General features: G+C 44.5%; 5 protein-coding genes and 1 long non-coding RNA gene across 11 annotated transcripts; 5 read left to right on the top strand and 1 right to left on the bottom strand.

Annotated features, from left to right (window-relative positions):
- Positions 1-8,112: 8,112 nt before the first annotated feature.
- Positions 8,113-40,560, top strand: PODXL2 (podocalyxin like 2). The gene is made up of 8 exons (XM_021532090.2): positions 8,113-8,240; positions 18,330-18,623; positions 28,079-28,965; positions 29,985-30,059; positions 32,984-33,140; positions 33,994-34,055; positions 35,699-35,878; positions 36,218-40,560. The coding sequence occupies exons 1-8, from the start codon at positions 8,192-8,194 to the stop codon at positions 36,425-36,427; spliced, it is 1,914 nt and encodes a 637-aa protein (XP_021387765.2). The 5' UTR covers positions 8,113-8,191; the 3' UTR covers positions 36,428-40,560.
- A 1,807-nt stretch (positions 40,561-42,367) lies between these two features.
- On the top strand, positions 42,368-69,442 carry ABTB1 (ankyrin repeat and BTB domain containing 1). Of its 3 annotated transcripts, none has more exons than XM_021532104.2 (12): positions 42,368-42,493; positions 44,207-44,269; positions 45,332-45,387; positions 46,419-46,563; positions 48,470-48,629; positions 49,514-49,559; positions 50,575-50,691; positions 55,304-55,419; positions 60,725-60,823; positions 61,397-61,564; positions 64,442-64,642; positions 65,993-69,442. In XM_021532104.2, the coding sequence occupies exons 1-12, from the start codon at positions 42,426-42,428 to the stop codon at positions 66,197-66,199; spliced, it is 1,446 nt and encodes a 481-aa protein (XP_021387779.2). In that variant the 5' UTR covers positions 42,368-42,425; the 3' UTR covers positions 66,200-69,442. The 3 variants fall into 3 exon arrangements, with proteins under 3 accessions (XP_021387779.2, XP_021387788.1, XP_021387797.1); XM_021532113.2 differs by having other exon boundaries at positions 42,368-42,507; XM_021532122.2 differs by lacking the exon at positions 42,368-42,493 and adding an exon at positions 42,980-43,039.
- A 5,609-nt stretch (positions 69,443-75,051) lies between these two features.
- MGLL (monoglyceride lipase) lies at positions 75,052-179,147 on the bottom strand. Of its 4 annotated transcripts, XM_021532144.3 has the most exons (9): positions 179,031-179,147; positions 178,621-178,744; positions 136,619-136,757; positions 117,017-117,123; positions 91,382-91,518; positions 89,757-89,867; positions 85,823-85,912; positions 79,817-80,032; positions 75,052-78,869 (listed from the first exon to the last, which is right to left on the bottom strand). In XM_021532144.3, exons 2-9 carry the CDS (start codon positions 178,637-178,639, stop codon positions 78,744-78,746), a joined length of 945 nt encoding a protein of 314 aa, XP_021387819.1. In that variant the 5' UTR covers positions 178,640-178,744; positions 179,031-179,147; the 3' UTR covers positions 75,052-78,743. The 4 variants fall into 4 exon arrangements, with proteins under 4 accessions (XP_021387819.1, XP_077642248.1, XP_021387827.1 ...); XM_077786122.1 differs by lacking the exon at positions 179,031-179,147 and having other exon boundaries at positions 178,621-179,022; XM_021532152.3 differs by lacking the exons at positions 178,621-178,744; positions 179,031-179,147 and adding an exon at positions 137,352-137,455.
- On the top strand, positions 137,492-140,514 carry LOC116184078 (uncharacterized). The gene is made up of 2 exons (XR_004148810.2): positions 137,492-137,568; positions 140,245-140,514. It is a non-coding gene; the product is annotated as an uncharacterized LOC116184078 (long non-coding RNA).
- Positions 153,156-194,312, top strand: KBTBD12 (kelch repeat and BTB domain containing 12). The gene is made up of 6 exons (XM_021532134.2): positions 153,156-153,251; positions 161,677-162,811; positions 163,739-164,009; positions 167,190-167,340; positions 178,858-179,055; positions 192,853-194,312. The coding sequence occupies exons 2-6, from the start codon at positions 161,742-161,744 to the stop codon at positions 193,020-193,022; spliced, it is 1,860 nt and encodes a 619-aa protein (XP_021387809.1). The 5' UTR covers positions 153,156-153,251; positions 161,677-161,741; the 3' UTR covers positions 193,023-194,312.
- A 16,259-nt stretch (positions 194,313-210,571) lies between these two features.
- SEC61A1 (SEC61 translocon subunit alpha 1) lies at positions 210,572-219,526 on the top strand. Its single transcript, XM_021532172.3, has 12 exons — positions 210,572-210,686; positions 211,867-211,934; positions 212,587-212,652; positions 212,741-212,819; positions 213,511-213,642; positions 214,134-214,243; positions 214,442-214,595; positions 215,398-215,558; positions 216,216-216,413; positions 216,725-216,916; positions 218,402-218,478; positions 219,223-219,526. Exons 1-12 carry the CDS (start codon positions 210,680-210,682, stop codon positions 219,407-219,409), a joined length of 1,431 nt encoding a protein of 476 aa, XP_021387847.1. The 5' UTR covers positions 210,572-210,679; the 3' UTR covers positions 219,410-219,526.
- The last annotated feature ends 17,210 nt before the right edge of the window (positions 219,527-236,736 follow it).

Here is a 236,736-nt window from a genome sequence, read left to right as displayed (position 1 = left end):
CATGAAGTGAGCACTGGCAACAGAGAGATGCCATTGTTGGAGTTGCTTGTTTGTCATTTTGCTCACTCTGCCTCCCATATCTTCCACACAAAGGCAGTTGTGCCCTCCCACCATTGTGTTGCCAGCATCCAGCAGTGAAATGAATTCTTGCAGCTGCGCCCTCACTACTGCTGGCATCAGCTGCTCAGTGGAGTGTTAATGCCAGTCTGAAGGCATGTTCCTCCTCTCACGGCCACTGAGCTTTTCAGGTTCCCTGGAGCAAGCTTTGGCTGTTGACAGCATCAGGTGTCTGGTCTGGACAGGGGTGCAGATGGGTGAAAAGCTGCTGCTCTGAGCAGGGACTGCCTTGCCAGGAGCCATGTTCCTGCTGAACATAGTGAGGATTTTGCTGCAGGGCTCTGGAGCTCAGCAAGCCAAGCCCCACTCATGGAATGAGGAGTTGCTCCCCTGACAACTTTGAGTTTAGCCAAGCTTCTGCACTTGGCTTCTTGCTGCTGTGATTCAAACTGCACAGTGCCCCTGGCAGCCAGGGGCAAAAGCAAGAGTCTGGGCTCACATGGAGGATAATAAAGGTGATCCCTGTAAAGGAGACAGGGCTTTATGGAGACAAGTGGTGTCCCTTGTGGTCATCTTCCCCTTGGGACTCTGGTTATTGGCAAAGGCTGGGTCAGTCTGGCTTCAAAGAGCATCTGGATTTGAAAAGGGCATGATGGGCCAGATCCTGATCCAGTTTAATCTGAATGTGCTGCTTGCAAACTCCTGTGAGAGCAGCAGGGCTCTCTGCAGCTCATAATAAACTGTTTGAATTTAGCTGAGCACGGAACAAACACACACAACACACACAAACAGTGCACCTGCTGGGGCTCCATGAGCAAGTGCCTGCAAATACCAGCTAATCAATCAGCATGTGTGAGCTGGGAAAAAGGGAGAGATAGAGCCTGAAGGGAAGGGCTTTTAATTTGTTCTGGCAGAATTTAGCTTATGCCTTTATTGTGATCGTAAAGCAACACACTACATCTGCACGTCATGGGCTCACCCAGTGTGCCAGTGGTTGTTTGAGTTTGCCTGTCAAATGGCAGATGCCCCTTGAACAAGTGAAGTTCTACATTCAGCAATGTGTGTTTTTCCCCAAATTAGTGCGAAAACCTCTTGGAAAAATTAGCATATTCAGCATTTCTGGACCAGCAGTGTTTCACTTTCTCCCATTCCAGACCTTGGCTGGAAACTTCTCTGTCCATCTCCAAAGAGCTGTCTGGAAACTGGGTGACAAGAGCTTTCCCAGGGTAACAGTGCTGAGGAGCCAGCAGTTGTGTTGGTGAGTGGATCTTCCCATCCTGGTGCAGTACAACCAGGAGGGCTGTTTCAGGTGCTTACAGCTCTGCCCTAGTTCACCTCAACTCACCTGAATTCCAGCACGTGAAGACAGTATGGGAGTACAGCAGATGTGTATCCACAGATACAGGTGAGTCATTGCAAACAGCTGCATCTCCTACTGTGCTGCAGCAAGGATGCACTCTGAACTTCCTAGTATTTTTCCATCTCCTAAAATACTTTTCTACTTAACAAAGCAGAGCCAAAATTGGATCAAGCTTCTGCTGTATTTTGCATCTATTATGCAGTTCTTGCTGCCATCACTGATTTAATGTCTCCATTATCATGGAGCACTGGTCTGCCAAGGATTCCAGCCATCCAGCATGCCCCTCAGCCTTTACTAAACATTTGTGAGCAGCCTTAAGGGGCTGCTGAGCTCTGCGTTTTTACAGCAAAAGCACCTTGGAAGAGCTTGTGCTCCCTTCTGCTCATTTTGCAAGTCACTTCTCTCTAAAGGAGAGGAAAGGCTGTTGGGAGAACCCAGAGAAGTGCCAAGTTTCTTCTCTGGGTGATCTCGTGCTCAGGGAGATCTGACAGTAACTGTCCTGTCTAAAAGATGCTGAAGAGTTTTAGTCCCCCCAAATCCCATAGAAAGACATATGCAGGAGTACCAACAGAGCCTATGAGTCAGTGACTGGCTCTCCTCAGAGGCAAGAGTTACCAGCCCTCTTCATGTACAGGCTGATCCCTCTGATCTGAAAATACATACCCACATTCCAGCTTAGTCAGCTATTAAAATAGCAAGAGTTTTTCTGAAGATGGCATTAGCCTTTTCAGTTTAGTAAGAAAAGTTGTAAACCACCTCTGGGTTCTACCCAGTGAAGATACTTGCCCATTAAAAGATAGGAACTCCCCCTCACTTTCTTAAGTCACTGTTCAAGGACAGGTTTCTATCTGGGCTCTGAGGGTATTAAAGGCCATAATTGTCCTGACCAGGCCCTCCTGGGCCTCTCTCCATACCTATGGCCTGGTGATCTATTATGCTCAGCCTGGGATTTATGTGAGCTTTGAGGGGGGAAATGCTGATGTATTTTCTGTGCCTGCTCAGAGTGCCTATTGCTTTGGGCTGTGATCCACAGACTGCCTTCATGATCTTCATCATCTTCTGCCACTGTGGAACTCCCAAGTGATTCCTGGCTGATGGCTGCCATCAGCAGGCCTTGACTCTGACCTAAGGACTGACTTGTTTGGTGCTGGTCTGGCTTCATCACTGTGAGCTTCTCTGAGGATCTGGACTTCTGGTTGAATCTGGGTCTCATCTCTGAGCTGCTCATCTGTCTTGGGTACTGGGGGCGCTGTCCTGCTGCCTGCTATGCTCAGCTCCCTGCTGTGTGCTCCTCAAACCTGGTACAATGAGGGTTTGACAGTAACTTCTTCAGGCTCTGGTCATATCTCTAAAACAGGCAAAGCTAACACTAAACCTCCTGTGCCTTGTCATCAACCCCTTGGCTTTACTGGGCTTTATCTTGCTTGTCCTTCTGCCCCAGCTAAAAGCTTTGGAAGATCTAAGGCTTGCTGCCCTCATGACATCCTCATTTCTGCAGATTTTTCATCCCTTCCAAAAAAGTAATGTGTTTACTCTCTGAGTTGATAAGCTCAACACAGAGATAAAGGGGTTCTCTAAGCGGTACAGAGGCCCAGATTAAATCATGTGAATGGCCCCAAACAGATGTATTCCTTTCTCCTTCCTGGCTGGGGGCTCAGAAGTCACCACTTGTGTAAATGGAGGGCTGTGACCATTCCTCTGCACACCAGCTGGGACAGAGCAACGTGACCTGGTTGCCATTCCCCTCAAGTGGGGAGCCCTGTCCCCTGGGCTGTGAGGAAACCTGGGTGAGATTTCAGCTGGGGAGCTGTCTGCCTCCTCGCCCCAGGTGACTCTGTTAAAGATTATTCTGGCCCCTTAATCAAATTCAATATAGCTCTGTTTTTGCTCTGCCCTCTAAGAATCCGCTGAGGTTTGCTGTCAGAGCGGCTATTAATGCAGCAATCAGCTCTGCTTTGGTGAGGGGAGAAACACGAACCTTTGGGGGTGGGAGGCAGCAGGGGCACGTGGAAACGGGGAAGTAAAGCACAACTTGTGCTTGTTCTGCCCCTGCACTTCACACCAGGAGATGGGAAAGAAGCAGGGCTGGTAGCAGCACTGTGTCCCGGGTGGGCAGTATGCTGTCCCTTGAGGGGAACAAACTGATGCAGAGATGAAGAAAGGTTCAAACTGATAGAGAAAATCTTGCTGGGGCTCTAAACAGAGCAGAATCTCTTATCTTGTAATTTCAGCCTATTCTGGAAGGCATTAGTTCCTCCAGGTCACTCCTCTTGAAGTGTTTATTATAGATCTTCCCCAGCAGGATTTTGGATGAGAGCAGGACCTGTGTGTTTTGCCCAGAGAATGGCTGCATGCCTGGGCTATGCAGGAATAGAGTGGGTACCCGCCCCTGCTTGGTACAGTCAAAATTCACATATTCTGGAAAAAAGAAGAGGTTAAATCTTTCCTTGTGCCTAAGGAGGGAGAGGCTGGACAGGGCAGGGAATTTTCCTCTTCTGGAGGGATGAGATGCCAAAAGGCTGTATAACTTGATAGAAGATTGTGTTAAATTGCATGGTGTGCCACAAGCCTGCTGTGTCACCCAGCCTCTGCCCCAAAGAGTAGACAATCAAGGTAATGGGAATGGCCCACTTTTTCCTTCTGATCTAAGAATGGGCACAGATCACCTTTTGTTGCCCTGACAAGTGTCAGTGGGCAAAGAAAGAAGGGTACCCTTTTCCTGGTACTAGTGACATCTTGCATTTTGTAACACTGCCAGAACTTAACATCTGACTGTTTATTTGTTTTGCTTATTGTTTACTTTCTTGCTCTGCTGAGCACAGGCAATAGATCACTTTCACCTTTGCAGATGAATTCAGTTTTGCTGTATTTAGGAGAATAAAACATCTCACCAGCATATTTCAAGTTAATGAGTTGCTGCTTTTTTTTCATGTGGCGTTTCAAAATAAGTTAAATTTCTCTTGAGATTAGACTTCGTAGTTAGTTTCTTTTTAATTGACAAGTCTTAGTCACCAAATTCTTTCCCTTAGCTATCACCTCATTCCTCTACCTCAGTAGTATTTGTTTGCAGGCATCTTGGAACAAAATGTGACCCTTACACTGAAATGGGAAAGCTGGCTGAATTTCCTGAAGGCAAAAGCCGTACAGTAACTCACAGGGGGAGACAGCAGAAGGATTTTCATTTTTGCCAGCCTAAAATACACACTTGCTTTCTGATTCTGCCTAACAGACGTAACTGTGAAATTGAACAATTTTGGGGAAGAACAGAAAAGCACTGATAATGATAATACCAAGAAAAAATTCTGAACAGCTTTGAAGCAGCTATAAAAAAAGCATTCAGTGCAATTGTAAAGCCTCTTTTACCAATGCTCTGAACATCGCATGAGAATATACACCAGGTAGGGAGGCTGGAGGGAGATCAAATGAGAAACGACAAGCCTTTGACTATAAAGCTGTCAATACCTCAGAAGAGAGCCAAGCCAGCTGCACCTATTCCAGGGAGTGTGAAATGGAGATGCAGGGGCTGTGCTGTGTTGAAGTTGGCGCTGCTTTTTAAAGAGAACTGGTGCTGCCCATCTCTGCCGGCTGTTTTCTGCTCCACTGGCAGCGCTGGCCTTGCTGATCGATGTTGCCACTAATTTTATTTAATTTTCTTGCCCAAGATGTATCTTCTCCTTTCATATTCCCCTTTTGTTGCTCAGTCTGAGATTGATGTATAATGTCAAAATACATCCAGGGAGCACCATGAGCTTCTGAGATTTGGGAGCTGGATGTGGCAGGGTCAGGAGATCTGAAAGGCTTTTAGTTACCCACTTGTAGTAAGCCACCTGCATGCAAAGACAGCCAAATTACCAGCAACAAAGTGAAAAATGACAAGAGCATTCATTAAATGCCATGCCTGGGCTAGAATCTCAGTGCACTAAAGTGTTTTTATCTCATCTAATGGGTAAGCGACAGCTCAGTAGTTCCTGCTGCATTTCCTGCTTGGTGGGGGCTGGGGGCTGCATTGATTCTGGGATAAAAAGGACTTTCAGAGCCCTGGATGGATGTGGTCTAAAAGAAGCCAAAAGCAAGTACTTTTGTCCAAGCCTGTCAGCTTTGCCTTGCCAGGCTGGGGAAGGGGTGCAGGCAGGTCTGTTACCTGCCCTGGTCGTGCTGGGGGAAGCTGCAGCACTGGAGCAGATGATGGAAAGAAAGAGCTGGCAAAAAGAGGCTGGCAACTGCACAAATGGGTGACATGTGCCAGGGCCAGCCTGCTACGAGCTGCTAAGGTCAGTATCAATAATACCAAGTACCCTCAGGTGACTGTTTGATTCATTACAGAGTTCAGCAGGTTATGGCACATTGACACCTTTCTCTAGTTGTTGAAAAAGAGCAAATTCATGACAGAAAAAAAAAATACCATCAATTTTTCTTTTGGGAGATTCACTCTTCAAACGACAACAACAACAAAAAATCAATTTACTTACAGAGAAATAAAGACTTTAGTGCTTTTTTAATGAACTCTTACTTAAGGAATAAGAATGCTTGATTTTAAAATCCTGATCATCCCCAGACCTATGTCCTGCTGTCTCAGTGACATGCTGTGTGGGAGAGGCAGAGTACCAGGTACACGGTACAAGCCCTGCAAGCACAAAGACATTTGGTGAGGCCATGACAGTACAGCTGTTTCCTCAGTTGGAACTTGCAATGTTGGATTTTAGCATCCCCTGCCATCCTAGGATGTGTGACAAGAAAGTTGTTTTGAAACCAAAGAGAAAGGTTCCTAGCCACTGCTGAGGAAAACTTGAAATCATGAGCTGAGTTCCTTGTGAGAAGGGACCAGGATGCTTTTGGGTCCTTTGGTTTGGAGTAATATTATATTTGTGGCCTTGAACCAAGAGCTGCACAGCTTTTCTGAGGGGCCACAAGCTGCAGGCCTGCAGGAGGGGAGTGGGATGGCTGTAGTCCATCCAGCTGGCAAGAGGGGTTGAAGTGCAGGGAGCTGGCATGTGTTCCCTCACAACTGCTGTGGTATTACAGGACCTCTTGAGCCTTATTTCTTGGACACCTGTCTGACAAAGCCCTTGCTTGAGTCATTTACTGTAATGTTGTGCCCTGAGGCCACTAAAGATGTGTTTAATTTGAAATTTAGTGTAATTGGAGCAGTTGATCTTGCTGTAATAATGATTTTCAGCAGGATATTCAGCATGTTCCTTTGCTGTGCTATCCACCAGAACTGCTCCAAGAGCTACAAACCCAGGAACTGCTGCAATACAGATTTTTTTTTTTTAATAGACACATCAGTTTGCACAGAAGGGCATGGAAAAAAGGACATCAGCTGAATTAGTATCAATGTGACACTCTTGGATATGGTGGTGACACACCATGGGAAGGTTTTCCCAGCACGTGTCAAAGCAGCTGTCCCTTCTAGGGCAAAGCCTCCAACACAGACCCAGCTTCAGAAAATAGATGCAACACACCAAGCCTCAGGATGTAGTGAGTAATAAAGGAACCAACAAGAAGAGATGCTCTGCTGGATCTCATCCTAAGCAGCAATGAGAGGCTCGTTGGAGCTGTGAAGGTCAAAGGCAGCCCTGGCTGCAGTCACCATGAGGTGGTGGAGTTCAGGATCCCAACACAAAACTGAGAAGAGCTGCATATCTGCATATCTTTATCTGGCTAATAAACCAGAGAGTCAAGCTTCCATCTGGAGGGGCCTTGACAGGCTGGAGAAGTGGGCTGACAGGAGCCTCCTGCAGCTCAGCAAGGCTTTCAAAGGGCTGCACCTGGGGAGGAAAGATCTCATGCACCAGAATATGCTGGGCCACTCAGCTGGGAACCAGTTTGGCAGAGGAAAGGATCTGGAGGTCGTGGCAACACCAAATAAAATGTGAGCCAGACATATGCCTTTACCACAAAGGTACTGATGGCATCCAGGGCTGTGTTTCCTCCCAGTGGTGCACAGTGACAGTGCCAGAGGCAATGGGCACAAATCGAAAAACTGGAGTTCCTCCTGAACATCAGGAAACACATTTTACTGTGAGGGTGAGAAGTGGCTCAAGTTGTCCAGAGAAGGTGTAGGGTCTCCAACTTCGGGGATACTCAAAAGCCACCTGGTCATGGTCCTAGGAAACTGGCTGTAGGTGACCCACCTGACCAGATGGCCTCCAGAGGAGGAGAAATTAATTTGCCCAGCAGGAGAAGTTTTTCCAGGCGATGAAGTGAGGTGGGAAGTGAAGGGTGAGGGAGAAGCGGTGGCTCCGATAGCCGTGGACAGCTAAAGAAAGGTCAGCAGGCTGATGCGGGGGGTCTGTGGTTTGGGGACCGTCGCTGCCCCGGTGTTACGGCTGACAGGGCTCTGCCCTGCCGGCGGCGGGGCCCGGCGCATCCCCGCTGCCCGCGGCGGGGCTCATCACCCGCGCAAGCAGCCGCGCCGCCGGCACTCGTTGTGGGCATCGGGGCCGGCGTGCGGGGACCCGCGGGGACCCGCGGCCGGGGGGCGCCGGCCGGCTGGGCGGTGCCTCCGCCGCCAGGAATTAGGAGCAAGCCGAGGGCTGCGCTCCGCCCCTGCCCCGCCGCTCGGCCCGCGCAGCCGGCGGGCAGTGCGGACCCCCCTGCCGCTTCCCCGCCCCCGGAGCGGCGGCGGCGGCGGGAGGAGGCGGCGCCGGGCGGCGGGATGCGGAGCGGGGCCGGGCGGCGGGCGGGCGCGGCGGCGAGGGGCAGAGCCCGGCGGGCGGCGGGGCGGCCCCGCTCCCCGTGAAGAGGCGGTGCGGCAGGGCAGCGGCCGCCGCCATGCAGCCCTTGCACCGGGCCCCGGCGTTGCTGCTGCTTCTGGCCGCCGGTGAGTGAGGCTGGCGCGGCGGGAGTCGCTGCCATCCCTACGGGCTGGGCGGCGGGTGGGTGTCGGTCCCCGACCCCCGGCGGGAGGCGGGTCTGCTTACCCCACACCCCGGGGAACAGCGCTGCACCGTGGCTCCAATGCCCCGGGGCGCCGGGACCTCTGCAGCGGGACTTCCATCACCCCACTGCTCCCCGCAGGCACCACTGACCCCGCGTACCGGGACTTGCGCCGGCTCCCGGTCTGCCACCCCGGGGCTCTCCCTGTGTGCCTGGCACTGCCCCCCGCAGCCGGGCATCAGAGCCTCTGGGGCAGCCGGTGTGTGTCCCGGGACCCCCGGGGGTTGGCAGGCACGGTGGGCGGGATGCACGTGGGCTGCTCCCCCGGCTCTCCTGCCCCGAGATGGGGCTCCCGGCACGGCACCGCGGGGCACCGGCAGCGGGGCGTGGGTGGTCGCGGCCCGGCCCGGGCGGTCTCGGCTGCGGCAGCGCTGCCCCACACCGCCCGTTTGAGTGTCGGTGGCTTCGTCTGGCGTCGTGGTGATTTTGCGAACTACCGTGAAACTGATACAAAGAACGGGCCACCACAGATTGCTCCACGATTCCCCAAGAGCCTTCTCTTGAAATTTGGAGGGGAGGTAGGGTGAAGGGAAAGGCAGTTAAGTGCAGGAATAATTATACTCTGAATAGTTATGAAGGCTCTGCTTCTATTTTTAAATAGTCTGGGGAAATTTCCCAACAAAGGGATCCCCCAAAGACCCATGAGGCTGAGATTGTCCTCTTCCTTCCTAATCCATCCCTTTGTACAGAAATCTGGTTAGTGTGGAAGAGGAGTTCTGAACGGGGACATTTGAAGTGTGGGGGAGTCTTTGTCTTGAGTCATTCTGACAGGGAGGGAAGGGCTGACTTACCAACCAGTCACTGTCTTCCAGCACGACCAAGCTGTGATACAGTGACATCCAGTCCCCTGGCACATCTCTCTTATTACCCCAATCTCCTGAAAATGTTCATGGGGGAATGTGTCATCTGTAGAGCTGCTCTGTCCATAGGCTGTGTCTGTCATCTGAGGCTCCTGAAAGAGAAGAAATAAAGCCTTTTAGGTTTGCAAACAATAGTGAGCTTAAAGAGCAGAATGGATCTGAAAACCTGTTGGGGTTTTGTGCCAATACTCTGTGGCACAGAAGCAATAAGTCTTTCCGGAGCTGAGGAGGGAGCCAATTCTGTGGTTTCCAGGCAGGTTGTCCTCACTAAGGGAATACCTTGGGCACAGCTGGCAAAGGTTCTTCAGCCATGTCTCAGCAGGAAACCCCTGTGCCCAAATTCAGCCAAACCTCTGTCTCCTCCAGAGGAAAATTGAACATGTAAGAGGGGAGAGCTGCCACAATCCCATCCTGCCAATCTGCCAGCAAGGGTTGACCCCATTCCCATAGGTGGAAAGCTAAGTTTGTTCTGCACAGGAAGGAGAGGGACCTCATGGTGGTTTTAAAATGTGGCAGCCCAAAGGACCACCACTGGTACTGCTGTGCTGAGGGGAGGATATGCTTCCTATTCTGCTGAGGCTGATTGAAACTTTCTAGTAGTGTCGTCCAGCTGGTGGTGATATGGAGGATTTGGGTCCTTGCTTTCCCTGTGATCCTCTCTGCTGTCCAAGCAGGGAGAGGCATAGGGGTGGGAGGTGAGGAGTAGCTCCCAGGGACAGCTCAGTTCCTAATCTAGTGAAATTTGTAATCCTGGTGGGCATTGGCAGTACTGTGGGGTTGGACTCAGTTGGTCAGGTGTCCCCAGACAACTGGGCTCCTACCTAGATGGGAGGTCAGAAGTGGAGCTGCAGACTGCTGGGAATTTGTACATCAAGCTCTGTTCTGGGTAGTAGCTTTGCTTGGTGGTTCAGGATCAGTTCCAGTCTGAAACAATTCAGTGCACTCCAGCCTCACTTCTCCAGTCACACAGGACAGGAACAGTTAATACCTGAGAGGGAGCTGGAGAGCTGTGTGCAGTTCCCTATGTGTTTCCCTGGGCTGGGAGTCTCCACAGACCTGCAGGATGTGCTGAAATGGGACATGTGCCTCCTCAGGGTCCCATCAGACTGCTGGGTAGCACAGTCTGTTGGCAGAGTTTTGAAACATCTCTCCAGGCTCTAGGGTATCTGAGCCCCTTTGGTTTTGGAAGTAGAAAAATGATGCTGGGGGAGGAGGGAACTGGTCTCCTTCCTCTTTTTGTCTCCCCAGGTGGTTATCTGCATGTGGGCTGTTTAAGGAGTTTTTTTTTTCTTTCTGCCTGCTTAGAAGATGTCTTGTTAGCATTGTGTGAACAAGCCAGAGATGAGGGAGTATAGATCAGGATGAATGAAAATTCCCTGTAGTCAGTTTTTCCTTGGCTGCCTCATTGCCATAAGGAAATGTTCATTTAATTACAGGCATCAGGGGTAGAAATAACCACATTAAGCCCTCCAGGGGAAGCTGCTGGCGACGAGCTGCACAGAAGTTTTCCCACTCGCTGTGCCTGGGAAGAAGCTGTGGCACTGTGTGGGTACCTGGGTGAGCAGCAGCACCGACAGCCCTGCAGCAGGGCTGGGGCAGAGGGGCTGCAGGAAGGTGCACCACGGCTCGCAGCTGGTGCTGGGGTGAACTGGCTCCTCATTCTTGCTGCCTGTTTGCCGAAACCAGGGCACTATTGAAACACGTAATCCCAAAAGAATGGAGAGAGGCTATTTGTCAGCCACACGAGCACAGCCTGCGCCGAGGCCAAGAAAACACGTGTGTCGGTTTATTCAGAGGGCCAGGGATGCTGGCAAGGAAGGTGCACCCTGCTGGGGCTCAGATCAGTCCCTGTCTGTCTCTGTGCCTGGTGAAGCCCTGTTGTGGTTACCAGGCTTTGGTACATTCTTGGTTGGGGTCAATTTGTTAGTGCTGGAAAACCAGCTTTGCAGCCTTCTCTCTATAGGCCAGCTGCAGCCATGGCTCCTCTTGTCCTGCCTGGTGTTGTGAAGGTAGTCAGAAGCCACACATGTGCCCTGGGACCACCAAACCTCTGCATGAGCTTTTTTTTTTGCCTAGGATACATGAGGCTGTTTGGAGAGTGGAGCCTCTTGGGCATGCAGTGTGTGGCAGGGTGGTTGTCATTGCTCTGCTGCAGGGGCTGGAGTGGAGTGTTTTGTGCTCAGTGTTATGCTAGGGAATTTAAGGACCTTTTGGTGTGTAAAAGGCTTCAGTTATATTTTGATAGGTGACCATGTCTCAAGGGAAGTCTCTCAGGCACCTGAGGTTTTGCTTGCTCTGCCTAGGCTTTGCAAAAGAAGCAGGCACGTGCCTTTATTTGGTGTGCTGGGAATCGGAGTGAGCATTGTGTGGTACATAGTCCAGCCTGGGAAGAGTGAGAAGAGGAAGCACAGGCCTGGCAGGACAGATGAAATGCTTTGGGCCTGCAAGAGGGCACAGAAGTCTGTGAGCTATGGTTTTTCTCTTAGATCAGTGGCTTTCATCCCATGGTCTGTTAACTCCTGCAGGCCTGTGGGCTGTTTGAAGAGACCTATGAAAGATAACTGAGGAAAGAAAATTCACTTCTGCTGTGTAGAGCTGTCTACCCGATGCTGTTTTCCCAGGGGCTGCATCTCCCCTGGCTCCGAGCTGGGAGCTGCCATTGTCGATAGCAGGAATCGTGGAGGAGAGCAGACGTTGCAGCAGCAGAGGAGGGAGGTGTGAAGGCTACGAGACAATCTAGGGAGGGAGTGAAGGCAAACAGTCTGGGAGACTGAGACCAAGTGAGACTGTGGCTCCCGGCATGAATGGCTGAGCAGAGGGGAGGACAGGCCGGCATGTCGAAGTGTCTGTGACCTGCTTGCGTGGAGCCTCTCGTGTGAGAATGGCTGGAGGTGTTTAGAGCAGTCTGGATGTCACAGATCCTAAGGACAGGAGACCTGACACATCTTGGCATTGGGATGAGGATATGAGGATGCCCAGCAGCCCTGGACACCAGGCCCCAGTGCTGCCCAGGGGCACATCTGCAATTATCTGCAAGAGCAGGTGCATCCCTGGCAGTGCCTTGCTGTTTCCCATGGGTGTACCTGGGCCTGCGTGCCCTGGATGTTCTCTGCTGAAATACCAAGGGAGCAGATGTTGGCAGTTCTTTGTGAGGTGGTGCCCACCCAGTTCATGCAGACACGCACTCCCTGCAGCTGGGTGGAGCTGGAGCTCTCATTCTGTTTGCTGTAAGGAGCTGTAAAAGCCTAAAGATGCTGGCACAACATCCCTCTAAAGAGCTGTCCCGTTGCAAGGGCCTCTTCCGTTGTGCCTTGTTGCTCTTCTTGGTGTAGGTAGGTAAGTATGTGCTCCCTGCAGACCAAGTGCTTTTCCTATTGCTTTCTAAAACATGCTGGAGACACAGGAAGGTGGATGGTTTTAGAGGGACACTCAGTAAGGGACCTGGTTGCTGGCAGTACCAGAGGAGGATGGCAGTCTGATCTTGTTTTCTGAAGCCCTAATTGGAAGTGATCTCTGAGATTAGGGCCATGGCTGGATGTGTAAGTAGTTCAGTGCAGTGCAGGAGAACAGAAATAAGGCTGTGTGGAAGCTGCAGTGGGAGAGTTCTCTTAGGTGGTGTGTCCCAGAACAGCTATGGTCTGTAACTCTGAATGAGCACCAGAAGAACTTGGTTTGATACACAATCATCCCATATGCTCCCCTGTGCAAGCTGTAGAGGGTTTGGAGTGCAGAGGCTCCAGCTGACTGTATGGGAGTCAGCTTAGACATCCCTCAGTCAAACAACTTTTCCACCTCTTCCTCCACTGGCCATGGTTGGGATCCCTTTTTGTTATTTAAATTACCCTGCATTTTGTTATGTTCTGGAAGTGGTTTGTGCCTTGACTGTTCTTCCCTAGGGCCTCTCTCCTCTCTGCCCTTGGGCCTTGCTCCCCTGGCCTTTCCAGGCACAGTGGTCTGGGGGAGGGAATATCCCTGGCAGATGCTTCCCTCATCTGGTCATTGTGTTTCTGTCCTAACTGATTATCAGTAAATGACCCATTCCTGACCCAGCTCTCCTAGGAAATAACATTGTTGGGTAGCTCCTGGGTGTGGGGTGGGCTTGAAAGGAAGGTCAACGGTAGCAGGGCCAGATGGACATTCTTGTGGCTGCTTCGTTGGCAATACCACCATGCTCTGACCTCCCTCCCTGGTACCCATTATGCAAGTGATGTGCAGGCTCTGCTAGTTGGTGGTGACAGACAGGTAGGTCAGAGTGTGCCCCAGGCAAATGTTCTTCTCTTCAGCAGGCTGATCCTGCCTCCTTGGCACTATGGCGTAGCCACAACACTCAGGAAGGAGAGGTAAAACCACCCTTCTGTTGGGTAAACTGAAGAGCACTCCAGCCCCTCTACAGATCAGGCTGATGTGGTGACATCTTAAGGGATGATTGTCTGTTTCCTTGGAGGGAAATTGAGGTTTGCTTGTTACTAATTAAAAAGCAAAAAATCTGTAAAGGCTTTTTGACACAGTCACAGCTTCAACAGCTAGATTCCATTTCATCTCCCCAATTCCCTCTTCTCATTTCAGCTGGACACAAAAATGACTTATTTCCTCTTTAATTTCTAGTCCTGTTCAGTAGGCCAGTTGGGAGCTTTTAAATAGCTACCCTGTCCCATTGAGAGGTGACTTGCTTTGTGGCAAAGGGATGAAGTGATTTTTGGTCAGCCAATATAGAAAACACTTTGGGGTTCTTTTAGAATTATTTAGAATAGTGAAACTGCTTTTGTTCACAGCACTTTGTGAGAAAGATGGCAGATAGTCTTTCTTCAGATTTTTTTTTTTCTGTTGTTGAGCAAAACTCCCTCATCTCCTTGTCTGGGGCTGTTGTGTTGAATCCTCTGCTGAGCTGAGCAGAGCAAGCTTCCCCGCTTTGACTTAGAACTGTTTTCTGAGGGGTCAGTGGGGTCAGCACTAACAAACTCTTTTCATCTGTATCCTCCTGGCTGGCATTTTTTCAGTGGCCTCAGAAAGGTAGCACTGCAGCATTACTCCCTGCTTCTGGAATCGCCCCATTCTGCTCTTCACAGAGGTGAAACATCTTTTGCACTGCCTGCACATGTCACCTCCGAGGGTGCTGGCAGCAGGACAGCGCGCAGCCAGCGCAGGAGCTCCCATCCCGGTTTTGGTGCTCTCTGCCTTTGTTCCCTCTCAATCTACCTCTCCCACTTTCTCTGCTTTCTGGCCCCTCCTCTGTCTGCTCTGGGAGGGTTTTTCCTCCCGTGCTCTAAGCCCTGCTGTTTCCCCGAAGGCTGGCTGCCCTTTTTAGCATGCAGAGCCTCGTCTCCTCCAGGTTACGCAGAGGTGCCGCAAAAATAGAAATGAGAGACAAACGCCCCATTGAAGCAGCTGGTGAGCCCTGGCTTCGTTCCCTGCTCCCTCCCATCTACAGTTGCAGGTCTTTATTCATTTGTTTCTTTATTCCTATCACTTGATCCGCATTTTAGAATACAAAATTGGGAGGCTGATGGCTGGTAGAAGTTGTCTAATCCCTGTTACCCATCCTAGGAGGAAAATGGCCTGCAACTGAGGTCTTGGGCATTAAATTTCCTTTCTCAGCTGTGCTCCCCTGCCTCCCAGCTCAGCTCATGCTTTGATTCTTTCTTTGCCTTGGAGTTGACAGCTGTGTGGAGCTCCTTTCTGAGAGGCTTGAAAGAGAGGGGGAAGATGGCAAATCTTCAGGCTGCTTTTTGGCACCCCAAGCCTTTGGGTTTTTGCTGCTGGTGCAGAAGGCATGAATGAAGTGGTGTCAGGGTGATGTCTGGAAAGGTACTGATTTGTACCCTGGTGTGGTGGTTCTTTAAGCCCTGGGGCATTCAGGCTGGTGCTGGCACAGAGGGTTCCCCCAGTCTCTGCATCCTGTGCCCATAGATCAGACCCCAGAGTGTTACTCACATCCACCCCAGGAACAAGACACCTGTCTTGCTCAGGCTGTGCATGACTCATTCTTAGGGATGAGGTGGTGTAGTTTTATCCCAGGCTGAGGAAAGCACAACATCCCAGTAAACCAGATAATGCAGCTTAGGAGGTTTTAACTGGGTAAACACTTCAGAGTTAAAGGAAGGTAAACAAATTCCCAGCATCTGAGCTTCCCACATGGATGGAAATAGCTCTCTGGACTGCCAGGTTCACCTGCCATGAGATGTGTGTTGTGGAAGGGGTGGGGTGGACTCTGGCTGAGCTCTGTAGGCAGCCCTAACAGAGTATAGCTGATGGGAAAGAGGTTTGAAGCAGTGTAGATGCTGGCACAGAGGTACATTTTGAGACTTTATCTTGCTGCTGGGGATACCCAGGATGTGCTTTGTAGTGTGGCTGTGAAGCTGAGGTGCCACATCAGCCATGTCTCTGCCAATAGGAGTCAGGAGAAACTGAGGCACTGTGGTGGCTAAAGAGCTTGCTCAGGATCCAGGCAGTCAGTTGCAGTCACATATAAACCAAATATTCCATGTGGCCTTGGACCTGCCATGGTCTCTTCCTATCCTTCTGCTCTTCTTTGATGGATAACTTTGAGAATAATGTTTCTTTTCTCCTCCTCGCCACTCTCTGTCATGTTTGCTTAATCTGTAAGCTCCTCAAGACGAGTGCTCTCCCTGGTGCTCCATGAGTGATGCAGGTGTTGCCTGTCAGCTGGGGAAGCTCACATTGGAGCCTGCTGAGCACCCCTGAACCAGCATAGGGCTGTCCTGGCCAGATCTTCCTGGGTCTGTGCTCATGCACAAGGGGTGTGCAGGCTCTTGGTTCCAGCTGTGGACTTCACTGTTCCTGCCTGGCTCAGGAGCTGGCACATCCCTAGAGATGCCCTGAGGTGTTTTGGTTGGCTCTGTGATGCTGCAGTAGCTTCCCTCCCCTTTGATACTCTGCTTCTTTTGTCATTCCCTTTTTGTTGCTGCTCAGGCCTCAGCTGATCTTGCCTTGGATCAATAGGGCAAAATAAACAAGACTGAGAAGTGCTGAAGCCTGGCCCAAGTGTGTATGTGAAAGGGTAACCAATACTGGATTTTGATGAGTTCAGAGAACAGTAGAGGAAGGTGGAGAGGGTCAGAGCAGGCACAAGACTTATGAAATGCATTTCTGGCTTCTAGTATTCCCAGGACAGGTTTGGTAATCAGTCTCTCAGGTGAACAGTAAATCCCAAACTTTCTGTGCCAACTTGTTTTCAATGATCGCACCTGGGCCAACCCATCTGCCATTGCCCCATAGCTCATCTTAGCACTTGCCCTGATTTGGATTTGTGCTTCTGGGATGTGGAGCTGTAGGGTACAGTGGTGGGTAGCAACATCATGCCTTGTTTGTGCCCTTGCCTGAAGGCAGTTCAGCTCTGCTTAAATAATTTCAGGCCTTGTGTATCCAGATCTGTGTGCAGCACCCAGGTGATGTCTCAGTAGTACTTTGTAAAATCTCTATTTCTAATACTTCACTACTCTGCAAGGATTTTCACATCTGCATTCCAGTGGTATCTCAGAGCTGTTCCTAATACATGAGTTTCTCCTCTTAAGACATTTCTGATGGATGTTTTCCCAGCTTGTATCAGAAATGTTTTGTGCTAGCTCTCAAGGGGCTTATCACTTTATGCTATTTCTTTTCATAATATTTCTGTTATTCCCATTCTCAAGATCACCTAGCTGTACCTATGGTTTTTCTGTGCAGGGAGGATGTCTCCTTGTTTTGTGTCCTTGGCTAATTTCATTATCACCTTCCTACTTTTTGTTCCAAGGTCACTTAGGAAAATGTGAGGGAGCAGCAGATCCAAAGACAAACCATGAGGAATTTCACTAGTAGCCTCCCTCCAGCACAAGCCTCTGTGATTTTTTTTTTTTGCATAGCCAATGCCTTACAGTTTTCCTGCTAATAGGTGTCTTTTCTTGTGTCTCTTGTAATTCCTCATGAGGCACTGTATCAGATGTTAAACTGAAGTCCAGATGGATTACAGCTGCTGCATTTCTGTTGTCTAGAAAATCAGTTATCAAAGAAAAATACCAAATTAGTCTTCATTTCAGCTTATTCAATTAGTTCAGTTCAGTGACTACTTCATTAACAATTGAGGAACTGAGTCTGAGCTGAGAAAGCAAGAAAACTTGTCCTTTTTCCTTCTAATCTATGAATAAAAATCAGCTGTGAGAGGACGAAATCTTGTAGCTTTGATGTTCTGAATGATAGAGGGCTGCAAAGCAAATGGTTCAGTTCACCCAGATTAGTTACTTCACTTGCTTAACAAAAACTGTTTTAAATATAAAACAGCTTTTGGTAATTTTTTTTTCCTTATGCCTCCATATTTATAATGGTATTTAGTAGCTGAATAAAGCTAACTCCCAGGTGCCGTTTTCTTGCATTTTGATTGGAGTTCAATATGCATGTGAATGTACCTTGACACAAATCACAATTAAAGTCTCATGCAGGAATCAAGAAGTGTCAGTCAATCCTTCTGATAGTTCAAATGGAAATAATACGAGTGTAATGTTGATAGAAAAGTGCAAAATGCACCTTGCTTTCCTGCTTAGTGCTAGGTGGATGTTTGCTGCTGTCACAATATAATTGTTACCTGTAACGGTCAGCCCTTCCTTATGAAAACCAACACTGTGAGTGCATTGATGTTCAAACCAAAAAATAGATTTTCACCCTACAGATTTAAAACATGATTGTAAATAATATTGGTTTGAATCAGCTTCCCTGCATATAATATAGCTGTAGATCAGGACAGTCTGATAGAAGCTGTCATTGTTTTCACAAGGACAGAGTTTCACAGCTGAAGTACATGACATTCCACCTCCTCTCCAGGATGGCTGATTAACAAGGCATCTCATCCTTTAACAGAGGCAAAAACACCTCAGAGAGGGTGAATCATCACCCCAGAAAGAGGTGCTCCAGGCTGGATGATTGCTTGGCACTGACTCCCCCTGGATGTGAATGCTACTCTGCATGCTTATGGTTGTTTCCTAAAATACCGTAATCTTCCTCATCAGCTGAGAGCACAGCCCATCTTCAGGGCAGTTTGGCTTGGCAGGAATAGGCTTCAAGGGGAAGACAAGCCCAGTGAGTGTCATTCCTTTCTCTGATGTGTGTTTTCTGTCATTTTACAGGGTCCTTGTGCCTCTGCCTTGCCTCCTCAGAGGACCCAACTGCCGATGGCCTCACATCAACTTCCCTGCTGGAATTTGCTATGATGTCCCACCTGGAGGCTGTGAATTCCCACGAGCAAACCAGATCGGAGGCTGCAGAGCCAGATCTTGCCCCTGTCTCTCTGCATGCTGCTCCAGGGTCAGGCTTTGCCAGTGAGGAGAATGAGGAGTCCAAGATCTTGCAGCCCCCACAGTACTTCTGGGAAGATGGGGGAGAGCTCAATGACTCCAGCCTGGACTTGGGACCAGCAACAGGTAAGTTATTTTTGCCCCATTCTTCCTCCCACTCTGCAAGGACTCTGGGGAAGTGGAGAGATGCAGGGATCTATCTTCCTGCTTTGACACAATTCTTGCTAAGAGGGCCTGAGATTAAATGTCAGCTCTATTTTCTCACCTCAGTGCCTGATGTGTCCCCAATGAACCCTGAGCAAGCAGAGGCTTTAGAAACCAAGTTAAAGCTGAGCTTTTATTCCTGAGCTACTATGAGCTGGGAAAAGCATTGCCTCCATCTAGTTTCCCATTGCCTCATGCCCTCCCTTCACTTTCTCCCCTTTATGCTCTCTTCTATCTTGTTTTTTTCTGTTGCTATCTATTAAGCACAACTTTAAGGTCTCAAGAGTCTGACTGAGATCAAGACCATCCTAGTGTTTGAGTCAGAACGAGTTCCCCGAGTCAAATTCTGGATTCCTCACTCTGTGAATACAGTGCGGATTTGGTCCAAGAGAAAATAGCAGGTTTTGTCCCTTGGGCAGCTGTCCTGTTGTCTACCCTGTCCTCCTACTTCCTGAGAGGTCATGACCAAAATGAGTTCCATTGGCATTTGAGTTTGCTTTCCTTTCTGGAGTGTTTCTCTGAGACCACTGAGTTCCCTCAGTAGTCTCTCCCCAAGCCCGTCATTGGCTTTGAGATGCTCTCAGAGAGAGGGATGAGAGGAAGAAGGAGGTGCATTGCAGGGTTTCCAGTAGCTTAGGAGATTATTTCACATGCTCCTGCTCTTAAGTGTCATGTGGGGTGTGTATTAAGTGTTACCCAAGGGCCAGGCTTCAGCCTTATCCCTCCTCCCTTATGCAGTATCGCTCTCAGCAGATCTGACTGAGGTCTGCAATTAGAAAGCACAAGTCTTGTTTTATCTCCTCTCCTATTTCTGTGACCTTAAAAAACACCTGTGCTCACACAGGGCTGAGAGCTACCACAGAGCTGTGGCTTGGGTTGCCCACTGGGGCACAGTGCACACTATGTGGGTCAAGGACCATCCCAGCTTAGGTCTCCATAGTCCTTTGCTCACTGACAGTGCTGCTGAACCTGTCTGGCTGTGCTCTGGCTGCCCTGGGGCATTTGGAGGCTTGGCTGTGGGGCAGCTGTGCCGTGCAGCGGTGCTGGGGGGGGAAGGCGCCGTTGCCGTTGGGAAGGCGCCGTTGCCGTTGGGAAGGCGCCGTTGCCGTTGGGAAGGCACCGTTGCCGTTGGGATGGCGCCGCGGTTGGGATGGAGCCGTTGTTGTTGGGATGGAGCCGCGGTTGGGATGGCGCCGCGGTTGGGGTGGCGCCGCGGTTGGGATGGAGCCGTTGTTGTTGGGATGGAGCCGTTGTTGTTGGGATGGCGCCGCGGTTGGGATGGAGCCGCGGTTGGGATGGAGCCACGGTTGGGATGGAGCCGTTGTTGTTGGGATGGCGCCGCGGTTGGGATGGAGCCGCGGTTGGGATGGAGCCACGGTTGGGATGGAGCCGTTGTTGTTGGGATGGCGCCGCGGTTGGGATGGAGCCGCGGTTGGGATGGAGCCGCGGTTGGGATGGAGCCGTTGTTGTTGGGATGGAGCCGTTGTTGTTGGGATGGAGCCGTTGTTGTTGGGATGGAGCCGCAGTTGGGATGGAGCCGTTGTTGTTGGGATGGAGCCGTTGTTGGGATGGCGCCGCGGTTGGGATGGAGCCGTTGTTGTTGGGATGGCGCCGTTGTTGGGATGGAGCCGTTGTTGTTGGGATGGAGCCGTTGTTGTTGGGATGGCGCCATGGTTGGGATGGACCCGCGGTTGGGATGGGGCCGTTGTTGGGATGGCGCTGTTCCTGCCGCGCATCCCTGGGACACGCTCTGGCTCAGCTGCTCTCACGCGCTGGCAGCGCTCAGCGACGCTTTTCTTGGTGTGCCAGCAGGCACCTGCATGTCCTCACAGATCGGGACGTGACTTGGAGAACAGCATGTGCTTGTGCATTGAGAGCGAGATGACTGGGTACTGAACCCAGCCTTGCCTCTTGCACGTGCCTCGCCCCATTTGCATGCAGAACACGCTGCTCTCTCCTTCCGTTCTCGCCTGCAGTTCTTTCCTCCAGGAGCAGATGTGCTCTTTCAGCTGTCCTTTATGCATACCCTGCCCTATCCGCTGCCCAGCTAACCACTGCTCTGCTTCCAAGTGCTGTTTCTTCCCCTGACAGTTGCTGTGTCCAGAGCTCATGTCTCAATGGCATTTCAGAACCTTGGTTAATAGAACAGTTTGAATTATTCAAGAGCTGGGAACACATTTCTACTTAAAATTTAATTAGAAACCTCCGTGTGTCATTTTACAATAAAGGATATTGTAATAGCATCCCTAAATTGGGCAGTCTCGTCCTGTCATGCAAAGCCTCTGTATGAGATGCACCCAACCGATGGAACTTACATGCTGCATGTGTGACAGATGCCATGTGATACGCTGTGGATCTGTGTGATGACATCTGTTAGGTTATTTTCAATGTATAAACCCATTAAACCGTTTTAAACAGCTGCTGTTTAAGGAAAAAAAGTTTATAGTGTAAGTTTTCCTTATGTGAGATTTCATTCAGTGAAGTGTAGCCCAGCATTGTTGGTAGCTCTGTCCCCGGCACACGCTGGAAACACTGCTTCAATCAAGGCACAGAACAGGATTGTTGTACTCCTAAAGAGAGAAAACTACCTGCTATGAAAGGAGGCCTGTGCTGGCTTCTTTTTGTCTTTGTACAAAGATATTGGGCCTGTACTGGTGGGGGTCTTGCAGATAGGCCATATATCCTGCTTTTCAAAAGCTGTATTAGTTATTTCCATCTCTCCTTTTTTTTATGTCCATCTGAACTCTGTGTGGGGAAACTACCCTGCCTTTGTGTGACTTCAAGGCTGAAAAAGCTAAAAAGCAATAACAATCTGCAGCTGCTGCCTCTCTTTTTTTTTTTTTTTTTTTTTTTTTTGGTAAGTGCACAAAAAACATCCTTTAAATATATTTTTAGAAAACATTTCTAGGGCCACCTGTTAGGCCATTAGAAAGTGTGAACAAACTCCCATTGGCAGAGCACAGCTCAGCCTGGGGCTCTGGTTCTCCTAAATAATGTGCTTTTGCTGATTTACGCTACAGAAGAGTGATTCTATATTGACATCAGTGAGCACCAGCCTTTGGAAGGGCCCTGACATTTTTCTCAGTCTGTCTGAGAGTGCACTGAAGTGTCACCCCATGCACAGCTGCTCTCCAGTGGAGCCACATGTGGAGGAGATGGATTAGGTCTGGTGGGAATTTGGATGCTTTATGCTTGTGGAAAGAAGCAGTGTGATTTGTACTGCAGCTAAAAGGCAAGTCAATGGAGCTGTGAACCTGTTACTTCTGCATCCCTTCAGGCTTCCAGGGAACCCAGAAGCTTCTGGTTGTAGTTTGGGTTTGGCTGCTTTGCTTCACCTTTGGTAGCAGATTGGCCTGAGCCATAGATAAGCTCAGTATACCTGCATAATCTTGTATCTGGCCTTTATTTTCCTCCTTTCCTTTCTTCCCATTTCTCCATCTTGTTTTGCCTGGAGGCTTCCAGTCCCCTGTGTTTCCTGCTCTTACACAGATGTCCTTGGCAACAGGTAAAACATCTCATCCAGCTTTAGGGCTAGAAGATGGGAGTCAATAGGGTTGTAGGTCTCTTTGAATCCCTTGTTTCTGGTGAAGGAGTTACATGGTGGTATATCTACCCTGGAGCTCTCCCTGTTTGCAGCTCTCAGTGTTCTCCTTTGGCTTGGTCAGGATGCACTGCCCCACTTGTTCCTCTCTTCCAGTGAAGGTTCGAGTGTGAGCCAGCCTAATCATTAATTGCTGGGAAGTGTGGGCTCCTGCAAATGGGCACAAGACTTGTGAATGGCTAGTGCATGAGGGCACTTAGTCCCTCTCCTCCCCTGCCCAACAGCTGAGTGCTCAAGGACTGGAGTGCATCATCCCATTTTCCAGTGTTACAGTGGGCTGGCATGAAGCTCACTTCATTACAGCCAGGGACTGCTCTTTTAACTCCAAGGTGGTTGAAGACCAAGGGATGACTGTACTGGGAGCTATTCAATCTAGTCTTATAGATTGGTGATTTCGTAGGACAGCATGTGGTGCTTTGTGGGATGGGGAAGGAAATTGTAATCTTTTAATTATTCATAGTAATTAGCAGAATGGATTCCCAGGGGAGTTAGGGGAGGAATAGTGGGACATGCATGTCAGAAATACTATATTCAATAAAAAGTAAGTTTTCTGACCAGCTAATGGAATAAAATACCTTCCATCTTCTCTGATAGTAAGATTCACTTCTTTCCATGACAAATTACTTGCCTCTGGCAAGAGAGATCCTGATATCTCTCAGCTTTACTGAAATCTACTGCCTCTTCATCCAGCCTGACAGCAGATCTGCAGTTCTTAATACCATCTTCAAGCCAATCATTAATGAAATGAAGCACCTGGTAAAGACAGTCTCCATAAGCAGCTTAGTGCTGAGCAGCCACCTGCCCTAGCTCAGCTGCTGGGATGCCTCTTGTTTGTGCCCTGGTTTAGTGTACAGGGACAGGGGTGATCTATCTTGGGACAGGCCAGCTCTGTGAAGACATTGCTGCCAAAGGCTGACCTGTTACAGAGGGTTTCTGTGGGCAGGGTGTTCCCTGACTGACTGAGGATGGCTTATTGTGCCTTCATTGCAGTCTATGTGATGAGCTGGAATAAGGTATGAGGCTATTTGGGAACACCTGTAGTCTTTGGTGCCCAGTCTGTACCTCAAGCAAATTCAACCACAATGAGGCCTAATCCCTTTGCTACTTTGGGTCTCTCTTTTGACTGAGATCTTTTTTGTGTGTGTGGACTTGTCTTGGAGTTGCAGATAATAACCTCTCCTAGCTCTTCTGGAAGATTAGTATATTAGCCCCAGCTGGCTTAATTCCAGCACCATTAATTGTATTTTGCCTCTTTGAAATCCCCCTGTGGTTTCAATCAGCTGTAGTATGACTTTTTTGCAGTAAGCCTTACTGTTCTGTACTGCAAAAAAGAGAGGAGATACAGTTTCAGACCTGGCTGCATTTTCAGTAGAGTGCACCGTGTGATTCCCAAAGTTGGCAGATGTTTCAGTGTGAATGATGCTATGTGTTGTGATTGGAACCCAGGAATGGTCTTGTCATTATTACAGTATCTTCTAGTTATCAGTAATTCAATCACTGGCTAACATGATCTTCCAGTTTAATCCAATAAACACCTTATGGTCAGGTTATGTGTACTAAAAACAATGAGGATCACCCTCTTCCTGAGTTGTCATAGTTGCTTTAAACAGTTAATAGCAAATGCAAATAGGGAAACTTGTAGGGCAGTAACTGAGACCAGCTCTTCTGAATGATGGAGAAGCAGAAATTTAATGACTTAAATGTCTGACTGGAGAATTGTGCTTTGGCACAATGCCATGTCTTGGTCCATCTGGTGTCAGGGAAGTTCTGGTATTGATTTTGGAGAAAGCAGGACATTGCCTGAATGGTGATTTCTGCAGAGGCTGGAAGCTCATTTCACCTCTCCCAGGGAAAATCATCTCCTTGGGCAAAGAAAATGGATCTGTGTGACCCAGACTTGGGTCTGCTTGGAGATGCAAAGGGCAAGACTTGGAAAGGCTATGAAAGATGGTTTATTTAAAAAATACTGCCTGAGGGTTTTTGTAAGAGAGCTTGGAAGGGAGAAGCTGGGTGATTGTGGGAGGCAGCTGGATGCTGCAATATGCATAATACACCACTGATGGAAGCCATTAAGGGGTGAAGCTAAGGATGTGGTGGTAAAGAGGTGAGACAGAGGTGTGTAATTTCATATTGGTGAACCAGACTCCCAAGGGGATGGTGTGGCTGAGAAGCTCTGGGAGGGTACATGACATAGAGCTATGTCTGCCTGCTACACTCCTCTGGCCCATCTCTGCTAGACTGCTTGCCACAGGTGCTGGGACAGTTTCATCATTCCTGTGGTTGGTTCTCCTGAGCTGTTCCCCCCGTGATCAGGCTGGCTCCATTGTGGCTTGTTTGTGGTGGGAAAGGGTAACGTGCCATGTCTGTGTGTGGCCACGAGCTCCTCTGGTGCTCCAGCCTACTCCTGATCTTGGTGGGAGACAGCAGACCCTGTCAGGGAAGGAGCTGATGGTGTGTGCAGTTACTACCTTCTCTCTTCTCAGGTGTCCTTGGGCTAAAAATGGGAGATGCCCTTTGAGTTCCCTAAGGGTTGGAAGGAATAGGAATCAATGGAAATGCTGAGAAGACTCTTCAAATGGTTAAGCTCTTAGCTCTGCATTGCACAGATGAGTGACAGGCCAGCTTGTCTGGATGGAGGCTTGGGAAGAATATGCTGGGACCAGCTTAGGGGCTGAGATCATACCAGGGAGATGGACAGGATGCAAAACTTCCTTCACATCAAAGAATAGGGGTGTAAACGAAAAGAAATACAAGTACCTTAAAGTGCCTTAAATCTGATATTGAGAAGTTGGCAGATGCCCTTGTTAGTGAGACAGGAGAAGCTGATTCCAGACAGGAGCTGTCTAGCTGACGAGTCTGCAAGGAAGGATTGACTCATCGTAGTTGGCATCTGGATGTGGCACTTGGGGATATGGTTTAGGGATGCTAATAGTGCTGCTGGGTTGATGGTTGGACAAGATCTTGAAGGTCTCTTCCAACCTTGATGATTCTGTGATCCTTCCTGAACCTGGAAAGGGATTGAACCCCTTTGGTAACTGGGTTATATGGAGAGATCCTTGTTTTAAGGAACACAATCCAGCACCCCTATGCCTCAAGTTTCACTGTTCCCTCTGAGTAATAGCCCTCTCAGGATTTGAGAGGAGTTGAGTTTCTAATCAGTAGGGTCTTATGAACCAGATAGAAGGATGTTCCCAGCTTAACATGCCGGGTAATGGGGAAACTGATGACAAGTGAGAATGTTAACCCAGTTAGTAGCAAGTGTGAGGATTCCCATGTCTGCTTTACCCTGTTGATTTGTTGATCTAGAGAAGAGCTCAGGTTTCAATCTTTGGCTGCCTTGTAAGATAGAAGTCTGCTGGGAGAGAGTGGGATGGGTCCTAAACTGGAAGAGATGGCAGAGGCAGCAGTTCCTCTGAGATCTTTAGATCATGTTGGTGGAAAGGCAGCGCAGCTGCACCATGTGGGGTTTTCCCCCACAGGAGCCAACTAATCTGTGACAGGGCACTCTAAGGAAAAGTTGAGTGTGTGACTTCAAAGGAGAGCTGACAGGCTGGGAGCATTTCTGGTCCTGTGGGACGAACCTCATGCTGCTTTTTTGTGGTTTGTTTTCTTGCTTTGCCTATCTGCCTGCCAGTTTATGCTCTGCTCCAGGTGGAAAGAGGAGCACAGAAGAGAGGAAGGTGTAAAGGACTTGGGAATATCTTAATATGTCTTTAGGCAAAGGAAATGGCAGATTCGAGCACTGATCCTTGAAAATAACATCTTATCTGACAGGACCTTGTTTTAAAGGGCAAACCCCTCACTTTTCACCCCAAGCATGTCAGGGCAGAGGGGCTTCTTGGTGCAAACCCTGAGTTATCCCTGCAGCAGGAGGAGCAGCAGAGCCCTGGGAGATGCACTAAGCTTTCCTATCTGTCTGAAGAAAGTCCCACTGAAACTTCCTCAATCCCATGGCCTGTGGCTGTCCCTGCCATCCATCCAGCAAAGCAGTGACCATGTCTGCAGACAGCGATGTTACCTGTTGGTATGGGCCTTTGGGAAAACCAGTGCCAGGCAGTGGAGAAGAGATGGGTTTTCTTTGGTCTGTGCTGCTACTGATTGCTCTTACCAGCCTCCTTGGCCTATGAGGAAGCATCACCAGCTGGTTGTTGGGAAGCGAAAGGCTTTTAATCCTCAGGGTCTTTGGGTGGGGTGTCAGCTGGGGGGTGCACTCTAGTGAGACACAGCAGCAAAGCAATATGGTTTCTTCTGCCTGCCCTGGGCAGTGAATCCCAGTGGCCTCTCTGCAGACAGAACTGGAGCCAGTCTCTACACCATGGCTCTGAAGGTTAGCAGCTGGGCAACTCTTATCTTTGGGCAACATTTGGGAGGAGCTGCTGGCACCTTAAAGGGAATGAGCTGTGGGTTAGAAAAGCCACTCTCCAGCTGAACAGGAGGATCTTTACACCTCCTGCTTGGAGTGGATGGAACAGAGTTTTCTGCTCAGGAGGGTTGGGCAGGAGTAGCATGGGCAGTCCTGATTGCCAGGGAATACCCAGGGCAGTGGGTGTGTGTGCTGACATGGCCTCTCTGCCCGGGAGCTTGCACCCACTCTGGCAGCAGTGAGCAGGGATTGGAGTCAGGGAGACATGGAGGTTTTTTGTGCAGATCTCTGTAAGGCATCCAGACAGCTGCTGCCCACTGTGCTCAGTGGAGCATCTGCTTTGGCAGGCAGGAGAGGAGACGGGAGCCTTGGGAATTTCAGACAGTCATTTACTTAATAACCATAGACAGAGCAGGGGGTTGATTTCTGTCTGTGAAGGGATCGTCTTCCTTCCCTTCTCAGTGAGAATGGGCTGTGCTTGGCTTGGGGAGAAAGAGAGTTAATTGGGATGCAGACTCCTGAAACAGAACTCCGTGGGTATGAGCAGTTTCTCAAGAAAGATGAAGGTTGATTTATGCTTGCTGGATTTGTGCCTGCCACCCTGAGCTAAACTTATCTTATCTTACATATATGTTCCTTTTCCTGGGTCCCCAGCTCCTTGTTACCTTTCAGAAGAAACCAACTCCAGCCTGTTCTGACCTTACATTTGTGAGCTGCATCTCCTTCAGCATCTGTTTGTCTAGCAACATCACTTCCATTCGTGATCAGATCCACAGAACAGCAGGGGCTGTAGTTGGAGGGAGAGGAGTTAGATTCAGCTGCTGTAGCAAAGCAGAATTAATGCAGATGTTTGTGGGATGACTTTTCTGCTCTGAAGTGCTGTACAAACTAAAATTCTGCATTTCACATATGCCCTGGTTGATTCAGGGTTTGGTGGTATTACTTGGCTGTGCCAGGAAGGAGGATTTGGTTTTCTGTGCTTTAATTTCTCTTCTGTAGTACTTCCCATTTAGCGTGTGGCTGACTGCTGCTACCACCCCATATCTTTCTCAATCCCATCTGAAATGAATCTCTGGGTTCTAGCTGATTCCTAATACTCATAACCTCAAATTAAAGATGCCAGGTAACAAAACTGTTACTTATTACTGTCTGTGAAAGTGCCTATGGACAGACTGATGTAGAGAGAACAAAAATGGAGATTATCCCTTGGGAATATGGGTTTGCTGGGATAGGATGGGTAAATGGAGAAATGCTTATATTGGATGGGATGCTTGTTTGCTGTGGCAGGTACCTGCCTTTGGAGGGTCTCTGCCATTTGACCCCCACCTGTGGCTGGACACATAATGGGTTATTTTCTGCCTCTCAGAGTTCTTAGTTCAGATGTAACATGAAGTCTTTTGGATCTCTTTTTAGATTATACCTTTCCTGCTTCATCTCAGAAGGCATTGCTGAAACGAAATGGGACACAAGTAGACAACTGGGAAATGGCCACTGTCCAGCCACCAGCAGAATTTGTGGAGCCTGACTTACACACTCCTTTCTCCACACTAGAGGAGGAGGAGGGGCTGCTCCCTATTGACCACTCAAGAGGAGGAATGGAGAGTCTCCAGACTTCTGGACCAGAGGTTACATCTTCTGAACCAGTGGACCAAGAGGACTCCTTCTCCCTTCTGTTTTCCACAGCCTCTGCCAGGCCAGGTGTTGTGACTGAGGCAGCCTTAGGAGGGCAAGAAGAGGACTCTGTTTCTCCAGGCTTAGACCTTGGGAGCAGCATGGGACCAGGTCTGCTACCTGTGCCCTCTACTTTTTCTACTACTGTTGTTGTGAGATCTCCCATTGATTCAGAAGAACTCTTTGAGGTGACAACTGGAGACACTTGGGCTGTTGGGGGAGCAGATTCAGAGCTGACTGTGGCTACAAGAGGAGCAGAGCTTGCAGAGACCACAGTGGAGGCTGGTGGGGAAGAGCATTCAGCCAGAGAGGAGGTGTCAGAGCCCACAGTGGGGTGGGAGATGCTGGAGCCCACGGTGCTGACTGAAACAGAGCAGACAGTGGAAATGCCTGTGGGGACACCATTGCCTGCAAGCAGCTCCCCAGGCACACAGACTCTTCCTGGTAGTGAGCAGCAGTCCTCTTCTGTGTCTCTGTGGGACAGAGCTGATGAGCCTGTGCTGGATCCTCTTTGGAATGACACCGAGTCAGCCACCGAGACTGTGGCAGCAGAGAGGAGCTCGTCCTCCCAGGCTGGGGATGCCCGCATGGCCATGCTGCCAACGGAGCTGCCCTGGGACTCGGCACAGGTTGCACTGGGAGCAGGGGCTGGGCTGGGAGGTTGCAGTGGGGATATTTGGGTACTTCTCTCCTGGGAAGTGTTTAAACCTGTCCCTGAGTCTGACTGCTGGAAGTATGTTTTTCTGTTCACCCAGTCAAAACTGAATTTTTAGGGAGAGTTATTCATAGGAGTTCTTAAGGGTCCATCCATCATCCTTGGTGGAAGTCCTGGCCCCTCACATCTTCCTAGATGCACAAAATCCTGCTTTTGATAAACAGGAGCTGAACACCTTTCTTCTGGGGCATGCACAGCAGAGAAAACTCCTCATTTCCTCAGCCTGCATTATTGGAAGTGTCAGGACAAACACAGCCCCAAGGATTTCTGGAAGGGGAGTGAGAAGAAAGTGCTGTTTTTGCTACCGCTGCCTGCAGGGACCAGATGCAGAGCAGGTGGAACAGAATACAGTTCTGCGTGAGGATATTGGTCTAGGAGAGCCTGTGGGAGAGAAGGGGTGAACTGCAGTTCATGAATCCAGCAAACTGGCAGCTGGTTAAGAGAAGATATGTATCAGGAGCTGACTGGTGAGAAAGTACCAGGCAAAGCTTTTAATTTTGCTTTCTGCTGCATGGTAATCAGGAGCCTGAGCAAGTGACTTAATCCCTCTCTGCATCCTATCCTGCCTGCAAAGTGCTGCCCTGTCTCATCAGTTTGCTTAAGGACCACAGAGGCTCCTGTTAGGTTTTGTGTAAAGTGCCGATAAGGCTGCAGGCTAGAGAGTTTTCTACTGAGAACCTGTGTCCTCCTTGAGTCTAGACAGAGGAGGAAGGTCAAGCTGAGCTGTGGTAAGCTGGCAGAGTAACTTTGTCCCTGTTCTGTGTTAGCACTGAAATGGTGATTGCTTCTTAGAACAGAGAATTAAAGGACAGTCACATCCTTTAAGAAGTGCTTCTGGGAGTATGGCACAGTGCCTTGCTCCTGTCCCTTGTGCTTTCAGCAGCAGAGTTACATTCACATCTGAACCCAGCTGTCTTTGTCTTGTCTCTCCAGGTGATCTGTAAAGACTGGAGCAACCTTGCGGGAAAGAACTATATCATCCTGAATATGTCGGATAACATTGACTGTGTAAGTCAGTCCAAAGAGATTTGATGGCACGGGGGCAATGGTGTTTAGGAAAGTGAAGGCAGGCACAGCTCTTGCTGTCTGCTTTCACCACAAAACATTTTAAAAACACTAAATCTCAACATACAGAGACTGTGAAGAGAAAGGGAGAAGGACAGAAATATTCCTGTTCTCCAAAAGGGAAAAAGAGTGGGTGGAGAGAGATGATTTTGCTCCAAGTCTAGCACATATTGGACACACATCAGTTCCATATTGGATTTTTTACTAACTTCTGGCTGCTAGTCTGTGCCAGTCAGTACCTGGATTGTCATGAGACATGAGAGCTTTTAACATTGCACCTCTTACAAGATTAAATGCAGGTCTCCTTTCTTCCTTCTGTTCCTTTTCCTTCCATTCCCTCCAGCATATAGTAACAATCCTCTCGTGGCTCAGAGGAATAGGGACTCCCGTTTGCACTGTGCATGGATAAGTATCAAGCAGTTATCACTAAATCTTCCTTAAGGGTCTCTTCTCCCAACCCTATTATCTGGTGTGTTATCTGTGTCTGTTAACCAGCCATGCTCTGCTAATCCAATGCCTGTCCATCCATCTCATAAAGCTGCAGTTAATTCATGAGCCCAGAGTTTGTTGTGGATCTCTGATAAAAGGGTTTGTTCACTTCGGCTGGGCCTTTTATCAGGCACTTAAAAACCAGTTGTGAAAGGCCTGGGGTCAAGGTGCCTTTCATAATTCTAAGAAATGATTATAAGCCTGACAATCTGACACCAAAATGTTTCATTGAGGAATTGTGTTCTGGCCTTGTGCATCTGCACTCCTGCTTTGTGGGGCTCCTGCTGTGGGCAGAGCCAGCTGGTTCTGTTACTGCAGGATTGCTCTCTGACACTGACCTTTTGCCACTGCTGATGAGTTCTTGGTGGATTTGCTTTGCTTTTTTTTATAAAGGTGACCTTTTCTGGGAACAGGGAAAATGGGGAAATTCCTATACACAGTAAGGCATGCCGACTGCTCTAAGAATAGATCAAAAGTCAGTCTTTTTCCTCCTAATTTAGGAAAACCAGTGTGGAGGGTTTTATGTATCTCTGCTACAGTCCACAATTGTAATGCAGAAAAGAAGTCCTTGAAAACCAGAGTCCTTCTGTCCTGTTTCCTTCATGTCCCCATCCATCTCTCCACTATCTCTGTGGACTTTAAATGCTAGTTAATTTTGTAATATGTAGTAAATTCCTTTCGTGGTCACTTGTGTTGTTTAAACCTCTGTAAGGGGAAGAACTGATGGGCAGATGTCTCTTGATCAAATTATGTCTTTGCTGTTGAATCCTCAGTTCCGCCTTGCTGGAGGAAGATGGTGCCCTGGGATAGGCAGGACTGAACTGTTTTTCTACTTGATTTCATGTTTCAAAACATATTTCCCAGTGAATGATTTGTGCTGTACTACCCCTTATTCAAAGGGACATTTGTCGACATACATATTTAACATGAGCATCTCATCATTCCCTGCCTCCATTACTACTTTGCATGAGTGAAGTTAGAATCAAGCTCTTCATCTTTCCACTGATGTTGATGCAGTTTGTTTCCTACCCTTGGTAATTTGCTCAGTTTGGGCATCTCACCTACTGTCTGCCTGTCCATTTTGTTTTATGGTTTCTGTAATGAAACTCTGGTGTTGGGGTTTTGAGGGAGAATCTGTGTTGCAAGTGGTGTAGTTTAAATTAGTATGAGTGGGTATTCTTCACATATTTCAATATTTTGGTGCCATAATCTGGTATGTATCGAGTCCCACTGAAAATCTGAGGGACAAGAAGGGTGCTTAGCTCCTTCCAGAAGGCTGCACTTTGAGCTTCAATACACTTCATGGCACCAGGCTTTTACCTGCTCCAGTCATCATGTCTGTATTTCTGTGTTAAGCTCGAAGCCTGTTTGTCTTCCCAGTGGGCTCCAGATAAGGGAATCACTTCAGTCTCTCTCTGGGCAAATCTCCCACTCAACATACCTGCAAAGTTTGCCCAAGTGAGGACTGCAGGATCTCACCCAGTGCTACCTGGCTATGCATCGGGAGGTGACCTCCACCTTGGCAGAGGTGCAGTCAGGCTCCTTCACTGCTCCCTCCTCTCCACCATGGAGAACTGATCAGTGCTCTGCAGCCTCTGCTTTCCCTATCACCAGGAGCACCTCGCTTCTGTCCTGCTCCTGGCTCAGCTGTTCCCCTTTCCTCTGCGTCCCCCAAATGAGGGCCTCAGACTGGCAAGTGGGACCATGAGCTGGAGCTGCAGCTGAGCATCGTGGTGCTGCATCACAGTGCTGCTTCCTCACGCCGCTCCTCCTGCCTCCCCATACCAAAACCTATAATTTCATGAGAGGAGGCACTGCCAAGCTCTTGTGACTCAGGCTCCAGTCATCGATGTCCAATTAGGCCATTTTTGGCACAGGCCTGTGCCTGCCCTGAGCGCTTCAAATTGCCATGGCAACAAGAACTCTCCATTTTATTAATCATCTGTGTGGCCTTCAGGTTGGCATGGCAACTGGAGATGAGAATAGAAACACAGGAGTGAGAAAGCAGCAAAGGCGCCTGCTGAGGGATGGCTGGAGCGTGTCGGGCTGAGCGGCACCTGCTGACCCAGCGCTGGCTGTGGGCAGGGCCCTGGCTCTTTCCTGCTCACCTTACACCGTAATGTTGCTTCAGGATCCCTGTGTGCCAGGAGAGCTGGGCTGGGTGTGGGGCATGTGGCAGGCACAGGAGCTGAGGAGGAAGGTTGGTGCATCGGGAGGTGTTCGTGGCTCCAGCCTGGGGCACGGTGCAGCAGAGCGGTGCACCAGGTCTAACACTGCTGGCTTTTGGGCACGTGTGAGGGCTCAGCTGTACCAGCCCTGCAGTGCTACAGCTGCCTTGTCCCTGCCATGCACTCACCAAGGCTCCTTTCCTGTGGCAGGAGGAATTTCGGTTGGAGAGGGGTCCCCAGCTGTTGGCACTGGTGGAGGATGCCTTCTCCAGGCAGGCAGAGGGGCTGCAGGACCGCTGGCTCATCTCCCTGAGCAAACCCAATGAGAACGACAAGCACTTGCTAATGACGCTGGCAGGGGAACAGGGTAAGTGCTTCCTGTGATGGGGAGGGTATTTAAGGGGCTCCCTAATGGAGGTACACAGCCATGTTGGAAGGAGCTTTTGCTTTCCAATCCATTTCAACTCCACCAGTTCTCAGTGTTCACTGGACTTGAGGGATGGAGAGGGACTGAGAACATCTTTCTCACATCTGCCTTCTGAGTTGTCCCTCACTGCTTGCACGAAGCACTGCACTTTGCACTTCTGCGCTTTGCTGCCTCCCTGGATTGCCTTTCCCTGAGCATCTGTCGGGTTTCTCCTTATGTACCCTCCTCCATGGTAGGATATGACAGCCTGCTCTTGGTTCACTTCCTAACCTATCAGTTCTGAAGTCCTGTCCGAACTAGGATGGCCCTCATAGTGCCCTCCTTCATCCTTGAAGAAACAAAAGCTGACAATGAACATGGTCTGGACTGGAACATTTTACCATCTCTTTATTCCTGTTTTCATACAGGGGTCCTTTTCCTGCCTGCTTACTGACAGAGGTTTCTAATGTTGACATTATGGCCTCTATGACCTCTGTGAACATGTCTCCATGACTTTCTGAGTGCTGCTACTCACTCCCAGAGCAGACACGGATCCTGAGGGCTTCTGTGGTGGTGGGGAGGGTACCTAGGTTGCTCTGATATTAGTTCATCCCTGGATTTTTTTTACTCTTTTAAAGAGTATTTGGACATACCCTTGTCTGTGATCCTGTGTTCTTTCAGCCTCCTGACATAAAATACCAATGAACAAAAGTGTGCTTCCCTGCCTCCATCCTGTTGGGGATTTTATACTGATGAATACATCTGACTAACCTGAGCTGAGAGAGCAGCACTGATCTCTTCCTCTACTTTACAGGTGTTATCCCTACAAAAGATGTTCTCATGGCACTGGGGGATGTTAAGAGGAGCTTAGCTGAGGTAAGAGCCTGTCTGCCTGCACCCATTTGTTAAGACTGGTTATACAATTAAAATAAGCAACTTGAAAACTGGGAGCATATCTCAAGCTAACCAATGCTGAACCCACAGCAGGCAAACAGGTGAGTCAGATGCTTGACAAACTCCCTTCTCCCCTCGCTGGTAGTAGCCAGACCTTCAAATGTCTGCTCCTTTTAAGAGAGTAACTATGGGTTATTTCCTCCCTGCTTTTCTGGCTTGGTTGTGAGACTGCTTTCCACACATTAATTCTGTTGGGATTTTCAGTGTCACCCCTTCCATACCATTGTCCAAAGCAATATGGGTGCTGCAGACCCCCACATTTGGCCCTGTTCACCCTCCAGCTGTTTTACGTGCATTGGCTTCTCCTGACACCTTCACACACCTTCTACAATTCCAGGGTCTGCATTTCACTTCTTAAACAACTGCCTCCACAAGGGCAGGCAGAGGACCTGGCTCAGTGGATGCCAGACTCTCCTTTCATTTGCCTCTAGGCCTCACATATTCCCTTTTAACCCTGGGCATCTTGGAAGAGGATAGAGATGAGGACAAATCAGTCCCGTGATCTCTGGCTTTGCCCCTTTGTCCTACAGGGTATATAGGTACTGAGGACCTGATTCTGCTTGAGTTTTTTATGCCAACCACTGGATTAATTTTGCTGATTTTAGCAGCAGGATTGAGCCACTGCCTTGCTGGCTGTCTGCTCTCAGGTTTTCACCTGACCCAACAAACTGGTGCAGTTAGACAAAGCAAATTAACTGCTCAGTGGTGTATTGATTGGCTTACACCAGAGAAAGTGCAAAAAGCCAACCCTGTAGAAATTGTGTGACTGAAGTATCAGCAGCTAGAACTGCCCAGAAAGAAGGATTTGTGTGGATGCAAGGTTTAACTTTGCAACTGTGGCCCCGTGTTAATATGAGTTCTACCAGAGCCTCCTTGCCCCATGCCTCTGGCCCTGTCAGTAATGAAACTGCTCACAGTGGTGCCCTTGCACAAGCATGAGATTGCAAGGAGGAGGGAGGATATTCTCTGACACCTGTCACACTACTGAACTGATAAATAACCTGTTTCAAACCTGTCAAGTCACTGGGACCAAGACTGGGCTGTTTGCTGACAGCCACAGGGGGCCAGTTTCTCAGGGAGCTATTCCTAAGCTTCTAGGCTCAGCTGGCAGCTCTCTACTTTCAAGACCTTGTAAATACCACTATGCCCTCTTAGGACCTGAGCTTTAATGGAAACCTCTTTATTAGGGTTACGTTCTCTGCAAAGCAGTTACCAAAGCCTCAGCACCCATCACTGGTCGATAGTTTGTCTTGGGGACTCTGTCTTGGACAGTTTCTCCCATGAAAACCTCCTTGTCATACACAAAGGTACACACCTTGTGCAGGTGAACAAAATAAAATTGTGCCTGCTATCAATTGCTGACTTGTCAGCTTTCATGGAAAATCATGTTATGTATAGTTAAGAGCTTCTATTAATGTAAGACAGTGTACAGCCTGAGTCTCTAACCCTAGCTTTTACTTCCTTTGCCCACATTTGTGGTCCTGTACTTGGACCCTGGAAAGTCTGAACAGGATTCTATCTGCCTGCAGGCCAGGACTTTCAGTGTACTGCTTCCTTCCTTCCAGATTGGTATCCAGAACTACACGACCACCACGAGCTGCCAGTCGCACCCTAACCAGACGCGCAGTGATTATGGGAAGCTCTTTGTGGTGCTGGTAATCATTGGCTCCATCTGCGCCATCATCATCGTCCTGGGGCTCATCTACAACTGCTGGCAGAGGCGCCTGCCCAAGATGAAGAACATGGTGAGCACTGGATGGGTGGAGAAGGTGGCCAGACTCTTAGCCCTTGGGATGGAGGAGACTGGAAAGTTACGAGGGTAACTGTTTTCCCCTGTCCAGTTGTGGGACATAGCTGGATACACTGCTGGAGCGGCAGTGGAGTTCATTCAGGTGTAAGAGAGATGCAAATGTGCTTAGGACAGCTCATTTCCACTGTGAGGGTTGGGCTGGGAATAAATCTACGTCTTCCCACTGACTCTGCAAAGGTCTTGGTGACCCTCATAGCCGGGTCTGATTGTGCTTCTCAGCAGCATTAAGACCTGTCCCCCTTTGTCTCCCTTTGTGTCCTCTCGTCCCTGGCAGTCACACGGCGAGGAGCTGCGCTTTGTTGAGAACGGCTGCCATGACAACCCCACTCTGGACGTGGCCAGCGACAGCCAGTCGGAAATGCAGGAGAAGAAGCCGAGCGTGAATGGGGGAAACACCATCAATGGCCCCGACAGCTGGGATGTCCTGATCAATAAGCAGGCGAGCGAGGATGTGGATGTATTTGAGGAAGACACGCATCTTTAGAAAAAGAAAGGAGGGAACCACCCTCTTAAACACACTTGTTTTTTCCTATCTTGACTGATGGACCATGGGATCAGGTGGCTTCTCAGGAACTTCTTAAAACCTTTGAACAAGTCTTTGGGCAAGTTTTCCCTACGGAAGTCCTGAGCCTGCATCTGAGGCTTGGAGCCAGGAGGATCACGGAACAGAGGGAAGCGGGAGGGGTGGGTTTATAGATCTCTGTGTGTGTGTTCCTATCAGTAGCACCAATGCTTTCATCACCTTTAAATGCACTTACTGTAGCTCTGTGGTAGTGGCTGAGAGTGTCTGGATTGGAGAAACAAGTTGGTGGGACTGCCTGCCACCAAGAGTCCAGATCTGGGGAGTAAATTTACTTTCCAAATACTGACCACATTCAGTCCATGCAGGTGCAGTAAAACCTATGCATCCTGGATGGAGGGGAGCCAAGATTCTGTCCATGTCCTGGGCAGAGTTTTCATTCCCCATGTGAAAACAGGTTTTTTAGTGCTCTAGCATTCTTCTACTAATTGTATGAGAGCTGATGTTTACATTTGGGGAAAACACCCCTCCCTGCTGTCATCTCACTTCACCTCTGGTACCACAAACAGCCCCACTCCTTTTTTCAGCTCCACAACTCCAAGCTGAGCTTGCAAAGTTTGAGCACTTTACCCTTGCTTGACTGATTGCAGAGAATTCAGTGCCGTGGTGCAGCATTTTAGATGGAAATTTGCTTTAGGTTGGAACATTTCTCAAAAGTGGTGTTTACATGCCTCTTTCACAATAGCCTGGGAAATCAGCAGGAAAATATCCTTTGTCTTGTGTAAATTTTAAACTGGCTGGCCTTTCCCACTCCAGTTCTATTTTTCAGGTTAATTTGGTTTCAGTTGGTCATTTTGCAGTAAATATAAAGACTGCATAGGGAATAGGGAAATAGGGAAACGATTAATGTTCTCATCCTTTTGTTTCAATTTCAGCATCTTGCCCTGAGGGAAGGGTGGAAGTGTTTAATATCCCACAGGTATAATTCAGGGTAACATCTTTAAAATCACTGCATTTAAACAATGGAAGAGCCAGTTCTGATGAGATGAGAATCGGATGTGAGAGGTCCCCAATGAATGTTTCTCAGGCATGCCTCAGGCAACTTTGAGGCTCCAGCTCCCTGAAGATGTCTGCTAAAGGCACGTGAATATGCATAATTGTTCACTGAGCCCTCCCTAAACTACTGTCAAGCCTGAAATCCCAGAACATTTGTTTCTTCTGTCATTGGGGATTGAGGGACTTGCTTCACTCAGAGGTACCAGTACTCCTCTCCCTAGTGGTGGTGATCTGCATGCTTGCTTCCTGTGAGATGCAGCTTCACACTTAGTCTTGAAGGGAACCTTTGTACACAGAGGCCCCAGATGTGCAGCCTGTAAATCTCTCACTGTATGTATAGAGACCTCTAGCATGTTTCTCTCTGGTGGGTGTGTCTAAAGTCAAGGTGCAAGAGTCTGTTGTTGCAGTTTGTGTAGCGCTTTGCATGCAAACTGAATCACAGATCACCTCGATGTAGGACCACTCTGATACCAGTTTGTTAGGGATTCAAGAAAGGTGATAACCGTTGGTTTCCTATCCAGATTCCAATTTTCAGTGGTTTTAGCCTGCCTCCATATCTTTTCTGGTGTTATGTAGGACACAGTGATCATCAGCTCCTTTTGTACCTTGGTAGGGTTGCAGAGATGCACAGAGTTCCTTCTCCTGCCCCAGGAGTTGGTGGTGGGGGACAGTCCAAGTATGCAGACAGCCATACATGACCCTCTCTGACCACCCCTCACTGGTGGCTCCTGCTGAGGTTGATGGGTCTGTGCAGTAAAACTGCACAGGTCCATTGGCTGTGTTGAAGGCACTTTGGAGCTCCCAGGATTAAATGCAAATTGTTGTTATGGTGAGTAAATTAAAGCATGGAGTTAAAATTTGAGGTTTTATAGCACTTAGCATAATGGGGCCTGGCATGCCTGTGGCCTTTAGGCAGCTGCACCGTGTAAATCCTTTCCAAGTCCAATAATCCTCATCAAATATGTTTTTAATGCCCAGTGGCTGTTAAAAGCTAATGCAATGCCACCAATCCAATGTGAATAATTTCACCCACAAATCGCTTCCTTGGTGCATATCCCTGCTAAGAGCTACTTTGCTGCCCTGTTTTCTCTCCAGTATCCTAATTCAGAGAAACAACAAGGCACTGATAAAGCAATGCTTCTGGCTGGGCTCAACACCTCCCAATCTCGTGTAAAGTCTTCAAACTTTAAAGAAACCAAGGGGGCAATGTGGGTTCAATAATCAGCTAGCAAGTTCTCCTAATTTGCTTTTCTGGCCTCTCATGGCCTGGAGGATTTTCCAGAGATGCTGTTCTCTGTCTGGAATATCCAGGTAATCTGAGAGACACTTTAAGGGTGGCTGTTGTGAGGCTGAGGACAATTTTCTGCTGTCTCTGACAGGGTGCACCTGGCTGTATGATCCCAGTTTAGCTTCAGAAATCTACTGGTTGATAGACTTTCACTTTAGTCTGGTGATACTTTTTATCCTTTTACAGTTGTTTTTTTCTCTGTATCATTTTTTGCACTAGGCTGATCTTGTCAAGTCGATTGCACTGTTGTCCCTCTCCTGCCAGCCCTGCAGAGATGGGTCATCTCCGGGGACCTGCAGGCTGGGAAGCACTGTAGAGAGGCTGTTGGTAGCCCACTTTACGCTGTCCAGTGCTTGCATTTCCAGCTCTGCACAAGGGAGGATATAAAGAGGAAGAAAATCTTTGTCTTAGCATTTGTAACAGGAAGCTTTTCTATCACCCTAATGTAGTTAAACTTCTTTTTGATAAAAACTGTGAAAGCTGGACTTCTCAGAGCAGTGTGCCAGGTGACAGAGCAGATGCAGGAGACGAAGCAATTACTGGAAAACTTTCTCGGACATTACCATAATTCCATCTAATGTTTGGTTGCACTGACACCTGGTGGCAGTTGGGAGTTGGAAACGGAAAATTAAAAAAAAAAAAAGAACTTTTCCCTTAGCTTTGGTATTTGTTTCCTGTGACTTGCCTAGGATAACCTGCTTTATTCACGAGGGGCTGAAGGACTCGACTGCGAGCAGAGGGACTTGTACCAGGTATGTCAAGGATGTTTTGTGTGAGGACATCCTTGTCTACAAAGTAGTGAGATGGGACTTTCCCTGGAGTCACCAGTATAGAGGCCCTGGGTAGCAACACGGGGTCTCAGCTCCATCTTCCTGCTTTGTCTGCCACTTGCTCCCTCTGCTCCGTGGGACCACAGCTAGAGTGCAGGGACTCTGCCTTGAAATGGAGGTGGTTCTTCGGAGAGAGTGAAGAACCTTCATCAGGTGCTGTGTGAGGAGTGCAGTGCCTTGGGAACATCAGCGATAACGTCGTCTGGGTGCATGGCCAAGAGCAGAGTGGCTCTCCATCTCTGTGGGATCATGGCCAAGTGTGATCTGGGATGGCCTAGCTGCAGAATACTCCAAGGTGTCACACAGAGATCTAGAACTGTGCCTGTAACATGGAATCTAACATGTCCTAGGACTCTACATCCTGCACACCGCTTTGGGGTATGTAGGGTGGAAAGAAACAACGAGGAGTGACCCAGTAATTGCACTGGATAATGAAGGATGTAATGCAGCTTGAGAATACAGTTCAAGAGACACTTTAAGGATCCCTCTGGCAGAGGATATGGTGTGAAATGAAGGTACATTATCCTAAGGACTATTGCAGCGTGACCATAGAGCATCGCAGCAGGGTCCCACTGCAGCGACTGCCATCAGCAGCTTGTCTGTTCCCATCTGCCTTTGCAGCCATGCAGGAGCACATCTGACCTTTGCAGCAGGTTTGGGACAGCTCCAACAGTCAGACACCACAAGCACCTTCATCTGTGCTGGCTCATGAGAGCCTCATGTGCTCATCTATGCTGACAGCCAGGCTTTGAGCTGTTCTCAACACCTTCATTCCTGCTGGACACAAACTGCAAGCCCTGGCCACTGCTCGGGATTGCTGCCGGAGAACACTTAGAAACACTTGTGTCTGGCCCTGGAAATAGCAGGGTTGTGGTTTTGTTTTCTTTGCAATAAAACACACCTCCAGGGTGTCTGAACACTGACCCAAGTGCAGTGCTTTGCTTGGTTAGATTCTGCCTGAATTCATGTCTACTGCATCTCATAATGCAGTATTATCCAGGGTTTCTCTGCCAGGATGGGGGTTGTTAGCCTGGCTCCCCTTCCCCGCAGTACACTCCTTAATTCTCCCATCACAGATTTCTGTGGAAGCCCTGAGCCATGCCAGGTGCCCAGGCTGTGGAAACTGGCTTCCCCCATGGTGTACTCTACCCCTCCAGTGCCCACAGGACCAGCCCAGGACACCTTTCCTCCTAGAGTGGCTTAGCACAAGCCTCTGTTCCACAGCAGAGTCCCTGCCTGTGTGCCCTGTGCCATGTGTGTCCCATGCAGCTCTCCACCATCCCACACTTGCTCCAGACCTAGACCCCTATAGAATCACAGAATTATTAGTGTTGGAAGGAACCTCTGGAGATCATCCAGCCCAGCCCCCTGCCAAGGCAGGGTCACCCAGAGCAGGTGACACAGGAACATGTCCAGGTGAGATCTGAATGTCTCCCGAGACTCCATGCCCTCCCTGAGCAGCTGTTCCAGGGCTCTGCCACCCTCAGCCTAAAGAAATTCTTCCTCATGTTGAGGTGGAACTTCTTGTGTTTTGGTTTATGGCCTTTGCTCCTCGTCCTGTCACTGGGCACCACCAAAAAGAGTCTGTCACCATCCTTTTGGCACCTGCTTTTGAATGGATTAAGGAGACCCCCTATTGTCGCAGCTGCACGTAGTCCAAGAGAGCCCTGCCACATGTTCCAAACCCCACCCCAGCCATGTTCTGGGCCAACTCCCCTCCTCAGGTGTGTTCCAGCCCAGTTTCCCCGGTTTGTTCAGGGCAGTTTCCCTTTTCCCAAGCCCCTTTTCCCCCAGTGTTTCCAGCGCAATTCCCCCGGTGTTTCCAGCGCAGTTTCCCTTTTCCTGAGCCCCGGTTCCCCGGTGTTACCAGCGCAATTCCCCAGTGTTTCCAGTGCAGTTTCCCTCTTCCCGAGCCCATTTTCCCCCGGTGTTTCCAGCAGAGTTTCCCTTTTCCCGAGCCCCGTTTCCCCGGTGTTTCCAGCGCAGTTTCCCCTTTTCCCGAGCCCCGGTTCCCCGGTATTTCCAGCGCAGTTTCCCTCTTCCCAAGCCCCTTTTCCCCTAGTGTTTCCAGTGCAGTTTCCCTTTTCCCGAGCCCCGTTCCCCCGGTGTTTCCAGCGCAGTTTCCCTTTTCCCGAGCCCCGTTCCCCCGGTGTTTCCAGCGGTTTCCCTTTTCCCGACCCCGGTTCCCCGGTGTTTCCAGCGCAGTTTCCCTTTTCCCGAGCCCCGGTTCCCCGGTGTTTCCAGCGCAGTTTCCCTTTTCCCGAGCCCCGTTCCCCCGGTGTTTCCAACGGTTTCCCTTTTCCCGAGCCCCGTTCCCCCGGTGTTTCCAGCGCAATTCCCCGGTGTTTCCAGCGCAGTTTCCCTTTTCCCGAGCCCCGTTCCCCCGGTGTTTCCAGCGCAATTCCCCGGTGTTTCCAGCGCAGTTTCCCTCTTCCCAAGCCCCTTTTCCCCTGGTGTTTCCAGCGCAGTTTCCCCTTTCCCGAGCCCCGGTTCCCCGGTGTTTCCAGCGCAGTTTCCCTTTTCCCCAGCCCCGTTCCCCCGGTGTTTCCAGCGCAATTCCCCGGTGTTTCCAGCGCAGTTTCCCTCTTCCCGAGCCCCGTTCCCCCGGTGTTTCCAGCGCAGTTTCCCTCTTCCCGAGCCCCTTTTCCCCGCGGCCGGCAGTTGTTCCTCCGGGCCGCGGGGGGCGCTGCGGGGGCGGTGCCGCCGCCGTGTTTACAGCGCCCGCCGTGCCCGCCCCGCCGCCGCTGCCCCTCGGCCCGGCCCGGCCGCTGCTCCGCTCCCCGCGTCAATGCGGCGCCGCCGCCCCGCCCGGCCATGGACACCAGCGACTTGTTCACCAGCTGCAAGAAGGGCGACGTGAGCCGCGTGCGGTGAGCCGGGCCGGGAGCGGGTCCCTCGCACCCGGCGCTGCTGTGGCCGCCCTGGTCACCGGGCGAGCGGGGCCTGCCGGGGCGCGTTCCCCGGAGCCCGTCCCAGCCTCGCCAGGGCGGCTGCCACAGCCTCGGGGCTCCCCGGGACGGCCCCGTACATAAACGCCGCTTGTTCGCTGTGTGTGCAGCGGGGCTTTGCCAGGTGCTGAGGCCGGGTGGGTGTGCCCGGTCCCGCAGGTGTCCGAGTGCCAGGCGGTCACTGCGTGCTCCGGGTGTGGGTGCCGCCTGTGGCAAATGCCCTTGCACAAGGCTCCTCTCCAGCTGCTCCTTCTTTACCGCTGGAAGTGATATTTGCGTTGGTAGGAAGCTGGATCCCTGAGACGCAGTCGTCATGGAAATGTTTAGACAACTTGTGCTGTAGACTGTGGGAGTATGTCTGAGAAATACGGGGATACTACAATTTCAGGTCAAGTTTCCTTGCTCATCTCAAAGCAGCACAGCTTAACTGCAGTGATTTTGGATCAGGAGGCAGGTGGGTTTGTTGTCTGCAGGGTGAATGCAGGGTTCAGCGTTTACAACAAGCTTTTTTCCTGCATCTCATGGTTTGAATATAAAACTGTTCTTCATCCCTTTATCCTACTTGATTCTTCCATCTCTTAATGTGTGATATGTTAGATAATCAAAGCAACCTCTGTTTCAAGGTGATTACTGGTGAAGGATAAGTGTGCAGATAGATAAGGTCTGGAGAACATTGTTATCTGTTGTGACTGTGTTAGATGAAATCATTGCAAGCAGTAAATTGCAGTTTACTGCAGAAGGAGGGGTCTGAGGGATAGTCTTACAGAGGTTTAGGATGGCCCGTATGGATGTAATGGTAGAGAAAGGAGAGTCTGAGACTGCTGTCAGAGCAGGGGGGACAAACTGACCACATGAGACTGAGCAGAAAGGAGCTGAGTTGCTTGATGTGTGAATATGTTCAGAGCAATCTGAAGTTTGAGACAACCTAGGTGAAGGGAGTGAAAGAGAGGATTCGTGGTGGGTGATAAAAAACCAAAACTTGAGAGTCTTTGTGAAGGCTGAGAGGAAGTTTTACCCATGGCTGTTGTAGTAGAGGCGCTAACAACAGCCAGGCTGTGTAGGAGATTAGTCTGCAGGGCAAAGCCTGGCTTCTAGAGGTATCAGAGAGGGAGTGTTAGCAGCATTGGATGCAGCCTAAACATGCAGGACAAGGAAGTGGCAGATTTAAGAGCAGTCTGGAGTGACACTGATGCTGCTTTTGTCAGGAAAAGCTATGAACAGGAGGGGAGTCCAGTGCTAGCCTCATAAAATTGGCCACTTATTTGTAAGTATCCAGGCTGGGGAGTGTGAAGGTACTGCAGAAGTACTCAGGCTTCTTTTGAGATTGCTACCCTGTTAGAGATGCATTTGATTGCCCTCCTTCCCCATTAAAATTGCCCTCTTTCCCACTTAAAATTGAAGGGAGCTCCCAGGCCATGCTGTAGAACACCATTCTTTGGGTTGAAGATTTGGCTGATGCTGCTTCAGCCACAGCTGACAGTTCCCTAAGTCCAGTGCAAGATCCTGTCATATCTTTGGAAGTTACTCTATGAACTGGAAGTTACATCTTCTGAAAGAGGAGAATGTGACTGAGTGAATAGCTGCATGAAGTTATAACTTTGCTCTCTCCCTTTTCTTCCAGATACCTTCTTGAACAGCGAGATGTGGAAATTAATGTCCGTGATAAGTGGGACAGTACACCCCTGTGAGTGCTGCAGCCTGGAGCACTGGCTGGGCGGGGGGTAGGGCCTTCAGAGCTCCTTTCTCTGCATCAGCAGCCATGAGCACTGTTACAAAATGTCTCAGGTTCTGCTTTTTTGGAGCTTCAGCTATGTAGTTCTACTTCTCTTCCCTGTGGGTGCTGTGCTAAGTGTGTCTTTTTCTCCCCTTTTGACTGGGGCTTGCTGTAGTGATGCTGACAAGCAGGGTTTTGTGACCAAATTACCTGGATTAAGCACTCTGTTCTTGGCTAGATTAGGCTCTTCCCCCACCAATGTCCACGGCATTCTAGCAAGTCTTTTTGGGTGAAAGCTTAGTAAAATGCCAGGTGACTGTGGGATCACAGTCTGTCTGGTAGTAGGTCATGAGGAATCCCCCTGGAGGTACTAAGGGATGTTCTGGGAGCTTGTTACAGTTCCAAAGGACATTTAGACATCTGTAATATATTTAGAGTACAGAAAAACTTCCCAAAGTAAAGGTAGACTAGCATTTGGTTGCTGTAATGTACATTACAAGATTCTCCTAATTTGTAGGACAATTTGAGGTCCCTGTGAAAGAGAATAATGAAAGGCTTAGACTGTGAAATAGAAAACAAAACTCATTGAAGTAGAACTTTGGGGGGTGGATTTGCTGTACAATCAGTGTGGGTGCTGTTCCCTCATTGGCATAGCATGTGACAGTCAGACTGGCAACAGAAAGAGCAAGGAGTGTTTTTGAGAATTCACTGAACTGCTGAGTGCCCATGAAATGATCTCCATTAAAATGAGGATGGATTTGGCAGCTAGTGGTGCAACAGAAGAGGCTGAACCCGAACTGGCACCTTGAGATCTCCTTGCAATGCCTAGGATTGGTGGGAACAGATCCTGCTTAGTCTGTTGCTGGGATCAGGCTTCTGTGCTGTTTGATAGCAATTCCTCACTCCTATGAGGAGTCATCTCCCAAGCTTCTCAGGGATGCTCAGTGCTGTGATCTGTGTGTGGTGATGTGCCAAAATAGTGAATTTTGCTTCCTACTGCATCTCTAATTTTCTTTCTCTCGTTATTGTCAGGTATTACGCCTGTCTGTGTGGACACGAGGAGCTTGTACGTTATCTTCTAGCCAATGGTGAGCAAAAGCATCCTCCTAATTATGGGTGCAGTGTCTTTCTCTGGTCCGTTGGGATTGTATGTCCTTCTAGCTGTGCCTTGTGGAAACTTCTTCTGTTACAACCAACCATCTCATCAGTTATCTCAGGCTACAGAGGGAGCCTTGCACACGTCTTCATGAACTCTTTTGCAGGCCATTTGCTGCTTGAATTTGCTTCGTGAAATTGCTTACAATTTCTTGAATTGATTGACATCTTGAAAATGCACAGAAAGGGAAGCTGTCTGTGATGGCTCAAGGCAGAATGACTTCCTAAAATCACAGCTGGTGTTTTGTGAGGGTGCAGTGGTATTGGGAATATGCTGATCTAAGAGTTGTACCTCATAGGAAGGATTGTCTGTGTAAAATTTTATTGTACTCTACTGATAGGCTGGCTTTGTAAGAGGACTTAAAAGGGATTTTGCTAATCTCAAACAAAGTGAGACCAATTCTACAGGCCAAGTGCTTCCCCCATTTGGTTCTTAGAACCCAAATTCCCCTAGGCGCTGGTAATGTTTTGCCAGAGGAACCAGAGTGCAGTGTCACATCTCAAAAGGTTTGGTTTTCTACTTCATTCCTAGCATCTTAATCAATCTCTTGTGTAATTCTAAATAGGAAAATGCAAATGCCCTCCAAATTTCTAGCAGGTTTTAACCTAAAGAGTTATACAAAGCAGAAATACTTTCTAGGAGGAGTTCTTAATAGCTCAAGAAATGATTGCACTCTTTATTCGGTGAGATTTGTCTTCCCAGAACACTACTGGAGCCATGCTGAGAGGCTTTTTACACAGGTCAGTTTAAACAAGTCATGACTTCCTCAGAAAGGGATTTGTCTGTGGGAGAGCTTTAGATAGTACACCTTTGTGAGGGAAGCTCAGTTTTTGTCAATGTGCTCATCAGCAGAGGGGACCACAGTGAAACATATCAGCAGACAGAAGTCATGCTTGTTTAGTGACCATTTTGGGGACACTGGAGAAGGATCTAACTCTGTCTGTGCCTGCGGCTGTTTTACAGGAGCAAAGTGTGAGGCAAACACTTTTGATGGAGAGCGTTGTTTGTACGGAGCTCTGAGCGATGCCATCCGGAGGCTGCTGAAGGAGTACAAACAGATCACAGCCAAGTGCATGAAGAGGGACTACTACGATGTGTTCCTGCAGCGGTAAGGGCGTCAGCATGGGCAGAGCATCCCACCAGCCTTCCTGAGCTCTTCTGCATATTCGAGCTCCCTGTTCAGGGCAGCTTTGGAAGGCAGCTGATCAGTACCCTCTCTCCTTGCTGGGCATGTGGAGCTTCCTAAGGAGTGTGCCCTAAGGGATCATCTCCAGGTGTGTGAGTGCATAGCCTCCAGTGAGCTGGGTACAGACTCCAGAGACAACAGAAAGCTGGTCTGTATAATGCAGAAGCTCTAAGCTGTCATCCTTGACTGTCAAACCAAAATCAGATCACTAAAACCACATCAACAATTTAGGATAGTATGTCAACTGAAATTAAGTTTCAGGCCTGAAGGTACTATAGCTTGCAAGCTGAAATTTTAAACCCTGATAAAAATGTTTCTCATTTGTGAAACAGAGCACTTTAAGAAGCCTCAAACTGATTCACAATGACATTGTCCAGTTCTTTCTTTTTGGTTATTAAAATTTGTTAAAATACTTCTAAAAGTTGCCTGTCCCACATTGTACTACAGCTTGAGTGGCAGCCTAACTTGTTCAGGAGTAGAGGAATAAGTTTCAAGCTTTTCTTCTTGCTTTTTCTCTTCCTTGGTAACTCTGATGTTATTACAGACTTGCTGGGTTGGTTTTTTTTTTTTCCTTTTTATTTCCCATTGGACTGACTTACAAATGTTAAAACCTTGGTTTTTTTTGTTTTCTCCTTGGAAACTGGAGTGTTAATAAGTCCTAAAAAAATTCTGACATTCTTCCCAGTGCTACAGTGTCCTAATTTCTGAGGCTGTAGGAAAAGAGGGGAGGAAAGAAACTCATTTATGGGAGTAAAATCAGATTCTGTGTTCCAGTGAAGTAGAATTTTGCAGGGTGATTTATTACTGCTCTGGTGACTGTGGCTCAGATGGTGCAGGATTGAGCATACATGAAAGCTAAAATGTGCTGGTTTCTGCTTCTCATTCAAGCAGACCTACCTTGTGTTAAAATTGAAACAAGGGGCAACAGATGGGAGGAAAAAAGTAAAAACCTAATGCTTCTGTTTGGTTTGAGGCAAGACACTTGGAAGGGTGTGCTAGTGGCAGGAGATTGAGATTAGCATTCAGGACTCTGACAACATCTCTGTGTGTGACTCCACACCTTTCCATGCACCAGTCCAGCTCTCTAGGAGTATGATGCTTGATGTCCACCTGATTTGACCTCTTGAGGATGTTTGTGAGGATATATATGGAGGGAGTAATGGGCATTAGAAACACAAACACTGGTGGCGATTGCTGCAAACTCTCAAACTAGCAGTTTTGGTTTTTTCCTTTTGAAGAATGTAGGTATGGGCAGGCAGGCAGGCCATAAGCGAGGCTTCACCTCTGATGTGGTAATTGCCTGTATTTCATGCCTGTACATCCTTCCTTCTTCTGAGGGTGGATGGCATGAAGTCCTCTCCTGTTTGTTACATGATTAAAGTGTGAGCATTGACAGTGCCCAGAGAGCAGGAAAGGTGCATCTTTGTAGCAGAGTAGTTCTTTTTGAAACTGTGTCATTTTGCAGGTTTTTTTTTTTTTTGACATCTGACAATTTAAAAGCAGTATTAGCTTTTGAAGATGTTCTTGGCAGCATCTAGTTCCACTTTAAAATCTGTTCCTGGTGTTCACCTAAGACAGGAAGATTTCATTCTCCAGCTTCCCTGTTGCACTAACAAAACTTCTTTGAGTTATGGAAGGGAGTGAGGCACCCCACTCCAGTATATGAAACACCAGCCCCATGCTGGCCTTCCTGCTAGGCAGGGAGAGACTGCAATGCCCATGGGTATTTGTTCCTTTAGACCTAATTGTACCATGTTCTCCACTAGCATTACTCCATTCTTTCCTTTTTCATCCTGCAATGAGTTTCCCTTCTCTCTGTTCCTCACAGATTGCTGGAGCAGGGTTACCAGAGTGACATTGTTTTCATCGTCCATGGCAAATCCTTCTGTGCCCACCGCTGCATCCTCAGTGCTCGCAGTGCCTACTTTGCAGAGATGTTTGAGACCAAATGGAAGGGGAAAAACATGATAGTGTTGAAGCACCCACTGGTGAGCAAGGCTGTGCTTCCAGTTCTTTCCTTTCTTTTGCTGTTCCAGCTGGGTGAGGAAAGCGAGTTTGAAGGTTAACTTCCACAGTGAATAGCTCCTGAGGCTCAGAATGGCCCTAGTTGAGGAGAAGGGCTTGTGGAGACACTTTATGCAGTAAAATTGCATCTTTTTCAGATAACAAAAAGCTGCAGATTACATACCTTCCCTTTGTTCCCTCTGTCATGGACTCAAACATATCTTAATTGCAGTAACATGTAGCTGTTACCATCTGCCAGCTGCATTACGACCCCTCTCTGGGATGAGTTGAGTCTGTCTAATTCCTGGTGGACAGGTGGTCTGTGGTGAAGACATCACCTCCATAATTGGCACTAATTGAGTCCCTTTTGTTGCCTTTCCAGCAAGAACTAAATAGGCCATAAGTGCCTTCCATCCATTAACCACCAGTACTCTGGCACACATTTCTGTAACTTGACTCTGGTAGTGCAAATCCTCTTGTGACAAACATAATTCCAGCTTCTCAGAACACCGCTCTCCTCTCTTCTTGTACAAGAACATCTTTCCTCTGGAATTAGGAAGATGTGGAAATGTTTATGATCGGTGAAAACGTGGATTTTGCAAAACCTATATTACAACCATGTCTCTTGAATTCCTCCATTAGTCAGGTCGTGTGCCCTGAGGTATTTGAGGGATTATTATCAGTTGAAACAGTAAGGAGCTATGTAAGCCAGGTGGAGTGACAGCATTAGTTATGTGAGGAGCAAGGAAATCATCATGTGTGTGTTCTTACTTAAAGGGTTTTTTCCTTAGTTGCTCAGGATCATGTTTCTAACTTTTTGTTAAATTCATGGTGATTCCAAATGTATCTTTCTCTTGTTTTATTTTAGATTAATCCAGCAGCCTTTGGTGCTCTTCTGCAGTATCTATACACAGGTAAATGACCTTGCCCTCTGGTGTTTGTTTACATGGTTGGTGGGCTGCTGTCTGTGCCTCTACACTGAGAGGCACAGGCTTGCACTCAGCAGTGTTTGGGTGCTTGAGTTGCCAATAAATCCTCTCTGCTGGCAGAAAGGGAGAATGTGAGCAATCATCAGCCCTTCCAAGATTGTACCTTTTGCCAGTTGTTGTCCTGCCAGTAATTATACAGTCAATTAAAACCAAAATCAGCTTAGGTTGATTGGTTGGATGGATTTGGAGACTGTATTTTTAACTTAAGGAAGGAAAATCTGTCATCTAGTGTAACAGCTTCGTAAGGTGGTGAAAAGCCAGTTTCCCATGTAGGACATTTTCAGTTTGGCAGACCTGAGCAATGTGTGCTGAATGCTCTGACTACTTTCTAGTATTTTTTTTTAACAGAAGTTGATATTAAACCTTCTATGAAAATACCCAGTGTTGTGTTGTAGTCATGCTAAATGCTGAACTATCTCAGGCCAGGAGGTGGTGCCAGAAATTAACATTTTCTTCAAGGCTCTTCCTTTCTAATACAGTGTGTTCAGAAATGTCCCTTGCCACATTTTCAGTGATTGTAAAAGATTCTGGGAAGAAAACTTGTGAGCCTAAAGTCTATTCTTACCCAAAGCCAGATATTCAGTGGTGGCTTTCATGCCTGCTGCTGTTGTGTTGCTGTTTTTTGATTTTCTGAGAGAATTGGATATGTTTTTTATAGCCTGTTTGGTCTTTGGTCCCTTGAATGAAGCTATTAGAGTAAACCCTGGAGAGTGGAAATGTAAATTAAATGCCAAACTGTTATTGATTTAAGTGGTGTGTGGTGGTGGAATACCAATTCTTAGCTTCTGGGACTGAGTTGTAAGTGCATGCTGAAAAGTGAGGCAGTATATCTAATTACTAAATTTCTGTGCTATCAAGTCTTCAAATATTTTTTTTTTTTTGCCATTTTTACATCTAAATCCTGTGGATTAAGTGAGCTGACTGCATTTCTTCTTGACAGGTCGTCTGGATATTGATGTAGAATATGTCAGTGATTGCAAGAGGTTGGCCAAGCAGTGTCGGCTGCAGGACCTCATTGATGATTTGGAGACCAAATGTAAAAAAGTCTATGAATTTGGTAAGCATTTGACTTTCTGTTGTCTCTGCTGTGCCTGTGTGCCCGTTCAGGGAGAAACAGGAAAGTGTGATGGTACATGTTTCATGGTGTCCTTGGGACTTCCAGAAAATTATTCTGTTGTTTGAATTTCCGTGTTTGCATGATAGTTTTCAGTCATTGCCTGTCTGTAGGGCAGCTGTAGTAGTTTCTGGCACATGCATGTTTGTAATTTATATTGAATGCTTTCTTTATAGTAGAGCAGCCATGGCAGCAGGACTTTGCTGTAGTTGACAGACATTCAACTGAGCATGGTGGAGTATATATTGGGAAGTGCCTTCCAACATGGAGCTTGTTTAAATCCCCAGAAGGATAAAATATATACAGTTAGAGGTAATTTTCTGCATTTATCTGACCCCTCACCGAAGTAAAATATTTGATAATTGGCCCAAAATGGGTGCAGAGGGAGATAGAACTCTTTTTTTAGAAGCAAAGAAGTATTTCTGAAATCATGTGTATATTAGTAACACATGGATGTGCCAAACCTTAAATGAAACAATCCTCTATTTAAGGACTTTTTGTTATCCAAAGCTTATTGCATGAAGACCAGCAGTTGGAGTTTATCATTCATCTCCTTAGCTCAAGCTAATGCACACGTGAAGAGCAATCAGAGCAGCACAAGTGGCGTTAGTCACGAAGCAGAAAAAATTACTGGATAACAAAACCTTTGGGCTGAAAGCTTCTGATTCTCATTCTGTGCTCTGACTTCTTTACTTTAATCAAGTTAATTTTCATTTGAGAAGATACTGCAGTCTATAGTTTAGTGTCAATAGCATTTTCTTCCCTGATCTAAGAGGCAGGGGTGTAGCTGTTCCACTTTTTCCTTTTGAATACAAGTTGTGATTATTCAGCCTCCTGAAGCTGCAGGACATAATTGATAGAATGCTTCTGGCTCAAGAAATTCCTCATCTGCAAATCACATGGAAGATATTACCATGTGCAGATCTCCCTTTACACATGTGCAGTTGTTTGGTGGTGGTGGGATACAAGATTACCATGCTACAGCTGTTCCCATGTAGAGCAGGGTGTAAGTCTTTGTGGAAGCTGTGTCACAGGTCTTACTTCTGCTCTGTAAACACAAATGTAAACTTGGACCTGAAGAGATTAGAAATGCATTTCTTGGTATCTACAAAAACTGTAAGGTATCAGTTTGTATTAAATAAGTGGCGATAAAGGGGAGTGGTGAACGAATATAAAATAAAAGCTACTCAGAAATCAGGTAACAATTATTTTGTGTCATCTTGTGATATCAGAGTAATTCAATGAGATGCCAGAGATCCGTTTTTTCCTTTTTGTCTTTTTCTCCTAGTGTCTAGCTGAGACATTCCATCTTAATTAATTTAGTTAAAATTTCATATTATATTGTGGAAGGAAAAGAAGGTGCTTAAATCTGTGAACTGCAAAACAGCTGACTTCTTGGTGGGTTTTCAGATGGAAAATAATGAAGTAAAGTTTCAGGTTAGTTGGAAGCTTTAGATAAAAGCACCTCTTGGAAATACAATGGCACTGGACCAATAATTTAACTTCTCTGTTCTTTGGAGAGGGAACAGTTTTTTAATTTTAAGGCTTGACAGAAGACTATAGGTGGTTTAAAGCACTGATGGAAGTACTAGTCTTGATTTTTATTTATGACAGATTTAAACAAATAGAACAACTGTTAAAAGTTTGTTTCTTAAATCTCATGTGGAAGCCAGGAAAATTTGATTCTGCAAAAAGGCATATATGTAAGAGTTATAGAAGTTGGAAAGATCTTAGATCACATCATGTCTGGCACTTGACAAAGTGTGTCTGTTCCTTTGAGTGTTTTAGGAACCTCTGCCTGTTCAAGTGCATGCTGTGGAACAGACATCTGATTCAGGTTTGCAGAGCAGGGTCATGTGTTACATCTGTGTTATGAAATTGAAACAAGAAAACAAGATGAGCTCCAGCTTCTGCAGCCCCACTGGATAATTGCAGTGTCTGCAATCTCATTATCTAGAGTTAAACAGTATCTCCAAAGCACTTAACTATCTTGGCATGCACAGACAGTAGTAGAGGACGAGGATGACACAGTGCCTTCTGTTGCACCTGAGATATATTTGGGTGTGAATGCTTGCCTGTTTTCCCTTGTGTGGCTATAAAAGAAAAAAATTATTGCAGTGTTCAGAAGAGCTCAAACAATTTGTCCAGTTTAAGCCATAACCCTTCCCATAGAAGTGCATGTGTTAGAAAATAAATGTTCTGCAGTTACTTCAGCAAGTTTTAGGCCAAAAAGGGTAAGAGCAAGGTTTGAGATGCTTACCATTGTAGCAAAGATAATGGATATGCAGAATGCGTGTTTATAGCTAATTATGTCATTGTGACGAAGATGAATCTGAATGTGAACACTGTGAAGGTTTTGGGAGTTTAGTGTGGTTTATTTGTGGCTGTTATGTTTTGTGGTACATTGGCTCAGACTGCAAAGAAGTATTGAGCAGGAAAGCCAAGGCAGCTGGTACACACTGGTAGGTGGTGTTCACTGCTATACAGCTGTGCTAGACTGGGAAGAAACTCAGTCTGAGCCTCAGCCACAATTTGCTTATTCCCTTCAGCTCCTTGCATTGTTTATGTTGCCCTTTTTGGAAGCCCCTCCATTCATCTTTCTTGCATTCCTCTTTCATGGTCCCTGCTCCTTGCTGGCTTATTCCTATTTTACAGCTTTGATTTTTGTTGCCTCTGTTAGGAAGGCTTTCTGTGTGATAACTGAATGCTGTGCCCTTGGATTTGAGATGCAGTGTCTGAATAGATTTGCTTCTCAGAAAAAGCACTGTTCTTTTGTGTCACTGGGAAAGTGCACAGATGCTCTGTGGATCCCAAGAGAAGAGCTCTTTGCCTTGACTGCTACTTTAAACTTGCTGAGTCCATTAGCACTTAGAGAGCCTGACCTGGTGATTGTTACAATAAGTACTACAGAAATACAAATGTTTCTCTATGCCGTGAAAAATTTCTAATTGCAAAGTAAGAAATTTCCTTCTCTCATGCTGGTGTGTAACTGATCAGTGCTTTCTGAGAAAATGCACTCAGTCTGGTTTGTGTTGGTGCCAGGCTTCCTCTTAGCTTATTTACCCTGGAAGTCGTCTATCTGAGGGTAGCATTTAATGCTTGTAGGGCAGCCTGTCTCCTTGCTGGTGAGCTTTGTGTGTAGTAATCATGTTGTACTGGTAGATTATCCTTTCCTTTCCAGAAATCTTATGGAGAGGTACAGTGGTGGCATATTTGAAGGGTGCAGCAGTGATGTGGAGGAGGGGGTGGAGATCTTGTTTTGTGGCACATCGTGGTCTTGTTTCGCCCACGACCCAATGGAGTCATCTGATGGAGCTCATGTAATGCTGTACAAAATGTCAGGAGAAATGAGGTCTCAAGGTGGCGTGATTCACCTGTGAGGGGTTTTAATGTGGTGAATCATACCTGTCAGAAATTCTTCTGAATTCTTTGGAGTTAACTCTGTCTTTCTGGCTCCCAACAGTATCTTAAGATTTCCTCAACTCAACTTTGCATTTTCCGGTGGTGCTCTATCTTTTTTCACATGCCTCCTTGTATGCGAGGGACTCTTGAATGTCTTGCATGCTCTAGTTCTTCCCCCAAACCATGCTGACCTGGGAACAAACCTCAGGTGATAGAGCAAGGTAGCCAGAAACAAGAAAGGCTGTGCTGACAGTAGCATGGTATCATAGTGGGTCTGCTTTGGGCTGCCACTCGTTTGAAGTTAGGGTTGGCTTCTGCGGGCTCCACAACAACTTTGGTCACAGCAAGACGGCTAAAGTATGATCATGTATTTTGCTTTGCCTTTAATGGGCTGTTTTATTGTGTAGGCTGATAAGACAAGATGGGAAGACACTCTAGGTCTGAAAAAGGCTGTCTCTGAATGGTCTGTTTGAGCTCTTTGATGGTAGTGATGCTTAGGTCAGGCACATACAGGAGTCTGGGTGCTTTGGGGTCTTTATGATTTAGGGAGTAGAGGGCAGACTCATACCTGCTGAACTTACTGGCTAAGCAAGAATAAATCCCTTTGTTCCTTGCAATGAAGTCAGGATGGCACAGCTGAAGTGGGAGCCAGTGAAAACACGTGACAGAGCAGAAAGGCATGGAAGCAGATTAATTTTAAAAACACCCTGCCATGGCCTTTACCTTAGATGACACTGTTAGCTCTAGGGGTAACTGGGGAAAGCAGTGTGTGAGTGGCTTCTACAGGGATCAGGGCAGCCTGATCCATGGTCCTTAAATGTAATTGATGACATGGATTCCAAAGAGCAAGTTGGGCCTAAAATATGCTTGTGACAACACTGTTTCCCACAGTTTTGATATTTCAGCATAAGGAATTAAGTGGAGGTTTGAGGAAAGACAGGAATACATGCATCCCTTTCTAGCCCTGCTCACAGGCTGCACTGAGGGGTGCTGAATGTGTGTGTGCATAGAATAGAAGAATTGTGTGTGTTTTGCAGTAAAAGCTGAACAGCAATAATACTGGGTTTCCTGGCATGTCTTTTATCTGAATGAGAGAGAATGTTTGTAGAGGAATTCAGGAATCTCTGCTCTTTTGTTTTTTTGCTTCTTCCAGTCTCTTCCAAGCCGGGGACCTGTGTGAAAGTGCTGACGATTGAGCCCACAGGTAACTGCCGGCTGCAGGAGGATCTGGCTCTCCTGGCAGACTGCGCCCTGCCAGCTGAACTGCGGGTACGGAGCACTTCTACTCCTCGTGGGCTCTCTGGGCTGGGATAGCTGCTCACTTGTCTCCAGTCACATCACTGCTGTACAGACTTAGTGCTTGCTTGTTTCCTGGTGCTCCAAATGCTGGAAGGCTTTTATGGCTTGGAAATGCTGTAAAATTGTGTAATGAGGCTGTCGGTGCTGGTCTTTCCCCTTGGATATTCCCCTCAGCAGGGATCTTGGTAAATAAAACCCTTTCTGTGTGGTTGGTGGGGATTTCCCCATTGAATACCATAGGACAAGGCCTTCAGCTCTTCTCTTTGCCATCCTTGAGAATTAGAAATATTGTAGCAGCAGGCATTGGTACCCCAAGAGATAAATAGGTGAAGGATCGCTTACTGGGCTTTCTTGCTAGGAACTGACACACTGCAATGCAGAGATGCTTCCAAACCCTGAAAATATTTCCAGCAGAAATGTGAGTCCCTCTGAAGAAAATTTAACTTGACTGGCAGTAGATCTGCTTCTCCCAGCTATGTCCTGTCCCTCAGAAATAGCCCCCACGGTTGATGATGACTATGTTAAAATACCATTATATTCTTAGTTAGGATCATCTATGTGGATCTTCTCTCCCACTTGCAGAACAGGATAACTATTAGTTGTCTTCATTCTTTCTGCATCTGGTGTTTTCTGTAATATCAGCAGATTCATTTTGGTCTTATGTATGCCCTTTTTTGGTCCTCTTTTTTATACCAACCACTGTATTTAATAATGTGGACTCATTTTAGGTGGCTGCTGTGCCCAGAGGTTGTATGACTGAGTGATATAGCAAAGTTTTATTGCCTTTTCTCCTTCTATTCCCTGCCAAATAAACCTGCCTGGTGCAGAGTGTGTGTGTGTACATGAATAAGGTTTCTTACCTTTATAAGCTGGCTATTTTCAGATATATTTCACTATAGAGGGAGTTTTTTTCTCTGTCAAGTTTACAACTACCAGTTCAGAAGTCTTTCCTGTGTAACCTGCCTCTTCCAAATAACTATACTTTTTTTGTGGCTTTCAGTATGCTTTTCTGTATGTTTGCAGGCTTTAAAAGGAGGTGATACTATTAGTAAGCTTCAGATTACCTCCCCAGGAATTAAAAAGTGGATCATGGGCCCCAAAATAGTGAGATTTACATATATTTTAAGTCACTTTACAAATAAAAAGAATATTTCCTATTTGATTGCTTGCTTCCAGACCTTGATGGCAAAATCCTGTTAAGTTGTTCTTCTAAAGTTAGAAACACTTTCCTTCTTAATTCTTTCATGTAGAATAGGAGCTGGAAGGAAGAAATTGGAATAGTGTAATCATCTGACAGTGCTGTGGATTGTGAGCTGTGGTGTTCTTGCTGTGTTCATAGATTGGAATGAAGGCAGCATTAGAGTTATTACAGCTGTACAGGTGAAGAGGACATGAGCATACACACTTGCTCACTAGGGAATTTGTGTGCCATGCACACATGTGGGTCCTCTGTTTAAGCCTGAAAAATTCTAAAAGATTCCCATTTTTCTCTCTCTAGGTATTTTTTTTTGTTCCTTTTTGTTTGCAATTTATCTCTTACTCTAATATTTCCAAATTGTTAAATTCTATTAATTGGGTGTCTTTGTTCTGGGACAGAGGCATTGCACATCCTCATTCTTGCAGAGTTTGCTGCCATTCAAGGAATAGGATACAAACTGTGTAACCTAAAATGTCAGGAACAAGTGAATAGTCACACACAGACATCTGTGTTTTGAAAAGAAGCATACTTTTTTTTTTTTTGTCCAGCCTATGCAGAACAAAATAGGTTATTTTTTCTTCTGGATAAAAGCCAGCATTTCCAGAATTTGGCAAGAAACATTTTGAGCTGCTGCATGTCATGTAATGTCATATTATATGAAATGGGGATGTATTCAGCTTTCTGTTTCAATATAAACAAATAATTTGCATGTAATGTCTTTGATACTTGGATGATGTATGAAATTCTGTGCATTTCAATTTCATGGTTAGTGGTATCTTATACAACTAAAAAATAATGGATGTTTGATATCCAATTATAGCTCATTATTATTTCCTAGACTGAGAACTATCTATTCTTTGAATTCTCAAACACATTTATAATTCTGGTACCTTGTTTCTCTTTCCTATTTGTGCTTGAAAGCCTTTCCCCCCCGCAGTGTTTCCATTTACAATTATGGTTGTTGTCCCTGTTTTGTTTTTTTTTTTAAGTAGTAATGGCCAGGATTTTTCTGTCCACAACAGCTGTTTCCTCAGTTTGTTGCGATAAAATTTAGCAGTGACGGATTTAAGTAAAATACCACGAAAAGCCAGGCAACTGTAAAAAACCATGTGGCTTCCCACTGTCTGCCTGGTTCTTCATTTCATGTCTGCCAGTTACAGACTCCAGGGCTTCCAGTATATGACCCTGTAGCCCCATGGTTTCCTTGTAACTGTTTTTCAGTTACCTTTTAACTGAGATCTAATGTTCCAAACCAAGATGAAATCAGACTTAAAGGATCAGAGTTTGCCATGAAATAAATACTGTTCTTTCCAGCCATATCGATATGTGGTGTACCTGCAAAAAAGAGACCATTTTCCACTCTGGGGGTAAAACTAGGTCTTGTCATGCATAGGAAGAACAGTTTGAAACAAGTAGATGGGTTCTTCTTGTCTGTCTTCATCTGTATGCTGTTGCTTGTCTAAGGCAGTGGCTCCTGTGCTTTGCTTTGCCCTTTTGGCAGAGGCAGATGAACTGAAATATTTACAACATGTTTCCAATTTAGGTTTTTTTTGTATCCAATCCACTTGCATCTGGTTGTCAGCCGCTAATCTTCTCTTCAATCACCAACCCCTGTGTTTTGTCTTGTAATTTATTTACAATTTTCTTGCTGAGATAATCTGGCCAAGGTACAAATTGCTGCCATTGATTTGTTTTCTATGTTTTTGCCTCCAGCAACATTTCTATTTAAGCTCTAACAGGAAATTTGCAGCAGCAAAGACTTGGTCTTCCATGTGTGATGGTGGATAGTGAGAGTATTCAGAGTATTTCTATATGGTGATTGAGTTACTGTGAATGTGTTTGCACCTTGTACGCTGGACTGTGTTGTGGTCCTTGAGCAGAATACTTGACTTTGGCAGCTGTGCTTTGCCTGGACAGAGGCCTGGGAAGGAGGTTGTATGAATAGGGGTGGTGGGAGGAATAAGCCAATTTTCTGAAGGAAGATCCTGAAAAGGAGATTAGATTCCTCAGGCATGACAAAGGGAGGAGAGTAGAAGTAGTAGAGACTTGAAAGGGGAGTAAAAGGGAAAATTCTGCAAAGCCACTTTATGCTGAATAGGAGAAACAAAGACATAAACCTGCTTTTGTAGTAGGAATTGAAAATAACCTTGTAAACCTGAGCAGCACAATGGGGACCAGGCAAGGCTAGAAGCAAGAAATTGAGCCCAGAGGAATTTATAATTCAGAAGACAACTCTGAGACAAATAACACTCCAATACCCTTCCCAGAGGGATAGACTCATTTTAGAGATTTACCTTTGGACAATGAAAAGCGAGCAAAGAAAGAATGCGACGTAGGAGATGTGGCATTTATCTCAATTAAAATTTTTGTGCCACAGAGCGGCATCTTGTCAAAGTTTGTTTCTAGGTTTGTTTTACCTGTGATGTGCCTGCAAATCTGTAATCTTCAGATTTCTGTCAGAATTTGTCGGAGAGGACATGGAAGCTGTGGGCATAGGGTGGGGAGAACAGCAAGGCAAACAAAGTGGGCAGTTGCATCATGATGGGTGTTTGTAACACACTGCCACAGTGTGAGGCTGCAGATCCCCAGACCATGGACCAAGGACCAAAGCCTTGACATATAAGACACAGATAACAGTAAAATAGCAGCCTGGGGCATCTACAAATGGGACAATTTAATCTCATTTTGATGAGGTGGTGCCCTTTGTGTTGCAACCATTGCCCTTTGTATTGTAGCTATATGAAAAACAGGTGATAGATCAGGTGGGCAACATTCTTTGAACTGCTGCATCTCTTCTTGAACAGGAGTTGCCCAGTGGAGCATAACTGCAGGAAGGAGGTGCTATGGAGAGCAGGCATTACTGCAACATCCTTGTGCATGACTTACATCACTGGGCTTCTCCTGTGATTAGGAATCAGAAGCTGCCAAGTGTTGCTGTGGACAAAGAGCATGGTGGATGGGTCCAGATTGCCATGGTCAGTGGTGGTGTGAGCTTTTGCCAGCTTGATGCCTTGCCACATCCAAGAACATGTTTTGTGAGAAACCCCACTGAGCCAGGCTGAGAGCTCCCACCCAGTGTGTTCCAGTCTGTGTCTGTGTTCAGCTCAGGAGGGAGGAGTCATCTGGCTCCTCAGTAGAGCTGGAAGCCCTGTTGGAGGCAGGTGGGTTGGAAATGGACAGTCTGCTATTGTGAGTCCAATCTTTATATTCAGCCCAGGGTTTTCCTGGGTGCAAACTTGGGATGTAATTTTCTTGGATGAAAGACAGCAGGAATAAACTGCTTATCCTAGATACCTCAGGGAAATATTTATGGAAAGCAAGAACCAGGGGAAACTTTGAGATTGTCTTGGCTACGTGACTGTGAATATAAACTTTTTTTTTTTTTCACAATTGAATTACACTCTATACAGAATAAGGTGAAAGGGAAAATATTTGGAAGTATCACTTTAAAATAACATAAGGCAAACAGGCCTTTTTTTTTTTTTTTTTTTGGTGTGTGCTGTCATTGTTGGCATGTGGGATTGGGTGGAGGTGTGTTGTTAAAATAATTTGCTTGAGTATTAATATTGCAGCAACACTATCTTTGGCTGCAAATCAAATAAAAAATCTAAAATGTGCTCTAGCAATGTTGGATTATTCAAGTGAGGGAATAATTGTAGCCAAGCGATTTGAAACTGGTGTATACATGGATGTAATCTATATGTTGTTACATGTACCCAGTAAAAGGCTGGTCCTAAGCTCCAGTATGCTTATGATACCTACTGCATGAAGTAAACTTCACCTCCACCTGGTTATCTGCCTTGTTAAATGGCAGAGAAACACTTTTCAAAAGTGTATGGAGAGTCAGGAAAGGAGGCAGCTGTAACTTGTACCAGGAGTGTCTCTTATAAGGAGTGCAAGTTCTTCATTTCCTGGCATTGGAATCTGTGTTCAGAGCATCTCTGATGTTCAGCACTGTGCTGAGGAAACAGAGGGATGGCATTTTCTGGGAAAACATAGCACTGAACTGAACTTGGGACCCTGAATGTGTTTAAAGCAGGAATGTAAAAGGAAGGGTTTTCTGGTGTCTCTTCCTAGGTTGGTTTTGGGGAGTTGCCATTTGACAGCACTGACAACTTCAACAGCTGTCCCGATGTGTGTTTCCGTGTGGAAGATTACAACTTCTTGTGCCATAAGGTATGTGCTTGTGCTGTATTTCCTTCTCCTCCCTTTTTGCCATTAATCTAGTCTACTTGTGTCCCCACTTGTATGCTGGATATACTCTGCAACAGCAGCATTGATTCAGCTGGAAAACTGCATTTAAAGCATTTAACAAAGCAGCAAGGCCTGCCTTTCTTGCAGAGGTGTGGAGATAAATTTATAAACTCAGCTACAGTACTCACAGCTGCAAAATCTGCTGCTGCTGGCTCATGAGTTCAGTGTCTGGAAAGAGGAATGTTTGATCTGTAGGTGAGAAGCAGTAAGAATGAATTTTGAGATCCAACCTAAACTCAAGGTCCTGCCCCAGTGCCATGCTAATTTAGAATCTCTTGAGTTTACCTTTTGTGTTTGTGGTTCTGAGGGTAGGCATGGGTAGAATAAGGTCTGGAAAAATATTGGATATGCAGTTTCAAAATGTAGGGAAAATCAAAGTTACAGAGTCTGAACTTCTGAAATACCTTTGAGCTGCTCTGACAGCTGGTTGGTAGTGCCCTTTGGTTTCATGCAGTAAGGAAGATGTCAGTGTTTTGGTTTTTCATTCTTCTCCAGGCATTTTTCTGTGGTCGCAGTGATTATTTCAAAGCCCTTCTTGAAGATCATTTCAGTGAGAGTGAGGAGCTACAGACACAGCCCAGCATCCCTGTGGTGACTCTGCACAACATCTCAGAAGACATCTTCATCCGGGTCCTCTACTACATCTACAGTGATGATACAGAGGTGAGACCAGCCATTGGTCCTTCCTTCTGTGCTGGTGAGCTCTGAGGTGTTTTCAGCAGTATTTTTCTAAATCTGGAGCAGGGTGTGTGTGTATATTCTTAAATTTCACTGACCTACTCTGCTACTTCACTTTTGTCTCAGGAATCCACATACTGAGGTATGCTGTTAGCCAGGCAGGGTTGTAGGTCATGTGCATGATGTTCAGGAAGCAAATCTGTAGTCTTTTATCCCACAATAAAATCTGGAAATTAGGCTGCATGCTGTTTATTGACAGGATAAATACAGGGTTTTGCAGCTTTCCCTCTTGGGCTCTGTGTAAAGATAACAAAAGCATCTGCCAGTAGATGGCAGATTGAACACATTTGGAGATTTGGATAGGTTGAGAGATTCTGCTTATTTACTCTTGGCAAATAACCTTACTCATAGCCTACTTTTCCATTTGTAGCAAGTAATTATTTCTGCTGTTATTTATTACTGGGGTGGGCAAATGTTCCACTGTGAGACCAGTGCCTTGCTGTGCTCAGTATTGCAGGCAGTAACAAAATAGCCCTAACCCACTTAGTTTTCAGCCTAATGGAAGATGCAGCAAATCCTAGCGTTTAATTAGCTTCCTGCTTTGGTTTTGTGGCAAATGCTTTCAGCAGGTTTCTCTGCAAGATCCCAGAACACATTCTGGCATCAGGGCAGTGAATGGAGATGCTGCTGCACCTGCCAGTGTCACTTCCCCCAAGCAATGTTTGTGCTTCAGGTTAGGTGTCACATCCAGTGAGTGCACACAGCTGTGACCTTGTTTCTGCTGATCTGTTCAGCTGCAGGTAGCAGTGAGGAGGGATGTGTTTGGGCAGGCAGAAGGGCAGGATTGCTACTGATATACCAGAGAGCTGATCCTTCACTTGCCTGCAGTCTTGCCTCAGCCACTTTCTGAAAGGCTGAGAGGGAAAGAAGCTGCTTGAAGATCCTCCTGACCCTGTTCCCTTGCACTGCAGCCTGACCCTGTTCTTTTGCACTTCCCCAGTCTGCCTGCCTGCCTCGTGATGATTCACAGGAAGAATGTTTCCCTAGCAGCTATTCCTTTCCAAGGGGTGCCTCAGCTGCTCTGTCTGGTTTGGGTCAGGAGGATAGACCAACAACAATCCGTAGGAGTTAAAAGGATCTTACTCATATGTTTCATGTGCAGAATGGTGCATAGATTGCATTTCAAACTGAGTAGCCAAGATGTGAGCTTCTGCAGAGAGTTCACCTGTCATGAGAAACTACCAGAAAAAATGGTTAGGAAGACAGGAATATAGCTCAAGTTCCACATTTACACGTGTAGTGTTCTCCCTGTCCTGTGTTTCTCCAGCCAAGTGTCAGCACTCTCAATTCCATGTTTTTCTTTGCAAAGGTTTTATGGTGTCTCTCTGCCATGCAATAAGTGGCAGTGTTTGCAGTTATGGGGAAAAGTGCAGAGGACATAAAGGGTTCCAGGCACAAAGATAAGTTGCTGATCGGAGTCCTTGTGTAGGCTCGAGGGCCATTCTTAGAGGAACATTTGCCAGGTTTGTCCTTGATGAAGCAGTTGGGAGCTGCAGCCATTAATACTGCTGGCTCTAACACCTACAACTCCTGAGGTTTCCACAACTTATGAAGGGACAAAGCAGCACTTGATTGATAATCCCAAGGGCTTTGTTATCTATCCGATGTGCATGAATAGCCCTTGTGGCATGGCTCTCCTGCATCTTGCATTCTTCTGCCCAGCTGCTGCAGGGTGTTAAACAGCTGGGTCACTTGCTGGGAACTGTCTCTCCAAACACAGGTGCGGACAGCTGTGAAGGAAGAAAAAAATCAGTTGTTGTAGTTGTCAGAGTGAGTAACTACACGTATAGATGTGCACAGCAGTGTGTGTTTGCTGCTCACTGGTTATCAGGAGAGTGGACCAGGATGCAGCAGTTATCATTCTTCCATCCAGACCAGTGTGGCTTTGTCTCTAAGTGCAAGGGCCCTTGCCTCCTCCACAGCTAGGGCATGCAGTGTCCTGCAGATCCACTGTTAGAATGGATGTGGGTAACTGAGCTCTTTGCAGCTCACATTAGCAGGAACAGAGACTCTAGTTCCAGGTTAGTGATGCAGATGGCTGACAAAAATAGGATTTGCCTGGCCAAGGGGAAGAGGCTGAGTGAAGCTGGAGGTGGTGTCTCCAGCTTTATCTACAGGGTTTTTTTATCCTGACATCACTTCCAAGTACCCAGGAAAGAAATGAGAAGGTGGTTCTCTTGTTCAAGAGCCTTAAAATGTTAAAGCCCATTCACAATAGTTTAAGTTTGAGCATCTGGTCCATTAATTTAGTCCATTCTGAAGGCATGTTAGAGCTCCTCTAGTATTTGATGTGCAAAATATGTTCTTACCCAGTTGGGCCTCACTTGCATTTTATTTTGTGTTCAATTTTCTGTCCTTGAGTGTACCCCCCATTCCAGGGAGGTTGTGCTGGCTCTTAAAGAGAGTTTTGCATATTTTTCACAAAATGCGAGTCCAGCAGTATAAAATTGGAGGAAGAATGTGGGGACAAAGTTCTCTGTCCTGCCAGCCTCATCTGTTTGTCTTTTGGAAGTATGTCTGGTAAAAGTAAGCTGCCACTGTCACACTGAACATTTTTTAGCAGCCAGGTGCACTTGGGTGTTTCAGCACTGCCCTGTGCTTAGCTAGAGGGATTACCTGCAGCATGAGAAACTCTCTGCTGCACTTCAAATTCCTCTGTGCTAACTGGGTGGGAGACACTGAAAGCCAGAGCTCCTGTCTCTCCACAGTCAGCACTTATGCAGTGAAGTGCCAAACAGCACGTTAGTGTGCCAGTGGCAGGCAGTGTGCTTGGAGTGGGCAGTAACTCGCCCTGCACTGCAGCTGTCTCCAGAGAACGCCTACGACGTGCTGTGTGTGGCAGACATGTACCTGCTGCCCGGGCTCAAGCGCCTCTGCGGCAGGACCCTGGCGCAGATCCTCGACGAGGACAACATCATCAGCATCTGGAGGATTGCAAAGCTGTTCCAGCTGACCCGACTAGAGGACCAGTGCACTGAGTACATGGCCAAGATCATCGAGAAGGTACTGAAACACTCCCCGTGGCAGTGACCACCTGTGCCCGTGTATCTGAGCCATAGACGCAACAGACTGAATGGTTGTACTTTGGTCTGTAGTTAATGGTTGTCCTCTATGGATTAATGTGCTTCCAAGAAATGAGCAGCATTTAAGTAGCAAGGCACATGGTAGGTTAGGACAGAGGAGGAGGAGTGTGGCAATACCTGATGTCACCACAATAAGCCAGATTTTGGTCCCTGGCTAGCACATCTTTGTGGAATGTGGGGTGAAAAAGCTGCCCAAAATGTTTTCCAAGTACCAGGGGCAGGTGATTTTCACTGAACTTTCAGCCACTGTGCCCAAGTAGCCATGGTGTTGCCTCAATACACCAGCTGCAGCCTGGAGAAGCCAAAGGGGTGAGTAGGGGAGCTCTGTGCAGGAAATGCTTTTTAGTGTTTGTTGGGGGAAATTCTTCCTGGCATAGTTCTCTAGATAGGAAAAATCAGTGTGCCCTCTAATCTCCTCCAGGATGACAAATGAAATAGTAGGGGTTTGCTCAGTGGATAATTTGCTGTCAAACAGCAAGAAGTAATAAATTTAACACTGAAGCTTTCTTTATGGGGCTCAATTTAAGTGTTAACCTGAGTGATTATAGCTTAGTCTCAGGACTCGTGGAGAAAGTTGCCATATGGAAGGATAAACTAGAACCTATGAAGAGTTTTTGTGCTAAGACAGATCTTTATAAATGGTTTGTGCATTTCACATGGGAATGTAACATTTTCACCTGCAGCTTGAAAGGTGTGAAATTATTTTTGGTGTGGGAAAACAATGAAGGAAATAGTTCTGGGGCTGTTAATTTGTTCAGTGTATAGCTTGAGAATTACATACACATCAGCATGTACCCAGGTTCTGGGTTCTGAAAAAGGATTTAAAAGATGCTGAATATTCCAAGTAATGATCAGGGTAGGGCTTTGCTTGTGTGTTCCCCATTCTCTAGCTTGAGTGAGAGTCCTTGAACCCCGAATTGACAGTGTTTCTTCTTAAGGGTGTTGGCACAGACAGAGTCACCCCAGCTGATGTTCAGACATCAGTGGTTGCCAGCATCCTGTGGAGATGCACTGATGGCAGCAGGGAGAGATTTTGGCAGTGTGGTAGCAGATCAGAGCTCAGAAACCTGCTGTGCCCAGGCACAGTTCAGTAGAGTAGACAGATGGAAGCTGCCTCTCACTCCTCAGCTCACCACACATTCCTGGGGAACCTGGTGCAGAATCATTCATGGGTGACCCAATTGTGTCAGGTTGAGTGCAGAGCAGAGCAGCTCCATCTCTTTACCTGTCCTCTTGTGTTCCTAATGGTTCTCTTGTCCTTCTGGTCCAGCTGGTGGAGTTGGAGGAGTTTGCAGCTGCTGTGAAGGAGAACGCAGAGGCCGTGGAGGAGCGGCAGGAGACGGACTCCATCCCTCTGGTCGATGACATCCGCTTCCACATCACCAGCAATGTGCAGACTTACAGTGCCATTGAGGAAGCCAACCAGAAACTTGAAGCTCTAGAAAACCTCCTGGCCAGTATAGGGCTCGAGTGCTGATGTGTGCAAACCCTGCCTGTCATACACAGTCTGCACAGCCCTCACTGCATTGGCTCGGAGTGCAAGAACATCTGAGTCTGAATGTCTCACTTCCCATTCTTTGTCCTCCTTCCCATCCACCTTCAGGCATGGTTTCTTTTTAATTTATTTGTGTCTGGACATTTGCATTTCTGGTTTGTGTTTGGTTTTACTTTGTTTTTTTGTTTCTCTTTTCAGAAGTAGCTCCCAAAGCTCAGCCTAAAGTCAGTAGCTGCTCCTTTGTACAATACACTGTGGAGAGGAGACTGAGCTGTTGGGAATGGTGAGGGAGCTGTTCTGGGGACTTCCTACTGCCTGGGGTTAGAAACCATCCCATTCTGTGGTTCAGTATCACACTTTGAAAACTGGCTTATGCCAGAATATTTGTTGAATTACCAGCAGCAGAGGAAGAAAACTGGATTAAAGTCTTAATAAGTGTATGGGAAAGGAGGTCAGCACTGTCACTGTCAGCATTATAAGAATGGCAGAACTGGGCAGTGCTTCCCTAACAGGGACAGAGAGGTACTTTGCTATGTGGAAGGCACTGTCTTCACCTGCTATTTTAGTACTTAGATGAAAACAAAAAAGTGATTTCCAGGTCTTCCCTAGCTTTTCATTGCTTTGAGGTGCTCAGAATTTAAAAGCTTTGCTTTCTGAACTAGCATCTTTGAGAATACAGTAGAGACCAGAATCCTTCCATTCTTAGAAAGCAGTAGCTTTCAATGCACAAAAGAAGGAAGAGCAGCCATTTTTAAGAGGGGACAGAAACACCTTCTTCTTGGAAACAGCACTTTTCCCTTTATTTTTGTCCATTATGGTAGAGCAAGGCTGACTTGCTGGTGGGTCCGGGAAGAGGGATCACTGGAAATCTTTAAAAAGGAAAGGGACCTTTTGGGTCTCTCATGGGGCTGCTGTCCCACTCCATGACCTTCTGGCTTTGTTCAGCCTTGAGCCTTGTAGCTTCATTGTTCTCCAGGAAATTCACTGTCTGTACTAATGAATGTTTTTGAATCTGTATTTTGCAGTAGGTCATGTTATCTCATGTTGTCTGCTTGGATTCTTAATGAGGGTAATGGTGTTCCTTCTCCTCGGCACTAATCAGCAGGTGATAACCCTGCATAACCTTGCCTTGCCAAATTGGCTGTCCTTGGAGCTGTGTGTCTCTGGGAGGGTGTGTTGGGAGAGTCTCCAGGGTACAGGCTGGGTATACTTTCCCATGCTGTGCTTTGGGAGGGAGAAGAAGCGTTGAGTGAAGCACATGCACAGGCACTGGGCTGGTGTGACCACCTCATACAATCATTTTGGTCACTTCCTGAGGCAAGAGCTTGAAATATATACTGTGCCAGGTGTGGTTTTATTATGTGATGTGAGAACTGGGCAAAGATCCCCTGCAGCTTCCAGGGTGTTGTTTTCTGTAATGGTGGTGGTGCCTCTTATGGCTAAGGGGTTAGGACATCTGGGGTTTGGCAGGGACTTGCTTCAGGCGTGGATGTATTGGGAGGATGGTTTTTTTCTTTGCTAATCTCACCAGGTGAGAGACTGATACCCCACAGCAAGTGGGAGCTGCAGCCTCACTGCCTGTTCTGGGCACCACCTGCACTAAGCAGGCTGCACTCAGTTGTGAGGAGGGGACTCTGGGCTTTGGCCACTGTGCTTGGGGAAAGCCAAACCTTGGCAAAATCATGTGTCAGGATTGAGTTGCACTTAACAGAAGCTGTGGATAGAGCTGGGGTGGGGGGAGCAGGGATGAGGTTCATTGATATAATTGAACCCTTAGATGCTTGTGCAGTTTGTCATCTGGGTTTAAGTGGTGTCTCTTGCAGATCAAGTCTCTGGGGCAGGGGATGGTGGTGGCAGGGCTATTCAAGCAGCGTGTACTTCAATTCTGTTTGAAACCCTTGTGAAGAAGTGCAAGGAGTTGTGGTTTGTTTCCTGCAGTCATATTAGGATGAGGATGGAGGATGTGTCCCTCCACAGGAGTGTGTTGCTGCATGGAAGCAGGAAGCAGCAGGTGTATGCTTCTGTTTGGGACATGGAGAGGAGTTGTGCATTTTTTCTATGATTTGTGGAATGTACCTCCATGTCCACTTCTAAGCTCAGTGTGTCTTTGACAGGACCACCAAAGAGCCCAGCACAACTGATGAAGATATCTCCATGAACTCGGGGAGGGTGAAGGGCTATCGAGGAAGCTTTAACATGAAGTCCCATGTATTTTGGAGAAAGAAGGGTGAAAGGAGAGCTGCTTGTTTTCTTCCTGAGTGGAGTGTCAGGCTCATGAAAATCTGCTACAGAAACCAGCAGCTTAACTCAGTTGGTTTAGTTCTCCTATGTATATAGCTGAAGATAACACTGAACATAAGCAGGATGTTTAATTTATCATATCTCTTCTCCTCCTCCAGCAGAAATTCCGCTTCTGACATCTTAGCAGTTGGCTTTCCACAGCAGTGGTTGTGACAGCCCACGAGGCTTGCACAGAGCCACCAGAGAACAGGACGTGGCCTTTGCCTTCTGCTTGTACTGAGCAAGATGCAGAAGCAGGATTACCAAGGAATGTGCTAATGCTTTTCTCTGCAGATGCCTCAGCTGCTAAAGCAAAAGGACACTGGCAGTGGGCAAAGCAGGAGGGAGGCAGAGAGGGAGCAGCAGTGCTGGGAAGCATTTTCCATATGGCTGCTCTTGAATAATTCCATTCCTGCGTCCTTAAGTGTGGAGCAAGTGAGGCTGCAGTCATACATGTGGGAGAAAAGGTCAGCGTGGCCTTTTGATCTGCCTCCCCAGCAGTGCAAGTCCACGTGGGCTTCCAGGCAAATGCCTCATCTGTGTGTGTGCACTTAGTGGTCACATCTGTGAGGCCTGTCAGATTGTCCAATTACTCGGGATCCTTTAACTCTCCCCCATCCCTTTTGGCAAAATAGGGCTATCCAAAAGCATTGCATAAGCAGATGGTCAGCATGCAGGCAAGCTCTGTAATTAAGATGAGCCAGGACAAAACTTAAATTTGAATTCACTTTGTTCTTGCTGCAAATAATTTTATCACAAAATAAAAACCTTCTGATTTTTCTTCTGTTGCCAGTGTCCTTTCTGTGTTTTGTTGTCTTTGTCCTTTTTATTTACTACTACCCACTTGCTGAATCAAGAAGATTGTAAAATTTACTAGAGCAACATTATATTTAAGAAGAAATGTGTAAGCACGTGTGCAGCAATAAAATAGTCTATTTCACTATATCTGCTCTGGCTGTGGTTTCTTGGTTTCTTTGTTACTGACTGACAACATCAGCACGGGTTTTATTTTGAAAGGGCTCTGTGGACTCCTTAATTTCCCTTACTCAGGCCAAGGACTGGCTCTGCACTTTGTGGCTTCCAAGCAGTGTATACAGACCTCATAGAACAGGTGAGTGAAGCACTAACTCATTTTTTACTTGCTTTCTTCAAGGATTACACCCTTTCTTTAGCAGCACCACGACACAGGCTTGGTCACTGTCGTGGTTGTTGTCAGGGAGGTGATGTTTGTCTTGGAAAATTTCTATGGGGTGTTGCTAACAGGTAAGTTGTCTTTCCCTTTCTTCTCGTCATCTTGTGCCCCTGTCATTGATGGCTGTCCATTATATCCAAGAATGGAGATTTTCCAGCCTTTGTGTTCAACTACTCTGACTTGTTCAGTGCACTCCTGGAGTTGGAAGTCTGTGTTTTCTGCAAAACCGTGACTGCTGAAGTGTCTGGGCAGTCCTTCCTCTCTGAGGACACACGCACCTGTTTTCCTGTCTGCTTTCTTCTGTGCCTGGGTGGCTACAATTTTTTGGGTAAAGGTAATAGCTGAGCTGTCTGTTCAGCCCCTGTTGACTTCAGAGCATGACAGGCATTCAGGGAATGAGCATCCATCTTGTCCCCACTGCTCTGTGTAGGAACATGCAATTTTCAGAGAGGAGATACTAATAACATCTGAATGACTAATGCTATTGAAGGAAGGGTTTGGAAAAGTTCAAGGCTTAATCAGGTTTTTGGTACTCAACAAGCAGAGCACACATGGAGCAGCATTGTGCTGTGAGAGTAAAGGATGAGCTTCTGCAAGAGGCTTGAGCTGTTCATGTGGTACAGTCATGGTCAGAGTGGAGATGGCACTTCCCACGTAGCAGTTCACAGTTGGAGTGCATTGACAGACTCATCTGCTCAGGGTGACATTGTTCTCTCTTGCTGTGGGCAGCCTGGCAAAGCCCATCACAGCTTTGGGAGCTGGAATGTGTCTGTGCCCAGCTCCCAGGGTGAGTGATCCTGCCTAGAGCTGGCCATGGCAAGCCATGGCTTGGCGTGCTTCTCTGCTCACAGGGTGGCTGTGCTGAGAAGCAGGTTTTTGTTTTACCTTCTAAGCGCAAATAGATTTGACAGGACAAATTGACTGAGAGGCCACACCAGCAAACCATTTATTATAACCAAGGCCTGTTTTGAGTAAAGGTGCTGGCTCTGCTGGGGTTGCTGCCTGCCTTGAGGAAGTGCTGAGGGAGAAGGACAGAGAATCCTTTTTTAGGCTGCAAATGGTTTCCAGGGTTGTAGGTTGGAAATAGAGGTGGGTTACTGGCAATAGCCAAGGCAAGGGCTGCAGAGGGGCAGTTAATTAGGCAGCCACATTTGGGTGCATCCATGGAAATTCAGATCCTTAAGCCCAAGTCAAGCTATGAACTATGATCAGCATCTGGGGAAAAGGAGACAGGCATGCACATGCCCTCTGCTTTTCCTGGTTGTGGTCAACTTTGTAAGTTTAAAGTGCAGGGCAAGCTTTGAAGGGCATTGCAGCAGATTAAAGAAAACCTTGGAAGAGAATCAGTACCATGCAAACAACTAGCTCCAGTCCCAAGGGTCTGGCTGCCAGTTCCCAAAATAAGCTCTGAGAATGAGTGTGAGAGCTTTCCTCTCCCTCCTCCTGTTCCCAGCAGAACAAGCTCAGGGGGAAAGAGCAGGATTAGCAAGTGGGATTTGCTTGCTCACGACAGCAGCAGTCTGCCTGCTCTGTTTGCTGGTATGGCAGAAGGCAAGGCTGTTGCTTTGGCATGTTGGGTTAGGAAAAGGAAGTGAAGGGAGTGCTGTGGTGCAACCAGATGCTTCTGTTCATGGGCTTAGAGAAGATTTGGTCAAAAAAAACTTGATGTGGCTTTCCCATGGAGGAAACCAAGCTGGCTTGTGTTGCACTGTGATGTCGTTAAAACTCCAGTAGGGAAAAATGCCTCCCTGTTTATTCTTTTGTAACATCTTTGTGAGCGAGGGTCATCCCAGTACTATTTGTACAAGGTTGTGACAGTGATGAACTGTATGAGGCAGGCTGTGCAGAGCCCTGCTCTGAGGGGAAGGTAAGCTGGTGTGTTAGTTACTACTCCTTGGGATGTGCTTCAGGAGATGCAGGCTGATCTTTCATATCAAGGCTGAGTTGACATTGTATCTCTCCCGTCTGCTCAGAAGGTTTTATTCTAACACATTCTTGGCACAGCATAGCAGAACTACCAATATTTCTATTAATTTTCTTAAGCTTGCTTCTGTAACAGGAGGCAACAATCTGCTCTCTAGAGCTCCTTCCATCCCCTTTCTCCATGGATCTAAACTTAAAAATTATCCAGGAGTTTCAAGAGAAGGTTGCTGGTGGAATGTTCAATCTCCTTCCTGTTTCAAAAAGCTCTTGAGGAGCTGAAAATGCTTCAGGTTGAGTTGCTTTCTGCTGTGCTGCTTCTCTGCTCTGAGTGCCAATCAGGCACAGCATCTCCAAAGCTGTTCAAGGTGCTGGCTCTGGCCATGCTGCTCCTGGGGTGACTGCTCTTTCCCTTGCTGGGGGCAGGGGAGATGGTATTTCTTGTTTCCTGATTCTGTGACCTTTTCCAATTGAGCGTGCAAATAAACATCAGTCGTCCCAGCCTGAAAGCACACCAGGGGTCAGTACTTCTTGCTCTGCTGACCACAGTGCTCGTGGTGCTGCAGTGAGGGGCACATCAGGCTTTCAGTGGGGATCCAGGACTCACCAGTCACACAAGTGCCTCAGGGCTGGGTTTTGGCACAGACCAGCCTCAGCATGGGATGTACATAAGCACAGCATGGGAGAGGATGTGGTGTTAAAAGCGCATGGAGTGAGCCCTGGAAGCTTTTGATGTGACAAAGACAAGGGCTGCCCTGTGCAGCCCACAGGGAGAATGGCTCACTGCTGTCATTTCAGCATGAGGCTGACCCTGCAGTCCAGCCAGAGGGAAAAGCTGATTTTTTTTATTTTCCTCTGTATGGGGAACCTGAGTTCTTTATTTGCTAAAAAATAATCTGCTCCAGGGTTCATTGTGTCAGTCTGCAGAGAGCTTTGCTGGTGTTGCCATTGCATTTTTTTTTTTTTTAATGTAAGTGAAGACAAGATGGTGACACAAAGGCTGCTGACTTTGGGGGGTCTGGAAAGCCCAGTTTTTCCTGGGGCTCTGTCCCATGCCAGAGTTTACTGTGCTCTGGCAGAGTTTTGCTTGGCTTTGGTCATGAACCTTCCTAAGGTACCACTTGTCCTTTGCCCCTGAGCTGCCATTCCTTCCCCTCTGCCATTCTTGTCTCTGTTTTCCTAGAAGACAAGTGTTTTCCATGCTTGACATCTTGCCCTCTCATCAGCTCCCCCCCGGGCCAAGTAGTTTTCTTTGCCAAGTTTCCTTTGGATAGCACATATCATGGGATCTATCCAAACTCTTAATTAATCTCTTAGGAATTGTTTTTCATCTAAATTCCTGGAATGTTTCCATCCACTAAAGATTTCCTCCAGAGAGAAGGGAAATGAATCCCGTGTCACTCCCTTCCGAGCAGGGGTGGCCTTGGGAAGGCTGGCTGTTTGGCTTGTGCCTGTTGGGAGATGTGGCTTCTGCAGTGTTTGCTCGTGGTTGTGGCAGTTTTGCTAAATAAGGCAGCTGTTTGGAGAGCAGCAGGAAGGTGAGTGGCAGCTTCCCCATCACGGGGAGAGAGAGAGAGTATCCCAGATGGATGAGCTGGGAGAGCATGACTCTGTGTCTGTGTCTGTGGGTGCAAAGGAGACCTGTGCTCCTATGTGGAGAGAGGAGCCAGTGCCTGACCAACACCCACCCCTCCAGGGTGCTGGCAGGTGCTCAGGCTGCAGCATCTGTGTGGCCCTGGTGGTCTCTGGTGCTGTGGTGGCACCTGCACAACCCTTCAGCTCCATCTCCCTTTTCCTGTGATGGAATTCTCTGCCTGAAGCGGGTGGAGAGGTGGGAGTCCCTGCTCACCCCCAGCAGCAGCTCTGCACTGGGCTGCAGCCCCACTTCTCCCTCTTCTGATGCTTAGCCAGCAGCAAAGGGAAGTGAAGCAGTGTGGGTTATGTGCTGAGCAGACCTGAATTAAAATCCTTCACCACTCACTGGAGCTGCAGCCTTTGCCTGCTCTCAGTGCCCGAGCCTGGCCTGGGTGGTGCCAGAAGTCTGACAAGAGACAAGGTCCCTGCTGCACTGTGACTGAGTATGGCACCTCTTCTCTGATGTCCCAGTGGTGATGCAGGCTGTCTGTCCGTGCCAGGGTGACAGGAAAGGATTCCTGAGGAGCTCTCCCCTCACCCTGACACTGCTCTGGCTCCTGCTTTACCATCCATTGGCTGATCCCCACCTGGTAGCTGCCCCCAGAGCCAGCCTTGGATAACAGCAGACTGAGCACAGGCTGAGGGAAGAGAAAAAGGCAAAAGCCTCAGGCTTCCTGCAGACTCACAGGATCAGAGTAGAAGCACAGGCTAAAAACAGGAAAGCCACCTATGGCTGTGACAGCTCGCCAGCCATCAGGTGGTGACACTGGGAGAAGTGCACTTCCAAAAGAGCTCCTTTGTGCTGCTGCTGCTCCCAGCCTTGTGAGGGACTGTCCCCTCCCTCCTGTGCTCAGTCCCTGTCCCAGCACCGTGGTGTGCACCCTCCAGTGACCCTCAAAACTGTGATGAGCTTAATAAACCACCAAAATATCAGAAGAGAGAGCTGTGGACTTGCCAGAATGAAAGCAAATGTTGTTACTAATGATGTTCCTTACTAGCATGGTGTGCCTGCTGGCTTGGTGAAAAGCCCCAGCTCTGTTGTTTGTGTTGATGGGCATCAAAGCCCTTGGCCAGAGCTTCTGATCTGGTGAGCTGGGCTTGATCAGACACAGAGCCTGCACAGGACTGCAGAAGGGAAATACTATTCTCTTGATTTAGTGACTTGAGGCATAAGGAGGATGAAATGAGCTGATAAAGGTTGCAGGTTGGGTCTGGTGCTGCTAATGGCTCTGGCCAGAGGGCTGGCATGAGACAGGACAGCAGACTGTCCTGACTGTCCCCTGCTGCAGCAGTCATCACGGGGCTTGGAGTGTGAGTGCCTGGGGAGCCCTTACCAACAAGTGACTTGTCCTAAAATGTGCATGGAGAGGAGAGCAGGAGAGGACCTTGAGGCTGCTCTTTGCCCAACCCCACTCTCTGGGCAGGGGGACAGTTCTGCAGTGTGGGGCACTCTGACAGCACCAACCCTAGCTCTGGATGGACCTTGAAGCTCTTACAGCATCTGGGCACTGCCTGGGAGCTGAGAGCATCAGAGCCACTCCCCAGCCTGATCTGCAGTCACAGCTGGGATCAAAATTGAATCAGCAGTTACTCCTGACCACAGTGCAGATGCTTCCTGTTGGAATTGGGTTTAGTTCAGGACCAAGATCACATTTTAATGGACTTCTAAAAGCATGGGAACTAGGTGTTGAAGCAGGCTGAGTTTGCCTTTTACTGTGTATCCTCCAACAGCTCCACACTGTTGTTTAGTCTGGGGTGTGGGAAGCACTTTGGAATGGTCACCAGTGACACCCTCAGACACACTCTGTTCAGAAAACATAACTTTATTATTAGTTGCAATATACATTGTATTCCTTTAAGAATCCTAAACTTGTATATGGTTTTTCCACTGAAAATACATGTGTATGTATATATGTTTTTATATATGTATATATATATATATATAATGTATTTTATTGAACTGGAACACAACAGAACAAGAGAGACAATTACTTGTAAAAGGAAATGTGATCCCAACGGGTTTGTGCTGGCAGTGTGCTAAGGTGAGTGGTATAAAAAGGACAGGCTAAATAGAAAACATGATGGGTTAGGCAGTGGGAAGTGGCCTCTCAGTGCTACAGGTGGTGATATATACAGTAGTTACACGTTGCTATTGCTCAGTCACGAGTGCCACCTGTTCTCCAAGGCAGAGCAGACTGGTGCAGCTCTGCACAGCAACATTCGTAAGGCTGGCTCTGCTCCCTGCAAGTGGTACCTGCCAGCTGGAAATAGAGTGTAATTACATTTCCCTCAGCAGCTGCTCTGCTCATTGCTAATCTGGTCAGCCAAGGAAGAATTCCTCCGGGGCTCGGTGAAACCTAACTAGGTCAGTATAAAGGAGCTTACAGGCAGGGCAAGGGATCAGCAGCAGTGAGAGAGCTGGAATGTGCGGATCGGTGCCTCACCTGGCCCGGGCTGATTTGTTCCTGGCTCCTTCCCTTGCACTCATTTCCCACCTGCCAAGGAGCTGTGGCCCCTCTGCTCAGCAGCCAGCCCAGGGGTCTGTGGGGTCAGCGCAGGCAGGGCCCAGCTTCTTCTGGATTGGTTTCCCTGTGTTCATTGCCTCAGAAGGTAACTCTTCAGAAAACTGGCTGAGGGTGGCAATACCTGCTGCTGTGCCATGGCTTTGGGATCATTTGGCTTTTTTTTTTGTTGTTGTTGTTGTTGTTGTTGTTGCTGTTGTTTGTAGGTTTTGTTTGTAAACCTTTTCCCAAACAGCCTCCCCAGGCCATGTGCCACTGCTGAGTTCAGCTATAGACTGAAAGAGAAGTCTTCCCCAGATCAATGTAATTTGTTTGCTTTTATTTCTGTTCAGCTGCAGATGTTTCTTGGGTGAAAGGACACATTTTAGCAAAGGCACTGACAAGGGACGTTCCTCTGCCTGAAGCCAGGTTGGAGGGAGCAGACGGGCTCTGACCTTTCTGCTGAAGGGTCACTTCCCTCTCCACTCCCGCAAAGTGCTTGTCACTTTAGAAGGGATGTAAAAATTGTGGGCATTGATTTACTCCTCCTGACTTCCTCAAGAAAAGTGCTTTCAAAAATCCTATCCTTAAATCATCATCTTGCTACTACCCCCGCAACGTCTGTCACCTCTGGATCACACCCACTTGTTTCCCCTTCCAGCTGAAGAAGCAGGTGAGATTTATCACTGCTGTAGTGTCTCTCTTCTTGCTATCTTTCTCTAGCAGCATCTGGCCAGGAGGGAGCTTGCTCAGGCAACACAAGTTGCCTCAAGACAGGCTGCTGGAAGATGGAAAGCAGGTGACCTGCTCATTGCTGTTTCCCAGAGTAAGTGTCACCAGAGGTTTTGGAGGGGCTGCTGAGAACAGCCCATTGCACTGGAATAATATTTCAATTAAAAGCTAACGTTGCTGGGAGAACTACAGCTCCTTCCTCTCTTTAGAGGCAAAAAATTACAAATGCCAAAGTGCCTGGATCAACCTGTATAAAAGAGCTTCCCTGACTTGGGCCCCTTAGGGCGACTACAAGGATACAACCTGCATCCACACATCTTTCATCCATCCATGCTGCTGGGACTGAATGGGACTGAGCCCTGATTCTGACTGTTATTGCACAGAGGTCCCTTTCCTGAACCTTGCTAGAACTGCTTCCAAAGGGAGAAGAGGTGGGTGACCCTCCTGAGTGTCAAAGGAGGGATCCAGCCCTGGGGACAGCAGCTCAAGGCACAGCAGTGCTTCTTGCTGCTGCCAGGGAAGGCAGTAGGGGCTGGTTTGTCACTGGAGGAGACATCCCACTCTCTCATAGTGCGACATTTGCATTCTCTTCTTGCAAAACCAGAGGGAGAGGTGCAGGTTGAACCCCTTCCCTTTGGATAGTGCCAAGAAGTATATTCATGCTGAGGGCCATCTCACTAGACAAATCGGTGTGCACAGCCACTCTGTCATCACTGTGCAGCTTTTACTGTGTCAGTACAATGTCTCTGCTCTCATCCAGGGTCTAAACTCTTTCCTCTCTCCCTGCTGCTAGCAGAGACTCAGGCATCTCAAGAATTTGGCTTACTTGTACCACAGGCCCTGTCCAAGGCTCCTCCACAGCAGCTTGTACAGCAGGGTCTGTGGATGCCCCAGCAGAGCAAGGCAGAGGTTGGATGGATGGGGGATCCCACTCCTCACTCTGCCTTCAGCTCCCACATGTCCTGAAGGGCTGAGCTCAGCCCCTCAGTGCCCGGCCCCAGTGCTGACTGGGAGGAGCCTGGGATGGGCTTGGACAGGATCTCTGCTCGTGCTGTGGGTCTCCTGCTAAACCAGTGGACCATGAGGACACCCACTGCTACTCCCCACCCACCAGATGCTCTGCACTTCTCTCTAGCATTATTTTCAGGACATTTTCCAACTGATGAAGGAAAACAACAGATTATGACTGTAAAGTTATGGTGAAAGGACCGGATCCTGGTAGGACAACACTGTTTCTTGCCAAGAGAAGGAATGATTAACTCCTTCTTTACTCTCCTCCCATTTCTTTCCCAGCCTCCAGCCACTTCTATATAATATATTATATTACTATATTCTCTTATAACTTTGACTTTGCTTTTTCAGTTTCAGTAGCACAAATGATTAATTCCAAAAGGAAAAAAAGGGAGAGTTAAAAAGAAAAAAGGAAGGAAGGAAGGAAGGAAGGAAGGAAGGAAGGAAGGAAGGAAGGAAGGAAGGAAGGAAGGAAGGAAGGAAGGAAGGAACCTTGTCCCTAAGGATATTTACAGAACAGTTAATCTTGCAGAGAAGATGGGGTTTGACATGGGGAAAAGCAGGGGAATTGAATGTGCTAAGTGGGTTTGATTCCACATTCCTGCTCTTCCCTCTGGGATCCTGCTCAAATGATGAAAATCAAAGCACTGTTCAACATGCTTTCCCCAAGTGCAAACTCGCAGAGGATGTGCAGGGTGGTGGGGAAGGCATCTCTATCCCCTGGCCTGGTCTGCTTAAAAGGTAGTATCCAAAAGGGTCTGGTCTTGAAAATCAGCCTTTCACCTTCAGGGAGCTGTCAACTCCATCTTTAGCCTCTCCTCATCACCCAGCACCTTCGTTAGTGCTCTCCTCTCAAGGAGCAGGGTTTTTAAGGTGCTGGATGGTGGGGACAAGGGACGCACCTGGCATCAAAACCATGAAGTGGAAGATACTGATTTCTTTTACATACCAATAATTATTGCAGTATAAACACACCCCAGTCACCACAGCAAAAACAGAGAAGGAGAAGCCGTGGAGAAAATTTGGTGGTTGAGGTGCATCCCACAGACATCAACTCTTCTCCAGATTAGGGCAGTGGCCGTTTACATCAGCAAATAATTCCCCACCCTGTGCATCTCCCCCCACCCTCCCTTAAACTGTGTGTGATAAAATATTCCAATAATCCCTCCATGTTAGATCTTTTCCCAAGAGATTTCTAGTAAGAAAAACATATATTCCTAGAAAACCCCAGTAAGAGCTGCAAATGCAATTGCTCTTAAGTATGGCTGGTTTCCCCAGCTGCTGAGACCTTCTGGCCAATCCATGTCAGTATTTCTGTGAAGACAGAGGTAGAGACCTCAGGCAGCTCTTTGTGGAGGGCATGATAGGCTTCTTCATACACCTGTAACCACAGAGAATTAGAGATTAGCACAGAAAAAATAAATCTGCATGAACAAAACAGCCTTCAGTCCCCTCTCATCAACACCCACAGGTCCAACACCTCCTGCCCACAACTTGTCCATTTTTTCCCAAGATGTAGCAGGTTATGAAATCAAGGAGATGCCACTGGTGGTGCTGGCCCTCAACAAGCAGGAAGGTGTTGGCATTACTGCCTGACATCTGTGGGTACCAGAGCACCCTGCTGCCCTTTAGGAACATAATGCATGTCCCAGCCCCATTCCACTAAGGAGGAGGAAATACTTATCATGCCCTTGGAATGTAAAGGACAATGGGGGATGTTCCCATCATGCCTTGTGCAATTTTACTCCTTTTATGCTCAGACTATCCATTTATTTTTCTGATGACAAAAGCTTTCCCTTGGTCTCCCTCCCTTTTCTTTCAGGTTTATTCATGTGCTAACAATTGGTTAATCAGCTGTGGTTCTCTTGAAATGAGCAGATGTGAAATGGCTTTTGTTGTCCAGCATTTTGGAGAGACCTTCCTGCACCTTTACACGCTGGGACATGAGGTAAGGCTGGTGCTCACACAGTTGGCATTGTTCAGAAGAGCTTTTTGGGTCAACGCTTTACCTGCCTATGAGACTTGCTCTACTTCTACACCAAGTAGAATGTCCAGGACACCCTCCAGGGGCAGACCTGCAGATCACCCACCATCCCCTGTCCCCAGCCTGGCTGTAGCTGGTGAAAGGCCACCACATTGAGCCCAGGGAGGGCTGAGCTTGGGCTACCTCCCTTTGAAAGGGGCTGTCACCTGCCCAGCCTCACCCATCCACCAGCTCTCCTTGCCTCCAGCTCTCCGGAGGTCAGCAGGCTCCCACCCCTCACAGTCACTCATGCTCAGGCCAACCCTGACAGCACAATCTCCTAACAATCAGGAAAGCAAGATGACCTTGAGCGTTTTGTCCTGACTCTGCACTGTGTCCATCAGGAAATAAGAGCCCCTGATATCGCAGAGCTTGTCGGAAGAGCCGTGTAGCACCAGGATGGGCAGAGTCAGCTTGGGCAGGGCTCGCTCGATTCTGGCAATGGCATTCATCAGCTGGATGACGAAGGAGACCTTCATGCCACCGTGGTAGACCAAGGGATCAGATGTGTAAGACTCCATCTGGCAGGGAGAAAGAGGTAATTTAAGATTAGCAATATTTCATGCATAGACGAAAAAGCAGATCGGCCAGGCAGTGAGGAGTCTTCCCTTGCCTTGCACAGTCATTCCCTGCTCTCTCAGGACATCCGGCCAGCAAGTCAAGGTCGAGGTACTGTGGCTTACCAGCACTGCTCACACAACCTGACATACTCTTTGCTGCATGTTTCTCTCTTACACCACTAGAAAATATTCAAGCCAGAGCTCTTTGACAGGAGCTCCTGCAGGGAAACAACCAGTGTTGGACAAAGACCATTCCCACAGGGGCACCTGCCTGCATTTTTCTCCTCTGCTGTGCCCTTCTGTCATTCCAATGTGATATCTCTTCTACAGAGGGTTCTTCAGACTGTGTTGTTTGAAAGCTGATGTTCTCCAGGCCAATATTCTCTCTGCTGAGGGCTCAAATGTTCTCTTTCCCTGTCCGGGGGTGGTGATCATGACCAAAACCTCCAGACAACTGACAGTGGTGACTGCAAAGCCAAAGGCTCATCTCTGGCTGCAAAGCATGACAGACAAGGCAGCAAATGATGGTATTAGGTGGTAGGCAAAAAAAAAGTTGTCAAAGACTTGCTCAGCCAGATTGTGAAGGATAAAAATGCTCAAGAGCTGGTAGAGAAAGTTGCTAGGAAGGAGTAGTTACTGCAGCAGGCAAATCTACAGTAAATATTTGTATACTGTATGTGGAGACGGCCCACACAGACCCCACTATCGCAATATTTGCCAGAATGCTTTGATTATGGGCTGGTCTCTGGCACAGCCTCCAGTTTCTCCCAACCCTGGCAGATGTTTATAGAAATGATGGTTATTTATAGGTTAGCTGAAAACCGACTCCTCCTCTCCTCACAGGCAGTGGGGTCTGTTCAAATTCTACCCTGGCATTAACTTGAGGTCCTTTTGCTTCTGCCTGTGCCTGCCCTGAGGGGACCATGGGTAGGAGGTGACCCAACAGGCCACCCAAGGACACGTAGCCATGTGTAGGGTAGGTGTAGCACAGGCAGGCAATGTAGGACAGAAAGGTTTTGAGGTGGAGTCTGTCTTCAATTCCCTGTGAGATGAGATGAGATTCTCAGGGTGGCAGAACATGGTGGGGCTTTCCCACCTGGATGCATTCACTTGCCAGAAGGTTGGAAGCCAGTTTCTCCTGTTGTCATCTCAAATGTGCTGGAGCACAAAGCACTGGAAATGGAGGTGGCAGTGAGGCAACCTGATGCTCACAATTCTTTCCCCATTACTTTCTTACTTCCAGTCCCTACAATCTCCCACTGCTTTAATTCATGGTTCCTATTTCTACATGCAGCAAAAGAAAGGTCTGGGGGAAATGTGGGACTATTAGTGGCTTACACCATTCAGACCCAGCCCACAGTACTGAGGATGTCCAGGGAGGACAGCTGTACAGCCACTCCACTTTGAGTTGGAGTTGGACTGAAAAATTCTAGTTGTCATAGAACTCACTTAGGGATCCTTGGAAGTGGTGGATGTTTCTAGGATTTGATTAAGGCTATTGTTGTATTTTGGTCTCTGTGCAAGATTATGCCTGCTCTGAAGTGAGGGGTAATTTTTGGCAGGGAGACAAAGGTAATCATCAGAGCTCATCATATTAGGATATTACACATGGTATCTCCCTTTCAAAGAATTATGTGCTTGCTGAGGGTCTGGAAAACTGCTTGTAAGAGGCAACTGCAAAGATGAGACTGTGGTTAGGACACTGAGGCATGGTAAACATCCTCTGCTCCTGCTAACAGCCCTGGGAAGAAGAGACTGAACAGCTCACAGTCCTTCTGGCTCCACATGGACCATCCCAGTGCCCAGCCAGCTTGTTGGTGCAGAAAGCTCCATCTGCATCTTTCATCCCCTGCACTGTTCAGCTGTACCTTCTCTGCCCTCCAAAGTCTTTCAAACAGGGCAAGAAGCTGCCTGTGTCTAGAGTAAATTGTTCCCTTGTGAATGTGCTCATGGAAAAACTCAGCTTTGATTTCAGAACACCAAGCACATGGTGAGGTGCAGCTCACTCTCGTGTTGGCAGCTGGGTCCACCCTGATATGCTCAGCCAAACACGGTGACTTTCATCAGCTTTTTGAGCAAAACCATTGTGTTGCATTGGCTACTTAGAAACTAGCTTCAGCCTAATCTGGACCTATGTCACAGTGCTGTGCTAAAGCATCAGAGTTTTGATATGACTGGGTTTGATTATTTTTTAGTTTGATGGGTTTGTTTGGGTTTTTTAAATTGAATGTAATAAGTAAGAGATTTTGCAGTAGGGATTCAGGAGGGATGGGTGGATGGATTTACAGAGGGTCCCTTCCCATGGAGTAAAACAGTGTTGATGAATTCATGTGAGCTGGCCCCACCCCAGCCCCATAAATGCTACAAGAATGACATGAAGGGTCTCTTTCTTTCTCTTCTCTGAAAGAATGGGGATTTTTTAGCTACTTAGCAGCCAACAAATATTTTTGTGTAGTTGATGGCAGGAGAAAAAAAAAAAAAAAAGACCAAATCTAAATTGCCAACCCAAAATGATCAGGACTTCAGGGGCAGTATTGTATCAGTGCACAGGAATCCTTGTCAGAGTTAATGTTCAGTGCATGGGGTGAGTGCCAAGCAGCAGCTCTCTGGGGAAGGAGGAAAGACAGGGAATGGGCTTTATATTTTGCAGGCTACAATCTGCAAACCCTGCAAGCCCAAAACTGTTGTTGCTGCACCAAGCTCTGAGATAGGGGGCAAGAACAGAAGGTGATCCCAGGAGAGCCTGTGACTGCTTCCAGACACTGTCAGGCAAAGGTCTCCAGGGTCTCTCACAACAGCTGTTTTTATATTTATGTAATTCCAAGACAGAAGCAACCATCAGGTTGCTGCATCACATTGACCTCTTTAGAGGTCTGCATCTCCTATTGCAGCCCATCCTATGTGGACTTGGCAGGAACAAGGCTTAAGTCAGGGGGACCATTCCACTAAGTCAACAGCAGCTAACAAAGATTACTGGGGCAAAGAAGTTCCTGTCACTGTGATGCCATTCCTCCTTGGAATAATAGGGACTGATTTTTAAGATTGCTTCTTGCTCTCTTTTTTTCCCTCTGGTACAGCAAACATCAAACAAACATCTCTATATCATTCTGTATTTCAGTCCCCACAGCCTGAAGACAGCTTTCTGGGAACACAAAGTCACTAGGAAATTCTTGGATGTTGTCCCAAAAATATTTCTAGTGAATAGAAAGCTGGTCTGGCAGGAGAGTACATATAACATATAAATAATGGATGTTTCCAGCACATTGTGTGCTTTAAATTTGAGTGTCTTGAATCCAGAAGGAGGGTGGAGTGTGCTTAGAGGCAGGAAGAGGACCAAAATGCTATCTTGTTTTCAGTAAGTGCCTGGACCATCAAATCCTGGTGTTTGAAGGGGGTCAGGAAAGTTACATCACTACCCACAGCTGCTCTACCCATCAGCTGTGTGCTCATGTGTAGGTGAGAAGGCAGCACAGCACACAGGGTGTCTCATTTGGAAGGCATCTCCATTATGGGCAGGCTCTAATGAAGCAGACCTACACCTTTATCCACTGCAAAAGGCTCTCCCTTGCTCCATGGAAAGGGAAAAGGCAGACCAAAACACTGCTCCAAGGAAGCTTTAGAGACTTGAAGCATCACAGAACAGATGAAGCAGCAGCAAGTATGTGGTTAGAAAGACAATACAATAGCAATTATTATAAAGTATGTCCAGTGGTTGCTGTGGTGATTCTTAACATCACCACAACTCAGTCAATACTGTGTGCCAATTTCAGGAGCTCTCTGACTTTCCTACTTTACTAATAATATTTTCCTAAATGTATTATTATTATTCAGGATGTCCCTACATCATCACTTTTCTCCTACAAAACGATCAAGTGCAGCAGTTGCATCTTCCAGCAGAGGATCCAGCTCTTGGAGGTGTATTTAAAACATCCTTAAATGTTTTAAATTTAAAACACCTTCAGCAGAGTTCAGGTGTCACATAACAAATCGGTGCAGAAGCAGGTGAAGACCCACATGTCACAGATGCTCACTCTTCAGGCAGGGAATAAAGCTCTCCAATTCCTCTCCTCCTCCAGAGCACTGATTGCTTTTATCCTCTAAGTACAAATGTAGATGTTAAAACTTTCCTCTGTGTCATTTTAGTGAATTGATTGTCTAATTTAAACCTTTTCTCTGAATTATATACCGTGAGTTATAGCAGCTGAATACAATTAAGAACAGGTTTTTACAGCTAGATTGGAGTCAGTCTTCTTCCCAAGCATATATTTTGTGCAGCTTCATATGGTACTTTGGAGCATATGTCACATGGTGCATCAGTGGATGCACATGATCTCACTCCACACTAGTCCTGTCTTCTTTTCCTCAGCTCCTTGGATCTTTCCACCTCCAACACAGTGAAATCTTATGCTCTATTCAAGGATAAGTGAACTGAAACTCATTGGAACAAAAACCCCTCTGGCAGTGCCAAGAAGCAACCCTGAGCCTTGAGGCTATTCTGGGAAACTCTTTGCTTTCCAGTTTTCTGAATAGGTGAGTCAAAGATGTGGGATATGCCGAGGCCAAATGCACTGCACTTCCACAGATGCTGGCACTGTCTTTGCCCCTGTTCCCTTCAGCTTCAGTCCTAATGCTGGTCAAGCTGCCTCCTCGACCAAAGACAAAGGCAATTTATTAATTCCTAGTTAAAGTAGGAACCATTGCATGAACAGCAGGGAAAATTACAGCATCTGTCAGTGAGATGTGAGCTGGTGTGGGAGCACAGGAACGAGTGACCAGCAAAGCTCTTGAGACACCCTTGAGTGCCATTTTCTATAATTCAAGAAAAAAATGGTGCTTTCTGAAATGCACCAAGTTCCAGGTCTAGCTTAAGCACCTTTATTCACTTATGGTTTCCATCTCTTTTCACTCTTCCCACAATGGTGAGAAGGAAAAACCCTCTTTAGGTGATGTTGCAGCAGTTGCAACTGCACCTGTTTGTGCCGTGATGGCATGAACAGGCTGACACAGTTATTACCAGGAGTGAGTGGGAGTGGGAGACCAGTCCCAGGCTATTGTGGCACTATAAAAACTCAACCCCAGCACAGTTCCATGCACATTCACAGTGGTGAGGCTGGAGCTGTGTTGTTACAACAGCTGCTTCAATTACAGCTCCTTGAGGTATTGTTCTTGGGTGCAGCATGGATATATAATTTGTTTGGAAAGGCTGTAGCAGAGTCAGAGTGTGATCCAGGAGACCTTAGAAGAAGTTCTTTGGTTCAAGCGTGTTCTTGTCCTCTGCTTGAATGCATTTTGCACTATGTGCTCCTGGTTTGGAAGCAGGAAAACAAATTCCCTAGGATTGTAGGGTTTTGCATGATTTCACTGCAAAGAGCAGGGGTGGAAGAGTTGACTTTAGCAGCGTGCTTGCTACCTGAGCTGGGTTTTGCTGCTGTAATGAGTGGTGGTGGTGCAGCAGAGATAGAGACATGGCTCCCACGTGCTTCCCCCTGTACCTGTAGCTCTCTGTCATGTCTGGTACCCAGAGCAGCTGTGGGTGCAAAGCACACCCCAGGGAGGAGCAGCTGGTTTAGCACAGTCTTCTGTGAGCAGTCAGCTCCACTGGCTTCAGAGATATGTCACCTTTCTACACCAGCACAGATTTTTGCCCTCCTGATTTAGCAAAACACTTGTGGGTTTTTCTAAAAGAAAAATGGCAGGACTGGGACAAGATACCAACTATACAGTGAGTTAAAATGGAATTAAGGTTCTCACCTCTTTCTTGTTTCGGGAAATTGCATTTGGATCTATCGACCCCAGTGATAGGTTTGGGAGCACAAAGTTGAGCACTTTTGCTGCAAAAACCTGTGGGAGAGGAAAGGAAGTGGTCAGAGAGCCAGTTAGAGGAAGAGAGGGAGCATAGAGACCCAAATCCTGAGCTGATGGAAATCAGCACAGGAGTTAAACAGTTGAGAATTGTCAGCTATCTCTGGAGAAAGATCTGTCCTATATTTGAAACATTTCTCCTAACGAGGAAAGTGTTTAAACTGCTCCTGGGAGCAGGGAGTGGGTGTGCTAGACTGAAATGCCGTCAGCTGTCCATCCACATGTAGCAGCACAACTTCATTGTACTCTGGCTTTTCCTCATTCTTAAGTTAATTTCTGAAAGGGCTCAGTTAAGTACTTTGATAGGAAAAGGTAATTTTCAGCTCTTAGAGGGCTGGGTTTTGGTGTTTTATTGCCCTTTCCTTGCTGCCACAGCCCTGATCTCAGGCTCAGTGCATAAGGGATGTTGGGTGCCACTGCAGCAGTTGCCTAGGCTGCACTCGTTTTGATAAGCCTATTCTCCAGGGAACCTGTAAATAAACAACAGCCAAGTGTGCATGCATTGGCTAAGGGAATCCATTGCTCACACGTCTCCTGGGAACCACACACAAAAGCATTGAGCAGCCCAGGCTGGAAACTGCTGGTAGAAGAAAGGGTAACATCTTTCATTTCAATAGCACTACAATATCAGAGTTCTGCTCTGATCTTTGATAGCTTCCTTTAATTAAGTGATCACTGCTTAAGTCAGAAAATACACAATTAGTGTTCATTGGTCTGGTTTATGGCCCTGTGGTGTTCACAGCTAACACTTGGAAGTAGGCTGCCCCCTGTGCCCTCTGTTTCTGCAGACACCTAATAATTTCTGAAGCACTCCCCAGCACTTCAGATCACAGATGACACATGACAGATTAATTATGATATTAGAGGAGTAACACAAGGTTGAAGTCAAAGTCATTGAGGAGTGAAGAGCAGTAAAGACTCACAGCAGGTTTGGGAACACGTGTCTATCTTGGGGTAGACATGAGTAGGAACCATTGTCACTGCCTGCCAGTATCCTGAGCCCCTCCCTGGCTATGACATTGTGTCAGCAAAGTTTGTTTTTACTCCACAACAAGGCAGGTGTGAGTTTATGATGATCCAAGAAGGAATGGGGTTTTCCTCATTTCATGTTAACTCCAGGCAGTGGCAATTTAAGCTATGCACCTCCATGTACCCTAGGCAGGATTATGGACTCTGAACCTGCTGTCATCTCTGCCAAACTGAACAGAATAAAGGAATAAAGCAACAACAACAAAAATTACTATAAATTCTTCCACTTTGATTACATCTTAGGAAAAATCCTTTGCAGTGTTACTGGGTGCAGATTCAGGCTGAAAGACAGTGAGCAAAGTGATGCCCAGTCTGGTTAGAAAGCAATAGATCAGCAAGAGGCGAAATGGAAAACACAAAAGGTAAAGAGAGAATATTGTGTAGTGAATCCTTAAACAATAGCTGAGGGTCAGTACAGGATTAAACTCCAGGGAATATTTCCTAAGGGGTTGTCCTGCCCACCTGATTTCAAAGCATTCAGTGGCAGAAATGTAATAGGGGATGCTCTTTCACCCCTGCTCTGCCCTTTGCCAGCATATGTGACTCCTGTCTCTGCAGCCTTTGAAACTGCAAAGATTCAGAGCTGAATTTTGTCCAGGTCAGTTGAGAAGAAAAAGGGGAAGGCAGCAAGATCCCTCTCACTCTACTGGATTTGCAACTGGATGCTTCCCTCAGGACACAGGATTTATAGGGCACTGGTGAAATTGTTTCTACAAAGAGCAGCATTTGATCCTCCTGCGAACATGCTGTGCCTCTGCTGCTGCCAGGGCTGGCTCAGCAGCCAGGGAAGGTATTTCTAAGAGGGTCTGAAGGACCCTGTGTGTCATCTGGCTCTCTGTTATTGTTGTCTTGAGCCCTCATTTGTTCAGGCCAAGGTAAATTCTTGCTCAGCTGGAAACTTCCCCAGCAAAGGGATGAATGCAATGGTCCTTGGGAAATGGCCCAGGGCTGAGAAGTCGTACCAGTTCCAAGGGAAAACTAAGCCTTTGTTCCTCAGAAGCACAATCACCATGAAATGTATTTTGACTCTCAGAGGAAAAAAAAACACACAGCTTTATGGGAAAATGTGGCTTATGCAGGGATACTCTGCTTGTTTTCAATCCTTCCTCTTGCAAATACCTTTTCAACTCCTGAAATGATTTCAACTGAGTGTGACAGAACAGAGCTATTTCAGGATTAATTAATTTTTTATCAGTTTTGAGATGCAACAAAAGATTTGAAAGAAAAAGAAACTGACTGTGCTCTTGTAATATTGCATGTGAGAGACTTTCTAGGAATGAGACCATCTAAAAACCTCCAAAATACGTCAGTTAGAGAATAGGATTTCCTACCTAAGTGATGCATCATTGCATTTATTTCTTACAGGAAAATAAAGCAACATCTGGTACAGTTCTGCAACAAACCAGACTACAGTAATGCTAGTTCCCACAGAACTGGTGAGTCCTTGTTTTAGAAAGGGTTTAGCATCTAGCAAAATCCTAGCAATCTTTCTCTATTTCCCTTGATTGGAAAGAAAAGGCTAACAGTCTCTCTCATATTCAGACTGTTTATTATTTTTTCTTCATTATTACTCTTTTTCAATCTCCCAGGTAAGAAAAAGCAGGTGCACTGGTGCTCACAGGACACTTATGCCAGATGTAGCCTCACCCATGAAGAATCAGTAACCGGCCTCCTAAAACCAGACTTTGGTACTCTGGCTCCTATTTAAATAAGTTTACTTGGGCTGGATGACTTCAGGATTCACTTCTTCTCTTAAAATTAGGTAGGACTATGAGAAAGCACATAGAAGGAAAATATTGACTGGCATCCAGTTGGTGAAGATCTCAGCAGGGTCCTGCATCTCTAAGGCTAGAGGTCTTAATGCATTTTTTTTCAGTGTAAAACAGGTGATTAGAAAGCACCCTTCGGTGCTTGTAATGATTTGTGAGGTCCCTAGATGGCTTTGGCTACAGCAGAAATTGGGACAGGATTTTACTGAGAGCTGAGGCAATCTGTCTCCTTTCTCACAGAAGAATAAAAAAAAGGAGAAATAGCTTAGAAGTAAATTAAAACAAGAAGCTAGCCCTAGGAGAAGTGTCTAAGGAGAGAAGATAAAGGAAGGAGTCCTGTGGGAATGAAAGGCTCTGTTCTTTGTACTGGTTTAGCTGCTCCTTCCCTTTGCTTCCAGCTTGTTTTAGGATTGTTGTTTATTCTTTTTAGAATGCAAAAAGGAGGAGAGAATTAAATGGGAGGGGGAATAAAGCCTAAATGCAAATCAAAATAGGTGGTCTGGACAAGAACCAGTTATGGTACCAAGCCAAATGGGATGCAGGTGGGCAGTGATGCTTTAGCTGGAAGCCTCTTTTGAGGCTCATAAAGGCTTTCTGAGACTGAGGAGCTCTAGTTCTGTTCAGAAATTGGTCATCCCCCAAATGCCAAAAATAACCCTGGCCTGACTTAGCCAGCAGCCTGTGTTGCAACTATACCAGAGTCTGCATGAGTCAGGAAGAAAGCTGTAGGAGAGGAAGGGAAAGGACAGCATTGTGTGGGCTGCCACGGGCTGAGGTGAAGAAAGCACAGTCTGCTACCACCGGTACCCAACTCTTGCTTAAATAGGTTTTTCTGGACAGGTTCAGGATTTGCTTCCCTTCTGAAAAGTAGGTGGAACTGTGGGGGAGGCACTTAGAAGAAAAGTATTGACTAGCATCTGGGTGGCACAGATTTTGCAAGGTTTTGCATTTCAAGGCCAGAGGTCTGAACACTTTTCCTTTTGCAGAAGAGAAAGGTGGCCATTGCAACACGGGTTTGCTCTTACCTTGATGGGAGTAGCGACTTCTGGGCTGGCTACCACTAAAGGAGAGATTAACAGCATGCCTGAAAACTCACTGGGTCGCTCACTAGCTGTCAGAATGGAGATGGCTCCCCCCTGCAATGCAAAATAACAGCCCACAGCTTAATACAGGTGCCAACATCTTGTTTGTATAGTAATCCTGTTACTGGATGAGGTTTAGTCCAAGCAAGCAATTACTTCTGCCCCACTGAGAGTGCAGTGTGGTCAGCAAGGAAGGCTGGGGGAGTAGAAGCACTGGAAGTGTCTGGTTTTTGTGGGGGAGAAGAGATCTGGTTTCTGTTCTCATGCTATAAACCCTCACATCACACTGAACTCAACTTTCCATGCAACGCCCATGAGCTCCCTGGGATGCCTTGTGTCCTCCTTACTTTAAAGGACTGAGAAGAAGAAAATGTCTGAAGTGGTAGTTCAGGTGGGACTTGAAAAATTAGTGGAGGTTTATCAGCCTGACAGACTTGGTGCTTCACGGAGAAGATGCGGTGAAGCCGCGCTTGCTCCGTGCTGTGTCACCGGTAACCTGGGCAACAGCAACGCTGCCACAGGCACGTGAAAATCTTCACTAATTAATGGGAATTAAATATGCTCCTCCCCAGTGTCCCCAGCCCCTCCAGCCCCGCAGTGCTGTGCCCAGGGCTGGCAGCAAACACCCAGCCCCTGGTCTGGAGCTAAATGAGAGGCAGGCTGAGCCATCCCGCATGAGGACGGGCTGGTGGCTAGGGGCGCAGAGGGAAGGGAGCCGGGGGGCTTGCTGGGGAAACTTTGCAGAGGATTAGTTGCCAAGGGAAATATTTGGTGAACTTCCACACTTCTGGAGAGCCAGGGGCTTGTTAAATGGAGCAGCAACGAGAAGGATTTCAAAGACCTCACTGGGAAATTGCTCCTTGTTACACAGTGGCTTTGGAGCAAGGGAGCCCTTCAGAGCATGCCATGCCTTCTTATGCCAGAACACTTACTTATCTGAGCATGGACTGAATCCCAAAGTACTTATTCATTTTCCTCTCCTCGGGGAAGGCAGGGAGGGCAGATCAATGACATCAGTGGGAATACTGTTAGCTTGAATAAAGGGATTTGGCCCGTGCTGTCAGAATCAGGCTTCAGATCTGTTCACCAAATCAGTGCCTTTGTTTTTGCAGCCTTAATCCCTGGTACATTTTCCTGTTAGGTTGTTTAACAGAATAAGGCTACGGGGTATTTTCATGCTTCATCCCCATGCTGCTTACAAAGCCTTGGAGGGCTTAACCTCCTGGTTACTGGTTAAAATGAAAGGGGAAACTCGATGCTGCAGGGAGCTGGTGAGACTTACCACATAAGCACAGGAATGAATGGTCATGTTAAAAAACAGGCTTCTCGTGGCAAGTGGCTAATTAGGGCCATGGTGGGGGTAGAAAAGTTAAGGACTGTCTTTACTCAAGGCAAATCTCAGGGCTGTAGCATGCTGGCAAATCAATCAGCGAATGAAGTTGAAGGGAAGGTTCTTTGTAGTTTTGTTTTGCTGCTGTGGAATGAGTTATTTCCTGCCATCCCCATGAGTATCACCAGACTATGACACATGTCCTGTGCTGCTGGGAGGGGTAGGGGATGGTGCTTACCATGGAATGCCCCAGGATGAGAACAGGTAGTCTGGGGTGCTCTTTCTTCATGAGATCAATGTGCTGCAAGCTGTCCCTGATGAAGACGTGGAAATCTGAGACAACCATCCGATCACCCTCGCTCTGCCCATGGCCAACTGCAGGGGAAAGCAGAGCACACAGCTGCGTCATTTGAAGCAGTGGTTGCAGTCAAGAAAGGACCTGGCAGAAGTAAGACTGTTGGACTGTTTCTGTCCTAACTTGACCTTCTCCTGCAAGCATCTCTCAACAGAAAAAGTGCTGCAGAAATGCAAAGGAAACTGCACAGAGTTGTCAAGTGCCATACTGACTGTCACCTGACTTTTAAAATAAACATAGAATCATAGAATGTTAAGGGATTGCAAGGGGCCTCTAAATTTGGGGTTCTATTCATCCATGTTTCTATCTGCTATCCAAAACTAAGAGTACAAATTTACTTCTTGCCACCTCCAACATCAGGGTGAGGAAGGGCTGTCTTGTCTTGCTGGTGGGTCACTGCATCCTGGGAAATGGGGATTTGCCTCAGGGATCATATGCTTTGGGTCTGGTGGCTCACTGTGCAGCCATAACTGCTGTGTAGTATCTTAGCCAGAAACAGAAAGATTCTGAAGAGCAGATAGAGTTGGTACAAACTTGATAGATCATGGACACTGCCTTTTCCAGGGCCTGAATGTGCATAAACTTCACAGTCCTGATTTTTCTCATGATACCCTGCAGTGCTGGGTGGGCTGGAAACCTCCTCTGTGTGAGGTAAGGGGTCAGGTGGTGGAGGTTGGAACAGCCTGCAGTGGCAAGCATCCAATGGCAACCTCCTCTTAAACAAGTGTTAATGCAAATTGTACCACACCTGGACACTGCTTCCTCACTCTGTGTCTGGGAATTATCTTGCTTAATGGAAGGGAAAGGGAAGATTAAAATGGGAGATGGTGAGTTGCCATGGGAACAGTGGCATCCCTGGCAGAGGTGGAGCCAGCATCACCACCAACACAGCCCCAGGCAATTTTGAGCTTGCAAAGGCTTGAAATTAATGCCACCTTGGGGAAGCAGTTTGCATGCTTACCTGACCACATATGCATGTTATTGTCTATCACAAATAGGATTTGTCCTTAGAAACAGCCCTTTGCTTGTTTCTTTATGTTCCATGCAGGTTGTTAAGCAAAACTGTGAAGGGGAAAACACATCCCACCCATATGGGTTAGGGTATAGAGGGTCTTAAACATCTCCCTCCTGCTGGATGTCTCCTTAGGCCTTTTCCAGAGGGCACTGAGGCACATTTACAGACACAAAGGGACAATAACTTGTTAAAGGAGGTGAGGCTGATAATTGTTGACATGCTGGATGGTTCCCCTTGCAGTGATCAGCAAAGAAAAGCACCCCAGACACAGCCACAAAGGTAGTCAGTCACATCTGCTGGCAGTGGTCACACCAGTGGGAATCAGTAGGTCTCAACTTTCTTGTAAGCCACCCAAAAATGTCACCTTGCAAATTAGGCAGAACTTCTAATAAAAAGCTGGATTAAATTCACTCCATCTAGGAAAAACCAAACCCCAAACTAATATTTTGTCAGGTGGTCTCCATGCCTGGGTCTTTTGGCAGTGGAGGCTGCAATCAGCCACCCTGGCTGCCAAAAAACCCCATACACATCACGCTGATCAATTATAAATAGCATTTTACCAGTTCTGCTTTCCACGCACACACTCCAAATCCTGCCAAAATATGGTGCAGCAAGCATCCTCCATGGATCAGTGACCAGAAACAAATAAAAGGGCAAATTAAAATACAGGTCATGATCATCTCCAGAAGTGAAACCATGCATGTGGCTAGAGGAACTATTGACTTTAAATTGGGTTTTCTTACAGATGGAAAGTGAGCTTATTACAACTTTTACACACATTCAGTCCACTCACTTTATGGTCCTCAAATGTGTTATCTGCCTCCTATTCAACTCCAAATGTAGCAGCTTAATATAAGTTGAAGAGTCCAGAGAGAGAAACATTTTCCCTAATGGAGCTCTGCACTTCATGGCTTTTTCTCTCTAGTGCTGCCTTACTTGCTTCTGGTCTCTCCTTCTCTCCAGTGCTCAGACAGCTGTGCAAGCAGAGACAGCAAACCCCCGTGGCCCAGGTCTGCAAATGGGCCATGACTCCTTGCTCTGGAGCTGTGAGTCTTTGGTCTATTTTTGGATGAGACAGAGGGAGGTCTGGAAAGCCTCCTTGGCTCTCAGTGTGAAGTATTTCCCCTGCTCCTACCACATAACAGTGACCCTGCTTGTAACAGTCAAAGCAATGATTGTGGAATCCAAGAAATACCTGTGCAATGCTGTGACAAGCTCCTCTTTGAATTTTTCCGGGGTTTTTTATTAATAACTTAATGAACTCCCATTTTAACCCCAGTTTTAAATACTAAACTCCTGTTCCCCACTCAGATGGCACAGAGCCTGAGCAGCAGTTTCTCTGCACATGTGGGACAGGAAAGCCATGCAAGTCTTTGCTTTGATATTATCCCTGCTCCTTGCACAAGGTTAGCCAGGGGCATTGCTAGGTCATAGTCTTTTATTTTACTATTTTCCATTCTTCCCCTCCAAGAAACCAAACTTGTTCCCCCAGTGAATGAGTATATTGCAAATTTCAATTCCCCAGCTGACAAAGCTTCAGGGTGAGGAACTAAGATCCCTTCTATTAGATGAGAGATATTTGCACAACCAAACATCAATACAGTCAAGAATATTGACATGTTTTTCTCTGATCTTTTGCCTTGAGAGCTATTAAGAATGAAAAGTCAGATTCATCCTTGATGTAAAGCTATTAGCTTTGAGTTTTGCTGGAAATGAATCTGCTGTAGTGATTCCAGTGCCACTGGCAAAACAGTGGGTGCAAGAGGAGGGGAACTCTCGGGGTCTGTGTGTCAAGGTGACCCCAAGAGTGTAAAAGTCCTTGTTTCCCAGCCCACACAGCCAAAGAAGGAGTCTGGATGTGTAGCACTGGCTTCTCAAGGTTGTTTATTTTTCCTTATCTAGAACATTCTTTCTCTGACCTGCTGAGCTCTGTCTAGCAGGTCGGCCATGGCATTCTATCTGCCCTCAGGGTGGTGTTTACATTTTATTCCAAAATCTACGTGTACTATATTTACAATGGTGTGCCAACATCTATAATTTATGTTGGACAGTGTTTCTCTACCTTAAACCAATAGAAAAGTGTCACCATCACACCAAGGCATGGACAACAAAGAGAAGAAGAAGAAGGTCAGGACATGCCCAAATCCCTCCAACTTCTCCCCCTGGACTCCATTCTAAAAAGCCCCAAAATTCTACTTTTTCACCCTGTATTAATTCAACTACCACACTACTCAAACCCTTGTGGCTTGTAATTCCTCATACAAAGTTGGCACTATTTTCCATGGGCTAAAATCAAAGCCACAGGTGTTTTTGACTTCATGACAAGGTCTCCAAGCCCCCTGCCAGGGTCTTGAGACAGCCAGGGCAGCCAGAGGGATGTCCTGGACTCCAACAGGGAGCCACCTTCCCCTAGCCACTGGAGCTAACCAGAGACTGCTCCACACCCAAGTGACACAACGCCAAGGGTGACAACAGAGAAATGTCCAAGAATCACAGCTCCATGAGCTCCTCATCACACCATCCCCACAGGGGCCCCTGGTTTCAGCAGGGCACTGTGAGGTGCAGTGCACAGAGCTGTGACTGCTGCTGCACATCCCCACAGCATACTCAGCATCCAAAAGCTTTTAAACTGTTTCCCATCTATCTGTCTTCACACCCAGCTTGTGGGGTTCACTGCTGGTACTGTGTTTCTGCAGTGGCTCAGTGATCATTTTAGGTTGTGTGTACTGACCTAATTGCAGGCACCCTTTCCACAAGACTTTAAAAGTGAGAATCCAAGCCACATATTTTCAAGTTGCAAATCTAGAATTAGGAGGTTTAAGCATCCATTTCCGACCAAACACAACACTGCAAAATAACATACTTCAATCAAACAAAATCTGAATAAAGGCTTGATCATCTGGCCCAATATGTCACAGTTATTAAATTCTTTCCTTTATTTTCAGCATGAGCATGCTCAGACTGTGGTTCTGGCCCTGGAGTCAAGAACAACAAACAACTCAGTCAGTCCTGTCAGAGAGCATGACTTCAGAGTGTGATTCCACCTATGATTATAGATCCTCCAAAGCTACACATTTCTCTGGAAAAAATAATACTGACTGCCTGCACAGGAAGACAAAGATGAGAATTCAGTGATGGAGTATTTGAGGGTGTGAAGTCTCTGGGGAGTTTGTTATAACCATGTAAGTATGACTCTGCCTGCATAACAGATCCTGTGACCCTAGAAATACATACTTCTAACAAGTCCCTTCATTCCTCAAATCCCATATTCTCTCATGCTGTGGGGCTTGCTTTTGAAAACCACTCCAAAGCAGCCAGGCTCTTCAGCTGACATTGGCTCACATGCCTCAAAAAAAAAGGTTACGTCCTGTTCAGATTGGAGATATCCTGAAAAACATGTAAATAAAAAGCAATCCAACTTGACACTCCTTTCCCTTCATTCAAAACCAAATGGGAGCTGCCTGGAGAAGTAAGCAGCCCAGCTCTGGGCTTGCTGGGCAGACTCAGCCTGGTGAGGGGGCCTGGGCTGGATCTCCATCAGCACAATGGTTTTTTGCTGGGGCTGTGGGGCCACATCAGCAGTCCTTAAATGCAGGAAAGAGGACCAGCAGAACATCAGCAGGGAGGAGAGCTTGGCAGTAGCTGTCCCTGCACACTGTGGGTGCCTCAGCACGCAGCTCTGCGGGGATGGGTGAGGGTGGCAGCACACCCTGTCCACCCTCAGGTGCCTGCGCTGGTTTTGTTCTAAACACTAACTTATACAGCAGCCACACACCATACATATTTGTTTCTCTTTCCAAGTACTCAACCCTCCTGACAAAAGTGGAGCCTGACCCTGGATGCTCAGGTGAAGACTGAATTGATACTCTGACCTTCAGCAGGAACATTTTGCTATGGAAACTGAGGTGATGGGAATGCAGATCAAGTGTTGAGTTCAGCCATGGTGCTGTAAATTCACCAATTTCAGTGCCGTTCCTTAAAGCTTACAGTCACGGGAAAGCAGAAATGCACCATGTGGTTTTTTCAGCCTTTGCCCCCTATTTATTATGGAAAAGCCATAAAACAAAGACAGAGGACAGGAGAAATCTGCCTAGGGAACAGTAATTTTTCAGGAAGAATTTGTATCCTGGCTTTTCACATATTTTGGTGTTTCCAAAGGAGAAAAGGGATGGTTTGGATCCATTTTTATTGTAGTGAGAACACCACCACTGTAGGATGAGATGTTCTCCCCTGCCAACTGATGGTAGAAACAATCAGGAGGAATCAGGAGGCTACTGATGCCTCAGGATTCATCAGTACTATCTGTTTTCCTCTCTAGAGGCATAACTCCAAGATTTTAGAGTGGGAGAATCAGGAACAGGCAGAGCCAGGGGTTAGGTCAGGAATTCCAGGCTGACCACTCCCTCAGCACAGCCACATTTTGAATTGCAATGGTACTAACAGAGGAGTGTCAGGAGTTTTCTGTGGCTAAAGGTGAGAAGTGCCCCCACTGTGAAGTAAATGATTCCCAGACACAGCTGAGGAGCAGCTCTGGTACCACAGAGTCCCACACTGGAAAGAGGGGCCATTAGCAAGGCTTGGTGCTGGAGAGTTTGATTTAATAAGCTGAGCATGATGTGATTCAATTCCCAACGAGCTGTTGTAGGTCAGAAAAGGTGATTTTGCTGCTTTAGCAAAATCTGTCTGTGCCCACAGCAGTGGGCAGCAGCTCGTTACAGCACAGACAGTGGTGTGCAGCAGAAGGATTTGTGTTAGAACCCACAGCCAAGCTCACATTGAAGATCCTCTTCTTTCACTGCCTTGTTCATCAATAAGCTTGGTGGAATCTGATAGGTCCATTTAAAACAAATGCCCAAATGGCTTTTGGAAAAGAAGCTATTACGTGTTTATTAGCTTTGGGAAAGATTTGTCCTCTGCTTCTCTTTTCTGCCCAAAGTTGGAGATGGAATGGACCTCTCACTGGTGTTGGACACTGATGTGTGTAGGTGAGCCTACCACACCCTTTTTTGCTCTCACCCCACCACAGGTCATGCTGCTGGTAAGATACATGAGCATAGTTGTGTCCTGCTTGCTGTCTGCTTTAGGAAATAAAACACATAATTAAAAATTCTCACAGATGCACAGAGGAATGATGCTGGGTCTGCAGCCCACAGGAGGGAGATGCCAGTGACAGAAATGTGGATGGTTCTTCTGGTGCACAAGGTGTAATGTGCCAGCCCAAACCCTCACCCCGATCTCCCTGAGCTTGCAGCTGCTTGCTCAGGTGGGCACCTCACTCTGATGGCCCCCAACCAATCCTGAGACCCCAGTGCCATAGGAAAGCACCACTTCAGCAGCTCATTTTATATCCAAACCCCACAGACAGGGAGAAGCGATCCTTGCCTGCCTCTGCTTTCCTCTCTGCCCTTTACAAAACACATTCAGACTTGGAGATAAAACTTAGAGCACAAGATGCAGCAGATACAATTTTCCAGAGTGTTTCAGCTTTAGCAGCCAGTGCAGCAGTTAATGAAGTGTGTCACCAGGCATTGCAGCTGATGCCTGTATTTATGAGCTCTACTGAAACTCCTCTGAGCAGGGACTGCTTCTTCTTTTTTTTTTTTTTTCCCCAGCACTCATACAGCACCAGCACCACAGGGCATCACCACAGACCTTGGTCCAAGGCACAGCAAGATTTAAAAGTAGTAATTAACTCTAATCCCAGATTATAAAGCAGCATAGCTTTGCAGAGGAGGAGTTTGGAGAAAGCACATAGATGGAGAATTTGCAGGAGACAATACACAAGGCAACACAGCAAATGTTCTGTGAAGCCTTGATTTTCTGCTTGGTGACTTTTTAAGGTTTAATGAAAAAATTATTAATGAATAGTAAACCCTTCAAATTGTCATAACAGTTCTCTACTTAAAAAACTATACTTGTTTTGTAATGATTTAAGTACACATCTTTTTCATCAAGTGAGTGAAGCTCATTAATTAAACATACTGGATTTCAAAGCTCTCAGTGTTTAATTATTTGTTTAACAAGCAGTACATCTAATCCACCATTCAGGCACAAAAACAACTAAAACAACAGGAAGAATCTTCAAAGCAGGACGATCAACATCTGGAAAAGTCAACGGACTGTGCCTGTATTGTCAGTAACACATAAAGCAAATGTTCCACTGGCAGAACAAATACACAAAGGAAGCACCTCAGAGATCATCCTGCTGATTCCTGCTCAACAAAGCATCTTTCTTGCCCTCAGAACAGACTTATCACAGTAAGGGATCTTGTTCCTGTTTGATTTCCCCAATTTGTTTCCATTCTTCAACCAAATCAAGTCTGATGCACAGAGGGAGCTATGAAATTTCTGCCCCCCATCTGTACCTGCTCTTCATTTTGCTCATGTGGAGAGCATTGGCAGCAGGATAGAGACACAGAGCCAGGAGAGAGCAAGGTAAGCTCTCCTAGGATTTAAGACATAGGTCATGCTGCCTTGACTCTGACCAAGCTGCCATCTAGGTCAGCTGCTGTGCTTATTTTGCATCTAAACCTTGGAGCTGAGTGTCTCAGTGTGCACCTGACTGAGCCTCAGCTGTGCACTCTCATCCTCCCCCACAGCTCTGCTTTCCACTGGAACAAAAACCAGTTTGTCACAAGCCTGTGGTCCTTCCCAGGAAGATTGCTTTCACATCAGGTGGGAACTATTAGGAACTCAAAGGAGAAGATCCTCTCTCACCGCTGCTTCCACTTTCATGTTCTTTGAGAACCTGAAATACAGCGCAACATATGCTTATCCTTACCAACATCTGGGTAGTCCTGGGCATCCCTTCTTTAGCACCTCCAGTACAGAAACAGTGAACACACTGGGTTTTCCCACACAGGCACATTATACAACCACGAGATGTGGTACCCAACAGAATTACCTCTTACCCTGCCTGTTTTATGTATGAAGCATGTAACTAAGAACTACAGGTGAATTCTGCCTCTCTCTGACCAAAAAAGAGCCTTGTCCTGAAGGCACAAGTCCATCAGCTTCCCTCTTCCTTTCTAAGGTTAGGAAAATAATTTTCCTTTCAGCATTTGCTGGGTAGTTTTTATTCACTTGCCTCACACAAAGAGTGCAGCAAACTGAAAGCATTCTCCTCCCACATCAGAGACACATTTGCAGAGATGAGATATTTTTAGAACCGTGCACACAGAGATATATTGTTTGTTGTCTTGGTTAGGAAAAAAAAGCAACAGTCAATTTTCTATACTAAAATTATTTGTGCCTTATTGCTAGGGAGCAGACAACCAGTCATCTTGCTAAAGCCATTTGAAATTTTTTCTGTACTCCAGAGATGACAAACAAAATGACCTGGTATATATCAGAGCAGTCGTTAATTCTGGCTAACAAGGCAAACTGTTTCTGTCAATGTTAAGAGCCAATTCTTCTCTAATGGATACAAACATGGTTCCTTTGGCTTTAGAAGACTTGCCCATTTCTAATGCAGTTGCTGAATTTGGCTCTGAACTGCAGTTCCTTAAAAGTCTTCCTGGAACATTATGTTGCTCATGCAAACATGCTGAAAAAACCCATCTGAGTGTTTGTGCTGCAAAATAAGGAGCTGCATTTACAAACAGCAGTCACTGTGGCCAGGCTAGAAACCTAAGTGTCTGTGGGATGCCAGGAGATGAAGGGGCCAAGACAGTATGAAAATCTGCACATGCCACAGTCACTTCCCACACTGCCTGGAGTGGGGCAGCTTTGTCATCCCTGTCACAAAATCAGGAAGCTGCTGTGACGTGGCTGGTGAAGCTAACGTCCATGAAAGAGGAATATGGAGCCCACTTCCTTTTCCACAAGGCACATGCACAACAGTATTCCACTTTCTTCCTCAGGCCCTTCTGCAGTGCCACCTCCCAAGCCAGCCCTTAAGAACATAAAAGCAGAAGACAGCTGGCAGAAAAATCCTTTTCTACCAGGCTGCTGGGATCAATGGTTTGAAAACATTGCACAAAGCCAGTGTAGATGGCTGAGCAGCTGTTGAGCTCCTCTGCAAAAGCATTTCTCTAGCTGATGAATGAAATGATTCCTGTCTAATCTCTTCTCCTATGGGATGAAGATCACAACACAATATAAGATATATAATCAGCAAAGCGCAACTTACAGTGGCCCTAAGGAGTCAGAGACACTAACTAGTCAAGCACTAAGGGATTTTATTTAGGGCCTATAATAATTTTCATAAGGGACTATAATTTTTAACAGTTATTCTTGCAGTTTTGCACTGAGATTTTGCCCTCTTTCATGAGGAGCACATAATTTCCTGAAGTATTGGTGAGGTGACTTTATTTAGTAATGGAGTTTATCTTCAAAGACTTATTCTGTCATGACATAGAGTGAGTATCAATGCCCAGATACTGCAGAAAAAAATGCATGGTCTTTGCTGGAGTTAATCCAGGGTCTCACAAGTTCATTTGATCTATATGCTGCTGATCTAAGAGCAGAGAAGAGTTTTTTTTCTTCTCCCCACGTATGACTTGAGATATCACTATTGTAGCTAGAGTTTCACCTTCAGTGGAAGAGGCAAGCAGTCAAGGGATATCTCCCTTGGTATTTTATTTTAGCTTTAAAAACATATATAATGTTCTTCTCTTGTTTTAATCCCATAAATTAAAACAAATAAAAAAACAAAAAAAAAACCAGGGTGCAAATTTTACTTTTTCCTAGCTGAAAACAAGGATGAAAATGCAATTGCATTAACTTTCTGACCCAAGTTCCAGTTTTAAAACAGCTGGAGCACCAATTCAAAATGTCAGGGTTTTCAATGAAAAAGCCAGTGCTGGAGTGGAGCTGCACACTCCCCTTTCCCTTTCCCTTTCCCTTTCCCTTTCCCTTTCCCTTTCCCTTTCCCTTTCCCTTTCCCTTTCCCTTTCCCTTTCCCTTTCCCTTTCCCTTTCCCTTTCCCTTCCCCTTCCCCTTCCCCTTCCCCTTCCCCTTCCCCTTCCCCTTCCCTGCCCATTTATTCCAAAGCATGGCTGCCATGTGGGCTGCCTCTCCAACACACACACGCTATTAACTCCTAAGTGACAGCTTGTTTAACTAGAAAACATTTCCATTTCTTTCCTTAACAAAGGCCATTCATTTCTTGCTCTTCTGCTTGCTTAAAGCTGGTTCCATTTGGGCTGATGGGAGTGTGCACAGCCCTCCTGACTGTTCCCCTGCAGGACTGCTCCAAGTGAGGGACCCTGCCCCGCACGCTGCAGCATCAGCCCAGCTACTCACACTGCCAAATCCAGATGTGAGCCTTGGCTAGTTCTGTGCTTGAGCAAACAATCAAATCAATTAGCTTTGGGAAAGACAGACCTAATTCTTCCCTGCCTACAGTAGTTTAGGCATCACAAAGAAAAGAAGATGAAAGCTGGATCATGTAAGAACTCCCTTCGTGCTGCTGACAAATGTCTTGGGAGATGGACACAGCTTCCTTTCAAGCTCTCTTCAAAAGGTTCCTCTCCATGCAGACCACCCATTGGGGACCCACATCAATAACAACAACAACAAAAAAGAATTTTAAAGACCCATTTTTCATCCAATTTATTTACATGTTAAAATAAACATGGGTTCCCATCTAGAGCAAGGGCTCCCAGTGGGTTCTGTTTAGTCTGTGATATTCTTGGCACCAGAACACAGCATTTTTCTATTCCAAAGCAATCTTGGCAAAGAATTCTTGGTTATATAATTTTTTAAGCAACTGGCAAATGAATAATAATGTTTCTAAAAAGAGCGACTCGTGTTCTAGGATACCAGTAAGGTGTTTTACCAATTAATCTGCCAAAAGGTCATTAAGAAACCTGAGATCTCAAGACCCTTCATTCAGGGTCAGCTCTCTCCATGGGTTGCACTTCCAGTTCTCAATCACCCTGTCCAAAGGGAGCTTTCTCACAGAGTTAAAAAGATTTTTCCCTTTTTGCTTCACTCCTTCGTATGGCAGTGCCACCCTCATTAGATGGGATTTGTCCCCGTTCCTGACAAGGCACGAAGGAAATACCACTGTCCCAGAGCCAATAGCTTTTTATACCCACTTTGCACAAGCTCAATGGGTGAGCAGCAGGTGGATTATTTGAAATAAGGGCAGGGTTTTTTAATTAGGTTTTTTGGGGGGTTTTTTTTGGTTATTTTTTTTTGTTTTTGTTTTTTGTTTTTTTGGTTTTTTTTTTTTGTTTGTTTGTTTTTTGTGGTTTTTTTTTTGTTTTTTTTTGTTTTTTTTTTTTTTTGTTTTTTGTTTTTTTGTTTTTTTTTTTTTTTTGTTTTTTTTTTTTGCAAGGTACATCCACACAGAGCTGTAGTTCTCTCAAACCCTAACAGATCTGGGAGCAACACAATTAAGGAAGAAAACCTCCTGATGAAGCAGGTCTGGCAGGGAGCATTCCTGGGTGGGTCAATCCTGCCCAGTGTGCCAGAGCATAAATGCTGCCAGTTGGCTCATGGCTGAGTGGCATTTGGATGGTGCACGGGGAAGTCACGGGGAAGTGGCAGGGCAGAAAATAGCTCCCCTAAATCCATCCTGCAGCAAAGCTGTTGTCCTTTCCTGGAGAAGCTGATGTCAGAGTTAGTGTTGCAGTTGCTTTTTACCACTTCATACCCTTTTGTCTTGTAACTTTCCCCATTGCAACTCTGAAATTCTCCTCTGTACATATATATTTACCAAAAAACAGGATCAAACAGGCAGGTTATTGGTATCTCTGCTCTATTACTCATTTCAAGCCATGGCTGAGTGACAGGAGGCAATGAATCCTGGCTGGCAGGTCTACAGTTCAGTAAACAATGCACAGATAGAAGTGTTGAGCTGTGGAAGGTTAAAAGACCCAAATGCTGGTTTTGGGCTGTGAGAGCTATTTCACAATCAGCCAGCAAGGGTGTATTTGCAGCTCAGGGAGAGCTCTCTGCAAAATCTGGACAGGAGAGGTGCAAGATTCATGAAAAGGCACAGGGCTGTAGCCAAAAGTACAGGTGGTACCAGGCAGGGTCAGTTCAGAGGTGTCCTCTGCCTCCTCTCCCTTCCCCCAGCCCTCTGCTGAGCTGGGCATGAACTTGGCACCACGGATGGGTCAGGCTGTAGCATCAGAAAAACTGCCAGGATCTGTCAGCAGGCTTTGTCTTGAATAAATTCAGAACCAGAAAATAAATGTAGCATGGAGGATGTAAATTTTAAGAGATCTGGGTTGAAAGCATTAGTCTTTGTACCATCTACAATTCAGCACTTTTTTTTTTTAAACTTTATTTTTGTAGCTAAGCAAGAATTCTCAGATTAGAGAGTACTGCCAAGCCCTGAATAAATCCCAGCATTAGAGATGCTGTGGGTATAACAGCTCTCCCCATGAACTGAATCTGCAGACGATATCTTCAGAGAAATTAACCCTTGAGTGCCACAGGACAGGCTCTGTAGCATCAGTTTCAATGCTCTGGGAAATCTCACCCTGTGGTTAGAACAGGTTTGTCCTATCCATGGAGCAATACTGATGAAGGGTGGAGAAAAGCACAGGCTTAGAATAACTTAGAATGGCTGACACAGTACCTTTTCTGCATTGTTGGTGAAGTGGACAAGTTTCCAGGTGGAATCCTGAAGACAAATTCAACCAAAGGGTGTGTAACTACCAAACTAGTCAAGCAGTTTGTAATTACCTGACATCTGATTGTTTATTTTCCATCCACAGCCCATTCTTTAGCAGTTCTGAAAGCACTTGCTTAGAATTTGGATATAAGGAAAAGCTATACAGGTGCAATTTAACCTTTCTTATTTTTCTGCCTCATCCCTTTCAATATTGGTGAGATGTTTTATTATAAGCTGCTCTATTCACTGGCTGAATCTTCCTCTCAGCCTGTGAAGAGCCATTCACAGTAATGGTTTTGCATTCTTGGAGCTCAGGGCTTCTCAGCTGCAAGCTCTCTGGAAGTGGGTCAACATCACATTCAGATATTTTCATGAATAACCTGAGATATGCTGAGCTGAAGTGTTACTCCTGAGAGCCAAGACAAACCTGTGGCAGAGCCAAGTGGCAGTTTCCAAACACCTTCTTGCATAGCCCACTACTGTGACACAGAATGAGCCACATCCTCATCTGAATCACACAGGATTGATCATAGGACCCTGCAAGAGATACCCACAGCTAAAACTGCAGCACTCTTGGACCATACCAGAACACAGGCCAGATTAGTGTGATGTGAAATGCAGAGAAGTCTTCAGAAATAGAAGCAAAAGAGCTTTTCTAGTGTAGGTCACTAAAATTTGGCCACAGCTGGCACAGACCAGCACATGCTTCCATCTGAGGACGCCTGTTAATTACAGAAATGGGCTGATGAGTCCTTATTTGATGTCTTGGTACATTATGGAACCAAAATCCCCCCATGGCAGTTGGCTCTCTCACTGCCAGAATGCACAGAAGACTTCAAAGTGAGTTCCACATGCATCTTCAGGTAAGGCTTCTTCCAGATGGCCTTAGGTTTTGTAAGGCCTTTTGCAATCCTCATTTTGTTATTCTAAAGAAGGCTCAAGGCCAAATGGAGTGTTACTGGGATGCTGGAGAATCTCATCTGATTGGAGAATGAACCAAAAGGTAACCAGATGTTAGGATTTACTTTGCCAATGGCCTCAGAAGTGAAGAGGATCACACTGCCAGAGGCTTTCAATTATCACGGTTAATTTCCTAAAATTCTGAAATAATTTTCTCAAAGCACCAACTATGATTGTATAGTTCCCTGTACATTTTAAATGCTAAAATGATATTTTATTCTCTAAAATAATAGTTCAAATATGCTAGTTTTTTACTAAAATAGGAAAAAAAAGCCTTAAAGCCTATGAGTCAAATTCTAGTCCTACTGAAGTTAGTGGCATTTAGCTACTGCCTTCAGAGGATGCAAGCATGTATTCTGTGCTTAGCAGCACAGAAGCAATTAAGGCTCAAGCAACTTAGAAATAAATCCCCAAACTACATAAGAATCCCATTAGAAACTTGGCTTTAAATTAGAGGCATTCTGAAAGAAATGAGAGGTTGCAGTGCTGAGCTGGGCATGCAGGGACTGGCACCACTCCCTGAAGGAGAAAGGGGCAAAGCTGGTGGCATCTGATCCCTCAGCAGGGATCAGCTGAGGTCTCAAAGGGGAAAGGAGAGGCAGAACCAGGAAGGGGCCATGGGATGTGTGGCACACAAGTGAAAGACATCAGTTAGTGACAGCAGTTTATGTTAATGCTCTGCCAAGCTCCATGGACAACCAAAAGAGAAATGCTCTGACTCTCATGTTGTGGGTAACTAATAGATGGAGAAGAGAAAAACATTGGCATCCAGCCCTTATGTGGGCAGGAATACACTGGGACAAAAAGTGAGGACCTTCAAAGAGTCAGAGGAGCAAGAGCCTGGAACAGCCTGCTCAGCAGCAGCAGTGTTTGCTGGCAGCCACACTTGGGTAAAAACTGATCTTTGGCTGCTTGTGAAGAAGACAGAAGGACACTGTTTGCCTAGATAATGCAGGGAGTGTCTTCCTGCCCGTGCTGCTAACAGGAGTATGTCTTAATAATAAAATAAATGCCCTCTTTTAACATTCAAAATGGAAGTGCAATAGGAGAAGAACTATTAAATTAAATCAAATCCAGCGGACACTGCATAACCAGACCTGTTTCTCTGTAATACTTGGACTTATTGAAGAGGGAAGAACCTGAATATGTGAACCAACAAAGGATTAGCGTTTCTATTGTTCACAGATTATTTTCCTTCTGGGGCTTGTTGCTGCAATATGCACTTGTTTGGAGGCACTGATAGAAAACATTCAGTTTTTTAAAAAAAACCTCTACATCTTTTGTTATTAAAAAAATGTCTATTAGTTTTAGAACTTCTGAGAGTCCCTTAAAAGGTCCTCTCATAGTGTGTAACAAATAGAGCTACTCCCAGGAAAATCAGCAGGGAGAAAATCCACCAGCTGGAAACAGAAATTCCAACTCTGGAACAACATGCCACACTTTATGAATGAGCAAATAAACAAACAATGAGCACAAGAACTACAAATTCTGAAAAGCAGTATATGGGCTGCTTCTGCATCTTTATTTTGTCAAGTGGAGCTCTGGAACTCAACAGCTTGGGCCATGCAGGAACAGGAAGCTGTAGGAGGTTGATGCCCAGAAGAAGCCTGGAGCTGGTTTAGACCCTGCACCAGCTCCTGGCATTTCACACTGTGCCAACACACACAGTGTGGTAGGTTTGCCTGGAGTAGGCCCAGGGAATCTGCTAATACAGCAAGTTTTGGTGAAAAATAGGCCGAGTGCCACGGTTTTGATCAAAGCACACAAATGCATGCGACTTAAGTGAGACTACCCATGACTTCAGAAGGAGGTTATTAGAAAAAAACATTCTCTTTTTGGAAGTTTTGGAAAGTTTTGCTGCTTTAGTGAACCATTTCCCCTGATACTGTGATTGTTCAGTTCAGCAAGAAGTATTTTATTCTCAGTTTCCAGTGTAGGCAGGGCACAAAGAGCATTAAAAATGAAGATGAAATTGCAGGTTCAAGCTGTTTATTGACTACTTATATGTTTCACTTCTCTTTGTAAATCTGTTCTTTTCTTCTGCTTGTGCAAATAAGAGTTCTCTTTGCATACCACACTCCTTAATAAGGCTCTACTCCAGGTTAGTGCTGAAACAGGCACTAATCTGAGCTGCACTAATGTGAGCTGGACTGTGCTCCTTTGACTCCTGTCATCCATCTAAAAAAGTACTGAAGGAGTCCAAATAATGTTTTAATCCAACTGGAGTTATATAAACAAGGTATGTTTTTACCCTTTAATTTTCAAAGGGTTTTCAGTAACTTGGAACGGTCATTTGTAACTCAATAGGATGACAAAGTCCATATCTGTATGAAGATATATTTATAGTGAGGAATCATCACTAATTCACCTCTGAAACAACTTCATCCAAATAAGACATGTGATAAACAATAGGAAAGCTAGGCACATTAATGAAATGCTGTTGCTATGGAAAAATTGTTCCTGTAAAGGTGGAAATAAACATGCTTTCTTTTTCTCATAGTACAAAAATGTCTAAAAGCATCTTCTTGAAGATGAAGCTGTTTTTAACCATAGGTACTATTAATGTCTGCTTTTAGGAAGGTAGTTTTTTTCACTCATTTCAAAACCCTCCATGTTTTATTTTTAGAAGCAACATCCCAAATACTAGCAGCTAGGATGCTCTTTAGTTCATAAAAAATAATTTATGCTGGGACATACCATGATTATCTAGTTCAAGCCCCTACTCAAAGTGTTTCCCGTTCAACCAGGTTTTTCAGGGCTTTATTGAGCTGGATTTTAAATATCTCCAAGGCTGGAGATGTCCCCAGCTCCCTGGGTCCTGCTCCAACATCTGACTGCCCTCATGGTGAAGACATTTTTCCTTGTACATAATAGGGATTTCTTGAGCTGTAACTTGTGTCACTTCCCTCTCATTCCATCACTGGGCACCTCCAAGAGTCTGGCTCTGCTGTCACCACATGCTTCCACTGGAGACTTGTAGACAGCAACAAGATCCCCTCTTCTAAGCCTAAATAAGGCTTCTTAAAAATTCCTTCTCTTCTAAGGCTAAATAAGCCCAGTTTTATCAGCCTCTCCTCGTACATCTTGTCCTCCAGTACCCTAATTGTTTTGACAGCTCTCCTCTGGCCTTGGTCCAGTATGTCAGTGTTTTCATTTTACTGGGGAGCAAATTGGACCCAGTGTTTCAGATGTAGTCCCAAAAACGCTGAATGGAAGAGAACAATCACTTCTCTTTGGTTGCTGGTTATAATCTTTCAATGCAGCTCAGTATGGGGTGGCCTTCTCCACCACAAGGTCACACTGCTGACCTCTGTTCAGCTTGTCTGTGAGGATCCCCAGGTCCTTTTCTGCAAAGCTGCTTTCCATTCATTCAGTGCCCAGCCTTTAATGCTGAATGGGGTTTCTCCACCACAGATGCAGAACTCCCCAAGTGCCTTTGTTGAAACTTCACAAGGTCCCTGCCAGTCCCTTTCTTCTGCATGTCAAGGTCCCTGTGAATAGCAGCCTTCCAGCATATGCTCAATTTCCACCCTGAAAACTGGCTGAAAGTGCTCTCCATCCCATCATCCACACCACTAATGAAAAAGGTCTCCACTGATATTATATGTAACACTGATTTGTTATTCTTTCCCTTAAAGAACACAGATTCCTCTGATGCCTCTTGAGGCCAAAGTCCCTGATGGTATGAGCTACTGTCCTGCCACAGAAGTCAGTAAAGGAACAAAGTTTGAAGCAAGTTTGACGTCTGTCCAGTAGCCCCAGATAACAGACATAGCTGGCAACATAAAAGGATCTGCTCTCTCAGCCTTAGCTCTAATAACCATCTGGTCCTTGTCCTTCCACCCTCAAGCATCTTGCATGCAGCCGTACGCCTACAGCCTGCAGAGCTGGTTATGGGAGAGCAAGTAAGCTGTTGAAAACATTACATGAGGTTGCCAGCCCTTCTGCACTAATATGAAATGCAATTACAAGTTGCAGCTTGAACCTGCTTTCTGACATAGTGACAGGGTTATCCTGGATTTTATATGAGCAGCTGTGAAAGCAGGATTTGACCCTTGATTTGGGGATTGATTTATACAGGTAAAGACTGAGTACAGATGACAACTGCACAGAATCTTGAAATAACAAGAGTGAAACAACAGACTGTAAGATGAAATGAGCTGAGTTCAGTCAGGGCTATTTCCCCTTTAGTTTTTCAAGTTCACCAAAGTGAAACCTTTGTCCAAAAAGAGGATGTTTTATTCCTGATTATTGGGACCATTCAATCAAAATGCCTGTCACTTAGGCCCAACATTTTCAGCACCACACACAAATTCAATGGTCCACTCCCCTCATGGAGTGTATGTCTCACCTGAGAGACAGAACTGTGGAAGGGAAGCCAGAAGGACTCAACCCTCATGGAAAGAATAAACCTTTTAAATTTCCTGAATGAATGACCCATCTTTCTTCTGTCATGCTGTCTGTCTGTCAACAGTTAACAGTGAGCAGTGACAGGCTGAGGAGCACGGTGTGGGCAGTGGGCAGAGCTGAGAGTCCCAGCTCAGCCATTGTGCTCAGAAGGGAGCACTCTGTTCCTTCTGCTGCCGTGTCCACACTCACTGGACTGCTGTTCCAGCCTCACGCCTCCTTGTGTGAAGGCCAACAGCGAGGCTTTGTTCAAGAAGCAGCTGCTGAAAAGATGTCCTGTCTCATGGAATGACCAACTGACATTTCTCCCCCTGCTCATTAGTAAACAGCGAATTATTAGGAGAACTGGGTTGGGCCGCCTGGCCCATTTCATTTGGAGTAAAAAGTCTCAGATCCCAGTGTGCCCCAAAAGGGATTCCCTTGTAAAGTGGGCTTGAAACAAAGCCAGGGGAGCTGGCTCTCCAGCACCCTCCTCTCATCACCTGATGGAGTGAGGAAAGAGACTGGCTCATGCCAGAAGATGGATGGGGCACGACTGGATGTGTCCCAGCTCTGCTTCCCTCAGAGCTCACACCACATCTCTGCTGGATGACAAGTGAGCTCAGTTCAGCCAGGGCCTGAGCCAAAGATCCTGTTCAACTGGATGACATGCTGTTTATTCAATAACCTTTTGTTACAGGGTGGACACAAAGCAGTGAGGAAATGGTTGAGCAGTTGGGAGGAGCAGAGTAACTGAGGAAACCACAATCTTTGCTGCTGAAGCCCAACATGATCATCTAGTGATGTCCACATACAGGGGCAGTGCTGAAGGAACATCTGCATTGTCTTCCCCCTATCCCAACAGTGCCTGCATCCAGCTCTGGGTTACAGCACGGAGCTTACGTGTCTGTCTTACCTCACTGACTGTACCACAATTAAATCTGACTTAAAAAACAATAATTGGTCAGGGTCAGATAAACAAATAGGCTGCTTTGAGCAGCCTGGCTGTGGTTTGCAAGTTTTCATAGCTCAGAGTAGATGACACTACAGGTCTGATTTCTTTCTTCTATGCATCTTTGCTAAAGGTGTATCCAGCCCTCATAATTTCCAAACTTCCTTGCCTAAAGGACATGTGCAAGACTATGTTTTCCCCACTTTTACAACAGCAGGGAAGTCCATGAAACAAATAAAGTCTCATTCCCCTGAGATGAGTAGAGAGGAAACACCTCTGAGTATTCCCTGCACCTTTCTTAACCCAAACATTTAAAACAAAATACAATGCTGTCTTTGTGTGCTACATCAGACACATCAGCTGTGTGGAGTCTTACTGTTTCTTTATTTTTAGTTTGCTGTGGTCTGGCTGCTTCCTGGCCCCACAGTGTTTTTTCACCAGCCTTCACATGACAAAAAACCAAAAGCTGCATTTGCCTTTCCAAGTCCCGTCCTCTAGAGCAAGAGACACTGCACTATGTGCTTTCATGACTCACTCAGGGTTTTCTTTCTGTTGTGTTGGTGCTCTTCTCAAATAGAAAAAACTCTGACTGCCCTGAAAGAGGCCATGTGGTGCATGCAGAGATTTGGGGCCCTGTGATCCCAGTGTGAATGAAGGGTGAGGGCTAAAGCAGCAGAGATCACTTCACCAGGGCTATACTGGGCTGCAGAAATCTGTAATGATCTCCTCAAAAATAACAAGAATAATGTGGAAACCTCCATTTAATGAAGCCCATCTCAAAGTCCTTATAACTGCCTGCTGTGCCACAGGATACTCCCCTTGGAGTTGTGCCACAGGATACTCCCCATAATTGTATGGTAACACACTGTGTTAGGACACAATTATGGGCACGTTTCAGCATCAAGATGTTGTAGGAGGTGTATCCAGAGGACTTTTTCCTGCATGAGCTGTGGTCCCTCTGGGAGGTACCATCTCACAGCCACCAAAAGAACCCAGGCTCATACAGCAACCTGGAAGAAAGTACGGGGAAATAGACTGTCCAGTTGAAATATTGTGTTCAAGAGCTTATTCAGTGCATGGGGGAAATTGCATCTTAGCTGTAGCAATAATTTTATTATTTCTATAATTTCAAAGAGGCTAAAACAGCATGACCTTGTTTCCTCAGCAAGCTGCGACTGCTACTCTGAGATCCAAAGTTACAAGACCAGTAATTCCAGAAGAGCTGGAGGTCAGAAACAACTGGTTTCACTTTGCCTCAAATTCTTTGGTGGCTGCAGGGTGGTCTCCCAGCTCATCTCTTTCCATGAGAATCTCCACAGCCAAAAACAGAGTTAGAAAAGGAAGGCAGAAGTAAGTTTACTCACTAGCTATTTGTTCATAAGATAACTTTTCTCCAGGTTCTCAGTTGTCTCACTGCCTAAGGAATTCCATGGTGTACTTCAGTATCTGAACTCTCACCCTGCAATTGCATGCTGTGGTTTCAGTTCCTGTGTGCCCCACATTCCTCACTGCTGCCTGGAAGGCAGATAAACCTGACTGCTACCTTCATTCAACATCTGGAGAAGGAAAGGCAGGGAAAAGTTTGGGATTGTACTGAACAGGGAGTCAAAACAGGGATAAAACAGCACTGGCATTGCTCTGCCAGCCAGGGCAAAGAGCCATCTCCCCTGGGGTCCCCTGCTAAGAGGAACCTGTTGCTCTTAGCTGGAAAAAAGTGAAAATGCCCACAGCCTGTTGTAAGCCTCCTGCCAAAGGAAAGGAAAGTGAGTGCCATTCTTCCCCACAGCTCTGCAGAAAAGCACTTCAAGCCTCCCCTGCTCCAGTGCAGTGGGCTCATGCAGACGAAGCAGAGAGCAGACTGCTGTGGGTTAATGGGCCACACCCAGCACCAAGGAGCGCTGGTGCTGCTCCATGGGCAAACCAGCTCCAAATAACATTTGCCAAAGCTTTCCTGACTCCATCCCTAGAGCCTGCCCTGAAGCCTGCCCCATCACAATGTCAGGGAATGCTGCTGTCCAGAACATTCCTGCATGCTAATATACATGAGCTGTTACTTCACACTTGTAGTGCTACACTAACTCTCGTTCTTATTAATTCTGACATCTTTCTTGGTCATTTCCCCCTCCCAGTTTGACCATGTTTAATTCTTTTTCATCTTTCTGTGTAGACCAATCCTTCTCAGTGCTATGAATAAATAAAAGCCTTCTGTTCTCATCAACAAAATGGTCTTTTAACAGTTGCAAGAACAACATAGCAATCACTTAGAAAAAAAAGCAAAACAAAAGCAGCTAATATTTGGTGCATTTAAAAATATCTGCTCCAGCTATTTTCTACATTTTAGAAATAAATCCTTCATTAAACAGAGAAAGCAGTGAAAAAAATAATGGCGAGAAGCACCAGTGGGTGTCTGAGAGGGACCTGCTAACCCATCAGAAATGCTCACCACACACAAAGCAGCAGCAGGGCTGCCAAAGCAAGCTGAACTTCAGTTAGAAACATCTAAAGAATGTGAATAAGCTGTTAGAGCTGCAACCTTCCCCTCTGCTTTGATCTGACATTAAACATAACTCAAGAGTGGGAAACTCAACAGCTTCAAAAGGGTGAAAGGGTCAAAGGTCTTCATGTACCAGGACAGGTAGAGGGTTTATTCCTCCTGGAGAAAGTAGGATGAAAATCTAGCTGGTGGCTAGGAACTGCCACCAGGTTAGGGCTGAGTATTTCATCCTCCTCATCCTTACATAAAACAGACACAACACCCGTACATAGCATGAGCAAGTCCAAGAGAAAAAGAGGGCTAATTTCAACTATGATTAAAAAAAAAACCAAAAAACCCACATTTCTGTGGTCCCTGTATCTTGCAAATGTTTTTCTGACTACTAATAGTTGACATGTACTTTTGAAGGTGAAATTGTGGTTTCTCTGGGCTCTGGCCACGTAATGCAACCATAGTGCATTAGATCTCAGCAAATCAGATGTTACAGGAAAAGAGACGAGGATGGCTGGAACATCATGTGCTTTACCAACTCAAAATGCTTGGTATGAGAAAACAAAGCCACATTCTGTAGCCTTTATTCTTGTTTTCCTTGGTTCTCAGCTTTACAGCTCCCTAAAATTACTGTGCTAAAACTAAAGGAGCTGCAATCTGCAGCTGACTGAAGAACTGCAATACCATTCCACCAATCCCCCAGAGTTATTCTTTCAAAGAGAGCTTTCCTAAATTGATTGCCAGTAACCTAATATGTTTGTCTCTTTCTTCTGTCATCAGAATCTTGCCATAATAAAATAATAGTAATTCAGAAATTAAGTTGAAAAGGTGAGGTGTTGTTTCAAAATATCTAAACTTGGAGAAATAGCAAGGTCATCCCAGCAGCCTTAGTTCTGCCTTCATGAAGCTGCATGCCAAGCAAACCCAGAAATCATGGGAAAAATTTACCTGCCTGTAAAAAACACCTTATAAGAGACCACAGGAAAAAAATTGCTGTATTACACAGAAATTCCATTTTCCTCTTTCACAGGGTTGATATAAACCGAAGCCGTTTAATAATATTAGACATAAGGTAAGGTTAAAAGGTCTTCTGGAATTCAATTTCCACTGTCACCATGGAAAATTTCTAATACATATCTATGAGTTCCAGCAGTCTTGTGATTACAATGAAATATCCCAAAGAGTAAATGTTCAAATCCTGACATACTGAGAAAGGTGAGCCAGAGGTACCTTACACTAAGGGACAATACTAAGACACAAATTGGAGTGCACTTTGTTACTCTGTGAAGCACCTTTTTGGTGAAGCCTTGCATAAGAGGAAACACTGACTCAGAGCAGCCTTTGGCAAGATTTAGAGCCCATGTGTGAGCTCCTACGGAGTCAGCAATAAAAATGGAAATTATTTTTCCTTCTTTTGACTGAAGGATAGACACAACATAAATCAGTCAAGTCACACATACTCCAACCCTGGTAACTTCCCGAGTCATTGGGGAAATCTCGCTTGTCACGCTGTGGAACTGCATTAATGATCTCCTGGATATGCACCTGTATTGGGAATTTTATCCATGAGAATACCAGAACCTGAATAAATATCCAGGTCAGGAGGTCTACATTGAGCTCACACGACTAAGAGCCATGGTATGGGGTAGGGAACAGACAGCTATTATAGTGCTAACACAAGTGAATAATTGATATTACCCAATGATATCCAAAGGAAAGGACACAAAAGGGAACACACTGCTGAAGTGATTTGGATGAGATAAAATATGTGAGGAAACTTTAAAACTCCCGGCCTGACCAAAGCAGTTTTGCAATGGAGGCATTTATGTCCTTCAGCTTTCACTGGAATTTAGCTCAGGCTGTAATTTGTATTTCATCAAAGTTTATCCTTGGTGGTTGCCTCTTTAAGTGCAAAGATTATTATACAGAGCCTAAAAGATGTTAATTGTCTTTCTAACTTACAGTGAATCAAGGCTCAGTTACATCAGCTCTTTGTGTAACACAACTGTGTTTCCATTGTTCTGCTTTCAGGTTCCTTTTCACCCTCTCCTCTTTACTGATCAGGAAAACGGAATTTACAAACAAAACTGTAGGTCTGACAGGGAGAACAAACCAAATTTGTACAAATTGCACTGTTTAATCCAGAAATATTAGTGTATTCTGAAAAATTGCCCAAAACACCAAGAAATATTTCTGTTTCTCTGTGAAAAAGATACTCAAGGAAAAAGAGAGCAAATAGTCACACAGCACAAAACATGCCTGACAGAAACATGCACCTCAAAGTCCCTTCTCCATCAACAGAGGAGTCATTCTCTGTATCAAATCCATGCAGTAAATAAATGCTTTATCATTTCTTCTATATTTGTTAGCTATTTATAGCTAATTAATGCTATTTTAACCTAATTTCTTAAAACTTTTATCAAGCTTTATGGGAATGAGGAGCTCAGGCAGGGTGTTAAGCAATGTTATGCACAGAGAGCAACTGCAATCCCTCACAGGCTCATGGAGACTGAACGAGTTGCTTGTGTGTCCTGGAGTTCAGTCACTTTTTGTGTGGACTGGCTGTGGTCTAACAGCAGCTGCAGGGTGAGCAGCATGTGGCCTGTTCCATCAACTTCCCACGGACTTCATGCCACACAGGCAAACAGAGGGGGATGGAGACTCTTCCTATTGGGATTACTGCAGACTCCTGCTAGCCTAGCTCCAGCTCAGGAGGAAGTGTCTCAAAATGAATGAATCACACTTAGAAACACTCTGCCTGCACAGGGAGAAAGAGACCTAGGTGCTGAGTTAAGATACTTCTGCACAGGTCAACTCTCTTTGCAAAGCCAGCCTCAAATATGGCACTGTTCAAAAAAAAAAAAAAAGTCACATGGGGTTTATTTATTTTCCTTGCAAACCATCTTGTGGACTAGACAGTCTCTTTTTCAGAGAAAATACAGGGGTCATTTCTGCATAACAAGTGCAGTGCTGTGATCAAAAGTGAGTTGCAAGAGCAAGGGAAAGCCTTGGTACTCAATCTAGATTAAGTAAGGTTTTGCCTGTCCCCTCACAGATAAATGGTGCAATGACTCATGTACATTCAGGATCTTCAAACTCAGATTAAACAGTCCTGTCTTTGAGGAGACCTAGGGGCAGGTTTGAGTCTTGGCTTCAGCCAAGTAAATTGCAGTTTACTTCCCAATATCAGTGGATAATCTGCCCAAAGGACATCAGATTTACACAAAGATTCATCCCATTTCAACCTGTCAGCTCAGAATCTGGCCTTGCATTTTGTCTGCTGCCATCATCAATCCCATTGATTCAGTTGGCTGTCACAGGAAGCAATAGTCTGGGATGATAAAATCAAAGCAAAGATCTCCAAGCACAAGAAGTTATGAAGTTGCAAGGGTCATGTGCAACAGGAGGCTACCAGAGAACCAGGATGGGTGGTTCAAATGTGTTGCTGGGATGTCCTGATCCAAGCACTGCAGGGACCTGGTGACACCCAGCACATCTCCATCACAGTGTGGGGCACAGAGCAGAGAGCTTCAAGCAAGAAGAGGCAGGGACATTAAGTGTACCTGGCCCAGCACTGTCCCACCCTGCTGGCTGAGGGCCAAAGGGTGCTGCTGTGTTGTCACAGCCTTGCACCCTCCTCAAAGGGCTTCTCTCAGAGCTGAGGTGTGCACAGCCAGCTCCAGTCTCTCTGCTGGACTGTGGAGATGTGCTCAAAGGTATCTGTGATGTCTTCTTGCCTCGCCATGTCTCAAGGGTGCAGCTGTCTCATTGTATCAGAACATGAAAGCTGTGCTGACCTTTCAGCCTCCCGTCTGGGATCACTTAGGACATCAACTGTGAATTCAGCAGAAATGGCTTCTAGTCCCACTTCCACAGTGGACAATACCACTTCAGCCCCAAGAGACAGGTGAAGAGGAAATAATCCCTTAAAGTGAGGTCAAAAGGCTAAGGAAAACTCAAAGCAAACCGAGCAAGCTTTTACAGATTCAACATGCAGATCTTGACTGAGCGACAGATAATCTTTTTTCATTTATGTCTGGTTGTAAATATTTTATTGGCTCTTCTCTCACTGTTGAGTAGCTGTAATGGCATTTATTTCAGCAAAGGCCTGAGCTGCTGTAAATCAAGTACAGTTTTAGGCTACTCACCATGGTCATGGGCAAACACAAACAAGTTGAGTCCTGTCAGCTTCTGGGCCAAGTCATCGTAGCGGCCGCAGTGCTCCCCAGCGCCATGGGCGATAAACACGAGGGCCCTAAATGGAGCATCAACGTACAAATCATTAACGTGGCAATCACCCTGCAAAGGCTGCAGAGCTGCAAGGGAAACCATTCCATTCAGCAACAGCATTTCAGACATCAGCAAACAGCAGGCAGGTATAGAATTTGCAGACCTTGAATACAGAGAAAGCATTGCCACCCTGGCCTGCCATCGACCTGGCCTTCAACCGGTTGTTGTAGGATGGGTTACAGGGAAGGCATCTGCTCATGGAACAGAGCCACCATGGTCTGCTGCAAGTTCAAGATGCAGATTGGCATCAGCATCAGTCCCTGAGCTGGATATCTCCATGGGGGCTTGAGGTTCTGCATGGCTCCTCCAGTGTAATTGATGCCATCTGTCTCTTTTGGGACTGGTATCTCTCTGTTGGTGATTCAAATACCAACACTGTCCTTAACTTTGTTACTTCAAACACTCTCTGATGCTCCAGAACACTCAAAGGTGGAATTTCAGCCAAAGAATAGGTCTCCAGCACATTGCTTGGAGTTTGGAATTTTATCTTTTGACCCAGTTATGGTAATTTAACCATTCCAGTCTCTGCCCCAAAACAGCTCCTTCACTTCTGTGATTAAAGTGACTCTTACATAGCCACTGTGCAGACAGAGATAATAAAAAACTAGTCTAATAGACACTTATTTTTGCAAATAGTTATCTTTAAATATTCCAGTTTTATGAGTAATACCTTACTTTTACTGGAATGCCATCAAATGAAAGTGACTGAACTTGAATCTCCCCATTGTTTCTGTCAGATAAAATTAGTATAGACTTGGGCTAGAACTATAGCAGAAGTAGTAATGATATTACAGATGTTCTGCTGGATTTGACAGGTGACTATTTAAAATCCAGTTTTAGCAACATAAACATAACTTGTTTGTTTAAAAGGACCATTTGTTATTGCAACATCATCAACCACAAAACCATTTGAAGGCTACAAGTTTGACATTTTCAGTACATGAACAGTGAAATATTACAAGAACTGACAACATAAAACAATGAAAGCAGTTAACAGCTAGGGAATTCCTCAACTTTATCTTAATTGAGGTTTTGAATACCTTTTTTAGACAGTGTATTCACAACAATGAACTGCTTAGGTCGTAATATATTTAAACTTAAAAAACATGGTGGATGATGTAGAAACTCCTGTCCTAGCTCTTTAATTAGCAGATGCTTTAAAGCATTTGCCCAGCTGGACAATTTAAAAGAGCATCCATTCAGACCAGAAGGACTGTACAGAGTCCACTGCAAACACAAAGGCAACAAGACAAAGATGCTCTGGTCTGTCTAACATCAATTAGCAAGGGTGACGTTAGGTCATGTACCATATTTAACTTACCATGCCTTACAAATCCTCTTTAGTGCCACTGAAGGTTGCAAAACAATCCATGTGGAGCAGTCATTCCTTCGTCATTGTCCCTGATCAATTGCTTTGTCAAGTTATCAATGCACCTGGCAGACAGACTGATTTTTGGAGTGCAGGATCTATTATTATACCTCCAAATACTGAAGGAAGTGAGACATTGCTCATTCAGTGGAGAATATTAACTTTCTTCCTGTGGGCCCATTGCCCTGATATGCAACAGACTCAGCCAGGCTAAGTCTCTCTGCCATACCTCCTACTCCCATACCTCCTACTACCTTCAAGCTTGACAGCTTCCTTGCTCAATGTCTTACTTAAGCTCTTTAGGGGACCTATATTTGTTTCTGCTGACTAGGCACAGAGATAAAGGTGCAAGTTGGCTGACTGAATATAGCCCTTCATTTCGCAGAGAAATATTATTTGAATTTATGCATTAAATGGCACTAAGTGAATGAAACCTAATGGGAAGCTGGCAAAGAGATCTCTTCCAGGAAATTCTTAATTCTTCATCCCTGAGACAGCAAAGCCCTTGTTTCGCTTTTATTCATACTGATGCAGTACCATGAGTTTGCGTGTCAGCATCCTTCTAGATGCTAAAAGCCCTCACTTTATGTGAAACCAAGTGAGAAAAGACAAAACCCCAAAGCTTCAGAGAGGCAAGCTGTTCCTGTGACCTTTCCTTCCACCTAGAACACAGTTTCCAGGTGTCACAGAACTGAGTCTTTGCACACCACAGGGAACAGACCTGGGTTATTATTTGTCTGCAAAACGTTGAATAAAACCCCCAAGCCTGTTTGTGCCTTAAGAGCTCTAATGATAGTAGCTGTTGAAACAACTTAGATACTTTTGAAAGTTTTGTCCTATCAATAATCATAAACAAAGCATAACAATTCCAGTTTGTTACACTGAAACAAAATCAGCCTGTCCAGTTGTTCAATAAAAAGTGAGAGTGGCTTTACTGACTAAAAACTAGGTCACATCTACACAGCTCTTTAGCTCCAGCTTTCAGGCCTAAGCACAAGGGCCATATTGAACTGAACCTTCAAACATTGAAATTAATATGAGTATCATCTGAACAAGGATTGAAGTATTTGGCAGTTTCATTTCATCTCCAATTTTCCATTACAAAGTAAGTTTAGATTTGGCAAATAATACCTGAAGGCAGTAACAAATTGTAACAAATACTATTTAACATATTTTCACTGCAAGCTGCCAGAAAAATACAACAAACTATTAGATTGACTGACAGCAATTCTTTCCTGTATGTAAACATTTGTGCAGATATCCCTGCTCTTAAATCACAGTCTTCTCCTTCCTTACCACAATGGCTGGAATAACAGAATATCAGAGATTGCTTTCAACAGAGTAAATTAAGATTAATATGAATCATTCAATGTTTGAGGTTTTGCAGCACTGCAGTGCCTTTCTGTGCAGTCTCGATGAGAATTTTGTTCAAAAAAGTTTTGTGTCTTGGCCATGTATGCTGAGAAATTTCTTCACCTCCAGCTTTTGCAATTGTGCTGCTGAATTCCCCGGAAGTTTGCACGTATCAGGTAGAAAACACTGTGCACAGCCTGGACGCTCTCTGCAAAGTGACCTGTGCCTGAATCCCTGCTAGCTCTGATGTCTGTGGCAGGGAAAGCTCATGTATCTTCAGATGCTCCAGCGGGTTTTGGCTGGTGGAAGAGCGCTTGCTGCACATCTCGAAATAGCGGGGCTTTGGCACCTGCGCAGGGAAGCAGCTCCTGGTGAGCAGCAGGACTCCCCCACGCTCCCGGCCGAGCACAAAGCCAAGGGGTGAGCGGCCGCGACTCGGTCCCACGCTCCTGCTCGCACCCAGCTCTGCAGCAGCAATTAGGGGCTATTAGAGGAAACCACTTTATTGACTGCTGTTTGCAAAAGCAACAGATGGCTTTTGCAGATTCCTGTCCTTCCCATAGCCTTTATCACCTCCTCCTCCTCCTGCCCCCTCCCCACTGCAGGTTTCTGCCTCCTGGTACTGCACAGCTTGGCAAACAGATGCAGTGACTTATTACATACAACAAGAAGGCAAAATAATATTTATCTTTACTGTTCAAATCAACTACTGTTGGGCTGTGTTTAGTCCTCTTCCACGAGAAGGTGATACGCACCCATGACCTGTCCCTGCTCCCACATCTCCCCTGACTGGCATCAGGGGATCAGTCCCTCTATTGCGGCTGCAGCCTGTTAAGCTTTGTAAAACACAGCAATGCCACACCTGCAGTTAATACAAGGCACCTACAAACACCCTTCCCTTTATTAGGGAGGGTGGAAATTATGGAGGCCAGGCTGCAACACGCTCAGTGTGCACAAGTCCACGAGAACATGTTGTTCTTCTGTCCTGCCTCTTGGAGAGTTCACCAGCTGATCCAAGCTTTAGCTGTGTCCAAGCCTTCCCTATTTCTCACTGTGCTTCACATCCACTAATATTTCCTTGTGTGAGCAGCAGCTTTGCAGGGCAGGGTCATGCTTTAGGTTGCAGTTCTAGGTAGAAAGGCAGTACCAGGTTTAAGGGTTCTCGCTGTCTTTTCTGATTTTGCTTTGTCAAGGGCCAAGATAATTGTTTAGAGATGCAATTCCACAGTCAGCTGGAGGAGAGCAACTGTAGGGAAAATAAATTGCAGCACTGGACTTCTGGACTCACACACACAAGCAAGAGCCCTCTTAAAGCAAGACTGCTAGAAGAAAAATTCACTGAAAGCACACCCAGAAAGCTGCTGTGCTGTGGCACTTTGCAGGCCTGAAACACCACTTGGGGTTGGGTCCTGCTGGGCATAAGACCCACGTTCTTGCTTTGCTTTCATGTTGAAACTGAACTAGACAAAGAAAGTTGCAAGCAGGACAGTATGACTTTAACATCTTGGGTTCTCTGGGGACAGAGCCACTTCTCTGGGACCCTATGCATTCTCTTTCATTGCCAGAAAATAACCCAAAACATTAGGGCTGAACCGAAGAATGGAAGACAAGCTTCCTATGACTGCATATATGAAAAATGCAATCTTTTCCACCCCATTCAAAAGCATCCCTCTTCAGAGTAATATTTAAGTATTTGCCTTAACCTCAGGAAACTTTCTTCAACACACAAAAGTCAACAGGACTCTCCAAGTACAGGATGAAATTTAAAAAAGGATTTATAAATGCTGTCCAGAATAAGGACTGAATCACAGGCAGAAGTGATTTCCTGAATCAAGCCCTCCCAACTTAAGGTACTACCATGTTATTCTATGCTAGGCAACTGTGCTTTTCATCTGGTCTTATGGATGTTGTTACTAGAACCAGATCAGCTTTAACAAAGAACATCTGACTTGCACAGTTTTGAATTCCAGACACTAAATTCCTACAGTAATTTTTAAAAACAAACTGACAGGAAAGCTCTGAGCCAGCTAAGCTGCCAGAAAAATGACTGGCTTAAGTGCTACATTTTGTTATGTTGTTTGAGCTGATTTATCAGTTCCTTTGTAGCTAAACAATTAACTGTTATTTACCAAAAACTGGTGATTTTTTTGGACAAGCAAGTGGATAGTCACTCACAGATCTTCTAGTGGATTAAAAATGTTATGTGTGTATTTTGCTTCCAAAATATATTATAATGGAAAGCCACTGGAAGGTGTTCATTCTTGTTTTAGCTGGGTGAATGGGCCTCACTATGAGGATTAGCTATCTATCATATTATAAGATTTGTTGAGGTTTAAGTGTCAATCTGATTTCCTACCTTTGGTATTTGCTTAAGGGTTACAAAAAAAAAAAATCCAGGTAATAATTTAGAAGAACATGTAATGAAGAATAAATTTTTTGTTCACTATTGGTGATCTTTTCCTTTTCTGGAGGGTTCTTCAGGCCCTTGCTTTGGGTGTAAGACCTGAAGTTTGGAAGGGGGTTGTCTCTGTCTCTGCTCTTCGAATCAGTTTTTGCATTCTTTTTTCTGGAGGTGATTTGTGCCCCAAGACAATCCTGAAAAAACTTGGGCCATGTGTAGGGGTTACAAAAAGCTATAGCAATCTCACTTATGTTATGCATGCTTGTGACCTACACGCTTAGCCATGAGGTCAGCCTAGTGTCTCCAGTTAGACAGGAATATTTATGGAGTCAGGTGTGTCCCTTCATGCCATGCTTCACTAGGAGACATCTGAGTTATGTCCCCGTGAGGATGCAAGAGGGAGTGACTTTTGTCCCAATTCCAATCCATGTTTCAAGGAGACGTTTTGCCCAAGGGCTTTTCTTGCTCTCCTGCTCAATTTTTGCATTCTTAGCCTCTGCCCTACTGCCCACAGCTTTGCCATGCAGGCGCAGGCTCTGGGGAGCCACCTCTCTCTAGCAGCTCTAGCAATATTCTTCCCAAGTCAGGGAAAAAAGCAAATCAGAATGTCAATAGCCTGCAGCTGAATCTCTATCAACCTTCTCTCAAAATCACAGACCGTGCAGCGTTAGCATGGATACCTCACAGAGCTCTGGATCTGGAGGAGTTTATCTCTGGGGTTTAACTTAGGAAAACTTTCTGCATGAAAGAACATGTCCGAGGACCCTGCACTGTGCTCACAATTCACAATTTCTGCTTGACTATACAGAGCTTGTGGGGGCTGAGGGTTCTGTCCATTTGTGTTTGATGTGGTTTGATCTAGACTAGTAGAATCAGGAGCTTTATTCTTGTCCAGATCTTAAATTGGCGGTTAAAAAATAAGCCTCTTCAGCAAGCTCTAGTTCCTGCTTTCTTTCCTCATTTCCTCATTTCCTCACACTTGGAAGTTCCCATGCAAGTCCCTCTGAAGGGGCTGCTGTTAATTTAAGCATCATCTTGCTGTCTTACACCATAGAGATTCAGGGCTCAGTCTTAAAATCTGTGCCTGCTCTGGTAAGCAACTCTTTTGCAACATGTCTGCAAGCCTGGTCTCATCATACATCTTAAAATCACAACTCCTTACAAGAACAGAGTTAGGAGGACATTTCAGAACTGCCATGTTCTGAAACTGTCCAGGAGGAGTAACATGGCTAAGTTTTCCAAGCACCTCAGAAAGTGCAGACATCATAAATCAGCAGAGCAGAGGCAGAACCGGTTAGTACAAATATATTTCATAACAAAAGGTTCAACAGGATCCAGCTAGAGCCAGCACAAAACAATGTGGAGAAATAGTTTAAGCTGATTTATTGTAGTTTTTCTAAAAGTGAGCCGTCACTGAGAATAACTCATGAGCGGTGTAATGCAGGGAGAAGAGAGGAAGGAAATTTCAGATGGGGGTGGGAGAGAAAGAATTATTGGGTCCTTGCAACTGCATAGCTCTGGGTAAATCTCTGCAATGTTAACATTTAAGATCAGCTGTATTTAATTTCAAGGAGGGTTTGCAGTGATATTTTAGGGGACATAAAGCTGAGATCAGAGGTGAAATGCCTGGTGTGCAGCTTACAATTCATGGGTCGGATCTTCCCACCCCTTTCTTGGATAAAACTGAGGAGGAGGGATTCTAGGGTTACATGGACTGCCCTGGGGAGACACTCCTCCACTTTGATATCAGAGATGGGGTATGCCTTGGCAGAACTGGCTGCCAGACCTGCTGCTCTGAACCTGCAAGACAAGATCCCTGGAGACTTGGGCAACCCAGGGTTGGATCTGAGCTTTCCTCTGGCTGCTGCCCTTCTACAGAGCACAGGAAGCCTTGAAGGAAGGATTATGACTTCTGTTTCCAACAAGAAAAGGGGTAGACATTGCTGCACATACAGGACCAAGGAAAGGATGATGTAGAGGGACAGAACTGCCCCAGGACCTGACTGGGAGGAATGCTGGAACTGGACATCCCAGTCCTGTGCCTTGCTCTGCTTCAGCACTTGCTCAGTACAAGGGTTACAAGGGAGATAAAATGGAGGTCATATCTCCCAAGGGGAGCTACAGGGATAGATGCTAAATGATAGAAAGTAGTCAGTGTCTGTCTAAAAAAACTGTGCAAAACATTGCTCAAATAGAAGACATCAGCTGCAAAAGTCAAGTCAACCTGAAATCACCCCTAATTTTTTTTTAAATTAGCTTTAGGGTGTGGAGGGAGAATATGGCAAGAAACAAGAGTTTCTGGCACAGATCCCCTTGGAAATCAGGAAAAATAAAGTGCTTCTGGTTAGTTTTATTAAAAATTCATTTTGACTTGGAAGCACCACCACTGCAGATGAGTGATGGCTGCAGGGCCACCACTCTCAATGGAGCACCAACAGACAGGGAGTAAGAGCAAGAACAGTTTTCACAGACTCTCCCTCCTCTTCACTTGCACTGAATGTTTAATGATTTCCAAAGGGACAAAAATGGCTGTTTAGCCAGTCGTGTAGCAGTGTTTTCCTGAAATCAAAATGCAGATACTGCCTAGTGAGCCAAAGCCTTGTGTAGTGAGATGGACTGCCCTTTCCAAGCATGAGAAAGCTGCAGTTGAAGGGCAAGAAGCTTCTTCTGCACTGTCACTATCGCTGAAACTCAGCATTACTCACTAGTTCAGTACTACACTTGCTCTCTGAACAAGAAAAAGGTTTTTTTTATATTAAAGTATATCTCTGTTTCAAAGTAGCTGTGCAAAGTCAGTCCTTTTTACTGAACTCCCTTGAAGTCTTGGCATATTCAGAGCATTTGAACCTGTTCCAGTGGCAAGTCATTATTGCTGTTATAAGTTCATAACCTGAAATCCAACTCAACCCTAGAAGGGAGGATTCCTATAAAGGAACAAGGTGTATTCCATTAAGGGATGAGCTCAAACCATGCAAAAATGCTCCTTACATGGCATTCCAGCCACATTTTAACAATTTAATCTCACTTTTTGGCATAGCACAGAAGATGGAAATAGACAGCAGAATTCAGTTACTGAGGTGAGGAGTTTTAGATACGCTTCTGTAGCTTCCAAATTATGGAAATTATTTTATTTAGTAAAGCCACCCCCCTGGTTAGATCCACACAAGTACATGGTAATGTTTAAGTCCCTAGGAACATGCTGCTTGCTTAGTTATTTTCAAGTATTTGTTAAGAAGGGCCTGTGGTTTGAAACAAATAATCAAGTGCTCCAGAGAGTATCACATCTAAATGTTAAGTGACACCTGCTGAAGTTGTGTAGGACACGTCTGCAGGCTTCTTCTGACCTCAATTCTTTTGCAAGGCATTTTTCATGCAGGACATCACTCGGAGTCTGAACTCGGATGCACCAGAGGTTCTTCATAGTCAATCTCTGCCCCCATCAATGGTTCTTGAAAATGGGCTTTTCCCTGACTGATCACCTCCAGTCTCAAGCTGCTATTTCAGGGAGTGGATGGTAGAGACAACTCATAACCAGCAGTACTGAAAAAGTTGTTTCAGGAAGAATTCAGCTCAGCACCCCAGCACCTGTGCAGGGAAGAGGCTGAAAAGCACACACCTGGCACAAATGGGTCAGAATGTTTCTGAGCTATTCCTGCATGACTGAAGTACTCTGATCAGGCATTTCGGGCTTATGTGGGCAAACCTTCACTAGCTTGGAATCATAGAATGGTTTGGGTTGAAAGGGACCTTAAAGATCACTTAGTTCCAACCCTCCTGTCATGGTCAGGGACACCTTCCAGGAAGAGAGCTGTGAATAAAGAAGGAGCAAGAAAGGAGATGACACTTTACCTGTTCTGTAAAGTCAAGATACTATGTTATTATAACTTTTGAATAAAGTTGCACTGACAGTGCAAGTCCTAGTTGTATGGCAATGGTTTAAAGAAAAGACTTCAAGTCCCTGAAATACCTAGACCAAATAATTCTGTTTGTGGCCAAGCAATTCCACTCCTAATGTGGAACTCTTGATTACTTCCTGCACTGAGTCAATTGCCCATCCTCACTTTTACCTTCCTGATCTGATTTTGTCAGCAGTCCTCTGTGTTGGCAGAGATCTTAATTGGTTTTCCTTAACTAACTGACAAACTCATTGTAAGTTCAGATGTCAGAGGTAGCATGCATCTCTAAATTGCCAAGGCTTTTCACATGATTTTCCAAAATCTAGGGTGGAATTATCCCATAAACTTAAAGACAGAAAGTCAAGCATTTATTTCTTAATCCTAAGGGGCTTATGCATATTTTAACATATTTTGAGATTAAACACATTAATTTCCAATGAAATCTTGGCACATCCCAGTGCTGCACTTCAGCCTTGCCTAGCTATGAGAGGAATCTTTGCAGCAAGAGGCTTTACAGGCTCTGTCAAAATCAATATCAGCAGCTACTCCTCTGGGAAATTAGGAATGTCACAGGCAAAGCGTTTGCCAAGGCTTTCAGCATGTTCCAATTAATTTACTATTCCATGTTTACCGTAGACCTGAGGTAGGAAGGAAAGCTGAATGCAAGCAGTTAAACACAAGACATGGAACGCTGCTAAAACAATGATCACTGCAACAGCAGCTTTAAAGACTGAAATGTTTATTCATGTTTTGGACCAAAGTGAATTTTAGTCACAGGTGAGGTACAATGGTTTGCCTACAGATGACTTAAGAGTTGGATACAGGCTTTAGCCTATGGCTGCCAAATCAATATGTGTTATTTCTTGGCTGCACTGAGCTAATCTATGTGTCCAAAGGCTTTAGCTACTTCAGGCTTGGTTCCTAAAATGTTATTTCACTTCTAATACCAAGGCAGTTTCACCTCTCACAGTGAGGGCTGCCAAGCTAGCAGAAATAAGGAACCTACCTGCCATGAGTTTTAATCACTGCCTTGTTAATTTGTTCTTAAAAAGGGCTGGATGTAATAGCTTTAAGCTCCAAAATGTGAATGGGGACCTGTCCAACTTGAGGTGCAACTACTAGAATAAAGATGGGTGGTAACAATAAAAAAAAAAAGAGTATTTAGTTAGATGAGTCCTTGGCTGCAATCATTTTAGATACAGGCAAAGAAAGCCAAAGGCATGTAGGATGTCTTTTCTGCAGAAAAGCTTAAAATAGAAAAGGAAATCAATACTCATTTACAGTATCTGGCAGTCACTGAACCAAAACATACATGTACACCTACAGCTGAGCAGAAATAACAACATTTATTTAAACCACAAGCTGTTATTCTCCTGCAGGAATGCTGTGTTTCATGTGGAACAGAGACTGTACCACATATTTCTGACCATTTAAAAAAAGCCTCAACAATATCCAGAGCAAATGCTTTCAATACCACTGTTATTAACCCCACCAGCCAGGCCAGCTTCTACTCCTTCAGTTCCTGGCAAAGAAAGAGTGAGAGCTGGTATGGAGGAGAATGTGCCCAGCAGGAAGCAAACCTCTGATGGGCAGAACCCTTAAATAATGCTTCAAACCAGAAATGTGAACCTGTGTGTGTAAGAATGAGGCAATGTTTCCACTATGCAAAATTACAGGCTTCAAAGGAAGGAATAGAGTTTAACAAATCAGCATTCCCCAAACACCGAAAGTGAAATGAAATGTAAACAAAGTGAATCTGCTGATTGCTTGTTTTTTTCCATTCCCCAGCTTTGAGAAATGTGACCAGTAAATAAACAGGATAAATAATAACAGCAGCTGGCTTTTGTACAACACTCCTCGTACAGAAAACCCAAAATGCTTTACAAATGGTTCAACCAGGCTGCTTGCAGAGGTCACACAAGGCAGAGATGAGTGGCACCTCAAGAGATTCTCTGATCCATTACCCCACCCCAAGCAAGGATCAATCCTTCTTCCCACTGCCACATAAACTGAAGCACAGAGGTAAAAAACCTTTCCTGTGGCAGCACAGCATGCCAGAGGCAAAGATGGACACCCAGCACGAGTAAAAACCTGACTCTAAAGCAGCAGGAGCTCAGCAGCAGAGTTAAGGTACCACCATGGGTTCCCTGTGCTACATGGAAGGGGGCCACAGGGAACCTGGAAAGAACAAAGTCAATTAAAAAAAAATAATCTTTCTGTCTTAATGAATTTGTGGGTATCTAATAATGTCGGAGAGATGCTCTGTGCCTTTTCAGGACAACCTGGGTTGAGATGCTCCACATCCCTTGTTTGGGGAGGGACAGAGGATGACTGAATGCTGATTGCTTGAATGTCTTTTTAATAACATGAGGTTATGGATGCTGCTCAGAATAAAGATATTAATGGTCCAAATATTGTAGACTAGCTCTCACATAAAATTGAAAAAAATGAAGAAAAAGCGTAACCATTAAAGTCAGCTAAATGTTATGTTACAGAAATTTAATTACTTATTGCTTCCTTGCCACTCCTAATGCCTTTCACCCAGCAAGTTAAACCATTGCAGATTTCTGGAACTGACAGTTGAATCTGAAAGCCCGCTAAGATAATTTTGAAAATAAAAGCTAAAAGTATGTTGAAAAATCATAAAAATAAACTCATCTTCTCTGTTGGTGAACCAACTAACCTGCTGATATCCACAGCAAATTAAACAAAATACTGTTCTAAAGAAAGGCCAATGATTTAGGTCTTATTCCCTCAGTCTGCAAGCTTCAAGCTTGAGCAAGGAAGGAAGAAAATATACAGAGTAAGACATTTATCACAGGTCAGACAGACATCTGAAAAAGATCAGCAATCATTCTTGCATACTGAATCTACAGTAGTTTGTACATTTTCTCCTTACCTATCTGTACACAACACCAGAGCAAACAATTACTGCCCTGTTACTGCTGAATATTTGGCTTTAGCCCAGTTGTCAATATTTTGTCCCCCTTTTTTCCCCGTTCTTTCTTTTCAGCAATTGCCACTGAGAAAATTAACTTGTAGCAGAGCAGCAGAGAACAACTAATTCATCGCTTAGGAGATTTTATTTAAAATCTCTCTTCAAACATCAAGCGTTCTTCAACCACCAGCCGCTCAAGGAATAACTTATTTTCTCTGCCAACTTTCATCTAGATACTCCATCCCCAATTTGTATCACTTGACTGGATGTCTACACACAATTGTAGACAAAGAAACAAAAGTATGGATCAATTGTGAATCTGATTCTGTAAATCACTGGTCATTGTGTCTAAAGACTGCCTTTACCATGGTTTGCCTGTTCTCTGCTCCTCATTGCCTCCTTTTTTCTGTTTTGTTTTTTTTTTTTAAACTAAATTCTAGGTCTTGCAAGTTGCCTTTGCCACCACTCAGTATGGGAGGATTCAGAGATTTCCATCATCGAGTGAGTGCCTGCCAAACAGAAACAAAGATAGTTCCTGGCTGGAGAGCCAGCGTCTGACACAGAAGGGAGGACTCCTTCATGCCAGGGGAAGTACTCATGAAGTTTGGTATTACTCAAGGTTCTGGGATATTGAAAACTGATACAAAAAGAGTGAATCCTTTCAGATACAAACATACTGCATCTGCCTAAGAGGAACAAGCAGATTCCAAGCAGAGAAAGACCAAGACAAGGATCTTTCCCCTCTCCTGCTGTTGGGGATATCCCATAGGAGCATGCTTGAAGGCAGATAAATCTGACTGCAGTGCTGTGGCCACCAGGACAGCTTCCTCCAGCTGTTCCCTTCCTGGCTCCAAGGCCACACCTTGGTACCACTGTCTGAGCAGTGAGTCTGGTCAGCTTGGGGTGCCTTCCTCCCACCACCCAGTGACTCCCCCAAGTCTGGTTGCTTTAGATGTTTGTGGCTGGGACTAGCCCAAGGTTGGTATTTGGGATTGCTGCACCAGTATTTGTCTTTCAGTTAACATAAGTGAAACTGTATTGGTCTGCAAGAGGAAACCCTAGAGGAGATATAATTTTAATGATGTCTAAAAACTTTACTTATACTGATGTTTGCTCATTTCCTTCTTTCCTGTTATGGGCAGTAAGTTATACTGACACAGCGTCAGAATGTCTGTGCTGTGGAGCACAGGACAGGGATGGCTGGGTGTAGTTAAGGATATAACTGGGATGGGATGAGGTAAGGGACCTGCCTAAGCATAGCTGTAGGAATCTCATGGGCAAGATGCAACACTTATCTCCTCAGATACCTGGAATAATAAGCCATTTGCTATCAGGGTTGTGTCACATCTCTTGCATAAGGGACAATAGGTTCCAAACACTGGTGGCTTCCATTCAAGTGGGAACACATTAGGACAATGACATGCCTGAACCTAGGGAAGGCAACTCAGCCAAATATGTCTGCAGGGACAGCTCTTACAACAATGCAATTTCCCTAGAAGAACAAAGAGGTCAGATGTTCACCCTGACTTTAAAAAGGATGAAGTCACAGCAGTCTGAAGGGACCTCACAAGGCCAACTCCTCTGCTACAGACATCTAGAAAAAAATAGCCTCTTCCAGCCAGAACAGCTGTACAGCCAGTTCTTGTAGATATATTCATAGTGATCCAAAAGAGCTGCTGTGTGTTCCCAAGGGATGTTCTAAGAGTGCTAGAGAAATTGAAGCAAGGAACTGTGTGCAGCTCTTTTATTATTTTCACTAAACCCATGTATTCCTTATAGCAGTGAAGTAAAGTGCTCTTGCATCTGGAACCCTGGTATGATCACTGGGTTGTCTGCTTCAACCATTGTGTCACTACCAACAAATAGCTGGTTCAGAGCACTCCCCATTTGATGAGATGAAGCAGAAGTCAGTGGAGGGTCTGTCCAGGATAAAGATCTCTAAATGCTGAGTGACCAACTTGGGTATCTATCAGAGTCATGGCACAAAGCCAGTACTGATCATCACACTAGTATTCCAATTAAAAGCAAATGAACTGTTTGTTTTACAGATGCCAGGTTTGCTTATCCTTCAGTCTCTGGTGGAATAATGTGTAGAAAAATTATCTTTACAACACTATCTTTAGACCATTTTTCTTCTTTTCTGTTATTTCTACCATTGCTTCTTATAATTCACCATACTGGACAGCATTGTTTCCAATTCATCAGGTGGCACACAGAACTAACACTGATTTTGCTTTTTTTTTTTTTTTTTTTTTTTTTTTTGCTGCTCTCAGGATCAAGATGAAATATTACTGCTTTGAGACCCACAACAGGGAACTCCAGAAGTCACCTTGTTCCCAGAGACTGATGTCACAAAGTTGTACACCTGTGCTCAGAAGCAGACCCTAACAGGGCAACAAGCAAAAGGAACAGTTTAATTACAATTGTTATTCCATTTGCTATTCACCTTTTCCCTTGGTTTCTGTGGAATACAAGGCAGATTTACTTGTGTTGGACATTCCTGTGGAGATTGAAAAAAAAAATTATGATACTGAGGAAGCCTGTTGGAAGTATCTGAGAACCAAAGCTGCTCCCCTGTCGGTCAGAGTCCCTCTCACACAAAGCTGGTTTGCTAATTTGCCCATCCTCTGGAACCACATACAGAATCATAAAAGGATGCCCCCATTCACAGTGAATAAGAGAGTCACATGGAGCAAAGATAACAGAAGCATTAAGGGAACACATACACAGCTGATGAGAAGAAGGGATGCTTCAGAAACTCAGGCAATAGCAATACAGCAAGCAAAGCCTGGAATGTTGATTTGACAATGATCATTGTCATTCCCCTTTGCAGTGTGTGCAATGGGATCAGAAAAACAGAGGGAGCTGAATTCATCCTACAGCAAACTGTGCTGACATAAGTCACTTTGCATCCTACAGATTTGGCTTTAATTTTGAGTTGACCTCATTAGTACAAAGTATTCTTCAAGACTGATGCTGAATTAGAAACTGCTTTGAATATTTCTAGAGACTAACACAATACACTATAATTAAAGACATTATAATCAGTACTTGATTTCTTTTGCTTTGACTTCACTTTGCCTTATTTATTTATTTATTCATTCACTTTGGAAAGGTCTGAAAGTCAAATTCAATTTTGTCATTTGCTTATGCTGGGAGCTGCACTGTTCTTCTGGAAATGGCATGGAAGTGCTGGTAATGAGATGTCAAAACCATCAAGCAATATTTACAATTTAAGGGCCAGTTCAAATATAAAAGCAGTTTGTATTTCTCCACCACAGGCACATCTGCAAAATCTTTGGGGAACATAGAAATCTGTTTTCTCCTTATTGGCTTGGCCTTTCATTACTAACAAGTCAGAAAGAATGGCAGGCGTTCTTCAAAGAGTAAAAGAAATGTAAAAAGTAAATAGAGAAGTGAGTGACTTTTGTTTGTTTAATTTTGTATTTTTAAACACGGCTCAGGTGTAGAAGTGAAAGAACTCTTAGAAAGGCACTGTTTACTCAGACAATTGCAGCTCTGTTTACTTAAACCATGGTCATGATGTCTGAAGTTGAGCCAACCCATTCCAGTGTATGTTAACAATGGCCCAGGAATGCCTCTGTGAACCACAGGCAGAGAACCACAGTGGGTCCTGGCAACCCTCTAAAAATCCACCTAGAGACCACTCTGTGAGAGACACTGAAGCATCATGCTGACTAGCCAGGTAATGGTTTCTCTTTGGTGACTGAGGAAGCTCACATTCATAGATGTCTGGAAATCACAATTTCAAGTACACCCTCTAGCTTCAAGTGTCTCAAGTGTCCAGCTTAAAGTGGATCTACCAGATGGATCTACCAGGACAGACTCGGGCATCACTCTGTCTGAAGTCAGTGGCAACTGCAGCTATGAGCACATTTGAAATAATTACTCTGAGTCAATAAATCTTATAGTATTTACTTGAAGTCAAGAAGAGGGGCTAAAAGTGCCCCAGAAAAAACTATTTGTACTTATCTAGGTAGTGACAAGAATGGAGGAAGCATCTAGAAAAGGCTACGAGTATACAGACCACAGAGGAAGAAGGTCACCTCTGAAGTTCCCCAAGCCCTTTAGGGGCCTCAAAGGAAATGTCTTGACTTCTCCTCCCAACTTTCCTTCCCCTTCCTCATCAGCATCTATTCTTAGCAGCTTTGTTTGAGAGCTGGGAATAGAACTTGGTTTCTTAATTCCTCACCTCCTGTTACCTCATATTTTGTCTCAGCGTGCTCAGGGTGGTGACGGAGGTTCAAACCTTGCATGGAGCTGTTTATGTTTACACAGTGACTGCTTTCCCATTAAGTAGGGTTTCTTTGGCTACTGGGACATGCTATAGGCATGAAATCAGTCCTGTTTGGTTCTAATGATTTAATTCCTTCAAACAACATTACAAAGTCCTGAAAGTGCCATGCCTTGCCCAGATCCTAAATGTTGTATTCAGCAGTGAGCACTTGGTGCCAAAGATTTACCCATTTTCATGGGTCACAAGTTCTGTTGTTGGCACAAAACATGAAAACGACACCAGAACGTACTGCTTTTTCTTCCTCCCTGCTGCATTCAGCAGGACCACTTAATTACACTTTAAGATGGAACTGGCTCAAAAGTTGGGCAGCCTGCAGGGCTGCTGGCCAGGAAGCTGCACCTGCACTGCTGCCAGCAGGCAGCCAGAGAAGACGACACCCAGGCCCCAGCTCTGCTGTTGGGAGTGACTTCCCACGCCAAAAACAAGTAGAAAACACTGTCTTTCTTCTTCCTTAGTCCCATTACTCCTTACTCCATCTACCCCATATAATCATTATGACATCTGAGTGCCTTTGTGTGTCAGCTTCCTGTGAAGTAATCACCTAAATCCCTCTCTGAAACAAAGCAGACCCTGCTGAGGAACTCACAATAGGTGCCTTTCACTGGCAGGACAACCTTGGCCTCAGTGGCATTTATAACAAAGCTTCCATATGTGCACCAGTATGGGCTGATCAGTCAGATCAACACCACACAAGATCAGAGCCTGGGTATTTGTGAGCATGAAGCAATAATACCTCACCAAATTTCTCCATCTTCCTGAAAAAATAGTTTCTGGTGGGTTTTTTGTTTATTTGTTTCTTAAATATGCTATAGCACATTAATCTGCCACAGACTTTTATCTACATTTATGAGTCTGTTTAAGGAGATAAAAAAAGAAGCACCAGCTCCAAGGGGTGATGTCTGTCTGTCATCCCCACTTTCAGAGACTGCCTGGCCATTGTCTGCTCTTCAAGCCCAGGCTAGGACTACCTTTTAATATTTCCTTTGGCTGATATCCTGGGTTTTCCTCCTCCCTGGGGGAGGGATCAAGGGCAATAAATTCTATTCTAATAGAAGACAAGTCAGTGATAATCTCTGGGCATCTGCAGTGAAGAGGTATTTCTACAGCTCTAGCTGGGATTAGGCACATAATGGATCAATGAAAGATCCCACCGTTTGACGGTTATAGCATCATTCATTAGTGTTAAGATTTGAACCTGAATCAACAATTGAGTTAGAAGATTGAAAGAATTGCTTTCAGTATTTGAAATAAATTGTAACAGCCCTGTAAAAGTCCCCTGAGGTGTCTCTATTTCTCTCTCTATACATATATATAGAGAGATCAGTTTTGCTGAACACTTAAAATTAGATGAAAGTTGCTGAGCTTCTACATAGGAAGAAGAAAAAGCTGAGCTTCTTATGTAAAGTGAAAGGGGGCAAAATAATGTATTTTTGGTTTGCCTATCAAAGCACTTCAGGAGCAGTCTTGATCACAGGATTCAGGCACTGACTTGTTACTCAGTCACTTACCATCTCTCATATATAACAATTCATGAACAGCTAATAATAAACAATACGCCCCCTTCTTATACACAACATGCAAACACACACACAGGAGCTCCTTGTAAATGAGCAACACTGATCCCATCCACTTTTTCTTGTCACAAAACTAGGACAAGTTCATTTTTAATTAACCGCTTAGTGTAGAGACCACTTAAAAAAAAATTAACTACCCAGAGGACTTAGACACCAAGTTTTCACTCTCAGCTCCTTATAATTTCTGGAACAAAGACCCATCCACCCACTACTAATTTGGTAAGAAATTAAATGTGATAAAAAAGCAGTTCCACAACTGGGTGATAAATGTTATGGGGTAGTTAATGATTAATTACCATTATAATACAAAACAGCCTGGTTTCACTGTAGAAACTTGATTTCGTAGCATTATTTTTCCATAAAGACAATCTTCAGGTTGGTGCAAGGACTATGTAATGCATCAGTGCCAGAAAGTTTCCTCCTTGTTTCTGAAAAGTAGAAGCAACTATAAAATGCTTGGAGATCTTGAGGCAGACCTCTGTCCTGCAGCCCAGCCTGGGCAATGGAGCTATGGTGGGGTGGCTGCACTGTCCTCCCCTCTGAGGCCAGTATATTTTGGTGCTTGCTCACCCTCTATATTACCTGAGTGCTAACCAGCCCTATGTTATTCCCATTGTCCCTTAGTTTTGTAGGCATAAACCCCAAGGCCAGCTAACTTGGACCTGTATCCCTCTCTCAGAGCAGTTGCCAGGCAGGTTTGGGCAGAGGATGGTGTCCAACCTGTTGGGTCGTCAGGATAAAGTTTAACTGCCTACTACAGATTGAACAACCTGTTCCTGTGATTGTTTTCTAGCTATATAAAATCAACACAGCTCTTCCTGTTGGCTTACAGAAAAAAAAAAACAATTAAGCAATATCCAGATTTTTATGAAGTAGATGCCTACATAATTAGTGGCAGCACAAATATATGCCAAGCCAGCAGACACTGAATGAAGAAAGATCATAACTAGGGGAGCCACATCAGAACATAATTAGCACAGAAAGCTATTAAAGAAATTATTTAAATTATGACCAAAATACTAGAAAAAATTCTCTGATTCCTTGTCTGTATTTATCACACAGGTCAGTTTTGAAATTGCAATTGCCAGTGAGAGAGCTCCCTGAATCATTTACTAAGTATAAATAATTTAAAACCAGTCAAAAAGCAATGCAGTCAAACATTCTGCCTGTCGCCCTGCTATTACTATTGAAACCGAACTCAGATGCTGATGTTAAGTTTGTTGACACTGAGAAAATCGGAAAGAGTGAACATTCCAAAGCCTGTATCCGTGTCCTCCCTGACTGCCTGTGCTATTAGTTTGAGGATAGTTGTTTACTTCTGATAGGCATCAGCCACCTGCCAGAGCCACTTGGTAGAATATTGAGCTGCCAACCAAGCCAGCTGTGCATGGAATGACAGTAGCTCCACTTTTATATCCACAAGTCTGACTTGAGCAAGTTAAGGTTTGGAGAATGCAGTTTTTACAGTAGGGACTTTCTTAGTTGAGAGAAACCTCTCTTAGTTCTATAAAGCTCCATGTACACAGCCCTGTAAATAGCTATAAATAATAATCACATTAACAGAGTCATATCTAGTGATAGTAGAAAGGACATTTGCTTGAAAGTGCTCACCTGGGAGCTGCTGCTGGCTTCCAATACCTGCAGAAGAGATACTGCCCATCAGCATTGATGATATGGGGCAGATCCTTGTATGGGATGTTTTGAGGACTCCGCTTTGGCGAACTTTCCTCTGGCATTCTGGAAGAATGACCTGCAAGGTATTAGAAGAAACAAGACATACTTTAAAACAGGTGAAAACAAGATAAAAGCTGATGGGCTTGGCAGCCACAGACACTCAAGAAAGTCAATCAGTCAAGGCAAGTCCTCTCTCCACTGATGGGAAGCTGCTCCCAAAACAACAGCCAAAGAGCCCCCAAAATCTCTGCTTTAAAACAGAAATGTAGCAAATGTTTTTGTTCAGAAAAGGCTCACATTTAGAGGTAGAGCACTGGGGGAGGGAGAGAGCAAGAAGAAGGGAAGATCAATCCACCATCAGTACTTCATTTACAGCTTTCTATTCCGCACTTCTCCCATCTGAGTTTATTTTGCATCATTTTGTGAAGCAGATCCTAAAGAGAATATTTCAACTGCAATCAAGAGCAAATTATGCAGCAATCGCTACAGATACGAAAAGACAGCTGCATAAAAGATTTATCTCTGGCGGAACATCTCCACAGAACAGTGGAGGGTACACAGCAGAGGTATCTGCCACCGTGTCATCATTAAGATCTTCTCTGACATCTCAGACAGGAAGGTGGCGGCGGCGGCGGGGAGCAAAACATTTCCAAGAGAATTTGCCACAAACCTGTTTTCATCCTGTGCAAGCGTTTGCATTCTAGTGAGGAGCCGGCATCGCAAGTCAAACGCAAGCAGATGAGGCTTTTTGCATCTCGCTGCGGAGCCGCGTTCACAGCCCGGCAGCCCCGCGGCTCCCGGCGGGCGCCCGGCGGGTCCCTCCCGGCGCTGCGCGGGGCGAGCCCCGGCTCCTCTGGCCGGCTCGCTCTTTGAGGAAAGTCGCTTGGGTAATTCACCACTTCTCGTTCATCACTTTTTTTTTTTTCCTTCTCAAACAAATTGCGTGTGCGGGCTGAAGTGGCGGTGGTGGGAGGGGAGGCTGGGAAGGGTTGGGGAGAGGGAGGGCTGGCGGGTGGGAAAGCTGCAGTCCACTTTCCAGAAGCTGCTGCACGTACATCAAAGGCACCTTGAACACATGCAGCTGGAGCAGCTCACAAAGTTCCTGCCGCGGCAGGTTGTTTGCAACTTTACTTCCTTCCTGCCACTTACAGTTCGGAGGCCGCGGCGACGGGGGGAGGCGAGGGAGGGGGAGACCTTTCCTCAAAGCGATCCCCGCTGCGAAGCCATCTCTCGTGTAAGCGCAACTTCCCCAGCCCCGCGCTGCCAGGCGAGGAGCGGGAGGGAGGGGAGGAGGAGGAGGAGGAGGAGAGGGAGGAGGGAGGATCCAAGCACCGACGCGATGCCAGGTCGCCAGCCCCGCACACACATCCTCCGGCCGCGGCCGGGCGCGGCGGCTCCGCGACCGCCGGCGGAGCCGAAGCGCGGTGGCTCCACCGCACGGTGCGCACGGGCTGCTCCCGGAGACGGGGAGACAGCGGCGGAAGGGCGGTGGGTGGGTGGGTGGATGGATGGAGGATGCATGGATGCGCGGATGCGTGGATGGATGAAAGGATGGATGGAGGGGCGGGCGGTGCTGCCGCACCCTCGGCTGGGCTGGGCCGGACTGGGCGAGCAGCGGGGGAGCCCCGCGGTGCCCCCGGGCCGCCTGGCCGCGGGGAGGGCGGAGGCACGGCCGCCCCTTCCCCGGTGCCCTCCCGCGGGGGCTCCGCACCGGCTCCGCCGCCGCCCCGCTGGGGAGGCGGCCGCCGCGGCGGAGGGAGCGGCCGCAGCGACCCGCAGCCCCCGGCCCCGGGACCCGGGCACGGGAGCGGCCGCATTGCCCCCGCAGCCCCCGGCCCCGGGACCCGGGCACGGGAGCGGCCGCATTGCCCCCGCAGCCCCCGGCCCCGGGACCCGGGCACGGGAGCGGCCGCTCAGCTGCTGCGGGCTGGGGGACAGCGGAGACACCCCGGGGGCGGGAGCGGAGAATTTCGGAGAGAGGACATCGTGGAGCCGTGCTGCCTCCTGGGCACCCCGGTCCGAACAGCTCCTTGGGATCCCAACACCAAACTTGCTGTTTAATGTGCATCTCTTCAGGCTTTGAAGCCATACCGGGGTGATCACTCCGATACTAGCCCAGAGAAGTGCCCAAGCTTTGCAGCCTCATTCAGGGTAAAGGTCATTTATAAACACAGCATATGATTTATACTCACATAAATCACGATATCACTTTAGACTATATGCAATACATGTGCTGCTAACTCTGTAATGTGAGATCTATTTGGTGTATATGATACTTGCTTATAAAAATTGTCACAGCAAGGCTCCCTGAAGTCAAAATAGCTCCCCAGCTTTAAGGGGATCTATCCCAATAAAGAATTTTGTCATTTAATACTGCTAAGTGGTTAGCATTGATTGAGCACAGATTCATGCGTTTTACATTTCATCAGCTCCTTTCATTTTTACATGCCTACATATGCTTAGAGGTCTCAAGCCTTTCTAAGAAGAGGCAGCTATTAACCTTATTTTTGAAATGAAGGTACATGCTCATCAAGTGTAAATCTGTGAAGAAAGGTTGAGGAAAGGAAATAAATACATGCTAACACTAATAACAATAAATGCAAAGCCTCAGAGATGAACCGTACAAAAATAAAAAGGAAGTGAAAACCGGATTTTATTTTCTTCATCTTTCAGTGCCGTTTATATTAAGTGCCTGGGGGGTGTTAGTTATAAATGGCAAAAGCAAAATTACATGTTTTTCTGACTGCTGTTGTTTGGGAAAAAAATTGAACAAAACCAACATTTATGGTTGTTTGTAATGAGTGAGATTTAGGTCAGATGGCTCTTAAGCAGAGCCTGGGAGCTGTACCTGGAGCTGTACAATTTGCTAGGCCAGTTACTATCTAAGTATGAATGGGTGGAATTAAAGAGCTATCACAAGCCAGCTCCAGAGTTGGTGGAAGCAAGGACATATATAATTATTTAAATGATACAGATCAGATAATAACTGGATTAAGAAGAAAAGAAAGAAGGAAAGAAGCCTCTTCCCCTGCTCAGGGTTTATCTGCCAGGAACACTTTACTGCTTCCCTACAGCCATCCATGAAATCTGATGCCAGGAACAGGCTCCTGTCCTGCTGTGGTACTGGGAATATCTGAGTTCCCAGGGCCACAGAGGGGTGGAGGGAGTTGGGGAGAAAATATCTTTTTAAACTTCTGGATAAAAATAGCATCTCAAGGAAAACAACCTTTGCTGGGACACAAGGGTGAGATCCTGACTTTGAGAGCCTGCCCTGGTCAGCCCAGATATATGATTCCCTTGATAGCCTGTTAACCTCGGTGTAGCTAAAATTGGAGACAGCATAACTGTGGTGCAGCCTGCCCTCTCTGCAGGCCCAGCTCCTCACCACAGCACTGGAATGGAGAACCAACCAACAGCTCCTTCCCTTCTCACCAGCTTCCCTAAGACCCCAGGAATTCGAGGACATTTCTTCCCACGGGTGATACACGCTTCCCCATCTCAATGTTAACAACATGAAAATGAATGAGGAGCAACTGCTGACTTGTTGTTTTATTATTTTGCAGAGTTTAAGCTGTGAATGAAAAGCCACTGGAGAAAACTGGTCTGGGGAATTCACGTACCTGATAACCAGACTACACACCAGGCTTCAGCAGAGCAATTGCTGCATACTGGCTCCCTGTGAGAAATCAAAGGGCTGCCTGGGCAAGCAGTATTTATGAGATTGTAACATCCTCTCTTGTCTCGGTAGAGTGAAATGTGTTTCAGAAATAGAGTTTAGGCCAAATCAACTTCTAATAAAAAACAGATTCACACTTGGTGAATCTTTACACTAACTCAGCATTACTCAATCTTTGTAGGAAAGGATGTTTGGTTTATTAAAGGCTGAGCCCTGCTTAATTAAGTGTCTCCATTGACCCCCAAGGTATGCACAGGAATATAGAGAAAAGAGATACACTTTCAGATTAAGTAAATTTTAGGGAAAGGATCAATTGCTGGAATGACAGAGTAGATACATGCCATGCAACTTGATATCACAGCAGAGATAGTGAGGAGGAGAGGAGAGGAGAGGAGAGGAGAGGAGAGGAGAGGAGAGGAGAGGAGAGGAGAGGAGAGGAGAGGAGAGGAGAGGAGAGGAGAGGAGAGGAGAGGAGAGGAGAGGAGAGGAGAGGAGAGGAGAGGAGAGGAGAGGAGAGGAGAGGAGAGGAGAGGAGAGGAGAGGAGAGGAGAGGAGAGGAGAGGAGAGGAGAGGAGAGGAGAGGAGAGGAGAGGAGAGGAGAGGAGAGGAGAGGAGAGGAGGGCACAGCAGGCTGGTGTTTTGCTCTGATAGTAGGGTAAGGGAACAAGGATCAAGGACTTTCTTTGCAGTTAGGCTTTTGTTCTCAAAATGAATTTTTAATGGATCCTATCCTGTTGACATCCAAAGGCAAATAGACTGTGTGAGATCCTTCTGCTCTTGTTGACAGCACCATGTTCCTAAATTTTAAAGCAGTGGTTTTGTTTGAGGAGTAGATTTGATGGGCTCTGTGTGCTAAACTATTTGGGATTCTGCTCACCAGGACCACAAAGTAAACTTTTGCTGACAAGAAGGAGGAAAAAAATATCAGAGGAGGAGGAAAGAATAATAAAATATATTAGGAGTATGTGGTTATGAAAGAATCTGCTGCAAAACCAGAAAAATGCTGGAAGTTACAGTAGTCAGGGAGCAGCTGGAGAGAGCAACAGACAGCACAAGCAATAGAACATGTGGGAAATGATGGGAAATGAAGCATGAAGAGGAAGAATTGAAATCAAGTGAAAATCAAATAAGCCAATGCCACTAAAGCTGCCAGTTTAGAGTAATTAATTTGGATTTGCCCTTCTCTTTGGCTGCTTTTTAAATTATTATTATTAATCCTTAGATGGAGTCCAGTCATTCACCTTTACTTATTTCTGTAATCTGCCTTTGCTTTTCTGTTGGTATTCCTGAATAAGACATGTATGGGGATGAGACAGGAGTGGGGGCTGGGATGAACTGTTCTCACTTGCCTGTAAAATATCTATTTTAATGTCTTACAGCCAGAAAAGAAGCTTGGTGTCAGGCAAACCAGACTGAGGAAGAAAATACTAGAGGAAAATATTGTATTGATCAAGTTAATCTTAACAATGTCAGGAGGAATTATACATAGCTCAAGATTGTTCTGAAAAATTCTACAGCATCATGGACCTCCTCACAAATTGGTGTGAAATGGAGAAGGGTTGAAGGATAAGCCCAGGGAATATATGAGTATCACAGAAATTGTTTGCAGGCTTCCACTGATGTGTTGCCCCTTAGTAATCTCACCTTCCCCAATCAGTAGGAATGAAATTATTAGTTTAAGATACAAGTGGTTTAATACCCCTAGATGTAAACTACAGTCAAATAATAAAATAATTTTACCATGTAAATAAAAATAATTAGTGGTAAAAATAGTCCTAATTTTTTTTAGGTAATAAAAATTTGCAAATCATGCTGTCATGAAAAGTCACAAATCTGTGACTTGCAAACAGTAGCTGTATGAATGGAGTGATTAGTATCTTGACTGTGCTCTCTATTTGACAGGGTGAAAAATACACACTTAAAAATACAGTAATTGAATATCAGTTGCAGCCTTTTAAACTGATGAATAGAAGATTACCTATCCTACATAGGTGCTAATTTGAGAACTGGTTGTTTTTCATTATAGAAGCAATACATACTTTGTTGGGTGGTTCGATTGGTTTTTTGTTTGGTTGGGTTTTTTTATTAAAAACCCCACAAGATTATTAATACCAGATTCTGGGACATTTTTAGTATGAAAAGGAAGGCATTTTCCAAAGGCAGGAAATTCAAAATGAGAGTGGAAATTCTGCCCTAGAGCTTTTTTCCATAGGAGAGAGGTTGATAGAGTTATTCTAGCAGCCTTTTGGCTTGAGAATAGCTCTGCCTTGGGAATGAATAGGTTTTCACAGAGGTCTGGAAGTTCACAGGCTCAGCTGTGGTGTCTCAGCTCAGTTCTGTGGCCAGCACTAGAGGGCACAGCCTCAGCTCTGATGGAGCCCTACCAAAAAACCCTCAGCTGGGTTGGTTTGGGTTGTTTTTATTCATTCTACCCTTTATCTAGAGGTTTTCTTTAGACATTTGTCCATTTTTATCTCTGCAATTTCTAAATAAAAGTTTCCTGTACTGGTATATAATTAGTCCAATCTTCCCTCTGGATTTGAACACATCTCTAGAATTAACTTCAGTGGTTTAACTCAAGGGAAATCCTGCCCTTGTCAATGTCCGCACAGACAGCTTAAAGAATTTTTTTACAGAATGACATTTCCTTGCATATGGCCATAGTAATGTTCATAAAATGTTGGTCACCTTGGCAGAAAAAGGGTTCTGGGGGCAGAAAACATAATCAAATGGAACCTGAAGGAGAAAGTCCAAACCTTTGTATTTTAATATGAATAAAATTCAGAGTAAGATGACACTATGAATTTTCTTTAGCAGGAACTATGGTCTCAGTTCTGAGGAGTACTTGACCATTTCTTTGCTCGCTTTTATTCCTAAGGTTGACTGCATAATCTACTCTACAAACCCAGCATTATTGCACCAGGGATAAATGCTACAGCCAAAAGCTAGCACTACCCTGCCATGGTCAGAGTGGTGCTTTATTTTGGTAGCTGAACTGGAAGCATTAACTGGAGAAGGGCTTTTATTGTGCTGCCTGCTTTTCTCGCTGCTTTGCAATTGACAAAGCATCATTTATCACGCTTTGCATTCCAATTTTTCTTTGCACGTTTTCCAGCTCATCATAACATAATTATGTTTCTGTTTCCTTCAGCCAGGGGCTGATACTTTCTTTTACTAAGACAACAGCTGCACTGCACAACCTTGATGAATCCCCATAAGGGTAAAGAGAGTCCGTGGTGCTTGTTTCTGCCTTGGCAACCCAAATGTTCAAGCTCTTTTTTTTTGTGACAAATGCTGTTTTAAAATGCACCCAACCCTGATGCTTTCATAGCATTTCTCAAAATTAGGTTTTATATGGTTAATTAGAGTTGAAATATTAAACATTCTGTCTGGTGTGTAATTTTAAAGGCTTCCTTTGTAACATTTCTGTTTATGGTGTTTATAGGTTATACACTCCAGGATGGAATTTAGAAGGCTGTAGTTACTGATGTGGAATTTGTATTTTGAATGAAATTGACTTTATGTGTGACAATAAGCACAATCTGAAGGTCTGTTTTATGTCCCTAAAAAGCATTTTAAGGCAGCTTTCACAGTACAGGTGAATCATTTCCTTGATTAGAGCCTCAGTTGCTCCAGCCACATTGTGACATAAAGGTAATTACAGAAACCCCATTTCTGAAGGGCATTAACTGCTAGTGATGGAAAAAGACTCACAGTAATTTTATTATCAGTTGTTGAGATATTTTATTTAACTGTAATGTAGTACTCTGATCTTGAGATTTTAAAGTACTTCAAAAAGGAAGAATGATTTCTGTATTTTACATAGGAGAAACCAGCACAGAGAAAAGTAGGGCTCAATACTGGAGGCAGAGGGCAGAATCCATTCTTAATGCTCCTGATTTTGTTTACCCAATTATACTGTTATTAACTCCCACCTCATCTCAAAATCTATCAGAGCACTGTGTACAGTGGAAGCAGCAACTTTTTCAGCCACTGAAGATTGCCCAGGTTGTAAATATATGGGATATTGTGGCCTGGAGAAAACCACAGACTGGAAAATTGCATTATTCAGGGCAACATTTTCCCTACAATTTTGTTTTCTATCCTGTTGTTCTGGTGTTATTACTCCTGACATCATAATTTGAAGAATGTTTGTATTTATACATAAAAATTACAATAAATCTGTACATGGAGACAAGAGTTTAACTGATATGATCAGTCTTATCAGCCATATCTCTGTGCTCCATGATCTAAGGATTCTTTGGGACACTTGAGAGTGTTTTAGTTTTGTGATGTTGGAGCTCTATCCAGCACAGTGGACACTGATGCAATTGCCTGGAAAGCAATTAGATGTTAGGTGTTGATGGCAACTCTCCCTGCCCAGCCAGAGCCAAATTCTCTCAATAGTTCTACTGTTGATAAAAAAGGCAGTGGGCTGCTTGTTTTGGAAAGACAATGAACATGTGGCTCATGAGAGGAGCTTGCCCTGTGCTCCTTCTTCCTTATAATCCTGAGGCAAAATCTGGCATATTTCACTCAGATATATTTTAGCTTTTTTGTCATCTATCATCAGTTTCTTTACAGAGTCAACTCATGCGCAATATAAGATTTGCATTCCCTTTCTGATTCATGTACAGTAATTACTTCCTAACATCTGACTAACAGATTTTGTAAGAAAAGTAACTCTTCAAATACTAAGAAAAAAAAAATAATGTATGAAATCTTTGAAATCTCTATTACTGGGTTTGTGATCCACAGCTGACTGGATTCATTTCCCAGCCAGGAAGCTGGTTCAGCAAAACAGCTGCATTAGTTATTTAACTGGAGGCCTTATCCTGCTCTTGCTCACACTGATGTAAAGTGGGAATAGTACCAGAGAAAATAAAAAATACCCCTAGTGTGAAATACATGTTACAGAAAAAAATAAAGCATTGGGCTATGGAACAAGAAAAGAACTGTAGCAGGTACTCTGCCATCCTAGTATAGGTGTTGGGCAGCATCTTAATGTCTTAAAGAAACCTTACCCCAAAATACACTGCTGGATCCTGGGAGGGCTCTTTTACAGAGGTAGCACCAGGTGACCAACAGAGCTAAGGCCCAGCTGTGCTCAGTGTTGTGCCCTAACTTAATGAAATCACAGGTGATCTATTCTGCATTGAGTACCAGACTCATCACTGTTTGCATCTGGTTCATAATTGTTCTCTCTCAGTTATTTAATTTTTACAGTCTCTGCTACAGTTACTTTATACATTCCAGTACAGAAAAATGCACTCACTGTTTTTTCTCCTAGGCTGAATTAATGCATGTGGTAATTGACCCAGGGGTACACAGAAAGGAGAAGTCAAATGAGAAGCATTGCAGTGAAAAATGGGATAAAGCATCCCAAAGTATCTCCTGTGTAAGATGGCAATGCTTCTTGGACAATCTCAGGACATGAAGGGATGGTTACCAGAGCCTTGTATGCTTTAGGGATGTGTCTTCAATCCCCAAGGCCATCAACACCTGTCGTCTGATCTTATTGTAAAATTAGTAGCATGTACTGTTAATAACATCAAAAGTTACAGTATCTGAGAGCTTGCTCCCCAAACCTCATCCTGTTTCTTCCAACACAAGTTATCCATTGTATCTTGGCTACAGTCTGGCTCTCATGTAGCAAAGGTATGTGTGGTTTTGTTCGTGCTGTGGAGTCAGTGGCATCTGCAGCTGCTGTGGACTCGTGAGGTCAGTTCATACTCCTGTTGCAGACCAGTCAGAGGGGACTCCTGAGCTCTTGCAGATGAGAACCTTCCAGCCTATGGTATTATGCTCTGACACCAGCATGTATTTATTTTCACTTGTTGGCTTTTTCAGGTATATTACTGAACCTTCTCTGGAGTTACAGTAAGTTTTAAAAAGGAAACTGAGTTTTGGAGACGCTATGCTTTCAGACACAAGAGGAAGGATATCTCCTGGATGTAGATATCTACATGAAGCTTCATCATTCGTGAACCTTGGGAGGTTTGAAAAAGCCAGGGACCTCATAACACAGGAAAACTGGCTGGAGAGAATGCACATCCAACCAATATGATTAATGCAACGTTCTCTGTTTATTTGAGAGAAGATGGCAGTTTTTATACACTTCTATGTAGTTTACAATTTACAAAGGCACTCTGATTGGCAAGCTAACATTGTTTATCTTTGTCTTAAGGTGGTCTAAACCTTACACTATAAACCTATACTACTTCACACTCAGACAGCCCAGTGCTCCCCATCACACTTTAATACAATTTCGAACTGCGCCACAAACTCTGAATTTCTAACTGCGTCACAGGCTGGAAGGCCTCACAAGACCCAAATCTGAGGTCTTGACTGGAGTAGCTCAAATCTCATTCCACACATAAATCATGACCTCTCTCTCTCAGAAATGCTGCAACAGTTTGAGGAAGAGGACATCATATGGGAGGCTGCAACATTCAGCTCTCAAACTGGACAGTCTCTCTTTCCCTCCCATGCTACGAAATGTGTCCAAGAAGCACTGACCCACACGTGTAGCCTCATCACATCCCAAGAGCTCTGCCCAGCACCCCAGAACTTGCAGGGATGGGATTACAGCAGCAGCTATGAGGTTTAAAACAAGGATAAATTCCTAGCCTTTAGGTTTTTTTGGGCCTCAGTCTGAAATGAGACAGGGTTGAGACCAATCCAGTGATGTGTGCTGGAGCCCAAAGCCTCCCTCTGCAGCCAGCCAGACACGTTCCCCAGACACACCCGGCAGTGCGGATCTCTGCTGTGGCTCATCTGCCTCCTCCTCTGTGCCCAGTTTCAAATCTCTTCAGCAATATGTTCTGTAACAATTAAGGATTTCTGGGGCAACTCCAATAAGATCAGAAAGATATCCTTCTGCTTTGAAATATGTGAGCATTAATGATCCATTCAGCACAGCACCCCTTGGCCAGTCATATCTCTCTGATGATCAAATATATTTTTAATTATCAATCTATCTGAGGGGATTTTTTTTCACTAGACAATATCCAACTGTATTGTAAGAGCCATTTGGATTGATGCAGAGAATTTGGCAGCAAGATAGGGAACATTTGGGCTTTCAACACTTAGGAACATATGGAAAGAGGTTTGGAAGGTTGCCACGTGGGATGTAGCTTGGAAGATGCTACATTTCTTCGTCCTTTTTTTTTTTTCTGAATAGAAATAGAAGAAATTTTACTTTTTTTTTTGAAGGATCCTAATTCCTGTTTATTTTCTATGCTGCTCTAGGATAAACCACTATGGTCAGCTGCAAGATTTCAGCAAAATCAGCTGCATGTTTAAGGGCAATTAAAAGGGTGGTGACCCTTGCAGATATTTCCAAGTTTTTACCTCCTAATTCAAGAGAACCTGCAGTGGTGAATTCTCAAAGCTGCAGCTGGGTGCCTCAGGTCACGGGGTGAAGGAGGGTATGTGGTGCCCAGCCTGTCAGGATGTGCACCATTTTCTGAGGGCTGTGAGGGTAAGGCACTGCCGGTGCTCTTTCCTTCATGCTCCTGCTGGGACCATCTCTCTCCCACTCACCTTGACACCCAGGGTTGGACAGACGGTCCAGGCTGTCTGTGTGTCTCTGGTACAGAGTTTCACCATGTGGCTTGGAGCTTCTGCACTATATTACAAATCCCAGTCACCTTTGGGAAAGCATGGAATAGGACAGAGGAACCTCCTCCAGCTCAGCACTCAGGACTGGACATGTATGAACCAACATCATCTTCATACCACTTTAGGGACAAATGCCTCAAGCCCATGATGGGAGTATTCTGTGTCTCTCAGAGTTATTGCCTCTGCTTGTCAGAAGAACAATGGCTTTTTTTTCTAATTTTTAAAAAATTTTGTTGGTGTTTCTATTGTGCCCCAGGCTGGGGGGCTGCAGCAAATGCAGAATTCATTGGAATACACAAACTTGTATTTGCACAATTGGCGAGTGGGCCCTGCAGCTTAGTAGTGCTAATTAATCTCTCAGACTGCTAGGAAATCATCATTATCCCAGCTCAGCAATGAGAGACAAAGACCTAAGAGAGTGGCAGGGGCTTATACTGAGTGACAGAGTAAGAGCAGACAGAATTGCAGTCTACTTTGGTGTTCTGAACAGTAAGCCACCCAAGTTTGGCAAGACTGCATCTGAAGAGCAGAATGGAGGCACCTGGGGATTTTCCCTTGATCGCCGTCTCCAAGAGCTCAGCTCAGGGCAAGCTGCAGCTCTCATCCCACCTGATTTCTTTCAAGATTTCCTTTCCTTGAAAAGTAAGAGCAATGGAGACTGCAGCAGGGAGCTGGAAACTGTCCTGACTATGCATTCACTTCTGGGAACTGGGAATCATTCTCAGACACCCTTGTTTTGGTTATAGTCAGAGTGTTTATTGTCCACAAATTCATTGCAGCTTTTATCTTGCATTTTCCTGTGAGAGTTTGTTTCAACACTTGCAGCCAAATAAACCGACTCGACAGGGCAAGTAAGTTCCTGTTATTTCTTTGCTAATGGGATATCCCTAGCTGAGGTGAAGGCTGACATCCAGGTGACATCCAGGATCAGGAAGAGAGCATGGAGGGCTTGGTGACAAGAGCACAGGAAGAAGAATCTCCACCAAAGGTATTCAAAGACCTGTAGCAATAGCTTTTGAGGACTGACCACAGAAGTCAGAAGAGCAAAAAAGATAGGCAAATCCCTAAGTCATGTGGATAGTATTTGTTTTAGAATGAAATCTCTGCCTTTCTGAATAAAACCTGGAAACTATCGTGTGAACTTCAAGTATACTTTTAACCATATATACAGTGACTGCATGTTTCTGAGCCAGCTGAAATTTGATTCAGAATGTTTTAATATTTTGCTCCTTCTCACAGAGCACACCTTGATGGACAATAGTTATTCCTATTTCCTGTGGCCAGAATAACCCCAAGATCTGCTGTTCTGAGGATGCACTTCCCTTATTGAGTTTCAGTTTTGGTGTCAATTTGGAAATCTTTTGACTCTAACACAGTTACATCCATAATTTTCTTAGAGAGATTAAGGAGCATTAATACTAATGTATGGACCAACCTTTCCTAAAACCCATCCAGTTACATGCTTCTTTGCATCTCCATTCCCATCTCTATGTAAAAGGAGAAAAATTACTCTCCTATCAGCCTGTTCCTGCTGTCTGATTAGCTGGCAGCTATCACAGCTCTTCTTTTGCTCTGTTACAGTTTCATTTCCAGAGGAAAAAGCCCTGATGAATATTGAGCCTCAGGATTGTGGCACCACTGCAAATTAAATGAGGCTTCTGTTTATACCAAAGTGCCGGCGCTACCTCCTTAATCAGGCTGTCTGTTCTTTGGAAATCAGCAGATATTTTGCCTAAAAGCACCCAGCAGTGCAGTGTAACTCAGTAATAACTGTTTATTGGGGCTCAGGAGGGAAACCCTAGAAGAAAAACTGTAGGTGCAGTTAGAAGTACTGGAGTGTTTGCCTTTGGGGAGTTTCTTTCGCCTTTTGTTTTAAGATTGCCTGAACTTGATGGAGGCTCTTTCATTTAAAAGACAGAAAGACCTACAAATTAAGCAACATCTAGCTCCTAATGTGTGAAACTGCAATTTGCATACATCATGGCAGCTGCTGAGTTGGTCCTTATTACCTCTGCTGGAGTGTTAATTTAACCACAACTTTATCATTAATTTAAATGGAAAAGCAGCGGGTTGCTGGCATGCCACATTATCTGTCAGGCAACCTGGGAATCAGCTGACAGAGCCAGAAAGAGATTTCAATTCAGAGGGGCTGCAGGGTGCTGTCTCCCCAGCCTGTGGTCACAGACAAGTTCCAGATTGCCCTTGGCCTGCTCTAAAGGTCAACACTAAACCCAAGGAAAAAAACCCCAAATCAATATAGTATCTGGTCTGTCATAAGAGGATAACACAGTCAAACCTGAAATCTCTGTATTTCTGGTCTTTCTGTCCCTCTGTACCCAAACTGGCACTGTTTATACAGATATGATAACCGAAACATCATTACTGCTTCTGACAACAAATGGTTTGTAGATCAACCATTGCAATGTGGTCCAGACCCACCCCGAGGGCTGAAGGCACCTGGGCTCTCTGCCCAGGCAGGAGATGCCAAAGCCCCACGCAGGATGTGCTGGGAGCAGGGAGCAGCTGTGTCATGAGGTGCCTGGAGGCACCTCCACACTCAGCTGATGCCAGAACCGCTCATGTGGGACATAAAGCAAACGTGAGGTACCAGCGGCCAAACCAGAGGTTGCCTCACTCTCCAGGAAAAGAGGCTGAGGAACCCCAAGAAACTGCTGAGATGGGAGATGAGAAAAGCAGTGTGAGCCACCCATGGGCATGGGGTCACCGAGCATGAGGGTCTCCTCTACCAAGCCATGATGATGTGCCACCATTTGGGGACACAACTGTGTATTTTTCAGTGGAGAATGTGGTTCTGCTCTGAACCATGGCAAGAATGACCGGGGAGATGAGTTCAGAACCTCAGTTGTGATGTTTCAGTGGGAGAAAAGAATTGTCTTGATGTCTGGCAGAGTTTAACTGAGCTGATGTAGGTCTCCTCTAAGTTCAGCTAGAACTGACTGTGACTCATGGTCCTGCTCGTGGCAAACCAGAGCAAAGCTTCACCCATGGACACTTCGTGTGCACCCACCCACCAGAACAGGTGTCCTGCTTTCAGGTGAAGTGTGAACCTTGGGTAGCTGTTCTCAAAGTCTGGATTGTGATAAAGACACACTTGGAAACTGGTCAGACTTTCTCCTTTTAAAAAAAGGCTATTTTTCCAATAAGTGAATCACTAAGAGTTGAGATTTAGAAAGGAATGTCTTTGCTCATGCAGCACCAGCATGTACTGTATGACTGGTGTTATGCAGACACTGTTCTGAAACATTAAATTTAACACATATTTTCTAAACACAGATAAATTTGCATAAAACGTGCCTTTTCTGTCTCTGATGCCTAGTCCTCCTCATTTTTTTAAAATACACTGTGCTAAAAGATCACACATTTATTGAATTATCACAGATACTCTTCCCTTGGTATTAGCTTAACAAAGTTCAGGAAAAACTTGTCTTCGCCTACATCTCAGCCATTCATTTTTATAATAAAAATCACCATGACAACAGATAATGATATCAGAATTAAAATATTATTACTTAATTACATGAAGAAGGTGAAAACAGGCTTGGCTTACAGCAGAAAATATTTTAATTTCAGCAAAAATATGGGGGGCACACACTCAATTTGTGACATAATGAAGTGCTGCTGAGAGCTGCCCAGGGGTTGCCCCACTGCTTGACGGGGTGTCCCAGTTAATTCAGTGAAGTGCAAGAGAAATACTCATAATTTCATGAGCAATAAAAAGAAATTTTCCTTAAAAGTGTAAGTGTTTTTGTAAAACAGGCTCATTATAGAAATTATCAGAAGAAATGCACCCATAAAGAAACATGATTAATATTTAGGCAGTGGACTGGCTTCATATAAATAAATTAACTACATAAATGCTCCACTGTTAACCAGCACCATGCTATAAATTGCTCCAAGTTAGAGGAGAACAGGACAGTTTACAGGATATGGTACATTTTTATCACAGCTGTGGCATTTCATCAGCACACTGTTCTATCTTGGCTTCTGTGAGACCTGTGGTATCAGACTGGGTATTTTTATTTCTAAGATAAATCTGAACTTTTAATAAGAACAGTCTGGGAGTTTAGTCAATATATATCTTTTTAATCTGGTCAATTGAATTCTCTGACAAGGATAAACTTTAATCACTGGGATTTTTTTTTCTCTAGTTCTGTTCACAAATGCTATGAAAGATGCTTTTAAAATAATATACTTTAATTTTTCCTCTAAACCCCACAAACTGCTATTAGCAGTTGAAGGTTTCTGCACATTTCCTCTATGGCCTTTATTAAAACTGTGTAATAAAATCATCAGAATAAAAATCTAGATAAGGAAATACTTGAAAATTTGTTTTCAATTTTCTCAAAAATTATTATGATCAATCAACTAATTAGCATGGTGAATAAATATATTAATGTCATTTTAAAACTAACATTCTGAAAAGCCCATAATGCCTTTCTCAACTAAAAGTATTGGCTCAACATTAATCCAATTTATAACCCTAAATTCTGCTTAATCTTTTTCCATCTTTGCTTAAACATATGGAAATAAAAATTGTGTATTATAGACCTTTCTATTCCTCTTTAATTTTCAGAGTCCAATATATATATCAGTGCAGCTCCACTATTCTGGATGAATTTAGTTGATCTGTTTCTGATCTATACCAGCACAAACAAGAAGATAGCCATAAAATATACAGATAACAATTCAATTTGGTCAGCAATCCTTCTTTCGTGTAGTTTCAGCCCTTGGTAATCTCGCAGAAGGGCAAGAGGATCAGTTTGGGAAAATTTCTGTCAGCTATGGAGACATTCCCTTGTTTTTGGGAATGACTTGGATAGGGTCAGCAACAGCATCTGCTGTGGTTGCGTTCCCACACCTCAAGGTAGGAGGGTGCTCCTGTGCTGGAGCTGCTCCAGCCACCCAGGAACAGCAGCCATCCAGAGATATTCCTGGTTCTGTGCAAGGTCTGTGGGGGACAAATTCCTGACGTGGTCACCAACACCAACTGCACATCCCAAGGCAGAGCCTGCTGCTCCCTAGCACGGGGCCTGGCAGGCAGCACACGGGCAGGGCGAGGAGCACGGCACCGTCCTGACGTGCCCCGTGCCCGACATTGGAGCAGCTCCTCATGCCAGCCGGGAGCCCAGTGCAAGGCTAATTATAGCCCTGGCACCTCACTGTTACCAGGAGCTCTGCGTGCTGGGCGAGAGCTCTGCCTCCCTCTCCCATGCACTCCCGCAGGCTCTTGCTGCTCCCAGCGTGGAAAAGGTACATTTCAATCCCATCCCCACGTGGAACAGGAAAGGGATGGGTGTTTGGTGTTGGGACAGATGGGTAATGTGGGATCACCAGGGCCAAGCTTGCTTTGGGTTGCTGGGTGCACGGGAAACTTGTGGGCAGGGATGTTTGAATGTTTGTCTAAAGGTACTACAGAGGAGCATAAACACAGGACGAGCTGCAAGGCAGCAACGGAGGGAGGAGGCTGCAGGACCCACTGCTGGTGCCAAAACTGAGCCCTCTCAGCTCCTTACAGTGCCTGCTGTCTAGCTGATAAAGGAATTGTTAGAGATTCATTACAAAGTTAGGACAGGAACCATTGGTCAACACCAAACTTGGGGTCCGTTTGAAGCTATATGGAGTTTGTCAGCAGTGTGGAAACAGGATCAGCCAGTGGATGCAGGAATTTCAGTGCCTGACGTCTGTGCACGGTGGGGAGATTTGAATACTCCACAAACCCGCAAACATCTGGACTTGCTTCCAGACAGGAAGCTCGGGGAAACTCTTACCTCTTCCATCAGGGTATCTATACGTGCCTGGGACTGATCCCTGCCAATGGGATGAACATTTGCTATATGAAGTTTCAGTGGGGATTGCAGATTTAGGACATATGGAATGTGTGTGTCAGTGAAGGGGCCATTTTGGAGGTTGTGGTGTGTTGCTGCCATGGGTTGCTCCAAATTTTCCCTTCTGTGAATATGGACATACCCATGTATTTGCTTGGTAGTGATTGGAATTGAAACTGGAGAAATTCAGTGGTTATTTTGGATTCAAACAGTACCTAATGGAATCCTGACATCAAGCTATATTTTGTACCTTATTACAGTCTCACTGCTGAATGACAGATTATTAAAGTTTTTTGCATACTAGCATTTGCTCACCAGAGGGATGCATGCTCCAGAGTTATGTAAATATTAGCAATTAGAGTTCACAATCTTTTGTAAAAATGCAAAGAGGGCTAGTTTTGAATCTTTCTTAAATTATGTTTCTTCTAATTGTGATACAGTCCTGTTTATATTATATGTTTTGGAAAGTGAGCCTTTCCTATACTAGCCAATACATTTAGAGAAATGCAAAAAGAGAAACTCCTAAGGCCCTTGTCAAAAACCCCTAGGCTGCCTAAAGAGCTACTGAAATGCATTTTAGAAATACATTTTCCTTCTGCTGGCATCTGTCATTGTAAAAAACCTGTACATCTCCTTCTGTGAGTGAGCACTTTGCCATTTCAGTTAGTTTTTATATGCAAGAAAAATGATCTGCATATGTGAACTGTAAAGGAAATGGGTTTGGTATGTATATCTTTAGGTTCTATTCTTCTCATATAATTAATGCACATAATTGGCTCAAACTGGGGTTTGTCTATGGGCATTTGTTTGTTAACAGAACCACATCAATTTTCTACTTATATTGTGGGATTCTTTTCACTGTCTTCACTGAGCTTTGAACCAGATTAAGTCAGGTGAAGGCACGTTTGAGAAGATGGCCCATAGGGTCTTTCATTTCCAGCTGCTTTGATTTTTTTCATGAATCTGTAACAGTTTAAAGAAGAAAAAAATATGCCTGGTATTTGCTGAGATAGGATCAATATTAATCCAATCCCATATCTAGGCCTCTGAGTTGGAAGTACACAGAGCTCAAACTGTCAAATCTTCCCAGAATCATAAACTACCCAGAGGCTTTGAAAACTGATCAAAGCTTCTTCAGGTCTCCAATGGTCAATCATGCTCACAAACACAGTTTTTTAAGCTTTGCAGCTTGCTTAAAAAATCTCTCTGGTAGGTACCAAGTTTTATCCTAGTTCAGAGAACCTTGTTGAGTTCCATTTTATTTTTATTTTAAATTAAGAGCAATGCAGTGAGAAGGAAAATGAAGCTTCTGCAGAAAGGCCAGGCTGTGAGTGTTGCAGCCTGAGTGGAGATGACTGCAGGCTGTGCTGGAATGCGATGCTTGGAGCAGTAGGGATGCAAGGATGCCCAGACGGTGTGTGAGCAGGAAGCTGATTGGCTGAAGGATGCATGGATGGTGTATGAGCAGGAAGCTGATTGGCTGAAGGAATGCGTAGACCATGTATGAGCAGGAAGCTGATTGGCTGAAGAATGCACAGATGGTGTATGAGCAGGAAGCTAATTGGTTAAAGTACACAGGGATGGTGTATGAGTGTGAAGCTGATTGGCTGAAGGAATGCGCAGACCATGTATGAGCAGGAAGCTGATTGGATGATAGGATGCATGCATAGTAGCACTGCAGCTGAGCCAGCCAATGGGCTCTTTCTTTCTCTTCAGTTCTGTTAGGTGTTGGTTTGGTTTCAGTTATGTCAGGTCAAAATTAAAGTATAAAAAGGGGCCAATTTTTACCATAAAGTTATCTCCTTCAGATGCATAAGCGGGTCCATGTTGCTTTGTTCCCCGCTCCTACAGGGCTGATCCTGAGAGAACAAGAGGGCTGAGCAAGGAGGGTCCTTTCAATGACTTTAATAGAAGGTGAACCCATCATCTGGCAAATTAGAATTCCCTAAGCTATTTAAGGCTGAAGTTTCACCTTTAAAAGTGATGCAGACACTTCAGTTCCTACATTGCACAGTAAGCTGAAGAAGGAGCTGGGCTTTTAACGTAATTAGATGCCTTTGAAAGCCTGAAAATCCTAATTCTCTAAGTAACTGGCAACTGACTGAATATGGAAAACTTCCAGAAAGGTACCCTGGCTGCTGGTAGCTACAGTGATACTTGAAACACATCCATGCACTAAATGTATAACTGTTACAGAGAACCATCTTTTAGTGGCACTTACCTGTATGCCTATATGAACATAAATTTCCTAAAAGAATTGGTTGTTCTCCAATTCTAATTGGGGATTCTTGATGTTCTGCCAAAAGTCTGTATATTTTATCTGGACAGAATGGATGAAGTTAATTCAAGAAATCATATCTGAGTCCAAGTAAGAAAGAAAGTATTCCCTGAAACTGTGAGTGACCTTTTCAGCACAGATCTCCAGCCACAGACTAGAGATGCTTCCCAGTCTTACCACCAATAACTATAATTTGAATTGGGTTTTTCAACCAGCTGGACACCTAACTGATGTTGATTTAGTCTGTGGATTTCATCGTAATTTGTCACATATGACCATATCAGTAGTCTTAAGACAAAGTATCTAATTTATCCCCTATTATCCCTGAAAAAAATGAAGCCAATTAGATTGGATTGACACAATTTGTTTTTGATAAATAGGCGCCATAACTGCTTTTATCACCTTGTTACCCTCTAAATCCTTATAGTTCAATCACATAATAATTTCTCGTGGCATCTTTCCAGGTGTCAGAATTAAGAGAATGATTCCTATTATTCTACAGATATAGGAACATCTATAATTCATTGGCAGCTTCCTTTATATATCTTATTATACCTGTTCCCTGTATCAAGATTAGCATTATTATTTGCCCTTTTGAGCACTGTGGGATGTTTTGCACGGTTTAAAATCTTGATTTTAAATGCCAGCACAGCCTTCATAATTGAACTCTGAGATTATAACATTATTATCATCTGGGTGCTGATTTCTGCCTCACTGTGGCTGTCAGCCAAATGTCATAATGCATACAATTAACAGATTTGCTTCTCAGCTTACTGATAACAAAGGAAGCACAAATAATTCATGGGCAGAGGCACTGGTCCTTTGATGTGATTGAACTCTGATCCTTTCAGCACCTGAAGGGAGGCCAGCTGAAGGCAGGGCAGCCTCATTAAGGCAGAGAAAAAGAAAAAAAAAGCAGAGGGGGAAGAGGAGGATGCAGGAGGTGCCCCCCACGCTGGGTGCTGTGACCTCTGCTGGGCCAGGTCCTGCAGCTCCCACCCTCCCACCATGACACGGAAACAGGAGATTCCCTGGGAAAAGACAAAAAAATACAGACAAAATAATGTCTCTAATTACAGGGTAGTTCCTCCCCCCCCACCCCCCCAGAGGTTGGGGGAAGTTTCTGATGTGCTACTTCCATATGGTTTACCGTCCCTTTTCACTGGGGCAGTTCAAAGAGCCTGCAGTGTAACTGAGAATTGAGGACAGCATTTATTTATAGTTTGATAGCCTGGAGAGCTGAGCTCACAGCAGTGTTCTTATTTATGTTTTAAACTGCTCATGCAGCACGCTACTGCCTCACAAAGTGTATGCTGGAGCTCCTACATACCATTATGTATGGCTCTTCGTAGGTTCATGGCACAAAGGAAAAAAAGAAAAGGTAAAATTAGACTAACTAAATGGTTGATATAAAAATTAAAGTAGCAGAGAGAACAGGAGAAAAATTGATAGCCCAGCTCTCAAATAAAGTCATCCAATGGAGGTTTGCATCTGAATCCATTTTTCACAGTAAAATAAAGAGTATTCCAAAACTCCAAGTGAGGCATTAACTCTGATTTCAGTTCCTGGTGACATTATAAAGGATCTGAACCTTGCACTGGAAGTTTTATAGCGACAAGTCAGCCTCTGAAAAAAGCTCAGAGCAGCGTCTCACTGCAAATTATATTTGCATCACCCTTATCCTCTCTTTTACTATCAATGTACCATCTTTTTCCCCCTGTAACCCAGAGGGAAATCAAAGCAGCACTGTTTCATTATTACCCTTTAATAGTCTTTCCAGTGATATAAAGGAGAATATTAATATCCTTCCAATGACCTCACCTAAACGCTGCTAAAAGCTAGGAGCTAAGTGACAAGTTTGCACCTAAAGCACAGGGATGAATTTTTGAAGGTAATGAAAGGATTTCACCCCTGGGTTTTAATCCTGTTTTCTTTTTAACCTTTTAGCTTCAGTTTCCTCAGCTGTAGAATGGAGAACGTAGACTCACATGTAAGTCAACAGCACAATTTTGTTGAGTACACTTCAGTCAGGAGCTGGCTATGCTGACAAAGCTCAGAGATAAAGAAAGTGTGTTCTGACAAGGAAAGTGAATATTGTCTTCTGGCAAGAGTGAAGTAACCACACTCTTCCTACAGCTCTGCCTGGGGAAGCAGCATTGCTCTGCAGAGCTGTGTGAGGTGGGTGAAGACAGGCTGGAGGGTTGCAGGGATCCTCCTGGAAGGTGCAGACCCTTTGCACAGGATGAGATGATGTTGAGCATGGAGCAGGTCCAGGAGAAGGGGCCCGGCCCATCTCCTGCTCCCAGGCTTTGGGCAGTCCTGCTGCTGCTCCTGGGGAGCACATCCAGAGCAGACCCAGAAGCTTTGGGGTGGCAGAGGAGACCACCTGCCCTGGGTGGAGGTGGGCACTGCCCTTCATTGCCTGGGCAGTGGCTGTAGGACTTGTCCATTCTCAGGGTTCTGTGGTCAAGATGACCCCGAGATCATAAAAAGTCTTTTCCTCCCAGCCCCGCAGCCAAAGAAGTCCAGATGCGTTGGTTTTGCTTCTCAAAGTTGTTTATTTTCTCTTACCTATAATATTCTTTCTCTGACCTATTAAGCTCTGTCTAGCAAGTTGGGTCGTGGCATTCTGTCTGCACTCTAGGGCAGTGTTTACTGTGAACTACAGGTGCATTATTTACGATTAATTCCCAATACCTATCACCTATGTTAGTGTGTCTCTACTCTAAACCAATAAAAAGTGTCACCATCACAGTGAAAGATGGAGGACAAGAAGAAGGCGAAGAAGGACAACACACGCCCAAATTCCTCCATCTTGCCTCCTGAACCCCATTGTAAAAATCCCCCAAATTCTACTTTTTCACCCTGTGTTAATTAACTCAAACTCTTGGGACCTGTAAATCTTCACACAAAGTGGGCAGTTTTTTCCACGGGCTAAAATCGAAGCCACAGGTGTTTTTGACTTCATGCCAAGGTCTCCAAGCCCTCCACCAGGGTCTTGAGACAGCCAGGGCAGCCAGAGGGATGTCCTGGGTTCCCGCAGTCCATCAGATTATTAATATCTCAAGTAGCACATTAATGGCATGAGCTATGTTTTTCCTCAACAATCCTGTTGCTGAGGCCTTGCTGATGAATGAGCAGAGGAGATGCCTGCCAGAGTGTTGTGCCAGATGTGCTGATCACTGGATGAGCACTTTAAAATTCACAAATCTAATGAACAGTGTAATCACTGAGGAAGTATTGCTCTTAAGAAAGCTAAATTAACAGTGAAAGAAAACCTAAAGGTGACCAGCAAAGGAAATGAAATCATAACTCAATTCTACAGGCAGCTTCTTCCTGATCTGTACAAAAATCTGGGGGAAATGATAGTGATTAATTATCTCACTTGTTCTTTACATTAAAAATACACATTTTGATCACTATGGAAAAGCTGGGGGATGCATGAAGTTTTGACATCTTAAAAGAGAAAGGAGTTGATCATTTTGGAGGAAAAGTCATAATTAGTCAGATTGTGAAATAGGATTAGGGCTTGTTGGTGCTTACTAACACTTTCCTACAGCTGGAGATGAACAACCTGGCTCAGGACACTACAGCTCATCTTCTTTAAGATGTGTGTGCTTGTGGTCTTTGAGATGGTAAGCACAGTTTCCGAGCTATAGGGAGGTTCCTTTATCAGAATGCAGTGAAGATCAGATATTACAAAATTATGAAATAGCACAATGGGAAAACAATAAACTGTCTAATTATCATGTAGGATAAAAAAAACCCAGAACATTTCCTATCTTGTGAAAGGCTTCTACTGGCTGTAAAGACTGCTCCAGAAGTAGTCAATACAGGATTAAAATCCATGTTTTCTCAAATGCAGTATTTCATTTCAAAGGAGCTCGAGGGGAGAAAAAAAATCTAGATTTTTGAAATACCATCTCTGTCTTTTTTGTACTAAACTTGCTGTTTTGATTGAATTTTATAGTACCATAAGAAGAGCTCAGAGCCTGGCTCACATCCAGATGTTAATGTTTAGTCTTCCAAATTCATTTTTAAAATCTAGTAATAACCCAGTTTCATTTCTTAGATTTGTTGCTTCTGGTTCCATATTTAGAAAGAATATGGAAAGACTCAATCAAATCAGGGAAATGCCAATCTTCAAGCATGCTTGGCTTTTAAATTAGCACTCAAAGTGAGGAATCTACCTAACTGTAGAATGAGGACTAGTTCCAAAAACAACTCAACAGCTAAAAGAGTAGGTTTGAGTTTGGTGATGTAACTGTAGATTTCCTTTCCACCTGGGAAATAACTGTAATATTTTTAAAGATCTATCTATCTAAATCTGTGGAAAAATCTGGACTCTTTGTAAAAATACATTTAGAGGAATTTCAAGGAATTTAACATACTCATTTTTGTATGTTGATGCATGTTTCTTTAATGAAACTAAGAATTCTTTTTGTGCTGCTAGATTTGAGAAAACCAATTCAATCTGTAATACAAGCCCTTGATCCTGCAAGTATTTAAGCTGCTGAGGAATGTAACTCATTTCAACAGTCTCATTAAGCACTTTGTAGCATGTTTACAGTGTGTTTCAAACATGGTTATACCACAGCTTTAGGACTTGTTCGTGTACTGGTGACTCATGACATGAGTCCTTAATGCATTTCTAAAACAGAACTGTCTCATTACCATATTACAGCCAAAAACTGTGATAAGGACTGGTATCCCTCAAGTGATGGTAAATGTCATTCTCCCACTGAAATTCTACACCTGTACCTCACATTCTGCAGAAAGACAGAGATTCATTAAAGGATCTGCCTTCAAAAAAAACCAACAAAAAAACTCCCGAAAATAAACCAAAAACTAAACAAAATGAGACAAGACATTTCCCTTCCCCGCCCCCCCCCCCAATAAATAAAATTGGAGGGAGCATGTTAATAATTACAATTTAATTTAAAATGTCCCTTGAATTTACAGTGAGTGGAACCAAAACTGTGACTCTGCAGCACATAAACATCCTGCTGAGAAGAAGGACGACAGCTTGAAGTCTGGCCTCTATTTACTGATTTTATTTATTCTGTTTACTTTACTTCTTCCAAAGGAAACCATTAGCAACTCTGTAGAAACCAGTGACCTATGCTTTGGTGTGAGCGAGAAAAGAATCTGGCCAGTTGGACCAAGCTGCTTCCTGCCATTTCACTATCAGTCCTTGGTGGTAAAATCTGCCTCTACCCACAACACTGCATTGACTCTCTCAGCTCAATTTTTATAGCCTGTGTATCAGAATCAGGGAAAAGAGGGAGAAGGCAGTTGAAAAAGGCTGCTTTGAAGGAAGTCTGAAATAGTCTTTAAATAATCACAGAATTTGGGGGTAGGTATTGAATACTGAAGGTCATTTGAAGTGTTGGTTTTTATTATATTTTGTCTTGGAGGCCTTGAACCCGAGATTTCACCATAATTTTGCACCATATTTATACCTTATTGATTCATATCACACCATACCGATTATTAACTTTAGGCAATCACAGCAACATTCATTTGCCCAATAGTTTGCTCTTATTGAACAATATTATGCTTCTATGTCTAGATACATTCCCCATGAAGACCTTTAGTTCTGAGGATATTTAAAGAGAGGTGGTTTGGAGATCAACCATGGATCGCAAGGCTGAGGAGAAGAGAAAGCAGCGCCACAGCTTGACTTTATTGGAGCAAGTAAAGAGGATGAAGGAATCAACACAGATAATCGATGTGGTGCTGGTTGCAGAGGGAGAGAAATTCCCCTGCCATAAGGTGGTGCTGGCTGCCTTCAGCGCCTATTTCAGAGCCATGTTCACGTGTGGCCTGGCAGAGTGCACGCAGAGGGAGGTGGTGCTGCACGACATCTCTGCCGAGAGCGTGTCCGTGATCCTGCACTACGTGTACAGCGCCGAGCTGCGCCTCACCAGCCACAACGTGCAGACTGTCGCCCTCGCCGCCTTCTTCATGCAGATGGAAGAGGTGTGCAATATGTGCCAGAAGTACATGATGGACCACATGGATGCTTCCAACTGTGTGGGCATCTATTACTTTGCAAACCACATCGGGGCGGAAGATTTATGTGACCAAGCGAGGAAATACATGTATCAGCATTTTGCTGAGGTGAGCTTGCAGGAAGAAATTCTAGAGATTGAGTTCCAGCAGCTGCTGACTCTCATCAAATCAGATGACCTGAATATTTCCAGGGAGGAGAGCATTCTGGACCTCGTCATTAGATGGGTCAAGCACAGCAGAGAGTCACGTTTAGAACACCTTGTTGAGCTCCTCAAGCAAGTGAGACTGGTGCTTGTCAGCCCCTCTTTTCTTGTGGAAGCCCGGAAAAGGAACACAATTATTCTGTGCAATTCAGAATGCAATGATATGTTCGAGGAAGCACTGAAAACCATCCAGCTGTCCAGCCACCCTTCCCTCAGCCTGAGGTACGGCATGGAGACTACGGATCTCCTGCTCTGCATCGGCAACAACTCCCTTGGCATCAGGTCCAGGCATGGCAGCTATGCAGATGCCAGCTTTTGTTACGCTCCTGCAACACGAAAAACGTACTTCATTTCCTCCCCGAAGTATGGAGAGGGCTTGGGATGTGTTTGCACCGGTGTTGTCACTGAGAAAAATGACATCATTGTGGCAGGCGAGGCAAGCGCCATCAAAATGTCTAGACAAAGGAGCAGGAACATTGAAATTTATAGGTGTGTACCCTCTCTCAGAAATCCCCTAATTATTTAAAAATTTTTAAATCTAAATAATGTTCCTAGGGACAAAAAAGAAAAAAGACCATTACACAAAACATTTTTCACTTGATTTTTTTTTCTTACAGATTTTGACTACTTTGATCAATTTGTCACAACTTATTTTTACAGCTCTGAGTTATATACATACAACCAAATTCTTCTGAAAGAATGAGGAGCTACTCTTGTGGTATCTCTGAGTAAATGAGCTCAATTAGATCAATGCATGTAGGTTTTATATTCTCTTTCATCAGATCTCAGTATTTTCCTTGGATACTTCTTTTCTAGGTCATTAGCAGGGGGAAGTGAGCCAAGTGATGGTCCAATGAGCCCAGTAACACAGAGAAAACGTGCTTCTCTGTTGATGTTGATGATAGTGCTTCATAGATTAAATATAATGATAGGTAGCTCAAAAACCTCATTCTATTTTTGCTCATATCCTATGCACACATTTTAAAGAAAACCAGACATTTCCTGGATTACAGATCAAATTTTTAAATTGTGACAGCATTTTCAAATGCAAATGCCTATACTTGAGGAAATAAATTCATAGTGAGGCAGGTGAAGTGGCATTCTTTTCAGAAGTGTTGAGTTCTCACTGCTCCCACTAATTTCAGCAGAAATTGTCATTGAGAAGCACATGCAGAAATAAGTGACTTCTTACCTTAATTAGGGTAAAATATCTTTGAAAGGACACCTAGGATTCCTCATACTAAAAATGCTTGATCTTGCAAACATTGGGCTGGATTTTATAAGTTCGCTGTGAAGGAGAGAGCTCCTCTTGTCATTGTATTGAGTAAACAGTGACAATTAAAGGGGGTAACATTTCCAAACAGGCTGATGGGACCGGGGTGAACCAGGGCATTTACAGCTGTGGTTTTCCTACAGATACCACCAACGAGGAAACCACTTTTGGCACAGTCTGTGCACCACTCAGCTCCGTGAGCTCTACGCACTGGGCACTGCCCACAACGACCTCTATGTAATAGGAGGGCAGATGAAAGAGAAAAATCAGTATCTGGTGACAAACTGTGTGGAGAAGTATTCCATGGAGCAAGGCACCTGGAGAAGCACGGCACCTCTGCCTGTGCCACTGGCCTGCCACGTGGTGGTGACAGTGAAGGACAAGCTGTACGTGCTGGGTGGATGGACACCACAGGTTGAGAATTGTGCCCATTTACTTCGTTTGCTTTGTGTACTAACAAGAACTGTTGTGTAATTTTACAGTGCTTCTTTCCATGGGAAAATTCATCAGTGATAACAGAAGAATAAGTTGCTCACATTCCTCTGATTAAATATATTCTGTAGAAAAACCAAATAGGGTGAAGAAGAATAATATCCCTCTATGCCATACTCAATGTAAATACCAACTTCAGGAAGGGCAGTTTTTATTCACAGAGATGGGGAGAGTGGGCTACAGTTTAAAATACATCTCCTTTGTCATTATAGGTTCCATCCTTTCTGTTCCTTATTTACCACCTTCCTAATTTTTCTAGATATAATAAATAATGGCATTTAATCATACAGGGACCCTTAACTGTGCCCTGTCTTCAAAAACCATGTACACAGGTACACTTCAGGGACAGATTTATAAATGATATTTAAAGTTCACCTTGATTCCTCAGGAAGATTTCTTGGTTAACTATAGTTAATTTACTTGATTTTCATGGCATTACATTTTAATTGAAAATTCAAAGCATTCCCTGGGAAACAGAGTCCTCTAACAAATCCATTTATTTATTTCTGTTGCATTGCTTGGCCGTGTAAAGTTTTTACAAGGATTTTCAACGGGGCCACTGATACTTGTTCAGTAGTACAGGGATTATACAGAGCTATGCTACAAGGAAGATGGATGTCAAGTGCACTGCTCACTCTCTCCAGTTGCTCCCAGTGCAAAATATCTTTTTTTTCAGAGTCTAGCCCATTTTTATTGATTGATTGGTGAATTTCTAATTTGAGTGCTCAGGAAAAAGCCCCACATGCACTTGACAATGAAGTGGAGAATCTGTAATCCTCGTTGCAATATGTTCAGACTGTCATCACAACTCAGTAGTTTCTGTCCTCTTGAAATAAATAATTGTTTAAAGTATTTAAAAATGTGATGCAGTCAGCTAACAAGATTTCCACCTCTTTGAATATTTTGAGTGTGGGAGTCCCCAAGGAGGCAACAAAAAGATCAGAGAGTATTTCTGACACAGAAACAACTGTTCAAGGGTATCTCATGTGTAAAGACACAATCTAGAAACAATCTGTCTGTAAAAAAAAAACTTGAACTGAAAGATATGTCATATAACAAAGATAGATGTTGAAGTCAGACAACCAGCTTTGTTAAGGTTTTTTACAGAACAGACTGTGAGCGGGAAAAGTGGCTTAGAAGCACAAGTCAGGAATATTGAGCCAAGAATAATTTTTTAAACCCACCTAAAGTGAATACCTGCCTACCAGTACTATCAGTAACAATGCATGGGTGTCTCAGTTTATATAGAAGTAGGTTTGAGACTAGCAGATTAACAGCGATTGATCAAACCTCACAGCTTTGTAAGATTATGATGTACCTGCACAGACCAGAATAAATTGGCTAAAGTACTCAAAAAAGTGCTTTAAGACCTGCACTACAGAGTGCTGAATTCTTCTGGTAGCATCCACCTTCCCCCTGTCAGATGCAGTGATTGCATCTGTGGGGTTACCACAGCTGCACTGGGGAAGCCAAAGCACTGGCCAAGCCAGGGGCTGTCCCTGTGCTGGAGCAGCACTGAATGTTCTGTCAGTCCTGAACAAACACTAACAACAGCATTGACAGACTGCCCTGAATGCATGTGTCCATTACAGGGCAGAAAAAATACCCTTCCCACTCAGGCTTTGTAATTGAAGTAAGACAAGACAAGTCAAGCCAGGACATAAAATAACAGCTCAGGAGAGCAAGGACTCGCTCATAGCAGCGCTTCTCTGCTCAGCATTGGTCTGGCCCCTGATGCCAGCACAGTTAAAACCCAAAGTGACTCCAGCCTTGCTAACTGGGGGCTGTTAAAAGAGAAGAAAAGTGTCTGGTGAGGCTGACAGGAAGATTTCAGACGCCTGAGACACAGAGAAGGGCTACTGGAAGTTATGTTTTCTGTACACAGAGAGAACAGGGTGCACTCCAAGGAGAATGTCACCACAAAAATGAGGTTGGATGTGAATTTACAGCATGTCAAGTGGTGTCTTCTCCTAAGTACATGTTTAGTCTGTGCTGAAAATACTCAGCTTTCAAATACCCCTCTTTCAGTGAATAAATTAGCGTTTCACACTTACCACAGAGAAAGAACATGCCCCGGGCACTTACAGGAAATAACCAAGGGGCTTTATATTTACTCTCTAGTTTGCCTCCTACTATCTTGTCCATGGCATTAGTGTTGGAAAGGTCTTTTGGGAAAGAAAAATAACAAGAAAACAAGGACACATGTAACGCCATCACAAGTAAGCAAAGTATTTCTCTCCTTCTCACTATTTCTATGTGAAAACTTTCATCCCAAAATATTTCAGAATCCTCCCTCCACATCCCACTGCTAACATTCAAGGGTGTCATACCCAGAAAACAGCATCTGAATTCCATGCATTGTATAAGACAGGCAGAGAAGAGGGAAGAAGATTAGAGAGAACAAGAGGAGTAGGAGTGAGTATAAAAAGTGTTATGGCAGCAAAGATATGGTGAGGGGGTTAGGAGCTTATTATGAAAACTATTGAAGTTACAGCTGTTGAACAACAACATTACTATGGTTGGGTTGACTAAATAAATATGCAAATGTTTATTAGGATTAGATATATAAACATATATAAATATACATATATATATACACACATACATACATATATATATATATATATATGTATATATGTATATATATATATATAGGACTGAGAAAGGCCAGCTAAGTACCTGACTGAGATGCATGGTACGGTCTGAGTAATAGTGGAAACAGATTTCAACATTAGTCAGGGAAAAAAAGACAGAATGGTTTTCCCTCATTATTATTAGGACAGTACAGCAGCCTTGTGGAAGGAGCTATGTTCTTCCAGAGCTGGGAACCTTCACCCTAACCCTAATCCTGAATGTATTGTTAGGACCCAAATCCTTGGCTCTGTTGCTGCAGGATGTAAATACCCACTTATTCATTTTCCTTCTAGAGCAGACTCCCAGCCATGGGTGCTGGCAAACCCTGGGGAGTACAATCCCCCACAGCTGTAATTGATGTGTTTGTGCTATTTATCTGCCGAGCTGTCTGCTGTGATTAATTGCCTGCAGGCATGCGTGGAGGGCTCCAAATGTTGTGTTATTATATGGCTGTCATATTTCATGCAGATGGATCTGCCTGACGAGGAGCCGGATCGATTAAGTAACAGAACGTTTCGGTACGACCCGGGCCAAGACAAATGGATGGAAAGAGCTCCGATGAAGTTCTCCAAGTACCGCTTCAGCACAGCCGTAGTCAATGGGGAGATTTATGTCTTGGGTAAGAGGAAACAGATTTTTAACAGATAGCACCATGACTTTTTCTTCTTTCCAGCAATTTGCCTTTGTGAAGTGAAATATCTCACCCTTTGTTACATACTGTAGGACAAAGTGCCTTGTGCTAAATGGAGAGTATTTTCCTGAAGTTATTTGTTCCCCACACAGTATTTCTTCCTTCTGTAATTTATGTGGATTGAATTATGTGAATATGACGTGTTCTGGATTCGTGAAACAAAGATACTTCACTTTTTCAGATATTTTTCTTTGGGGTGTCAGTGAGTGCCATAAATAATAATGAATTTTAAAAGGTGAGTAGAGAAGCCTTGAAGCACCATTTCACAGGTGAGCAGTGAAATGCTAAGGAATATATGCAGCATCATGAAGGAAAGGCATAAAGAAAATTTTGATTTCCCAAAATCAATGTCATGAGTGTCTCCTGACAAAACTCAGCGAATACTTCTCTTCCACCTACCTCACCATAGTGACTTTTTAGAAAAAATCTAAATATTTCTTAGCAGTTTTTGCTAAGAATCCTTTGAGGTTTTTGGTTTCAAAACAGAACTTTGACCAAAAGTTTTACAAGCTGTGCAAATGAGTTCAATAATCTCCTACCTACCCCAAAATCTTTTGCCCCAAAATCTTATTGTAGATAGATATATGACTGTAAAGTTCTTGGAGAAAGGGGGGAAAAAAGTTCATCTAGTCAATCTACAGGTGGGCTGTGAGTGATTCATGTCCTTTTATGCTCCCATGGTCTCACGGGCAGCTTTAGGCATGAAGAAAGCAGCAATTCTATCAGCACCTCAGGACATTTCAACCCCCTCTGTTTCAAACTACTCCTGCTTACAAGCTTATCAAAGTGAACACAAAAATACAGTCTTATCAGCTTAATATACCTCCTGTATCAGGGTGTTCTGGCTTTGTCTGGGTTGTTACATACCAGGGATAAAGCAGTTTGTTCCTGGCTCATAACACAGAAAGGGAGCTATGCAGGAAAGGTGTCTTTGAAGCAGAAGATGAAAATGGTTTTAATGCTGCATTTGTCTTCTTTTAGAGAAACTTCTTTCTCTTAAGTGATTTGAGAGAGGTCCATAGGCACAACCAGGAGGAAGGGTGAAAGAAGCCCATATAGAAAAGTGAGTTTTACAAACAGAAAGTTGGGTCATTATTGTCAAAGGTTAGTGATAGAGAATGTCAGTGTGCTGTTAAATAATGACAGTGTTGCCTGCCCAGGTTCAAAGGTGCTTTGAAAACATGGAGACTTTGTGCTCTGAAAAAGGTTAAATACATATAATTATTTATACTGACACTGATGCTCTAATGGGGCAGCAGAAGCAGCTGGAATAGCTGGGAAGAGAACAGCAGCATTCATGTGTCTCAATAAGAAGTGCTCCAAGATCAAGACCTCGAAGGCTGTGATGACACAGGGAGTCAGGGAACAAAAAAAAGCAGCTGCCTTGGGATCTGTGTGATAAAACAAATGGACAGTCTTCTTCCCAGCAAGCCTGATACTGGCACAAGGAAAAGGAGTGGCTAATGGGGAAAACCATCCAATTTCTTCCCTCAAAATCTCACAAAGCAAGAAGCATATGTGAGTGATTACAGTAGTGAACTGTACAGATTGAACACAAAACACAGCTTTAAATCCAAAACATGCCTGTTTGAATGGCATTGAAGAAAGTTCATGGTCTCATGGACCTTCAGAAGCATTTTGCTAATTAAAAAAAATAAAAAGCCTTGGTGTAGCAGCCACTGCTGCAGTATTCATGGAGATGAACACTAGATTGAATTACCTGCTGGCCAATACCAATAATTCTCTGTGTGTGTGAGAGAAAACCTTTGCTACAAACTGATCTGAACATGGGTGGTAACAGGGTTTTGCTTTGTCTCCATCATTTTGCTGGTTTACACACCATCCCATGGCAGTCTTTATTTGAGCCTATTCCTGGGGGAACCAATGCACTTAATGCTTAGGTTAATAGTTTGCTGCATTGGACCCTTCACTCTTGCCACTCTTGCCACTCTTGCCACTCTTGTTTAGTCTAACTAAACATTCATAAAGGCAGTGCTTGTTCTCAGTTTTAACAGTGTAAATCCGGGGTAATTTCACTGTAATGGACAAACTTGCTTGTGATTTATACCAAGGGTAACTAAGCTCACACACTGTTCCAAGCAGCAGATTTTTGAGAAAGATTGGGCTATTTTTACCATTACATTTCTGAGCCTGCCTCCCTTCTGATGCTCTGCCCACTCAAGGTGTAACTGCAGCAAGTGCAGACACAGATCAGTTACCATCAGGTAGCAGGAATATCAGTTGCAAAGAGACATTTTGACCTAGGTCTGGGCTGCTTTCACAACCTCCTCACTGCCAGTTTTCACAAACCTTGTAAGAACTTTAACATACATAAATCTGCAAAATTTCATTGAAACTGGCCAACAAGCACAAAGCTATGTAAGGTAGAGAAAACAATCTAAATGCAGATATAGACCACACATATAATTGCATAAGTCTTGTTTTCTTCAGAAGTCAGATAATATTACAACTAAGTTTTTAATTTAAAGACAAGTCTGAGCCAAAAATCCTTGGTCAACAAATTCTGCCTTTGAATATGCTGGTTTAAATCCACCTGCAAGACTATGGGTGGCAAAAGAGATTTATCTGTTAAAATTAAGAAGGCAATGGTTGCTAAATGTCATCATAGTCTGAAAACTCTGTAGAGAGATTAAAGCATTTTCCAGGACCTCTCAAAGTGATGAAGCAATTTCCAAATGAACTGTGGCTGGAAACAGTGATACAGACATGATACTGGCATCTTATTCTGCAGACATCACACACAGCCTCATCTCCAGCTGTAAACTCACACTTGCCAACTGTAATTAAACCTCACAGAGAAAAGTTTCCTTCCAGGGTTTGTCTGTGGTGACAGGTTCATGTTACCCTGGGCTGTGAGGTGGATCCAGTTCCCCTTTGGACATAATTGTGATGGTAATCCAGCTAGGGGAATGGGCAGTTCATGGCATTGAGAGGAAGGCAGTGAAAGTGTTCCTAATCTGTCTGATATGGATCATGGAGATGATGTTCAGGAGAGAATGGGAATGGAAAGAATAGAGGTTGATAGTAACAGAGCAAAGAATAGCAACTGTCATGAGGGTGGTAAAACCACTGTAGGCTCCCCAAAGCTGTGGATCCCTTGGACATCACCCAGCTTCATAATGGGTGTCAGGAACTCTGGGAGTCTAGAAAGATGCTGTCAAAGGTGATTTGTGCAAAAAGACACATTCTGAAGAAGATCATTGTAGGCAGAGTTTGTGGTTATTTGGAGTGGGCTGGGCTCATCCCCAGTGTCACAGCTGTGAGCAGCAGGTGAGCAGCACTGGCAGCAATGAGCCAGGGAGTGCCCAGGTGCTCTGAGCAACCACCAAAGGGAACAGAGGGCACACAGGGGCACTGCAGGAACATGAGGGGATAAAAGGCTGGGCTGAAGAACAAGAAGGGCAGACCCCTGCAGCCTTCTGGAGTGGAATGATGTCACTCTGCATGGGCAGACACCTGAAGCCTTCTGATGAGGTAAGGTGTTACTGTGTACAGGGGAATGCTTAAAGCCTTCTGAAAATGTGTGGTGATGCTCTGTGTATTTGGGCTATCTCAACTGTGACAGATGATAGATTGTTCTCATGTAGTGGCCTCAGAGATAGCTCAGGCATAATGACTAAGCTTTTGTGCTATAAATGAGAGAGAGACTTTGTCTCTGCTATTGATGTGCTCCCTAATCCTGATGGGAGTTTCTCATGGTGGAGTGTGTGTGCACAGAACTTGGACATCTAGCAGGCTCCTGTGCAGCCCCACTCAGGGGATGCTCTGTGAAGGGGCCATTCAGAAGCATGGAATGGCACTGCTTGGGTTCCAACAGAGATCCCCCACTTCTCCTACCATTCCTGTTCCTTTTGGGATGCATCATCTCCACAGGCATCCTGCAGCCAGCTAAGGAGGTCCACTGGGGGCTGCTGGAGACAAAGAAAGGAAAGGAAGGGAGGCAAGGTGGAAATAGGTAAATGCAAGATATCTTCTGTATGCCTCGAGGACCACACCCTGCTTCCCAGGAAGAAAAACATGAAATAAAGAGGTAGTTGTAGCTGGGCAGAGAGTGATGCAGAGAAATAAGATTTCTTTCAAGCAAGTCTTGAAAACAAAGCCCTTAAATGAAGTAAGGTTGCCAGCTCTTTCCAACAGGATCCCTTACACAGGCGTCAGTACATTGAGGGACTCTAGAGCATTAATGAAAAATCACTGCAGAGAAAGTTGATCCTCTCTAATGTCTGTGATGTATAAATGCAATTTTTATCATAAATATGAAGCAGAAAGAATTGATGGACTACTAGCTTTGAATAAAGTGAAGTAGCAGACTCTTTGATAGGCAAGTCTAATTTTTGTTCTCATCCATGTAGGTGTAAATTTGTAGTAAGTAGTCTGCTGATGGCAGTTGTGTTAAGATCATTTTATTCTCACCCAGATCAGAAGCTGATGCTTAGGCTTTGAAGTGTTAATTTCTGAAGAGTCCTATTGGCACAGCACAGAGTATGTAGTCACTGTCCAAAAACCCTTCCCAGACTAATTGCCAGCTCCAGCATGTAAAACCCTAATGACTTGAATGGAGTTATTTTAGAGTCAAGCTGATGGAAGGAACATGAGAAGTAGATCAGAGTTTTTGGTCTGAGTAATAGCATTGTTCAGGAACCTGTACTGTATGTCTTAATCAGTAATCCTGCAACATAACTGTCTGTTTGTTGTGTGATGCTCCTAGAGAATCTCATGCTATTTATACACCATACATAATCCTCATAAGTAAATGAACAGCATTTCCTAAGGCTCAAAATTCTTTCTCCTATTAATCTCTTTTAAGTGGTCCCAGCTCTTTCTCTCCATATTTTCCCAGGAACATAACTATATTTGTTGGAAAGCCCAAGAAAGAGCAGTATTGTGTTGTTAATGACAGAGGCAATTGAGACACTTTTGGAAGAAAACCAGATGGGAGGGCTCTATTTAAGGTCGTGCATTTTTAATTTCTCACTTAAAAAAAAATATCCTTTGCAGCTACGTCTCTAAAAACTTATCACAGCCAACATAGAAATTAGGAAAATTTATCCAAATGAATCAATTTGAATGCCATATTAATTACTTATGTGAAAACACACTCAGTAGAATGAGTGTCTCTGAAATACAGGTCACTGGTAAAAAAAAAGTTGTATCACTATGACAGCTTTAACCATGTGTTGTTTTTATACTGTATAATTCTTGCTTTATAAATAATAATGTATTGACGGACTTGGATGACAAATCCTTGTAGGGAAGATTTAGGAACCAAAGAATTTTTATCCTCCCCAGACTGGCATCTTACCTCTTACAACTTGGGCTTTTTCCCCCTGGGCTCTTGCTGAAAGCTTCTTTTAAAAGTTTTAAACAGTTAAATGAGGTTCAATTAAATACTGAATGTCTTGATCATAAAATACTTACTTGAACATGTACTTTGGGGTCTCTGGAAAAGAAAGCGTGTGTAGGAGGAGCTGGAAGGAGACATTTTAGCTTTCATACTTGACTATTAACTGTGCATTTAAAAAAACACTTTCTTTTAAAATAAACATGTCTATTTATAAATATGCTTTGGATTTCTGACAAGTAGCAGCTTATGGGTCTGATTCTGAGCTTTTATACCTGTGCAACAGCCTCCAAAATGTCCATGTACATGAAGGAACAAAAATAGGCAGATAAATTAGTCTGATAGATGAGACTGAAACTGCTTTCTACGCACTTAAGGATTTTCAAAGGAAGTCAGAAAAGGCATTTTATAAGAAAAGAAGTTAAAACTGAAAGATTGACCACACTTAGGAAGACAATAATCTGTTTTTCCAGCCCTGCTTCTAATCAATCTTCTACAAGCTGCATTACCTCATCTGCTGTGCCCTGGGTTAGCAGAGGATGACAGTGCTGCTTGGTTTCATCTTTGGAAGTGCCTGCCAGGGCTGCTTTATGGCTCCTCCATTTCTCTGCCATGCAGCCCTGCTTAGCAGAGAATGAGAGAGAAATATAACTACTGAGACTCGGCTTGAGTGCTGGTAATGAAGGGAAATGTTCCATAAGAGATTAGCACTATTAAATTCATTGTGCATTCCAGAGATCAATTTAATAATGAATTACTTTACAGGAGACAAATCTTGGATTTCATTTGCTTGTTGAAGAGCTACTTTTTTTTACCATTACCCAGGTTCCTTTGGTAAAAATTCAAAGAGGCACTACTAAGAGCACATGTTGCTTGGTACTGTGATCTGAGGACTCAGTTATAGGATAAAAATAACACTGTCTGTACCCTGAGGGCACTAACAACTCTTGATCATCCTGAACAGCATCACCTGGGACCTCTGCCCACCCCTTTTGCCCATTGGTCTGGGAGCATCAGTTAAATACAGGTCTGGGGGGTAAATTCCTTCTGTGCCTTTGCCTGACACTGCAGGTAGGGCCTCCTGCAATTGCCCTGGCGCTGTGCAGCTGTGCCCTCATGGTGAGCTGGCTCAAGTTCCCTTTGGAAGTAGCTCTGCTCTTGTTCCCTGATACACTGCCCTGTCTGAGACAGTAGTGCATGTCTAATTTCAGGTGTCTGTTGGTGGGGAAACCAAATTATGTGGTGTGAATCTGGTAGTCTCGATGGGGCACAGTCCTGTGTGGACCCTCAGGCACCTTGTGGGTGTTATTTTGTTCAACCATCCTGTCTATGCAATGAGCAGTCTAGACTTATGTCTGTGTGCTTTTCCTGGAGGAAAAGGAATTGTCACTGTTGGGCTTGTCTGCCTGGCAAATTTAATTCCATAAGAGCTTGGTGAGGATGAGACATAGAAGTGCAATTCCTCTGTGCCAGTGCCTGCTTTGTGTCAGTGACATGTGTGAAATCAGTGCATGTTGGAATGTTCCCTATTTCTTGTAATTCAACTGCATGTCAGGCTCACTCCTATAGAAATATTCAGAGGTATTTAAAGCAGTTATTTATTGCCTTTGTACCTGCTGAACTAATTATTGACAGTGACTCTTTACCACCTCACCATCACTTATAGCCCTTCTCCCCAAGTGCTGGAAGGCTGTGCTGTAATGAAGGCTGATGTGGCTCTAAACTGCATTTGGTCTTCTGCAATGAGTGTGGGGTAAGGGAGAGGCAGCTGAACCCAGCCCAAGCTGGTTGTTTGCCTTCAGCCAGCCACCAGCATTGTGTGGGTAGAGCATGGCACAGAACTGTGCCTCACTGAAATGCTGATGGTGTGCTAATCACATCACCTGCCCTGCCTTGCCTCCTTGCATCAAAGGCTTGTCTTCTTTATCCTGACTTCTTAATAAAGATCACGCACTTTATGTATATACTTATTTTACTAAGGGAGCTTCATGTTAAATTTACAGTCCATTAGTACCACTGCTTATAGAATGCCCTTGAAAGTATGTTTAATGGCAGACTTAATCCACGTGTGATATGGAGAACTCTCAACCATTAGTGGGTTGGGGAACACAAAGGTGGCTTCACTGGGTTGTTTTTTTTTAGCCCTTCAGTAGCATCTGAAATATCTCCTAGGAGGTATCTGAAATATCTCTTAGGAAAAGTGCAATTGTAAAAAGCCTAACGTGTTGAAAGGATGTATTTTGTAAGGGTGGGAAGACTGAGTTCTGGGATTCAATCTTCTCGTATGATCAATGTGATAATGACAGAAATGTTTAAGACTCCCAGTGAGAAATCCATCTTCCCTGCACAAAGGACACATAATTGAGCTTTAGGCAGAGAACTGAACCAGGTGGGGTTGAATTCACCTGCTCTGTTAATGAGTCTGGCTTAACAAAGTACCCTCCCCACATCATGGGCATGGAAATGGGCATTGCTGCCCTTGGCACACCTGCTGGGACTGCCAGGAGGCTGTGACCAGGTGTTTTACTGATCCATCTATAGTTTTGGGGGGTTTAAGACACAATCTCAAGTACACCATACACTGCTGATGGATCACTTGGCACAGGAGTGTCCCTCAAATGATCTAAACCCCTATGTTCTCTTCTACACCCTGCCTTTGCTCCCTAAATGTCACCCCCATTTCATGTAAAGGCTCCTGTAGGAGCAGAGCATGAGCTCAGTTTTCCAGCTGTTCTATCCAGAGAACCTGAGATAAAGACAGTCTTTGTGGTCTTAACTACAGTTCCCCATGTCTCCACATGCATTCCTGATAGTTTCATAAAAATGAATATAGAAGCCAGAGGGACAGGATGATCTGGATTGAGTGATGGAGCAGAAAGTGGCCAGAGTTGTCTGACATAGCAAGGGGGCTTTTTCTGCCAATTTGAAATCTTGCGTGGTATATACACCGTAGATTATGAATAGCCTGGTTAATGTGAGATTCCTCCACCTGGCTGTAGATGTGAATTGATTTAAATATGGGACTTTTTTTTTTGTTGTTGGGTTTTGTATTCGGTTCTTTGGAAAGAATCCTGAGACATCCATTTCCATAGAGGAAAAAAATACGCTTTCTCACAGGAGTAATTCTCAACTACTGCATCTGGGGACACAGAAAAACAGTGTTCAGAGAGTCTGATATCCTCAGCTCCTTTGTTAGCAACCTTTCAGAGTTAAATTGCTTTAAGAGAGGAGGTTGAAGTTCATGATTTCTTGTTTTCCATAATGCTCTTCTTCTAAGCTTGAAAATTAAATTTTAGTCCCCTCTGATTCTTCCTTCTTCCTTTCTATTTGTGGAGAACTTAGTTTTGCTATTGTAAATTGAATATGAAATTGGATTTAGCTGAAATAGCTGTGCAGGCTTTAAATAAAATGGAAATGTTTTGTACCTTCAGGACTGTCTCTGATAAAGACAGGATTAAAAGAGGTTAAATACAAATTGCTTAAGCCATCTCATGAAGGTTTAATAAATGCTTGAAAACATATAGTAGCTCTGAAATCTTTGAAAAGATGCACCAATAGGTCCTGGAAAATTACTTTTCCAATAACTATACAGGAAAAATATTTAGTGGTGGATCCCCTGGACTGGCAGCTGAATATCTTCGTTTACAGATATTACCTTGCCCCACAGTTTCTCTGTTTAGAAAATGGCAATAAAACCATGGTAAGAAATAAACGGCTATTATGCTTTTTGAAAATTTCAGGGCCATTTTGTTCACCTCCCTCTCCCTGCTTGAAATAATAAGGCAATCACCTGAATTATTGGTTTCTGACATGCTGCATGCCTTCCCTAACTGGTACCATTTATTCCTCTGATTGAAGAAGAACTCTCATTTTTCACATGAAGACTTTTCTTTTGGGTGAGTGCATATTCTTCAGTGGAGTACAGTAACAACTAATTTAAAAATATTTAGCTTGACAACCAACAGCCATCTGTCTTTGGCACCACAAAGATGTATCTTGAAAGGGTTAATTTAGTCTGTGGGGAATTTTAATATTATAGGTTCCCAGTTAAAACCGCCTTGAGAATCTCTGCATTACACTGCAGTCTGGACTGGGGGCAAATTGTTGTGCACACTCTATTCTATGAATCTGTCAATGGAAGCTGTACAATCAAACCATGTAAGATAAGCAATTAATTAGCCTTATCAGTTAAAAAATTTGATTAGCTCTTAGAATTTTTCTTGATAAATTAAGGGGTATATTGTCCTGTCCTAAGAGTCGCCTCTTCAATGAGGCATTAAGGAGTAGTGGAAAAGTCAGCACATGAGAGGATAACGCTTCTGGTGAAAAGAACAATACAGTAAGTAAATGTCTGAATCCTGAAATACCCCAAGGAATAGCTCAGTGAGACTCCATCATGAGAAAGGTTCAGCAGGATGATGATTCCCTTTTTGACAAGGAAATGATTAGCAAAATCCCATGACTACAGTTAACCTGTACCTCGGCTCTCTTAGGTGAATCAAGCCTCAGAGGAGGAGCCCATCAGAGCAAATGCTGCTTTAATTGAGGGTGTTAATACTGAACACATTTTGGTGCCAGCCTTGTGGAAGCACACACTAAGGGGTATCTAGTACAGACTGCAAGGATCTTGCTGGTGGGTATTGAGGCAAGTAAAGGCTCTCTGTGCTGGAAAAGGAGATGAAAACCAAACTTGGTGAAGATTTTCAATTTCAAATATTGAATTAATTTCAGCCAGAAGAAAATTTCCAGCTGATGATCGTGGACACTGAATTTTAGTTTAATTTTGCTGCTCTAATGCAGGTTTAACTGATTTTATCTTTGCCTGACTCTAAAATGCAAATCAGGAACACTATGCTAGCAAATTTGGAGCACTGCAGTCCCCATTTATAGGGAGCTTCCTCTTCCAAACACTTCTGGAGAATGCACAAGAGATTTAAAAAATAACATGGTCCATTTTAAGAGGTAGATAGAAAATCATACAAGTAAAACTTGTAGCGCTAGGGGCTCATTTCTCTGACAGATCAGCTTAACAACACTAGGGACAATATATTTTAAAAGCAGCTGAACCAGCACAGGTTGCACTTGCAGTCCTTTCCCTTTGCATATGCAAGGGCATAATTACATGCTTACAATGCATTTTGGATTTGCACAATTGAGCAGCCCTACATGTGTATAGGGAATGCCAGCCTTCATGTGGAAATGGCTTGCCTATTGCAGCCATTTTGTGTTTAAAAGTAGTCACAAACACACACATGCACAAAAGAATGCCATCAGTGCTCATTACAGGGTATTGTGTCCATTGGCACAGATGGAAAACCTGCAGGGGGAACGTCAGCATATTAATGCCCAAGAACCAAAGGCTGTAAATTCAAAATGTGGATTAGATCACTGGAAGGGATTTGGAAAGGCAGAGTTTGTAAAGTACTGTCAGTGCACAGTGTTTCCAGTGTGCACAGGGATCTCAGGTACATCTGCAGCCTGTCCCAGCAAAAGCAAACTGGGTTCTGTTTCAATCCTGCATACTGACTTCAAGCACCCCAATTAACCACTCAACAGTAGGGCTTGTTGCTAATAACTCAGCTGGCTCTCCTGTGTGTTGGATGGGTATGTTACAGGAATTTTATTTGCTTTAAGAAATAGGTGTAGTTTGCCATAAGAGATAGGTATAATATTTTTCATTTATTGAAGAAAACTAACCAAATGGAAACAATTGTTGGTAACATGTGAGGGTCAAATCCAACAATGGTATTTGAAAAATAAGTTTAGATCCATTGCAATTTGCGCAGCAAATAGAACAAATAATTATGACAATTTCTAACATATGGGAAGAAAACAAAACAAAATACCTTTGTGTTTTGAAGACATTCTGCTTGTCCTTCCTTTGATACGAAAGTTCAGACAGGATCTTCCTTTGGTGTCTGTGGATAATGTGCTGTAGCTTCTGGTTTATGTTCTCACAAACTTCTGAAGCTGCGAAGAGGAAAGAGTGGGGAAATGAGAAGATGCAAACAGAAAATGCAGCCAGAAATGTATTTTACAGCAGAACGTAGCACTGCTACATTTGACCTATGTGTCTTTTGCAGGAGGAATTGGGTGCCTTGGTTACGACAGAGGACAGACACGGAAATGTCTTGATGCAGTGGAGATCTATAACCCTGATGGAGACTTTTGGAGGGATGGACCCCCTATGCCTTCTCCTCTCCTCTCCTTACGAACAAACTCTACCAGTGCAGGCTGCGTGGAAGGGAAGCTGTACCTCTGTGGAGGATTTCACGGAGCAGGTACTAAAATGAGCCCAGCATTCTCTGTGGAGTTAAAATCAGTTTCACTGGACACAGACTGACCTGATCAGTGGTCAGCCCTATCAGATGTGGCACTGGCATGCCCTGGAGTCACAGAGCCGGTTCTGCCCTTTGGACTGCCAGCTCCTAATGTCAATATGAATTGGGTTCTGTTTGACTTGTGTTTTGTTTCTGATCTGTTTCTAAACCTGTCCAAGTATAAAACCTCGGCAGAATTTGTCGCGGTGCCTGTCCCAATGTCCGGCTTGCCCAGTGCTTGCAGGCACTGTGGGCAGCGGGGGCCATGGGTGGCAGGGACAGCGGCTTGTGGATCTGAAGCCACCAGACCCAAGGAGATATGAAGTGATGGAAACAGAGTGAGAGGAGATGTCCTGATGGAGGGATATTATATCCAAGTTTATTGGTGTGCTCGGAGGACCAACCTCACCTCAGGCATCTTCCCCTGTGTGCAAGGGGTTTTGAAGGGGGGATGGAGACAAGGGGAAGGATAGCAATGAACTAATGGGGTAACAGGGGTTGTGACAACTGGGGTGACGAGCAGGTAGGCGATCCAATGATGAGGGGAGGGAGGCAGGGACCCCAGAGGCCAGCCTATCACCTGAGGCCATGGATGGAACTTTCCAGATGGAAGGGAGGGGCCTCAGAGTGATGGACAGGCCCTGGGGTTGGGGTCAGGGGGATAACTCAGCAGGAATATGGGTGATGTGGGTGGAGGGAGGAGGAGGGCAGGACCGTTTTACAAAAAAGGGGTACAGATACAGCCATAAAAGGGGGAAAACCTAAAAACACAACCCAACAAGAATTATTCTGGATTTACATTTAGAGTCACAGAAATGAGGAGCTTAGTGTTTTATGGGCATTAGAGAACTTGGGCATATTTGTTGAAGGTTAAAGCCCTGTCCATCAGTCCTTAGCCATGTTATCTCGCTCTGATGACTTACTTGCATGCTCTTTGTAATCAATGTTGGAAAATCTTGTGTACTTAATGAGGACAATTGGTAGGGAACTGTGATACAAAGAGAATAAAGTTCCAGATCTGGTGATTTTAAATAATCTTAGCCCCAGGGACACCTTTCTTCTTTGAAGTCTTCCTTCCAACTTTGCTTAGCTTTATCTAGATCTCCAGTGCATACAACCTATTTTTTTTCATTATTAATGCAAAGGATTGCAAAACAAGTACACTTTAATGATTCTGCTACATACAGCTGCCACTCCAAATCCCTTTCTAGGAGAAAGCAGTAACACAGATAGCAATAGCAGTTTTCCACTGCTAATGTCATGTTAGCCTCACTGTTGACCAGGAATGGTCATGTGGTATCACTGGGAGGCATGTCCTTCTCATTACAGTTTTACTTGTATAACAACCTCTAAACTTAAAGCTGCTGTCATTTTTGAATGATGATTTCTTTCATTTGGTACTGTCTGAGGAAGCTGCTTCCTAAAAACAATTGTTTGGCATGTTCTCAGGTCATCTCTGATGGAAGTTCTGTGATGTCAGACAAATGTTGCTTACGACAAATCACTGTGTTTCCATAGCAAACCTTGTGCCATTCTAGTTGTGTTTTTCTCAGCAACATTATGAAAGAGCCTAACATTAGTGGGTAAAAATTTCAAAAGGCTAATCATGGGAAATGGTTGAGTCACCATCCCTGGAGGGATATAAAAGACGTGTAGATGAAGAGCTTGGTACATGGTTTAGTGGTGGGCTTGGAAGTGCTGGGTTAATGGTTGGACTGGATGATCTTAAAGGTTTTTTCCACCCTAAACAACTTGATGACTCTGTGATCATTAGCACTGAAAAATGAAGCAATTTTTTTTTCCAGATGACTAACAGATTAATATGAGATTTTCTGACAAGGGTAGCTTCGGAGCCATAAAAACACTTCCTGTACAATACCACCACATTCTGTCACTGAGTCATGTATAAAGAGTGGCTGTTCTGGGAGAGGCTGAAAGTCCTCCTGTGGATTTCAAGAAGGCCATCTTCTGTATATTTGTATAATACCAGCTCAATGGGGTCCTGATTCCTCCCTCTACTATTGCAATCTGTATCATTATCTATAGAACTCCTCTGTACTAATAGTGTTATTTAGCTTGGAAAACAAGAAGTCAAAGTTAGAAAATACCAGTTTTGCAGTTACCTGTGCAACCTGAATTCTGACCCCCTACATGTGCATTCTGTACACCAGTAAAGAAGTAGTGTGTAGTTGTGCTGTTAGGCAGTTATTAACAAGACAGCCAAAATAAGAGTCTCGCTGTCAAATCAAGTGTAACCACATAGTTTAGGAGTTGAGAGGAACCTGTGCTTTAAACACAGGCTCCTTAATGTGACTTTCAAGTTAGTACGGGAAAAGGGTTTTCTAAGTGGTCAGAACAATAACAGCTTCTAGTCACCATCATCAAGACAAGGATGGGCAGAGGCCACTAACTGAGCATGGAGATGTCACCTGGCTGCCTCTCTCCCTGGCCACATGTTCTCTGTGTGCTGGCAAGGGCTCTGGTCTGATGTACTCTTTGGAGTGAGAGAGGTTATTACTGCCACATGGGAGCTTGGGGAGGGTGACTTGACTCTGCACTGTCACAATTATAGCTGCTCAGCAGCCTCAAGGTACAGAACAGCATGTGCTCCTGCTGCTTTAGTAGAAGATAGTATTATTTTAGAATGTGTTTGTTTGGTTTTGGGCTTCTTGGCATGTCACTTTGGTTTTTGTGAGGGATGTGACCGGAAGAGGATATTCCAATTTTACAAAACATTGTAATTTATTTCCATCCAGTTGGAGTTCTTGGAACAAGCTGGAAGCACAGCTGTAGTCTTTGGGTTTTCTGCCTGCTGAGTGCCAAAGGACTGCTGTGATCATTCAAGAATAAGCACAGCAAAGAAAAAGAAAATAAGCCAAAATCACTGCTGCAATTGAAGCCTTAGCCTATGGGGCTGAAACTAACCTGTTGTATAGTATAGATCTGTCCCAATCTCTTCAGCCTTCACTTTCCTTTGCATTTGTTTAAACCCACTCTCAATCCAGCAGGAAGTTGGCCTAGTAAAGACATTATTGCATGTTAACTTTTTACTGGTATGTGTCATGCTCTATATGCCTTCCTGCATGTGTATAGACCTAAGCAGATCATTAGAGCCCAGAGATGCTGAAGCCAAAGCTGAAATGCAGTTGTTAACTGCTTAAAGGGCCCTAAATTTGGAAGAAAGGAGAAGTACTGCTCACCTGATGTCTTTTGAGTCCCATGTGGCAACTGAAGTTTTGTGATGGCAGGATTCCCATTCCATATTTATTGTCTGTCACAAGTCCTTGTCTGCCTGAAGGGAAGACAAATGGTGCAGCCCTAACAACATTCCCAGGAGAAAAGGAAGAAAGTCTTCAGCTACTCGAGGGAAGTTGGCTTGGCCAGCTGTTTGTAGCAATAAGATTCCTTCTAGAAGATGAGTGAACTCCAAAGTGTGTTCAAGCTCCCTCTGAACTGCAAGGAATATTTTTTCAATGTTGAGATATGTTGGTAAAGCTTGTAGGGCTTCTCCTGCTGAGGCTTGCTCAAGTTAGAAGCTTCTTCAAAGCTGGCCATGGAAGAGAAAAGGGATTAATTCAGCTGAAGCTAAAACACTTCTCTGCAGAGCCTACACTGAGACCTTGGTAACCCTGGGCTCCCTGCAGCAGATGGAGAACCACAGACACTTCAGAGGGAGATTCAGATCCTTGGTGCTTTATATCTGCTCTGAAGGAGCAGAAAGAAATTCAGAATTCAGAGGAGCTCTCCTCTTAAAGCTTCATGTTTAAATCAGGATGTGAGGGATTTTAATTTGGCTTACCTAGGGCGAACACATCAAGAACTTGGTGTCTGGTCTGATGATGTAAACACCTGAGATACTTCTGTATTGTTATCACTAGCTGATTAATGTTGTGTGTTTTTACAGTCATAAGTACCCAAAAAACCCACTTCTTATCTGTTTCTTCCTTAGCAAGACCTGCAAAACTTTGGCTTTTGGTCAGTTGTTTATACAAATTAGCTCATTTTCTACTGAAACTTATATGGTAAACAGGAGCCATTAACCTTCTTGTCTCAGCTCCAGCTCATGAAGCCTTGTGTCACAAATGTTGTCATTTTCTAGCATTGTTGCAGCATTCATCAAGATAATCACACATGTTTAATTTTTTTTTCCATTAGTTTATAGTTCAGCACAGAGTGAAAACGTTGCCCCTAGTATGAATATTCAGCAGGGCTCAGTGTGCCAGCCAGATTTCTGCTAATATACTGCCACATTTCCTGCTCTAACTGTGGATTTTAAACCAAACCTTTGCAGCCTGACTGTACAGTGTTCTTATTGTTCATGTTTTATTTTCTTTTCATTGAACAAAAACCTGTCAGGCTGCACAGGCTGACAGCTACTGACATCAGCCTGTGCCCAGCAGAAGCAGCCTCATTAGTGTGGCTCCCTGATGGAGGGGGGGGAGCAGCTCTTCAGGTATGCAGGATTACGCCCTTATAAAAGCCTGTCAGATTGGGTTCCCTTTCTTTTTGACTGCTTCTGAGTATTATAAATGCTTTTCTAGTGAAAGAAATGAAAGAAAAGGTGATTGCCTGCTTGCTGGGATCATGTCATCTGCTGTCATTGTCACTTGTAGCCTGTATCTGGTGGCTGGGGATTGTAGCTTTAGTTTCAGGCTATAGATGTTGGTCCAGCTGGCTTTTTCATAGATTTGAAAGAAAGAAACTGAAATCCAGAGTTGAGCTGTTGGGGTTTTTTTAACTCAAAGCATCCTGGCTGTGTCAGCAATAGTGTGGCCAGCAGGACCAGGGCAGTGATTGTCCCCCTGTACTGGGCACTGGTGAGGCCACAGCTCAAATCCTGGGTCAGTTTTGGGCTCCTCACTGCACAAAGACATTGAGGTGCTGGAGTGTGTCCAGAGGAGGGCAGGGGAGCTGGGGAAGGGGCTGGAGCACAGGTCTGCTTGGGACTAGCTGGGGGAGTTTAGCCTGGAGAAAAGGAGGCTCGGGGGAACCTCATGGATCTACACCACCTGAAAGGATCAGTCTCTTCTCCCAGGTGTAACAAGTGGCAGGACAGGAGGAAGCAGCCTCAAGTTGCACCTGGGAAGGTTTAGATTGGATATTAAGGAAAATTTCTTCACTAAAAGCACCAGAATGGGCTGCCTAGGCCAGTGATGGAATCACCATCCTGGGAGGTTTTCAAAAGCCGTGTAGTTGTGGCACTGAGGGACATGAGTTAGTGGTGGCTTGGCAGTGCTGGGCTAATGGTTGAACTTGGTGATCTTAAAGACCTTTCCCAACCTAAATTATTCTATGATGTTAATTGTCACCTTTACTGTGATACTGCCATCCATGTGACATCAGCTGATGTGCAAAGTACAGGTACAACCACCTCAATGCAAGTTATTGAATGTTTAATAGAACTGCTCTTAGCAGCTCGTATTCCCTAAAGGTCTTATTTCATCAGGTAATGGGGCTTGCTGTGGAACTGTCTGTGTCTGAACTGGCAGTTTTGCCATCTCCCTCCTGTGTAGCTTAGAGCAGAGGAGGTGAATGTACTGGTTCCCTAGCATGTATGTTGAAAATTTCTGTAATGTGTGTAGCTTCACGTGGGACCAGAGCTGCTTAATCCAGTTTTATTTACTTGCTCATATCAAGTAGAAATTAATTTTTCACTTGAATAATGTTACAGCCAGAGGAAGGGAAAAGGGAAGAAATATCTATGAAATGGACATTAAAGAATCTAAATTATTTTGTGCTTACAGTTGTTTCCCAGGACAGGTGACAGTGATACAGAGTCCTACTACCTGTGTTAATTTTGATTCTTAAAAAAAATAAAAGCAAAAATTTACAATGGATTAGTTTTCTAGTCTATTCTTCCTCATTTACATAATCTCTAATCCTTGCATTGGAATAAAAGCAGCTCTGCTTGCAGCAGTGCAGAGCTGTGTAGTAATTACTATATTCCAGATGAGCTAATGAGGTTTTATCTCCACACTGCCCACTCCTAATAGTGGACTAATTTAATAGTTATTTATTTTGAATAATCTCCTGTGAAAGTTGCTCCCCTTAGTCTCCTCCATTATGTGATTTAGATGGAGAATCATTCTAGTGCTCGTTTTTTATTATAGTGGTTATGGAACATTACTGGAATTAAATATAGACATATTAAGGAGTCTGGCACAGTAAATACTGCACTTGTGAAGCTTGGGGGTTGAGAGATTGGAACAAAACCTGGTTCTCCAGCACCTTCCCATGTTCCCAGCTAAATAAAGCAAAGGTTCAAACCCCGGGCTGCTTATCTGCAACACTGTTTGTTCCCCTCTGTTAAAATTTAGTGTGCACAGATGAATAATTAAAGTTCTCCTGCCCACAGTTGTTGCCATTAGAATAAATATTCCCACCAAGGGAAGGGATTCAGGGTATTTTGCTCAGCATAGGACTCTGCTCAGGGCTGCAGGCACTGCAATGGCTCTGCAATTCACAAATCACACCCACCCCAAAAAATGCAGCTTGACCTTTCACCAAATTCTCCCCCAGCACCAGCATGAGCTGCTGGCACTGGGAGAGACCTCTGCAGATGCTGCCTGCCCAGGGAGGGTTGCTCATTAGCTGGAAATGTGCTGCCATAAATGAGGCCAAATCAGGTCAGGGGAATTGCTGGGCAGCAGCACCTGCTCATTTCACATCTAAATTTGACCTTCTCACTCTCTGGAAGTGGTATTAACTATTCAGTCCTGATTCTTACTGAGGCTCATTTATTGTTTATAAGGGGTTAATTAATGATTAATAGCTATTTTAATGCATTGTAATTAATTGCTGGAAAGGTCAATAGGTTGTTTAGAAACATGGCTTGTAGCCATGTATGACATCTACTGTGTTCAAAACAACAGCCTATCGTGTACTGTCTAAACATCTTTTATGTCTTCTAGAAATTATATATGAACCTATTGTAAGGCATTTAGAAACAATATTTCAGGATAAACTGAGCCAAATGGTTCTTACTCTGATTTACTGTTTTTACCCATGTGAATTCATACTGCATTGACTCGCTGCCTCTGTAACCTGTGATCCTGCTATCACCGGTTTGTAAGATTGTGCTTGAAAGAGGCCTTGGCCATGAAGAGCAGGCAAAATCTGGAAAGGTTTTAAAAGCTTAAACAGTTGGGTCAATCTCAAGATAACAGTTGAAGCAACTGAATTAGGAGTTCCCTTCTGTAGACCAGCCCATTCTTTATACATATATATATCGATTATGGTATCTAGTGGTTTGTGAGTGAATGGGTGGATTATGAAGCTATGGTCCTGAAGATTTGCACAGCAGATCAGGATGAGAGAGGACCTATCCATAAGAATGAATATCTTACCTTACTCCATGCAGGTGCTGGGAAAACAGCAAGCTGCCACAGTGGTAAATTCAAGCCCCAACCTTCCTCCCAGCTTTGGGTGTGTCTGGTGGGTTACACTGCCCTGGTACTTCACCTCATGAAGGCTGGCCAGCATGTTAAACAGCCAAGCCAAGCTCCCTCTCCTGAGCATTTCCTGCCTGCTCCTGCCCACAGGCACAGATGATGGATGTCCCTGACCTCAGGAGGGTGCTGCCTGTGTCTCAAGGGTGAGGCTGGTGGAAGCAGCTCACACACACAAATGGGATGGAAGGCCACAGACTTGACAAACTTATTATTTTCCTACTGCAAATGAGGAGCCAGGACATCTGGTAGTAATGATCTAAATGCACTTCTATCCCATTGCAACACAAATATGAATTCCCAGGTTGCCTACCTCTGCCTCATGTAATTATGAAAGCAGCTATTAGTGGTGAAGAAGATAAGTAGCAGAGGCTAGTCCCATATGTTTGAAATCATTCTCTGGTACAGATAATGGCATGAAAAAACAGGTACAAGCCAGCAGTGGAGGTGGAACTGCTTCAAGGCAGCTCTGCGTGGCTGTTTGGTATCAAGAAATGGGCAAACAAGTGAAAGAAACACCTGAGTAAATATTTCAAGGACTGTTGGAATCTGAGGTATTGATGATCCCGAGATTGTAAAAGGTCTTTGTCTTTCTGCCCTGCTGCCAAAGCAGAAGCCATAATTGGTCTGTGCTGGTTTCCAGGTTGTTTATTCTGTTTATCTCTAACATGTTCTGCTGCCCTGCCCAGCTCTGTCCTGCAGGGCAGCATGTGGGGCTCTGCCCTCAGTGGCATGTTACAAACATTAAATACCAGAAACTCCCTGGGCTGGATTTACAATAACGTGCCAGTATCTGTCACCTACGTTGGACAGTGTGTCCCCAGCCTAAACCAACAGAAAAATGCCAACACCACAGTGAAACATGGAGGGTGTGAAGATGGAGAAAAAGGACAAGACACACCCAATTTCCTCCATCTTGTCCCCTTTGAACCTCTAATCTAGAATCCTAAAATTTTACTTTTGCACCTGTGCCACACTTAATTATTATTTAAATCAAACACTCAGAGCTGGTAATTCATCCTCTAAGACTGAGGGCAGCCAGAGGGAAGCCCTGGATTCCTACAAATTACTGTTGAATTGGTGAGCACCTTGTGATATTCAGGTGCTTTTTTTCCATTACTAGACCAGACAGCAGTTCAACTGCTACAAGTCTGGTGTCTATTTTAAAAATTTATTTATATAAATTGTTTTATGGCAAAAGAATTCAGAGCATAGTAGGAACCTTCTAACTGGAAAGGAACAAAATGTATCAACCTGAGAACCAACATCAGGAGGAGCTCAGACAAGTGGCCTGTGTGAAGATGTCCTGGGGCACAGAGCTCAAGGACAGCTGTGACACTGAGGCTTTTCCCAGCACACAAGGTGACCCTGCTCTGGATAAAGCTGCTGAGGTGCTGCTGGCCATCTAACAGTGTGTTAGTGTGGCTCTGTCACTGCTAGAAGGCAGGTAAACTTGTCCCCAAACATTTTGGATATCTCTGCCCTGCACTGATGCAGAGGCATCAGGATTTGTGACTTAGCACCTGCTCTTGCTGTCTCCACCACTCTGCTTCCTCCTTCCTGTGCTGGAGCAATCCTCCCAGCTGCTGTCAATGGGCTTCTGCAAGAAACAATGAAATATCAACCACAGTTCAGCAACCTTGCTCTAGACTTCACTCCAGTGAATGGAAATTCGGAATGAATTTTTTTTTAAGTTTAATCCTCTGGATAATGAGCAGACTACAGCAGAGTGAAATTATTTATCTTGGCTTACAAATGTAATAGCTGTGTGGTTAGTAGTCTTGGATGAAGTGTGGATTTTCTACCTGCTAAGCACATTGCTTAATTCTTCTGCATCTTCCTCCCTTTAGCCCTCCCAACTCAACCCAACAATTGTAGCTGAATTTTCAGTTACAAATGAGAAGGTGAAAGAAAGGTCAAAAAAAGACCAAAAGTGGTAATAAATAGTATTTTCTTATGGAGAGTTGTTTCTTCCTTCCCAGCCTCCAAATCAGAATTGGAATGTGGTTAAAAAGAAATCAAAACCCACAAAGAAACAAAAATCCAACAAAGCAAAAAAAAAAAAAAAAAACACCCCAAAAACAAAACAAAAATCCAACAACAAAAAAAACAGATGAAAAAACAGATGAAATATTTATGTTGCCTGCAGTCATACTGTGCATCTTTCCAAGAATCATTCATCCTGATTTATGTTCAATCCTGATTCAAATGGCATGGGAAAACTTATGGCATAAAATGAAGTCTAGCCATATTTGGGGAGTGAATCACAAACCTTCCCAAGAAAAAACATGATTGTGTATATGGAGTGGAGGCAATCACTTACTGAAAATTAATACTTTTTCTTCTTTTTATTTCTGCACATTCAAAGAAAAAAAATAATGTGAAAAATTGTGGGAAAGTGCTTTGTTTGCAGACCAGAATATAAAAGTTAGTTTTAATATAAGACTAATTTTGCTTTGACTACTCTATTTGCATATACAAAATACAATTTTAACACTTATAAATTAAACATTTTCAGGTGTAATTTAGGTCTTGTCACTGGGAAGAAATGGATTTGTTAGCTCACTGTTAACCTTCAGTCTGCACTTGTACATCAAGAAGGCAAAACTATACCAAAATATTTCTGACTGTTTTTAACACACCACAGTTTCTGATGGGGATTAAGTTACACTGGGATTAATGATCCCTTTGCTGGTTTAGCCTCTCTTTTTCCTCAGTATGAATAAATCACTGTTTTACTGCTAGAAAAAGATCTGCATCAGGGTTAGGTTTGTACAACTGGAAGAATTATAATATAAAGTGGTTTAAATCCTGTGCAGAAAATCACACACAGTGTAAGAAAGTTTTTTAAAACTTCTCATGGTTAAACAAGAACATGCAGAAAACCACTGCCTCATTTTGTAAAAATGAAATTAGTGAATCCTTTCATTAGGTGGGGTGGTTGTCTGGTTATGGAGGCAGAATAATGCTGTGAGGACAGAGAGTTGTGTGGGGTGGCTTTTTAAGAAGGTAAGTTCTGCAATACAGACAATTTCTTTGTAGGTGTCACAAGAGTCTCCTGTGAGCAAAATAGGCTGCTATGATATTGGCTTTTCAAAATTGCAATTAAATAAGGCAAATCAATGAAGAAGAATCAGGAATTATTTGTACCTTCAAGATGTTTATTGAGATTAAAGCCCAAATCCATCATTACAGCCTGGAATCAAAGGTGGTATTCTCTTTGAAAAGCACCACCTTTTCTGTTGTTCTTACCAAGAAAAATTAAGAGAAAAAAAAAATTTAAAAATAAGGCATGAGAACTGAAGTTTTTCAACTAATTTATCTTTTAAATAGAAAAGGTGTGATTTTTTTTCTGAAGTATGACTATTTTGAGCAGTGCTTTGCCTCACATGAACTTTCTCATCTAAAGGGTGCTGTTTAATTTCCTTTAAACAAGATACGACTAGAGAAATTATTGCTTCCCTTGACTCTTTTTATCTCCCAAGGGTCGAGTTAACTAACACTCCTTGTGCTGCAAAGCAGAATTTCTAGTGTGGCACAAAACCAGACAGAATATCCCACAGAAAAGGGAAACAAGGGCCATAAAGGCTGAGAGTCACTCAGGTCAGGAAAAAAACACAACAAGGCTTTTAAGGAAGGGTTGCTGAATCTGCCTTTGATGTTTTAATTATGAATTCTTTTTCTGAAATGTTGCAATCACTCACAGAATGTCTTGGTTCCAGGATTTGATTATTTTTCTTGTATTTGTCTCATTTTTGTCATCATCCATGCCAAAGAAAATCCAGGCATAAAAATTTATTGCATAAAAGAGATGATCTAATAAAAAACCACAGAGACAGGAGCCTCCTATGTCACAGCTTTGGTCTGTTTGTGTTTCTGTATTTGCCTCAGGAAAAACCTCTTCACTCTTACAGGGTCATGCAGGAGTTTGCTGGTAGTGGTATGTGTTATTTGTTTGCTCTTTTTCAGTCATGTCTTCTCTCTTCACATGTAAATGGCTTTTTTAGCAGTTTGCTGTCTTCTCTCTTGAATGGGTGCAGTCTTCTAATGTATCATTATCCTCCTATAAAGTCCAGGTTCATTAATCAAACCATTATAACTTGTTTCAGAAAAAGGAATGGAACAAAGACTATTCAGATGAGACTGTATCCTGAAATCTTACTCAAAGCTCCTGGAGAGTAGGTTTGTGGAGATCTATGAGAGTCCCAGAGGTCTGGCTTTGGACCAACAAACATTATACCACAATAAATTGTGACACAACAGGGGGAAAATGAGAGCAGGTTGTGGAAGCTGTGGCAGAAAAGCTGTGCTGCCCTCTTTTATCCAGAGGAAAGAGGGTGATGGTGAATGGGTGGTGAGTGGATTCCTTAGATAAGCATGACAAAAATATGCAGAAATGTCCACAAAGCTTGTGCAACATCCATAGATCTCGTGTGTGTTTGGGACCTGCTGAAAACAGAACTGTTCTGTACCCACTCAGCAAGGAAGCCATTCCTGGGAGGAGAAGTTTTGTTTCCATCTGGCCTCCCCACACCCCAAAGCTTCTCCTTGCAGGGGAGCCTTAAATCCCCACCACACTGTGACATTCCCATGCTCTGGACAGAGACATAATTCTGTCTCTCAGGAGAAGCACAGAGAGAAGAAGAGAAAACAATCTTTATCTCTGCTCCTTTGTTTTCCCCATGTGGAATGTGGTGTGGAGATTGTTCACCTGCAGTGATTGCTGGAGGGATTCTGGTGAAGTTGTTTGGGTTCAGTGGCCAATCGGATCCAGCTGTGGCTTGGACTCTCAGCAGTCACGAGTTTGAGTTAGGTAAATAAGAAGTTAGTATGTAGAATAGTATAGCGTCTCTTTAAATAGTATATTAATGTAATATAGTATAGTTTTAATAAAGCTATCCTTCAGACTTCTGATGTGAAGCCAGTCATCATCATCATTTCTTCCCTGCATCTGGGGTCACTGCAGTTTTACTATACCACACTACATCATTATAACATCAACACCAATCCCAATATCAAACCATAACATCACTGTCTTGAGGGTACTAAACCCCCAGAGTTGTTGTCCACTGGAGAAATATGTGGTCTGTTTCCAACATGAGAAACAATCTGTGTCTCTGGGTGCTTTTCTACTTTCATTCTTTTGCCTTCTTCAATCCTTTAGTGTCAGTTAGACATAAGGGCAGTGCCCAAACCATGAGGTGCACTTGACAGATGTGAGATAGGGCTGTTGCTGGGGGTTTGGTAGTATAAAAAAATTCCCATAAGGAATAGCTGAATGGGAATCTCACTCTTGAGCCTGTAAATTTTTTTCTGTCACCAGTGTCTTAAGACTCAGTGAAACAGCATTGAGTAGTCAATGTACCTTGCTATGATGGTTCTTAACCCAGAACCTGTGAAGTGACTGTTTTTGGAAGTCTGGTTTTTAATACATCTCTCCCAAGGCTCATCTGACAGCAAAGCACGTTCATGTCCTCAGCTCAAAGTAAGGAAAATTTAGGCTGAAGTTACTTCTGTGAGAAAGCAACTTTAAGGTGAAAAGAAAAAAGTGAGTAGAAATGAAAGTTGGTTTTATTTTTAGGAAAGATTGGCTTTGAGTAATAATTGTTGCAGAGCTCAGGGCTGTTGATAGCCAAGGAAGGGTTTGTGGCCTTGTAAGAATTTTAATATAGCACTGCTGGTTCTCTGCTCATGGTGACTCTTTCATGTTTTGTTTGTCTTTGTAAAACGCTTCTTGTCTGGAGATTGGCTGTGATTTAATGGCATTCTTCTAACCTGCCTGTCCATGACAAATTCCTCAGCATTTCAGACCATCTAAAGTACGTCTAGAGCCTTGGGGGCTTTTTCTGTCTTTATTTCTCCCTAAATCACAGGATGTCTAGACTGTGCACCCAAGAAAAGCCATAGTATTGGAGTGCTTCCTGCAGCCTGAGAATTGTGTCTTGGTCAGGGCAAAGAAAAGAACACACTGCATGCAGGCATGCTTGTGAACAAGAGGCAGTATTCTGTCTCTAAAAGATGAGCATCTGACAATTGATTGCAGGATAAAATGCCACCTGCATACTTCTACAAAGATGGAGCACTTGATGCTTTTGTCTCTGCAGCTGCACCTGGCACCCAGAGTGTGAGGACTGAATGCAATGGAGATTTCCATCTGCACTATTTAATTTGCTTTATGTTGACAGGGTTAACCACAGAAATTACTTTTTTATTTCCCCTTTCAGAAAGTTCATAATGACAAGTGCCCAAACCTCTTAGATCCTGTTTGACTTGCCCCCTGATGCCTGCTGCTATTGCCTTTGTTTTTCAGCTCGCCATGAAGTGATCACCAAAGAGATCCTGGAGCTGGACACGTGGGAGAACCAGTGGAACGTGGTGGCCACCAATGTCCTCATGCACGACAGTTACGACGTGTGCCTCGTTGCTCGGCTGAACCCACGGGATCTTATCCCTCCTCCTCCAGATTTAGTGAATCAATAGAAGTTCAGTGACTCTCAGTGCTTCCAGATTGTGCAGACACTGAAGAATTTGGGGAGACAAACACTGCATTGCCTCTGGATCACAGCTGAGTCCCACTGAGAGGAAAAGGCAACACGTGCTTAAGGACATAATTGCCTTTGAGCTGTCCTTCTCTGATGATGCTTGATTTGATAGTACTGGTGCTCTGGACTTCTCTGCTTGAAAGCCAAGGTTTCCCAGCCTTTGTGTGTGGTTCTACATCCTCAGTCTGGCTGTGCAAGCTCCAGTGCTGGATGAAGCCTGGGCTACTGGGACTCTTCCCCACAGGCACAGTGGCAGCCCAGGGCTCGGCTCACAGCAGACACATGACAGAAAGCTCTAGCCAGGGAAATCCCTCCTTTGCTGCTCATCCCACTTGGCTCTACTAAGCTACCCAGGAAGCTAAGAAATAGAGTAAGTCAGCTGATGAAAAAAGTGCCAGACTGTAATTGACTGATGCAAAGGTAAAACATAGAAAAGCCTTTGTTTTAAACAAAATCCCATTAGCCAAGGTCCATTAGCCAAGAACATCAGCTCCTGCAAACACTATCTAAAGCACCGACATAAAAGTCAAGACATCCTGTCTTTGTTAATAGACCTGAACCTGTCTAGATTAGAAAACTGATCCTTTGGCAGCAAACCACAAATGAGTCTTTCAGTAGGGTTGGTAGGCAGTCTCTACCAAAGACAAGGAGAATCTTAAATTTTCACACAGATCCCATTTATTACAAAGTCTAGTATGACCAGGATCTTAGAGTTCAGTTTCCTTGAGAGATGAATAAGGGTTTGCAAACTAAAAAGTAATAAATGAGACCAGTATTATCTGCATATCAACATTGCAGCTACAGGGAAAGGAGAGATGTGCTAAACAATAAATGTTTATATAATAGCTTTAATGGAGGCTAATAAGGCTAATTCTCTACCAACAGAATTGGCTATAATCACAGGGAAGAGGAACAATTCAAACAGTGCTTCTGAAGGCAGTGTTAGTCTTTGTAGGGCTTGAAGACAGTAGGTTAGAGTGAAAATTGCTATCCCATTTGAATTACCAATAACTATTCATCAGTTCTCTGTCACTGCCTGGGAGTGCAGACGAGACCTGGAAATCTCAGTGTGCTCTTGGCCACAGCTGTAAATGGCAGCATGCTGCAATGCATGTCAGAGGCAAACATGAGGCTAAACTATGATATTGAATGAGAATAATCATTGCCAGCAAGAAGTGGCTTTTGATAACTATAAAAGCAGCAACAGAAGTGGAAAAAAAAAAAAAAAAAAAAAAAAAAGGGGGCAAAGAAATGAGGGAATCCATCAGGTAGTTTACCCATAGTTACTTCCAGGATTTGTATTTTAGAGCATCTCAGTTTTCTCTTTTAATCATGTTTTAGGCTGCAAAAATGCCAGCTTTTTTGGATGTTTTTTTTGACTGCAGTTCTCTGCTTATGGCAGAGAGACATGGAGAGGGTGATCCAAAAGCCCTTTCTCAATTTCAACTTTTGTTATTCATTAATTATTCTATAAATATACAGTGGTAATATTAAGCTGTCATGTAAAAACTGTTAGAAAGAAGATCACTAATTTTCCCTAATAACTCTTGTAGTACACTAAGGATTACTCAGACAATAAGGGATTGGAGGAGAAGAAATGAAGGAAAACACATAGAGAAGGAGTAAATCCATGAGCCTTACAGCTAATTGCTTGTTTCCCTTTGCATTTCCCAAGCAGAATGTGTGTCACAGCCTAAAGGTGTACTCTTGTGTTTGCATAATTTCTGTATTATTCATCCATCCATTTTTTCTTTCCATTACTCATATAGGTTATCATCTGCCTAGAACAGAGTTGTGACAGCCATGAACTTCAGCAGTACAAATCAGTGACCAGTTCCTAAAATCTCAACCCCTGTGGCCATCAAGTGCAGTTGTAGGTGTTAGATCAAGGAAGCAAACTCTGCTTTAATATGTTTTTAAACAAAATCATTAGAAAGTTCTTCTAATCAATAACCATTCAATACTAAAAACTCTTTCAGTTTTTTTGTTACTGTGAAATAAAGGTAATTTTGTTTTAATTTCTCAACAAGGCTCTTAAGGCAGCTGGAAGCAATGCTCTTGAGCATCTATTAAGGGTTTCCTTGTAAAACTCCAAATTCTGCAACTGCACCTACTGATTTTGCTTTTTTCATCTTTTGGGTTTTTTGTTTTTGTTTCTGTTTTTTGCTTTAAGGAAGATTGTTTTAAAGGGATTTTTTTGATCTTTGGTCTCTGCTCTGTGGTCTGTTCCTTACAGTTATTGTGGTTTAAAGCCTGGGCTAATCTACTGGATTTCACTCTCTGAAAGACAGTCTATTTGGAATATTTCAAGGGAAGAAGGGAGATATTTGCAATCTTTCATTAGTAATATTTGACTATGTATGTGAAACTCATCTGGCACTCTTCAATTAAACTTTTATTTCAGTAGTGAGCTGGCTGTTTCTTCCTCCCTTTATCTGTTTTGCTTTTAAGACTGATATTTAATGAGCTGGATGGAAGGAAAGTATATACTCTGAGAAGGTGTGTCTTGATAAATGAGGAGAGTAATGGCATATATTTTATATATTGGCCTTGAAATCAGTAAGCTTGAGCTGAACTGAGCAGTTAGCAGGTTTTTTTCATGCAGCAGGGCCAAGTGACCTTCCCTCACATGCATTGAGCATCACCTTTCCTGCTGCCCATGGAGTCTGACTGCCAGTGGGGACCCCCATGTGTCTGTCCCTGTTTCTTCCCCAGTCAGAATGTCTAGCACTATTTATCAAGCAGAGGAATATGTTTTGGGCTTTTTTTTTCTGGATTAAATATCTAGAATGGGGGCACTTACTTCTTGATTTTATGTGGGCCCTATGCAGTTCCTGGGTTGCCCTTGGGATGACTAAAATTTCCAAACCAGTATTTGAAAGTGCAGCTTGTCTGAGGAAGGCAGAAGCAGAAAGCATGCTTGCTGAGAGGTATAGATCTCAGCCAACATCCCTCGGAGAGTATAAGAATCTGCAGCTCTGCTCTGTCCATGGGTAATCTCACATTGCTGTGAAAGTCCTTAGGAGTTTAAATTTCTTCTATGACAAAACTTGATTAAAAAAAAAGAAATTACAGAGCATGCATTCTCCAACCTCCACCGAATGTGGGTGTCACTGAAATAATATTTTACTGCAGCTCTTTTCCATCTGAGCAGCAGTTAGCTTAGTGCTTTATCAAGGCTGAATTTGCATCATCCATAACTCTAAAATACAAGCAGTGCTGGAAGCTACCAGCTGTTTAAATGGGTGGGGGGTTTATGAAGCAAAAGTATATAGCACAGTTTCACTTGAAGTGCTGAAGTGCTTCACTAGTTCCCATAGATGAAGAAAAATGTTGGAATGGTAGCTCGTCACGTGGCAGGGAATAAAGCAAAAAAATGAAATGCAACAAAAATTGATTGATCTCAATTTTTGACCCCAGCTAATGTTATATTTTGAAATTGTCCATAGATAACTGGACAAAGTTAAATTTGACTTCCTGGATATTTCTCATGTTTGTTTTCATACATGTGGTCAAACAGGAAACCATCAGGCATCTGATTACTCACCCTCACACAGCACTGCTGGGGTTATTTGCCTGGTCTCAGTCCCTGCCCACAACAGGCACACACACACACACACACACACACACACACATTTTGCATGTGTGCAATATTGAAATTTATGGGGCAGTGCCTGTATTGTGTTCCAGCAGACACACATTACCACTCAGAAAGCCTTGATTTGCCAAAAAAAATTGCCTTGGTGCACACAGAGCTGTCAGCTCATCTACCAGCAGTCCCAAATCTGCTCCAGGTAAGAGGCTGAGGGAGCATCTATACAAGAGGGTGACAACAGAAACAGGAATGCTCCCAGAGTGTTACAACTTGTGGTGGAGCCAAGGTGGGATGAATGAGCCTCACCATCTCTTCCTAGGGACTGTTCAGAAGTAAAAGGATTTGGCTCTGGATCCTGATCCTGGCTTTTTTTCCTCTACTTGAGGTGTGTACTGAGATCCATGATCATGTGTCAAACAGTTAAAAAATAAAAAAAAACTAGATTTTTTTTTTCTTAATGTTAAGATATATTCATAAAGATCTATGTTGCTTTTCTGCTGATTTGGAAGATAATGACATAGTTTTAATAAGCTGCTTACGTAGTGATTGCTGTCTTAGCTACGGGGGTGGTCCCTTTCACTGGCTGCTCTCTTAATGGATTATGTATCTCCTCTGAAAATAAGCTTCATGAATCACAATGCTTTGAATCACCTGGTCAGAAATTCAGTTCTCATTTGCAAATGCCTGTAGCTCTCCCTACAGCTCTTCAAGGGGACTCTAGCTCCAGCTTCAAAGGAAAGCTATTTCACCCCCAGTTGTGCTCAGCTGGAACTAGTACATTTGCAATTTATTATCATGTGACATGTAGAGGTTGAAAGCAAAGGAAATATTTGGAAATGGCAAAAATGTACATAGAAAGCAGGCAGAAGTACACTTTCCTTCTCTCTCAGTGAATATCTCAGTGTGTAGTGCCCTGCCTGGTGTTTCCAGGAGTGATTCACTCATCAGCCTTGGTTGCACCCATGGCACAGGCCAGGCTGCGGCTGCGTGTTTGCATTGCTGGAGCAGAGGGACCAGCACAGTGTGGAGCTGTGGCTCCTGACAGGCTGCCCTGCCCTGCCTAAGCAATTACCTTCAAACTTTATCTTTCAGTGTTCCACAGTATCTTATGTATTTTATATACGTATGTATAACATTATTTTTATAAGTTCTTTACTGACAGCAGTAAGATTCTTTTCATAAAACATACCTGGCAACTCTGTCTTCTGCCTAACTCATCAAAGCACTTTAAAAAAAATGTTGGTCTGTAAATAATTGGAACTATTCTGGACTTCAAGTCAAAAAGATCCTTAAATTCCTTGATGAGCTAAGAACAAATGGGGAAATCTTTTAGTACTCCCCTACGTCTTCTTCCTTCTCCAAATGTTTCACTGGCTGTAGCATTCTCCTCAGAAGTTTTCTCAAAGTTTTCAACTCATAGTTTTCTCAAAAGCTTTATTCAAGTCTCTTCTGTTTCTCTTCCCCTAACCCCATATCATCCTCAGCCCACTTATCTGACCAGTCCTTAAACTCCTTTGTTTCCCCTTCAGTCCCCCAGAAGTTGGGAACAGCCACTCGAGCTGTTCACAGCTCCAGACCTTACAGCAGCCTATTGCTCCAGCATCAGATCAGCTCTGAAGGACAAAAGGAACATCACACCAGCTCCCTGGATTCATGGACACTCATTTTTGGACAGGTTGTAGCCCCAGCCCAAATTCTGCTGTTCATTCTCATACCAGATGAAACCTGCCTGCTCTGAAATGTCACAGATGGTGTGGCCACGACCAGGGTAGGGAGGGACCTGCACTGCACCCAGCCCTGCCCTGCCCTCCCTGCATGGTGCTGCTGAGTTTGATGTGAAATGCCTCACACACTGTGCTGCCATGGCTCTAATGACTGCAGGCACAAGCCATTATCATTATCTCTGATTCCTGAACACTGGTTGCTACAAAAACTGCCTGAAGCACAGAGGGAGGCGTCTTCATTATTGCTTTATAGCTCATGTCTTGAAGCCAAATTTCCTCCTGCATTTTCAGCCAGGCCAGGTTTCACTAAAGAACTGGGTCACTAATTTATCAGGTTTTAATATTGGTATTTTTTCTCCACTTTGTCCTTTTTTAGTCATTCTTTATAATAATACAAGTGATTTCACCAGCTTTTCTGTGGAATGCTTTGTGCAAACCAGCCTCCCAAGGCCACTGGCTTTTCATTATCAGGGTCCAAGTACAGCCACTGAAGTGCCAGTCAGCTGCACTACTTTATTTTCCCATTCAGCAACTTCATAGTAGAAGAAATGTATTTCATCCATACATGCAGTAATGTGAGAGGAAACCACTTCCCACATACACAAATTCCTGACTCATTCCTTTCAAATGTGGCTGAAACAACTGCTGAAGCCAAACATAAAAAGCTATAATACCCATTCAATAGGCTTTTGCAGGCTTCCCAGTATGAGGAGGAGGATCACAGGGAGATGTAACTAGAGCACTGATCAGAAGTTTGAACCTCTGGGTGTGTTTTCAGTTCAGTTACTCCATTTGCTAGTCTTGGGCATCTGGTCTCTCTGCCCAGGTTCATCCATGTGAAACAATAATAATAACACATCCCTAAGCATTTTGTGGTGCTGCCTTGTGTGTTTAGAGGGAGGGGCTCACATCTCTGTAAGGTTATACTGAGATCCATATAGCAGAAAGTGTTAGACAGTGGTAAAACAATAAAACTGTTGCACTGCTCTCACCTCTTTGATTTTTGTCCCCAGCATTCAGAAACTGAGCTTTCCTGGGAAAGGAGAGATTGGGTGTTTGCAGTCAACAAGGGCATTTTATTTACTCCTTCACAGAAAAGTAACACCACATATCTAATTGTTGATGTTTTAAGTAGAAGAAGGAATTGCAGGGCTTATTACATGTACCTTCATAACCAGTCTCACTTGTACACAGGCAGAACTCATTTTAGCAAATTGAGAGGTCACTAATTGAGGCTAAATTTGAACAGTAGTAATTAGAAGGATGAATGAACTGTATTTTTCTCAAAGCAGATCTGATTTAATAAAATACACCACTTAGACACAGTCGCAGTGAAGCAAAAAAAAAGAGAAGGTGCTTTGCAGAACTGTAGTAGATTTACTGGGTAACTGAAACCTGAATTTAGATGATCTACCACATGTTTTATAGGAAAGATTCAGCTCCCTGGGGAGCTCTGTAACAAATCTGTGATTAATTTAACTAGCCACTAAAAGGCCCTGCTGCATCCAAGGAATCACCTCCATAATATGGATAAAAGGGTTTTACAATATTGCTGAAACAATGTGGCATCTACTTGCTTAGCAACTGAATGAAATAAAACTAAGTAAAACTTAAGGGGTTCTTAATTTGCTTATTCCTTGAGCATCCTTCAGTAATGACACATTTTATGGTTTTGTTGCCCACTTGACTACTTGAATAGTCCACAGGTACCTTGTGAAGTGTATAGGGAAAGGTAAGAAGATTATAAAGTAAGAAGAAAAGTGACTTTTAAAGGTGTCTGATTCCATGTCCCTGCTGTCAGAAGGAACACACCTCCATTTAGGCAAAGCTATGGCTATCTTGCTGCTGTGAGATGTGATTTTAAACTGAATAGAAGTCTCCAAGTCAGATGTAATGATTGCAGTGAAGATTCAATAGTGCAGGTGCCAGCTGTTGGAGTGTGATCTCTAGCTGGCTTGGGCAGCCCATGCTGAAGCCCAAGCTGCTACATGCTCGCTGCTCTCACTAATTATCAGGCTCAGCTGAAGCTAACTAAGGTATTCACTCATGCTGCAGTCAGAACTCCTAAATGAGTATAAAAAAGACTAAATCTGCAGGATTTGAAAAAGCATTTTGCAGTCAGGTCATTTTGTAGCCCCTGTTGCCCAGAAGCTACAAATTGCTTACACCAGCACAGAGAGAGGCGCTGAGAACAAATTCTCACTGAGGGGTGTGTGGCACAGCAGCTGCTTGTGCCAGCACTGCCACTTGAAAATTCACTTATCAAAGTGTGCCTTGATGCACCAGCATTCACCTCAGCTCTGGAGCCAGCCCACTGTAAAGCCAGCTCTTTGGAGTGCTCGGAGGGGACAGTCAAAAGCTATACAAAGACTGAAATTGCTCCAAAGCCTTGTCATACCTGGTGCATTAATAGCTTATTGCTTGATGGCTTCTTGGGCTCTCACACAGAGATGCCAAATAGCAGATGAACAAAACCACAGGAACAGGAAATTTACCCTCTTTCCAGCATTCACAGATGATAAAACCTTCCTGACAGTTATTGTTCTGTGTTTTTCAGAAGGGATGAGGAATACACTGCTACCCAGCACTGCAGCATAAAGCAGCCATCTGATGCCCAAAATCACAGCTCTCTTGCCAGGAAATTTGCCATACTGATGCTGCTGTCCTAAGCAGCTCAGTCTTTAATCTGATTTCTTTGTTTCTTATTTCAGGCAAGCTGCTGTAACAGCTACGTTCACTAAAAGCTGCTAAGCCTCTTGGCATGTCTGTAAAACTCAGGCATGTTAGCAATTCTCTCACTCTGCCCAGCTGGCCAGCATCCTGCCCACTTGCATTTAAGGAGGACTTTAATGTGTTTGTACTACTCTGATATTGCACAGATCAGGGTGTAGTTACTGTTTTATTTCCCTAGCTGAGCTAAGTAAATATTGATAAAGATTTATATGGCCTACTTTCACAAGGAAAGTAAATCTTTGTAAGTAAAAATTCAAAGTCAAGCTATAACTTGCTTTTTTTGGAGCCATGTGCTCACTGTGTATTTAATCATATTTCTGTTGTTATTGGATTTACTGGATGCATTTTATAAAGTGCTTTAGGAGATCCACAGGGATCTCTACTCAGAAGATGTGACCCAGCAGGATTTTTGGCCAATGATGGAAATAGGAGCCAGATCAAACCAAGCCTGTTAAATGTTAGTATTTTAAAAAGCCTTCTCTGAGACTGAGAGATAAATAGTAATCAAAAGTAAATAAAAATAAGTGATATATTTAAATTTATATCTAGTTTGGATTTAAACTCCAATTTTTACAAAGAAAGGGGTATCAAGAAAACATTTTGTATGCCCAACCCGAATCCAAACCTGAAATTATCCATCTGCTGAAAGTCACTATCGTTCCACTGAAAAATATGGGTGGATAAATTCTAAAGGGACCAACTATTACAATCAACATAAAACACTGTTGAACCACCCGTAAAGATCATCTGCTCAATTTAAACCATAATGATTTTTTGAGGGATCTCAAATCTACACCAAATTCCATGTCAGTAAATCAGCTGAGACAAAACTGGAGTCAGAGCACACTGGAAATATAGCTGCCTGGGGACAGCCCACAGGCTGACTGCAGAAGTGCTGGTCACTGGGTTAATGACACATTGAAACCCTTTTATAGCACGGGGAAAAAAAATCCATTAAAAAAACCTACAGAGATCTAGCTCTATGACCTAACAGCTGCAGTTTTCTGCCATACAGTGGATTATAATGGAGATAAGCAAGCATGACAAAAATATTACAATAATGGAGAGACTTTAAAAATGGGAGACTGGAAATGCAATGCTGTTTTACTTGCAAAATATTTCTCATGCAAGTGTCCCTGGGAGATTTTTAAAATAAAGTTTGAATGAAATACAATAAAAATCAAATCAAAGCCCATTCACTACATACCAAACAGAACAGCTTAGGTTTCAGCTTTGGTTTTAAAGCCAGGAAGACAATTTACTTGATGAATTTCTGCTGCTGCTCAGAATTCCAGAAGAAAGAAAAAGACAGTTCCTCAAAAGGTAGTTTACAAAGAGTTTGGATTTAAAAGCTGATGTTGTCAAGAGATCAAAATTCAAAGAATCACGGAATTATTCAGCAAGAGCCTCAAATATCCATAAAATAAACAGAAATCAGTTCTATTCCAGGATCAAAAGCCGAATTTTACATGTACAGCATTTTCTTTTCAAGTATGCACATGATAATTACTGCATGCAGAAATGTCAGTGTATTACAGGTTGAATTTGCATGAAAAAGCCATGCAGCTAGAGGCAGAGCTCAGCCCCACCAGTACAGCTTTGTGGGCAAGAGGGGAATGTAACTCCCCAACCCTGTGTGCATGAGGTTATTCAAATTCAATATCCACACATTGATTTGGAAAACAACAGGTGAGGCAGAAGTCCAACATTATTTGACCACTGTCAGGACTTTCCAGCTGGACTAGAGGGATCCAGTGTCAGGTAAGATTTGCTGACTTGAAAACCAAACACCTCCTCTGTTGGTACGTTTCCATTCCCAAAGCCAGGTCCAATGTGGTTGCAGCACAAAAGGTAATTTTGCTAATGCCTCATAACAGCCCAGATGAAATTAAGGCTTCGTGCCAAAAGCTGTCTCTGCAAAGGTGTGAAGGCTCTCAGGTTAATGTGGTGATTCCCAGCTCTGGCCAATTTCCACATGGGGAATGCCACAATCAAGCTGGCAGTGATTTTTATGTAAATTAGTCCATTATCAGAGCTATATGTATCTGGTTACTAGTCTGTAGGCCCTTAAGGGAAATTGGCATCACTATTTGCAAGACAAGCACTTTTTTCCTTAATGTTCCAAACACTGTTGTTTGCTGAGTTTTTTTGGGGTTTTTTTAACAATGTTCCAGGTCAATAATTTGATGACTGAAAAGCTAGATCTTAATCCCTAGAAATATGAAAACATTTGGTTTATTTAGCTCTACTATAATATTTTACATAATCTAGTTAGATAAGCCACAAAAAAAAAACAAGTAGGGCATGAAAAATAACCAATCTATGGGGGAGAGGAGGGGTTTAACATTAAAAAAAACATGCTGAAGGCTTCTGAAACCTTGAAGAAGCTGGAAGAGAACACATGGGAAGCATTTAGATGGCACAGAGTGTTTAACCTCATATTAGCTGTAGGCCTTTCAGTCTTGCTGAAATACTCACCTGTTGGTTCACCATGAGCAGGTACAGTTTGCAGGCTGCCAGCTGAGAACCAGCCAGTATCAACCCAGTCTGGGGTTCTGTGGCCAGCAGTCACCAGCACTGCATCCCTCAGGGAAGGCTGTAAAACCATCTCATTCTTCTTGCATATATTTCAACTGCCCATATTGCATGAGCTGCTGGTGGTAAGTATCTGTCTGACCTTTTTAGCTGATCTGCATAGTTTTACCATCATTTGTCATAATTTGTCCCCTTCATGGCATGGTTTAGCAAACAGAAGGTAGCATTATTACACAGCTTTTCTGAATCAATAGTGCTGCTCTCATTGCAAAACTATACATTACCTTTTGTTTCTACTTGAAATATTGAGGCTTCATGTGAAGATGCAGGATGAAACAGTATTGCAGTTTTGTTGTTGTTCTTTGACAAGATCAGGGCTTAGCCACTGACTCCTTGTGCTACACAAAGTGTGTGTTACATAGAAGGTCTCTTTTATCAGAACCAGAAATCAGGATCCTCATTATTGAAAAAGCACTGCTGTAATGCTGCCAGCTGGGAGCACAGCTCATTAAAGGTACAGTGTGATACAGTATTTGATTCCTTATTAAGCATTGCCATAAATACATGGAATAAAATGATGTTCTAGGAGTACCTGGGTGAACAAATTTGAGAAATAGAGGTGTGAGTCATAACAGAGTTCAGGACCCAAAACACTTTGTGCAAAGTAGTAGAAAGATATTCAGTTAACCTCTCATGTCCTGATAATGATATTGGAAATGCTTTTGTACACTGCAATTTTGGTCTAGTGCCTGGCAGACTTCTTTTGATGTATTCTATTTAATCAATGGTTTGGATTTCTCATTTTAGATATTGAAATATGATTTTTTTTTTTTCCAAATGGGTACAGGTATGAAACAACTAAGTGCAGGGCCCAGCACTTCCCAATCATAGAACCTCATGCAATTGGCCTTGGCCCATCAGTCCAGCCTGCCCAGACCTCTCTGTTGTGTCTTCTCTGGCAGATCAACATTCTCACCAAACTTGGTGTCATCTGCAACTTCCTGAGGGTGCCCTCCCCACCAGATGATTTCTTTGATGAAGATATTCAACAGAACTGGCTCCAATGTGGAGCCCTGGGGAACACCACTTGTAACTGGCAGCTGCTTGGGGCTCCTCAAACTGGGAAATTGTCTCTTGATTACAGACTACAATGAAGATTCTAGCTCTGTGGAATCAATGGAGTCTGGCTGTTGGCCTAAAGGAACTAGCAGCTAAGCCTCTTTTAGGTTAGTAGCAAACAATTTACTTTAGGAATTTTGTCTACTCAGGGTTTCCTGAAGGTCATCCTTATGTCTGTGCTCCATTGTCATTCAGATCATGAGCTTTCACTTAGTGACCTTGTTTCACACATGCTACCACCTCTAGAGCCCATCTACTTGCATAAATAAATCTTTAGGGACATCTAACAAGCACCTGTCAAACAGCCTGAGAGACAGCATGGGGGTGGCAGGCAAAGGGGATGTCAAGTATGTCACAGTTGTGGTTGGTCCCTGTGAAATAGAGATTTTCGGAGTTCACTTGAGCTAACAAAATGAATGTATCATGAAAGAAACCTCTGCCATGGTACAAAGGGCAGAGAGAAATGCAAATCTTTCGCACTTCTTGCATAAAAGACAATACCAGAGAAGACCAGGGAATGCAAAGAACCCAGATAAGGAGACCCCTCTGTCTCAAATCATGTCAAGGCTAACAGACATACTCAGATGTGACACTAAAGGACCAAAAGCGCATGTGCAGAGGGGAAAAGTTGAAAAGTTCAACCCAGAAGAAGACCACGATCTTCAGCCTCAGAAGACCACCAGAGACGCCCGTGGGACCACTCCTACATATCACTTCACCCGGAACACTCTGCCAGAGCCCTGGAGATGCGGCCACTCCATTGAGCAGGATGTGATGGAGCTGCTCCATTGAGCAGGATGTGATGGAGCTCCTCCATTGAGCCGGATGTGATGGAGCCGCTCCATTGAGCCGGATGTGATGGAGCTGCTCCATTGAGCAGGATGTAATGGGCCGCTCCATTGAGCAGGATGTGATGGAGCTCCTCCATTGAGCAGGATGTGATGGAGCTGCTCCATTGAGCAGGATGTAATGGGCCGCTCCATTGAGCAGGATGTGGTGGAGCTCCTCCATTGAGCAGGATGTGATGGAGCTCCTCCATTGAGCAGGATGTGATGGAGCCGCTCCATTGAGCAGGATGTGATGGGCCACTCCATTGAGCAGGACGTGATGGAGCTGCTCCATTGAGCAGGATGTGGTGGAGCTCCTCCATTGAGCAGGATGTGATGGAGCTCCTCCATTGAGCAGGATGTGATGGACCCGCTCCATTGAGCAGGATCTGATGGAGCCGCTCCATTGAGCAGGATGTGATGGGCCGCTCCATTGAGCAGGATGTGATGGAGCTCCTCCATTGAGCAGGATGTGATGGGCCGCTCCATTGAGCAGGATGTGATGGAGCTCCTCCATTGAGCAGGATGTGATGGGCCGCTCCATTGAGCAGGATGTGATGGAGCTGCTCCATTGAGCAGGATGTGATGGAGCTCCTCCATTGAGCAGGATGTGGTGGAGCTGCTCCATTGAGCAGGATGTGATGGAGCCGCTCCATTGAGCAGGATGTGATGGGCCGCTCCATTGAGCAGGATGTGGTGGAGCTCCTCCATTGAGCAGGATGTGATGGAGCTCCTCCATTGAGCGGGATGTGATGGGCCGCTCCATTGAGCAGGATGTGGTGGAGCTGCTCCATTGAGCAGGATGTGGTGGAGCTGCCCACGTGCTGTCTGTCTGTCAGGGGATCGCGGTACAGCCGTACCTGCAGAGCGCTCACCGCGATCTCCTGAAGTGGGGCCCGGGATCTGCCTGCAGGACACTCCGTGCTGGGCTGTGGGCTGGATCACGTTACGCTTAACACAAGGACTTCTGGTCCTGAAAGCGGCCCTTGGGCATTGATGCACTGTAACACTTAAATAATGACAGTGATAAAACTTGCCTACACAGTCGTGTGCGTTCATGCAAGCTGAGAAGGCGCCATAAATAAAGCAGTTCTTCCACCTTGTGGTTACACATCCAACTGCGGGCAGAGAACAGACACTGCAGCTAAACAGACCCAGCCATGCAGGCTATTGCTGTCCAGGATCCTCTTGTAGACTGATGCTACAAATATGAGCTAGCCTTGTTTTGCAAGGTGAACATCCCCGCGAGTGTGTGTGCGCTCCCACACGTGTGTACAAACCACAGCTTTGCAATGCCCTCTGTCCATCCCAGCCTACAGGTGCTCTGAGAGCAGGATCCCAAGAGCTGGAAGGACACCTGCATCCTCCCTGCTAAGGAAAAGTCTTCACTCAGCACAACAATCCTTGGCACACTGATAAAATGTCCTGGGAACAGGACATGAGCAAGTCACAGCTGTGAAAAATGTGATTTCTTCAAGGCGAGGTTGTAGCTGGTTTCTGCAAGCTTGACTAGAACAAAAAGGAACCATTTAAAGGCAGACACAAATTCATCTATACTGGTCTCCCTATTTCTATTCTCTGCCCCCATTTTCTACTTTTTACCCCTGGCTATTGAAGCAATCATCTTTGCTGTTTGGATCAGGGTACAATTCAGCACAATCAAGTGCAGCACCTGTAGTCAGTTGACACAGAGCAAAGGTTGATTTGCAAAGCAGTCAGCAAATATCAGCTTTGCACTGATGCAATAGATAGATAGAGGTATATTGAGATACATAATTTTGCAGTAAAGGCTGAAGATTTGCACTGTGTGACACTGGCTAACAAACTTCAGTGCTAGTAAGTGAATACTAATGTTTTTAATGGTCCTAAATTACATTATTTCTGAAGCAGGACTAGCTTGGTTATAGAGGAGAGACTGATTTGGTTTGATTTGGTTTGGTTTGAAGAATAACAAAACATGAAAAGAGCAAGCTGTTTTAAGTCTACATCTGCTTCTCAGATGTTGCTGTTCTCTAGAGCAGTTTATTAATTACATGCTACCCTCCTCCCCTTCATCATCATCATCATCATCATCATTCCAGTTGTACCAGCTGGCACCACTCCACACTGAGTCTTTTTGCAGTAGCAGGTGCTTCCAAAACAGTGTAAAAATCAGCCCTAGTGTATAAACTTTCATTTTTGTCAGAATGTCTGCAACTGGCTGCCAAAATAGTTCCCCAGGATAAACTGTCAAGGTCAGGGAGTCATGCCAAGCCAAAATTTGACTCAGTGTCTCATATGGCTTTGTTATAATAGTGCCCCAAGAACTGTATTTTCAGTTTCTTTTGCTTTTCACTTCTGCAAAGTGACACTTGATTATACAAAGGAGCTGAACTTGCCTCCTCTCTGTGTATTTTTTTACTGCAATTGGCAAAGCAGTTCCTTTTTTTCACTGTAAGATTCAAGGATAGCCTGCTTTCAGCAACCATTTGTTCTACATAGAACTGAACTTCAATGGCAAATTTCACTTAAAAGACTGTACCCTTTTCACCCAAAATGTGAAGTTGTTTAGGCCCAGGATGGACAAAATACAGAGAAAGGCAAAATCTAATGAGTTTTCATCCTCCCTAAGTAGACAATTCTGTGTAATTATATGTGTTTTTTACAGTACAGAACCAAGTTATCTTACTGTTGAAAATTATTTTTAAAAAATAAAAATAGGAACACAAGAAGTCTGCCAGGTGATACATGCATGCAAATAACAGCCTATTAAATATTTTTCTCTATTCTTATGGCACAGCCAAAGTTTACTAGCAGAAAAAGCATGTGTGACTGTGCAAATTCTGGCATCTCTTTGCATGCTTCCACCATCAATCCCCTGATCACTGCTGTGCTTCCCTATCCAGACCTCCACAGAACCACTGCTGGTCTCCCTTTTCCACTAACCATCTCCCTTTTCCACTTACCAGCTATTACCAGCACAGTGTCCATATTATCAAGCCAAAATAATCTTATCAAATCAACTCTGCAAGACAGCATATCAGCTGGAAAGCAGTTGTTTCTCTCTAAATAGAAATGGGTGGATTGAAACAAGTTTCAATAAGCTGGATGTTTTGAAATGAGCAACCCTGGACAAGAACTAAAACATTCTCACAGCCATTGGCAATATCTTCAATAACTCACTGATGAGATGCATGGTTTCAGAAGCCTGGAGGAGGGCAAACGTACAGTCCAACAATAAAAAAAAAACAGTAAAAGAAAAAAAATTACACAGGAATTAGGGCTGCTCTTTTAAATCTCAGAAAAGTAGAGATTAAATAATCAAATAAAGCACACTTAAGTGCTCAGAAATTACGAGGGAGTTTTTGTGGAAGCAATTACGCATTTTATAGAGTGTATACACGGACTTTAACTGCCTTTATTAGCACCTCTATTTGCTTTAATCTTTCCCTTAACTTCTGTTTACCTTCCCTTTCAGACTGTTGAAAACTGCTCCTGTAGAGACCTGGAAAACACACAGAACATTGAGTTCTTCTCAGCAGAAACCACCCAGATGATCACTGGGAGCACGCATCCCTTGCCGGTGCTGCCGGCTGACAGTGACAGTGACAGTGACAGTGACAGTGACATGTGGATGTCCTGTGACTTGCTTGACACGCAGCCCAAAGCTTCACATTGTCACCAGAGTTTCACATTTTATTAAAGCCCAGCTGGATCTGGGCAGGCAGGGACTGTGGGACACCCACACCTGGAGCTGACATGGGACACCCAAAATACAGGCTGAAGTTGTCACCTGAGTTGTTCCCTCTATGATAAACACCTCTGGAGGATGATTCAACTTATCTGAAAACGTGTGTGACATAAGCAGTCATTTCTCCAGAGATGTAAGGTAAGCAGAGTATTTCTCCACTTGTATCTCCATTGATCACAGAGCCCAGAGAACACCTACACACGTTGCTTCCAAACGGCCAAAGGCAGCTGAGGCATTAGACAAAGCTGCTCTTTTCATTGTTGTGTAGTGGGTGCAAGGAGTTCTTAGTGCAGAGCAAGGTCTACACAAAAAATACATGTGAAAAATGCATATTTTATGGTTGGCTTTTCGCAAATGTTACAAGGAATATTATATGTGCAATGTTAGAAAGTTACGCTGTATTCATTCTCTTAAGTAGTATGTTAAATGTAGTTTTAGGTTACAACATGAAGTTAAAATAGAAACTCTGTGATATAGGATTTGTTACAAGCTCAAGCAAAAAGATGAGATAATCAAGAAACTCTTCGTACAGAGATGTCAGTGAAGGGGGCCCATAAAAAGTTACAGCCTCCTTATCAGAAAAGACAAACATTCTTCCACCTTCTCTCCACCTTTGTGGAACCAACAAGATTAAGGAGAAAAAAGTGACAAAACTCAGAAAAGTTTTTTTTTGCAACATGCAAGGAATTTATGCATCATGTATGAAATATATGAATGTGCAATATGCTATTGCTTTTAAGGTTATTCCTTTGTTCACCAATATGCTTTTCATGACTTAATGTCCGAAAACATTCAGACATCCGTAATTCTTTGATTTTTATTGTCTTGCGATTGTCCTAACTCTAAATTTTATTCCTCTAATTGTATTACTATTTTTCTAATCATTTTATTATTATTAAACGTTTAAAAATTTTAAAAAACAAGTGATTAGCATTTTTCACAATACATAACCAGGAAACGAATTTTACGTGCTTATTTATGCATTTATCTGTTGAAATCTCTTAAACCAGCGCTACGCTTTTTGGTAGCTAAAACACGCGTTCCTCGACACGACGGGACACAGGAGCCAGTCCCGCACCACATCAAGATGGCGAGAGGCGCAGGACTACAACTCCCGGCAAGCTGCGCACCTACGGCGATCATCCGTGCCGTTGTTCTCGCTGACCGCAGAGCACGACGGGAGTTGTAGGCGGGGGCGGCGCTGCCGCGGCCCCGCGCAGGCGCGGCGGCGGCGGCGCGTGGCAGGAAGCGGAAGGGGGCGGCGGCGCTCGGAGCCTGACGTGTCCCTGCGGCCCCGCTCGCTGCTGCTGCTGCTGCTCGGCCGGCGCCGCCATGGGCAGTGAGTACCGGCGATTCTCCCCCCGGTCCTGCTTCTCCCCTCTGGCCGGGAAAGCGCCGTCCCGGCGGTGGAGCTCATGCCGGGGAAGGAACGGGCGCCGTGTGGCCCCGCCGCGCTGAGGGCGCCGGGCGGTGTCGGGGTGGGCGGGGGCGGTGTCACCGCGGGCCGGGGTCCCCGGCAGGGACGGTGCGGGGGAACTGCGGGCTGTGTCCGCATCCCGGGGCGATGCGGTCCCCGGGGGGCTGCGGGATCCGTACCTCCAGGAAAAGCTGCTTGGAAGTGCCTTAGTCGAGTGCTGTGTTACTGTGGATGTTGGAGAGACGCTTGATTTGATTTAAATTGAATGTTGCGGTCCAGTGGAGCTTTTCAGACATAATCGGTTGAAACTAAGAAAGTTATCTTCCGTGGGCTGGTCTGAAGTTACCGCTGAAGTTGCAGCCTTCCATGAAAAGGCGTCAGTAATTTCAGTTCTGCACTGTTGTATTCTTCTTAGCTCAAATCAGTCCAAAATAAGGATGCAACCTTAGATTTGTCGTAGCAGATTTAGAATTAACTCTTCTTCAAATTCTGAGCTCTCTGCTTATGGGAGAACTCGTGACTTTGCAAAACCCTTCTTAATTTAATGCTTATTTCAAGACAGATTTCTGACCCAAGGATGTGCCTTTTTGGCTAGGAGGGGATCATGGCATAAGATGTTCTGTAGACTAACTTGAACTCTTAAGCTGTACGGCCCAAAACTGTGTAGAATTTTTAAACTATATGGCTCAAAAGTAATACATACGTAATACCCAAGGCATTTTTTTTCTCTAATATTTGGCTAAGGAGAAACTACCATGAAGTAAAAGTACAAGGTGTTGATAAACTCATGTAAAGCAATGACAAAGGTTTTTTGGTGCTGTCAACCTACTCAGTGAAATGGGAAAATGCTTGACTTTCTTTAATTTTGTTCCCAGTCCATACTGTACTTAAAACATGTTAGCTGAATCTCTGTGTCACTTGAACAGATAATAATTTAATAATGCAAAACATACCCCCTGCCTCAAACTAAGCAATCAAAATTTCCCCAGAATTGGGGCTTTTATTATATAGAGTACATGTGCAAATTGAATTCAGCTTGAGCTTTTTTTAGTGTTTGTTGTATCCATGTGTTCACTTTGTCTTTTAACTTATTTCTGTACAGTAAAATTTCTTGAAGTGATCAAGCCCTTCTGTGTTATCTTGCCTGAAATTCAAAAGCCAGAACGGAAGGTAGGTTAAAATTTTCTTCCTAAATTTCTATTTGTGTGATATAAAATGTTTGGAGTCTGCATTTGTGGGATTTGGGGTTTCTTCCCTAATGGGAGAATGGCAGTTTTAGGTACAGTTGTTTTTAGTGGAGTGCGTGTGTGGTGCATCTCATGTGGATGTGGTTGTACAAGAATAAATGCAGTTGGGCAGATTTCTTTATGTCACAGCAGTGCATGGTGAGATGTTGAAGGCAGTACAGATTGAAGTGTAAACTAGAATAAGTTAAAGCAACAACTTGAAAATCTTTGCTTCATATGCTCTAATATAAGATTATTTGCTGAGATAAGCTGCTCCCTATTACTGTTTCTCACCATAAGCTCTTACTCGTGAAAATGTAAGACTCATTTCTGTGGAAGTACTAGATTTACCTTGCATTTACAAAAGCTTGTTTATTTGGATTAAATTTTGAATAAAGCTTTGTAGCTTTCATTGGTCTTATGTGGGATGAAAGGGATGAAAAGTATGTTGTTTTCTTTAGGGTCTTCTGTACTTTGTCCCTCCACAAGAAAACCATATGTGCTTCTATGAAAGTTTGCTTGATGGACTAGGTTTTATTATCTTGATGCATTTTTGATCCGTTGTTGGTTTTTGGTTTTGTGTTTTTCCTCTTTAGATTCAGTTTAAGGAAAAGGTACTATGGACAGCTATCACACTCTTCATCTTCCTAGTATGCTGCCAGGTATGTTTCCTTCCCTTTTTAAGGAAGAGCTGAAATGTATAAAGCCTGCTATGAAGTCTCTAATTTAATCTCTTGGTTGGAAATGCAGATTCCCTTATTTGGCATTATGTCATCAGACTCTGCAGATCCTTTCTACTGGATGAGAGTGATTTTGGCATCAAACAGAGGTATGGCCAGACTTTCAGGAGGGCAATTTTTTTACCTTGAATCCAAATGGTTTTGGACTTGCATTCTGTTCCATTGTAATGAATATAAAAACTGAAGTGGAGAGTAAAAAGTATTTTTTCTGTATTATTTAAAGTCATAAATCAATGTGGCATTGGGAAAGGCTCAACTTTTTTTTTTTTTTTTTTGAGGGAAATGGTTAGGGAAGAGACAGTTCCTAATTACTTGCATTGCTGCTGTTGCAATCTTCAAGATTGGTGTTTCAAAATCAGTTGTATTTCCTTGAGTGTTGTGGTTTCCTGGGTGACTTTGAGCCTGTCACACAGAAGATTGAAATGCATCGTAGTTTATATAAATTTCAGTTTCTTGGGGAGGCTTTCTAATGCAGCTATGAATTAAGAATGTGACAGTTTCCTGAATGCTCTTTATCATTCTATATCATTTGAGCTATCAGTTTATATCATACTTTCTTTCATGTAGAGTAAATGTATTCTTGACAGCAAAAGTCTTTTTCATGGAACACAGTATTTTTGAGGTACTGAGGAGTACTATGTATCAAACTGACTTCTGACAAACTTTTATTACCATTAATAATTTTTACATTTATAGAGATTTGGAGTTTTAGATCTCCTCCATTGTGAGGTAAAGGTTGATAAAAACTTTGAACTTCACTGTTCTTCCCGTGTCTGGCAGGAACGTTGATGGAGCTGGGCATTTCACCCATTGTCACCTCAGGGCTCATCATGCAGCTCTTGGCAGGTGCTAAAATAATTGAGGTTGGTGACACTCCAAAGGACAGAGCTCTCTTCAATGGAGCCCAGAAATGTGAGTAACAGCTCGTGCTGAGCACTGGTGGTTTAGAGTATCTCACCCTGACAGCAGAAAGTGTGAATTTACCATGGGATGAGTGGTGCAGTTGGGCTTGTGGGTTTGTGCCAGTCCCTCCAGCTGGTGTGCTGAGCGTGACGTTCCAGGGTCTGCAATATCCCTGTGGCCACTTAGGGTCAGCTGTCCTGATCATGCTCCCTCCCAGCTTCTTGTGCACCTGCTGGCTGGCATAGCAGGGGACACTGAGAAGTCCTTGACTTGGGGTAAGCACTGCTGAGCAACAACTAACACAACAGCACATCAGCCTATTATCAGCATTATTCTCATGGAAAATCCAAACCACAGCACTCCTCCAGCTACTACAAAGAAAATTAACTCTATCTCAGCTGAAACCAAGATTCTCTAAAAAAATGTGATTTCCGTTTCTCTAATTGCTCACTGACATAAATATCCAGAACAAACCCATACGTTTTCTTTTTATTCTGTAGTGTTTGGAATGATCATTACCATTGGACAGTCTATTGTGTATGTAATGACTGGAATGTACGGAGACCCATCTGAGATGGGTGCTGGTATCTGCTTGCTTATCACAATCCAGGTAATTTCTAGTCTTCTCTGCTTTTCTGAAAGGGTCAAAAAATCAGCCTTATGGACAGGCTGTGCCACATGCAGAGCAAGAAGACCCAACTGTACTTGCTTCTTCACATATAGTCTAATCTTTTAATACACATTATTCTTCTAACAAAATGAAAAAGACATGGAACTAATCTGTATTTTTTTTTTTTTTTTACTGTAGCTTTTTGTTGCTGGTTTGATAGTTCTGCTCTTGGATGAGCTGCTCCAGAAAGGATATGGTCTTGGTTCTGGCATCTCTCTCTTCATTGCTACCAATATCTGTGAGACCATTGTGTGGAAGGCATTCAGCCCCACCACAGTGAACACTGGGCGAGGTAATATGGCACAGTCTGTTTTCTTTACCGATAGTTTGTACCTAAAGACAACTTTTTTTTTTTACTGTTATCTTAATGCCAAATGCTGTTACTATCATCTTGGGTGTGTAGTGAATCTTGCTAATGTAGCAGATGCTGCTGTGCAAAGTGCAAGCACAAAGACATTTTTTCTCACTTTGTAATATCTCACAAGATATTTACTGAACTTGAGTTTCTTACAGTGCCTTCATTGTAAGTCAACAGTAGTAGACTGCCATTGTATTATGGTTGCTGTCCAACTTACTGGCCAGATATTAGCTGTTTCTTTCTGCTCCTTGCTTTTTTTACACTTTTCCTTAAAGACCTTATTCTCCAAACTCCACTGGAGATGATCCAGTTTGCTGCTGTATAGTAGAAAACAGAAGTGAGGTTATGCCATTTGCTGTAATCCAAACAATAACTTGTGTCTTACCACAAGTGACACTAGAAAGCCTGTAAGTTTACTTTTTTTTTTTTTAAGATCAAGAGGAGGAAAGAAAGTACTTGGTGCTTGTCAATGTTTCTAGAGACCAGTAGAGTTATCCTGTGCTGGGTTATGATTTAGTTTCTAGGCCACTACAAGGGGATTTAAAAAAAAAAATCTTGGAAATAACATAGCTGATATGAAGGGTGACAGTATAAAATCTGAGAACATGCTCAAGATGCAAAAGTCTCAGAGCAATCCCATTCTGAATCCTGTAGTTCAGAAATATGCTTAATAGGACAAAACACTGAAACTTGGAGATAATCACAGCTCACCTAACTTTTTCTTTTCCTTTCCAAGGCATGGAATTTGAGGGAGCCATCATTGCTCTGTTCCATCTTCTGGCTACTCGCACAGACAAAGTCCGAGCTCTTCGTGAGGCTTTTTACCGCCAGAATCTTCCCAACCTCATGAATCTGATTGCCACCATCTTTGTCTTTGCAATTGTCATTTACTTCCAGGTCAGTTGGAATAATGATGGTTGTAAAACTGCATGGAAGTAGGTCTGAAATTTACTTTCTTCTACAGGAAATTATATATACACAAGGCTCATTTTTGTACCTTATCTGGATAAGGTACAAAATCATCATCTTCTCTTAATTAGTTTCCACACTTTACTGTCGTCACACAGAAGACTTGAGACTTAGTTTGGTCTCTTAAAAAAAGAAACAAAAAAAACCAAATAAAAATACCTCAGATGCATGTGTGCATGTGATATTGTCTAACCCAAATGCTATTGCTTTTTACTGAGAAACACTTTGAAGTTTTTAGACCTGTGTGTCTCTTACTGTTTGTTGCTGAAGAATATAGGAAGTCGTAATGTTTCTTTTCCTGGATGCTTTGTTCAGTCTTCTTGAAACTTCGTATTTCTTCTGATGTCTGAATCTTTCATACCTTCTTGTGTGTGGGTGTGTGTTTAGACAGCCATGCAGGCTTGCAGACCCTTTGCAGAAGGGTTCTCATGGAGAGGCGAGCCCACTGGGCAGAGCATTTGTACTTGCACAAAATGATTGCAGGTTACTTCTGCTGTTGTCAAGGCCTTGCACTTGCAATTTATGATCTCTGCTATGGGTTCACATCCAGATGTAATGGAGGACTTTCTTCTGAAAACTTTTCAGGGCTTCAGAGTGGATCTTCCTATCAAATCTGCTCGCTACCGGGGCCAGTACAACACCTACCCCATCAAGCTGTTCTATACTTCCAACATTCCCATTATTCTCCAGTCTGCCCTGGTGTCAAACTTGTACGTCATCTCCCAGATGCTTTCTGCCCGCTTCAGTGGCAACTTGCTGGTCAGCCTGCTGGGCACCTGGTCTGTGAGTATTCTTTTCTCATCTTGCACACATCTTTACAAGGGCACCAGTGGAATGTGGGGTTGAAGAGATGGTCTCTCAGTATTAAGACACACTTTGATAGGTGGTCATGTACACTGAAGCTCCTAAATTAGTAATTTATTTGAATTAATGGTAACATAGGAAGCTTGCTGTGATGAATGTAAATGTGTGTGCTGCTGCAGTAGTAATGATGCGAAGTGACACAAAGGTGATACAAACTTTTGTAAGACTTGGCTTAATGGCTAAGAAATAGTGAGAAGATTGGTGACTGACTGCTTGCTTTCTTCTTCCAGGACACATCATCTGGAGGCCCTGCTCGTGCTTATCCAGTTGGTGGACTCTGTTATTACCTGTCACCTCCAGAGTCCTTTTCTTCAGTTTTGGAAGACCCTGTACATGCAGTTGTTTATATTGTATTTATGTTGGGCTCCTGTGCTTTCTTCTCTAAGACATGGATTGAAGTCTCTGGCTCCTCTGCCAAAGATGTAAGTTTAAAATGACAAATTATGTAAGCTTATGATGAAAACAGATGGGCAGTTGTAAGAATGAGTTTCTCCTGAGATGTTCTGCTGGTAATCTTGTTGGTAATATTCATTGTTTGTGTAAACAGGGACTGTGTCTTTTTTTAATTGAGAAAGAGTAAGACAGAGTGGGGGTAATTTTTTCCTGTTTTCTTTACTGCTTTTTCAAAACAGTATCAAAGCTTAAATTGCTTTAATTGGAATTAGGAAATTTACAACATAGAAACATGTGATCAGTGTGAGAGCAGGATAGGTAGAAACTCTTTCAGTGCCACATGACAGGTGCACAGAGTTCTGAGCTTCCTTTGTGGGAAAATTAACTGGAAGTTTTTACTTTTAACTTGAGAACACTGACAATGGGGAATATAGTGCAGTGCATTGATGTACCTGAGGCTAGCTTCTCAAAATTTCCATTTGCTGCAAGATATTTAACATACAGAAACTATATCATCCTGAAATTGGAGCTGGAAAACAAAATGGAAAATAGCTGTCATTGTGGTATGTTTGTATTGTGTGGTTCTGGGTAGGAGGTGAAGTTTGGCAGCCAAACTTTCCTTAACAAAAAAGTAATTGCACAGTTACTGTAACAGTGTGAGCACTCTCTTGTTTTGCACTTGCATCTTGCTGCTTCTCAGGCATGCAGGGAGGCACTCACAGCCATGTACAGTCAGATTTTTATTTCAGAGTAAAGCAATTCACTATTCAGAGTAGACAGTTTTTAACACTTTAATCCTTTTTCCTGTTACTAAGTAAAATAATTTTAGGTTAATTTTAAAAAGGTCAGAAATAAAAGTTGATAAATCATTACTTAAGTTTTCACTGTGTAGTGGAAAACTGGAAGCCTACTCATCTGAAAGTGTGTTTTCTCAGTGCATGGAATCAGTGATGAGCACCTTCATGTTCCCCTGCTAGTTTGTTACCCACAGTTGTTAGTAGTTTGCAGGGTTCTGCTGTAACCCTGTGCAACTGCAGAAATCCAGTTTTATAATAATGTTCCAAGAAGGGATTCTAAGTCTGATTTCTAGTGTAGCTCCACAAATAAATAGTTGACTCAGCTGAATGGAGGAAACCGAAACACTTCAAGGAATGGTTTTGCACCATCTGTGAAACCCTCATCAGGGGAAGGGCAGATAGCAAAACATGGACTGAATTATATGTATGAGAGCCTACCAGTATTCAAATTTTCCTTTTCTCACTAGGACTAGAATGATCCAGAAAGCTTTGTATAATTGACAGGTAGAAAAGTGCCTGTGACTGTAATTTATCTGCAGTTAAAATACTGGATATTTTGAACTCCGATGAATAATATAAAACACAATCCCAAACACAAAACAATACAAAAAATGCCCGACCCCACCACTATTTACATCTGTTTTGTCACAGTGCTACATTCCATGGCCTTGGGAAATCACACTAAACTTACTTGCTGCATTCCTTGATTCAATACAGGTTGCCAAGCAGTTGAAAGAGCAGCAGATGGTAATGCGAGGCCACAGAGAAACTTCAATGGTACATGAACTCAACAGGTGAGCTACATATTCCCTGTTCATGCACAGTGCTGTGGGCAAACAAATGGCAAAGTTTGCTTTGACTTCCATTTTCTAGCTCCTAGAACACAGATGTTATTTCAGCTTTGATGTCACATGCATGAGACAGAGAGCATTATCTCATTAATGGAAGATGTGTACAGTACAGCTTATTTTTGTCTTGCATTTAAAGAATTTGTCTCAAATTCTGGGGACCTTTTATTTTTTTCATTTATATACTCTTCTCAAGGTAGCTAATAATGAGCATTTCAGTATACTTTACTACTTCAAGCTGACCCAGAAATATTTTCTTACTATAATTTTTCATGTGTTATTAGTCTTAGTTTTCATGCGGACCTTACTTCTAAAATATATAATTACTTAAATCTCCTAGGTGCAGGGGCGGGCAGGGGTTGATGTCTTCAGGTTTTCAGATTTCAGGGTAGTACCTGTATATGCTTTGTGTTATGATAATGTTATTTTACCTTTGGATTTCAGTCATCTACAGATGATTTGAAGAGCCAGGAGCCATAAGTTTAATATTTGTGCATAATTCCATGGGGGACTGTAATACCTTCTCCTCTTAGTGTACCATTTTTTTCTTCTTCAGCCAGATTGAGTATTTTATATTCTTATCCAGCTTTCAGACCCACAAGGGAAGAGAGTATTCTGCCATTGACTTTTTTGTTACTATCTAAGCAAACTCTAATGGCCTCTTTTCTATTGTCATTTCCTGTTTTGCAGGTACATCCCTACAGCTGCTGCCTTTGGTGGGCTCTGCATCGGCGCCCTCTCTGTGCTGGCAGACTTCCTTGGGGCAATTGGCTCTGGAACTGGAATTCTGCTCGCTGTCACCATCATTTATCAGTACTTTGAAATTTTTGTAAAGGAACAGAGTGAAGTTGGCAGTATGGGAGCTCTTCTTTTCTAAACCTAGTTTCTCATGGACCCAGGAAAGAGAGGAGGGACATTCTCAAAGTGTAGCCAGTCAGGAGAAAAGAAGTATCATAAACTTGATAGTGTCATTCTATAGAAACACATATTTTAACAATGTTTCCAAAGCACATTCCCTTATGTTCAACCTTTTCTAGCATACTGTTTGCATTTTATAAATTGATGAGGAAGATGTGCAAAAAAATTTTTTAAGAAAATTGTTTTTTAATTATGTGTTAGGAGAGTCAGCTTTCTGACTTGGATTTAGTTCAATGACTCCTGAAAAATTTTTGAGCCCCTTTCACATTTAGTAACCTGAAGCCTGTACAGGTTTAATTAATGTTTGTTAAATGAATATTTGGAAGGGATTTTTTTCCATTTAACTTGTTTTTGCAGCTTCTTTGCAGTAATGGTGAAAAAAAACCTTTCCATCTGATGCTCAAGTTCCGTAATTACGGATGTAAGCACAAATGGTGTTTCTTGTGTTAGGGGTTTTTTCAGTATGGCAGATTTGAAAGGCAGTTGTTTCTTTTTACTACGATATAGTATCTATAATTCCAAATGTTTTGTCTTGTAATTACTACACTAGACTTTGTCAGCTGTTGAGTATTGGCTTGAGACTGTTTTCAAGTTTCTGTGTAAGAAAGGAGTGTGTCCTTTCCCACCACCTCTCCTCCGCAAGCAGAAAACTCAGGTAAATCTAGATTCTGCCAGAACCTGTGCCTAAGAGTTGCTACTTTGAAACTTGGTCAAACTGACTTTGTAAAGCCTTCTAATTAGTCTTTATTGCCATTAGTGGCTGTGCTTCTAGTTCTGATGTCAGCTGAAAGGAATGAGTGTTATGGCTGCTTAGATGCAAATCTGCTTGTGCTCCTTGCTAGAGTGAAGTTTCTCTCCTGATGATGAATTCTGGTCTCGTATCAATCAGGATGTTATCTGATTACTCATATCTAGTGAATTTTGAGTCTCATTACCACAAAAGACTGGAAAGAATGGATGCTACTTGTCTGTTCTTGTAGATCTAGCTTTGAGACCCTTGTCAGATAACTCCACTAAGGGGCTTATGTAGAAGGCTTTTCCATCCTATAATCTCACGGATTTGAGTGCTACATAGGAAAATACTCTTTCAGAAGGTATTGAGATTCCTTTTTTGAAGATCACACCTTCAAAATGGAGAGTTTACAGTTAAGGCTGTAATGGACCAGAATAAAACTGAATTTTCCATTTTAATTTAGGTTGTCAGTACTAATCAGGTGCCTAGGACCAAATGCAAATATTTGTGTATGAGTCTTGTAAATACACTTCTCCTCAATCAGTATTGGACAACATGGAAACCAGAAGGAGGAGTTGTGGCTGCTGGAACTTTTCTTTACACTGTATCAACATGCCTTCTGTGGATTTTTGCATGTTGGGCAGACAGTCTGGGAGTCACTGTTCCTGCTGGAGTGGTGGGACTCTGTTACACACCCAAGGAGCACAGATGACATCCAGAAACCTTTGTTAATACCAAACACATGGGAAATCTGCAGATGTGGATTGAGATGCACCTATCAATGAAAGTCAAATGCCTGGGATGAGGATCACAATTGGAAAAGGAATAAAAGAATTGGGATGAAGTATCCATGAAATGATCACTGTCAGCCATTCACTATGATGTCACCTTATGTTCAATATTTTTTCTGGTTTTTATGAAGTACTAATGCGCCACAGCACAGCTGTGATGTAAATGGAGACAGTTGAAAAGTGGCATTAAAAGGAGAGGGAAATAAATTCTGCTTTGGGGATTTTGTTGTTGTTTTTCCAGGACAAACTATTTTCATATAAAAGACTCCACTTCTGTGCATGCTGCTCTGGCTGGGCTGGAGCTGTACTTGTATTTTTGGTCATATCTGTTTGAACTGATTGCAGTTTAGACCATTTGCTCTTCAGTATCTAAGCAGCACTTGTTCTGTGCATCTGTATTTTTGTGGTCTAGTGGTGAATCTTTGTTACCAAATAGCCATGTCCTCAAAGCAGAACCTGCTGGCCATACAATGGATGTTCACAAAAAGAAATAATGCCTATAAAATCTGCTTTATAATGAAATAAAGTACATCTTTGGAGCTAGTGATTGGCTTTTGGTGCTTGGATACTGTTTCAATTCTAACACTTGTAGAGTAAGGTTACCCACCTGTGAGACTGAGAAAGTGGTACCCTCAAAATACCTGATCAGTGTCAGTGTGAAATAAAGACAATTTGTATTTACTCCAAGGTCTCTCAGTATCAGGTTGCCAAAATAACTGGATCTTGACCATTCCTTTGGGCTTTTCTTTTTTGAGTTGCAATTCTAAAGGCGCTGCACAAGTAAATAGAGGGTGAGTGGGGTAATGATGCATCACTTTAACAAAAACTGTTTCCATTAGAGACACAGTGCCAGTCTTTTTGTGGTGTGATAATTGAGACAACAAAAATCAAAGCTGATGATATTCCCAATATTGTTTTGCCCTTTGAGCTTTTAAACTTAGAGTAAGGGAAAATTTTGCCTTCCTCCTGAATAGAAGTATCCCAGTTCTTGAAAGCAAATTTACTTAAAATACTGTTACTGGTTGCAGGAAGTTCAGCCATTATTTTGGTCGTGTTTGAGGTCACTAAACAGCAGCCTGGTTTCTCCTATGCTGTTTTATTTTTCGTCACGAAACTTGCATTGATGACTGTGGTTGCCATGGGAATATTATCATCACACATATGATCACAGAAATAATTGAGGTCACTGTAGATATGAGTTACGTGCAAGAGCTGGATGAGAACTGACACCAGGGCAACATCTGACCTCTTTCTCCTGGGGTTGTTTTGTGCAGAATTCTTGACATGTCCTTCACATCTGCACTGCAGGTTTCAGGTGAAAGCTTTAGCATTTAAGGGCTGGGTATTTAATTTTTGTCCCTTTTGTCATTATTCATGAAGCTTTAAAAATCGTCTGATTTATTCTAGTTCACTTATTCCTAGAGCCTATTTCCATGTAATTTTGAGACAGCAAACAAATAGACTTTTTTTTCTAATTTCTCAAACATTTTGTTGTTGGGTTTTTATATTTAAAAATAAATTAATTCCTTTTGACTGCAACTGTAAAAGTTGTTTAAATGTTTCATGACTGTGCTCCCTTGATTTTTTTCTGGGGATAACTGTCCCATACTGCAAACAGACTGAATTGTGGAATTTGTGATTTAGGTTTTTTAGGCAGCTTTTGGAAAAGGAGGAAGCCGAGCGGCCCAGTACCTGCTTTTCCTAAGTGTCCTCTTTGTAAGGAATAACAAGCTTTAGGTGGCCCTCAGTGTCCCCAGCGCTGTGGGAGGCTCCGGGGTTCCTGGGGGCTGTTTGCTCGCGGCTGTGCTGTGCCACTGCCGGGTCCTGGGCCATCCCCCCGCCTGGATCCCAGACCTGCTCCCGGGGTGTTGCGGGGTGCTGGCCGCGCCCTCCAGCCCTTCCCGCAGCCCGGCTGCTTCTGCCCGTGGAGAAGGGACAGGGCAGGGACAGTGTCCCTCTGGGCAGGGAGGGACACTGGTGGCATCTCTGCTGTAGCCTGTGTGCGCGTTGCCTGTCCTTCACCTTCTTTCCCCGTCGCTCCTCTGCCAGGTTTCTGCCATGACCCCCCGGCCTTGGGCAGCCTCCTGCCCCTAAAGCAGGTGCGGGTGCTGGGACAGCGCCGGCGGCTCCGGGGGCTGCGGCTCCGGAACGGCTCCTCGGTCCTGGAACGGCTCCTGGGTCCCGGAACGGCTCCTGGGTCCTAGAATGGCTCCTCGGTCCTAGAACAGATCTTCGGTCCTGGAACGGCTCCTCGGTCCTGGAACGGCTCCTTGGTCCTAGAATGGCTCCTGGGTCCTAGAACGGCTCCTCGGTCCTGGAACGGCTCCTGGGTCCAGAACAGTTCCTCGGTCCTGGAACGGCTCCTGGGTCCCGGAACGGCTCCTGGGTCCTAGAATGGCTCCTCGGTCCTAGAAGAGATCCTCGGTCCTAGAAGAGATCCTTGGTCCCGGAACGGCTCCTGGGTCCTAGAACAGCTCCTGGGTCCTAGAATGGCTCCTTGGTCCTAGAACAGCTCCTCGGTCCTGGAAAGGCTCCTGGGTCCTAGAACAGCTCCTCGGTCCTGGAACGGCTCCTGGGTCCTAGAACAGCTCCTCGGTCCTGGAACGGCTCCTGGGTCCAGAACAGCTCCTCGGTCCTGGAAAGGCTCCTGGGTCCTAGAATGGCTCCTCGGTCCTGGAACAGCTCCTCGGTCCTGGAACGGCTCCTGGGTCCAGAACGGCTCCTCGGTCCTGGAACGGCTCCTGGGTCCCAGAACGGCTCCTCGGTCCTGGAACAGCTCCTCGGTCCTGGAACAGCTCCTCGGTCCTGGAACGGCCGCTCAGCCCGGAGCGGCCCCTCCGCTCCGCCGAGCCTCCCGGAGCCCGGAGCCCGGCCGGAGCCTCCGCCCGCCGGGTGGCAATGTTACCCTGCGAGTCAAGCGCGGCAGTCGGGATCGGGGAATCAAAGCTGTCCCAAGTGCGTCCTTTCTTTTCCTGTGCCTCTATGCCGGTGGGCGTCGTACAATGTAAAAAGCTCGGAGCAGAGTTTGCCGATATTTCTTTGCGCTTCCTGGAGCTACCGCCAGGATTGAGGTTGTTTTAAGATGAAACGCTGAAAATAGTATTTTAGAGCGTTTGTAATGTTTATAATATTTTCTAATATATTTCAAGTATGCTGGGTGTCAAGGGGCAGGTATCTTCTTCTGCCACTTAAGCCTAGACTGAGACAGTCTATGGGATTGGAAAGAAGACAAGAAAAGAAGCATTTAAAACCAAAATCAATATTCTAAGCTGGGGACCTAATTAGCCAGCTAGACTTTAAGCTGCTGGTTTATAATATGCTCCTGGATGGATCTGCTAAAATTGAAACTCTTCTGTGGGCCAGGTTCTAGCAATCCTCTGGCCATTGCCAGCGTGGTTCCAGCCAAGCTGGCAGCGTTTGGCAGAAAAGAAATACCCTGAAAACTGGCACCTCCTTTGGCAGCTGTATCACAGGGGCTGGAGGCTGAATGAGCACAGACATGATACACTTTGTCATCGCAGACGGGGCCGTCAAGGTCAGAGATGGGATGCTGGCTCTGAGATATTTCTTGCTGAAGAACAAGAAGACTGGGCCAATATCTCAGAAATAGGAATACCTGGAAGCTTAAAACAGAAGGAACAAATAGAACAGTGAGGATACTTATTTTTAAGAAACTGTTTCAGGTATTTTTTTATTGCTTTGAAGAAAATCAGGATACATGGTACAAATATAAAATCCCAAATTCCCCTTCTTAGATATTAAGGCTAAAGTGGATGGTTCCAAAAATGGTGTGAACACTGCTGAGGAATATTAGCTATCTGAAGTCTCAGGTGAGTATTATCCACTTTAATCTTCAGCATGTCTGAAGCTTTCTGATGTTCTTACAGGTCTAATGTGTCTCTTCTTTATTCCTGTGGTGTGAAGATTTATGAAAGAAAAATACAGCTCCAGATATATAGGAAGAGGCTACAGTGAGCAGAACATTCTGCCCGATTAACTTTGCTATATTAGTGTGATTTTTATTTTTGTTTAAATAGCTTTATCTTTTGGCAGTGCAAGAACATGAAATTGTTGTTGCTGCTGTATTCCTTAGGGCTGCAGAACTATGCCTAACGCAGGTAGAGCAGGAGATCCCTGTGACCACAAACGTGGTCACTTACACAAGGATTTGGGATTACAGAGCTCAGCTGCAGGAAGTAACTGCAGGGTGTGAGGTGAGAGGCCATGAAGGAGCTGTGGGAAGAAGCAGTGCAGGAGTCAAGGGCCAGTGAGGGGATGTACCCTTGTGAAGCTGGGATGTGGTGGCATGATGTGCCTATACGTAAAACCAGTGTATCTGAAAATGCTCCTAAGCTCCAGGATTCTGAAGACTGCTGACAACAAATAAAGAGTGCCTTGGGTGGCTGTAGATGGTGATTAAAATGCAGAAGGGCAGCTGCCTGCTGGATCTCCCCTGCCAGACAAGCCCAGAATACCTGTGTGCTATAGAAATCAGTGATTTGTTTAACCTTGGTGTCCCAGACTGACCTCATGTTTCCTTAGCACTGTCCAAAGTTTTCTTTGTGTTCTGCAAATGTAGAAACTTGTAAGACACTAAAGTGTGTTTGTTAAAATAATTAGTTTTCTAAGCACTTTTATCTTGGATGTTTGAGGATAAAGCTTAAACTGTTGATGTTTAAGTTATTGGAAGAGCATTTTTTTAACCTAGCCCCCTTGCTTTGAGTGACTCTTGAAAGGAAGAGAGATTTATTGGGGGGACATGTTAATTTCCTCAAGTAGGTAGAAAAGAGTTGTCTCTTATCTCAGTGCTTCCCATTTCTTAAGCAGTGCAGGCTGGCAGAAACAAGCCAACATTTGGGATAAGACTTATCTAATTTAGTGATGGAACACAGTAGCACAAGCCAGGGAGTCTGACACTACTTTCTGCAACTGAGGTACATCAAAGTCATTTTAATTAGGTTTAAACACAGGTATCCACCTTTTTGTAGAGGATAGCTGGAAGCTCACAGGATCCATTAAACTGGAATGGTGGCAAGGATATGTGAAAGAAGGGCTCTAGTGGCAGAGCAAATAGAATAAAAGTGTTTCCATTTTTATGAAGTGGTTTCTCATCTGTTATTTGTGTTGCAGGGGTTGTTTCTTTTGCATGTGAGCTCTCATTTTTGTAGGTGGTGGTTGTAATTACATTATCATGGAGATTTTTAGTTCCAAAAATTGTACACTCTGAAAAAAACCCTTCCACTTAAAAAAAAAAAAAAAAAAAAAAAAGAAGAAGAAGAAGAAAAAAGAAGCTGCAGAGCAGAACAGGACCTGTCCCCAGTCCTACAGCTGATCACTACAAGAGTCCTGGCTCAATGTCTGCCACCTCTTTACTGGCCTCTTCCACCAATGTTGCCTCTTCTTAAAGCACCAGAATAAGTGTTAACTCTGTAGTGATTGAAACACAGATCCAAACTCCATACATGTATGTATATAAAGTAGCTGTCTTTAAAACATAACTATCAACATTTAATTAATGAAATAATACCCTTAATTCTGTCCTTAATCCCACAGTCAGTGTGTGAGCAGTGAGCTCATACCTGTAGGAGAATGGGGGTCAGGGAATTGAGTGGTCCATGGGCCCTCATGGTCATGTTTTCCTTAGTTCATGCAGAATTGCTGATACATCACAGTCTTGTCATTATTTCACCCTTGCAGAATCTTTCTACTTCTCCAGAGAGTGTTTCCTTTATGCATAATCCATTAAATGACAATCAGAGCTTTGAGTGCCTGGGATTCATCAAGTTTAACACCTTACCTTTATTATAAGGAAAGACAAAACTATTTCTCTATGGTTTTGGTTGTTAAATATAATAGCTATAAAATTGACTCAATCTAGATCTTTTACCTAAGCAGTGGTGACAGACTGATGCTACTGGGGTTCTAGAAGGTGTTGTTGGAGACAAAATAAAGTTTCCTGCAGGGTGTTACATTGCTTCAGCTCAGGGAGCTCTGTATGAGCATAACAAAGCCTCACTCTCTAATCATCAGGAAAAAACATCTTTATTTAACCCAGACTCCAGCCCACAACTTGAAAGACCTGAGGAAAATGCTCCATTTTATTTCTTTGTGTTCCACATGTGGATCTATGCTGGGAGGTTCTTGAACAAAACAGGTATTTCTCATGTCAGAGCTTCAGTCCTTCTGTGGAAGTGACACTTAGACGGTCCAAACTTTACATTTCCCATAAAAATGTGTTGCTGCAAATGCAAACACATTGGGGAGCACTCTGTTCCCCTGCTTAGAGCCCCCTCAGCAGGTACCTCTGCCATCTGAATAGATGCTGTTTTGTTCCATTACCAGGCAGAGCCATTACTGCAGTAATAAAGTGCAGCTTTGCCTTTCTCTTGGAAATCCTCTGGCAGGAGCACGTGTGGCTCTTGCCAAATACCTCTGTCAGGGGTAGGAGCAGGAGAATGCCCAGAGAGGTGGGCAGCAGAGGTCAGAGGTGGCCTTTCTTCCCTGTGCATCAGAGCTTTGTGCACACACATCTGTCTGCTGGAAGGCACAAGAGCCTCCTACCACTGGCTGCCAAATCAGATGGGGCACAGGAGCTTTGTGACCTTGTCCAACACGACCTTTCAAAGGGTGTGAGATGAGCTTCACACAATTTGTTTTCATCTTGCAACAACAGCAAGAGCACTTGACCATGTAAAACAACTTTGCTATATTTCTATCTAAAAGGCTTAGCAATTCCTGGATGTATTTTTTTATTTTTTATTTTCTCACTTGTTCCTATGTGTGTGTTCCACTGGTGTTTAAATGTCATTGGATGAGTGTTTTCCTGCTGCCCCACCCTGGTTGGGTGGGGTTGCCAGCTCTGTGTGAGGGAAGGTGACTGGTTTTTCTGAGACTGGTGATGATATGTGTGTATAGACCTGGCAAGATCCTGCCTTCTGGATTGGACAAAGCAAATTCATCCTCTGAAAAAATCTATCCAAAGGGACAGGACCCTTTAGGAACATACAGTTATCAGTCTCTGTAATCTTAGGTGCCTATCACCTGTATCCAAGTTGTACAATACAGATGTCCAGAGGGGCTGGAACCATTCAATAAAGCTGCTGCAATAGTTCTTTACATTAATACTGAGTTTGAGCACATCACTCCTGCGGTCACTGCTCTGGAAAACCACGTGCAGCTCTCAGTCCTGGAGAGCATTGGGGATAATAAAAGAGCAGACAGGCTGAAGCAGGGCTGAGGATCCTGACAGTCCCCACTTGGGACCCAGCAAAGGTGGTGCTGGGGAATGTTTTTGGCCTCTGTGGCAGCTTTTGGCTTGCTCATTCTCAGTACTTGCCTAAATATATTTTGGATTGTTGTAGCTGTTATTGTTTGTGATAAAGGCTTGGACAAAAGGTCTATTGATCAGGCAGGCCTGGCCATCCATCTCTGTCTGCCTCTCCAGGCAGCTGGGCTGTGGTGCATTGACACTGCTGAGCCACTGCTCTGCACCGGGCTGGCACAGAGTTCTGCTCCCTGGGAGGGAAAAGTGTGATGGCACCACGGATGCCTTTGCCTTTCTCCCCACATGCACACGAGAACCTCTGTGTGATCACAGAGCGATGTGTGACGGGCTCTGAGCCTGGTTCAAAGCTTATGATGACCTTGCTCCCATGGTCTGGTTTAGTAAGGAACAGTCTGCCAGGTTTGAATGCTCACGACATTCAAGCCTCACAGAGCAGAGAGATTATCATAGAAAAAAAAATCTCTGAACTTTATACTTTTTCTTTTTTTTTAATGAAGTCAACTATTGAGTGGCAAAAACCTTGTGACTGGAGGAAAACTCCTGGGTTTCTTAGGAAAAGTGAAATATTTCCTGTAGTTATTGTTTGAGCTAAACTTTGCTTGTCTAATGATGAGAAATGGTGTGTGGTGCAATTAGATAACACATGGAAAATAATCATATTTCTGGAATACTTGTCAAAATACAGGCCATGTTAGAAATTAAATTGCATCTCATGCAACGATTCTTGCGTTGACAGAGAAATTAAATACTTTTATTCCTAAAATAGGACAGAATAAGATATTTAAAATAAAAGGCATCAATATTGCTAATGAGTATGCAGAAAAGATGGTTACATCTCTGGTGGCTCTGAAGTAGATCTTACATCCAGACATGATAATGCAGAAACTTCTGTTTTGAAGAACTAGCTGGGAGAAAAAAAAGTGAGATTTCAATATAGATTCTTTTTAATGTAGTTAAGAGAGTACAAAATTAGGACTGACAGTAAAGTTGACCAACAATAAGTGGGAGTTGCAGTTACCTGTTTTGACATTTAATATCTCAAATTTAAGTATTTATTCCTTTTATAGGAGGTTTTATTTTCAAGCGCTGGAGTACAGAAGTAACAGTATAACTTCAAAAGTGAATATATTTTTTTATACATGTTACCATGTGTTCTTATGTTGTTGTTGTTGTTGTTTTCTCAGTGGAGCCTTCCCTGTTTCCGACACCTCCTGCTCGGTGCCGCTGTGAAAGGCGCGGTGGGTGTCCCGCAGGGGCTCAGCGCAGCAGTTCTGGCAGGGCCGGCTCCGGGGAGGTTTTTGGGAGCCGGGTGGTGCCTGCAGGGCACAGACAGCGGAGCCGGGGCGGTGGGGATGAGGGCAGAGCGCCGGGACGAGCCGGGCTCTCGGCGAGGGCAGGAGCGGCCGCAGGAGCCGCTGTGTCCCCTGTGTCCCCCGTGTCCCCCGGCCCGTCCCCGCTGTCACCCCTCGCCTGCCGCCGCTCCCATCAGCGAGCTGCGCCCCGGGGGATGAAGGAGCGCTCGGACAATGGGGATGCTGTAGCCCGGCTCCTGTGCCCTGCCGGGGACGCCAGCCTGTCCCCACAGCTGGCAGCTCACGGGCCAGGTGACGTGGGACTGATGCCGCAGACGTGCGGGAAGGAGCGTTGGTGGGAGTGAATTGTGACTCCTTTTGGCTGGTGAGATAGTTGAGGGGAACTGAGTGCAGGATTTGAGGTCCCCCATGCACACGGATTTGGAAATCATGTGTCTCAGAAGGTGTCTAATAATAACTGAATACGTGATTTGATTCATAACTTGAAGTAAAATCTCTGCCTGGGGTTTTGGTGCATTTGCTTCTCAACACTTTTTTGTTCTCCCTTCTATTTTTTTACTGGCAGTATCTTCCTGGGGAAAAGGTTGCCAGAGAGTCTGCTGCATTTCCAGGGGGTTCCTCTTTCTCTTGCTTTCTCCATTTCACCTTTCTACTCATCCTCTCTCTCTTCTCTTGTGATGCACAACCTTCTTTCAAACATCCCATCTCACTTGTGCTTCTGCTGCCTTCTCTGGGATTGCATCTGCTATACAGAGGGTTTATTTTTCCCCTCTGGTTGTGCTTTCTCTTGCCTTTCTTAGCATAATTCTGCCTTTCTCTTTTTCTTTCCTCATTCTCTAGATTGTCTTTCTTCTTCCTCACACTTTCTTCTCCTGTTTCAGGGAATTTTATTTTCCATTCTCTTCTTCCTTGTATCTCTCAGGTTTGTCATCCTCCCTTGCAGTGTCTTCTCCTTGTTTATCAGTCCTTCCCTTCGTTCTGTCTTCTGCTGGGTGTCACAACAGGCAATAAACTGAAGTCCCATGGTCAGGCCAGAGGTTCTGTCCAGTGTGATAGGCAAAGAGGATCCTACAAATGAACAGATTTTATCTGTGTGAGGTCATTGGAAATTACATCTACCCTGCCAGCTCCCCCTCTCACTGGCAGAGGATAGGTGGTGTCTGCTGATCAGTCTGACCTCCCAGTTGGGAAAAAAGTGATGTTGAGTCCTGCCCATGCTTGGTGAAAGTAGGAACATGGGATTATTTTGTTAGGCAACCTTGACCCATGATCCTTTGTTAGTGCACCTTGGCTCATGATCCAATCAAACCTCATCACCCAAGAAATATTGGAATAAAGCAACTCAGATGGGAAACTTACCTCACATGCAGAGATGTTGCAGTGAATGATTTATCTGAGGATGGTCTTGGTTCCTGTTGGATGTGGGTGACAATCCCACAGAGCAGAGAGAGTCCTGTGCTGTGAGAGGTACTGTGGGTCAGCTGAGATCCATCCTCACACCCCTCACACCTCCACACTTCATGGTGTTGTCATAGGATTGAGCCTGAAGAATCCTCACTCCTGACCATTCAAACCCTGTCTCAGTGGTTCAGAAACATTCCATACTTTCTTTTCCGTGCTGTGTATTTTCCCAGACTTTTCCAGTGTGGCATTACCTTACTCCATCAGTCATATTTCACCCTAGAGATGGTTGTCTCTTGATGGCAGATGGAGTGATTGAAGCACTACTAGGCTGGGACACTGTAAAATATTCGTTATCAAAAATGAGCCCTGCAAAGAGGGCTGTAATTCTTTTGACCCCCTCCCTTTTTAAATTTTTTTCCTGTATGAGTATTTCAGCTATGTAATTAATTTTTTTAATATCTCTCTTTCCAGACTTTTTATTCTAGTCCCACTGCCTGTGATTCCTGCGGGGTGTGAGGAGGAGGGCTGAGTGACAGGCTAATAACCTGCTCTGGCTCTCGCTCCAAGCCCAGTGGCAGGTGTCCCAGAGCCCCTATTGAATGCCACCATCCCAAAAAAAAAAATTATCAACAATCTTCCTTCAACAATGATTTATTATTGCCATAATTTGCCTCGGTACAATGAGCTGCAGAGTGTATTTCTGCACCCGACTGACAGGTATTTGATGGCTCCAGGTTCCTATTTTATTTAGTCTTGAGCCTAATATGATTTGGTTACCCTCGCTCCCTCCTTCCCATCCCTCTTCTCCCTCCCCACCCAACCTTTTCTCATTTTGTTTTGTTTTCTAAGAGTGTGTTTCGCATAACCCTGGGCTGGCTGACAGCGCTTGTAAAAACCAGAAGTCGATCTTGCAGTGGCTTTTCACCATTAATCAAGCTGCCTGGAATTGGAAAGTAACACTGACAGGCTTTTATCTTGGAGAGAAGGAGGATGGCAGATGTATTTTATGGTGGATGAGCCTTCACGGCTTCTATTAGACTGGGACTTCAGTGGTACAAGGTGGTGGTTTGGGGAGGAGGGGAGCGAGGGGGAGGAGAAGCCGGGGAGCAGCCTATAGATAAATAGATCCGTCAGTCAGGCGATGTGGAGGTCTCCAGGCGGCCAGCCATTGTAGGTGACAGAAAAGGCAATCAAAGACAAAACAAATCAAAAGGTACATCTTATCAGCAGCAGGCCAGCTGGACTTCCACCGCACTCGGAGGCCCCGCCGAGGGCAGGAGAAATTAATCCTGCTGTCGAGGCCAGAGAAATTGTCGCTGCTGAAGGTCCAAGTTCAGGCGAGCGGAGGTGGCCAACATTAAAGGAGAGGGGGAGCGGGGAAGCGAGAGCCGCTGTCCCAGCACCTCTCTCCCTCCTCCCTCCTCCCTTCCCCCGGCCGCCGCGGGCTCCTGACAAGTGCATTCATCGTGCGATGATAGCTCGGCACCTATGATTGGTACCTTTAATAATATAGCCCTCGCTCAGCTGTCACCCTGAAAGAACAATTTTTCCTCCCGCTTTCCTTGATGCAAAGATACATCCGTAATGAGAAGGGTGACAGAAAGTGGGAGCACGGGGAGCCAAGGAAAGTTTGGAAGAACATTAATCTAAAAGTGAAGTTGGAGGTGATGCTGGCTGCTTGAGGTGCCTGTGCCTCCAGTGGGGAGCCAGCGGCGGATTTGAAGCTGGTGTCGTGTTTCTTGGCCTTCAGTGCTTCAGAAACCACTCTGTGAAAGGAGAGGATTCTTGGCCCAGCTTTGAACAGAAGCAACTTTGAAAGCCACCATCCTCCTGCATGGCAGAGCTGGTCATGGTGGGAGGGACTGGCAAGTAGCCCCATGTGCTGGGAGTCCTTGGTATCAACTGGAAAGACTCCATTGTGTGTGGATTTATGCTGGGCAGGGATCTCTCTTCACCTCTGCAGCCTGGAGGAAGAAATGTGTGACTATAGGTCCTGTGACTGTCCCTGCAGCAGGACCCTGCTCACATCCCACTTTGGTCCATCCTTTGCTTTCAGCCAGCCTCAATCCACAGTGCCATCAGCAGCAGCACTGTGCAGAAGCCTCCTCATTTCCCCACAGGAGTTCTGTCCCCCAGGGCAGGGTGCCCTTGTCTCCAGGCTGCAGTGTGGCTGCCCCTGGCTCATGTGCTCTTGGGCTTCCTTGTGCATTAGCCCAAAGTCCCCCTGAAGCCCTGATTATAGACCAAGCTGCAGTGTTGTGCTCCCTGGAGCCACTGCCCACACGTTCTGTGCCCAGGGCTGTGGGTGCAGAGTTTGTGGTTATTTGGAGTGGGCTGGGCTCATCCCCAGTGTCACAGCTGTGAGCAGCAGGTGAGCAGCACTGGCAGCAATGAGCCAGGGAGTGCCCAGGTGCTCTGAGCAACCACCAAAGGGAACAGAGGGCACACAGGGGCACTGCAGGAACATGAAGGGATAAAAGGCTGGGCTGAAGAACAAGGGCAGACCCCTGCAGCCTTCTGGAGTGGAATGATGTCACTCTGGATGGGCAGACACCTGAAGCCTTCTGATGAGGTAAGGTGTTACTGTGTACGGGGGAATGCTTAAAGCCTTCTGGAATGGTGTGGTGATGCTCTGTGTATTGTGGCTGTCCCAACTGTGGTGTGTGCTGTGACACAGGGACACTGCAGGAGCTGCCCTGGGATCCCAGTGCTGGTGCCCAGCCCTGCACACACAGCAGCCCCTCCAAGCAATCGTGTTGGGGTGAGGCAGCTGGGGAAGTTTGTGGGAGTATATTCCACCCCAGGTATAAAAGAGACACTGTCAGCCCTGTTCTAGGGGCTGGGGAGAGCAGTAGGTGCCCAAATCTGAGAGGGGCACTGAGGGAGCTCATTTTGTTGTATGTAGGGAACACATCTATTTTAATTTAAGGGATAAGCAGCAATGTCCTCAAATCTCCTGTGGTTTTTAGCAGCTTTCCTGGCTGCCCAGCTCTGCTCTGCAATTGTCAGTCCCTCCCTGGTATGAAGCCCTTGGGCTTGAATTCTTTAGCATTAACATTTGACAGTCAGTTCTCTCGTTCTGTGCACTCTAATTTAGATTTGCTAATCTGCATCTGGTTTTGTTTTTATCCTAATGAAAGTGAGGATTATATGAAGATCTGTATCAAACAGGTTGTCTGTAAAATCAGGTGTGCTTGTCTCTGTGGTCTGCAGTCTCAAATCCCACAGGATCAGAAGGAAAGAAGGAAGAGTTAGGCAGCATCTCCAAAAAAAAGTAGTTTGTTCTATCTGGTCTCCAAAAATTCAGTGGTGATTACTCCCTGCCTTCTCCATGGAAGCAGATAACTTCTGCAGTGGTTGGTGGGTTTGTGAACCACATGGATGGCATAAATGCTGGTAATAATGGGTGGTGAAAACAGTCCTCAAGAAACGTTCCCCTCAATCAAAGGGAAGTGTTGAGCACAGCCCATGCAGGGAAGCACAGCTCTGGTCTCCATGCAGGTCTTACCAAGAATGGGTCCTGCACAGTTGGTTTGGTCTGTCCATGCAGGAGCCTCAGAGGATGCTTAAAATGGTGAACCCTTCATATATACTCTGCAGAAATTATTCAGATATGTTTTGCTGGTGCTAAAATGAGTAAATAATGCTTTTGTCTGGTAACATTTTCTGTAGTCCATGGCCTGAAACTGTAAGCACAGGGACCTCTAACTCAAGTGCTCCAAATGATTTTGAAAACTGAACAACAGTTTTCAACAGGACACATACAAGGTTACCAGACAGTTTAAAAAAACTTTTCTGCTTTGCTTCATCTTTGTTGCAGTGCTCTGGGGCTCATTCAGTTACCTGAACACACCTGGGGCTGAGGTGTGTGTCGTGGGACCCTGCAGCAGCTCTGGGGATGGGCAGCTCTGACTGGTGGAGCAGCCTCTGCAGGGGCACAGTGGGTGTATGTGGGGCCCTGTGATGGAGTTTTGGGGTTTTGTAGGCAGTTGCTGCTGTCCTTGGACGAGGTCTCCACTTCCACAAGCGAATACAGAGTGTTTTGTGCTCTGTGGGATTGGCAGTGCTGGTCTTGCTGCTCTGCACTGCAGCAGTGGCTTCAGATGGGCTCCCTGAAAGCCACAGATTTGTCTGAAAGCAAAATCTGTTTTGTCCCTTGCACAAGATCCCTGCAGGTTGCCACCATTGCTTTTGAGGAGGAGTAATACCCCAGGGCATCGAGGGGATGAATCGTTGACCCAGAACACATCAAGTGTGCTGAGCACCCTCTAAGGCAGAGCTTGTCCTGGCTGGGAGCTCAGTGCCTGCTGGGGGGTGACAACTGCAGGGACAGTGCCCCAGCTCTAGGGGATCAGGCACGTGCTGGGAATGCTGCCTTTGTCCTTGCTGACTCTTGCTTGGCAAATGTCCTGAACAGGCAAATGACTTCAGCTGTGTGGCCCAGTGCCACCCCTCTCCCTGCCTGCATGGCAGCAGCCTCTGCCAGGAGCTCTGCCCAAGGGTGAGGGCAGACCTGCTGGCCTTGGCACCATCGTGTTCCCAAAGCCCAGGAGCCATGGCTGGCCTCTCTGATTATTTCTGTGCTGCTTGAGCTCAGCCTGGATATTTTTTTCGTGGCAGCTGCTTTCGACAGCCCCTGTGGGTTCCAGCATCCCACAGGAGACAGGATCTGCACCATCAGTGGAATCAGGTCCACGTTGAGCTGGCAGTAAAACCTCAAGTTGTGCCATTTTCCCACTTTTCATTGCAGACTCAGGAATTTGAACTTTCTTTGGAAATGAGAGCAAGTATCAGCTGCAGATGTGAGAGTGCTCTTTGCTTCTTTGCTGTCCCTGCACCCCTTCCTATGCCTGGTTTCCAGTCTGAAACGTGCTCGAATCTCTCCTCTGTACCCTTGCTTGCCTGGTTTTACACCAGAAAACCATCACAAACTCCCCTGGCTACTGGCAGAGTCATGGGGCCATCAGCCAGTGGAGTTGGGAGGCTGCTGCCAGGTTTGGGGACCAGGGCTGAGAGCTCAGCAGTGCAGTGCAGGCTGCACAATCATGAGGTAAAATGTCCTCTTCAGTTTGGAAATCCTTAATTGGTACCCAAAATAAAAACCCAAGTGAAGGTTGTTTAGAATGTTTTGTGATAAAAATAAATTAATTCTTAAATTTGTTGTTTAAGGGAAAAAAGTCTACTCTTTTCCTGGCTTGCTCACTTTATCAAAATGTTGCCACTAAAAAGATTTTGTGGCTGTAACTCCCAGGATATCAGTGCTGTTGCTTTGCTGGTGTCAATGACTCACTTTGGCTTGTACAATTAAAAATGTACGTGGATGCACAGGCTCCAAAGCTATTAATTGGCAGAAGAGATACAAATTGTGAACTAAGAGCCCAAAGTGTGCTTGCACCCAGCTCCCAGAGCTGGTGCAGAGCATGGCAGAGCTTGTTCCTTTTCAATATACCAAAATGTTAGGCAGGAAAAGCTCCTGTTTGCTTCAGGGTGTTATGGGGCTGGATGAGAACAGTGATGTTTAAAATAATTTCCTGCTGGTAATGACTCTTGAATACCAGGGTATCTTCTGTCAAAAGAAATAAAAAGCATCATCATCATCTCCAACTGTGTGTGCAGGTGTTGGTACAGGGGAAGGGTTTCCCAAGCCAGTGTTTTGCTGGCCCTGCAGGGAGTAAAACAGGTCACTGCTGTGACAGCAGCATGTCCTCTGGCTGTCCTGCAGCCTCAGGGAAGGCTGTGCCTGCTGAGCCACAGCAAAAC

The sequence above is a fragment of the Lonchura striata genome, chromosome 12 (assembly GCF_046129695.1).
Source record: "Lonchura striata isolate bLonStr1 chromosome 12, bLonStr1.mat, whole genome shotgun sequence".
NCBI lineage: Eukaryota > Metazoa > Chordata > Aves > Passeriformes > Estrildidae > Lonchura > Lonchura striata.
This window is presented reverse-complemented; position numbering and strand designations above follow the sequence as displayed.

Excerpts from the sequence above, each read along its gene's own strand:
- SEC61A1 (XM_021532172.3), top strand. Across the intron at positions 215,559-216,215 it reads CAATTGTCATTTACTTCCAG|GGCTTCAGAGTGGATCTTCC; the intron begins GTCAGTTGGAAT and ends AAAACTTTTCAG. Across the intron at positions 216,414-216,724 it reads GCCTGCTGGGCACCTGGTCT|GACACATCATCTGGAGGCCC; the intron begins GTGAGTATTCTT and ends TTCTTCTTCCAG.
- ABTB1 (XM_021532104.2), top strand. The coding sequence starts at position 42,426 with ATGCGGCGCCGCCGCCCCGCCCGGCCATGGACACCAGCGACTTGTTCA. Across the intron at positions 46,564-48,469 it reads TACGATGTGTTCCTGCAGCG|ATTGCTGGAGCAGGGTTACC; the intron begins GTAAGGGCGTCA and ends TGTTCCTCACAG. Across the intron at positions 48,630-49,513 it reads TAGTGTTGAAGCACCCACTG|ATTAATCCAGCAGCCTTTGG; the intron begins GTGAGCAAGGCT and ends GTTTTATTTTAG.
- MGLL (XM_021532144.3), bottom strand. Across the intron at positions 85,913-89,756 it reads AAGTCGCTACTCCCATCAAG|GTTTTTGCAGCAAAAGTGCT; the intron begins GTAAGAGCAAAC and ends CCTCTCCCACAG. Across the intron at positions 80,033-85,822 it reads TTTCCCGAAACAAGAAAGAG|ATGGAGTCTTACACATCTGA; the intron begins GTGAGAACCTTA and ends TCTCCCTGCCAG.
- PODXL2 (XM_021532090.2), top strand. The coding sequence starts at position 8,192 with ATGCAGCCCTTGCACCGGGCCCCGGCGTTGCTGCTGCTTCTGGCCGCC. Across the intron at positions 8,241-18,329 it reads GCTGCTGCTTCTGGCCGCCG|GGTCCTTGTGCCTCTGCCTT; the intron begins GTGAGTGAGGCT and ends GTCATTTTACAG. Across the intron at positions 28,966-29,984 it reads TGCCCTGGGACTCGGCACAG|GTGATCTGTAAAGACTGGAG; the intron begins GTTGCACTGGGA and ends TTGTCTCTCCAG.
- KBTBD12 (XM_021532134.2), top strand. The coding sequence starts at position 161,742 with ATGGATCGCAAGGCTGAGGAGAAGAGAAAGCAGCGCCACAGCTTGACT. Across the intron at positions 164,010-167,189 it reads TGGGTGGATGGACACCACAG|ATGGATCTGCCTGACGAGGA; the intron begins GTTGAGAATTGT and ends TATTTCATGCAG. Across the intron at positions 179,056-192,852 it reads TGGAGGATTTCACGGAGCAG|CTCGCCATGAAGTGATCACC; the intron begins GTACTAAAATGA and ends TTTGTTTTTCAG.